The following is a 288358-nucleotide window of genomic DNA, read 5'->3' on the forward strand; positions in this document are numbered from 1 at the left end:
GAACCCTTGGATTTAATAACTGGTTGACCCTCCTTTAGCAGCAATAATCTCAACCAAACGTGTTCTGTAGTTGCGGATCAGACCTGCACAACGGTCAGGAGGAATTTTGGACTATTCCTCTTTACAAAACTGTTTCAGTGTCTGGTGTGAACAGCTCTCTTGAGGTCATGCCACAGCATCTCAATGGGATTGAGGTCAGGACTCTGACTGGGCCACTCCAGAAGGCATATTTTCTTCTGTTGAAGCCATTCTGTTGTTGATTTACTTCTGTGTTTTGGGTCGTTGTCCTGTCGCATCACCCAACTTCTGTCGAGCTTCAATTGTGGACAGATAGCCTAACATTCTCCTGCTAAATGTCTTGATAAACTTGGGAATTCATTTTTCTGTCGATGATGGCAAGCTGTCCAGGCTCTGAGGCAGGAAAGCAGCCCCAAACCATGATGATCCCTCCACCATACTTTACAGTGGGAATGAGGTTTTGGTGTTGATGTTGGTGTGCTGTGCATTTTTTCCTCCACACATAGTGTTGTGTGTTCCTTCCAAACAACTCAACTGTAGTTTAATCTGTTCACAGAATATTTTGCCAGTAGCACTGTGGAACAGCCAGGTGCACATTTGCAAACTTCAGACGTGCAGCAATGTTTTTTTGGACAGCAGTGGCTTCTTCCGTGGTATCCTCCCACGAACACCATTCTTGTTTAGTGTTTTATGTATCGTAAACTCGTCAACAGAGATGTTAGCATGTTCCATAGATTTCAGTAAGTCTTTAGCTGACAATCTAGGATTCTTCTTAACCTCATTGAGCATTCTGTGCTTTCTTCTTGCAGTCATCTTTGCAGGACGGCCACTCCTAAGGAGTAGCAACAGTGCTTGACTTTCTCCATTAATAGACAATTTGTCTTACCGTGGACTGATGAACATCAAGGCTTTAAGAGTTACTTTTGTAACCCTTTCCAAGTTAATCATAGGTCTTCTGAGATCTCTTTAGTTCGAGGCATGGTTCACATCAGGCAATGCTTCTTGTGAATAGCAAACCCACATTTTGCGAGTGTTTTTTATTGGGTAAGGCAGCTCTAAACCACATCCCCAATCTTGTCTCATTAATTATACTCCAGGTATAATATTAGCTGACTCCTGACTCCAATTAGCTTTTGGAGAAGTCATTAGCCTAGTGGTACACATACTTTTCCCAACCTACACTTTGAATGTTTAAATGATGTATTCAATATAGACGAGAAAATTAGTTTAAGCACACTGTTTGTCTATTGTTGTGACAAATTTGATGACCAATTTATGCAGAAATCAAGGTAATTCCAAAGGGTTCACATACTTTTTCTTGCCACTGTACATGGCTCTGAGTACACACAGCTGTCCTGCATTCTGTAGAAGCCAAAGTGAACCCTCTCTCTATCCATCCTGCTGACTTCTGTAGACTACAGTAGCACATTTTGAGGAAAAACTATTGGACTGTGTTCCTGTTTTCAAAGTGATTGACAGTGGCATACACTCATTATCTCTACTGTCCATGATGGTCAGTCATGGCTGAGCCCTTCCTACCCTACGACCTGAGTGCTTTCCTAGCCCTGCATTGTTGATGTGATAATGAACTCTCCGGTACATGATGACATCTTGAGGCGTTTTTTTGCATCATGATGCTAAAATACCAACAGAGATGTCTGTGTTGGGTTGGATATTTCAAATTCAATTTTTTTTTAAATGACTGATAACTCATTACATTTTTTCAATGATGGACAGCAGAACACACTATCGGAATACTATTTTCATAGCATCTTCCCATTTCTCTCGATCGTCTCTTCTGCTGATAGATATTGAACTCATGTACGTAGTTTTATCATTGTGTAAACAGCATTACCCACAAAGCACGTACAGAAACATTAAAACATATATATATATATATATATATATATATATATATATATATATATATATATATATATATATATATATATATATATATATATATATATACATATATATATATATATATATATATTTTTTTTTTTTACCCCATTTATGTCCACAATTTCGATCTTGTCACATCGCTGCAACTCCCCAACCTGCTTGGGAGGCGAAGGTCGAGTCCTCTGAAACATGACCCGTCAAACCACGAGAAGCATTTTCATTTTGTCCAAGCTATTAGCTGTGCCCTTTATCATTGCAGCGGGGGTAAAACTGAATACAATGTCTGTTCAAATGTAAAATTGTATTATGAGATTTTGTTAGTGGTTGAGTTTTCAGTGAAGACTGTATTTGTTATTGTTGTTGTTAATTTGTACATATATTAATAAATATCCAGTGTGAACAATGGTATTCTCTGTTCAGAAAACACCTCATATTAAGCAGCACTGTAAATATGTAATCATTTTTTTAAGTAGAAGACAAGTTTACAGGACTAAGGAACATGATTCATATTTGTGAAATTAATGGTCAGAGTAGCATTGATGACTTTATTGTTTGTCTAAAGTTAAGGATGTAGGCTACCAATTTCATTATGTAGCTTTTCCCACCAGAACGCAGAAGTCAATAAGATATCTAAATTGTCTCGATGTTCCAGCTGAACAACATTAAACCTTTTATTGATTTCAAAGGAATATTAACTTTTGCTCTGATGCACACAATGCACCGATTCATCACTTTTTCACCAATGCACTGTTTGGTACCTCTGCCAAAGCCGGTTTTGTCTGGAAGGGATACAGCTTCTGTCAAAATGGACTTTTCGTGGAAGGTTTAGGAGAACCACACTCTCTATCAAGAGAGTTCTCATCTGTATGAGATGTAGCCCTCTATTTACCACCACAGACTGATGCTGGGACTAAGACCGCTCTCAACCAACTCTATGAGGCCGTAAGCAGACAAGAAAATGCTCCTCCAGACGCGGCCGGAAGTGGCCGGGGATTTTAATGCAGGCAAACTTAAATCAGTTTTTTAGAAGTACCCAGTGTCACGGCTTCATTGCTCCAGACCACCGCAAGGGGGAGTTAGAGCACTCATTATGCATTTGGGTCCCGAGGTTTTTTTATATGACCAATCATATCGAGTGGTTCCAATGATGAATTTGACGAAGCTGGTGACTTTCTTCAGCAAAGATGGCTGACAAAACATTACGGTGGAAGCAAATGTAAGTAGTTCTAACGTCATAACCAGTCAAGCAAAACATTTACAATTGAGAGGAATATGTTAGTTAATGTAGAGACAAACATTTGCGCATGGTGTGAAAACCACCCGTCCTATCACAGACCAGATTTGGGTCCCAATGCACTGCTGTGTCTCTAGCTGACAATGAATGGGCAATATAAACCAAATAATAAACTGATAATTGTGCAGACTTCAAATGAAACAAGCAGGGAGCAGGTTTCGAACCCTCAACCTTCTTGCCCGATGTCCAGCGCGCTATTGACTGTGCACCAATGCATGCTCAAGCCGCAGAGTCGATAGAGCGCATCTTTTTTTAAATAAGTTACCTTACACGTTATGTTGACTGACAATTTGATAGCTACTCTGTCCTTATGAACCAAATAGTATATCATTACAGCAGTATGTACCGGTATGTTAGCTATCTATCTAACGTTAGTAGTTTTACATCAAACTTGTCAGTATATTAACTATAGGCTATCTAACTAACGACCTAACGTTTATTGACTTGATTATTCCCGCCATTCTTAGCTTAGCTAAATGGTATAGTCGTTGAGCGTTCTCAATGGACATTCTGGTGCATTCATAAATTCGCTCTGTCTCTCGGATTTCAGAGCACTCTCGTCTGAGTACCAGTGAATTTAAGAGCGCTCAACACCTGTTGAATATGGCCGGTGTCAGTAAACATTGGCAAATTTAAAAAAAAAATTAAATTGTTTCCAGCAGCACAGTTAACTCTGGTTAACACAGAAACTGCCTAACTAGCTCTGCTAGGGTGTGTAAAATGGTCAGAGTTGTCTCATTTGTGTCTGGAAGTAGCTAGCAAGCTAGCCAATGTTAGCTTGGGCGCTTGACCGCCGTTGTAAGGCTAGAACGCTCATATCAACTCCTCTACCCGAACATCCAGTGTGCGCTCCAAGAGTGAGAAGGTCTGAATTTAACCAGAGGGGTTTTTTGTTTTTCATGGAATAGAAACACCATAATATTAATCAAATGAATTAAGCAAGTACCAATCAAAAGTTTAGACACACCTACTCATTCCAGGATTTTCTATATTTTTACATTGTAGAATAATAGTGATGACATCACAATTATGAAATAACACATCAGTTAAGAACACATTCTTATTTACAAGGACAATCTACTCCTTCCTCCCGGTCATCAAATGCTTCTCAAAGATGTCATCTGGTGGTCAAACTAGCAACAAATTCAATTAACAGAAAAAATGGCTAACAAATCGATAACATGCCACAGAATGCTGCAGCAGCCCGCAAGGTGTGCCGCAGTATGACACAACTTTTAAAGGAGGAAGCACTGTAGCAGACGAGCAAAATGCCTTTTATACTCTCTTCGAGTCAAGCAACTCTGAAGCATGCACGAGAGCACCAGCTGTTCTGGATGACTGTGATAATGCTCTCGGTAGCCGATGTGAGCAAGACCTTTAAACAGGTCAACATTCACAAAACCGCGGGGACAGATGGATTACCAGGACGTGTATTCAAAGCATGCGTGGGTCATTTGGCAAGTGTCTTCACTGACATTTTCAACCTCTCCCTGACCAAGTCTGTAATACCTACATGTTTCAAGCAGACCACCATAGCCCCTGTGCACAAGGAAGCGAAGGTAACCTGCCTAAATTATTTCCGCCCCATAGCACTCACGTCGGCAGCCATGAAGTGCTTTGAAAGGCTGGTAATGGCTCACTACAACACAATCATGCCAGAAACCCTAGACCCACTCAAAATTGCATACCGCCCCAACAGATCCACAGATGGCACAATCCCAATCACACTCCACATTGCCCTTTCCCACCTGGACAAAAGGAACACCTATGTGAGAATGCTGTTCATTGACTACAGATCAGCATTCAACACCATAGTGTCCACAAAGCTCATCAGTAAGCTAAGGACCCTGGGACTAAACATCTCCCTCTGCAACTGGATCCTGGACTTCCTGACAGGCTGCCCCCAGGTGGTAAGGGTAGGCAACAACACGTCTGCCATGCTGATCCTCAACTCTTGGGCCCCTCAGAGGTTTGTACTTTGTCCCCTCCTGTACTCCCCGTGTCCAGTCGAAGCAGGGGGGGCATCTCCCTTCCTCTCTGTATTAAACCCCAGGGGGCGGTGGTGTGTGGGAAACCCCAGCAGCTGAGGGATGGTCTGCTGAGAACCCAAAGACACCTTTGGAGGACTCAAGAACTAGCAGTGTTCCCCCCTCCTCTCCTTCCCAGTCTGCAGAGCACTAGAGCCCTCACAACACTGTGAGCAGCCAAATGGAAAGGAACTCTCCTCTGGTAGGACAGAGTGGTATCTAATATACATTTTCATCTTTATCATAGTTATGAGTTCTGCACCCTTCATTGTATTTTGAGGTAATGGCTGAGGGAAACGAGACTCATTTTATGGACCATTTGTATTCAATAAGCTAAAGTAGCTTTTGTAGCTTTTTGTAGTGGGCTCCCTAATGTAGCTCTATTGAATAGTCCTCAGTCAGTCTTTGGTCCCTACAGGATGTCACCTTCCTGATGCCTGCCTTCAATGAGTGTTCCTGTGGCTCGGAGAATGGTGCCAGTCCTCTACCCCATCATCCAGGGTGTGGGTTTCTACACACAGGCTCGTCCAGCCCCTCCACTAGCAACACGGTTGACTCTTCTAGTTCACTTTCTCTCTTCATTGTAGAGCAGTGTTCTTTCTTGCTTTGTTATAGGGGGCAGGGCGTGTGTACAGGCTTTTGTTCCAGCCTAGCACTAACACACCTGATTCAGCTAATCAACAATTCATCAAGAAAGACTTTGATTGTCCCAGTTGTGTTAGTGCTGGGCTGGCACAAACGCCTGCGCACACTGTCTCTCCAGAACCAGGAGTGAGGAACACTCACTGTTGTAGAGATTAACAATGTGTGTGTAGTGCCAGGGACACAAGGCATCTGAACCTCTATTGGTTTAGCATCAAGATTAGCACCTGGGCTGGGATGCTGTCATGTATTGTCATGTCTTGTCCCTGTGCTTTCGCTTCTCTTCGTTTCCCCCTGCTGGTCGTATTAGGTTTCTTTCTCTCTCTCTATCTCTCTCTCTCTCTATCGTTCCGTTCCTGCTCCCAGCTGTTCCTCATTCTCCTAACGACCTTGTTTACTCTCTCACACCTGTCCCCTCTTTTGCCCTCTGATTAGGTCTCTATTTCTCTCTCTGTTTCTGCTTCTGTCCTTGTCGGATTCTTGTTTGCTTTGCCCTTGTTCCGTCCTGTCGTAATCTGCCTCTTCATCAGATACTGCGTGTGAGCAGGTGTCTCTATCCTCTACGGCCCGCGCCTACCCGAAGGGACCTGCAGTCTGTTGCCGCTAGCCCTGCAATTCTCCTCTACTACTAGAAGGGGGACTCTCCTGTAAAGATAGAGGATTTATGTTTTCCCTGTTTGGACATCTCCTGTAAAGATTGAGGATTTATGTTTTCCCTGTTTGGACATTAAAAGACTCTGTTTCTGTTAAATCGCTTTTGGGTCCTCACTTACCTGCATAACAGATGCATCCTGTAATCCAATTTGGCGCTTTCCACTCCATGAAAACAAACACTGTTGGAGGGCAGCCAGCTATGGGTGTTTGTCAGACTCCATATTTCCTGCATCTCTAGTAGACAGAGCATTAAGTGTCTGTTCCTCTCCATCTCACTCCTTCCAGACCCCTGTAGATGCTCTCGTCGTCCTAACCCTGTCCTAGAATGGTCACTCATCGCAGTCACACACTCCCAATGGGAAGCAAACTTCAGCAGGGAAAAGTTTGGCTCTCACTCATCACTAACTTTTCTGATGTTTCCCGTGCTCGTGTTATTCATGATATCCATTTCCTTTTTGCATAGTCAAAGTGTGATCAACCTTCATACATACCAAAATGAACCTACCCTCCAAACCATTCTTCCTGATTTCAATTGTTGTGCTGATCACATCGCAGATTCTTCTTCATCGTGTCTCAAATCCCCAAAATCACTTGTACTTTTATATAATCAAAGTAAGGCTGCCAAAGAACAATTCAATAGGGATTGTGGTTGTTATTCAAATAATGACTTTTGTTTTTCTAGAACCCACCCCTCTACTGGCTGGTGACGTGGCCATGGCACAGCAGGCAGGACTGGGGAGAAACAGCTCCACTGGAAAGGGCAGGATCTTTACTGGGACCAGTACAAGAATGGAGCAGCAGGGCAGCACTCCCTCCACCATGGGCCCTTCTGATGTTACCTCCACACCCATGGTCAGGTGAGTCACCTCGTTACCTGTGGGCAAGTTAGTTCAGTCCCGAAATAACCACATAACGTGGGTGCGTCATGCTCCCTTTGGTTTTCATACTGATTTTCATTTCCACTTTGGCTAGTAAATGGCACTGATACCTCCCACTGACACCTCCCACATATTAATCAAATACCAAATAAAATATAACGATAAATCAGCAGGTGTGAGGCCCTCAAGTAGGGGAATTGCATGTCTAATACAATCTTTGTAGATCTAAGTAAAGATCAATTGTAGGGGCTAAGGGTGGATATGGGACTAGGCCTAACTTTCTCAGTGTTTCCGTAGGGGCAGAGGGTTGATATTGGAAGGGGCCTAACTAGGTCTCTCCACAAGGCTGATGAAACTACAGAGCTGTAGAGGCTAGGTGGAAATATGGGACTGAGCTTAACTGTGCCTAGGGGTGAGGGGTTGATATGGGATGGTACCTAACTAGGTGTCTCTCCACAGGGCTGATGATAATGACATTACAGAGCTGATGGAGGAGGCAGCCAAGGTGGTCCCGTGTCCCAGGGGGCTGAGACACTCTACCTGTCACCCACTGACCCTCCAACCCGTAGCCCAGGACAGCAGCTCCTCAACGGGGTGGGACCAGGTCTTAATGAAAAGTACATTTAACAGTGTTTTGGCCAGACAAGAAATATGATTTTGAAATCTTGAAATGTTATTAGGTCGATTGAGAGTCGTGTAGTAAATTCACATTCACTAAATATTTTCCTCTGAGAATGGAGTGGAAGTATAGAGATGACTAGTGTTGGGGGACATGCTGATAATGACGAGATCCTACTATACCTCAGATGATACCACCAAGCTCCTGGACACCCCTTCCCCGGGCTTGGTCCGACCCGCTTTTGAGTTTTTTCTCCTCCCTCCAGAGGTGCAGTGCGACATCCGTAGGGCTGAGCTCCATGGGGGCAGGTGTGTGTTTGGTGTGTAGCTGAGCAGGCCTGGCCAGCAGGATGCCATGTTGCATCATAGTGACATCTACAGCAACAGTGCTTCACTACAGGACGCATCCGCACTTAATCTGGTAGAGGTCAGTATACAGACAATGGAAATTCCTGATTGATCTGGAAAAAAACTAGTTTTTATTAAATAAACAGGTAGTTGAAATATTTTTAGGGCTGTGGCGGTCACGAAATTTTGTCAGCCAGTGATTGTCAAGCAAATAACTAACTAACTAACTAACTAATAAGTAATTGACCGTTAATTAACATAAACCAATTTCTCCTGGCTTCCACACATCCACTGATGCAGACCTTTGGAACATCTACATTTTAAAAAGTCTAATAAACCCATGTCATATAGCCTACACCTTCAAATAAATGCATTATTTGTTTTAGGTCTAAAGAATCATGTCGTGACTTTACTTTCATTAATCTGATGACTGCTATTTATCGAATCAACTAACTATGTTTAATTGTTACCTGGTTAAATTAATCAGGTAACAATTAACTCATTAGGAATTTGGGGCACCATGAGAGCAGTTGTTTAAAGAGTTACCGTCTTCCGAATTAAACTCTAAAGGTCTTTACCCATAACAACCATAAAACAATCAACGTATTAATAATAACCTCTTATCAAATCATAATTCTGAACAGTTGTGACCTCCCGCATCTGCAAAAAGCAGCAATACTTATGATTCAGTACTACACAAATTGGTTTAATAATTTATTTCCTCGCTTACTAAATAATAACACAGGATAAACATACACACTTAATACATTAGAAAAAGGTCCCTAGCGGACTGACAAGAATATGGCTGCTTCTTACACAATGACATGGAGAGAGAGAGGGGGAGAGAGACTTATCGTTGATACATTTTAGAAACTATTCTCACATTAATCATATACTTTGCACACGAACCTGCCACCCGTTTGAAATAAGAAATCATTCATGTGTATTTACATGTGAATGTCTTTGTCTGTTGTGTAGTCCTGAACAGAACTACAGAGTTCACTTTGTTCCTGAAGCTGCTTATTTGAAGATAGGCTAGCCTGCCATGTCGATGGTTCACCTTTTGGTTATTAGAGTAGCGTACTATGGTGATTTGAAAAGAGTAGTTGAATGGTCCCACTTAAATTCACCTTTCTAGATACTTAAGTTAGGACAGCTACTCAGCCGTACCAGTGATTGTCTGAGAGGGGAGTTTTCTTCTCCACCTCTTGTTGGTATTCAGGGTTCAAACCACTTTACACAGCTGCAGCCTTGAGATGTTCTGGTCTATGAGATTCAGAGTTCAACCACTTTAGACGTGCGCTGCAACTCCCTGTCTTTCCTGGTCTAAATGTTAATTTCTTTACAAATCATTTTATGCACTCTGGTCGACAGGGACGGTTCTGTCAGACTAACATGCTCTCTGACCTCATTTCTGGGTGTGGCTACTTACTATGCAAAGTTTATAGTAAACAATTATCTCTTATGGTGCCTAAAATCACTTTACTATCTTAACAAAAATACTTTCTGATGTTAGTATTGAAATATTGTTCCAGTATTCACTCTTTGAACGTGTTAGTCTGTTAACAAAGACCATTCCTTTGGTTAACACTGGAGGGGGAGTCTTCTTCTGCTTTAATTTACAACAGGGCATGAATTGTCATCCCGGCCCAGTTCCCTCCTCCTCCTCCTCTCTGTGGGTGAAAGGGGTCTGGTTGAGTTATTCATTGGAAACCTGATCTGACCCATTTGGATCCTCACAGGACAGTCATGACACATGATATGAAGAAAATGTAGTCTATTTCAGAAGAACAGAATGTCATACTCTGAGTTGTCCTTCTGTTGGGTCCTGACCTGGCAATGCCATATGGCTGTGGGCTACACTAGTTCATTTAGCGAGATTTGCTTCGATTTCCGTGGCGTCATTTTATATAATTTTATAGTATGAAGAATACAATTGAACAAGGCTGAATAAAATCAAAATAATATTTTCTCCAGGTGATTTTGAGGGACTGCGCACATGCGGCTATTCAGTATTGAGCGGTTAACAAAGAAATAGGTACTCCTATTTAATTTAGAGTTGCCACGTGTGCTCCCTCTCTGGCCTCTAGGTCACCAGGCTGCTCGTTAGGGCACACACCTGTCACCAGCGGTACGTGCATAATGACACTCACCTGGTCGCCATCACCTCCTTGATTACCTGCCCTTTATATGTCCCTTTGGTTTCTTCCCCAGTCGTCATTGTCTGCTTTGTTGTTTTTTCACAGGCTGTACACACTCGAGAGACACATCAGTCTCTCATTCACAATTTGACAAGCACTTAATAATGCCTTGAATTTCACTGCGGCGGCCTCCCCTTTATGTGGAGGTAATGCCCTCAACAATAAAAAAATCCATGCCTTTTGCGGCCAGTGGCCGTTGTGCCCCTGGGCTAAATATGATAATGATAATTCCCTTCTCCCTGAGTGCTGCGTACTCCGAAACACCTCTCACTCACATGGCTCTCCATCATGTGATTGGGTCCTTGTCCAATTCCGAGGTGCATATTGAAGGTGTTGGAATGACTGTCCACATTTGCTTTTTGTCAGCCAACAAGATGAGTAGAGGCCTAACAAACAGCAAAAGCACTAGCCTATATCAATCTACTATCCCCATAGTACAAAAGTTGACCTATTCTATTTCTGTGCCAGAAATAAATATTCCAAACATACGCCGGAACAGTTGTGGGATCCGATAGATCCCAAATGAATACAACCACTAGCATCCCAACATTTTTTGGACGCAATGTTGATAAACTATTAGGCTATTTCTTCACATAAGCACAGCAATGCACACAGAGCAGTAGCGTAACAGTCCGTTAGCGTAACAAAACATTATCAGAAGTGACCGCAAATTTGATTATGCGTGTAATGCTTTTATCATGAAGGTGCATTTTTATGGTGAAATCATACTTGCTTATGTCTGCCAGTTAGGCTCTACACCCTTGTAAAGCAGATTAATGTGCTTCATTTTAAGAAGTTATTTGGCCACATTAGTTGTGATACCTACCTTATCAAAACATATAGGCCTATGGGCTAGGCTGCATGAAGTGTGCAACTATAATTAGAAAAAAGTAGCCCAAAAAAATGGCATTGCTTCTTGCCTTACACTGGGCATCATTCACAAGTGATAATACATAGTTCATAAGTCATGGGCTGATATTGTTACCCATCAGACTATTCTTGATTTTGTCTTTACATATTATAAATAATGTGTGAAATGTATTTCATTTAGAATGGACCATTATCGTGCACCTGTTTGGAAACGGGGGCAGTGGAAAAAATATATGTAATTTATGCACTTAAATAGCAAATGGAGAACGCTTTTCCCCGTGGTTAATGTTCATACCAGCCAGGTAGGCCATGCTACTGTTGTTAAGAAAAGCAATGTGCTTAATATTAGGAAAGTTGAGAAATAGATATAGTAGGCCTAGTCTATAGAAAGATGATGGGATCCTCCTCTATTTAGTAAATCAAATCAAAATCAAATCAAATTTTATTTGTCACATACACACGGTTAGCAGATGTTAATGCGAGTGTAGCGAAATGCTTGTGCTTCTAGTTCCGACAATGCAGTAATAACCAACAAGTAATCTAACTAACAATTCCAAAACCTCTGTCTTATACACAGTGTAAGGGGATAAAGAATATGTACATAAGGATATATGAATGAGTGATGGTACAGGGCAGCATAGGCAAGATGCAGTAGATGGTATCGAGTACAGTATATACATATGAGATGAGTATGTAAACAAAGTGGCATAGTTAAAGTGGCTAGTGATACATGTATTACATAAGGATGCCATCACTCTGTTTTCTCACACAATTGCATAGCCTATAGACATGTTGCGCAACATTATCTCCTGGGCTCTCGTTAAGTGTTTGGTTAGATTTTTGATGACATTTGCATTGATGTCAGAGTGGTTAGAGGGACAATAGAGTGCGGAGTACCAGGCAGTTAGCAAGTATGGTAGGCTACTAAATGACCACCAGTAGCATCAGAGCTTGGAGAAGCCTAGTTACCGTGAGTAAACAGTCACATGGAATTTGACTACCTTCATGACTCATGACTGCCAGTTTGGCCGTAATACGGTCACCGTAACATACCTAAGTGGAGTTAGAAAGTTAGCTGCCAGAACTTCTACAATGTAAATGTACTTTTAATCCATTTGTCTGCATATGTCGAGGCATGAGTGAGATACCCAATGGGTTGGACGATACTTTTCTCATCAATCTTGTAAAAACGTGTACTTAACCTGGAAATCAACCATCCTCCATCGTTAACACAATGGGAAGGAATAGCATGCTTTATTATCTAAATGTTGAAAGGGCAATGGAGAAAAACAAACAAAGTGCTGCAGTTTGAGGCCATGTGGCGGAGAGTGATACGGTAGCTGGAGACTGGGGTTGAGCAAGCAGGTGGGTCTGGGCAGGGGTGATGTTGTGTATGTTTGTGTGCATCTGTACGTTGCCATGTTAATGTTTTGTATTGTCAAAAAAAATGACATAAACATAAAATCGTACAAAAAAACAAGAGTATTCCACTTTATGTATAATATATTTGTATATTTTCACACACTCGACCATGGAGGTCAGACACAGCGGGGTCGGGGAGGCGTTGCACTCCATGGTGGACCTGGAGCACTCCCGTGTGTGCTAGGGCCAGTTCTCAGAGGAATACCAGCCACTCCACTCCATGGTGGACCTGGAGCACTCCCATGTGTGCTAGGGCCAGTTCTCAGAGGAATACCAGCCACTCCACTCCATGGTGGACCTGGAGCACTCCCGTGTGTGCTAGGGCCAGTTCTCAGAGGAATACCAGCCACTCCACTCCATGGTGGACCTGGAGCACTCCCGTGTGTGCTAGGGCCAGTTCTCAGAGGAATACCAGCCACTCCACTCCATGGTGGACCTGGAGCACTCCCGTGTGTGCTAGGGCCAGTTCTCAGAGGAATACCAGCCACTCCACTCCATGGTGGACCTGGAGCACTCTCGTGTGTGCTAGGGCCAGTTCTCAGAGGAATACTAGCCACTCCACTCCATGGTGGACCTTGAGCACTCCCGTGTGTGCTAGGGCCAGTTCTCAGAGGAATACCAGCCACTCCACTCCATGGTGGACCATGAGCACTCCCGTGTGTGCTAGGGCCAGTTCTCAGAGGAATACCAGCCACTCCACTCCATGGTGGACCTGGAGCACTCCCGTGTGTGCTAGGGCCAGTTCTCAGAGGAATACCAGCCACTCCACTCCATGGTGGACCTGGAGCACTCCCGTGTGTGCTAGGGCCAGTTCTCAGAGGAATACCAGCCACTCCACTCCATGGTGGACCATGAGCACTCCCGTGTGTGCTAGGGCCAGTTCTCAGAGGAATACCAGCCACTCCACTCCATGGTGGACCTGGAGCACTCCCGTGTGTGCTAGGGCCAGTTCTCAGAGGAATACCAGCCACTCCACTCCATGGTGGACCTGGAGCACTCCCGTGTGTGCTAGGGCCAGTTCTCAGAGGAATACCAGCCACTCCACTCCATGGTGGACCTGGAGCACTCCCGTGTGTGCTAGGGCCAGTTCTCAGAGGAATACCAGCCACTCCACTCCATAGTGGACCTGGAGCACTCCCGTGTGTGCTAGGGCCAGTTCTCAGAGGAATACCAGCCACTCCACTCCATGGTGGACCATGAGCACTCCCGTGTGTGCTAGGGCCAGTTCTCAGAGGAATACCAGCCACTCCACTCCATGGTGGACCTGGAGCACTCTCGTGTGTGCTAGGGCCAGTTCTCAGAGGAATACCAGCCACTCCACTCCATGGGGAAAGAGGCCTTCGGCTTCATGTGGCAGGCCTGCAGACTCTCAGACGGACAGAAGGTGAGACTGACAATGTGCTTCTCTTTTACTAGTAAAGTTAAAGATGGACAGTACTCACGCATGTTGTGGGTACTGTAACATCATGTCAGTCCAGAGGAGACAGTGTTTTCTATACAGTACCAGTCAAAAGTTTAGACACACCTGCTCATCCCAGGGTTTTTATTTTTTACTATTTTCTACATTATAGAATAATATTGAAGACATCAAAGCTATTAAATAACACATATGAATCATGTAGTAAAGTGTAAAACAAATCTAAATATATTTGAGATTTGAGATTCTTCAAAGTCGTGCCCCTTTGCCTTGATGACAGCTTTGCACACTCTTGGCATTCTCTCAACCTGCTTCATGAGGTTCACAGGTTCTTCATTTCAATTAACAGGTTTGCCTTGATAAAAGATCATTTGTGGGATTTCTTTCCTTTGAGCCAATCAGTTGTGTTGGTATACAGAAGATATGTCACGCCCTGACCTTAGACATCCTTTTTATACCTCTATTTTGGTTTGGTCAGGGCGTGAGTTGGGGTGGGCATTCGATGTTTTGTGTTTCTATGATTTTCTATTTCTATGTTTTGGCCGGGTATGGTTCTCCATCAGTGACAGCTGTCTATCGTTGTCTTTGATTGGGAACCATACTTACTGTAGGTACCCTTTTTCCCCACCTGTGTTTGTGGGAAGTTAACTTTGTTTGATGGCACATAGCCTTGAGCTTCACGGTTTGTTTTGTATGGTTTATTGTTTGTTGTTGGCGTCATTCGTAAAATAAAGCAAAATGTACGCTTAACCACGCTGCACCTTGGTCCTCATCCTTCAACAACCGTGACAAGATAGCCCTGTTTGGTAAAAGACCAAGTCCATATTATGGCACGAACAGCTCAAATAATCAAAGAGAAATGACAGTCCATCGTTACTTTAAGATATGAAGGTCAGTCGATGCGGAACATTTCTTCAAGTGCAAGTGCTTTTTTTTGCAGTCACAGAAATCATCAAGCGCAATGATGAAACTGGCTCTCATGAGGACCGCCACAGTATCTCTGCTGCAGAGGATAAGATCCTTAGAGTTACCAGCCTCAGAAATTTCAGCCCAAATAAATGCTTCACGGAGTTCAAGTAACATACACATCTCGACATAAACCGTTCAGAGGAGACTGAGTGAATCAGGCCTTCATGTTCAAATTGCTGCAAAGAAACCACTACTAAAGGACACCAATAAGAAGAAAAGACTAGATTGGGCCAAGAAACACGAGCAATGGACATTAGACCGGTGGAAATCTCTCCTTTGGTCTTATGAGTCCAAATTTCAGATTTTTGGTTTCAACGGCAGTGCATTTTTGAGACGCAGAGTAGGTGAACTGATGATCTCCACATGTGTTGCTTCCACCGTGAAGCATTGAGGGGAAGGTGTGATGGTGCTTTTCTGGTGACACTGTCTGTGATTCATTTAGAATTCAAGGCACACTTAACCAGCATGGCCACCACAGAAAACTGCAGCGATACGCCATCCCATCTGGTTTACGCTTAGTGGGACTATCATTTGTTTTTCAACAGGACACTGACCCAACACACCACCAGGCTGTGTAAGGGCTGATTGACCAAGAAGGAGAGTGATGGAGTGATGCATCAGATGACCTGGCCTCCACAATCACCTGACCTCAACCAAATTGAGATGGTTTGGGATGAGTTGCACCACAGAGTTAAGTAAAAGCAGCCAACAAGTGCTCAGCATATGTGGGAAGTCATTCAAGACTGTTGGAAAATAATTTGGGGTAAAGCTGGTTGAGAGAATGCCAAGAGTGTGCAAAGCTGTCATTGGGGTAAAGGGTGGTTACTTTGAAGAATCTCAAATATAACAGATATTTTGATTTGTTGAACACTTTTTTTGGTTACTACTTTATTCCATATGTGTTATTTCATCGTTTTGATGTCTTCACTACTATTCTACAATGTAGAAAATAGTAAAATAAAGAAAAAACCTGGAATGAGTAGGTGTGTCCAAACTTTTGACTGTTACTGTATATATGTATATATAACAATTACATTACATTTTACAACATGTTTAGTGTGTGCCACCCTTGTGTGTGTGTGTGTCCCCGCTGTTCCTCCGTTTTTTAAATCTGATTTTACTGCTTGCATGAGTTACTTGGTGTGGAGAAGAGTTCCATGTACTCATGGCTTTATGTAGTACTGTGTGCCTTGCATATTCTATTCTGGACTTGCATTCAATATTTTCAATCCTTCTTACAGATACAAGTGGTGATGAAATCAATGTCTTCTCTACTTTGAGCCAGGAGAGCTTGACATGCATATTATTAATGTTAGCTCTCCATGTACATTTAAGGGCCACCCGTGCTGTCGTGATCTGAGTCCATTGTTATTTTCCTAAGTTCCTCTTTGTGGTATCTGACCACATGACTGGACAGTAGTCCAGGTCCCACAATCATTTATTATCAATTTCTCTAATTTCTCAGGTGGTGGTGGTGAAGTTCATCAGGAAGGGCAGGATAGTGAGTGACTGCTTGGTAGATGACCCCATGCTGGGCCGTGTCTGCCAGGAGATCGCCATACTCACCCACCTACAACACCACAACATTGTCAAGGTACAGAGGCAACATTTTAAAGGACTAGAGGGGATCACAACTTTTCTCTCATCCTCTGTGTTTTTCCTTCTCATTTCATACTTGGTTCTGTGTGGGAGGTGTTTGAGAACGAGAGTTACTTCCAGATGGTGATGGAAAAGCATGGAGAGGGCCTTCAGACGGGTACGGGACAGGAGAGGGAGACATTCTCTCTGGTTGACAATCTCAGGAAGAATGGGTGCTTTAATCTCTTGGCACCTGAGTGTAGAAAGGAAACTGTGAATTATGGGCACAAAAATAAAAAATATAAGTGCTAATGATGGGTATTGTGTGAAATGTCATCTCTTTATCTCTCCTCTCTTTCTTTCTCTCCCGTTCTCTCTCCGGTTGGTGGCAGCAGTGGCGTATCTGAGGAACAAAGGCATCCTCCACAGGGACATAAAGGATAAGAACATCATCATCAACACAGAGTTCCACATCAGACTTATTGACTTTGGCTCTGCCACCCTGCTAGCACCAGGGAAGTATTTCTACACCTTCTGTGGCACACTGGAGCTGCCCAGAGGAACTGTAGGGCGTAAGTACATACAGTTGAAGTCGGAAGTTTACATACCAAAGCCAAATACAATTAAACTCAGTTTGTCACCATTCCTGACATTTAATCCTAGTAAAAATTCCCTGTCTTAGGTCAGTCAGAATCACCACTTTATTTTAAGAATATAAAATGTCAAAATAATAGTAGAGAGAATGATTTATTTCAGCTTTATTTCTTTCATCACATTCACAGTGGGTCAGAAGTTTACATACAGTCAATTAGTATTTGGTAGCATTGCCTTCAAATTGTTTAACTTGAATCAAATGTTTCGGGTAGCCTTCCACACGCTTCCCACAATAAGTTGGGTGAATTTTGGTCCATTCCTGGTGTAACTGAATCAGAATTGTACGCCTCCTTGCTCGCACACGCTTTTTCAGTTCTGCCCACAAATGTTCTATAGGAGTGAGGTCAGGGCTTTGTGATGGCCACTCCAATAACTTGACTTTGTTGTCCTTAAGCCATTTTGTCACAACTTTGGAAGTATGCCTGAGGTCATTGTCCATTTGGAAGACCTATTTGCGACAAAGCTTTAACTTCCTGACTGGTGTCTTGAGATGTTGCTTCAATATATCTGCATAATTTTCCTCCCTCATGATGCCATCTATTGTTTGAAGTGCACTAGTCCCTCTTGCAGAAAAGCACTCCCACAACATGATGCTGCCACCCTTCATGGTTGGGATGATGTTCTTTGGCTTGCAAGCCTCCCCCTTTTTCCTCCAAACATAACGATGGTCATTATGGCCAAACAGTTCTATTTTTGTTTCATCAGACCAGAGGACATTTCTCCAAAAAGTACGATCTTTGTCCCCATGTGTAGTTGCAAACCGTAGTCTGGCTTTTTTTATGCCGGTTTAGGAGCAGTGACTTCTTCCTTGCTGAACGGCCTTTCAGGTTATGTCGCTATAGGACTTGTATTCAGCATCTTCACAAGGTCCGTTGCTGTTGTTCTGGGATTGATTTGCACTTTTCGCACCAAAGTATGTTCATCTCTAGGAGACAGAACGCTTCTCCTTCCTGAGCGGTATGATGGCTGCGTGGTCCCATTGTGTTTATACTTGTGTACTATTGTTTGTACAGATGAACATGGTACCTTCAGGCGTCTGGAAATTGCTCCCAAGGATGAACCAGCCTTGTGGAGGTCTATTTAATTTTTTTTTTTTGTCTACAAAGGTCTTGGCTGATTTCTATTGATTTTCTCATGGTGTCAAGAAAAGAGGCACTGAGTTTGAAGGTAGGCCTTGAAATATATCCACAGATACACCTCTAATTGACTCAGATTATGTCAATTAGCCTATCAGAAGCTTCTAAAGCCATGACATCATTTTCTGGAATTTTCCAAGCTGTTTAAAGCCACAGTCAGCTTAGTTTCTGACCCACTGGAATTGTGATACAGTGAATTATAAGTGAAATAATCTGTCTGTAAACAATTGTTGGAAATATTACTTGTGTCTTGAATAACGTAGATGTCCTACCTGACTTGCCGAAACTATAGTCTGTTAACAAGAAATGTGTGGAGTGGTTGAAAAACGAGTTTTAATGACTCCAACCTAAGTGTATGTAAACTTCCGACTTCACCTGTATCTCTTGGCTCTCTACTATCAACTAATGGAATGTATTTGTCCCCAGAATACTTGTGCCAGCCCAAAACTCTAACTGGAATGTGGGAAATGGTCAGTGGGTAGATGTAGAAAACTATTGTCATATTGTTTGTAAAAACTGTATGTACCAAATATTGTAATTTAGGAAGGAAACCCTGTTTAACTGTCAAGTTCTCATCCAATCTGATGTGAATACAATTTGAAGCATGATGAAAGTATGCTTTTAAGATAGGAATGTGATTTTGGTTTTCTTTGCACATTAAGTAGCAACGCCTCGAGCGAGGTCAGAAAGCTTGTCAGCGTGATGGAACCGCCCTTTTTGACCAGAGTGCTTAAAATGACTGGCTAAGAATGAACATATCAGACCAGACCTCTTCCTGTTTTTCCCATGCTGGTGCTGCAGGCACTACTGCCACCATGATTCCCTGGACCTCCCTAGTGGTGTCACGCCCTGACCTTAGAGAGCCATTTTATTTGTCTATTTGGTTAGGTCAGGGTGTGATGTGGGGTGGGCATTCTATGTTTTTTATTTCTATGTTTTGGCCAGGTATGGTTCTCAATCAGGGACAGCTGTCTATCGTTGTCTCTGATTGGGAATCATACTTAGGTAGCCTGTTTTGCCACCTTAGGTTGTGGGACGTTGTTTCTTGTTCTGTAAAGCCTACAGAACGTGACGTCCCTTAATCTTTAGTTGGTTTGTTTAGTGTTCTGAGAAAATAAAGAATCGTGAACACGTACCACGCTGCACCTTGGTCTACCTCGTACGACGAACGTTACAAGTGGTGTGTAACATCTTCCTAGTGCTGCCCAAAGCTCTGGCACTGTACCTGTACAGAGACCTGTGTGGGGCCCTGTTGTCCTTCTATGGGCTGTTGTGTCCACGGATGTCTCACCTGTCATGTGACAATTGAATGAAGGGGGCTATGGGAGCAAAAAGGACTGTAAGGTCTTTGAATAATTGGGAAATATTTGGTTGAGACGTTGATCGATGAGAGTGCAGCCGACAGGTAACCAAATTAAAGGACACTTTTGAGTAAATGAGGGATACAAAGTATATTGAAAGCAGGTGCTTCCACACAGGTTTGGTTCCTGAGTTAATTAAGCAATTGATCATCATGCTTAGGGCTCATTTATTTCCAGTTGCCAGTCCCATTATTTTGGCTCCATGAAGAGATCTCTGTGACTTTAAAAGAGGGAGCAGAGGGGGTTTAAAGAGTGTGTCTGTGAATGTCTCAATCTGGAGACAGCGTTTTCCACCACCATCAGCAAAATTCCAAATGATGGAATTTCTTCCGGAAGACTGGTGTCACATCCCTCCAATAGCGTTCCAGACACTTGAAGAATCAATGACGAGACACATTGAAGCTGTTCTGGTGGCTCATGGGGGCCTGTATATATTCATCCACTCAAAAAACTACCAAAAGTTAATTGAATTTGCAATGTGTTATCACTATGCTTTCAATCATCTAAAAGCGCAATTAAATTTATTTGGAAAAACAATGTACTGCTTGGATAGTTCCATCTGAGACACTGGCTTAATCCCGTTCTCTAACCTGTATTTTTGGTTGAGTCGGAGTCTTGAATTCAACATGGAATTTGTTAACTTGTTGACAAGTTAATAGGCTATTTATTGTATTTCAAAAGTGATATTGGATTGTGTTTGGTTGTCAACGCAACCAAATATCAACATTTGAAGGAGGCTCATCTTCTGCTTGTATAGTTCCACCTCTGCCAGGGGCTTTAAATCCAGTTTGTCTAAAAAAATGTATAATTGATATGTTGGATTCAAGTCTCCATCTCAACCAAAAATCTAACTCAAAGAATAAGACTAAATCAAATCGAACCTTAAATGCACTTTTTAAATGACATTTGATTTAGTCCTATTCTTTAACTTCAATTTTTGGTAAAGATGGAAATGTGAATCCAACATATAAATGATTGCTTCAGAAGAGGAGGATGAGGCTCCCTCCCAGAATGGATTTACATTGATCTGGTTTGGCAGTCAGGGAGACCAAAGGGTAACTGTAGATAGATAGATATATACTCTAGCAGGAGGTGCTGACCAACCTATTGTTTTTTCTGATAGTGGATATAACGTTCAAGACCTGACGTTGTTTTAAAGGTACAAATGCAACATATTTAATATAAGGTTTGTCTATGTTGAAATTTGGTGACCATGATTACATAATCACGCGGTTGAAATTTCACCCCCTAAACAACAGTTGACTTATTTCAAAATCCAATGTATCTTCGATGTAGATTCCACATCACAGTACATGTTTGAAAATGTCCAAACCCGTCCACTTTCCAACGGGGCTATACATTTGTGCTATACAACGGGGTAGCCTCGTTTCGCTGCCAAAAATAAAATGAAACCACATCACGTTGACAAATTATGATGAAACAATGATGAAACCTAAAATATTCTGATGTAACTTTTTATTTTGTAGAAAGATAAGCTTGAAATGGTGATGGTCTAATCGATTTAACAAACTATAAAGACATATCTAAGTTTAGCTTTTAAAGTGAACCATCAAATGAGTGGTAATTTCTGGTTGCTCATCAAAGTTGGCCGGCTAAATCATTGACTCTGCTTTGTATCATGTCCCTCAGATAGTCAACAACACCTGGACTCCACATCTGTTGCAGGATGTTAAAGGTGCAGTACCACAGATCATGTGTATGTGACTGCCTACTTATCTACTGTATCAACCAGCATGTCAGTCTAAACTAAAGGCTAAATGTTTTTTTTCGAAAATAATTTCATCAAGAATGCATGTGCACTGAATATCCACTAGAGGGTAATGGTGTTTCAAAACAGGCTTTTGACTTATGATGACACATTGCATCGACAGGTTGGGACAAAACATTGAAAATGGGCCAGAGACCCAAACAACAGAAGTGATTCAGAGACGTGAGGAAGTAGTTCTCTAAGTATAGCTCTCCTTATCCGAGTAGGATTGTACAAGATAATAATGCAGCTATGAAATTATGCCATGATCCATTTAACCCCTCCCCTTGTCCCTTGTAGAGAACTGCAGCAGCATGTTTTCCACCATTCTACCCAGATGCGCCATATCGGGTTACACCTGAAAAACATAACCTTTGTTTACCCCATGCCTGAAAGATCCAAGTATCTTCATTGCTTTTATGTAGATTTACAATTATACATACCTTGCAAGTCAAAGGTTTAGACTCCTACTCATGTTTCTTTATTTGTACTATTTTCTACATTGTAGAATAATAGTGAAGACATCAAAATGATTGAAATAACACATATGGAATCATGTAGTAACCAAAAAAAGTGCTAAACAAATCTAAATATATTTTATATTTAAGATTCTTCAAAATAGCCACCCTTTGTGTTGATGACAGCTTTGCACACTCTTCGCATTCTCTCAACCAGCTTCACCCGGAATGCTTTTACAACAGTCTTGAAGGAGTTCCCATGCATGCTGAGCCCTCGTTGGCTACTTTTCCTTCACTCTGCGGTTCAACTCATTCCAAACCATCTCAATTGGGTTGAGGTTGGGGATTTGTAGAGGCCGGGTCATCTGATGTAGCACTCCATCATCCTTCTTGGCCAAATACCCGTAAACAGCCTGGGGGTGTGTTTTGGGTCAGTGACCTGTTGAAAAACAATGATAGTCCCACTGAGAGCAAACCAGATGGGATGGTGTATTGCTGCAGAATGCTGTGGTAACCATGCTGGTTAAGTGTGCCTAAAATTCTCAATAAATCACCGATAGTGTCACCAGCAAAGCACCCCCACACCATCACACTTCCTCCTCCTTGCTTCACGGTGGGAACCAAACATGCAGAGATCATCACATCACCGACTTGTCTCACAAAGACAAGGTGGTTGGAATCAAAAATCTTGAATTTGGACTCATCAGACCAAAGGACAGATTTCCACCGGCCTAATGTCCATTACTCGTGTTTCTTGGCCCAAGCAAGTCTCTTCTTATTATTGGTGTCATTTAGTAGTGGTTTCTTTGCAGCAATTCAACCATGAAGGCCTGATTCATGCAGTCTCCTCTGAACAGTTGATGTTGAGATGTGTCTGTTACTTGAACTCTGTGAAGCATTTATTTGGGCTGAAATCTGAGACTGGTAACTCTAACTTATCCTCTGCAGCAGAGGTAACTCTGGGTTTTCCTTTCCTGTGGTGGTCCTCATGAGAGCATTGACTGACCTTCATATTTTAAAGTAATGATGGACTGTTGTTTCTCTAACCTTCTTTCCATAATAAGGACCATTTTTTTAACCAAATAAGGCTATCTTCTGTATACCACCCACTACCTTTTCACAACACAACTGATTGGCTCAAATGCATTAAGAAGGAAAGAAATTACACACATTAGCTTTTATCAAGGCACACCTGTTAGTTGAAATCCATTCCAGGTGACTACCTCATGAAGCTGGTTGAGAAAATGCCAAGAGTGTGCAAAGCTGTCATCAAGACAAAGGGTGGCTACTTTGAAGAATCTCAAATCTCAAATATATTTTGATTTGTTTAACACTTTTTTGGTTACTACATGATTCCATATGTGTTATTTCATAGTTTTGATGTCTTCATTTACTATTCTACAATGTAGAAAATCTATATATTTTTATTTATTTATAATAATACAAAAAAAACTTGAATAAGTAGGTGTGTCCTAACTTTTGACTGGTACTGTATATAAAATACAATTAATATGATAGGATATAACACAACTATGTTATTGACCAGAGTGGGATTGTAAATCAAGTAAATTGTTGTTTTTCATCCAATTAAACTTTAAAACTCTTTGTCAGCACTCAGCAATAAGGAAAGTTACTGAAGTATGTCTGATTTATACTTTACTAGTCTCCCAACTCATGCGCAAACGTGACTCAATGGATAATCATTAGGCCTAGATTACTATTAGGCAATATCCCGTACACGATTACTCAATCGGTGTTGACAACAAAGTTTCAAGGGTTTTTGTGAAAAAGTGGACAACGTCAGGGGAGTGTTTGCAAACAAAGACCAGCCACGTGGAGGACAAAGGTACGTTGGGAAGTGCTGTTTCTGATTCCACAACTGAAATACACTACCCATAAGCACCAATATTTCTAGTTGACTAGGTCGGCATATCCCGAGGATGTGACATGTATCTCCGTGTGATGTTTACACTTTGCTACAGTTCTTTGTCTCAAGCATAATAAATCATGATGTCTGGGGCATAGATACATGTATTTTTTTGTATAAGAAACATTGCCATCATACCATTTTTGGATCAAGAATTTTCGGATCAACATTTTCAGAACTTTTTTCTTATTTTTTTCAGCACTCGAAATAGCCGAGGCGGCTCATACGAAAACTCCAGGATAAGGTAAAGTCTTTAGTCCTAACGTACTGTAAAGATAGTATTTAATACCCTACGTGTATTTCAATACGTTCTTGTATTCAATTGTGGCACTGGATAGTCGTATCCTGTTTAAGTGAATTTGGTGTGCCTTTGTTGAGCTAAGCATAATTAAGCACCGTTCAAGGTTGACGAGAAGAGGTCATCGACAATAAAAACAAAAGCTACCAGATAGGCTAATGTATAATTTATGAGATTATAATGCCTGCCATAAAGAGAACTCACGGGGTTTGAACTTTTTTGCAGTTGTTATTGTGCATATGGCTACATGCATTTTATTAAAAACGATTTGACATTCACGTTCCATTAATTGGTGCATCAATATTGACATATAATCATTATAATGGTCGATTCCACGATGCATAATATGTCAATTCTGATCAGAATTTCATCTGCTCAAATATTTTGTGATTTGCTTGTTTATTGTGCGTAATTATACCGAGGCTATATGACCATTCCCAATTTAGAATTCGCCTATAAACGAATCTCTCAAAAAAGACACATGACAAGATAGACATTCGGTCACTCTGGCTAGATAAGTGATAGCTGCATAGAACACTTTGTTGGTGTCTTTATGGCCAGGGCCTGGCTTTTTTTGCTGGGGGGGGGGGGGGGGGCTCTCAATGTAGTATTGAGAGTCAGAATAGTAGAATTCATCAGGTGCAACTTCGATATTTGGTTGTGCATCAGCAATTTTTCCCTTGTGTCAGTCACTGACAGCCACTCAATTAGCCATTTCAGCTAATAATTTCTAGATGGGTAGTTAGTCCAGCCAGCAATCCATCTAAACTTGTAGTAATCATGGCCAAATACGGACTGGACACCCAAGGCACATGCCCAGGGTCCCTGACCTCCAGGGGGCCCCATTGATTTTGTTAGTCATTCTCACTCAGATATCATATTAACATGGCATAAGTCATGGCAAAATGTGTAGAATTTCAGGAAATGTACTATAAAACTCATGTTTCTCTCCGAAGTCAAGAGGGGGTCCACTAAAAGGGGGTCCCGCTTAGGGCCCCCAAAAGGCTAGAGCCACTGGCAAAACCTGACTTTCTTTGTGTTGCTTGATTAGAAGGAGGTGCTACGGACAATGATAAGCACACGCTAACAGGTTCCGCTTGTGCGTCTGGCTGTGTGTGCCAGGTTAAATATAGCCTGGAGGGAGAATGGCCTAATTTATCAGTAAAGCCAGACGCATTCGCTTTATTAACGACCTCTGTCCAGTACGTGCTCACGGAGGGACGGGGCACATGCTGGTGCCTCCAAGACAATGCAAGCAAATGTCAACTTCTTTATCTTTACGAGAAAGCAGTTGCTATGAAGGATTCCATTTTTAGAAGTAATTAAACGTGTATGGTTTGAGATCGTCAGCATAGGATAGCCCACGCCTGTGGGTGTGTGTGCGTGCCTTCCTGTGTTCCTGTTTCACTTTTACCATCTTACCAAAGTCAGAAAACATTAGACAAAATGTGTGAGTTGATGAACAGACATGGTATACTTTATACCCGTTTAATATCCCTCCGCCTTGCCACTCTGTGGAGGTGAACAAAAGATACTTCAGAAGAGGAGGACGAGGCTCTCTCCCAGAATGGATTGACATTGATCTGGTTTGGCAGTCAGCCTTTCCGTTCGGCCCACGCAGTTAGATGATCACCGCTGAAAAGACTGTAGGCCCGGTTTTAACCGGCTTCGCAGATAGCTAGCCCACTGTTGAAAACATGATGACGTGATGCCTGTCTTTCCTTCACCTGGTTTCTTTCACAACAAACGCAATTGACATTTGGGGTGGGCCCCGCTACCGTTGCACAACAACCTCTCTCTCTCTATAGTCTCTGTGATTATGGCCTTGTCAACTGTTGCACTGTGCCCCCGGGGCACAACTTAGCCGTTACTCTCTCGCGGGAATTCCACTAATGGTCCGTATGTAGCCAAACGTAGCTGCTGCTCATGTTGGTATCTGTACTGATGGCGCAATAGCCATGACAGAGAGATACAGTGGAGTGGTAACACACGTGCAAGCAGTTGCTCCCTACGCCACTTGGGTACACTGCAGCATCCACCTAGAGGCTCTTGGGTACACTGCAGCATCCACCTAGAGGCTCTTGGGTACACTGCAGCATCCACCGAGAGGCTCTCGCTGTCAAGTGAATGCCTGACAGCTTTGTTAAGGCAAGGTTCCTAAACTCTTGTGTATTTTCTGCACTATGCACTGATATGGGCTGCAACCATGTAACGCTTTTACAACATACAGAAATGCGCTTTTTATCAAGGGGAAAAGTATTGAAACCTTTTTTTAAATAGAGAGACGAGCTTAAAGTTTTCTTTACTGACCATAATTTTCACTTGTCTGACCGCTTGCATGATGACTAGTTTCTCACACAACTGGTCTATCTGGGTGATGTTTTTCTCGCCTGAATGATCTGAATCTAGGATTACAGGGACTCTCCTCAACTGCATTCAATGTGGGCGGGACAAAATTGAGGCTATGATTAAGAAGTTGGAGTTCTTCTCTGCCTGCATTAATAAGGACAGCACACAGGTATTTCCATCATTGTATGATTTTTGTGTGTGCAAATGAACTCAAGTTTACGGACAATGTCAAATGTGATATAGAGAAGCACCTGAGTGAGTTGGGTGTGCAATCCCGGATGACACAAACAACTTGATCCATTATCCCTTCCATGCCCTGCCTCCAGTCCACTTACCGATATCTGAACAAGAGAGCCTCATCGAAATTGCAACAAGCGGTTCTGTGAAAATGTAATTTAATCAGAAGCCACTGCCAGATTTCTGGATTGGGCTGCGCTCAGAGTGTCCTGCTTTGGCAAATCGTGCTGTTAAGACACTGATGCCCTTTGCAACATATGCCTATGTGAGAGTGGATCCTCGGCCCTCACTAGCATGAAAACTAAATACAGGCACAGACGGTGTGTGGAAAATGATTTAAGACACACTCTCCAATACAACCCAACAATGCAGAGTTATGTGCATCCTTTCAAGAACACCTGTGGTGAGTTATTCACCATTTTCAATGAACAAATACGGTTTTATATGTAAGATGGCTAAATAAAGAGCACAATTATTGATTATTATTATTTTATTATTTGTGCCCTGGTCACTTCTTATGAGCCGGGTTGTGACAAAAACAAACTCTCGTTCTTATGTTTAATACATTTATTGTATAGTGTGTGTGTGTAAGGCTTACAATGATGGCAAAAAACGACATTTGAGAGTGCGCTGACCCTGGTGCTGGAGGGGGTGCGCAGCTGGAGGTTGAATGTTTGAAGGGGTTCGGAACTATAAAAAGTTTGAGAAACACTGCTCTACTGTGATGCAAGATACTGTATCTCTACCCTGAAGGCTTTGGAATTGTTTGTTCAACTCGTTCTCTTCTCACTGAAGCGCAAAGTAGGTTGTTTCCCTTATGACTTCGTTATATCTACTGCCTCTGTTGTGTACTTCTTTTCTCAAATTCATCACAGCAACAATGGTTCAAGTTAAGCTTAAGTTCACGTAGCTTGTATAACTTCATTTATACTTATATATTGTACGATTTGATCTCGAGTTACACAGGCTTAAAACACATCTATAACACATGTATAATCAGATCTACAGTTCGATAGGGTATAACGCAAAACATATAAGCTGATTTACACTTATATAGGCTTATAACATTCTCTCTCTCTCTCTATAATGTATCGGGTATAATCTGATTTAAACATACAGGACTGTAAAACCTGTAAATGGTAGCTTGATCCACACATTCATTTACCAATTTATAAATGATTTTCTGTCTTTCTTCCAGGTATCTGGTAGTTCTACAGAGCAGCAGCCATGGTGTTGATCCTGGGCAGACGGCTGAACAGGGAGGACTCTGGGACCCGGGACTCCCCCGCTGTCAAACGAAAGGTGCACACCAAACCCACTAATTTCATCAGAATTCAGAGTTCATCTTAGCTGTTTATTTTGTCCAAAAATGTAAACAATATACTGAAATTATACTGCGGAGCATTTGTGTTGATTTTAAATCCAGTGTGTTTATCTTGTCTTGAAAAGCTATTAGAAGTGCAAATTGAAGCAATCATTCCCCAGTGGCAAATAAAAACATAATAAAACATAGTAAAACATAATAAAACATAGTAAAACATAGTAAAACATAATAAAACATAATAAAACATAGTAAAACATAATAAAACATAATAAAACATAGTAAAACATAATAAAACATAGTAAAACATAATAAAACATAATAAATGTGACGACCCTCCCACTCTGTCTGCCGTATTCTGTCTTTGTTCTTGTTTCCTTATTAGGATGCCGGTGGGCGGAGTTGGGAGGGTCGTCAGCTACATGGGAAACACCTGGGCCAGGTGTCTCCCAGGATAAATAGACCTCTTCAACATTCATGGAGGAGACTCTCTCCATGCAGACACCTTTTGTAGATTGTGTTGTGGTTCTTGGTGGCCTATTGTTTGTTTGCTTTGGCACCTTTCATCACCCTGCATTATCACATTCATTCATGCAAAACACTCATTTACACTACTGATTACTGATTATACACACCATTGTATATTATACTTAGTTGCTTTAGTTAATAAATACATACTTTGCTACTCCTTATCTCCACGTTGTCTCCCTTTGTTACGGGCTTTGAGCCGGTTCGTGACAAGTGGGGGCTCGTCCGGGATCTTTGAACTATTGGTTTGGGAGACCGTGGAGGTACGTGTTTAGTTTGAATATGGTGTTTGAGTGTGATCGGCCCAGTATTGGTTGCCTTTGTTGTTTGGTTTGTGTGCTGCGTTGGAGAGAGTATAATGGTTAGTTTCCAGGCCCTGCCTAGCCTGAACTCTTGTTCTACTTTCTGTTGGGACGTCAGTCTGAAGTGAGTAATCTGCTGTGTACCTCGGTGGGAGATTTGGGTAGGGTAGTGGAACTTGCTACCCGGAGCTATAGCCTTTTTCCCCTGATAGGTTTAGCGACGTGTTTCATTTTTTGGAATATGTTGGGCATGAATGAATGTGATAATGCAGGGTGATGAAAGGTGCCAAAGCAAACAAACAATAGGCCACCAAGAACCACAACACAATCTACAAAAGGTGTCTGCATGGAGAGAGTCTCCTCCATGAATGTTGAAGAGGTCTATTTATCCTGGGAGACACCTGGCCCAGGTGTTTCCCATGTAGCTGACGACCCTCCCAACTCCGCCCACCGGCATCCTAATAAGGAAACAAGAACAAAGACAGAATACGGCAGACAGAGTGGGAGGGTCGTCACATAAAACATAGTAAAACATAATAAAACATAGTAAAACATAATAAAACATAATAAAACATAATAAAACATAGTAAAACATAATAAAACATAGTAAAACATAATAAAACATAATAAAACATAGTAAAACATAATAAAACATAATAAAACATAATAAAACATAATAAAACATAGTAAAACATAATAAAACATAATAAAACATAGTAAAACATAATAAAACATAGTAAAACATAATAAAACATAGTAAAACATAATAAAACATAATAAAACATAGTAAAACATAATAAAACATAGTAAAACATATTAAAACATAATAAAACATCATAAAACATCATAAAACATCATAAAAACATAGTAAAATATAATTGGCCTAGAAGCTAAACACACAGTTACATTCCCCCTTCCCCACCCCCTTAGTTTACTAGTCAATGCAGGAACACCACTTTGGACCATAAAATCAAACTCATCATTAAACATTTTCTCCCTCCCCAAGGTGTTCGAGGTGGACTCCAAGACGCTGACCGGTAATGAAGTGCTGGACTTCTCCTCCGGCTCCTCCCACTCAGAGGCCATTTTGCAGGTGTTCAATGAGTTCCGCGACAGCCGCCTCTTCACCGACGTGGTCATCAGCGTGCAGGGCCGCGAGTTCCCCTGCCACCGCGCTGTGCTCTCTGCCTGCTCCTCCTACTTCCGCGCTATGTTCTGCAACGACCACCGTGAGTCACGCGAGATGCTGGTGGAGATCAATGGCATTCTGGCCGAGGCCATGGACTCCTTCCTCAGCTACGTCTACACAGGTCGCGCCAAGATCACCACCGACAACGTGCAGTTCCTATTCGAGACCTCCAGCCTCTTCCAGATCTCCACGCTGCGTGAAGCCTGCGCCAAGTTCCTAGAAGACCAACTAGACCCTTGCAACTGCTTGGGAATCCAGCGATTCGCAGATGCCCACTCTCTGAAACAGCTAGCCAGCCGCTGCCGCTCATACGCCCTGGCCAGCTTCCCTGATGTGGCCCAACACGAGGAGTTCCTGGACCTGAGGAGGGACGAGCTGGAGGAGTACATCTGCAGTGATGAACTGGCCATCGGGAAGGAGGAGGTGGTGTTTGAGGCGGTGATGCGCTGGGTGTACCACAGTGTGGAGCCCCGGAGGCCCGTGCTTAAAGAACTGCTGCACCACGTCCGCCTGCCCCTGCTGCACCCCAACTACTTTGTCCAGACAGTGGAAGGAGATCAGATCATTCAGACCGCTCCAGAGTGCTACCAGCTCCTCCACGAGGCCCGACGGTACCACGTACTGGGCAACGAGATGATGTCACCCAGAACCCGCCCACGCAGGTATAGTGCAGGGGATGCTGGGAGGTGTAGTTCAGAGGGATCCAACTTAGTCACTCTCTTCTATTCATTTCAATACAACTTTATTTTCCCTCAAGGATAAATGAATATGGAACATCTTTTGGGACCGAATGTTCTGATACATCTAAGTAGGGCTAGTTATCTGTATTGTGTATGTTTCTCTGGAGTGGTGCTGTGTTGTGCATTCAAATCAAGTCACATTTGATTTGTGACAGGGGGCTGAATACAACATTACTCTGAAATGTTTACTTACAAGTCCTTTCCCAACAATGCAGAGTTAGAAACTACCACCAAAGAAAAGGAAATAGTATCACAATAAAATAACCATAACGAGGCTATATACAAGGAATACCGGCACCAAGCCACTGTGCAGGGATACAAGGTAGTTGAGGTAATGAATGTCATATGTACATGTAGGTCGGGGTAAAGAGACATTGTTGTTGCTCTGTGTAGTGTTTCTGTGTTGTTGTTGTATTTCTCCACAGCGTCTCGTGTTTAGTTTATTTGTTATTTGGCATATATGCTGAAACAGGAAGTGTTGTGACTGTGTACGGTACAGTTCCAGATCTATCTTCTTCCTCGCCAGAGAGCTGGAAAGCAGATTATGGGTCATTTCTATTTCCTCTTGGCTTGTCACTTATCTGGCACTCCTTTTACGGAGATTAACTCGGATCCCAAAGTATTAGAAATGTCCGTTTGCAAACGAAAACACCTGCCGTTTATCTTAGCTTTCCTCTTAGTTCGGTCAAATAACCACCCACCTTTTCTTCTGTGAGGGAGAGAGATGAGACCGAGAGAAAGGTGAGGTAGAATGTCAGTGCCCGCTGTTCACTGTTTTCTCCTCCACACTAGACGGTTTGTTCATGAACTCATAACCCTTTGCTTGTGTGTTATTGTGCAGACAGAGACTCATTTAGTTTGTTCTGTAGTCCCATTTTGAGATGGAAATGTGTCATGAGGTGGAAAGCCATACACATTCCGGTTTGCTGACAGAATAGGTAGTTTGCAAGCATTCGTAGCCTGAACCACATGTGCGTTGGATCTGTGTGAAGCAGTGTGTCACATACAATCCTCTTTATTTTAATGTTGTTTGTTTGTGTACAATATACTGTAGATAGGTTCATGTGAGTGTGTGTGGCTCTGAGTTCATCCATATCATTTTCCATTGCTCTTAAAAAGCAACCTAGATACATACAGTATCTGCTGTTTAGATGCCACTGGTTTAAACACTGCTGTTCTCTTGTCTATGGAGTTGTTAAGTATTATTTGACTCTGGGTGTCAGTTAGATAGCCGGGAGGTGACGTGTCTCTCTCAGGCGTACCGTGTCAGTATCCAGGCAGATCACAACAGACCAGACATAGAGCCTCCTGTATGTTTGTCTTTGTCTGTGTGTGTAGCCTCGGGGGCCACGAGTTTCAGCTCCTGCCAACAGATGCATGCCATCTCCATTCTCCACCCTCCAAACCCCAAAATGGTCCCCATGGGGAAAGTCTGGGGTTCTGACTGCCCTCTATTGATCTCTCACATACATGTGTCTGACCTGAGCTAATCTTTACCAGACAGGTGGGGAATGTAGGACAATATAGGCTAATATAGGCAAAAGTGCACAAAACACGTTGTTAACTAGCATGTCATTGAGTTTGATTTCGAGTTAGCTTAGCATTTCATCCAGGTGGGGATGTTTTGAAGTTTAATTATAAAGATGAATGTTTCTTTGACAGTATCGTGGAGTTGAAGGGGATTACATTTACATTACATTTAAGTCATTTAGCAGACGCTCTTATCCAGAGCGACTTACAAATTGGTGCATTCACCTTATGAATGCACCATCAGGTGTCTCCGGAAGGTGGTGATTGACTCCGCTGTCCTGGCGTCGTGAGGGAGTTTGTTCCACCATTGGGGAGCCAGAGCAGCGAACAGTTTTGACTGAGCTGAGCGGGAACTGTACTTCCTCAGTGGTAGGGAGGCGAGCAGGCCAGAGGTGGATGAACGCAGTGCCCTTATTTGGGTGTAGGGCCTGATCAGAGCCTGGAGGTACTGAGGTGCCGTTCCCCTCACAGCTCCGTAGGCAAGCACCATGGTCTTGTAGCGGATGCGAGCTTCAACTGGAAGCCAGTGGAGAGAGCGGAGGAGCGGGGTGACGTGAGAGAACTTGGGAAGGTTGAACACTAGACGGGCTGCGGCGTTCTATCATGCTATAGCCCTGGCATACACTTTCCAAACAGGCCCGATTGGGAAGCATTTGGATGTATTATTGAGGTCATTGATATTCAGTGGAGTAGAGCCTTTAGTAGGTCAATTCTGTTCTTAAGAAGACTGTGCATTTTGCCAGGCAGACAAATACAATCATGGAAAGTATTACACAAACACGTTGTGAATTACCAATCTAAAGCTGTGCAGCATACTGCCTTCTCTCTTTCACTTTAGTCATGAATCAAAACTGATTCGCCTGTATTGTGGTATTGCTGGGTTGTGTCTTGTTGCCGTCTCATTTTTCCACTATTACCTGTAGAGGTCGACCGATTATGATTTTTCAACGCCGATACCAATACCGATTATTGGAGGGCCAAGAAAGCCGATACCGATTATTCGGACGATTTGTATTTATTTATTTGTAATAATGACAATTACAACAATACTGAATGAACACTTATTTTAACTTAATATAATACATCAATAAAATCAATTTAACCTCAAGTAAATAATGCAAAAACAAAGTGTTGGAGAAGAAAGTGAAAGTGCAATATGTGCTATGTAAGAAAGCTAACATTTCAGTTCCTTGCTCAGAACCTGAGAACAAATGAAAGCTGTTGGTTCCTTTTAACATGAGTCTTCAATTTTCCCAGGTAAGAAGTTTTAGGTTGTAGTTATTATAGGACTATTTCCCTCTATACCATTTGTATTTCATTAACCTTTGATTATTGGATGTTCTTATAGGCACTTTAGTATTGCCAGTGTAACAGTATAGCTTCCGTCCCTCTCCTCGCTCCTCCCTGGGCTCGAACCAGCAACACAACGACAACAGCCACCATCGAAGCAACGTTACCCATGCAGAGCAAGGGGAACAACTACTGGAAGGCTCAGAGAGAGTGACATTTGAAACGCTATTAGCGCGCTAACTAGCTAGCCATTTCACTTCGGTTACACCAGCCTCGGGAGTTGATAGGCTTGAAGTCATAACCAATGCTTGACGCACAACAAAGAGCTGCTGGCAAAACGCACAAAAGTGCTGTTTGAATGAATGTTTACGTGCCTGCTTCTGCCTACCACCGCTCAGTCAGATACTTAGATACTTGTATGCTTGTATGCTCAGTCAAATTATATGCAACGCAGGACACACTAGATAATATCTAGTAATATCATCAACCATGTGTAGTTAACTAGTGATTATGATTGATTGTTTTTTATAAGATAAGTTTAATGCTAGCTAGCAACTTACCTTGGCTTACTGCATTCGCGTAACAGGCAGTCTCCTTGTGGAGTGTAACAAGAGAGAGGCAGGTCATATTGTGTTGGACTAGTTTAACTGTAAGGTTGCAAGATTGGATCCCCCGAGCTGACAAGGTGAAAATCTGTCGTTCTGCCCCTGAACGAGGCAGTTAACCCACCGTTCCTAGGCCGTCATTGAAAATAAGAATGTGTTCTTAACTGACTTGCCTAGTTAAATAAAGGTAAAAAAATAATTTAAAAAAAGTCTATATTTTTTTAAATCGGCAAATTGGCGCCCAAAAAATACCAATTTCCGATTGTTATGAAAACTTCAAATTGGCCCTAATTAATCGGCCATTCCGATTAATCGTCGACCTCTAATTACCTGTATTGTGTATGTTCATCTGGAGTGGTGCTGTGTTGTGTATTGTTGCTCTGTGTAGTGTTTCTGTGTTGACTTATTTCTCCACAGCAACTAGTGTTTTGTTTATTTGTTATTTTGTTGTGTCTTGTCACTGTGCTGTTGTTTTATTACTGCCCCACCTCACCTTCATTGTGACCTTTTCTTCCCCTCTCCTATTCTTATTCTCTCTCTCTCTGCAGGTCAACAGGCTTCTCAGAGGTGATCGTGGTGGTGGGGGGCTGTGAAAGGGTGGGGGGGTTCAACCTGCCTTACACAGAGTGTTACGACCCTGTGACAGGAGAGTGGAAGTCCCTGGCCAAGCTCCCAGAGTTCACCAAGTCAGAGTACGCCGTCTGTGCCCTCCGCAACGACATCCTGGTCTCAGGTGAGCTCCTCACCCTTTGCTTGCCACCCTAAGGAGAGATCAACACGGATTAGTCATGGAAGAATGTCATATTGATTATTTAAAAAATGAATAGGTTATGTCATGACAGAGATCAGGAAGTACTTATGGGAGTTACCAATTCCAATTGGTAAATTAGTATTAACCCTCTTTCATTGTTTAACTAGAAAGACTGGTTAAGTCTGTACCATATAGCTGTCACTTAATCAGTTGTCTTGAAAATAAACGAGACGAGGAAAGGAACCACTTAACACTATTGGAGGAAAGGAGACTATAGCTCTATTAAGGGAAGAACTCTTTTAAAGCCTATTAATACGCAGCCTTAAGAGAACCTCAGCTATGTGGTCCCTCACTGTGGAGTAAAGGAAAGGGAGTAATGTGATGGCCGTTTGCCACGTATTTGTTATACTCCAGCCCGTTTTAAAAAGAAGAAAATGTAAGAGCAGCATCTGGACACACTCTGCAGGCGTGGTGCCCAGGGAGGCCCTTATTGGCCAGCTCATGCATCTCTTCCCATTGGCCAAGAGCCAGGGTCACATGGCTCTTTGCTCTTTATAGCTTTCAAGGATAAAGTCGCTTCTACAGTTTGATCTATGGTCAGTTTAAAATGTTTCCTCTAATGGTTGAGGTTAGTGTTTAGGGAAGGTTAGCTGATCCTAGATCTGTGTCAGTGGGCAACTTCTACCCAGAGTGTTTATAGCCTTTTGACTGGGCTGATTAATGCTGGGAGAAGTGTGCTGCCAAGTTTGGCACAAAATACCCTTTTTAAAGCCTCACTGGACCCAAATTGAACAGGGCAGCTGTATAATAACGTCATCTACACTCCCTAATGAAGACAGCATGGGTTCTATTGAAATACCATACCCCAGGCTTTCGCTCGAATTAGCTGTAAACAAACATTTAAACATATATTTTGTCATGACAGCTAACACATTAGAGGAGTTGGCTGCAAACTGATCTGAAACTATAGGCTAATAAAGAACCATCATCACAGAAACATATAAATCTATCCAACTTTGACAAAGGTTGTATTGGGTTTAATGTACATTGTGGGGTTTACATCATAGCATTGGTGCTAATTGGGATTGTTTTCGCTCAAAAGCAATTAATTAGCCTCAGATAACAAACATGCTAAAAGTACAAATCTTTTGTCTTGTACTCTACTTGTGCCAAGTCCTCACGTGTGAGCTATCAATCTCTCTCTCTCTGTTTCTCTCTCTCCCTCTGTCCCCCTCTCTCCTTCCCTCTCTGGCTCTCTCACATTCTCTGGAGGGTGTCACTGCAGCAGTACAGCTGCACTAAAGCCCCGTCTGAAATAGGATCAGAATGAGACGAGCATGGAACCCTCCAGTCTGTCTGGACCGTTACTGTCACTGACTGCGACCTTAACCCTGGACGTGACTGTCTTTCCCACACTGACCGCATAATTCAGCTCACAACACTCACTGTCAATGACCACAATATCTGACCAATAGTTTGTCTCCTCTAAGGGAATCCTGAGGTGAACTTTTATGTAATCGTCATGCCACATGGTCAAGATCAACGGTTCATTTTATTGGACTCCTGAGTGACATGTTTTGTATGTTAGGAAGATGTATGCAGTATCAACTGTCGACAGTTAGCAACGTTAGCAATGACATGTGTGGAAGAACAGGGGAATGTGGCTCAGAATCAGCATCACACACAGCATCAACCCTAAACATGACCCTGGCCATGACTGTCTTTCCCACAGTGACTGCATACTTGAGCTCACAACACTCACTATCAATGATCAATATGACCAAACGGTTCACCTCTCCACTCACCATTGTGGGAATCCATACTTGAGCTGGTGTCAGTGGGACATTTGGGTGGCCATTTGAGCACGTTAACCAAACCAACCATGTTTTGTATGATAGGAATATAACATTTCTTAGCTGAATTTGGCTGTATTCTCCCTGATTATATGAATGTATACTGTATGAAAAGTCGACAGTTAGCCACGTTTATCTGAAGCTGCTTGGTCTGCTAGCATAGCTGCTATCAAGCTGGCTTGGCTTCCTTGAAAGCTTGAACACAGCCCGCGATATGGTTAACCCTTGTGGGTGGGACTGCGGATTGTTCTGGGCTTGTGGCTGTTTAAATCACTGCTGTTGTCCATCTGCCCTGCGACCTGTCCTGGCTTGAGCTGCATGGAGTACGAGCAGTAGCCAACGTTGCTACCATGCTGTCAAAAGCTAATGAAGAGGACAGTGTTTCTCTATCACCGGTGCGTGATCTTTTAAATCAACAAAAATATGTCTAAAAGCAGTTGTCACAGCAACAGGAAAATAGCTTCAAGAGCTTTATCCAAATAATTGTCCATTCAACTAACAAAAGAATGGACGATCTGACCAGAGATGTCCAGTACCTTAACAACAGTTTGTAGTTCTACCAGGAAGAGGTGGATGTCCTGAAAGAGGCTTGCAGCAAGATGACAACAAACTGTAAGTCTGTGAGAGATTACATCAGCAAAGTCTGTTAATCATTATTAACAATGACTGGGAAAACAGATTATCTATTCCAGATGGAATAATATTGTTGTGGATGGCATACCAGAGTCTCTACATGTGAACTGGACAGAGTCTGAGGTGAAATTGAGAAATATTATCCCAGAAAAGCTGCAGATGGATCATAGGAAGATTGAGGTGGAGCACGCCCACGGGACTGGAAAACCTGTAACCGGCCCACGGGACTGGAAAACCTGTAACCAGCCCAGGTGACAGACACAGGCCAATAGTGGTCAAGTTCCTAAGGTTCATGGATAAGATGGCTGCTCTGAAGAGAGCCAAGAACTTGAGAGGAACCAACATCTTCCTCAACAAGGACTACTCGTAAGCTGTGTGCCAGAGGCAAAAAATAACGGCCAGAGACGGTGGGGATTTGCTACAGCAGGGCAATTGTCAATCCTCCCTCCCAAAAATCTGGGAGAAGTGAGAGGGCTACATCACACACACACACACACACAGACACACACACACACACACACACACACACACACACACACACACACACACACACACACACACACACACACACACACACACACACACACACACACACACACACACACACACACACACACACACACACACACACACACACACACACACACACACACTGTGCACCAACTGACACTCACAAGTGCCTGATTGACTGACTTTATTGGCCGAACAAAGTTATTTTCATGCTTTTTTATTTATTCTTATATTATGTCTATCTCTGATAAGTTACCCGGGAAAGGGCTAAAAATAGCCCATATTAATATATATATGTAGCCTTAGAAATATGGTTAATGAAATCAATAACTTCCTAACAACAGATAACATATACAGTTACTGATATTCAGATACTCATATACAGTTGAAGACGGAAGTTTCCATACACCTTAGCCAAATACATTTAAACTCAGTTTTTCACAATTACTAACATCCTAATCCTAATAAAAAATCCCTGTCTTAGGTCAGTAAGGATCACCACTTTATTTAAAAATGTGAAATGTCAGAATAATAGTAGAGAGACTTATTTCTTTCAGCTTTTATTTCTTTCATCACATTCCTAGTTTGATATAAACTCAATTAGTATTTGGTAGGATTGCCTTTAAATTGTTTAACTTGGGTCAAATGTTTTGGGTAGCCTTCCACAAGCTTCCCACAATAAGTTGTTTGAAGGCACAGTCAATTTATTGTATGTAAACTTCTGACCCACTGGAATTATGATACAGTGAAATAATCTGTCTGTAAACAATTGTTGGAAAAATTACTTGTGTCATGCACAGAGTAGATGTCCTAACCAACTTGCCAAAACTATAGTTTGTCAACAAGAAATGTGTACAGTGGTTGAAAAATGAGTTTTAATGACTCCAACCTTAGTGTGTGTAAACTTCCGACTTTAACTGTATAAGCCCTCTCTGAGACCCACTTAGATAATTCCTTTGATGATACAGCAGTAGCAATACATCTACAGAAGATACGGGAATGGGAACATTTTTGCTTGTCATTTAGAGTTTTGTAAAGTTAGTGTGGGTGAGGTGGACAAATTATTGTTGTCCATCAATAATGAGAAACCACCTGGTATTGACAACTTAGATGGAAAGCTACTGAGGATGGTAGCAGACTATATCCCCACTCCTATTTGTCATATCTTTCATCTGGATATGGATGAATGTTTTTGTCCTCATATCTGGAGGGAAGACAAAGTCATGCCACGACCCAAGAATGGTAAAGCACCCTTTACTGGTTCTAACAGCCGACCAATAGGCTTGTTGCCGATTCTTAGAAAACTTTGGGGGAAAAACGAATTAATTGCTATTTATCTGTAAACAAATTAATAACATACTTTACCTGCATTGCTTGCTGTTTGGGATTTTAGGCTGGTGTCATGACGTTGGCCTGGGGGTAAGTTTATGACAGTCATAAATACCTCTTCCCCCCTTTCTCCTCTCTCTACCCTACTGATGTGACATTTGAAAACCCCTTGGTTAACATAGAGAATCTGGGAACATCAGAAGGTGGGGGACTAGTAACCGGAAGGTTGCGAGTTCAAACCCCCGAGCTGACATGGTACAAATCTGTCATTCTGCTCCTGAACAGGCAGTTAACCACTGTTCCCAGGCTGTCATTAAAAATAAGAATATGTTCTTAACTGACTTGCCTGGTTAAATAAAGGTAAAATAAATTTTAAAAAATTAAAAAATTGAAGTACTTACTGAAAATGATGTCAGTTCGGTTGTCATCTGAGACAATAATAGGATGATATAAACTCTACAGTGGAAAGTCTACACATCAGAGTTATCGGATTCACATGGAATTGTTGTTCAATTTAAATGTTTGAATATAAAATTATTGGTGATGAGATTAAATGTAATTTTAGCTTCCAAATGAGAGATTTGGGCTTTCATAAGGTTAGGGCTCTGCTCAGTCAGTGGCCCGCCCCTGTGAAGAGACATGGGTTATACAACTTTTCAAACACACCCTTCTCGCTCCACTATATAAAGCCTTGACGAAAATGTAACCTTCTGTTCCGAGGATGTGAGGACAACGGTCCGATGTCAGAATGGTTCAGATAATAACTACAGAACGAAGCCAACCTCAGCGTGAGCTTTGGTTGCGAATGGTATGAACTTTGAACTTTTATTCACTACAGAAGTGATACCTCCTAGCCGTTGAATTAGCAACAGCAGCTGCAAACGTAGGCTAGGAAAGAACAGACAGAGTATTCCGTCTACCACACAACGACGTTACTACAACGTATTCAATTTACCACCAGAGACATTCTTCAAAGGTCTCGGTTGGGCAACACGGCCTTCCATCTACCACCAACCTACCGAAGCGCAGCTCAGTGTAAATATTCATTGCATATTCCTTTTCCAAATGGGCAGTAATTTAGAATGCATAACATACTGTATTTACAATAGCACAGCTTCGCCCTTTCTTTCACTCAAACCCAGCCCCTTTTCTTTTGTCTAACCAACTGTCATATCTGTTCCGCCCTTTATGACTTAATTTGTAATCAAGGTATAATTCATTCTGTGTTTATGTAATTCTGTGTGATTAGTTAAGTATTTAGTAAATAAATATTTAACCCAATTTTGTATTGCTGATTCAACTTGTTAGCCAGGGTTCGTGAAGGTTTACAAGAATTTACAACTTTCAGATGAGACTGAATTAAGGTGACGATTAATATTGACTGCTATTGATGTAAAATATTACTAGGTCTTTAAGAGTTTATTCGGAAGATAACAGCTCTATAAATATTATTTTGTGGTGCCTCTAGTTAATTACATTTTCATGATTAGCTCAACCAGGTAATATTAATTACGGAGAAAGGATTTTATAGGATAGCATGTCATATCACTTAATCCGGCATAGCCAAAGACACGACACTGGGTTTCTGTACCGCACTTTGTGACATCAGCTGATGTAAGAAGGGCTTTATGAATACATTTGATTGACTTTCAGCATGCTTGATAACATCACAAATGACGGGACTGACACAAATGATTGATGAATGGTTGAAAGAAAGGAATAACAATAAGATTGTGGGAGCTGTATTGATAGATTTTAGTGCTGCTTTTGATGTTATTGACCATAACTAGTTATTGGCTTTCAAACTCTGCCATATCACAGAAGCCTGTGTGTCTATGTATGCTAATGATTCAACATTATACACGTAAGCAACCACGTCTAGTGAAATCACTGCAACCCTGTTTGTTTTAGAATGGATGACCAGTAATAAACTAATCCTGAACATCTCTGAAACTAAAAGCATTGTATTTGGTACAGTTTTCCCTAAGTTCTAAACCTCCACTAAATCTGATAGTGAATAATGTGGCTGTTGAGCATGTTGAGGAGACTAAATGACTTGGTGTTACGTTGAATACAAAAACTTTCATGGTAAAAACACATTGATTAAATGGTTAAAAAGATGGGGAGAGGTCTGTCCGTGATAAAGAGATGCTCTGCTTTTTTGGCACCCCACTCCACAAAACAAGTCCTGCAGTGCCAAGTTTGATCCAATCTTGATTACTTCCCAGTCATATGCTCAGGTGCTGCAAAGAAGGACCTAGAAAAACGTGTTCTTCACTGTAATCGGAGGGATAATATCAACAGTATGCATGCCGGTCTCTCTTGGCTAAAAGTAAAGGAGAGACTGATTGCATGGAACTACCTTTCATCTCGGATTGCTCAAGTGAACAGCAAACCTGGGTTTAAAAACCCGTAAAAACCTTAAATGTAAGAGCAACACCTCATGGTACAACACCTCTCCCATATTTGACGTATTTGATGAAGCTCCCGACAAACAGTTATTGTTACGTTAATTCCTGAGGCAGTCTGGAATTCGTTAGTGAATGTTGCATCCTAGGACAGACAATTTTTACATGCTATGTGCTTCAGCACTCGGCAGTCCTGTTCTGTGAGCTGGTTTGGCCTACCACTTCACAGCTGAGCCGTTGTTGCTTCTAGACGTTTCCACTTCACAATAACAGCACTTATAGTTGACGTGGGCAGTTCTAGCAGGGCAGAAACTTGACAAACTGACTTGTTGGAAAGGTGGCATCCTATGACGGTGCCACGTTGAAAGTTACTGAGCTCTTCAGTAAGGCCATTCTACTGCCAATGATTGTCTATGGAGATTGCATGGCTGTGTGCTCAATTGTATATACCTGTCAGTAATGGGTGTTGCTGAAATAGCCAAATCCACAAATTGGAAGGGGTGTACACATAGTTTTGTACTTATAGTGTATATACATGTAGGTAGGGGTAAAAGTGACTAGGCAATCAGGATAGATAATGAACAGAGTAGTGTGTGTGTCAGTGTAGTATGTGTGAGATTGTGGGTAGAGTCCAGTGAGTATGTATAGAGCCAGTGCAAAAAAAAAGGTCAGTCAATGCAAATAGTCTGGGTAGCCATTTGATTAAGACAGGTTACCTTGGCGATGTTGGGCACAGGGGCTATGGTGGTCCGCTTGAAACAAGTAGGTATTACAGACTGGGTCAGGGAGAGGTTTAAAATGTCAGGCTGGTCCGCGCATGCGCTGAGTACGCGTCCTGGTAATTCACCTGGCCCTGCGGCCTTGTGAATGTTAACTTCGGCTACGGAGAGCAGGATTACACAGTTGTCCAGAACATCTGGTGCTCTCATGCATGGTTCAGTGTTGGTTACTTGGCGAGCATAGAAAGCATTTAGCTCATCTTGTAGGCTCGCGTCACAGGGAAGCTCGCGGCTGGGTTCCCCTTTGTAATCCGCGATAGTCTGTAAACGCTGACACATCCGAAGAGCATCAGAGCCGGTGTTGTGGGATTTAATCTTTGTATTAATGCCAGAAGCTGTTTTCAATCATAGGAAATGGAGGAAACATTATGTACAAAAAAAGTTCAGATCAGCGCAAAAATGAAATTTGTCATGAGCCCGTAAAACGGTTGCTATTCACTCCAGTGCCATTCTTTTCTTGATGCCCCTCTCCTTGACATTTCCTAAGGGGTATTTTTGGCGTGCAAGTTTGTTCCTCTCTACGATCTCATGATTAAGAGTATGTGACCAACACTTGCTTCCTGTGAGAACAGACCTGGTTTGAAAGGCTTATGAGTAGGTTCAATGTCATGAAGTATTTGAGGCTTTTTTTGTCGAGAACTGGTTCTTGTCATATGCTTTGTTTGTTTTTTGGAGACCGATAGGGGCCTATAGGGTAGTCATCAATACCTTGTGTTCTGAATGACAGACAGACACAACTATTAGAGGGTTATACAATAGTCCCATACCCCTAAAAAGTAACAATGGCTGTGTACTATTACTGATAACATGACTTCTTGTGTCCTTTCCTTAATCTTCACCTAAAATAGGTGGCAGGTGGCAGCCACATATTATTATGTTTCAGACATAATTTTCACATATAGGAGGGATTTATCACAATGGACATATGAACATAACTAGTTAACTGTCTTGGCGAGTCCCAAAAGATACCAACGCATTTGTTTTTGCTGGCCAGCCTTGTATATGTTGCTGTTTACTGGAGTACACAGCCACCCTTTCTTAATTATGGTTAAACACCCATTCTGAGCCCAACAGACTGTGACGGATTGAGAAATCATTTAATTTCGTTGTTAGACGATAAGCCCAATTATTATACTATGTTAAATCAGCTGCTCCTCCTGTCAGTTGGGGCATCTCAGTTTAGAACTGGAGGGGGGAAATGTAGATGGGACTTCTGATCTTTTAAAGCTTAGCAATAAGTTTAAAAGCTTAGCAATGATATTTTATGTATCATATATTGTAATTAAGACACATGATTGTGCTATTGGATATGTTTTTATGTCACAATATGACTTATCGCCTGGTTTACTTGCTTATTGTTGTTCATCTTGTTGTTGTGTGATTTTGTTGATGCTGAGTCTGGCTAATATGCATGGCCATACTGGTTAGTCTTTTTTCCTCCACTCTCTCTCAACATTGAACCATCTATTTGTTTAGAAGGATGATTCTGAAGAGGGTTTCTTTCTTGGACACTCAGCATTCATGTCAATCTCCCAACATCTTCATATTACTTCAGAGGGAACTGATGTACAGTACTTTACTGCTTCTAAGTTAAAGTTTGCACCTCTCTTCCTTAAAATATATAACTTTTCCTGGTGTCTTTACGGCTTTATTCTATAGCCCTTTGTTTCTCTCTTGTGTTAGCAAAAAAGTAGTGTTTGTTCAGTGCCGTGTCTTTGTTTTTCACAAGGATCAGTGGGGCCTTTTGATTGACTCAGGCTGAGAGAGAGAGAGAGAGAGAGAGAGAGAGAGAGAGAGAGAGAGAGAGAGAGAGAGAGAGAGAGAGAGAGAGAGAGAGAGAGAGAGAGAGAGAGAGAGAGAGAGAGAGAGAGAGAGAGAGAGAGAGAGAGAGAGAGAGAGAGAGAGAGAGAGAGAGAGAGAGAGAGAGAGAGAGAGAGAGAGAGAGAGAGAGAGATATGCCTGTAACCTGGTTGGCTTAATAGCTACACATGTTGTTGTTCCTTCTCACTGAGGAGAATATAAAAATCTTAAACCGGGAGTGGGTTAGGACCGGGTGTAGGGGAAATAATCCGACTGCTGCTTTATAGAAAATGAAGATATCCTGTTTCTCATTTAAAGTCTTGTGCGAGGCAGGGGTATGCATGTGCTATACGTATGTGCTGTGTTTGAAGGCCCTGTAAAAAGTCCGGTTGCGCGTGGTTGTGTCATGCATGTCGTGTGTGTTGTGTTTGTAAGCACCTGTAAAGAGCCATGGTGCTTGTGTGTATGTGTGTTCGTGACATACGTGTGTATAGGATAGGATAAAGTCATCCTTCTCACCCCCCCTTTAAGATTTAGATGCACTATTGTAAAGTGACTGTGCCACTGGATGTCATAAGGTGAATGCACCAATTTGTAAGTCGCTCTGGATAAGAGCGTCTGCTAAACGACTTAAATGTAAATGTAAATGTTGTTTGCTTCGTGTCGAAGTACACTTTGATCAGCAGGATTGCCCATAAAGCCTAGCTCAAACCTTTCACTCAGATAAGACAGTGAGTATGTTTACATGCACACATTGCACAGTAATACTTTTTATATTAAACTGGCAGTAGGCAGACGATTCACAAAACACCCGGTTTTCTGAGCAATCTTTTTAATTCTTAGGACATGTTAACACCTTAAATGGCAGTATTTTTGATCTGCACGTGTTAGCACCAGCTGAGTGAGCCTCCTGAATGTTTGCATCTTAGAAGTCGTTTTCATATACAAACTTTATATGTCGGAATCAAATGCGCTTCCCAAAAATATCATGCTCGCTGTGGTCGAACAGACATATTGATTGGCAATTTTTTCCTGAGTGCCGTCAGGTAGCTTGTGTTCATGTAAACATAATTAGTAGGGAAATCATTCTGGCAGAGCATGTAAACGTTTTAATCAAATGATTATATTAATCTGACTATCCACAATAATCGGGTTTATTGTGTGCATGTAACCGTACTTGGTGTCAGCTGTGCCTTACTAAATGTGGCCTTGACATTTCAACCCAAATACATAACCCATTCACAGTTTGGATGTTGCTCAAGATCAACTTATTCTATTTATGAAGAAATGTCTTTATTAGATGAAATTGGTTTGAATTGGAACCAAGGGCTTATTTTGGGGTAGATACAGGCTTAGTTTTTTTGGCTATTGCTGTGTGTCAATACAATTACATTTGAGATTAGTGAAAACAACCAAAGACGATGACAAAGCTAAAAAACGGTAAACTACACTCACGTGTTGAGTAACTTTGCCTAACACTCTGGCTAGCTCTCAGAGTTAATGCCTAGGCTTGAGTTCAGTGGGCTAACATCATCCTAAGTCACTCAGTGTCAAGGCTAACGGTGTTGTGTGTGTTTTCCAGGGGGCCGTATCAACGGCAGAGATGTGTGGATGTACAACTCTCAGCTCAACCTATGGATCCGAGTTGCTTCACTCAACAAAGGACGCTGGAGACACAAGATGGTGGTCCTACTGGGGAAGGTAAGCAGATCACTGGTCAGACACCCTGTTATTTCATCATCTTCGTCTTTATCTAATTATATATACAGTGCCTTGCAAAAGTATTCAGACCCCTTGGATATTGTCACAATGTATTGTTACAAGGTGGGATTTAAATGGATTGAATTGTCAGTTTTTGTCAACAATCTACAAAACATACTCTAACGTCAAGGTGGACCAAAAAATATACGTTTTTCTTTTTATAAGATGTATAAAAATTAACTAATTAACTAATAACTCAAATATAGTTGTTGCTTAAGTATTCAGCTCCCTGAGTCCATACATAAACACATTTTGGCATGCATTCCAGCTCTGAGTGTTTCTGGGTAAGTCTCTAAGAGCGTTACACACCTTGATTGTGCAATATTTGCCTATTATTCTCTCAAAATTCTTCAAGCTCTGTCATGTTGGTTGTTGATCATGGCTAGACAGCCATTCTCAAGTCTCAAGTCTATTTCAAGCAGATTTAAGTAAAAACGGTAACTTGGCCACTTAGGAACATTCAATATCTTCTTGGTGAGCAACTCCAGTGTAGATTTGGCCTTGTGTTGTAAGTTATTGTCCTACTGAAAGGTGTATTCCTCTCAGTGTCTGGTGTAAAGCAGACTGAAGCATGTTTTGCTCTAGGTTTTTGCCTGTGTATCCCTTTGCCCTGTTTTTTGCAGTATTGCTTTCTTGCCTTGTTGCATACAATATTAATGTTTTGGAATATTTTGTGTTTTCACTTAAGTCATTATTGTGTCATTTAAGTCATTATTGTGAAGTCACAATGTTGTTGAGCCATCCTAAGTTCTCTCCCATCACAGCCATTCAACTCCGTAGCTGGTTAAAATCACCATTGGCCTCGTGGTAACGTTCCTGAGCAGTTTCATTCCTCTCCTGCAGCTCAGTTCAGAAGGACGACTGTATCTTTGAGGTGTCTGGGTGGTTTAATACATAATAATCAAATCAAATTTTATTTATATAGCCCTTTGTACATCAGCTGATATCTCAAAGTGCTGTACAGAAACCCAGCCTAAAACCCCAAACAGCAAGCAATGCAGGTGTAGAAGCACGGTGGCTAGGAAAAACTCCCTAGAAAGGCCAAAACCTAGGAAGAAACCTAGAGAGGAACCAGGCTATGTGGGGTGGCCAGTCCTCTTCTGGCTGTGCCGGGTGGAGATTATAACAGAACATGGCCAAGATGTTCAAATGTTCATAAATGACCAGCATGGTCGAATAATAGTAAGGCAGAACAGTTGAAACTGGAGCAGCAGCATAGCCAGGTGGACTGGGGACAGCAAGGAGTCATCATGTCAGGTAGTCCTGGGGCATGGTCCTAGGGCTCAGGTCCTCCGAGAGAGAGAAAGAAAGAAGGAGAGAATTAGAGAACGCACACTTAGATTCACACAGGACACCGAATAGGACAGGGGAAGTACTCCAGATATAACAAACTGACCCTAGCCCCCCGACACAAACTACTGCAGCATAAATACTGGAGGCTGAGACAGGAGGGGTTAGGAGACACTGTGGCCCCATCCAAGGACACCCCCAGACAGGGCCAAACAGGAAGGATATAACCCCACCCACTTTGCCAAAGCACAGCCCCCACACCACTAGAGGGATATCTTCAACCACCAATAATACACAGCATAATTATTAACTAGACCATGATTAAAGAGATATTCAATGTCTGTGTCAGGTATACTACCCCTCCGGTGCTCGAGGTCACCAGGCTGCTCATTATTACGCACACCTGTCACCATCGTTACGCGCACCAGCGCCTGATCAGATTCACCTGGACTCTATCGCCTGCCTGATTACCTTCCCTACATATGACACTCCCTTTGGTTCTTTCCCCAGGCGTTATTGTTTCTGTTCCAGTGTTCATGTCTGTGCGCTACCCGTGTTTCTTGTTTTGTTATATGCACATGTATTTGTTAAATAGACTTCCTGAACTTGCTTCCCGATTCTCAGCGTACACGCTCGTCTTGATTTGTGATTGTTACCCATCACTGCCCTTATTTAGGAGGCTTTTGAAAAGCTCCCTGCTCTTTGTAGTTGAATCTGTGCTTGAAATTCAATACTTGACTAAGGGATCTTACAGATGTTGTATGTATCTGGGACAGAGGAAGGGTTAGTCATTTAAATATCATGTCAACAGACTGAGTCCATGTGATTCGTTAAGCCAAATTTTTACTCCTGAACTAATTTAGGCTTGCCTAAACATAGGACCTGAATACTTATACAATAAATATATTTTAGTTATGAAATGTTTTATTAATCTTACACTGAGTATATTATTGACAAAATTATTATTGACTAAAAGACAATTAAAACCATGTTAATCCCACTTTGTAACACAATAAAATGTGAAGAACTCCAAGGGGTCTGGACAAAGTAAGCAGGTGATCTCCCTTTACAGATCTTTGATCAGACACCCATTACTTCTCTTCCTGTTTATCTACAGTGTCTTTAGAAAGTATTCATATCCCTTGACTTGTTCCACATTTAGTTGTGTTACAGATTCCACATTTAGTTGTGTTACAGATTCCACATTTAGTTGTGTTATATATCTTTTTTCTCTCTCTACACACAATACCTCATAATGTCAAAGTGAAAACGTGTTTTGCAAATTTTTTGCTAGACAGCGATTCTCAACTCTTGCCATAGATTTTCAATCCGATGTAAGTCAAAACTGTAACTATGCCACTCAGGGACATTCAATGTCGTCTTGGTCAGCAACTACAATGTATATTTGGCCTTGCGTTGTTGTCCTGCTGAAAGGTGAATATGTCTCCTAGTGTCTGTTGGAAAGCAGACTGAAATAGCTTTTCCTCTATTTAGGATTTAGCCTGTGCTTATCTCTATTCCGTTTCCTTTTATCCTAAAAAACTCCTTAGTCCTTGTCGATGACAAGCATACCATAACATGATGCAGCCCCATAATGCTTTGTATTCAGGACCGTTTTTAGTGACTTATTGCAAACAGGATGCATGTTTTGGACTATGTTTATTCTGTACAGGCTTCCTTCTTTTCACTCTGTCATTTAGGTTAGTATTGTGGAGTAACTACTGTCCTAACACAGCCATTAAACCCACCATTGGCCTCATGGTGAAATCCCTGAGCAATTTCCTTCCTCGCCGAAAGTGTCTGGGTGTACTTACACCCCATCCAAAGTGTAATTAACAACTTCACCATACTAAAAGGGGTATTTTTTAACCCGTTTACCAGTAGGTGCACTTCTTTGCGAGGTGGTGGAAAACCTACCAGGTCTTTGTGGTTGAATCTGTGTTTGAAATTCAGTGGTTGAATCTGTGTTTGAAATGCACTGCTCGACTGAGGGACCTTACAAATAATTGTATGTGTGCGGTACAGAGATGAGGTAGTGTGGTGGCATTTTTCTGCTTTACCAAATGAGGAGAGAGTTACAAACTTCACACACCAGTCAGAGTTACACTTAAACCACATATTTTTAATAATAGCTTTGCAATAGCCCTTTTGACTTTCAATTATGCGCTATCTCTAATGAACCATTGAAAAGTACCAACAGAAAAGTACAAAGATCTTTTATAGCCAAGATACACCCCTCTCAACTTACATGACAAATAACAGGATCTTAGGAACAGTTCACAAAGGTTCAGATTTGTATGAAAGATAGCTATAAAACATACCAGACAGTTACTGCTGTGTCAACAGTTCTCATTGTAAAGACCAGTGTCTGGCCCCCTCCTACTCCAAACTGGAACCTGTCTCATCCTGGTACGGTAGAGCACAATAACATTACCTCATGTTATCTGGAATGCTCTTTAGGCTTTATTACCCAAAGACATCGTAAATCTCCTCTGTCAATGCTATCTCATAGAGGCCCATCCTCATTGGAACACACACACAATACTTTATTCTGTCGATTGTAGCAACTATTATAATGTAATACAAGCATTGTAACATAATCTTTATATCATAATCTTGCAATTTTCCATGACAGTAGTCATTCTAAAGTCATGTTAAACACTATTATTGCAAGTAGGGTTGCAAAGGGTCAGAAACCTTCCGGTAAATTTCAGACATTTTTCCAGAAATTTTCCATGGGAGGTTAAGCCCAGGAATTTTGCTTAAATTCATCATAAAAGTTAGCTTATAACAGTGACCTTTGTTGTGGGATACACATAAGGCAATTCTAGGTCTTGTGACATATTTTGTTTAAACTATCCCCAATTCAATGGAATTGCAACCCTCTGCATGCACAGTGCATTCTTCCATCACATGTGCAGTGCCCTCTTCCATCACATGTACAGCCGATTCTCACTAATGAGATGCTATTGAGCCCACACTACTACACAGTCTGATCCAAGGACCACATGCTTACTGGTACGTTTTGATTACAATACCGGGGGGTGGGGGTGAATATATTTCATGACATGATTTTTTGATAACTAGTAAATAGTAGCCTACAGCAAAGTTTGTTTAAGTCATTTCTAACTTGTTAACAATTTCTGCTACTTAGTTTTTGGTACCATGTGGGTTTTAGCTTGCTTGAGCCTGCTAACTGAGGAGTGTTAATTCACCTGTTTCCATACATGTTTAATTTTAAAACATTTATCATACAAAGGAGTTGTTTTAATCTAACTGCTTAAATATTTATCTGTACATGGAATATCATTTGTTTTTACTTATTTTTTTATAAACTTTACAGGAAAATGCCATGGGCACTATCTGATGTGATAAGAGCGTCTGCTAAATGACTTAAATGTAAATGTAAATGATGTGTGGAGACATTTCACTGCAGCTAATGTAGAAGTAAAAGCTGTGTACATTTGCGAATACTGTGCCAAATCATATGTGAAGAATGCAACAAAGATGCAGAATCATCTGGCCAAATGCATAAAGTTCCCTCAGCGCTCACAGAAAGTAACCTCTGACAAAAGTCCCTCTACTTCTATTTGAGGTGAAAATGATGAATCAGACACCTTATCGATAGCAACAGCTCATGGTCCTCCTGGAATCAGAAGTTATTTTTTACTCAATGGAGGAACGTAGTCAGAGAAATGCTGATGAATGTCTTGCTCGAGCTGTGTATACACCCCTCCAACCAGACATGCTTTATCTACTCATTTGCTGAATGCAGAGTTCAACAGAGTTCAAATGAAGGTCAAGCAAATCATAGAGAAAGCAGACTGTATTGCAATCATCTCTGATGGGTGGTCGAATGTTCGTGGGCAAAGAATAATTAACTACATCATCTCCACTCCTCAGCCAGTATTCTACAAGAGCACAGACACAAGGGACAACAGACACACCGGTCTCTACATTGCAGATGAGCTGAAGGCAGTCATCAATGACCTAGGACCACAGAAGGTATTTGCACTGGTGACAGACAATGCTGCGAACATGACGGCTGCTTGGTCTAAAGTGGAGGAGTCCTACCCTCACATCACACCCATTGGCTGTGCTGCTCATGCATTGAACCTGCTCCTCAAGGACATCATGGCACTGAAAACAATGTATACACTCTACAAGAGAGCCAATGAAATGATTAGCTATGTGAAGGGTCATCAAGTTATAGCAGCAATCTACCACAGCAAGCAAAGTGAGAAGAATAAGAGCAGCACATTGAAGCTGCCCAGCAACACCCATTGGGGTGGTGTTGTCATCATGTTTGAAAGTCTCCTGGAGGGGAAAGAGTCTCTCCAAGAAAAGCCCATATCACAGTCTGCCGATATGGACAGCCCCATCAAGAGGATCCTCCTGGATGATGTATTTTGGGAGAGAGTGTTAAGCAGCCTGAAACCTATAGCAGTAGCCATTTCACGGATTGAGGGAGACAATGCCATCCTGTCTGATGTTCAGACTCTGTTTTCAGATGTAAGAGAAGAAATCCGTACTGCCCTTCCCACTTCACTGTTGCTCCAAGCAGAGGAAATTGCGGTTCTGAAATGCATCAAAAAGCGTGAAGACTTTTGCCTGAAGCCCATCCATGCCGCAGCGTACATGTTGGACCCCAAGTATGCTGGCAAGAGCATCCTGTCTGGTGCAGAGAACAACAAGGCCTATGGGTCATCCCTACCGTTTCTCGCCACCTTGGCCTGGATGAGGGTAAGGTCCTTGGCAGTCTGGCGAAGTACACTTCCAAACAAGGGCTTTGGGATGGGGATGCAAAATGGAAGTTGTGCCAATATATCTCATCAGCCACCTGGTGGAAGGGACTTTGTGGATCTGAGGCTCTTTCCCCTGTTGCCTCCATCTCTCTCCAAATCCCACCAACATGAGCCGCCTCAGAAGTTTACATACACTTAGGTTGGAGTCATTAAAACTCGTTTTTCAACCACTCCACAAATTTAATGTTAACAAACTATAGTTTTGGCAAGTCAGTTAGGACATCTACTTTGTTCATGACACGAGTAATTTTTCCAACAATTGTTTACAGACAGATTATTTCACTTGTAATTCATTGTATCACAATTCCAGTGGGTCAGAAGTTTACATGCACTAAGTTGACTGTGCCTTTAAACAGCTTGGAAAATTCCAGAAAATAATGTCAATGCTTTAGAAGGTTCTGATAGGCTAACTGACATCATTTGAGTCAATTGGAGGTGTACCTGTGGATTTATTTCAAGGCCTACCTTCAAACTCTGTGCCCCTTTGCTTGACATCATGGGAAAATCAAAATAAAACAGCCAAGACCTCTGAAAAATAATGTCGACCTCCACGTGTCTGGTTCATCCTTGGGAGCAATTTCCAAACGCCTGACAGTATCACGTTCATCTGTACAAACAATAGTATGGAAGTATAAACACCATGGGACCATGCAGACGTCATACCACTCAGGAGGAGACGTGTTCTGTCTCCTAGAGATGAACATATTTGGTGCGAAAAGTGCAAATCAATCCGAGAACAACAGCAAAGGACCTTGTGAAGATGCTGGAGGAAACGGGTACAAAAGTATCAATATCCACAGTAAAACGAGTCCTATATCGACATAACCTGAAAGGCCGTTCGGCAAGGAAGACGTAATTTCTCCAAAACCGCCATAAAAAGCCAGACTATGGTTTGCAACTGCACATGGGGACAAAGATTGTACTTTTTGGAGAAATGTCCTCTGGTCTGATGAAACAAAATTATAACTGTTTGGCCATAATGACCATCATTATGTTTGGAGGAAAAAGGGGGAGCCTTGCAAGCCGAAGAACATCATCCCAAACATGATACAGTGAATTATAAGTGAAATAATCTGTCTGTAAACAATTGTTGGAAAAATGACTTGTGTCATGAACAAAGTAGATGTCCTAACTGACTTGCAAAAACTATAGTTTGTTAACATTAAATTTGTGGAGTGGTTGAAAAACGAGTTTTAATGACTCCAACCTTAGTGTATGTAAACTTCCTACTTCAACTGTGTTATAGTAGAATGAGGAAGAGTGGATACACAGTAGTTCTCCATATCCTAGATGTGATATGACATTGGTCAGCAGCAGGCAGAGAATATAAGTTAGTCATGAATTCCTCCAGTGTTTTTCATTGGTGTCCCCTCCCCCTATTCTCTTTAGAAATGGTATCATCAATCCACACTGTTGAACTTTTAGAGTCTAGTTTTCCATCTCTGGCTAATAATGACATCATGTGATTAGCATCTCATGCTTCCCCCGGTCGCCTCAGGATCTACAAACCGCCACTTAAACTTAAACTCAATCTTCCTGTAGCCAGAGGGCCAGCCTAATATACAGATATGGAAATTCCCCTTTTATCTCATATAGAGGCCGGTTATGTCATATAGTTATGAAACCATAAATTCATTCAGCCTTTATAGATGGTTGAACTGTTGGCTTTGAAAAATCATCTTTCTGCCAATTCCGCTGTTATTTATTGAGCTCAGGGTGGGGTAGGTTACTTTCAAAATGTATTCCGTTACAGTTACTAGTTACCTGTCCAAAATTGTAACTGTTAGATTACCCAAACTCAGTAACGTACTCTGATTACATGAAATTACTTTTAGATTACTTTCCTCTTAAGAGGCATCAGAAATGGACCTAAAGGATCCATCAAACACATTTGGTGTGTCAACATAGTGGTTGCTGACTTGTGGTCAGACTCGCTCAGGTGGAACAAATTAAAATATTTGTTATCATTTTTCTCCCCAATTTCATGGTATCCAATTGGAAGTTAATCTTGTCTCGTCGCTGCAACTCCCATACGGACTCGGGAGATGCAAAGGTCGAGAACCGTGCATCCTCCAACCAAGCCGCACTGCTTCTTGACACAATGCCCGCTTAACCCGGAGACCAGCCTCACCAATATGTTGGAGGAAACACTGTACACCTGACGACCGTGTCAGCGTGCATTCACCCGGCCCGCCACAGGAGTCACTAGAGCGCGATGGGACAAGGACATCCCTGCCGTCCAAACCCTCCCCTAACCCGGACAACGCTGGACCAATTGTGCGCCGACCCATGGGTCTCCCTGTCGCGGCTGGCGACAGAGCCTGGACTCGAACCAGGATCTCTAGTGGCACAGCTAGCGCTGCGATGCATTGCCTAAAACCACTGCGCCACTCTGGAATTTTCAAAATAGAGTGGTGTCATAATATATTTTTATCGTTAACATCCTTTCTGATTTGAAAAGTAATCCAAGAAGTAATCATACAGTTTTTCAAAAGTATCTGTAATCTGATTGCAGTATGTTTTGCTTGAAAAGTAACTGATAACAGTTTGTTTGTAATCAGATTACATGCAACTGATTCCTAAGCCTAACTACCGTATTTGGTCCCATCCAATTATATTTCACCATGGTTGTGTCCAAAAGACCAATACTAGCGTACTACATACTTAAACTGCATTCTCATTTCGGCGTTTGATCTCGTAGAATTCACTCATCTTTCCTGACTCACATGCACGGCAGCAGCTGAAAATCAGATAAATTGACGCGCTGTACCAAAATGAACGAGTGACGGGAGTCAATGCAATCGCGCATTAGATGATGCATACGGAGGACTGTTTTTAAAATGAGTATGCTAGTATGGGAATTCGAACTCAACCCATGTCTCCGCCCCATCTTAAACCATGATCATTACTTGCATCTTGACAATGTGTGGTGAATTGGAGTGAAACAAATGTACTGCAGTAGTGTTTCCTATTTATTAGTATTTGTTTTCTTCTGTACCCAGTGGTTTTCACAAGCAAAGATTGGATCAGACTGTAACTGGAATACTGACTTATTCTCACCACCATCCTCCTATTATACAGAACTAGAAATGCCAAACTCAATGGAAACCATATCAAACCTGTTGTTTTTACCATATTCTGATGCCTGTGTATTTTATAGTTGTTTTTTATTGCTCTGCTGTGCCCGTTTAGCTGTGCTGTGTGTGTGTGTGTGTGTGTGTGTGTGTGTGTGTGTGTGTGTGTGTGTGTGTGTGTGTGTGTGTGTGTGTGTGTGTGTGTGTGTGTGTGTGTGTGTGTGTGTGTGTGTGTGTGTGTGTGTGTGTGTGTGTGTGTGTGTGTGTGTGTGTGTGTGTTTGTGCACGTGTGTGCTTGTGGGGAAGCTGGTTACTTCATTGTGTTGTGATAAGGCAGGCCTATAGGGTGTAGTCAAGATTAGACCAATGCAGGCTGGCTATAATCAGGCCCTGTAAGTGCCAGAGAAAGTATGTTTTGAGCAATCGATGCAAATCACAACATACTGCTGTGTCATGCTGTTACTGACTGAGGCTGTTAAAAGGCTGTCTTCATTTTGCCATTTTGTCATTAGACTGTCAACTTTAATAATACCAGGTAATAACAGCATGGATGCTATTAAGAATAATATTAAGGAAAACATTGTTACAAAAGTGGTCAGCATTTGTTTTGGTTAATGATGGTCTTTAAAATGTACTAATAAATGCTATGAAATGAAGATAGACTTGAAGACTCAACAATTTATAGTTTTAGGGGAAGGTAAACATTAGGTAGCAAAGCTACAATTACATCTGTTGAGATACAGTGCATTCAGAAAGTATTCAGACCCCTTGACTTTTTACACATGATGTTATTCTAAAATGTATTAAATGTTTTTTTCCCTCATCAATCTACACACAATACCTCATAATGACAAAAACAGGTTTTTAGAAATGAAAAACTGAAATATGACATTTTCGTAAGTATTCAGATTAGACCATTTAGTCAGTACTTTGTTGAAGCACCTTTGGCAGCGATTACAGCCTCGAGTCTTCTTGGGTATGACGCTACAAGCTGGGCACACATGTATTTGAGAGTTTCTCCCTTTCTTCTCTGTAGATCCTCTCAAGCTCTGTCAGGTTGGGTGGGGAGCATCGCTGTATAACTTTCTTTAGTTCTCTCCAAAGATGTTTGATCGGGTTCAAGTCTGGGCTCTGGCTTGGCCACATTCAGAGACTTGTCCCAAAGCCACTGCTTTGTCTTGGCTGTGTGCTTAGTGTCATTGTCCTGTTGGAGGGTGAACCTTAGCCCCAGTCCGATGTCCTGAGTGCTCTGGAGTAGTTTTTCAAACCACATGCTGTTGTCATTTGCATATTCCAGTGAAAGCATGTCAACAGAGATGTCACGGTATGTGCATCCGCAAACTGAGCGATTATCCGAAATATCAGTTGTTTTTACAGTACCACTTTGAACACCTACTCATTCAAGGGTTTTTCTTAATTTTTGTATTATTTTCTACATTGTAGAATAATAGTGAAGACATCTATACTATGAAGTAACACATGGAATCATGTAGTAACCAAAAAAGTGTTACACATATCAAAACATATTTTAAATTTGAGATTCTTCAAAATAGCCACCGTTTGCCTTGATGACAGCTTTGCACACTCTTGGCATTCTCTCAACTAGCTTCATGAGGAATGATTTTCCAACAGTCTTGAAGGAGTTCCCACATATGCTGAGCACTTGTTGGCTGCTTTTCCTTCACTCTGCGGTCCAACTCACCCCAAACTATCTCAATTGGGAAGCATAGAATCTACTATAATGTCATTGTAAGTAGCATTCAGATTTCCCTTCACTGGAACTAAGGGGCCTAGCCTAAACCATGAAAAACAGCCCCAGGCCATTATTCCTCCACCACCAAACATAACAGTTAGCACTATGCATTGGGGCAGGTAGCTTTCTCCTGGCATCCGTCAAACTTCGATTCTGCCAGATGGTGAAGCGGGATTCATCATTCCAGAGAACACGATTCCACTACTCCAGAGTCCAATGGCGGCGAGCTTTACACTACTCCAGCCATTACGTGCTTCAGCACTCGGCGGTCCCGTTTTGTGAACTTGTGTGGCCTACCATTTGGCGGCTGATCCGTTGTTGCTCCTACATGTTTCCACTTTACAATAACAGCACTTAGATGACCCCGGCAGCTTTAGCAGGGCAGAAATTTTAAAAACTGACTAGTAGGAATGGTGGCATCCTATGACGGTGCCACGTTGAAAGTGACAGAGCTCTACAATACTGGCCATTCTACTGCCAATGTTTGACTATGGAGATTGCATGGCTGTGTGCTTGGTTTTATACACCTGTCAGCAAGGGGTTTGGCTTAAATAGCCGAATCCACACATTTTAAGGGGTGTCCACAAGTATTTGGCCCCCTTGAACTTTGCGACCTTTTGCCACATTTCAGGCTTCAAACATAAAGATATAAAACTGTATTTTTTTGTGAAGAATCAACAACAAGTGGGACACAATCATGAAGTGGAAGGACATTTATTGGATATTTCAAACTTTTTTAACAAATCAAAAACTGAAAGATTGGGCGTGCAAAATTATTCAGCCCCCTTAAGTTAATACTTTGTAGCGCCACCTTTTGCTGCGATTACAGCTGTAAGTCGCTTGGGGTATGTCTCTATCAGTTTTGCACATCGAGAGACTGACATTTTTTCCCATTCCTCCTTGCAAAACAGCTCGAGCTCAGTGAGGTTGGATGGAGAGCATTTGTGAACAGCAGTTTTCAGTTCTTTCCACAGATTCTCGATTGGATTCAGGTCTGGACTTTGACTTGGCCATTCTAACACCTGGATATGTTTATTTTTGAACCATTCCATTGTAGATTTTGCTTTATGTTTTGGATCATTGTCTTGTTGGAAGACAAATCTCCGTCCCAGTCTCAGGTCTTTTGCAGACTCCATCAGGTTTTCTTCCAGAATGGTCCTGTATTTGGCTCCATCCATCTTCCCATCAATTTTAACCATCTTCCCTGTCCCTGCTGAAGAAAAGAAGGCCCACACCATGATGCTGCCACCACCATGTTTGACAGTGGGGATGGTGTGTTCAGGGTGATGAGCTGTGTTGCTTTTACGCCAAACATAACGTTTTGCATTGTTGCCAAAAAGTTCAATTTTGGTTTCATCTGACCAGAGCACCTTCTTCCACATATTTGGTGTGTCTCCCAGGTGGCTTGTGGCAAACTTTAAACGACACTTTTTATGGATATCTTTAAGAAATGGCTTTTTGTTTAAGAAAAGGCCAGATTTGTGCAATATACGACTGATTGTTGTCCTGAGTCTCCCACCTCAGCTGTAGATCTCTGCAGTTCATCCAGAGTGATCATGGGCCTCTTGGCTGCATCTCTGATCAGTCTTCTCCTTGTATGAGCTGAAAGTTTAGAGGGACGGCCAGGTCTTGGTAGATTTGCAGTGGTCTGATACTCCTTCCATTTCAATATTATCGCTTGCACAGTGCTCCTTGGGATGTTTAAAGCTTTAAATCCGGCTTTACACTTCTTCACAACAGTATCTCGGACCTGCCTGGTGTGTTCCTTGTTCTTCATGATGCTCTCTGCGCTTTTAACGGACCTCTGAGACTATCACAGTGCAGGTGCATTTATACGGAGACTTGATTACACACAGGTGGATTGTATTTATCATCATTAGTCATTTAGGTCAACATTGGATCATTCAGAGATCCTCACTGAACTTCTGGAGAGAGTTTGCTGCACTGAAAGTAAAGGGGCTGAATAATTTTGCACGCCCGTTTTTGATTTGTTAAAAAAGTTTGAAATATCCAATAAATGTCGTTCCACTTCATGTTTGTGTCCCACTTGTTGTTGATTCTTCACAAAAAAATACAGTTTTATATCTTTATGTTTGAAGCCTGAAATGTGGCAAAAGGTCGCAAAGTTCAAGGGGGCCGAATACTTTCGCAAGGCACTGTATATAGTCCATCTCTACCTGAAAATCCATGATCTAATTGATTGACTGTTGGCATTTAGCAGTCATAAATGTATACCTTATTTACTTTGAAGAACTACTGAAATTGTGAATTTGTCAGACAGCATAGGCAGCAGCTCTAAAATTATGAGATGATTACTTGGAATTAAATAATGAAGTCAACAAATATAACAAAATGATATCAAGTTAAAAAATAATAAAATAGCTGACACCATTCAATATTGTTTCAGATAGAACCGTAGAACTCTAAGTTATCAAGTTATTCTTGTGAAACCATTAAAGCCACAATATGTAACTTCTTGGGCGACCCAATCAAATTCACATCGAAAGTTGAGTTATAGATATTGTATTCTCATCGAAAGCAAGTCTAAGAGGGGTAGATCAAATCAAATAGGATTTGTCACATGCGCCAAATACCACAGGTGTAGACATTACAGTGAAATGCTTGCTTACCAGCCCTTAACCAACAATGCTTTAAGAAGTTTTAAGAAAGTGTTAAGTAATTAAAAAATAAATAAAACAAACAAATAATTATATACAGGGGGTGCCGGTACAGAGTCAATATGCGGGGGCACTGGTTAGTCGAGGTAATATGTACATGTAGTTAGAGTTATTAAAGTGTCTATGCATAGTTAATAAACAGACAGTAGTAGCAGCAGTGTAAAAGGGGGGGAGGGGTAATGCAAATAGTCTGGGTAGACCTTTGATTAGCTGTCTCATGGCTAGGGGGTAGAAGCTGTTAAGAAGCCTTTGGACTTATACTTGGCGCTCCAGTACAGCTTGCCGTGCGGTAGCAGAGAGAACAGTCTATGACTAGGGTGGTTTCCTCCGACACCGCCTGGAATAGAGGTCCTGGATGGCAGGAAGCTTGGCCCCAGTGATATAGGTGGCCGTATGCACTACCCTCTGTAGTGCCTTGCGGTCGGAGGCCGAGCAGTTGCCATACCAGGCAGTGATGCAACCCGCCAGGATGCTCTCGATGGTGCAGCTGTAGAACCTTTTGAGGATCTGAGGACCCATGCCAAATCTTTTCAGTATCCTGAGGGGTAATATGATTTGTCCTGCCCTCTTCACAACTGTCTTAGTGTGTTTAGACCATTCTAGTTTGTTGGAGATGTGGACACCAAGGAACTTGAAGCTCTCAACCTGCTCAACTATATCCCTGTCGATGAGATTGGGGGTTTTCTCAGTCCTCCTTTTCCTGTAGTCCACAATCGTCTCTGTTGTCTTGATCATGTTGAGGGAGAGTTTGTTGTCCTGGCACTACACGGCCAGGTCTTTGACCTCCTCCCTATAGGCTGTCTCATCGTTGATGGTGATCAGGCCTTCAACTGTTTTGTCATCGGCATACTTGATGATGGTGTTGGAGTCATGCCTTGACATGCAGTCATGAGTGAACAGAGTGTACAGTAGGGGACTGAGGACACACCCCTGAGGGACCCTCGTGTTGAGGAGCAGCGTGGCGGATGTGTTGTTGCCTACTCTTACCACCTGGGTACGGCCCGCCAGGAAGTCCAGGATCCAGTTGCAGAGGGAGGTGTTTAGTCCCAGGGTCCTTAGCTTAGTGATTAGCTTTGAGGGCACTATGGTGTTGAACGCTGAACTGTAGTCAATGAATAGTATTCCCACATAGGTGTTGCTTTTGTCCAGGTGGGAAAGGGCAGTGTTGAGTTAAAAAGATTGCATCATTTGGGGATCTGTTGGGGCGGTATGCAAATTGGAGTGAGTCTAGGGTTTCTGGGATAATGTTGTTGATGTGAGCCATGACCAACCTTTCAAATCACTTCATGGCTACAGACGTGAGTGCTACGGGTCAGTAGTCATTTAGGCAGGTTACCTTAGTGTTCTTGTATGGTGGTCTGCTTGAAACATGTTGCTATTAGACTCAGTCAGGGACAGGTTTAAAATTTCAGTGAAGACACTTGCCATTTGGTCAGCACATGCTCGGAGTTCACGTCCTGGATATCCGTCTGGCCCTGTTTAAAGGTCTTACTCTCATCGGCTACGGAGCGTGTGATCACACAGTTGTCAGGAACAGCTGATGCTCTCATGCATGTTTCAGTGTTACTTGCCTCGAAGCCATCATATAAGTAATTTAGCTGTTACTGGGCAGCAAATGTCCCAGTTCTTCTAAGGTATGCTTCCCTTTGTAGTCTCTAATAGTTTGCAAGCCCTGCCACGTCCAACGAGCGTCAGAACCGGTGTAGTACGTTTCAATCATAGTCCTGTATTGAAGCTTTGTCTGTTTGATGGTTCGTCAAAGGGAATATCCCTTTCTTATAAGCTTCCGGGTTAGAGTCCCGCTCCTTGGAAGCGGCAGCTCTAGCCATTAGCTCAGTGTGGATGTTGCCTGTAATCCATGGCTTCTGGCTGGGGTACATACGGTCACTGTAGGGATGACGTAATTGATGCACTTATTGATGAAGCCAGTGACTCATCAATGCCATCGGAAGAATCCCCGGAACATATTCCAGTCTGTGCTAGCAAAAAAGTCCTTTAGCTTAGCATCTGCTTCATCTGACCACTTTCTTATTGACCGAGTCACTGTGGCATGTCAAGAAGCTGTTTAAACAGCATGATCATTACACAGGTGCACCTTGTGTTGCGACAATAAAAGGCCACACTAAATGTGAAGATTTGTCATACCACTCAATGCCACATATGTCTCAAGTTTTAACGGGAGGGTCTTGACCTGACTGCAGTTGACTTGACCTGACTGCAATTGTATCCGACTTCAGTGGGCAAATGCTCACCTTTGATGGCCACTGGCATGCTGGAGAAGTGTGCTCTTCATTGATGAATCCCGGTTTCAACTGTACTGGGCAGATGACAGACAGTGTGTATGGCGTTGTGTGGGCGAGCGATTTGCTGGTGTCGGCGTTGTGAACAGAGTGCCCCATGGTGGCGGTGGGGTTATGGTATGGGCAGGCATAAACTACGGACAACAAACACAATGCATTTTATCGGTGGCAAATTGAATGCACAGAGGAACAGTGATGAGATCCTGAGGCCCATTGTCGTGCCATTCTTCGGCCCCCATTACCTCTGTACATCAATTCCTGGAAGCTGCAAATGTCCCAATTCTTCCAAGGTATGTCACCTATTGAGCATTTTTGGGATGCTCTGGATTCGTCAACACTCCACAGACCACAGTCAACAACCTGATCAACTCTATGCAAAGGAGATGTGTGAGGCAAATGATTGTCACACCAGATACTGACTGGTTCTCTGATGCACACCCATACCTTTTTTTAAAAGGTATCTATGGCCAACAGATGCATATCAGTATTCCCAATCGACTGATTTCCTTATATGAACTGTAACTCAGTATAATCTATGAAATTGTTGCATGTTGCGTTTTATATTTTTGTGCTGTGTACATACTATATATCTTCTGTGAGTCATATCTGTTGCATTTGTTTAAGGAGATTATGTGACATGGAGGGGAAACAGGGGTTTTGGTCTGTCCTGTTGTTAGCAGCATGTGGCTCTGCTTTGACTCCTGTGGGTAGTATGGTGCGTGGTTTGAACACAAACACGCACACATACGAACACATAAAATATAAATATTTTTTTTCCAGTTTGGAAAGTAGGCAGAATTGATGAACTGCCTCAGTTGCTATGCAAATAGCTAGGTGTCCGGTCTGCATCCCTCTCATTTCTCTTTCCCGCTCTCTGCCTCCTCCCCCATCTCTTTGTCCTTTATTTGTCTCTTGCTTACCTTTCTGTTTCTCTAGAAGTGTCTAGTTCAATTCAATTTTATTTAACGGCTTTTTTTGGCATGGGAAACATTTGTTAACACTGCCAAAGCAAGTGAAGTAGATAATAAACAAAAGTGAAATAACCAATAAAAATTAACAGTAAACATTACACTCACAGAAGTTCCAAAAGAATAAAGACATTTCAAATGTCATATTATGTCTATATACAGTGTTGTAACGATGTGCAAATAGTTAAATTTCAAAAGGGAAAATAAAAATGGATTGTATTTACAATGGTATTTACAATAGTGTTTGTTCTTCACTGGTTGCCTTTTGCTTGCGGCAACAGGTCTCAAATCTTGCTTGCTGAGATTGTCACACTGTGGTATTTTACCCAGTAGATATGGGAGTTGATCAAAATTGGGTTTGTTTTTCGAATTCTTTGTGGATCTGTCTGATCTGAGGGAAATATGTGTCTCTAATATGGACATATATTTGGCTGCTCAGTTTCCACCTCATTTTGTGGGCAGTGTTCACATAGCCTGTCTTCTTTTGATAGCCCGGTCTGCCTACGGCGGCCTCTCACAATAACAAGTCTCTGTCTCTTTCCTTTCTTCCTATTTCTCTCTTCCTCTCTACCTCCACCCCCTCCCTCGTCCTCCCTCGCGATCTCCCTCCCTCTCTTCCTCTCTACCTGCTCACCTGCCTATGTAGAAGAGAGGCAGGAACAGCCAAGAGGCAACAGGTTGCATAAGAGACGTGTTGATGTGTTTGTATATCAGTTGAACCAGTCACTGTCTGCTCTGTCTCTCTGGCACCCATTCAGATCCTTCAGTTTTTCCTCTACCTTCCTGAATTTATATGCTTTGAACCCATTAACATCAACCACCAGGGGACTGTCGAGTTTTAGTCAAATACTACATGGAAAATCGTATTTACCATTGACAATTCTTTCTATTCAGCAGTTCAAAAAGAACAGTTTTGAATTTTTTTTTGCTATTGGATTAAATGGTAGTTAAAATGACTAAATGGTGAGCCCATCATTATCGGATGTATTGTTGACTAAACAATGTTCTCATGCTATTTCACGGAAAACTGTGATTATACATGAATGACTCGGGTGAAAGATATGTGAAACCCAATGAATTCGCATTCAAAGGTTCTGAACATGAAATGAGTTTAAATCAGCCATCCATTCCAGACCAGAATTTGGAAATTGGATGTATGTGTGAATGTGCATGTGCGCGTGCGTGCGTACGCGGTGTAGTGTGATTGAATTGAAGAGCTAGTTCATCTGATGTGATTACTGTCTGCTATGTCTTTCATATATTACCCGTGACACACACACACAAATAGGAGGGTTATGGTGCCAGTTGTAATAAAGTCATATATAGTTGGTTTCTCAAATGACTGCCTCGCCTGGTTCACCAACTACTCTCAGACAGAGTTTAGTGTTTCTAATCGGAGGGCCTGTTGTCCGGACCTCTGGAAGTCTATGGGGGTGCCACAGGGTTCAATTCTCGGGCCGACTCTTTTCTCTGTATACATCAATGATGTCGCTCTTGCTGCTGGTGATTCTCTGATCCACCTCTACGCAGACGATACCATTCTGTATACTTCTGGCCCTTCTTTGGACACTGTGTTAACTAACCTCCAGACGAGCTTCAATACCATACAACTCTCCTTCCGTGGCCTCCAACTGCTCTTAAATTCAAGTAAAACTAAATGCATGCTTTTCAACCGATCGCTACCTGCACCTGCCCCCCGTCTAGCATCACTACTCTGGACGGTTCTGACTTAGAATATGTGGACAACTACAAATACCTAGGTGTCTGGTTAGACTGTAAACTCTCCTTCTAGACTCACATTAAGCATCTCCAATCCAAAATTAAATCTAGAATCAGCTTTCTGTTTCGCAAAAAAGCATCCTTCACTCATGCTGCCAAACATACCCTCGTAAAACTGACTATCCTTGACTTCGGCGATGTCATTTACAAAATAGCCTCCGCACTCTACCCAGCAAATTGGATGCAGTCTATCACAGTGCCATGCGTTTTGTTACCAAAGCCCCATATACTACCCACCACTACGACCTGTATGCTCTCGTTGGCTGGCTCTCGTTGGCTGGCCCTCACTTCATATTCTTCGCCAAACCCACTGGCTCCAGGTCATCTATAAGTCTTTGCTAGGTAAAGCCCAGCCTTATCTTAGCTCACTGGTCACCATAGCAGCACCCACTCGTAGCACGCGCTCCAGCAGGAATATTTCACTGGTCATCCCCAAAGCCATTTCCTCCTCTGGCCGCCTTTCCTTCCAGATCTCTGCTGCCAATGACTGGAACGAAATGCAAAAATCACTGAAGCCGGAGACCCATATCTCCCTCACTAACTTTAAGCATCAGCTGTCAGAGCAGCTTACAGATCATTGCACCGGGACATAGCCTATCTGTAAATAGCCCACCCAACTACCTCATCCCCATACTGTTATTTATTTTGTTGTGCCTTTGCACCCCAGTATCTCTACTTGCACATTCATCTTCTGCACATCTATCACTCCAGTGTTAATGCTAAATTGTAATTATTTTGCCACTATGGCCTATTTATTGCTTTATCTCCCTAATCTTACTTCATTTGCACACATTGTATATAGACTTTTCTATTGTGTTATTGGACTGTACATTTGCTTATACCATGTGTAACTCTGTGTTGTTGTTGATGTCGCACTGCTTTGCTTTATCTTGGTCAGGCTGCAGTTGTAAATGAGAACTTGTTCTCAACTGGCCTACCTGGTTAAATAAAGGTGATTTTTATTTATTTATTTTAAAGCATGAATTAGGTCATCTTATACCGTTTACTGGATTGACTGGTTCTACCTCAAGAGGCAGGAACTGGGATACACACATGGAACAGTGGCTTCTTGTAAACAAACCTGTCTCTATGCCACAGACAAAGGCACTGTGCATGCATGGGTGCGTGTGTTCGTATGTGTCATACAGTACCAGTAACCAAAGAAGTGTTAAACAAATATAAAATATACGATATATTTGAGATTCTTCAAAGTAGCCACCCTTTGCCTTGTTGCACACTCTTGTCATTCTCTCAACCAGCTTCATGAGGTAGTCACCTGGAATGCATTTCAATGAAGGTCAATTAACTTATAACAAGGCACACATGTTAATTGAAATGCGTTCCAGGTGACTACCTCATGAAGCTGGTTGAGAGAATGCCAAGAGTGTGCAAAACTGTAATCAAGGCAAAGGGTAGCTATTTGAAGAATCTCAAATATAAAATATGTTTTGATTTGTTTAACACTTTTTTAGTTACTGCGTGATTCCATATGAGTTTATTCATAGTTCTGATGTCTTCACTATTATTCTACAATGTAGAAAATAGTAAAATAAAGAAAAACCCTTGAATGAGTAGGTGTGTCCAAACTTTTGACTGGTACTGTATATGCAGTGCTTAGGCAGGATTTTGTGTGTGCACAGGTTGAGCCCTCTTGGCAGGGGAATTCTTACCAGAGGTGTTTGTGCATTGTAGCCAATGCAAACGCTAATCAATATTGTTCTAACCACTGTGATTATATGTGTGTTCTCTGTACAGGTCTATGCAGTGGGAGGGTATGACGGTCAGAGTCGTCTGAGCAGTGTGGAGTGCTATGACTCCTTCTCTAACCGCTGGACAGAGGTGGCTCCCATGAAGGAGGCGGTCAGTTCTCCGGCCGTGTCCAGCTGTGCTGGGAAACTCTTTGTCATCGGGGGAGGGCCCGATGACAACACTTGCTCTGATAAGGTGGGTAGACCCATAGGGTACACCATACACATGGATAACTGGCTAAAATGCACCTTAAACTTTAAACTTAAACTTGAATGACTTTTTGTCATTCAAGAGGAAATTCTTTCCACAGTTCATAACAGTTACGCTTATACAGTACATCAACAACCCTGTGTCTCCACCACCACCATCACCACCCCTCCCCTTATACATTCATAACAGTAAACAGGGAATCTGATTTTGGAATCAAGTACTTGTGAGATTTGCGCCTACGCTACACCTCGGTCCAATAACACTGTCTAATAACCCAGACTGACATTACAACACGAGGGTTGAATAAGGTGGAGGTTTATTCAGATCAAGTACAGCGAGTGATACCAGAGTCAGATGAGTCTTACCATGTTTTCCATGTTAAAATAGGCAATATTTTAATGAGGTTTAATGAGACACCTTTTATTGTTCATCAGTTGTCATTGGAGGTGTTGTGACATCAGACAGAGAGCAATATCACCACACCTCCCCATAGTCGGAGGGAGGACGGAGGACTAGGGAATGGCCCTATAGCTGGAGTGAGGATGGAGGACTAGGCAAGGTATATCACCACACCTCTCCATAGTTGGAGGGAGGACGGAGGACTAGGGAATGGCCCTATAGCTGGAGGGAGGATGGAGGACTAGGCAAGGTATATCACCACACCTACCTATAGTTGGAGGGAGGACGGAGGACTAGGGAATTGCCCTATAGCTGGAGGGAGGATGGAGGACTAGGCAAGGTATATCACCACACCTCCCCATAGTTGGAGGGAGGACGGAGGACTAGGGAATGGCCCTATAGCTGGAGGGAGGATGGAGGACTAGGCAAGGTATATCACCACACCTCCCCATATTTGGAGGGAGGACGGAGGACTAGGGAATGGCCCTATAGCTGGAGGGAGGATGGAGGACTAGGCAAGGTATATCACCACACCTCCCCATAGTCGGAGGGAGGACGGACGGAGGACTAGGGAATGGCCCTATAGCTGGAGTGAGGATGGAGGACTAGGCAAGGTATATCACCACACCTCTCCATAGTTGGAGGGAGGACGGAGGACTAGGGAATGGCCCTATAGCTGGAGGGAGGATGGAGGACTAGGCAAGGTATATCACCACACCTACCTATAGTTGGAGGGAGGACGGAGGACTAGGGAATTGCCCTATAGCTGGAGGGAGGATGGAGGACTAGGCAAGGTATATCACCACACCTCCCCATAGTTGGAGGGAGGACGGAGGACTAGGGAATGGCCCTATAGCTGGAGGGAGGATGGAGGACTAGGCAAGGTATATCACCACACCTCCCCATATTTGGAGGGAGGACGGAGGACTAGGGAATGGCCCTATAGCTGGAGGGAGGATGGAGGACTAGGCAAGGTATATCACCACACCTCCCCATAGTTGGAGGGAGGACGGAGGACTAGGGAATGGCCCTATAGCTGGAGGGAGGATGGAGGACTAGGCAAGGTATATCACCACACCTCCCCATAGTTGGAGGGAGGACGGAGGACTAGGGAATGGCCCTATAGCTGGAGGGAGGATGGAGGACTAGGCAAGGTATATCACCACACCTACCTATAGTTGGAGGGAGGATGGAGGACTAGGCAAGGTATATCACCACACCTCCCTATAGCTGGAGGGAGGATGGAGGACTAGGCAAGGTATATCACCACACCTACCTATAGTTGGAGGGAGGACGGAGGACTAGGAAATGGCCCTATAGCTGGAGGGAGGATGGAGGACTAGGCAAGGTATATCACCACACCTACCTATAGTTGGAGGGAGGACTAGTGAAGGGCCAAGACTACAGTGGTGGTCATTATGGATCAAATCTAATCAAATTTTTGTTGGTCACATACACATGGTTAGCAGAGATGCTTGTTATTCTAGTTCCGACAGTGCAGTAATATCTAACAAGTAATCTAAAAATTCCCCAACAACTAACTAATACACACACATTTAAAGGTGTGAATGAGAATATGTACATGTAAGTATATGGATGAGCGATGGCCAAGCTGCATAGGCAAGGTGCAATAGATGGTGTAAAATACAGTATATAAAGTTGAAGTCGGAAGTTTGCATACACTAAGGTTGGAGTCATTAAAACCACTTGCTCCTACCTGGCACACAGGCGTCCCATCTAGAGCTCTGAAAATGCAAATGCGCTACGCTAAATGCTAATAGTATTAGTTAAAACTCAAACGTTCATTAAAATACACATGCAGGGTATTGAATTAAAGCTACACTCGTTGTGAATCCAGGCAACAAGTCAGATTTTTTAAATGCTTTTCGGCGAAAGCATGAGAAGCTATTATCTGATAGCATGTAACACCACAAAAGACCCGCAGGGGACGTAAACAAAAGAATTAGCATATTCGGCGCTACACAAACCACACAATAAAATATAAAACATTCATTACCTTTGACCATCTTCTTTGTTGGCACTCCTAGATGTCCCATAATCACTATTGGGACTTTTTTTTTCGATTAAATCGGTCCATATATAGCCTAGATATCGTTCTATGTAGACTGTATGATAAATGAAAAAAAATAGCGTTTCATAACGTAACGTCATTTTTTAAAATTCAAAAAGTCGACGATAAACTTTCACAAAACACTTCGAAATACTTTTGTAATGCAACTTTAGGTATTAGTACACGTTAATAAGCGATAAAATTCATCAGGAGGCGATGTAACTTCTATAGTGTCGTCTGGAAAAAAACATGGCTGGAGAGAGCTCGACCAAAACATCCGGTCGGAGACCAGAGGGAAGGAGTTCCCTTGAACCGGTTAGACCAAGAATCAATTGCGAATCAAATGACAAGACTCTAGACAACGTGTGGTAGCTGTAGGCGCTGAAACCTCGGTCTCATGTAATTCGGTTCACTTTCAACAATTCCTGGAAGTAAGCGCAAGGATATTTATTTCCATTTTCAGTGATCAGGTTTTCCTGCGCTATTCGATGAAACTCACCCTCTGTTAAAGTCATAGCCGTGATTTAACCAGTTTTATAAACGTCTGAGTGTTTTCTATCCACACATACTAATCATATGCATATACTATATTCCTGGCATGAGTAGCAGGGCGCTGAAATGTTGCACGATTTTTAACAGAATGTTCGAAAAAGTAGGGGGTAGGAGTAACAGGTTAAAACTTGTTTTTCAACCACTCCACAAATTTTTGGCAAGTTTTTGGCAAGTCAGTTAGGACATCTACTTTGTGCATGACACAATAAATGTTTTCAACAATTGTTTACAGAGACAGATTATTTCACTTATAATTCACTGTATCACAATTCCAGTGAGTCAGAAGTTACATACACTAAGTTGACTTTAAACAGCTTGGAAAATTCCAGAAAATGTCATGGCTTTAGAAGCTTCTGATGGGCTAATGACATCATTAGAGTCAATTGGAGGTGTACCTTTGTACCTTTGCTTGACATCATGGGAAAATCAAAAGAAATCAGCCAAGACCTCAGAAGAAAATGGTAGACCTCCACAAGTCTAGTTCATCATTGGGAGCAATCTCCAAATGCCTGAAGGTACCACATTCATCTGTACAAACAATAGTACGCAAGTATAAACACCATGGGACTACGCAGCTGTCATACCGCTCAGGAAGGAGACGTGTTCGGTCTCTTAGAGATGAACGTATTTGATGCGAAAAGTGCAAATCAATCCCAGAACAACAGCAAAGGACCTTGTGAAAATGCTGGAGGAAACAGGTACAAAAGTATCTATATCCACAGTAAAACGAGTCCTATAATCGACATAACCTGAATGGCTGCTCAGCAAGGAAGAATCCACTGCTCCAAAACCGGCATAAAAAAAGCCAGACTACGGTTTGCAACGGCACATAGGGACAAAGATCATACTTTTTGGAGAAATGTCCTCTGGTCTGATGAAACAAAAATAGAACTGTTTGGCCATAATGACCATCGTTATGTTTGGGGTAGGCTTGCCAGTCGAAGAACACCATGTCATGTTTTGTCATTTATTATCATGTCTTGTCCCTGTGCTTCCCATTCTATTCGTTTCCCTCTGCTGGTCTTATTAGGTTCTTTCCCTCTTTCTATCCCTCTCTCTCCCCCTCCCTCTCTCACTCTCTCGCTCTCTCTTCTCTCTATCGTTCCGTTCCTGCTCCCAGCTGTTCCTATTCCCCTAATCATCATTTAGTCTTCCCACACCTGTTCCCGATCCTTTTCCCTGATTAGAGTCCCTATTTCTCTCCTTGTTTCCCGTACCTGCCCTGTCGGATCCTCATTTATATTCACCGTGCTGTGTCTATGTTTTGCCCTGTCGTGTCGTGTTTCCCTCAGATGCTGCGTGGTGAGCAGGTGTCTGAGTCTGCTAGGTTCAAGTGCCTTCCCGAGGCAACCTGCAGTTCTCGATCAAGTCTCCAGTCTGTTCTCGTCTTTACGTGTAGTATTATGCTTTTTGTTTTGTAAAGTTTATTCTGGATTAAATACTCTGTTTTCGCCAAGTCGCTTTTGGGTCCTCATTCACCAGCATGACAGAAGGATCCGACCGAGGAATGGACCCAGCGACTACAGACGCTCGTAACACTGCCGTCGAGATCCAAGGAGCCATGCTCGGCAGACACGAGCAGGAATTGTCTGCTGCTCGCCATGCCGTGGAGAACCTGGCCGCTCAGGTTTCCGACCTCTCTGGACAGTTCCAGAGTCTTCGTCTCGTGCCACCTGTTACTTCCTGGCCTGCCGAGCCTCCAGAACCTAGGGTTAATAACCCACCTTGCTACTCCGGGCAGCCCACTGAGTGCCGCTCCTTTCTCACCCAGTGTGAGATTGTGTTCTCTCTCCAACCCAACACATACTCTAGAGAGAGCTCGGGTTGCTTACGTCATTTCACTCCTTACTGGCCGGGCCCGAGAGTGGGGCACAGCTATCTGGGAGGCAAGGGCTGATTGTTCTAACAATTACCAGAACTTTAAAGAGGAGATGATTCGGGTTTTTGACCGTTCAGTTTTTGGTGGGGAGGCTTCTAGGGTCCTGGCTTCCCTATGCCAAGGTGATCGATCCATAACGGATTACTCTATAGAGTTTCGTAATCTTGCTGCCTCTAGTGACTGGAACGAGCCGGCGCTGCTCGCTCGTTTTCTGGAGGGACTCCACACAGTGGTCAAAGATGAGATTCTCTCTCGGGAGGTTCCTTCCAGTGTGGACTCTTTGATTGCTCTCGCCATCCGCATAGAACGACGGGTAGATCTTCGTCACCAGGCTCGTGGAAGAGAGCTCGCATCAACGGTGTTTCCCTGCTCCGCATCGCAACCATCTCCCTCCTCTGGCTCTGAGACTGAGCCCATGCAGCTGGGAGGGATTCGCATCTCGACTAAGGAGAGGGAACGGAGGATCACCAACCGCCTGTGCCTCTATTGCGGATTTGATGGACATTTTGTTAATTCATGTCCAGTAAGAGGCCAGAGCCCATCAGTAAGCGGAGGGCTACTGGTGAGCGCTACTACTCAGGTCTCTTCATCTAGATCTTGTACTACTATGTCGGTCCATCTACGCTGGACCGGTTCGGGTGCTACATGCAGTGCCTTGATTGACTCTGGGGCTGAGGGTTGTTTCATGGACGAAGCATGGGTTCGGAAACATAACATTCCTTTCAGACAGTTAGACAAGCCTACGCCCATGTTTGCCTTAGATGGTAGTCATCTTCCCAGTATCAGATTTGAGACACTACCTTTAACTCTCACAGTATCTGGTAACCACAGTGAGACTATTTCTTTTTTGATTTTTCGTTCACCTTTCACACCTGTTGTTTTGGGTCATCCCTGGCTAGTATGTCATAATCCTTCTATTAATTGGTCTTGTAATTCTATCCTATCCTGGAACGTATCTTGTCATGTGAAGTGCTTAATGTCTGCCATCCCTCCCATTTCTTCTGTTCCCACTTCTCAGGAGGAACCTGGCGATTTGACAGGAGTGCCGGAGGAATATCATGATCTGCGCACGGTCTTCAGTCGGTCCCGAGCCAACTCCCTTCCTCCTCACCGGTCGTATGATTGTAGTATTGATCTCCTTCCGGGGACCACTCCTCCTCGGGGTAGACTATACTCTCTGTCGGCTCCCGAACGTAAGGCTCTCGAGGATTATTTATCTGTGTCTCTTGACGCCGGTACCATAGTGCCTTCTTCCTCTCCGGCCGGGGCGGGGTTCTTTTTGTTAAGAAGAAGGACGGTACTCTGCGCCCCTGCGTGGATTATCGAGGGCTGAATGACATAACGGTTAAGAATCGTTATCCGCTTCCCCTTATGTCATCAGCCTTCGAGATTCTGCAGGGAGCCAGGTGCTTTACTAAGTTGGACCTTTGTAACGCTTACCATCTCGTGCGCATCAGAGAGGGGGACGAGTGGAAAACGGCGTTTAACACTCCGTTAGGGCATTTTGAGTACCGGGTTCTGCCGTTTGGTCTCGCCAATGCGCCAGCTGTTTTTCAGGCATTAGTTAATGATGTTCTGAGAGACATGCTGAACATCTTTGTTTTTGTCTATCTTGACGATATCCTGATTTTTTCACCGTCACTCGAGATTCATGTTCAGCACGTTCGACGTGTTCTACAGCGCCTTTTAGAGAATTGTCTCTACGTAAAGGCTGAGAAGTGCTCTTTTCATGTCTCCTCCGTTACTTTTCTCGGTTCCGTTATTTCCGCTGAAGGCATTCAGATGGATTCCGCTAAGGTCCAAGCTGTCAGTGATTGGCCCGTTCCAAGGTCACGTGTCGAGTTGCAGCGCTTTTTAGGTTTCGCTAATTTCTATCGGCGTTTCATTCGTAATTTCGGTCAAGTTGCTGCCCCTCTCACAGCTCTTACTTCTGTCAAGACGTGTTTTAAGTGGTCCGGTTCCGCCCAGGGAGCTTTTGATCTTCTAAAAGAACGTTTTACGTCCGCTCCTATCCTCGTTACTCCTGACGTCACTAGACAATTCATTGTCGAGGTTGACGCTTCAGAGGTAGGCGTGGGAGCCATTCTATCCCAGCGCTTCCAGTCTGACGATAAGGTTCATCCTTGCGCTTATTTTTCTCATCGCCTGTCGCCATCTGAGCGCAACTATGATGTGGGTAACCGTGAACTGCTCGCCATCCGCTTAGCCCTAGGCGAATGGCGACAGTGGTTGGAGGGGGCGACCGTTCCTTTTGTCGTTTGGACAGACCATAAGAACCTTGAGTACATCCGTTCTGCCAAACGACTTAATGCCCGTCAAGCTCGTTGGGCGTTGTTTTTCGCTCGTTTCGAGTTTGTGATTTCTTACCGTCCGGGTAGCAAGAACACCAAGCCTGATGCCTTATCCCGTCTGTTTAGTTCTTCTGTGGCTTCTACTGATCCCGAGGGGATTCTTCCTTATGGGCGTGTTGTCGGGTTAACAGTCTGGGAATTGAAAGACAGGTTAAGCAAGCACTCACGCACACTGCGTCGCCGCGCGCTTGTCCTAGTAACCTCCTTTTCGTTCCTGTTTCCACTCGTCTGGCTGTTCTTCAGTGGGCTCACTCTGCCAAGTTAGCTGGTCATCCCGGTGTTCGAGGCACTCTTGCGTCTATTCGCCAGCGCTTTTGGTGGCCGACTCAGGAGCGTGACACGCGCCGTTTCGTGGCTGCTTGTTCGGACTGCGCGCAGACTAAGTCGGGTAACTCTCCTCCTGCCGGTCGTCTCAGACCGCTCCCCATTCCTTCTCGACCATGGTCTCACATCGCCCTAGACTTCATTACCGGTCTGCCTTTGTCTGCGGGGAAGACTGTGATTCTTACGGTTGTCGATAGGTTCTCTAAGGCGGCACATTTCATTCCCCTCGCTAAACTTCCTTCCGCTAAGGAGACGGCACAAATCATTATCGAGAATGTGTTCAGAATTCATGGCCTCCCGTTAGACGCCGTTTCAGACAGAGGCCCGCAATTCACGTCACAGTTTTGGAGGGAGTTCTGTCGTTTGATTGGTGCGTCCGTCAGTCTCTCTTCCGGGTTTCATCCCCAGTCTAACGGTCAAGCAGAGAGGGCCAATCAGACGATTGGTCGCATACTACGCAGCCTTTCTTTCAGAAACCCTGCGTCTTGGGCAGAACAGCTCCCCTGGGCAGAATACGCTCACAACTCACTTCCTTCGTCTGCTACCGGGTTATCTCCGTTTCAGAGTAGTCTGGGTTACCAGCCTCCTCTATTCTCTTCCCAGCTTGCCGAGTCCAGCGTTCCCTCCGCTCAAGCGTTTGTCCAACGTTGTGAGCGCACCTGGAGGAGGGTGAGGTCTGCACTTTGCCGCTACAGGGCACAGACTGTGAGAGCCGCCAATAAACGCAGGATTAAGAGTCCTAGGTATTGTTGCGGCCAGAGAGTGTGGCTTTCCACTCGCAACCTTCCTCTTACGACAGCTTCTCGTAAGTTGACTCCGCGGTTCATTGGTCCGTTCCGTGTCTCCCAGGTCGTCAATCCTGTCGCTGTGCGACTGCTTCTTCCGCGACATCTTCGTCGCGTCCATCCTGTCTTCCATGTCTCCTGTGTTAAGCCTTTTCTTCGCACCCCCGTTCGTCTTCCCTCCCCCCCCTCCCGTCCTTGTCGAGAGCGCACCTATTTACAAGGTACATAAGATCATGGACATGCGTTCTCGGGGACGGGGTCACCAATACTTAGTGGATTGGGAGGGTTACGGTCCTGAGGAGAGGAGTTGGGTTCCGTCTCGGGACGTGCTGGACCGTTCACTCATTGATGATTTCCTCCGTTGCCGCCAGGATTCCTCCTCGAGTGCGCCAGGAGGCGCTCGGTGAGTGGGGGGGTACTGTCATGTTTTGTCATTTATTATCATGTCTTGTCCCTGTGCTTCCCATTCTATTCGTTTCCCTCTGCTGGTCTTATTAGGTTCTTTCCCTCTTTCTATCCCTCTCTCTCCCCCTCCCTCTCTCACTCTCTCGCTCTCTCTTCTCTCTATCGTTCCGTTCCTGCTCCCAGCTGTTCCTATTCCCCTAATCATCATTTAGTCTTCCCACACCTGTTCCCGATCCTTTTCCCTGATTAGAGTCCCTATTTCTCTCCTTGTTTCCCGTACCTGCCCTGTCGGATCCTCATTTATATTCACCGTGCTGTGTCTATGTTTTGCCCTGTCGTGTCGTGTTTCCCTCAGATGCTGCGTGGTGAGCAGGTGTCTGAGTCTGCTAGGTTCAAGTGCCTTCCCGAGGCAACCTGCAGTTCTCGATCAAGTCTCCAGTCTGTTCTCGTCTTTACGTGTAGTATTATGCTTTTTGTTTTGTAAAGTTTATTCTGGATTAAATACTCTGTTTTCGCCAAGTCGCTTTTGGGTCCTCATTCACCAGCATGACACACCATCCAAACCGTGAAACACGGGGGGTGGCAGCATCATGTTGTGAGGGTGCTTTGCTGCAGGAGGGGCTGGTGCACTTCACAAACAGATGGCATCATGAGGTAGGAAAATGTTACATTTTGTGGATATATTGAAGCAACATCTCAAGACATCAGTCAGGAAGTTAAAGCTTGTTTGCAAATGGGTCTTCCAAATGGACAATGACCCCAAGCATACTTCCAAAGTTGTGGAAAAATGGATTATGGACAACAAAGTCAAGCTATTGGAATGGCCACCACAAAGCCCTGACCTCAATCCCTTAGAACATTTGTGGGCAGAACTGAAAAGGCGTGTGCGAGCAAGGAGGCCTACAAACCTGACTGAGTTACACCAGCTCTGTCAGGAGGAATGGGCCAAAATCCACCCAACGTATTGTGGGAAGCTTGTGGAAGGCTTCCCAAAATGTTTGACCCAAGTTAAACAATATAAAGGCGATGCTACCAAATACTAATGGAGTGTATGTAAACTTCTGACCCACTGGGAATGTGATGAAAAAAACAAAAGCTGAAATAAATCATTCTCTCTACTATTATTCTGACATTTCACATTCTTAATATAAAGTGGTGATCCCAAGTGACCTAAGACAGGGAAGTTTTACTAGGATTAAAAATCCGGAATTGTGAAATACTGAGTTTAAATGTATTTGGCTTAGGTGTATGTAAGCTTCCGACTTCAACTGTACATTTGATATGAGTAATGTAAGATATGTAAATGTTATTAAAGTGGAATCATTTACATTGGCATTGTTTAAAGTGACTAGTAATCCATTTATTAAAGTGTCCAGTGATTGGGTCTCAATGTAGGCAGCAGCCTGTCTGAGTTAGTGATTGCTGTTAAGCAGTCTGGTGGCCTTAAGATAGAAGCTGTTTTTCAGTCTCTCGGTCCCAGCTTTGATGCACCTGTACTGACCTCGCCTTCTGGATGATAGCGGTGTGAACAGGCAGTGGCTCGGGTGGTTGTTGTCCTTGATGATCTTTTTGGCCTTCCTGTGACATTGGGTGCTGCAGGTGTCATGGAGGGCAGGTAGTTTGCCCCTGGTGATGAGTTGTGCAGACCTCACTACCGTCTGGAGAGCCTTACGGTTGTGGGCGGTGCAGTTGCCGTACCAGGCGGTGATACAGCCCAACAGGATGCTCTCGATTGTGCATCTGTAGAAGTTTGTCAGGGTTTTGGGTGACAAGTCAAATTTCTTCAGCCTCCTGAGGTTGAAGAGGCACTGTTGCGCCTTCTTCACCACACTGTCTGTGTGGGTAGACCATTTCAATTTGTCTGTGATGTGTACACCCAGGAACTTAAAACGTTCCACCTTCTTCACTGCTGTCCCTTCCATGTGGATAGTGGAGTGCTTCCTCTGCTGTTTCCTGAAGTACCCGATCATCTCCTTTGTTTTGATGATGTTGATTGAGCACAGAATACAGTGAAGTTAGATTAAACAATATTAGTGATATTATGTCTTGAATATTCCCCATTTTAGCCTATACTATTAGAAATGTGTGGGGCGTTATTTAAAGGAGAAGCTTTAAGTTTGAGGGCACACAAAGACTGAAAGTATTGGTGGCAGGCATTTGCCAGAGGATAAAAAATTAGAGCCTTAGAAGTTAGTCAATACAGAATAGTGTGGTTTGAGATGCTGTTAAATTAGACAGTAGTCTTGAACATACACTTTTACTGTATATCACATTTACAGAGAGCAGACAGGGCTTTCCACAGACATGCAGGATGCTGTGTTCATGTACTGTAAGGAACACTCCCTATGGAGACTGCAGACAGCCTTTGTTGGTTAGGTGGCTAGAGCCTGGATGTAAACTGAACTCAAAATCTAGGACAATCATATCTCCTGAAATTAGAGTGGCTGTAGGGTTTCTCTATTCTCTTCTTTGAACCACTGGTGGTGTCTGATACATGCACACAGACACAGACAACAAAGGCTGCAGTGTCTCTGTCTCTGCATCTGTCTCAGGTAGCACAGGGATCACACTTGGGCTGGGTTCTAATTGTTGAATAGCTTTATATCTCATTATCCTGTGTATTCCCAGCAAACATGTCCACATTGGCACAATGTTGGCCTGAGGGTATGCTAAAATGTTGGCCCATGTAGGCTGCCAATATTGGGCCAATTCGCCTTTTTTCATCGACTCCACGTAGGCATTGAGTGTGGCCCAGTGTGGCCCAGTGTTGGCAGCCCATATTAGGTGAAGACAGCCCTCACTTTGCCTGAACAAAGCTTTTCCCAGCAAACATACCCACATTGGCCCAATGCGGACCAAAATATTGGCCCCATGTAGGCTGCCCACATTTAGCCTATGCTCTTTTTCTATTTAATATGAATGTATTTATTTATATAATTTATTCATTACAATTTAGTTCAATGCATAAATTGCATAGTTTTCAAACCTTAAAGTTATATAAGGAACATGATACATTGTATCAGAAATACAACCAAGTTGTTACTATCCTACATATATTTTTACAAAAGTGTATTTGGGTGATATTTATCATATACAGTGCATTCGGAAAGTATTCAGACTCCTTGACTTAAAAACATCCCCACAGCATAATGCTGCCACCCCCATGCTTCACCGTAGGGATGGTGCCAGGTTTCCTCCAGACATGATGCTTGGCACTCAGGCCAAAGAATTCAATCTTGTTTTTTTTCAGACCAGAGGATCTTGTTTCTCATGGTCTGAGAGTCCTTTAGGTGCCTTTTGGCAAACTCCAAGCGGGCTGTCATGTGCCTTTTACTGAGGAGTGGCTTCCATCTGGCCACTGTACCATGAAGGCATTTGGTGGAGTGCTGCAGAGGTGGTTGCCCTTCTGGAAGCTTCTCCCATCTCCACAGAGAAACTTTGGAGCTCTGTCAGAGTGACCATTGGGATCTTGGTCACCTCTCTGACCAAGGCCCTTCCCCCCCTGATTGCTCAGTTTTGCCACTGTGTTCTTGAGGACCTTCAATGCTGCAGAATTTTTTGGTACCCTTCCCCAGATCTGTGCCTCGACACTATCCTCCATGGACAATTCCTTCAACCTCATGGCTTGGTATTTGCTCTGACATGCACTGTCAACTGTGGGACCTTTATATAGACTGGTGTGTGTCTTTTTAAATCATGTCCAATCAATTTAATTTACCACAGGTGGACTCCAATCAAGTTGAAGAAACATTTTGAAATTGAGCTCAGGTGCATCCTGTTTCCATTGATCATCCTTATCAATGGAAACAGGATGCACCTGAGCTCAATTTCGAGTCTCATAGGAAATGGTCTGAATACTTACAGTACCAGTCAAATGTTTGGACACACCTACTCATTCAAGGGTTTTTCTTTATTTTTTAAACTATTTTCTACATTGTTGAATAATATTGAAGACATCAGAACTATGAAATAACAGGTAGTCACTTGGAATGCATTTCAATTAACAGGTGTGTCTTGTTAAAATTGTTAGAAGTTAATTTGTGGAATTTCTTTCCTTATTGCGTTTGAGCCAGTAAGTTGTGTTGTGACAAGGTAGAGGTGGTATACAGAAGATAGCCCTATTTGGTAAAAGACCAAGTCCATATTATGGCGAGAACAGCTCAAATAAGAAAAGAAAAATGACAATCCACCATTACTTTAAAACATGGTCAGTCATTCTAGAAAAGTTTAAGAACTTTGAAAGTTTCCTCAACTGCAGTCGCAAAAACCATCAAGCGCTATGATGAAACTGGCTCTCATGAGGACTGCCACAGGAAACGAAGACCCAGGGTTGTCTCTACTGCAGAGGATAAGTTCATTTAGAGTTATTGTACCAGCCTCAGAAATTACAGACCAAATAAATGCTTCACAGAGTTCAAGTAACAGACACATCTCAACATCAACTGTTCAGAGGAAACTGTGTGAATCAGGCCTTCATGATTGAACTTCAGCAAAGAAACCACAACTAAAGGACACAAATAATAAGAAGAGACTTGCTTGCGATTTTTGGTTTAAACCGCCGTGTCTGTGAGGTGAATGGATGATTTCCACATGTGTGGTTCCCACCGTGAAGCATGGAGGTGGTATGATGGTGCTTTCCTGGTGACCCTGTCGGTGTGTCCAAACTTTTGACTGGTACTGTATGTATGTAAGGTATTTCTGTTTTTGTTCTTTAAAAATGTCTAAAAACCTGTTTTCACTTTGTCATTATGGGATATTGTGTGTAGATTGCTGAGGATAAAAAATAAAATAAAAAGTTAGAATAAAGCTCTAACGTAACAAAATGTGGAAAAAGTAAAATGGTGTGAATACTTTCCGAAGGCACTGTACACTGTATACATCACATTTGACCCGTAATAAGACTCTCCAGTTAATGTGATGAAAGTGTGTGATGTGTGATGACCTGAGGTGGTGGGCCGGGTACAATAGAGCATTTCTGAGAGGATAAAAGATGTCCTTGAATACAGTGTCACAGAGATCATGCATCCATATACAGTAGATGGCATCAATGTTCTCCTCGTCGGACAAGTTTGAGATAGATACCAAACATGGCTGCAGTAGTATTACATATTCCAATAATCAGTCCGCTTGATACTGTAACAGAAAGACATTTTGGCCCCTCTGCAGGGGCAGGGCTGACTAGCCCCTCAAGGATTTTGTTGGGCCATTTGAGATGGGGCCAGAGGTGACAGACAGCAGATAGTTCAGGGCTGAGCCTACAAAGAAAAACTGTTGAATTTCTCATATGTCAAATGCACTTATTTAAGTATGTTTAAAGACTTCATCATTGGTAGTGTACAAGATGAAAACTTTTTTTTTTTACATCACACAAGACTTGAACTGGAATGACACTCTAAGTGACGGTTGCACAAAACGAACTGTATGCAAACCCAAATATTCTAATGAGCCCCCTTCCAGCTGGGCTTGGTGTGGGCTAGCCTGTGTTGGGTTGCACAAAACAAACTGTATGCAAACCCAAATATTCTAATGAGCCCCCTTCCAGCTGGGCTTGGTGTGGGCTAGCCTGTGTTGGGCTTGGTGTGGGCTAGTCCCTGTTGGTCTTGGTGTGGGCTAGCCTGTGTTGGGCTTGGTGTGGGCTTGGTGTGGGCTAGTCCCTGTTGGGCTTGGTGTGGGCTAGTCCCTGTTGGGCTTGGTGTGGGCTAGTCCCTGTTGGGCTTGGTGTGGGCTAGTCCCTGTTGGGCTTGGTGTGGGCTGGCCTGTTTTGCTATGGTGTGTGCTTGCCTATGTTGGTCAGGGGTGGCCTAGCTTGTGTTAGGAAGCGTGTAGGCTAGCCCATGTTGGGCTGATGTGGCATTGTTGTGGACTAACCCATATTGGGCTGGTATGGGCTTGGTGTGGGCTAGCCTGTGCCCCAATCTGAATACCCACATGGGGCCAATGGGGTCATGTTTTCTGAGGCCCTTCCTATTCCCCTATGTGTCATTTTCTAGTTTTCTTTGTCTCCTTGCCTATTTTACAGTCACCTCTTCACCTCACTGTCTCTATGGAGGTCCGTGTAGGAGTGTAGGAGCCAAGTGTTTTAGCACCTGCTCAGTTTGTGACCATGAGAGATGAAGGCCAGAGAACAACTCATTAGGGAGCTGGCCGGACAGACAAATGAAGAACCCCAAGCCCAGGGGATCCCACCCCCTCTGAGCCCCCCGTCTGTCAGCCCCCCTGATAGCCCTCCTGACAATGCCCCCACACCCACTGAAGACATACACAAGTCACAGATTGTACTCCTTTTGTACTCAAATGGGAAATATATACAAGAAAATGAACTTTTTCCCAAACACACTGTCACTAAACTCTGGTGTCCAAACACCCAGCACACCCTAGACCTTCTGTGTGGGGACAACCTAGGGTCACTCAGCCACATAATAATACACACAGGCACAAATGACCTGAGAGCATAGCAGGAAAGGGTGGCCACAGCACTCAAGGAAGTGATTGAAAAAAGCTTATTCTACGTTCCCCTATGGACAAGTGGTTATCTCCACCCTGCTACCACGAAAAGACTTCCACCCTGATACCATACAGCAGGTAAACACAAGTATTGCCTGTGACTGTGCCTCAAAACCAAATGTTTACCTGGCCCACCACTCCACCCTGGACTAGAACAGCCTCTATGACCAGATCCACCTATAGGCAGCAGTGCCCACCACTCCACCCTGGACTAGAACAGCCTTTATAACCAGGTCCACCTATAGGCAGCAGTGCCCACCACTCCACCCTGGACTAGAACAGCCTTTATAACCAGGTCCACCTATAGGCAGCAGTGCCCACCACTCCACCCTGGACTAGAACAGCCTTTATAACCAGGTCCACCTATAGGCAGCAGTGCCCACCACTCCACCCTGGACTAGAACAGCCTTTACATTTACATTTACATTTAAGTCATTTAGCAGACGCTCTTATCCAGAGCGACTTACAAATTTTATAACCAGGTCCACCTATAGGCAGCATGCCCACCACTCCACCCTGGACTTGAACAGCCTTTAGGACCAGGTCAACCTATAGGCAGCATGCCCACCACTCCACCCTGGACTTGAACAGCCTTTAGGACCAGGTCCACCTATAGGCAGCAGTGCCCACCACTCCACCCTGGACTAGAACTGCCTCTATGACCAGGTCCACCTATAGGCAGCAGTGCCCACCACTCCACCCTGGACTTGAACAGCCTTTATAACCAGGTCCACCTATAGGCAGCAGTGCCCACCACTCGACCCTGGACTTGAACAGCCTTTAGGACCAGGTCCACCTATAGGCAGCAGTGCCTACCACTCCACCCTGGACTAGAACAGCCTCTATGACCAGGTCCACCTATAGGCAGCAGTGCCCACCACTCCACCCTGGACTTGAACAGCCTTTAGGACCAGGTCCACCTATTGGCAGCAGTGCCCACCTTCGCCAAGACCCTAAAGGACATCACCCATCAACCGCAGCCCCAACACTTCACACAGAAGCAACGGATCAACAGACACTCTGCCCAGACCAGCGGAACCACAGCACCACCAGCCACACCCCCACTCCAAGCAATCAACCCCCCCCCCCAAACCAACCATGCTCAAACCCCTTATAGGCTCCCTCAGATCAGACCTATGCCCTTCCTGCCCACCCCATGCCCCCCACACCCGCAAAGAGGGCCTCAACATGAAAGTCACACATAAGCCCAGGCCGTGAGTAGGCATACAGTCCCAACCCCCATGCGTACACTAGCCCAAGCCAATGGCATGTACCAGCTGCTCAGCAGGCTCTGCTCACAGTTACTGGTCTGAGGTCAAGCCATACGACTAACAACATTGGAAACTTTTTGGAACACAAAGCCTTCACCATCTCATCCTGGCCTGAGGTCATCTGCCTTTGGCCTAAAGAGCAGGAACTTGGACTTCTCCAAAGAAATTAGAAATACAGACATTGCCATGCTACAGGAAACATGGTATAGAGGAGATGGACCCACTGGTTGCCCTCTAGGTTACAGAGAGCTGGTAGTCCCATCCACCAAACTACCAGGTGTGAAACAGGGAAGGGACAAATGCATTTCAGCATTTAAGTCAAATAAAAAAACATGAGCTGGCGCACACCCAGAGAACATTATTTTATGTTGAGGTGCTGACTTAACAGCGAATAAACTATAAGCTATAACAATAAAGAGAGTCGCGCACTCATCAAGAAGGCACAGTGATGCCGAAACGTTGGTGATTTACCCAATAAATGACATGTAGTTTATATATAGTGTGTGCGACTCTCTTTATTTTTATAGCATTTAAATTAACCCAGGGATTTACACTGAGTGTACAAAACATTTGGAACACCTTCCTAATATTGAGTTGCACCCCCCTTTTGCCCTCAGAACAGCCTCAATTTGTCTGCATGAACTACAAGGTGTCGAAAGCGTTCCACAGGGATATGCTGGCCCATGTTGACTCCAATGCTTCTCACAGTTGTGTCAAATTGTCTGGATGCCCTTTGGGTTGTTGACCGTTCTTGATATACATGAAAAAGGGAAAGGAGAGCCGCACACTCTAGGAGCTCAGATGCAATAATTGAATAACCAACGTTTCAACAGACAAGCTGTCTTCATCAGGGTATAATGACCATTCTTGATGAAGAACCCAGCAGCGACACACTCAAAGCGGTGCGCATGGCACCTATTACCATTCCCCGTTCAAAGGCACCTATTACCATACCCCTTTCAAAGGCCCCTATCACCATACCCCGTTCAAAGGCACCTATTACCATACCCCATTCAAAGGCACCTATTACCATACCCCGTTCAAAGACACCTATCACCATACCCCGTTCAAAGGCACCTATTACCATACCCCATTCAAAGGCACCTATTACCATACCCCATTCAAAGGCACCTATTACCATACCCCGTTCAAAGGCACCTATCACCATACCCCGTTCAAAGGCACCTATTACCATACCCCATTCAAAGGCACCTATTACCATACCCCATTCAAAGGCACCTATTACCATACCCCATTCAAAGGCACCTATTACCCCGTTCAAAGGCACTTTTGTCTTGCCCATTCACCCTCTGAATGGCACACATAAACAATCCATGTCTCAATTATCTCGAGGCTGAAAAATCCTTCTTTAACCTGACTCCTCCCCTTCATCTACACTGATTGATGTGGATAAAACAGGTGACATCAATAAGGGATCACCTGGTCAGTCTGTCAGGGAAAGAGCAGTGTACAAATCTGTTTCTTAGTGTTTCACCAAGACAGTAAATGTTGTACTACATAAGGTTTTCAGGCATTATGTTCTGAGTCTAATTATTCTATCAAAGCTATATTTCATACCACACTTTTTCAATCCAAAAATAATCAATCAATCATTAATCACTCAATCCACGTGATCTCTCTAGGTCCAGTGCTATGATCCAGAGGCAGACACCTGGGCGCTAAGGACAAGCATTCCCATCGCTAAGCGCTGCATCACGGCGGTCTCCCTGAACAACCTGATCTATGTGTCAGGAGGTCTCACCAAGTCTATCTTCTGCTACGACCCTGCGGAGGACTACTGGATGCACGTGGTGCACACCTTCAGCAAACAGGTAAGGATTTCATTTATGGCACAGAGACACTGGAAATTCTGTTTCATTTCGACTTCAGAGCTGCTATGAGGTTTTGCACTTAACAATGGTCTATGAAAACACATACAATGTTGACCTTACATCCTAACTGGAGCTTTTTGATTTCACAAAAATAAGTTGTTTTTGTTTTGTCAAGCCCCCAATAAGTCAACCGTGGTGAGGCATATTTCGCTGACTCTCTCGCTCTCTCTCGCTCTCTCTCTGTCTCTTGCTCTCCCCCCCCCCCCTCTCTCTCTCGCTCTCTGTCTCTCTCTCTCTCTCTCTCTCTCTCTCTCTCTTCTCTCTCTCTCTCTCTCTCTCTCTCTCTCTCTCTCTCTCTCTCTCTCTCTCTCTCTCTCTCTCTCTCTCTCTTTCTCTCTCTCTCTCTCTCTCTCTCTCTCTCTCTCTCTCTCTCTCTCTCTCTCTGTCTCTGTCTCTGTCTCTGTCTCTGTCTCTGTCTCTCTCTCTGTCTCTCTCCAGGAGAGCTGTGGAATGTCGGTGTGTAATGGGAAGATCTTCATCCTGGGTGGGCGGGGTGAGAACGGCGAGGCCTCTGACTCCATCCTGTGTTACGACCCGGCAACGGGCATCATCACCGGCGTAGCGGCTATGCCTCGCCCCATCTCTTACCACGGCTGTGTCACCATCCATCGTTACAACGAGAAGTTCCACCACCGGCCCTGACCCCACAAACACACACACAAACACACAGGCTTGTACATAAACATGCTTTAAAAGACATTCACTCACACAAAAAGACTCTTCAGACACGCGCTCTCTAAAAAGGGTGCAGATAGACATGCACACACTGTCAACCCTTTTATTTCCTCTCTCAAGAAGCAACTAATTTAGAAATTCAGACCACAGCCCCAGTTTCAGTTGAACTTGTTTCCTTATTGTCCCATGATGCTGGTATTGTGGTATTCCTGCTATGCTACTCCAGATCCATCTATGCCTGCCAGTTGACTTTGTTAGGGTGGTTGTTCAATGGAAAACCAAACCATAGACTGGCTGGTATGCCACCAGACACCACTATGTCTGTGTTTAGATAGAGCCTTGATGGAGCCCGTGGCAGGATCAGATCAGAGCAGGCAGACATGCGCCAGGGTTGACATTTTGTCGGCCGGTGATTTTCAAGCAAATAACTGCCGGTTTCATGGTAATTGACCGTTAATTAACATAAACACATTTAGCATCTCCTGGCTTCCACTCATAGCCTACAAGCCACTGATGCAGACCTTTGGAATATATACATTGTTTAAAAGTCTTAATAAATCCATTTAATATGGCCTACACCTTCACAATTAATCCGTAATTTATTTTAGACAGGTCTAAAGAAACATGATATGAAGAAACCACCATTCTCAAAAGTGACCGCAAATGTGATTATGATTGTAATGCTTCATTATCTTCCCCAAACTTGGAACTCACAAGCAGCCTATGTATGTCAGTTATTCTCCACACCGGTTGTAAAGGGGATGCATGTGCTTAATTCTAAGAAGTTAAACGGACCACTTGAGTTGTAATACTAACCTTATCAAAACATATAGGCCTATGGGCTAGGCTACATTAGGTGTGATACTAACCTTATCAAAACATATAGGCCTATGGGCTAGGCTACATTAGGTGTGCGACTATCATTTGAAAAAGTCGACAAAAAAAGGCATGCACTGTTTCTTGTCTTACTGGTCACACTGGGCCTCATTCACAAGTGATAATACACCATTCACAAGTGATAATATTGTTATCAGACTATTCTTAATTTGTTATCAGACCATTCTTAATTTTTGTCTTTACTGTACATATACTAAATAATATATGTGTGAAATTAGTTTTGATTTTGAATGAACCATTATCATACACTTGTCTCAACAGGGGCGGGGGAAAAATATGTGTCATCTAGGCACTTAAATAGCGAATGGAGGACTCTTTTCCCTGGTTAATTTTCATGCCTGCCAGGTAGGCTGTACTCCTGTTGTAAAGAGCAGCAATGTGCTTAATATTAGGAAGGTTGAGAAATAAATATAGTAGGCCTAGTCTATAGAAAACTGATGGGAGCCTCCTCTTTTTAGTAGAAGCCATCACTCTGTTTTCTCACACAATTGCATAGCCTATAGAAATGTTGCGCAACGTGAGCTCATGGTCTCTCATGAAGTGTTTGATTTGATTTTCCGATCACATTTGCATTGATGTTAGAGTGATTATAGGGACAATAGAGTGCTGAGTACCAGGCAGTTAGCAAGTTTGGTAGGCTACTAATGACCACCAGCTGCATCAGAGCGCAGTTTTGGAGAAGCCTAGTTACCGTGACTAAACAGTCACGTGGAATTTGACTGCGGTCATGACTTGTGAACGGCGGTACAGCGGTAATATGGTCACTGTAACAGCCCTAGACATGCCTAGCAGCAGTGAGTAGGCCACATGCATTCTTGTGCCAGTAGCAGCTCCTCATCTCCTCTTCCTAAGAACCAGAGATAGTCTCCGAGAGCCCCAATTGTGCACTTTTACTATTATACTATTATATCACAATGTAAATATGATTTTTTTTCCTGTTATTTTTCCTGTTATTACTGTATCAGTAAATGCTATTTGCTTTCATGTGACGTATGTGGTATGTGAGTGGGGTGAATGGAGCCTTTCAGCGCCTCGTACTGGTCTGCCTGCCATTGCTGTGGGTCCCCACAAATAGCACAACTATAATATGTCAGATCAAGATCAACACAGGGAGAGAAAGAGGGGGAAGGGGGGGGGGGTAGAGGAACATGCACTACGTTATTGCTCTATATTGGATGACTCTCAAGGGGAGAAGTGATTGAAGGATGTAAATGCAGAGTTAGGCATTTGGCCCATATCAAATCCCTAAGGTGATGTTTTGAACTTGCTTTCATGGGAATCCTGAATTTGAGTTATGGATTGATGAATTTGTATAGCCTACAGTACTTGTGTACAAGATGAGGGCTAGTTCCACCTAGAGAATGCAATCCTTTGTGCCTGGAATAAGACAATATTGGATTCAAATCTGTCTTTCTGATATATAGGAAACAAAATTAAATTAAAGTATGTATGATGTGATATTCAAATCTCTCTTTCGCCTTGGTTATTTTGTTTCTTTTGAAAATTAGCATGGACTGTATGTCGGACTGTAATTGCTGGCTTGTGTAAATGAAGCATCAATAAAGTTATTCTCTATACTGAACATGGTGTGCAGTTCTTATATGGCATATTGCAATACAATACATTGGGGCAAAAAAGTATTTAGTCAGGCACCAATTGTGCAAGTTCTCCCACTTAAAAAGATGAGAGAGGTCTGTAATTTTCATCATAGGTACACTTCAACTATGACAGACAAAATGAGAAAAAAAATCCAGAAAATCACATTGTAGGATTTTTAATGAATTTATTTGCAAATTATGGTGGAAAATAAGTATTTGGTCACCTACAAACAAGCAAGATTTCTGGCTCTCACAGACCTATAACTTATTATTTAAGAGGCTCCTCTGTCCTCCACTCGTTACCTGTATTAATGGCACCTGTTTGAACTTGTTATCAGTTTAAAAGACACCTGTCCACAACCTCAAACGGTCACACTCCAAACTCCACTATGGCCAAGACCAAAGAGCTGTCAAAGGACACCAGAAACAAAATTGTAGACCTGCACCAGGCTGGGAAGACTGAATCTGCAATAGGTAAGCAGCTTGGTTTGAAGAAATCAACTGTGGGAGCAATTATTAGGAAATGGAAGACATACAAGACCACTGATAATCTCCCTCGATCTGGGGCTCCACGCAAGATCTCGCCCCGTGGGGTCAAAATGATCACAAGAACGGTGAGCAAAAATCCCAGAATTACAAGGGGGGACCTAGTGAATGACCTGCAGAGAGCTGGGACCAAAGTAACAAAGCCTACCATCAGTAACACACTACGCCGCAAGGGACTCAAATCCTGCAGTGCCAGACGTGTCCCCCTCTTAAGCCAGTACATGTCCAGGCCCGTCTGAAGTTTGCTAGAGAGCATTTGGATGACCCAGAAGAAGATTGGGAGAATGTCATATGGTCAGATGAAACCAAAATATAACTTTTTGGTAAAAACTCAACTTGTCGTGTTTGGAGGACAAAGAATGCTGAGTTGCATCCAAAGAACACCATACCTACTGTGAAGCATGGGGGTGGAAACATCATGCTTTGGGGCTGTTTTTCTGCAAAGGGACCAGGACGACTGACCCGTATAAAGGAAAGAATACTTGTTTTCCACCATAATATGCAAACAAATTCATTCAAAATCCTACAATGTGATTTGCTGGATTTTTTGTTCTCATTTTGTCTGTCATAGTTGAAGTGTACCTATGATGAAAATTACAGGCCTCTCTCATCTTTTTAAGTGGGAGAACTTGCACAATTGGTGGCTGACTAGATACTTTTGTGCCCCACTGTATAACATACCATAGTTTAAAAACATCAGTGGCAGCAATACTATGGTATAGTGCAAATGTAGTAGATAAAACAAGCCATACATGTTGGAAGTGGGAAACTATGCTGTCTTATAAGCACAGTGATCAGAATAATGTAAAGATATTTACCTGCCTGACTACCACCCCCACTTACCTACAGACTGGAGCAGAGGAATTACACTAGTATTAAACACTATACAGACTATTACAGTGGTGTTTACCTGTCAATCATCTAAGGGAAGTTGCCTAGGGGAGAAGTTACACGGAAATGCCTTATCACATTTCAATCACATTATGACAGCAAAATACAGTGCATTTGGAAAGCATTCAGACTGCTTGACTCTTTACACATTGTGTTACGTTACTGCTATCATGTTTCAGGTAAGTCCCAGATGCAGGAACGTCGAACTAACAACAGTTTATTAATCTGACAGGTCAAGGGTAGGCAGGGGGTCAGTAATCCAGATAGGTGGGTTAAAGGTAGAGGACAGCAGGCAGGCTCAGGGTAGGCAGGGGGTCAGTAATCCAGACAGGTGGGTTAAAGGTAGAGGACAGCAGGCAGGCTCAGGGTAGGCAAGGGGACAGTAATCCAGACAGGTGGGTTAAAGGTAGAGCACGGCAGGCAGGCTCAGTGTGGCAAGGGTCAGTAATCCAGACAGGTGAGTTAAAGGTAGAGCACGGCAGGCAGGCTCAGGGTAGGCAGGGGACAGTAATCCAGACAGGTGGGTTAAAGGTAGAGGACGGCAGGCAGGCTCAGGGTAGGCAAGGGGACAGTAATCCAGACAGGTGGGTTAAAGGTAGAGGACAGCAGGCAGGCTCAGTGTGGCAAGGGTCAGTAATCCAGACAGGTGGGTTAAAGGTAGAGCACGGCAGGCAGGCTCAGGGTAGGCAGGGGTCAGTAATCCAGACAGGTGGATTAAAGGTAGAGGACAGCAGGCAGGCTCAGGGTAGGCAAGGGTCAGTAATCCAGACAGGTGGGTTAAAGGTACAGGACGGCAGGCAGGCTCAGGGTAGGCAGGGGTCAGTAATCCAGATAGGTGGGGTACAGGTAGAGGACGGCAGGCAGGCTCAGGGTAGGCAGGGGTCAGTAATCCAGATAGGTGGGGTACAGGTAGAGGACGGCAGGCAGGCTCAGGCTCAGGGCAGGCAGAAAAACCGGGAAAACAGGAACAATCGAGAGACAGGAACTGAAGGAAAAACACTGGTAGGCTTGACGAAACAAAACAAACTGGCAACAGATAAACAGAGAACACAGGTATAAATGCACAGCGGATAATGGGGAAGATGGGCAACACCTGGAGGGGGGTGGAGACAATCACAAAGACAGGCGAAACAGATCAGGGTGTGACAACAGCCTTATTCTAAAATGGAATAAATAATTGTTTTTACTCATCAATCTACACACATTACCCCATAATGACAGAGCGAAAACAGATTTTAGAAATCTTTGCAAATGTATTACAAATAAAAACAGAAATGTTATTTACATAAGTATTCAGACCCTTTCCTATGATACTCAAAATTGAGCTCAGGTGCATCCTGTTTCCATTGATCGTCTTGGTGTTTCTACAACTTGACTGGAGACCACCTGTGGTAAAGTGAATTGATTGAAAAATTAAAAGAGAGCTGCACACTCTAGGAGCTCCGATGCAATAATTGAATAACCTAATAACCAACGTTTTGACAGACAAGCTGTCTTCATCAGAGTATAGACAGCTTGTCTGTCGAAACGTTGGTTAGAGATTGCTAAATTATTGCGTCTGAGCTTCTAGAGTGTGCGTCTCTCCTTATCTTTTTCAAGTATTCTACTCCACTAGCCAGCACCTCACCATAACAGGTGTGTGTTTCTTTGGCCTCCAAATTCAATTGATTGGATATGTGGTGGAAAGGCACACACCTGTCTCTATAAGTTGACAGTGCATGTCCGAGCAAAAACCAATCCATGAGGTCAAAATAATTGTCTGTAGAGCTCCGAGACAGGATTCTGTTGATGCACAGATCTGGGGAGAACCTGATGGTCACCCTGACAGAGCTCCAGAGTTCCTCTGTGAAGATAGGAGAACCTCCAGAAGGACAACCATCTATGCAGCACTCCACCAACCAGGCCTTTATGCTAGAGTGGCCAGACGGAAGCCAATCGTCAGTAAAAGGCACATGACAGCTCACTTTGAGTTTGCCAAAAGGCACCTAAAGGACTCTCAGACCATGAGAAACAAGATTGTCTGGTCTGATGAAACCAAGATTGAACTCTTTAGCCTGAATGCCAAGCGCCACATCTGGAGGAAACCTAGCACCATCCCTACGGTGAAACATGGGGGTGGCAGCATCATGCTGTGCGGGTGTTTTTCAGTGTCAGGGACTTGGGAGACTAGTCAGGATCGGGGAAAGATTAAATTAGCAAAGTACAGAGAGATTCATGATGAAAACCTACTCCAGAGCGCTCAGGACCTCAGACTGGGGCGAAGGTTCACCTTCCAACCGGACACTGACCCTAAGCACACAGCCAAGACAATGCAGGAGTGGCTTCGGGACAAGTCTCTGAATGTCCTTGAGTGGCCCAGTCAGAGCCCATACTTGAACCTGATCGAACATCTCTGGAGAGACCTGAAAATAGCTATGCAGCAACGCTCTCCATCCAACATGACAGAGCTTGAGAGGGTCAGAAGAGAAGAATGGAGAAACTCCCCAAATACAGGTGTGCCAAGCTTGAAGCGTCATAACCAAGAAGACTCAAGGCTGTAATCGCTGACAAAGGTGCTTCAACAAAGTACTGAGTAAAGGGTCTGAATATTTATGTAAATGTGGTATTTCAGTGTTTTATTTTTTTATAATTAAAAAACAACAACTGTTTTTGCTTTTTATTTATGGGGCATTGCTTGTAGATTGATGAGAGAAAAAAACGAACTATTTAATCCATTTTAGAATAAGGCTGTAACGTAACAAAATGTGGAAAAGCCGAAGGGGTCTGAATTACCTTCCAAATGCGCTGTACATCTGAAAACAACTAAACAACAACAAGGATGCTAAATACACCAATATTCTGGAGAATAATTCCACTACTTTGGAAAATGTTTATTGTGGCTTCATACTTTATTCATGGGTTTCTGGTTTGTTCTTGGCAATTTCACATTAGGCTACACATGTGAACGTATATGTTGCTAAACCAAGATGATGTTTCACTTAACGGATGTTTACTCTCATGGGGAACCATCTGTTGTGCTGGCAGTCTGGTGGTTGGCTGTGGATCTGTTGGGGCAGTGTGCGAATTGGAGTGGGTCCAGGGTGTCTAAGATGATGGTGTTGATGTGTGTCATGACGAGCCTTTCGAAGCATTTCATAATTACAGATCACACATAGTCATTTAGGCAGGTTACCTTGGAGTTATTGGGAACAAGGACAATTAGTGGCAGTTTGAAACATGTTGGGATTACAGATTATTATTATTTAAAATAAGCATACCACTATTGCCCAGGATTCAATTCCTTTTATTTGTATTCTAATGTTGAGGCATTACATCAAAACCTCAGACATTTTTAAAAACAGTGTCTCAAAGGTTTATGAAGATCAATTTGTATCTATGACATCTTTACAATTAACCTGACTGCGTGATCTAATAAATTCAGTCTGTGATGCAGACATTTGGCACCGGTTTGTGATTCTTCTCACATCTCATCTCACCCACATGCACTGTTTCAGGGCATATTTATACAATATTGTTAGGGTTACTGTACCACACAGATGTGGAACAAGCCAGATTGTTTTCTATTTGATAAACAAATAAATCAAGTAGGATATGGTCTTGACATTAGAAACCCTTGGCCACTGTATAGTGTGTTTACAAACTATTTGAAGTGGGTATGACTCGTCTTTTGAGGGAAAGCAAAGGGCCAACAAGAAAAGTAAAGATTTTTCAATAACTTCTTGATTGTGTGTGATGTGTTTTATGACATTGGTTACATTATTTTCCTATTTCTTCAGTATGAAGTTAAATTATTATAAGGATACTGTACAGTGTAAAGCAGGTCACTGTATTCAGTGCAGTCTGGATTATGATTCTGTTTTCTAGTGCCCCCCTCTGGTTCATCGCAGGAATCGCAAGGCCCATCTGTTTGCAGGCGAATGCCATGGGGCTAGCTCGAGACTCTACAAACCAAGCAAAACATTAACAAACATAGATAGCTAGCTTTGAATGAAAACTCACTTTATATAGCAACGTCCGCAGAAAAGTAATTATTAAACTACAGAAGCGGGCGTATCGGCTTGCTTGCAAACAGAATCACAACACACGTTCAGCTAGCTAGTTAGCCTGCTAGCAACTTTCTCCAGCACGCCTCCCAGTTCCTGCACCACGAGCGTGAGGTAGGGTAAACTGTCGACCATTGGGGTATGTTGTGAGAGTGGGCAAACTATTCCAATATAATGTTATCGTAATGGGTAAATGTACCATAGATGACTGCATTGTCAAGTTTGGTAGCAAAGTGTTTTCACAAATCACCGGTGTACCACGAAACAATGCTAGCTAGCTGCTCGCTAATAACGTCGGTACTGTAGTTCAAAGGCCTTTCTAGACATCAGGGTCGAGTAGCAGAGTGATCCGACTTGCTCCATGTTATGCTAGCTAGCATTTAGCACCTACATAGCTATGCTTAATGCTACATTTTTGCATAGATCTCCAGTTAGATGGCTGGCTAGCTAGTTAGTTAGCTAACTATCTAGATATATGCTACATTAACATCGAGCTAGCCACTGTACATATAATTTAGCAAAGGTCAAAATCTATAACCATTCAATAGAATGCCATGTTTTGTGGGGTTTGTTGTTGGAAACGGGCAATGTTTTTTATTTTCTGTTTGCACTTATTCCCCTTTTGACATATTATACTAGCTAACATGCTAGGCTAGCAGGTGCAGTGATTTCATACATTATTGTTTGTGAACTGCACAAATACCATGTAGGGAAATGTAATAAACGTATAACAAGCTAGGTTGTTATTAGATTACCTGGAATAATATTGAGAACTCAGCAATTGTTGTTGCTACAAGATAAAAAAGCTTACTGCCAGCATCTTCTCCATTTTAGTTAGTGATAAATATATCTAGCATATATCATAGAGCAAGCAACAGGGGCATGGTTACCAGAGCACAGCGGTTGAATTTACACATTGCCGTTGCCTATCTCTATCTCTCAGTCAATCATGTCAGGCATCAAGAGGAAGATTGAAGACAAGGACCCAGACTATGAAGACATCTCACAGGTTCAGGAGAACAAGCGACACAAAGTAGTGGAACAAAATGGTAAGACTGGAAGTTCTACAACTCATGCTATTGTACTATTAAAACCTTCCTGTACTTGTGAACTTCGGCTGTATGGACAATTGCTGGTTCACAGTATCTTTAGGATGATGCTAAAATGTGACCTAGCTCACTCTGTCTGCGTTTTCATACTTTTTTGAAACTTGCCAGCGAGGGAAGCTACGGTGCAGAAGATTGAGGCCATTATCAAAGACCAGTTCTCTTTGGAGATGAAGAACAAAGAACATGAGATCGAAGTGATCGGACAGGTAACTGTTAACCTCATCTACTGAATGAGTATCATGTCACCATACGTGAATCATATCAGAACCATGAGGGTACAAAAGTACGAACACCTTAAATGCATGCAAAGACAAACACTCTGTTTTCATGTGTATTACCTTTAATTGTGTGTAATTACAATGTACAATATAGAGCTGGGATGATAAACAAAAAATTACTGACATCGAAATCACCTTCACTTACCAAAGCATTTTGCTCAGTAATTTACGGTGATTTTGTTGTCCAACGGTCCTGTAGATTGTTCCACAACCATAATTTGGTCAACATTAATAGCCTATGCATTATGTTGATTCCTGCTATGAAATGATCTGCCTGTCCCTGTTTTGGCTGCTGTGTGAGCAAGCCACTCTCACTTCCTCTCCCCACTGTGCGCACAGAGGAGGAGGGAGAGATGCATTGGGAAAAATACATTTTTCAAGGCAACTACTGTTCTAGTTAGAGAGAGTAGAGGCACAGCTTTCTGTGAGTATATCATGTACAGTTGAAGTCGGAAGTTTACATACACCGTAGCCAAATACATTTAAACTCAGTTTTTCACAATTCCGGACATTTAATCCTAGTAAAAGTTCCCTATCTTAGGTCAGTTAGGATCACCACTTTATTTTAAGAATGTGAAATGTCAGAATAATAGGAGAGAGAATGATTTATTTCAGCTTTTATTTATTTAATCACATTTCCAGTGGGTCAGAAGTTCACATACACTCAATTAGTATTTGGTAGCATTTCCTTTAAATGATTTAACTTGGGTCAAATGTTTCGGGTAGCCTTCCACAAGCTTCCCACAATAAGTTGGGTGAATTTTGGCCCATTCCTCCTGACAGAGCTGATGTCACTGAGTCAGGTTTGTAGGCCTCCTTGCTCGCACACGCTCTTTCAGTTTTGCCCACAAATTCTCTATGGGATTGAGGTCAGGGCTTTGTGATGGCCACTCCAATGCCTTGACTTTGTTGTCCTTAAGCAATTTTGGAAGTATGCTTGGGGTCATTGTCCATTTGGAAGACCCATTTGCGACCAAGCTTTAACTTCCATAACATCATTTTCCGCTCTCATGATGCCATCTATTTTGTAAAGTGCACCAGTCCCTCCTGCAGCAAAGCACCCCCACAACATGATGCTGCCACCCCGTTCTTCACGGTTGGGATGGTGTTCTTCGGCTTGCAAGCCTCCCCCTTTTTCCTCCAAACATAACGATGGACATTATGGCCAAACAGTTCTATTTTTGTTTCATCAGACCAGAGGACATCTCTCCAAAAAGTACTATCTTTGTCCCCATGTGCAGTTGCAAACTGTAGTCTGGCTTTTTTATGGCAGTTTTGGAGCAGTGGCTTCTTCCTTGCTGAGCAGCCATTCAGGTTATGTCGATATAGGAGTCGTTTTTACTGTGGATATAGATACTTTTGTACCTGTTTCCTCCAGCATCTTCACAAGGTCCTTTGCTGTTGTTTTGGGATTGATTTGCACGTTTCGCACCAAAGTACGTTCATCTCTAGGAGACAGAACACGTCTCCTTCCTGAGCGGAATGACAGCTGTGTGGTCCCATGGTGTTTATACTTGCGTACTATTGTTTGTACAAATGAACGTGGTACCTTCAGGTGTTTGGAAATTGCTCCCAAGGATGAACCAGACTTGTGGAGGTCTACCATTTGTTTTCTGAGGTCTTGGCTGATTTCTTTAGATTTTCCCATGATGTTAAGCAAAGAGGCACTGAGGTTGAAGGTAGGCCTTGAAATACATCCACAGGTACACTTCCAATGGACTCAAATGATGTCAATTGATGTCAATTATCAGAAGCTTCTAAAGCCATGAAATCATTTTCTGGAATTTTCCAAGCTGTTTAAAGGCACAGTCAACTTAGTGTATGTAAACTTCTGACCCACTGTTATTGTGATACAGTGAATTATAAGTGAAATAATCTGTCTGTAAACAATTGTTGGAAAAATTACTTGTGTAGATGTCCTTACCGTCTTGCCAAAACTATAGTTTGTTAACAAAACATTTGTGGAGTAGTTGAAAAACGAGTTTTAATGACTCCAACCTAAGTGTATGTAAACTTCTGACTTCAACTGTATTTCTCACCTGTTAATATTGAGTTCATGGTGCTAGGGTTGGGCGATGTCAACCTTTGTCCTATCGTGATTATGTACCCTTAAAACATAGTGATATATAATAATAATTATGGTAATAATAATACATTGGACTTATATAGTACTTTTCAAGGACCCAAAGTCACTTTACAATTTTAGAAATGAGAAAGAAAAAACAAAATAGGAGTCAAAACTAAACATGACTAAACAATACATGAATATAGAGAGGGGTGGGCTCAAAGAGGGGAAAGAGTGTGTTGTGTTAGTGTATGGGGAGGGTTGGGATTTGGATATGAACCCGGTATGGGGTTAGGATACCATCCCGGTTTAGGGTAAGATGTAGGGTAAGGGTTTGGTTAGGGTGCTGCTCAGTATGGTGAAGAGAGGAGTGTATTTTTTTTGGTGGGGGGGTTAAGGGTATACGGTGCACTTGGGAAGTATTCAGACCCCTTCACTTTTTCCACATTTTGGTACCTTACTGCCTTATTCTAAAATGGATGAAATCAAACATTTTCCTTATCAGTCTACACACAATACCCCATAATGACATGAAAAAAAAACATTTTTGTTGTTGTTTTTTGCAAATCTCTATAGCACATTTATTGAAATAGGCTACAGCAAATAGGAATATGCAAATTACTCACAATGTCACTTGTGCACTGCGAGACTCAGTCAAGTTCAAATCCATATTTTCTTTGTAAACAACAGGTAGCCTAACAGTGAAATGCTCACTCACAGGCCATTCTCAACAATGCAGAGAGAAACATATAGAAAATAATACACAATGAGTAACGATCACATCACAGTGTCGTCACCATCGACGATGGCTGTCAATCATTGTCGATAGACAATTTTATTGTAATATCGGCCAACCCTACATGGTACCCCTTTACTACCTGAGTAGGCTATGTAGCATGGTGTTGATACGCCCGCGGAGCTGAGCAGAGCATGCCATTTGTCAATAATAGGCCTACATCAGTTAGGCCCAGTGCTTGAACGTTTTTGTCAGACATTGTATTTATTGATAGCCATGTAAGCTAATTGATTCATCTATCTAGCAACAAGATCATATTTCGAGTAATCAGCCTATCTAAAGAGTTCCCTCCCACTTCCTCAGGTGGTGAATAATAGGTGTAGCCTAGGTCAACATGCACAAAGATGTCGGACAATTCATCTCCGCAGAGACAGAAATAAGTTGGATCATTTTGGATCCTGTTTAGACAGGTTGCACATCCAAATATCAATCATGTTTTTCCTGGATATGTACCTTTTGAGTCATAGGCTACCATCTCAGTTGTCTTACTTGGCACTGGAAAAAAAATTGTCTAGACCCCTGCCGCTAATGCAAAGTAGTAACTGTCCATAAAAAATAGTGTGTTGTATTTGTTGGTATCGAGCAAAATAGTTACATTTATTGCGATACAAATTTTTGTCCATATCTCCCAGCTCTAATACAATACTACTTTATTGTCCATATGTTACAGAGAACAATGGAAATGTGTCTTCTCCGTTCTTAACACCCTCAGACAGCAAACATCACACATACAGTTGAGATGAGCGCATGGTCAAGCTGCAGTGCAGCGCCCCTGGATGGAGAGCAGGTTGTGCGGTTAAGGGCCTTGCTCAAGGGCAGCAGCCATCCATTTGCCAGATCAATTCCACCCTTTTTCCAAGGCCCGGCCTAGGAATCAAACCGGCCACCTTTCGGCTACAGGTCCAACTCCTTAGCCGCTTGGCTACTTACATGTTTAAACTGTAGGAGAAAGGTTAATTAAACGTTTATACTGCAGGAGAAAGTTTCAGTGTTGCTGTTCATTTGTCTGTTACAGCGTCTGAATGAGGCCAGGCGAATGATGGACAAGCTCAGAGCCTGTATCGTGGCCAATTACTATGCCAACGCTGGGGTGCCCAAGCTCCAAGAGGTAAGGTTGTTTTAAGTCTAATTTCTTATTTTTACCTACTTTGTATTCAACAACTATAAATCCTACAACTTCCTCTCCTTTCCTACGTTTACCAGCAGGCATCCAAGAGCGACCCGGCGGTGCTGAACCACCCGGCCATCAAGCGTTTCCTGGAGTCACCCTCCCGCTCCTCCTCCCCTCTCAACCAGGGCTCGGACGCCCACTCCCTGGGGCCCTCGGAGTCTGAGTCCCTGTCCCAACAGGGTGAGGGGCCGGATAGGGATGGGGAGGGGGCCTGGAGAGAGGACAGGGGCAGGCAGGAGCGCAGGCCGGGCCGCAACACAGGGAAGGTGAGTGGACTCTGGAGTCTGAAGTGGCTTCCTCTCCCCGTCTCCTTTCCTTCATCTGTAGTGATCTGAAAACCCTATAAGCAAATTGCATTCACCCATCCTGTCTTTTCAGACCTATGCAGATGAGGCAAAGGAGCTGAAGAGAGGGAGCACTGTACCCTTGGGAAGGCAGTCATATGATGACCCTCATGGTTATTACTGCAGAGGTAAAAGGCTTCTGATACAACCTCTAACATTAATACTATGACTGTCTCCTTTGTTGTAGGACACGTTTGGCATCCCGTCGTCAGGTGTGCTGTCGTCAGACGGGGGGGAGCAGAGGGTGACCTACCACACTACAGGAGATGAGGCTTCCCGGCTCTACATAAAGAAGACCATCGTGGTGGGAAATGTCTCCAAGTACGTGAATGACGTTATCAATGAGTGTCACTTTTTTTACTCAGTAGAATCTGAGAGCTTTTCAAGGCAGTGGTCCCATTCATTTTTTTGACACAGTGAACTTTCTAAATCATTTCACAATGTTTCTAGTCCTTTGTGACAGATACAGGAAGACATGAACAACAGCAGTGTGTTGCAATCCCTTGTTATACAGTTGCAGGGTTGCAAACTCATCACTTTTAGGCAACATTTTCCGTTTGGATGTCTAAATAGGTCATCCACATGAATCGTGTAGATCCGTAAAAAAGTGCGCAGACCCAAGACTGTATCGCCCATTGACCAATCAGAGAGACAGATTTTCTCCCGTGTCATCACTAAATATAATGGTGTATCTTTCTGATATCCACATTCATGACTGAGCACAGAATGCATCCCTACGCGGTCTACAAATACCAGTGTAGAGCGTGATGTCAGATATTTCATATCAGAATGAGTGCTTCATCCAATATCAGGTGTGACAGCTGTGAGCAGCCATCCACATCCCCTAACCAGCCCTTAGTCTACTCAGCTGCTTCTCTCAGTCTGTTCTTTCTGCACATCTCTATCAGTTTTAATGTTAATTAGCCGTGAGCAGCCATCCACATCCCCTAACCAGCCCTTAGTCTACTCAGCTGCTTCTCTCAGTCTGTTCTTTCTGCACATCTCTATCAGTTTTAATGTTAATTAGCCGTGAGCAGCCATCCACATCCCCTAACCAGGCCTTAGTCTACTCAGCTGCTTCTCTCAGTCTGTTCTTTCTGCACATCTCTATCAGTTGTAATGTTAATTAGCCGTGAGCAGCCATCCACATCCCCTAACCAGGCCTTAGTCTACTCAGCTGCTTCTCTCAGTCTGTTCTTTCTGCACATCTCTATCAGTTGTAATGTTAATTAGCCGTGAGCAGCCATCCACATCCCCTAACCAGCCCTTAGTCTACTCAGCTGCTTCTCTCAGTCTGTTCTTTCTGCACATCTCTATCAGTTGTAATGTTAATTAGCCGTGAGCAGCCATCCACATCCCCTAACCAGGCCTTAGTCTACTCAGCTGCTTCTCTCAGTCTGTTCTTTCTGCACATCTCTATCAGTTGTAATGTTAATTAGCCGTGAGCAGCCATCCACATCCCCTAACCAGGCCTTAGTCTACTCAGCTGCTTCTCTCAGTCTGTTCTTTCTGCACATCTCTATCAGTTGTAATGTTAATTCGCCGTGAGCAGCCATCCACATCCCCTAACCAGGCCTTAGTCTACTCAGCTGCTTCTCTCAGTCTGTTCTTTCTGCACATCTCTATCAGTTTTAATGTTAATTAGCCGTGAGCAGCCATCCACATCCCCTAACCAGGCCTTAGTCTACTCAGCTGCTTCTCTCAGTCTGTTCTTTCTGCACATCTCTATCAGTTGTAATGTTAATTAGCCGTGAGCAGCCATCCACATCCCCTAACCAGGCCTTAGTCTACTCAGCTGCTTCTCTCAGTCTGTTCTTTCTGCACATCTCTATCAGTTGTAATGTTAATTAGCCGTGAGCAGCCATCCACATCCCCTAACCAGGCCTTAGTCTACTCAGCTGCTTCTCTCAGTCTGTTCTTTCTGCACATCTCTATCAGTTGTAATGTTAATTAGCCGTGAGCAGCCATCCACATCCCCTAACCAGGCCTTAGTCTACTCAGCTGCTTCTCTCAGTCTGTTCTTTCTGCACATCTCTATCAGTTGTAATGTTAATTAGCCGTGAGCAGCCATCCACATCCCCTAACCAGGCCTTAGTCTACTCAGCTGCTTCTCTCAGTCTGTTCTTTCTGCACATCTCTATCAGTTGTAATGTTAATTAGCCGTGAGCAGCCATCCACATCCCCTAACCAGGCCTTAGTCTACTCAGCTGCTTCTCTCAGTCTGTTCTTTCTGCACATCTCTATCAGTTGTAATGTTAATTTGCTGTGATGACACACTGCGGTGTACAGACAGCGTTTTCTGTTGTTACATGTGTTTTGTTATTGGAGCGGCTCGCAGCAGGAGGGAGGTGGATACGTACCTTTTACTGTATCCCGTAGGAACAAGCCAGTCGGACTCGGCAGAATGCCATAGAGGAAAAACAGTGAGAGCCATGACCTTTACATCACTGAAAACCATACGTTTCTAACCAGCGGAGCTACCTTCTCCCCTTTCTACTGCCAACTGGTGCACATTTTATATCATTTTATAAACCCCGCCGCTGGCCGTTTTAAACTACTTGCGGGTCGCACGTTTTTGGTTTGATAGCAAACAACCTTGTTTGGTCATGTTACCTGGCTAGCGAGCTAACAACATGGTACCAATTGGCTATGCACAAATTTGGATGGCACAGGAAAAGCTGAAAAGGGATATATAGCCAACTCAAGGAGATCCTTCAAAGGTAGGATGCATATATATGCCGTGTCAATGTAATTATAAGCTACATTTAACAAATATTTTTCTGTTCCTTAACTTTTGGGAGCATTGTGTGTGAGAGGGAATGAGAGAGTGGTGTGTGTGTGAGAGAGGAAGACGAGTGAGTGAGTGAGTGAGTGAGTGAGTGAGTGAGTGAGTGAGTGAGTGAGTGAGTGAGTGAGTGAGTTGAGCGAGTGTGTGGCTATGTGTGCGAGTTGTCTGAAGAGTATGCTAACGATGGTTTCATATAGGCCCAGTGTGTTTTCTCCTTACTGCCACAATGAAAATGCAGATCATTATGCGTTTATATTCCTCCTGCCCAATCACAGGTAGGCCTTTGGATTAAATTTTATACAGTAAAATGCAGTAAAAAGTGTGAGGGGCAGCGGCAAACCCTGTGGTATCACAATACTACTCACTTGGCCTGGTATCACATTGTTTGTCAAATGTTGGTATTGTCACCACCCGACTCTGAAAATAGACACATTTGTGTGTGTCCATGCAGGAAAATCGTGTCACCTTTTTGGTCCCTCGCCAGTTTGCATCCCTGCAGTTGAGTTTCTCAGTAGGTCGCCAGCACACCTTGTTTTTGTTCCCTCCCATCACAGTGAGCAGTTGGGTAACTGGGTGCCTGTCATGCAAGCCCAGACTTGATACAGAACTCCTGATCACTGTTTTCTCCCTGGATCACAGGCCTGTGTTTAGGGGTTACAGGGAGACACTCGACTAGAACACAACAAGTAGGCTGTGACGTGTGTCATAACGGTGACATGAAACAGTAATTATTACTTATGTCTCTTGACTTAACAAAGTAGTTAGGCTCCCTATCTGTAAAAGCTTCATCATGTACTAGCACCTTACTTTACTCTATGAAATGTATTTCATATGTTAGCTATATACACTACTGTTTAAAGTTTGGGGTCACTTAGAAATGTCCTTGTTTTTGAAAGAAAAGCACATCTTTTGTCAATTAAAATAACATCAAATTGATCAGAAATACATTGTAGACATTGTTATTGTTGTAAGTGACTATTGTAGCTGGAAACATCCGATTGTTTATGGAATATCTACATAGGCGTACAGAGGCCCATTATCAGCAACCATTACTCCTGTGTTCCAATGGCACGTTGTGTTAGCTAATCCAAGTTGATCATTTTTACACGGTAGTGTATATATATAAGTGCTAAATTAAGTCTTTAAAGGTTTAAGTGCTCTTGTTGTTTTAATAAAAGCTGTTTTATTTTCACATATGCCGGCAGGGTACCTGGTTGCACTGCATAGTATTTAGACGCATTTGCGAGTAAAATTGTTGCACTGTAGAGCCCTGACTGGATAGGTTCAGTGAAATGTGTTTTTTTACTGGGTCAGCCACAGTAGTAAGGCGCCACTGGAGAAAATGTGGGTTAATGCCTTGCTCAAGGGCACATCGGTTGATTTTTCACCTTGTCGTCTCGGGTAATCGAACCATTGACTTTCCATTACTGGCCCAACGCTCTAACCGCGAGGCTACATGCCGCCCAGGGAGTAGAGAGAACTCTGAGCTCCAGCTTGTCTTTCTATCTCCTCCTTTCCCCCCGCGAGGCAGCTCCCTCTCTGTGTCACTCTCCTCTCCATCTGTCAATCCGAGGTAAACAAACAGAACCGGGGCACAGTGACCGACAGCTCTGCTAGACAGCCTTTCCTGCATACCTGTCTCTCTCTGATTCTTTCTTGCCCTCTTTGTTTTGTCATTGTTTTTTATTCTCTACTTTTCTCTCTTTCTCTCGCTCTTTCTCCCCTTATCTTTCCTTCTTCTTCCCCTTCTCCCTACCTTCCTTGCTTTCTCTCGATGTCTTTGGTGGTCCTACAGTATGTGGCTCTGTTGGTAAGAGTGTGGCACTAGTAATGCCAGGGTCCTGGGGCCACATATTCCTACCTAAAAACGTCTGCTAAATGGCTGAAATATATGATCTCCCTCCTGTCTCCCAGGTATATCCCTCCTGATAAGCGGGAGGAGAATGACCAGTCCACCCATAAGTGGATGGTGTACGTCAGAGGCTCCAGAAGAGAGCCCAGCATCGACCACTTTGTCAAGAAAGTCTGGTTCTTCTTGCACCCCAGCTACAAGCCCAATGACCTGGTGGAAGTCAGGTATGTTTGTGTGTGCGCACGTGTCTGTACTTTGGAGGTAGTGCTCGTCTTGTTATTGAATAGATCACTGGGGTGTTGTTTTTAAATGCAGGCCTCAGGCAACAGCAGACAGATTCAGACTCTCTGTGCAACATGTTTTGATCTGATGAGCGACGACAGGGATGGGTGACTGATGGGGTGGGGGCAACAAAACATCTGAACTCATCATGAGGGGCAGCAGTGGCATGTGGGCCTGTGTACCCACATCCATACCGACATGCAGTCAGAGCTGGCCCCAAAGCAAAAAAAAAAACATTTTGGGGGCCCCCCTCCACCTTGCGGGCAAAATATTTTTGCCCCCCCTTGTCAGCGGAGTGAGTTTATTTCCTGCAATTCTACACATTTTGCCATGGGGTGTAGAGAATATTTAGCAGTTTTAAAGCAAATATGCTGCAATTCTACACATTTTGCCATGGGGTGTAGAGAATATTTAGCAGTTTTAAAGCAAATATGCTGCAATTCTACACATTTTGCCATGGTGTGTAGAGAATATTTAGCAGTTTTAAAGCAAATTTGCTGCAATTTTACACATTTTCCCATGGTGCTGAGAGAAGATTTAGTAATTTTATAACACATTTCCTGCAATTCTACACATTGCCCTAATACAGTGGGCAAAAAAGTATTTAGTCAGCCACCAATTGTGCAAGTTCTCCCACTTAAAAATATGAGAGAGGCCTGTAATTTTAATCATAGGTACATTTCAACTATGACAGACAAAATGAGAAAAGAAATCCAGAAAATCACATTGTTGGATTTTTTATGAATGTATTTGCAAATTATGGGGGAAAATAAGTATTTGGTCACCTACAAACAAGCAAGATTTCTGGCTCTCACAGACCTGTAACTTCTTCATTAAGAGGCTCCTCTGTCCTCCACTCGTTACCTGTATTAATGGCACCTGTTTGAACTTGTTATCAGTTTAAAAGACACCTGTCCACAACCTCAAACAGTCACACTCCAAACTCCACTATGGCCAAGACCAAAGAGCTGTCAAAGGACACCAGAAACAAAATTGTAGACCTGCACCAGGCTGGGAAGACTGAATCTGCAATAGGTAAGCAGCTTGGTTTGAAGACATCAACTGTGGGAGCAATTATTAGGATATGATAACAGCGGTCCAGGCTTTCCAGAAGAAATTCTGAGCTTTTTAAGTGAGAACTTGTCCACTTCCCCAATCTTTTTGTGCAAATGCTGGGAGACAAAGATGTTCCCAACCATGTTGATTTCATCCAGAAGCTGATGGAGAACTTCAAGGCTCGCTTTGATGACATCACTGTTGGAAGAGAACTGCTGCTGCTCACCCAGATGCCCTTCTCGGTCACAAATGTGACAAAGTTGTCAGAAGAAGAAAAACCGGTCTTTCTGATGTGTAGATGTTGCGTCACTGCAAATGGAGTTGATTGAGCTGCAATAAAACGTGTCTTTGAAGGAGCAGGCTGGTTGTGACCCTGTCACTTTCTGGGAAAAGATGGTGCTTGCAGCTGATGTCCCTGTTCTCAAGAAACTGGCACTATACATCCTGACCATGTTTGGCACCACATACAACTGTGAATCAGCCTTCTCCACAATTAACTTTATTAAAAACAAATATCGCACCGGACTCACCTGCACTATTTGTGCCATAATTCAAAGCATTGGCAGGAGACAGAAAGTGTAATTTCTCTCATTAATGCAGGACAAGGCCCAGAGTGATTTATACATGAATATTGCATGGCCCACAGTGATGTTCTGTGCATTCAGATTATTATTTTTGTTAAACTCTCAAATTGGTCTTATATAGCAAATTTTTAAGTGTTTTTTACATTGGATATAAGTAGAGACTCTGAGCTACAAAATGGTATATCATACACTACAGTTGAGGAACAATGGGAAAGTAATTTTGCTTTGAAAGTTGATCAACTTGTTAACTCACTTTTGTGGAAATGGCCTTAGATTGTTTTGTTTCCACTATTGGAGAGCCCTTCTTTGTCTACACCCATTCAACATCGTTCACATCCTCTTAAGCTTTAGCCCCACCCATCTCTTTAAAGGCTGATCTGAATGTACTAACAGCAAACAAGCTAACTTACTAGCTATTATCAGACATCTAATTGAGAGAGAATAGCTCACTGAACATTATTCGCCCTAGCAGAGGTGGTGCCGTCAGATTGTCCATTATAAATTCAGAGCGTTTCGCGTTCAGAGCACACACCGGATGCTCTGGCCAATGTGTAGGGTTGATCTGAATGTTCAGAGCGCACACCGGATGCTCTGGCCAATGTGTAGGGTTGATCTGAATGTTCTGACCGCACACCGGATGCTCTGGCCAATGTGTAGGGTTGATCTGAATGTTCAGACCGCACACCGGATGCTCTGGCCAATGTGTAGGGTTGATCTGAATGTTCAGAGCGCACACCGGATGCTCTGGCCAAAGTGTAGGGTTGATCTGAATGTTCAGAGCGCACACCGGATGCTCTGGCCAATGTGTAGGGTTGATCTGAATGTTCTGACCTTACAACGGCAGTCAAGCACCCAAGCTAACTGGTTAACATTTGCCAACGTTTACTGTAGCTAGCTAGACTATCTGAACCGTATACATCATTCATGGTTGGATGCCATGGTTGTCCGTTTAAAGATGTAACCCGGGGACTGGTGTTTTCTCCATCTCCAGAAAATGGAGAGCAACACTTGTGAAGTTTTAACCCGATACATTAAAAAACAATATCCACGTTAGACAGGATTACCTAGACATACTGACCAGCTCAAATAGACAGAAGCGTGTTATATTGCAGACCATTATCTCAGCCAATCATGGCTAGCGGGAAGGTTGTTGACTTCATCTTTGGCTAAACTAGGCTCATAATTTAACTATTTTATTCGTATTTACAGATGGCATTTTATATAACAACGTGTTTGCTATGTTGAAGATGACTGTTTGTTACTACGCTGTACGACAGTGCTGATAAAAGACATCCGGACCATTGCCACCTAGGAAATGTTTGTCTCTGGACCTTCTCAAATAGTACTTATAGCAGGCCTAGCCAACATATAAAGGCCTATTCGCTAACCAGAAAAGAAAGTTGGCGGATAATCATATTTTTGGGGTCTAGGTCTGGTTGTCCTTTCGGGTCCAGCTTTTTGGACCCAAGAAGAACCGAGTGTATACCTTGATAAAGGCGTCAGCAAGCTTCAGCTCGGCGAACCGAACGTGTGCTCGCATACTCGCCTAAAAAACTTTAGCTTGAAAACTGAAAAGACCACTAGTGCTGTTTGTCCATTTTGAGACGCCGTAGCCAAATAGTCCTCTAAATAGTCCGAATGAATCTACGTTAACTCAAGAAATCTCCTTTTCATTTTGACGTTTTTGCAGAGGAGATCTTAGTCCCATGATTTTACATCTAAATAAGATATTTGGTGCAGTATTTCTCAATGAAAAAATGTCAATGAAAACGACTCGTCTCTCATTTAATGACAACAAAGACTTTACTGAATAATTCCTACTGTTGACCAATCACCGGCTTCCGACTTTGGCTTGCCTCAAGACATTTATTTGTGCCCTAACAGTCGAAAAACCCCTTGGCGAAGTCCAAAACAAACAAAAACACAACAAACTGTCTTCATCATACTGTATATGCACAAACTCTGCTGGGAATGTCTTAATTAACACTCCCATCGTAGTAATCAAACTGAAATGCCTTGGAGTAATAGTGCCCCATGTGACATGAGACAATGCAGTCACACCTTTCAGCCAGCCCACAGGTGTTAGGTCAAATTGCCCCTAGACACTGCTCTAAGACCAGCTTGCCCTTTGGGATTTGTGGTGGGAAAGCTGATCCTAGACCTGTGCCTAAGGGCAACTTCTGCACAGAGCCCCCTGACACATCTGAAACATGTACTTGAGTTCCTATGATTTGTGTGAGCAGTATGAGTCAGAAATGGAGTTAACAGTACACATGAGTTATGACTAATCGTGCTGACACACCCTTTACCTACAGACAGTGTAATCACTCAGAAAACTCATATCTAATACCTCAGAATACTTCAGGCCCCGGATTGCTTAGAGCCCTGACACGGCGTGCAGGTTGATCCTGCTTTACATCCCCATTCTGAATCAGTGTATCAGTCAGTGTTTTAAGAAGAATCCTCAGCCCTCTGGCTGTTTTTAGCTGACAAGACACAGTCTGTAACCCCGATAGATGCATCCCGACTGACTGACTGAGCAGAGGATTCAAACTTACTGAACCCCACAGAGCTGTAGCTCAAGCTCTTTTGCTGATTCTAACACATCCAAGGTCTTCAAGTGTGGGAAATAAAACACAAGCGGACACACTGTCAGCTCAGGCTCTGGGCCACAAGGATGAGAACCGCAGGCTTCAAAGAGAGAGGAGATGAGAGAGAAAGCCTCCCGCTCATTGAATTTGGGGTAGAATGTCTACAAAGAACAATGAGTCAAGAGTATAGGGGGTGATGGGATACCTTCTCTGTCTGGCTGTATTTAATGCTTAAAGGGGTAGTTATGATGTTGTTTTCATGGATGATGTTTATTCTCAACCATGGTGTGTGTGTGTGTGTGTGTGTGTGTGTGTGTGTGTGTGTGTGTGTGTGTGTGTGTGTGTGTGTGTGTGTGTGTGTGTGTGTGTGTGTGTGTGTGTGTGTGTGTGTGTGTGTGTGTGTGTGTGTGTGTGTGTGTGTGTGTGTGTGTGTGTGTGTCATAAAGTATTCAAAATGTGTTTGTCCCTGATCCAAGTGTGTGTGTTTTCATGACTCTAAATGTGTCTGTTGTTAGTGAGCCTCCGTTCCACCTGACACGTCGAGGCTGGGGGGAGTTCCCTGTCCGCATCCAGATCCACTTCAAAGACCCCCGCAACAAACGCATAGACATCATACACCACCTTAAGGTCCGATTGTAGATTCATGACAGCTTTATTTGCACTGTAAACGCATGTTTCGTTCACAGAGGAGCACTTCTGTCTCTCTGCGTCTTCCTCTCTCTGTCTCACTGCGTCTTCCACTCTCTGTCTTTCTGCGTCTTCCACTTCTGTCTCTCTGCGTCTTCCACACTCTGTCTTTCTGCGTCTTCCACTTCTGTCTCTCTGCGTCTTCCACTTCTGTCTCTCTGCGTCTTCCACTTCTGTCTCACTGCGTCTTCCACTCTCTGTCTCTCTGCGTCTTCCACTCTCTGTCTTTCTGCGTCTTCCACTCTCTGTCTCTCTGCGTCTTCCACTCTCTGTCTCACTGCGTCTTCCACTCTCTGTCTCTCTGCGTCTTCCACTCTCTGTCTTTCTGCGTCTTCCACTTCTGTCTCTCTGCGTCTTCCACTTCTGTCTCTCTGCGTCTTCCACTTCTGTCTCTCTGCGTCTTCCACTTCTGTCTCTCTGCGTCTTCCACTTCTGTCTCTCTGCGTCTTCCACACTCTGTCTCACTGCGTCTTCCACTTCTGTCTCTCTGCGTCTTCCACACTCTGTCTTTCTGCTTCTTCCACACTCTGTCTTTCTGCGTCTTCCACTCTCTGTCTCTCTGTGTCTTCCACTCTCTGTCTTTCTGCGTCTTCCACTCTCTGTCACTCTGTGTCTTCCACTCTCTGTCTTTCTGCGTCTTCCACTCTCTGTCTCTCTGCGTCTTCCACTCTCTGTCTCTCTGCGTCTTCCACTCTTTGTCCCTCTGCGTCTTCCACACTCTGTCTTTCTGCGTCTTCCACTCTCTGTCTCTCTGCGTCACTCTGTCTTCCACTCTCTGTCTCTCTGCGTCACTCTGTCTTCCACTCTCTGTCTTTCTGCGTCTTCCACTCTCTTGTCTTTCTGCGTCTTCCACTCTCTGTCTCACTGCGTCTTCCACTCTCTGTCTCACTGTCTCACTGCGTCTTCCACTCTCTGTCTCTCTGCGTCTTCCACTCTCTGTCTCACTGTCTCACTGCGTCTTCCACTCTCTGTCTCACTGCGTCTTCCACTCTCTGTCTCACTGCGTCTTCCACTCTCTGTCTCACTGCGTCTTCCACTCTCTGTCTCTCTGCGTCACTCTGTCTTCCACTCTCTGTCTTTCTGCGTCTTCCACACTCTGTCTTTCTGCGTCTTCCACTCTCTGTCTCTCTGCGTCTTCCACTCTCTGTCTCACTGTCTCACTGCGTCTTCCACTCTCTGTCTCTCTGCGTCTTCCACTCTCTGTCTCACTGTCTCACTGCGTCTTCCACTCTCTGTCTCACTGCGTCTTCCACTCTCTGTCTTTCTGCGTCTTCCACTCTCTGTCTCTCTGCGTCACTCTGTCTTCCACACTCTGTCTCACTGCGTCTTCCACACTCTGTCTCACTGCGTCTTCCACACTCTGTCTCACTGTGTCTTCCACACTCTGTCTCACTGCGTCTTCCACTCTCTGTCTCTCTGCGTCTTCCACACTCTGTCTTTCTGCGTCTTCCACTCTCTGTCTCTCTGCGTCTTCCACTCTCTGTCTCACTGCGTCTTCCATTCTCTGTCTCACTGCGTCGTCCACTCTCTGTCTCACTGCGTCTTCCACTCTCTGTCTCTCTGCGTCTTCCACTCTCTGTCTCTCTGCGTCTTCCACTCTCTGTCTCTCTGCGTCTTCCACTCTCTGTCTCACTGCGTCTTCCACTCTCTGTCTCACTGCGTCACTCTGTCTTCCACACTATGTCTCACTGCGTCTTCCACACTCTGTCTCTCTGTCTCACTGCATCACTCTGTCTTCCACTCTCTGTCTCACTGCGTCTTCCACTCTCTGTCTCACTGCGTCTTCCACTCTCTGTCTCACTGCGTCTTCCACTCTCTGTCTCACTGCGTCTTCCACTCTCTGTCTTTCTGCGTCTTCCACTCTCTGTCTCACTGTGTCACTCTGTCTTCCACTCTCTGTCTCTCTGCGTCTTCCACTCTCTGTCTCACTGTGTCTTCCACTCTCTGTCTCACTGTGTCTTCCACTCTCTGTCTCACTGCGTCTTCCACTTCTGTCTTTCTGCGTCTTCCACTCTCTGTCTCTCTGCGTAACTCTGTCTTCCACTCTCTCTCTCTGCGTCACTCTGTCTTCCACTCTCTGTCTCTCTGCGTCTTCCACTCTCTGTCTCTCTGCGTCTTCCACTCTCTGTCTCACTGCGTCTTCCACTCTCTGTCTCACTGTGTCTTCCACTCTCTGTCTCACTGCGTCTTCCACTTCTGTCTTTCTGCGTCTTCCACTCTCTGTCTCTCTGCGTCACTCTGTCTTCCACTCTCTGTCTCTCTGCGTCACTCTGTCTTCCACTCTCTGTCTCACTGCGTCACTCTGTCTTCCACTCTCTGTCTCTCTGCGTCACTCTGTCTTCCACTCTCTGTCTCTCTGCGTCTTCCACTCTCTGTCTCACTGCGTCTTCCACTCTCTGTCTCACTGCGTCACTCTGTCTTCCACACTATGTCTCACTGCGTCTTCCACACTCTGTCTCTCTGCGTCACTCTGTCTTCCACTCTCTGTCTCACTGCGTCACTCTGTCTTCCACACTATGTCTCACTGCGTCTTCCACTCTCTATCTCTCTGCGTCTTCCACTCTCTGTCTCTCTGCTTCTTCCACTCTCTGTCTCTCTGTCTCACTGCGTCACTCTGTCTTCCACTCTCTATCTCTCTGCGTCTTCCACTCTCTGTCTCTCTGCTTCTTCCACTCTCTGTCTCTCTGTTTCACTGCGTCACTCTGTCTTCCACTCTCTGTCTCACTGCGTCTTCCACTCTCTGTCTTTCTGCGTCTTCCACTCTCTGTCTCACTGCGTCACTCTGTCTTCCACTCTCTGTCTCACTGCGTCACTCTGTCTTTCACTCTCTGTCTCACTGCGTCACTCTGTCTTTCACTCTCTGTCTCACTGCGTCACTCTGTCTTCCTCTCTCTGCGTCACTCTGTCTTCCTCTCTCTGCGTCACTCTGTCTTCCACTCTCTGTCTCTCTCTGTCTTCCTCAAAAGAGGACTCTTGGATGCCAGTTAAGTGTAGTGGTTCTTTAAAGTTGTATTAGTCTAGCTACTGTCTAGCTACTATCTAGCTACTGTCTAGCTACTTGAGAATGTTCTAAAGGTTCCTCACAGGCTTTTGATTTCTTAAGTGAGATTCACTGATATGGTTTCTTCTTTTTTTTACAGTTTTGAATGTTTTTTTTTACTGTTAATTTGTTACTCAGTCATTTTCTTTCTCTATATAAAAGTGCATAATAAATCCTACTGTCTCTCCCTATAGCTCGACAGAACTTACACAGGCCTGCAGACACTGGGGGCAGAAACAGTAAGTCTGTTATTAATTTACTGTGTTCAAACTTCTCTATCAAGTCTACTAGCAAGACACCTGTCTTACATTTCATGGGACCATAGTCCCAGCATTGATCTCAAACTTGACTCGTTGTGTTGAATACAACGTTTTTTTTTTTTTTACCACTGTGAACGTTGACCCTTGAACTTACTTTCCTCTCAGGTGGTGGATGTCGAGCTTCACAGGAACTCCCTGGGGGGACGACTATGTGCTCTCTTCCTCCTCCCACGCCCACCACCACCAGCGTGAAGCCAGCCCCTCGTCCCCATCCTTCCTGCCCCAAACCCCAGGTCCTCTCTCTGGCCGCTGCAGCTCTCCACTCCCCCTCTCACAGGACAACCACTCCACCACCGCAGAGAAAGGTGAGATACATGGGAGGTTTTATACATTCAAGTCCCCTTTTTACTCACCTGTTCTATCAGCTAAGAATGTGGATGAGACTTTTAACTCCACACCAGGGTTTCACAAACCCGGGTCCTGTCATATACCCCCCCCCCTCCCCCAGGGGCACGGTTTGGTTTTCGCCCTAGCACTACACCGCTGATTGAAATAATCAGAGCATGAGGATGAGTTGGTTATTTGAATCAGCTGTGTAGTGCTGGGGCGAAAACCAAACCGTTCACCCAGGGGGGGACCCTAGGACTGTGTTTAGGAGACCCTGGTCTATATCATAGAAGATTCTAAGAAGATCCGAACACACTGCAGAACATGGAGCTGTTTCCTTTGGAATTATGTCAGTTTCTCCTTTTCAGTGAATCACCACCTGTCCAAGTGTGCCATGATTTTCTACAATTTCTCTTTTTTGTTTCTTTAAATCCTTTCCCTCGCAGGCCTATAGTGAATTATTAATGACTGCACTGAGAAATAATCTCTCTCTGCCTATCTCTCTGTGCCAGGATGAGGATAATTATAATGAAGATTATGCCAAGAGTCGATTTTAATGGTTATCATCGTCCTCACTCCTCTCTCTCTCTCCCTTTCTTTCTCTTTATTATATTCCCCTCCGTCCAGGTCTGCCTGTCAAAACCGAGACTGGGAGGTCTGGGGTGTACAGCGCGCCCACCTCGGCTTCGGAACGCACCCCATCCCGTCCTAAAGTCACAGAGAAGATCACACTGGGTTCCCATGGCAACTCGGCCTTCCAGCCAATCACGGCCAGCTGTAAGATCGTCCCCCAGGGACAGTTGCCCAGCCCCTCCGAGTCCCCCGGGAAATCCTTTCAGCCAATCACCATGAGCTGTAAGATTGTGTCAGGTAACTACCTCCCAATGGGATCTGGCTGTACTGGAGTGGGAGGAGGGAAGGGGTTGTGAGTTGATTAATAATTCAATGTTGTTATTTAGATTTTTGTTTTCATAGTCAGTCAGACCCACTCTTAGTGTCAGTGGAGACTTCTGTTTGATTTGTTTTGTTATTCCCCCCAACATTAAGAAACTATAGGGCCAAACTCAGTTTTTAAACACCGTCTCTTAAGATTGAAAAGGTTTTGAATTTCAAAAGTGAGGCACAAGCGCATTAAGGAAATCTTTAAATCGATTTTTGTTCATGAGCTTTTTTTTAAGATACAGAGCTTTAGAAAATAGCATGTTTTAAAATGAATATCTTTATAATGAGCGTGTTGTTTGTGATTTTGTTTTGATCCCAAAGGTTCACCCATCTCCACACCCAGCCACTCGCCCCTCCCCCGTATCCACACCTCCACCCCGGTACACACCAAACAGGGCTCCTCCGTACTCAACAACCCTTACATCATTGTCGACAAGCCCGGCCAGGTCATCGGCATGGCAGCGAATTCCGGCGCCTCCACAGGTACGCTACTGCTCCGCTCGACAGCTCCACTCTTGCCCCTAGATTCTAGACACTGATCTAAGAACAGTTTTGCTGGTTTTCCCTAATGGTTAAAGTTATGATTTGGGTTAGGTTTTTGGGTTAGCTCCTGCAGCACAATGTGAGGATGTACTGTAGACTGTGCCTCCCACATAGCAGATGATAATGGTGTTGTAGGCTCTCCTCGGCCACTGTAGGGCCAACGTTCCCCTCCCACACACCACCGTTACAAACATCCCAAGGCTGAATCTAGTACACTCTTACTTCTCTCCTCTGATAAACCACAGTTGATTATATTCTCTAAGCCTGAACTCTTTCAGTTGTCTCCTCTCTCTCTCCCTCCTTCTGTCTCTCTCTCCATAAACCATGACTTGATGCTGCAGCTTTTTGATGGTATGAGAGGGGCTTCCATTGTGACAGGAACTATTGCTGTACTGCTGTGTTCCGTGGCTCAGTGTCCGGGACAGATGACTTTTTGATGGTATGAGAGGGGCTTCCATTGTGACAGGAACTACTGCTGTGTTCCGTGGCTCAGTGTCCAGGACAGATTACTGGACAGTGCAGGGGGAGGGGGTTCGACATTCAGAGGTGTGTGTGCTGGTGAGTCAGATTGCTATTTTATAGCCCTCGCAGGTATACAGCGTGGGAGGCTGTGTGTGAGATTGAGGAATTCTTTTGGTTTTGTGTATACCAGTAACTTTGATGGGGTGGTGGCCACAAAAAAATCTGAACTCATCATGAGGGGCTGCAGTGCCACATGCAGACCCACACATGCAGTCAGAGCCTATCGCTAGCCTTTTGGGGGCCCTAAGTGAAATTAGTATGGGGCAGAGAGAAAAATGTGCAGTTTTACAGCAAATGTTCTGCAATTCTACACATTTTGCCATAGGTGGAGAGAAATGTTTTCAGTTTTTAATATGGTGTCTGAGTGAGAGTGACAAACAAAATCAATGGGCGACCCTCGGTCGGGAATTCGACCATGATTACTACAAGTTGAAATCGCTGTTTAGACGAACTTACCAATCTAAAAAAAAAAAGTGAACTGACATGGGCTGTTTGAGTGACTGACATAACAAGAGCAAAACTGCTGATGCACAACCTAAGTTGGAAATATCACCTTGTGTATTCTACAGTAAATTGAGACCCTGACTGAGTTCCAAAAAATATATATACAGTACCAGTCAAATGTTTTAGAACACTTACTCATTCAAGGGTTTTCCTTTATTTTTACTATTTTCTACATTGTAGAATAATAGTGAAGACATAAACTATGAAATAACACATATGGAATTATGTAGTAACCAAAAAGTGTTAAACAAATTAAAACATATTTTATAAACTCAGGGTTTCAGGACCCCTTTTTCAGGACCCTGTCTTTCAAGATCATTTGTAAAAATCCAAATAACTTCACAGATCTTCATTGTAAAGGGTTTAAACACTGTTTCCAGTGCTTGTTCAATGAACCATAAACTATTAATAAACATGCACCTGTGGAACGGTCGTTAAGACACAAACAGCTTACAGACGGTAGGCAATTAAGGTCACAGTTATGAAAACTTAGGACACTAAAGAGGCCTTTTTAATGACTCTGAAAAACACCAAAAGAAAGATGCCCAGGGTCCCTGCTCATCTGCGTGATCGTGCCTTAGGCATGCTGCAAGGAGGCATGAGGACTGCAGATGTGGCCAGGGCAATAAATTCCAATGTCCGTACTGTGAGACGCCCAAGACAGCGCTACAGGGAGACAGGACGGACAGCTGATCGTGCTCGCAGTGGCAGACCACGTGTAACAGGATCGGTACATCCAAATATCCCACCTGCAGGACAGGTACAGAATGGCAACAACAACTGCCCGAGTTACACCAGGAATGCACAATTCCTCCATCAGTGCTCAGACTGTCCGCAATCTGCTGAGAGAGGCTGGACTGAGGGCTTGTAGGCCTGTTGTAAGGCAGGTCCTCACCAGACATCACCGGCAACAACGTCGTCTTTGGACACAAACAGGACTGGCAAAAAGTGCTCTTCACTGACGAGTCGCAGTTTTGTCTCACCAGGGATGATGGTCGGATTCGCAATTATCATCCAACAAATGAGTGTTTCACCTAGGCCTGTACTCTGGAGCGGGATCGTTTTGGAGGTGGAGGGTCCGTCATTGTCTGGTGCGGTGTGTCACAGCATCATCGGACTGAGCTTGTTGTCATTGCAGGCAATCTCAACAATGTGTGTTACAGGGAAGAACTCCTCCTCCCTCATGTGGTACCCTTCCTACAGTCTCATCTACAATCTCATCCTGACATGACCCTCCAGCATGACAATGCCACCAGCCATATTGCTCGTTCTGTGCGTGATTTCCTTCAAGACAGGAATGTCAGTGTTCTGCCATGGCGAAGAGCCCGAATCTCAATCCCATTAAGCACGTCTGGAACCTGTTGGATTGGAGGGTGCCTTGGTGGAAGAGCGGGGTAACATCTCACAGCAAGAACTGGCAAATACTGACTGTCAGATACTGACTGTTACTTTTGATTTTGACCCCCCCCCTTTGTTCAGGGACACATTATTCCATTTATGTTAGTCACATGTCTGTGGAACTTGTTCAGTTTATGTCTCAGTTGTTGAATCTTGTTATGTTCATACAAATATTTACACATGTTAAGTTTGCTGAAAATAAACGCAGTTGACAGTGAGAGGACGTTTCTTCTTTTGCTGGGTTTATTTAAGATTCTCCAAAGTAGCCACCCTTTGCCTTGATGACAGCTTTGCACACTCTTGGGATTTTCTCAACCAGCTTTATGAGGAATGCTTTTCCAAGTGTCTAGAAGGAGTTCTTACCTATGCTGAGCACTTGTTGACTGCTTGTCCTTCACTCTGCGGTCCATCTCATCCCAAACCATCTCAATTGGGTTGAGGTCGGGAGATTGTGGGGCCCAGGTCATCTAATGGATGGTGTATCGCTGCAGAATGCTGTGGTAGCCATGTTGGTTAAATAAATCACAGACAGTATCACCAGCAAAGAACCCCTACACCATAACACCACCTCCTCCATGCTTTACGTTGGGAAATACACATGCGGAGATCATCTGTTTACCCTCACCGCGTCTCACAAAGACACAGCGGTTGGAACCAAAAATCTTCATCAGACTCATCAGACCGAAGAACAGATTTCCACCTATCTAATGTCCATTGCTCGAGTTTCTTGGCCCAAGCAAGTCTCTTCTTCTTATTGGTGTCCTTTAGTTGTTGTTTTTTTGCAGCAATTCAACTATGAAGGCCTGATTCACGCAGTCTTCTCAGAACAGTTGATGTTGATATTTTTCTGTTACTTAAACACTGTGTAGCATTTATTTGGGCTGCAATTTCTGAGGCTGGTAACTCTAATGAACTTATCCTCTGCAGCAGAGGTGACTCTGGGTCTTCCTTTCCTGTGGCGGTCCTCATGAGAGCCAGTTTCATCATAGCGGTCTTTGCGACTGCACTTGAAGAAACTTTCAAAGTTCTTGTAATTTTCCAGATTGACGGACCTTCATGTTTTAAAGTAATGATGACTGTTGTTTCTCTTTGCTTATTTGAGCTGTTCTTTCCATAATATGGACTTAGTCTTTTACCAAATAAGGCTGTCTTCTGTATACCACCCCTATCTTGTCACAACACAACTGATTGGCTCAAACACATTAAGAAGGAAAGAAATTCCACAAATTAACTTAAGGCACACCTGTTTACTGAAATGCATTCCAGGTAACTATCTCATGAAACTGGTTGAGAGAATGCCAAGAGTGTGCTACGCTGTCATCAAGGCAAAGGGTGGCTCACCTTGGTTTCACCAGACCAGAGAATCTTCTTTCTTGGTCAGAGTCCTTTAGACCTCTTGGCAAACTCCAAGCAGGATGTCGTGCCTTTTACTGAGGAGTTGCTTCCCTCTGGCCACTCTACCATAAAGACCTGATTGGTGGAGAGGTGCAGAGATGTTTGTCCTTCTGGAAGGTTCTCCCATCTCCACAGAGGAACTCTGGAGCTCTGTCAGAGTGACCATTGGGTTCTTGGTCTCCTCCCTGACCAAGGCCATTCTTCCCCGATTGTTCAGTTTGGCTGGGCGGCGAGCTCTAGGAAGATGGAGGCCACTGTGTTCTTGGGGACCTTCAATTCTGCAGAATTTTTTAGGTACCCTTCCTCAGATCTGTGCCTCAACACAATCCTGTCTCGGAGCTCTACGGACAATTACTTCAACCTCATGGCTTGGTTTTTTTCTCTGACTCTGTGGGACCTTAATATAGACAGGCGTGTGCCTTTCCAAATCATGTCCAATCAATTGAATTTACCACAGGTGGACTCCAATCAACTTGTAGAACCATCTCATGGATGATCAGTGGAAACAGGATGCACCTGAGCTCAATTTCGAGTCTCAAAATGGTCTGAATACTTATGTAAATATGTTTTTCCTTTTGTTTTGTTTTTTGTTTTTTTATCTAAGAAATCTAAAAACCATTATGGGGTATTGTGTGTAGGTTGAGGGAAAACAAATATTTAATCCATTTTAGAATGAGGTTGTAACGTAACAAAATGTGTAAAAAGTAATCGGGTCTGAATTCTTTCCGAATGCATTGTATATATTTTTTGCTTTTGTAATTTGATCCGGGGCTTACATTATTTTGTGCACAGGGCTGCCAGTTGCCCATCCCTGGTGTATACTGACTAGGCTACGCTTCATTGTAAATTCAATTACAGAATGTGTGTGTTGGCATTTGGCCGTTCAATGTATCAGTGTCAGTCTCAAGTGGAGCACAGTGAAATCACATTCTCCCACTGCTGTACTTCAGCGCTTTGTAGCTACCATTCACATTCCAGTCATGTGCTCTGCTCTCCCACACAGCCTCTCCCATATCCCATACATCCACCAACGCTTAGTTTCAACTGATCCAGGGCGGGCGGAGAGGTTTAAAGTGTTCCAGGTTATTTCAAGCTGATGTTGGAGTTTGAGCTGATTCACTTAGTTTTCCTTAGTTTCTCTTTTTCTCTCAATAGCTTCGTTTTAGTGCTGTAACCCACCTTAAGCTTTTGAATTCAATATCACTGTGAACCTGACAGATGTCATTACCAGGACCCAGTCTCAGGCAGTGACCAAAATACATTTCGATAATTGATTGATGGTTTCTGTCTTACAGGAAGTCCCACAGCCAAGCAGTCGGTTGCGGCCCAGGTGACTCGCTCTCCGGCCCCCAAGGTTCACACAGGCAGCTTCCTGTCCTCAGGGGTCAAGGTGAGTTACACAGAGCTGACATAGATAATGGCTGGGTCACCACGGTAAAATATTCAGGAAACCGTTTAATATCCAGGGCCCGATTTTCATCTTGTGGCTAAGTTCATTGTTAGAACCTTCACAGGAGCATTGTTAAATCTGAGAATTGTTTACCAAAACCATTGTTATTAACGTTGCACTTGAAAACACGCGTAATCTAACACCTGCCTCAGACAACTCATAGAACAGCTAAGTGAGTCATTAGATGCTTATTTGTGCTTCACATTATACACAGATAAACAGAATCACACTAGCTGTGTTTGAATACTCATACTAACCGCACTAACTGTGCAATTTGTGAGGTGAATTGAGTATATAGTATGGTTATTGGTCATAGTATGATGTAGTTAGTATGCCAAAAGTTCCCGGATGTCGTACTAAATTAGCTAAAATATGAAGTATATATGCAGAGGACACTATTTCTGTACTTTAGGGCCCATATGCAGTTCTTCAGGAAATGGGCGTGGCTTCACATCGTGTTCAGATTTGGCGGAAATATGCAGACAATGAGAGCGGATACAAGTTCATTGCTTTAACTAATTATGACAAATGTTGAACAATGTAATAAAGTAATGACTTTTCAAATAAGTTACCTTACAGCATATGTTGGTTGACAATTTGTTAACTACGCTGTCCGAACCACATAGCATATCATTACAGCAGTATGTACCGGTATGTTAGCTAGCTACTTATATATCAAACTTGCCAGTATATTAACTATAGGCTATCTAACTAACGACCCAGCGTTTATTGACTTGGTTATTCCCGCCATTCTTAGCTTAGCTAATTGGTATAGTCGTTGAGCGTTCTCAATGGGTGCTTTCGTAAATTCAGTCTGTCCATCTACTCAGATTTCAGAGCACTCTCGTCTGAGGACCAGAACACAGAATAAGGAATTTAAGAGCACTCAACACCCGTTGAATATGTCTGCAAAAAGTGTAATTAAATTGTTGCCAGCAGCAAACGGACCATCTGACAACGCTCTGAATTTACAAACGGACCATCTGACAACGCTCTGAATTTACAAACTGACCATCTGACAACGCTCTGAATTTACAAACGGACCATCTGACAACGCTCTGAATTTACAAACGGACCATCTGACAACGCTCTGAATTTACAAACGGACCATCTGACAACGCTCTGAATTTACAAACGGACCATCTGACAACGCTCTGAATTTACAAACGGACCATCTGACAACGCTCTGAATTTACAAACGGACCATCTGACAACGCTCAGAATTTACAAACGGACCATCTGACAACGCTCTGAATTTACAAACGGACCATCTGACAACGCTCTGAATTTACAAACGGACCATCTGACAACGCTCTGAATTTACAAACGGACCATCTGACAACTCTCTGAATTTACAAACGGACCATCTGACAACGCTCTGAATTTACAAACGGACCATCTGACAACGCTCTGAATTTACAAACGGACCATCTGACAACTCTCTGAATTTACAAACGGACCATCTGACAACTCTCTGAATTTACAAACGGACCATCTGACAACGCTCTGAATTTACAAACGGACCATCTGACAACACTCTGACTTTACAAACGGACCATCTGACAACGCTCTGAATTTACAAACGGACCATCTGACAACGCTCTGAATTTACAAACGGACCATCTGACAACGCTCTGAATTTACAAACGGACCATCTGACAACGCTCTGAATTTACAAACGGACCATCTGACAACGCTCTGAATTTACAAACGGACCATCTGACAACGCTCTGAATTTACAAACGGACCATCTGACAACGCTCTGAATTTACAAACGGACCATCTGACAACGCTCTGAATTTACAAACGGACCATCTGACAACTCTCTGAATTTACAAACGGACCATCTGACAACGCTCTGAATTTACAAACGGACCATCTGACAACGCTCTGAATTTACAAACGGACCATCTGACAACTCTCTGAATTTACAAACGGACCATCTGACAACTCTCTGAATTTACAAACGGACCATCTGACAACGCTCTGAATTTACAAACGGACCATCTGACAACGCTCTGAATTTACAAACGGACCATCTGACAACGCTCTGAATTTACAAACGGACCATCTGACAACGCTCTGAATTTACAAACGGACCATCTGACAACGCTCTGAATTTACGAGTGCACTCTGGCTCTGGACAAATCTTAACGCTACAGCAATACAACAATTCTATGATTCCAACTTTGTGGCAACAGTTTGGGGAAGGCCCTGTCCTGTTTTAGCATGACAATGCCCCTGTAAACAGAAATGTTTGCCGAGATCAGTGTGGAAAGACCTGACTGGCCTGCACAGAGCCCTGATCTCAACCCCATCTAACACCTTTGGGATGAATTGGAGCGCCGACTGCGAGCCAGGCCTAAACGCCCAACAACAGTGTCCGAACTCACTAATACTCTTGTGGCTGAATGGAACCAAGTCCCCACAGCAGTGTTCCAACATCTAGTGGAAGCCTTCCCAGAAGAGTGGAGGCTGTTATAGGAGCAATGTTCCAACATCTAGTGGAAGCCTTCCCAGAAGAGTGGAGGCTGTTATAGCAGCAATGTTCCAACATCTAGTGGAAGCCTTCCCAGAAGAGTGGAGGCTGTTATAGCAGGAAAGGGGGGACCAACACCGTATTCATTCCCATGATTTTGGACTGTGATGTTTGACATGCAGGTGTCCACATACTTTTGGCAATGCCAATGAGTCTGAGAGTGGTTACATTTCTCCAGCCCCAACCCTTTTAGTTTTTTACCCAAGTGGTGGGATATGCCTTGTTATTATTTCAACTGCAGATTGCCATTTCCATTTTAAACCCTGAATACACAGGCGTCTTCCATGAATGACTTTGATCACTAAAGTCTTAACCTGTCATGAGTACTTTTCATAGAACTCTTTCTGACCGAACAGTGTTGAGCTTCCAGGAGATTTATGTCAGAGCCAACCCAGCAGTCTGTGTGGTATAGTGACTTCCTGTCTCTGTAGACACTTCCTCCCTTGAACAACACTCTCGCTCTCTCGCTCTGTGTATTATTAATAGTGTGCCACTCTGCCAGGGTGCTATCTTCAGCAGCTGTAGGCAGCCACTTGGCAAGACATTTAACTGGGACATCATTCTAAAAGGGAATTGCATTACAGAGGGAATAACTGCAAGGTTCTATATCTAAACACACGTGTTTGTTTTGCTCTCCTTGTGGGGACCAAACAATTGATTCCCATTAAAAAATTATACATTCCCTAACCCCTAAATGTAACCCTTAACCTAACTTAAACCCAACCATAATTGTTTCCCTAACCCCTAAATGTAACCATTAACCTAACTTAAACCTAACCCCTAAATGTAACCCTTAACCTAACTTAAACCTAACCCCTAAATGTAACCCTTAACCTAACTTAAACCTAACCCTAATTGTTTCCCTAACCCCTAAATGTAACCCTTAACCTAACTTAAACCTAACCCCTAAATGTAACCCTTAATCTAACTTAAACCTAACCCTAATTGTTTCCCTAACCCCTAAATGTAACCCTTAACCTAACTTAAACCTAACCCCTAAATGTAACCCTTAACCTAACTTAAACCTAACCCCTAAATGTAACCCTTAACCTAACTTAAACCTAACACCTAAATGTAACCCTTAACCTAACTTAAACATAACACTAATTGTTTCCCTAACCCCTAAATGTAACCCTTAACCTAACTTAAACCTAACCCCTAAATGTAACCCTTAACCTAACTTAAACCTAACCCTAATTGTTTCCCTAACCCCTAAATGTAACCCTTAACCTAACTTAAACCTAACCCAAATTGTATCTCCTAAGCCTAAAATAGCCTTTTTCCTTGTGGGGACTCACAGGTCTGAATGTTCTTTGTACTATCCTTTTGAGGACTTCTGGTCCCCACAAGGATAGTAAAACCCCCCAAAAACACACAGAGATGGTGTCAAACCCCTGTAATAAAATCAACCCACTCCCCAAACTCTCCACAGATGATGAAACCCAATTTCAGGGCAGATGAATTCCGACAGTACTGTAGGCAGGAACGCTGTGCTGCTGTGATACTCAGCATCAAACTTGAACCCACAGCACTGTTTCTTTCTCTGCTGGGCAGCACCAAGCCTTCTCTCTCTGCGGGGGCTGAAAATAAAGTAGGGTCCTTTGTGATCTGTCAGTCGCTGTCATTAAAACCAATGCCTAATCACAACAATGATATTGACTTATTGTATTAACTATCCAATGTTGAGTGCTCACTCTTTTTTGCTTTGCTGTTTTTTTCTAGCCTGTTTCGAAGGGGACAGAATTTGAATACCTCTTGACTTATTCCACATTTTGTTCTGTTTACAGCCTGAATTCAAAGTGGGTTAGAAAAGTCTCTAAGTGCTTTCCACACCTGTTTTGTGCAGCATTTGTCCATTTATTCTTTTTTTTAAAAATGCGTTCAAACTGTGAAATTGGTTCTTGATCATTGTTAGACAACCATTTTCAGATCTTGCAATAGTTGTACTACATATACAGTACCAGTCAAAAGTTTGGACACACCTACTCATTCAAGGGTTTTTCTTTATTTTTACTATATTCTGCATTTGTAGAATAATAGTGAATACATCAAAACTATGAAATGACACATATGGAATCATGTAATAACCAAAAAAGTGTTAATTAAACAAATCCAAATATATTTTATATTAGAGATTCTTCAAAGTAGCCACCCTTTCTGCAATGTTTGTGATTCATCCACAGTCATTTAACTCTGTATCTGTCTTAAAGACACCATTGGCCTCATGGTGAAATCCCTGAGCGGTTTCCTTCCTCTGCGGCAACTGAGTTAGGACCCCTGTATCTTTGTAGTGACTGCTTGTATTGATACACCATCAATACACCATTTAATAACTTCACCATGCTCAAAGAGATATTCAATGTCTGCTTTATTTAGACCTATATTCCAATAGGTGCCCTTTGTGAGGCGTGGGACAACCTTCCTGGCCTTTGTGGTTTGAATCTGTGTTTGAAATTCACTGCTCGACTGAGGGACTTTTAAAGATAATTGTATGTGTGGGGTACAGAGATGAGGTAGTCATTCAAAACTCATGTTAAACACTATTACTGCATTATTGAGTCCATGCAACTTATGTGGCTTGTTTAGCAAATGTGTACTCATTAATTTATTTAGGCTTGCCACAACAAAGGGAATGAATACTTATTGACTCAAGACATTTCAGCATTAATTCGTGAAAAATTAGTAAAAACCATAATTCCACTTTGACTTTATGGGGTATTGTGTGTGTAGGCTTGTGATAAAAAAATCTAAGTTGTATCCATTTTGAAATTCAGTTGTATCCATTTTGAAATGTGGAGAAGTCAAGGGGTGTGAATAATTTTAAAAAGGTTGCTTCTAGCACGGGTAGTCCTTGTGGTAATGTTCTTTCTCTGACTTCTGCAGGTCATTATCAAGCAGGAGCCGGGGGAGGTTCCCACTCAGCACCAGCAGCAGATGGTTTCCTCGGTAACGGCAGCCCAGCAGACTGCCGCCGCAGCAACGCAGCAATTTGTCGCAGTGAAGGGAGGTCACGTGATCTCCATGTCGCCACAGAAACAGACAGGAGGGGCCAGTGGGGCAGGGGCCCCACCCAGCAAGGTATCAGACACACACACGGACACATACACACACACACACACACACACTTGAACTTCTAGTCATGGCTCATCCTATGTAACTACTGCTATACACACCTTTTCTATTCACATACTGTCTACGCACCACTTAAATACATATATTTATGTTCCAGACTCTGGTCCGGAAGAATTCCTGGAATTCTATCCATTTTGCCATGTTGTTTTGTACTGTATATTTAAATACTGTATTCTCGACATAGCTCATTCTAATATTTCTACTACTGTACATTGCATTTAATGATACTGTTTATACTCACTGCTAATGTATAATATAATAGCTCACTCTATATCTACTGCTGTACATATCATTCTTAGTATATCTAGTGTAAATTCACCCTGTGTAGATACGTGTAGATTGCATTTAGATTACTCTTAACAGTGCTATTTGGGTTGTTAATTGGATTCATACCGACATTTATTGATTTATACATTTTTTGTATTTTGTTTATGTACTTGTTTGATATTGTACTGCTTTGTTAGGCTCAAATAACAATCATTTATTTGCTCCCGCTTTAACATCTGCTAAAATGTGTACGTGAACAATAAGCATCATTTTGATTTGACATGCACACACACACACACAGCCAGTGAGCACGGTATCGGAGAGCAAAGGCTTTGAACTGTGAAACTACATTTCCAATGTTCCCCCTCTCCAGGTTCTGGGTATCCCTGCCCTCCAGGCAGCGGTGAAGCAGGTGGCCATCAGCAGCGGACAGATCCTGGTCGCCAAGGGCAACCCCTCCGTTTCCAAGGTGATTGGCGGGAAGCAGGTGGTCGCCCAGGGGGTCGCCAAGGCCATCGTCGGCGGAGCGGCTGGTAGCATCGTGGGTCAGCAGGTTGTTGCTAAGGCAACGGGGGCCGCAGGGGGAACAGGAAAGAGCGGAGGTGAGGGTCACTTCACTTTTGTTCGTTCGCATGCATACAGACATTGGGAAAAGGTGCCTGTTTATTTGAGACATGCAGACACGTAAACACAAACAAACACTCTTGACAGACAAACTCTCTCCCCGCTCTCTCTCTCCACAGTGATGGCTACCCTCCAGCTGCCAGCCAACAACCTGGCCAACCTTGCCAACCTGCCCCCGGGCACCAAGCTGTACCTCACCACCAACAGCAAGAACCCATCAGGGAAGGGCAAGCTGCTTCTCATTCCCCAGGGAGCCATCCTCAGAGCTTCCAACTCAGCAGGTAAAACACACACCTCATTATCCTCACCAACTCCTCTCCTTTCATTTCCTATGTTCTTCTTCCTCTCCAACCCCATAGTTGTATCCAATCCAGTTTGTCACATGAACAAACCCCCACTGACTAGTGAATATGCCATGGGGTTTTTCACCTCTTTGGTGTATGAATGCAGGTTTATTTAGGTGTTTATGTCTGTATAGGATAGCAGTCTCGAGGTCAGGGTTTTCCAACCCTGTTCCTGGAGAGGTACCCATCTGTAGGTTTTCACTCCATCCCCAGTTGTAACTTAGCTGGTTCAGCTGACCAACCAGCTTACAGGGTTGGAGTGAACCTACATGATGGTAGCTCTCCAGGAACCGGGTTGAACCTACAGGATAGTAGCTCTCCAGGAACATGGTTGGAGTGAACCTACATGATGGTAGCTCTCCAGGAACCGGGTTGAACCTACAGGATAGTAGCTCTCCAGGAACAGGGTTGAACCTACAGGATAGTAGCTCTCCAGGAACAGGGTTGGAGTGAACCTACAGGATGGTAGCTCTCCAGGAACAGGGTTGGAGTGAACCTACAGGAAGGTAGCTCTCCAGGAACAGGGTTGAACCTACAGGATGGTAGCTCTCCAGGAACAGGGTTGAACCTCCAGGATAGTAGGTCTCCAGGAACATGGTTGGAGTGAACCTTCAGGATGGTAGCTCTCTAGGAACAGGGTTGGAGTGAACCTACAGGAAGGTAGCTCTCCAGGAACAGGGTTGAACCTACAGGATGGTAGCTCTCCAGGAACAGGGTTGAACCTACAGGATGGTAGCTCTCCAGCAACAGGGTTGGAGTGAACCTACAGGATGGTAGCTCTCCAGGAACAGGGTTGAACCTACAGGATGGTAGCTCTCCAGGAACAGGGTTGAACCTACAGGAAGGTAGCTCTCCAGGAACAGGGTTGAACCTACAGGATGGTAGCTCTCCAGCAACAGGGTTGGAGTGAACCTACAGGATGGTAGCTCTCCAGGAACAGGGTTGAACCTACAGGATGGTAGCTCTCCAGGAACAGGGTTGAACCTACAGGAAGGTAGCTCTCCAGGAACAGGGTTGAACCTACAGGATGGTAGCTCTCCAGGAACAGGGTTGGAGTGAACCTTCAGGATGGTAGCGCTCCAGGAACAGGGTTGGAGTGAACCTACAGGAAGGTAGCTCTCCAAGAACCGGGTTGAACCTACAGGATAGTAGCTCTCCAGGAACAGGGTCGGAGTGAACATACAGGATGGTAGCTCTCCAGGAACAGGGTTGGAGTGAACCTACAGGAAGGTAGCTCTCCAGGAACAGGGTTGAACCTACAGGATGGTAGCTCTCCAGGAACAGGGTTGAACCTCCAGGATAGTAGGTCTCCAGGAACATGGTTGGAGTGAACCTTCAGGATGGTAGCTCTCTAGGAACAGGGTTGGAGTGAACCTACAGGAAGGTAGCTCTCCAGGAACAGGGTTGAACCTACAGGATGGTAGCTCTCCAGGAACAGGGTTGAACCTACAGGATAGTAGGTCTCCAGGAACATGGTTGGAGTGAACCTTCAGGATGGTAGCTCTCTAGGAACAGGGTTGGAGTGAACCTACAGGAAGGTAGCTCTCCAGGAACAGGGTTGAACCTACAGGATGGTAGCTCTCCAGGAACAGAGTTGAACCTACAGGATGGTAGCTCTCCAGCAACAGGGTTGGAGTGAACCTACAGGATGGTAGCTCTCCAGGAACAGGGTTGAACCTACAGGATGGTAGCTCTCCAGGAACAGGGTTGAACCTACAGGAAGGTAGCTCTCCAGGAACAGGGTTGAACCTACAGGAGGGTAGCTCTCCAGCAACAGGGTTGGAGTGAACCTACAGGATGGTAGCTCTCCAGGAACAGGGTTGAACCTACAGGATGGTAGCTCTCCAGGAACAGGGTTGAACCTACAGGAAGGTAGCTCTCCAGGAACAGGGTTGAACCTACAGGATGGTAGCTCTCCAGGAACAGGGTTGGAGTGAACCTTCAGGATGGTAGCGCTCCAGGAACAGGGTTGGAGTGAACCTACAGGAAGGTAGCTCTCCAAGAACCGGGTTGAACCTACAGGATAGTAGCTCTCCAGGAACAGGGTCGGAGTGAACCTACAGGAAGGTAGCTCTCCAAGAACCGGGTTGAACCTACAGGATAGTAGCTCTCCAGGAACAGGGTCGGAGTGAACCTACAGGATGGTAGCTCTCCAGGAACAGGGTTGGAGTGAACCTACAGGATGGTAGCTCTCCAGGAACAGGGTTGGAGTGAACCTACAGGATGGTAGCTCTCCAGGAACAGGGTTGGAGTGAACCTACAGGAAGGTAGCTCTCCAGGAACAGGGTTGAACCTACAGGATGGCAGCTCTCCAGGAACAGGGTTGGAGTGAACCTACAGGAAGGTAGCTCTCCAGGAACAGGGTTGAACCTACAGGATGGTAGCTCTCCAGGAACAGGGTTGAACCTACAGGATAGTAGGTCTCCAGGAACATGGTTGGAGTGAACCTTCAGGATGGTAGCTCTCCAGGAACAGGGTTGAACCTACAGGATGGTAGCTCTCCAGGAACAGGGTTGAACCTACAGGATGGTAGCTCTCCAGCAACAGGGTTGGAGTGAACCTACAGGATGGTAGCTCTCCAGGAACAGGGTTGAACCTACAGGATGGTAGCTCTCCAGGAACAGGGTTGAACCTACAGGAAGGTAGCTCTCCAGGAACAGGGTTGAACCTACAGGATGGTAGCTCTCCAGCAACAGGGTTGGAGTGAACCTACAGGATGGTAGCTCTCCAGGAACAGGGTTGAACCTACAGGATGGTAGCTCTCCAGGAACAGGGTTGAACCTACAGGAAGGTAGCTCTCCAGGAACAGGGTTGAACCTACAGGATGGTAGCTCTCCAGGAACAGGGTTGGAGTGAACCTTCAGGATGGTAGCGCTCCAGGAACAGGGTTGGAGTGAACCTACAGGAAGGTAGCTCTCCAAGAACCGGGTTGAACCTACAGGATAGTAGCTCTCCAGGAACAGGGTCGGAGTGAACATACAGGATGGTAGCTCTCCAGGAACAGGGTTGGAGTGAACCTACAGGAAGGTAGCTCTCCAGGAACAGGGTTGAACCTACAGGATGGTAGCTCTCCAGGAACAGGGTTGAACCTCCAGGATAGTAGGTCTCCAGGAACATGGTTGGAGTGAACCTTCAGGATGGTAGCTCTCTAGGAACAGGGTTGGAGTGAACCTACAGGAAGGTAGCTCTCCAGGAACAGGGTTGAACCTACAGGATAGTAGGTCTCCAGGAACATGGTTGGAGTGAACCTTCAGGATGGTAGCTCTCTAGGAACAGGGTTGGAGTGAACCTACAGGAAGGTAGCTCTCCAGGAACAGGGTTGAACCTACAGGATGGTAGCTCTCCAGGAACAGGGTTGAACCTCCAGGATAGTAGGTCTCCAGGAACATGGTTGGAGTGAACCTTCAGGATGGTAGCTCTCTAGGAACAGGGTTGGAGTGAACCTACAGGAAGGTAGCTCTCCAGGAACAGGGTTGAACCTACAGGATAGTAGGTCTCCAGGAACATGGTTGGAGTGAACCTTCAGGATGGTAGCTCTCTAGGAACAGGGTTGGAGTGAACCTACAGGAAGGTAGCTCTCCAGGAACAGGGTTGAACCTACAGGATGGTAGCTCTCCAGGAACAGAGTTGAACCTACAGGATGGTAGCTCTCCAGCAACAGGGTTGGAGTGAACCTACAGGATGGTAGCTCTCCAGGAACAGGGTTGAACCTACAGGATGGTAGCTCTCCAGGAACAGGGTTGAACCTACAGGAAGGTAGCTCTCCAGGAACAGGGTTGAACCTACAGGAGGGTAGCTCTCCAGCAACAGGGTTGGAGTGAACCTACAGGATGGTAGCTCTCCAGGAACAGGGTTGAACCTACAGGATGGTAGCTCTCCAGGAACAGGGTTGAACCTACAGGAAGGTAGCTCTCCAGGAACAGGGTTGAACCTACAGGATGGTAGCTCTCCAGGAACAGGGTTGGAGTGAACCTTCAGGATGGTAGCGCTCCAGGAACAGGGTTGGAGTGAACCTACAGGAAGGTAGCTCTCCAAGAACCGGGTTGAACCTACAGGATAGTAGCTCTCCAGGAACAGGGTCGGAGTGAACCTACAGGAAGGTAGCTCTCCAAGAACCGGGTTGAACCTACAGGATAGTAGCTCTCCAGGAACAGGGTCGGAGTGAACCTACAGGATGGTAGCTCTCCAGGAACAGGGTTGGAGTGAACCTACAGGATGGTAGCTCTCCAGGAACAGGGTTGGAGTGAACCTACAGGATGGTAGCTCTCCAGGAACAGGGTTGGAGTGAACCTACAGGAAGGTAGCTCTCCAGGAACAGGGTTGAACCTACAGGATGGCAGCTCTCCAGGAACAGGGTTGGAGTGAACCTTCAGGATGGTAGCGCTCCAGGAACAGGGTTGGAGCGAACCTACAGGAAGGTAGCTCTCCAGGAACAGGGTTCAACCTGCAGGAAGGTAGCTCTCCAGGAACAGGGTTGAACCTACAGGATGGTAGCTCTCCAGGAACATGGTTGGAGTGAACCTACAGGAAGGTAGCTCTCCAGGAACAGGGTTGAACCTACAGGATGGTAGCTCTCCAGGAACAGGGTTGAACCTACAGGAAGGTAGCTCTCCAGGAACAGGGTTGAACCTACATGATGGTAGCTCTCCAGGAACAGGGTTGAACCTACATGATGGTAGCTCTCCAGGAACAGGGTTGAACCTACAGGATAGTAGCTCTCCGGGAACAGGGTTGAACCTACAGGAAGGTAGCTCTCCAGGAACAGGGTAGAACCTACAGGATGGTAAGCTCTCCAGGAACAGGGTTGGAGTGAACCTACAGGATGCTAGCTCTCCAAGAACAGGGTTGGAGTGAACCTACAGGAAGGTAGCTCTCCAGGAACAGGGTTGAACCTACAGGATGGTAGCTCTCCAGGAACAGGGTTGAACCTACAGGAAGGTAGCTCTCCAGGAACAGGGTTGAACCTACATGATGGTAGCTCTCCAGGAACAGGGTTGAACCTACATGATGGTAGCTCTCCAGGAACAGGGTTGAGCCTACAGGATAATAGCTCTCCAGGAACAGGATTGAACCTACAGGATGGTAGCTCTCCAGGAACATGGTTGGAGTGAACCTACAGGATGGTAGCTCTCCAGGAACATGGTTGGAGTGAACCTACAGGATGGTAGCTCTCCAGGAACATGGTTGGAGTGAACCTTCAGGATGGTAGTTCTCCATTAACAGGGTTGAACCTACAGGATGGTAGCTCTCCAGGAACAGGGTTGGAGAGCCCTGCTCTAGGCTTATTATGCTGAAGCATGTCTCTCTGTGTCCAGGTGTATTATTCTGAAGCATGTCTCTCTGTGTCCAGGTGTATTATTCTGAAGCATGTCTCTCTGTTTCCAGGAACAGGGTTGGAGAGCCCTGCTCTAGGTGTATTATGCTGAAGCATGTCTCTCTGTGTCCAGGTGTATTATTCTGAAGCATGTCTCTCTGTGTCCAGGTGTATTATTCTGAAGCATGTCTCTCTGTGTCCAGGTGTATTATTCTGAAGCATGTCTCTCTGTTTCCAGGAACAGGGTTGGAGAGCCCTGCTCTAGGTGTATTATGCTGAAGCATGTCTCTCTGTGTCCAGGTGTATTATTCTGAAGCATGTCTCTCTGTGTCCAGGTGTATTATTCTGAAGCATGTCTCTCTGTGTCCAGGTGTATTATTCTGAAGCATGTCTCTCTGTTTCCAGGAACAGGGTTGGAGAGCCCTGCTCTAGGTGTATTATGCTGAAGCATGTCTCTCTGTGTCCAGGTGTATTATTCTGAAGCATGTCTCTCTGTGTCCAGGTGTATTATTCTGAAGCATGTCTCTCTGTGTCCAGGTGTATTATTCTGAAGCATGTCTCTCTGTTTCCAGGAACAGGGTTGGAGAGCCCTGCTCTAGGTGTATTATTCTGAAGCATGTCTCTCTGTTTCCAGGAACAGGGTTGGAGAGCCCTGCTCTAGGTGTATTATGCTGAAGCATGTCTCTCTGTTTCCAGGAACAGGGTTGGAGAGCCCTGCTCTAGGTGTATTATGCTGAAGCATGTCTCTCTGTGTCCAGGTGTATTATTCTGAAGCATGTCTCTCTGTGTCCAGGTGTATTATTCTGAAGCATGTCTCTCTGTTTCCAGGAACAGGGTTGGAGAGCCCTGCTCTAGGTGTATTATGCTGAAGCATGTCTCTCTGTGTCCAGGAACAAGGTTGGAGAGCCCTGCTCTAGGCATATTATGCTGAAGCATGTCTCTCTGTATCCAGGTGTATTATGCTGAAGCATTTCTCTCTGTGTCCAGGAACAGGGTTGGAGAGCCCTGCTCTAGGCGTATTATGCTAAAGCATGTCTCTCTGTGTCCAGGTGTATTATGCTGAAGCATTTCCCTCTGTGTCCAGGAACAGGGTTGGAGAGCCCTGCTCTAGGCGTATTATGCTGAAGCATGACTCTCTGTGTCCAAGAACAGGGTTGGAGAGCCCTGCTCTAGGTGTATTATGCTAAAGCATGTCTCTCTGTGTCCAGGTGTATTATGCTGAAGCATTTCCCTCTGTGTCCAGGAACAGGGTTGGAGAGCCCTGCTCTAGGCGTATTATGCTGAAGCATGTCTCTCTGTGTCCAGGAACAGGGTTGGAGAGCCCTGCTCTAGGTGTATTATGCTAAAGCATGTCTCTCTGTATCCAGGTGTATTATGCTGAAGCATGTCTCTCTGTGTCCAGGAACAGGGTTGGAGAGCCCTGCTCTAGGCGTATTATGCTGAAGCATGTCTCTCTATATTTCCATCTCTGTCCATGTGGCCGCACTCATTTGCAGTGAGCAAATAGTATGTTGGAGCATTCGTCCGTAGGCCTACCGCTGTGTCCACATTGCTGCTCTTAAAATGTGAAAAGAAGATAGTTTATCATACTTTTAAGCCAAACATTCAGATCTGTTCCATCAGCCTTAATAATTGATACGGTGTATACCTCCACTACACTACTTTGATACACATTGTGGGGATTCAGAAGTGAGTATACGCAATTCCCGCTGAGAAATAACATATAAAGTATGTTGAAAAGATAATGGAACTATACATTTTTTATTAATCTTTGAGAACTAACGATCACTAAAATAAAAGCTAGACATCCAGGGAGAATTGACAATAACCAAAACAAGGAATTTAGTAGTATAACGCATTAGCAATGGTAAAATGCATGGAATTGCAGGGAATTCGCTTCATTTTCTCTCAGTTGCATGGCAAAATGTGTAGAGTTACAGGAAATGTTCTCTATAGCCGGGCCCTCCGTCCCCACCACCTAAGCCCTTTTGATGTTGTATTCTGCTGAACCATGTCTCTCTCTGTGTGTATGTGTAGAGTTAAAGGAAATGTTCTCTATAGCCGGGCCGTCCGTGCCCACCACCTAAGCCCTTTTGATGTTGTATTCTGCTGAACCATGTCTCTCTCTGTGTATGTGTAGAGTTACAGGAAATGTTCTCTATAGCCGGGCCCTCCGTCCCCACCACCTAAGCCCTTTTGATGTTGTATTCTGCTGAACCATGTCTCTCTCTGTGTGTATGTGTAGAGTTACAGGAAATGTTCTCTATAGCCGGGCCGTCCGTGCCCACCACCTAAGCCCTTTTGATGTTGTATTCTGCTGAACCATGTCTCTCTCTGTGTGTATGTGTGTGCAGGTCAGCAGTCCCAGGGCAGCTCCTCTACAGGCTCTGGCTCTCAGACCCCCACCTCCTCATCCAGCAACCTGCCCTCTAACCTCTCCTACACATCATACATCCTCAAACAGACCCCACAGGTACACACACACACACATCTTCTCACTCTCTCTCTGTTCACCCTTGTATCCTCTTCGATTAATCTTTGAGTGAAACAAGCTGCTTTCAATGTCTTATTCTTGTGGAGAGTCTCAGAGTAGAATAAAAGTACTCTCTTCAGTCTCTCAAATCCATCACACCTGTTCATTTTAAAGACTACTTGCTAGCGGATTTCTTTCTTGATAAAGAATACATTTTTGCTGTTTTGTGTTCATGAAGGCTGGGATTTTCATTTTGTAACGTCTGTTTTTAGTATTCCGGTAGTGATTATTTGAAGAATTTTCCCTTTATAAAGTACATTCTCTGGGTAATTTACTTTAGTAAAGCCGTTCTTTAGTATTTCAGTAGTGATTGAGCCTGCTGCTCCCAATATATCCCTGAATTAGATTCATTCATTAACGAGCCATTGATCCAACTCTTAACTCGAGAACAACACCGTCTCCAACGACTCCTAATGAAGTATGTGCGTCCTCTCTTCCTCCCACCTGAAAACCTAAATCTGGGGCAGAGATCATTTCATGTCAGCGCTCGCTGTTCTCACTCTCACGTCAGTCCTTTGGGAAAATCTTTAGCCTTTGACATCGGTGTGCCTGCAGAGAGTACGGACACATTTAGACATCCTCTTCCTTTCCACCGTTCCACTGGTCGGTAGCAGCAAATTCATGTGACCAACCACACACTTGCTCATGCACACATTTGCGTGTGTTTGTGTACACAAACACACACACCCCTCCTCCATCCTTAAACAGCCTAACTAAAGAAATCGCCCGCCCCTGTTATCTTCCTCCCTAACTGCTGCCTAAATGTGCCAAAGAGGATGTTCAAATTTATCAACCACAATGTGCCACCCACTCATCCCACCAACCCTTATTACCAAACTGTTGAATAAACCAATTAATAAACAACACATACATGTTACCAATCCCCTCCATACTTCTAAACTCTTCAAGAAAAGGTCTAACAAAAACTCTCAGATGGTATTGTAAAACCCATTGCTGTTGATATTATCTTTTGGTGTCGTATCGACCAAGCTGTTTCTGATTGATCTTTTCCAGGGCACGTTTCTGGTTGGCCAGCCGGCGTCGCAGGGCGTGGGGAAACAGGGCGCGGCCAGTTCTACAGGTCACGTAGTGTCGTCCCCTGCGACCGTCACCCAGCAGGCCATCCGGGTCACAGCGGGTCAGAAGGCTGCCATCCTGGCTCAGGTCAGTACTGTCTAGACACAAAATGGTGGACAGGTATAGCCTGTCCACCATAGCCATAGTTACTTACACTATAGCCATAGTTACTTCTGGGAAGATGCTGTTAATGAGCTATGTTGTTTATTTATGAGCTGAATATCAACTGTCAGCTGTAAAGAGTGCTCAACCCCTCACACTGCTGATTGCTGTGCAGAAACACATGTGTTCTAATAAGGCCAGTCACTGCGCAAAAAAAAATCCTAAATTCAGTCTCGGGGAAAAGACAACAGTTTTGATGACAATTATTGAAAAGAGCAGTAGGTATCCCACTTTTAAGTGCTGTTAGATTTCTTTAGCAACTCAAATGTTTGCGCAGTTGGCATTGTTTTTACAATCTCTGTGTCTGGCATGACAATATAAAAGATTACTGCGGGTAGCGCGTCGGCCAATCGAAAGCATAAACTTGCCAGTATATATTTTTTTAGGCCAATAAACAAGCAACGATGATATTTAGAGTCTGTGATCTAGCTAACGATTAGCCCTTTGTGGTAAACAATGCAGTAGAGCAACCCCATGCGTCAGCCAAGTAGCCACCATGCTGCATCAGACAGGTGATGATGCTAATTGCTAAAATAGCACACCTGTCAGAAACCAATAATGTACAGGGCCTAAAGATATTGCCTTTCATCTTAATGGGCTCATTTCTGGAGATCGATGTCCGAGCCCCCCCGCGGAAATATAATTAGCATAATACACAAATCCCCATAGAAGTAGGCTAGACATATCCTTTTTTTAAGCGTCTCAGTCCACCGCGTCTGCCGATGTCGCACTTCCCGGATCTGCGGTGAAAGATGACAGAGCTAGAGTGGTGTTTGTCAGACCATGAGACATCTCAAAAATGGGTCTTCTCACAAAGTTGTCTGTAGCGTCCGAATGGTTTGACCTCCAAACAAACTTTTCTCACGAACACAATAGGGATCTCCATTTTGTTCTATGACCCCCACAAACGTTTTGGGACTCTGAAGTCGGTACAGGCGATCTGCCAATTTCTGTCTGTAGCGTCTGAGCAGTTTGAGCTACACACTGACCCCTCTGTGGAAAGGTGAGTCTCTCAAACATGTACAGTTCCAGTCAATAGTTTGGACACACCTACTCATTCAAGGGCTTTTCTTTATTTTTACTATTTTATACATTGTAGAATAGTAGTGAAGACATCAAAATGATGAAATAACACACATGGAATCATGTAGTAACCAAAAAAAGTGTTAAACAAATCCAAATATATTTTATATTTGAGATTCTTCAAAGTAGCCATGCTTTGCCTTGATGACAGCTTTGCACACTCTTGGCATTCCCTGATTCTTTGCTAATTTATTTTTCAACTCTGTTGTAGTCCACCTGTGGTAAATTCAATTGATTGGACATGATTTGGAAAGGCACACACCTGTCTATATAAGGTCCCACAGTTAACAGCGCACGTCAGAGCAAAAACCAAGCCATGAGGTTGAAGAAATTGTCCTTAGAGCTCCGAGACAGGATTTTGTTGAGGCACAGATCTGGGGAGAAGTACCATAAAGTATGTTGGCAGCGTTGAAGGTCCACTAGGTCCCCTCCATCATTCTTCAATGGAAGAAGTTTGAAACCACCAAGACTCTTCCTAGAGCTGGCCACCTGGCAAAACTGAGCAATCGGGGGAGAAGTGCCTTAGTCAGGGAGGTAACCAAGAACCCAATGGTCACTCTGACAGAGCTCCAGAGTTCCTCTGTGGAGAACCTTCCAGATGCAACTCTCCACCAATCAGGCCTTTATGGTGGAGTGGCAAGAGGGAAGCCACTCCTCAGTAAAAAGCACATGACAGCCCGCTTGGGAGTTTGCCAAATGGCACCTAAAGACTCTCAGACCATGAGAAACAACATTCTCTGGTCTGGTAAAAGGTTGAACTCTTTGTCATGAATGCCAAGCGTCACGTCTAGAGGAAACCTGGTACCATCCCTACTGTGAAGTATGGTGATGGTAGCATCATGTTTTGGGGATGTTTTTCAGCAGCAGGGACTGGGAGACTAGTCAAGATCAAGAGAAACATGAAGAGAGCGAAGTACAGAGATATCCTTGATGAAAACCTGCTCCAGAGCGCTCAGGACCTCAGATTGGGGCGAAGGTTCACCTTCCAACAGAACAACGACCCTAAACACACAGCCAAGACAACGCATGAGTGTCTCTAAACAAGTCTCTGATTGTCCTTGAGTGGCCCAGCCAGTGCCCAAACTTTAACCCGGTCAAACATCTGGAGAGACCTGAAAATAGCTGTGCAGAGATGCTCCCCATCCAACCTGACAGAGCTTGAGAGGATCTGCTGAGAAGAATGGGAGAAACTTCCCAGAAACTCGTCATAACCAAGACAATTAATCCCTGCCAAAGGTGCTTCAACAAAGTACTGAGTAAAGGGTCTGAATACTTAGTTAATGTGACATTTCAGTTTTACTCTTTGTCATTATGGGGTATGGTGTGTAGATTGATGAGGGGGAAATAATAAGTTAAATACTTATTGCCTCAATACTTATTGCCTCAGCTATTCGTTTGTAAAAATGTCTAAAAACACAACACTTTGACATTATACGGTATTGTGTGTATGTCAGTGACAAAACAAATCTCAATGGAATCCATTTTGAATTCAGGCTGTAACACAACAAAATGTGGAATGAGTCAGGGGTGTGAATTCTTTCTGAAGGCACTGTGTATGTCATCATTGAGAGGGGCAATGGATTTATTTTTGTATTTTATGGTTAGCTATGATATAAGGTACTCGCCCAGACTGCATTTGAAACATGAAATACCGTCAGACTCTGCCAACTTTTTGTGAGTTGCAGTGGGTACACAGTACACACACAGATACACACTGCCTGGTTGCATCTAGGTCACACCATGCATGTTCTGGGGGATAAATCTATAGCCAGACAACTTTTCTATATCCGTCTATCCTCACACAGTACACACACAGATACACACTGCCTGGTTGTATCTAGGTCACACCATGCATGTTCTGGGGGATAAATCTATAGCCAGACAACTTTTCTATATCCGTCTATCCTCACACAGTACACACACAGATACACACTGCCTGGTTGCATCTAGGTCACACCATGCATGTTCAGGGGGATAAATCTATAGCCAGACAACTTTTCTATATCCGTCTATCCTCACACAGTACACACACAGATACACACTGCCTGGTTGCATCTAGGTCACACCATGCATGTTCAGGGGGATAAATCTATAGCCAGACAACTTTTCTATATCCGTCTATCCTCACACAGTACACACACAGATACACACTGCCTGGTTGTATCTAGGTCACACCATGCATGTTCTGGGGGATAAATCTATAGCCAGACAACTTTTCTATATCCGTCTATCCTCACACAGTACACACACAGATACACACTGCCTGGTTGCATCTAGGTCACACCATGCATGTTCAGGGGGATAAATCTATAGCCAGACAACTTTTCTATATCCGTCTATCCTCACACAGTACACACACAGATACACACTGCCTGGTTGTATCTAGGTCACACCATGCATGTTCAGGGGGATAAATCTATAGCCAGACAACTTTTCTATATCCGTCTATCCTCACACAGTACACACACAGATACACACTGCCTGGTTGTATCTAGGTCACACCATGCATGTTCAGGGGGATAAATCTATAGCCAGACAACTTTTCTATATCTGTCTATCCTCACACAGGCACAAACACACTGTAGCACAACATTGGTGCACTAAAGGCATTATTATACCATCGTAGTAATGGTCATTTAGTCTAGTAGCTTCAAGAGGATATAAAGGCAGTGATTTAAGCCATAATTTGCATAGATATAGAACACTATACCGTGTTATTAAATGTGTGTTTCTCCAGTAGGTATCCTAAAAATAAATGGGACTCATTGAGTGGGCTTTAAAAAGGCATTTCACAAGGGAGTTCTTGTGTGTTTTCCTGTGTGTGTGTGTGTGTGTGTGTGTGTGTGTGTGTGTGTGTGTGTGTGTGTGTGTGTGTGTGTGTGTGTGTGTGTGTGTGTGTGTGTGTGTGTGTGTGTGTGTGTGTGTGTGTGTGTGTGTGTGTGTGTGTGTGTGTGTGTTGTCTGGTTTTTTGTTTGCCCTGACTATATGATTAGTGCTAATAATTATGCCTTTGGCAGACGTCTGAGCTTTAACTTCGGCTAATTATTTCTCTCTCTGTCTCTCTTTCTGTGTCTCCCTCCGTTTAATTGCAAACATTCTCTCATCCTCTCCTCTGCCAGTATATTTTATCATTGCCGTGGTCTGAATTGATTGAGCTATTTAGTATGGAGTTAGGCAGTAGTTATGTCCTCTATGGATATATAGTTTAAGTTCTCTTTCTCCTTTTATGGATTAGTCCTTCTTTAAAACAGCAGGTGCAAATACTACTAAACTGAGCTAGTAATTGACTCGAAGTGCCTTTTCAGAGGCCAACCGTGAGGGCTGTGACAGTGATTGAATAACCCTCTAACTGACGGTTATGGATGAAGACAGTCAAAATAAAAACAAACATCAACACCGTTTCAATAGGCCTCCATTGATTGTAGGTTCATGTAGATAAACTTGACCTAATAACAGGAGTGTTTACTAATGATTATAAGAGCTTGTTTTGCTAACTTCATCCGTCTTACTAAACGTTCTCCAGCTCCTCTTTCCAACTTTCCTTTGATGCTCCAGCAGCTAATCTGCTAGATGTGCGGGGGGGGGGGGGGTAGAGCGCTATAGGCTACGGCACTTCGGTAATCAAATATTTGATGTGTGGACTTTTTAAAATGTAAATATAAACCAATGCACATTTGCTTGCTGGTAAGTAAGTACATTGGCGTTCTTTAAAAAAAGAAGCTTGGATGTGTCTGACTTCATTAATTATTCAACAGCAGTCGACAAGGTTGTTCTGGCTCGGAGGCCTATAATGCGCTAATGTTGTGTCAAGTAGACAATGCGCCTTAGGCGGGACCAACACAAATTGTCGCCCTCCTATCCCCGCAAAGTAGAATAGTTACTGCACGCAACGCACTATTATGAATGCCCGTGTGGTGGTCTACCGTTTGTATAACAGGCATTTTGCCGCTAATCCCTTTCATTTGGTTACATTTCTGTTAATGCATGTATTAATTACAGCAATTTACCATTCTCATTCTCATTCTCGGAGTGGAAACACTGTTCACAACCTGTTAACGCTTGTGAGAAACAAGTTTGGGTTCATTTCATACCATCATTTATGCACTCCATGTGAGCAATGAGCACGTGTCTGCTGTTGACGGAGCACGCGCCCCTGAGAACGCATAGAAGTACCGGCTTCTCGCGAATGTCAAATGTAGGAAAGTGCCCAGCTGGGCTTGTCATTCATTTTATCAGTCGACAAAGTCTTTATTTGTTATTTTAGTAGTTGATAATCCTCTCCCCCTCTGATCAGCATCTCTGATAAATAGGCTATGGATGCATTTGTTTCTATTTGAATGATTGTCAATTTCATTTTCATACTATAGCATAGCTGTCCCCTTCATACTTTCCTAGTCAATTCATTATCTCCTACTTTTGGAAAGCCTCAAGTTAGGCCCTGTTTTTTTCCATATGTTTTAAAGGAAAGAAGTAAGATCTGCTCTTATGTCTGACATACGCTGATGTATTTGATTGGGGTTGCTTTTACCGCCTGTGTGTGTGTGTGTGTGTGTGTGTGTGTGTGTGTGTGTGTGTGTGTGTGTGTGTGTGTGTGTGTGTGTGTGTGTGTGTGTGTGTGTGTGTGTGTGTGTGTGTGTGTGTGTGTGTGTGTGTGTGTGTGTGTGTGTGTGTGTGTGTGTGTGTGTGTGTGTGTGTGTGTGTGAGTTGGCTGATTCTCTCTGTAGGCCTATATGTCCATTCAGAAAGTTTGCTAAATGAACCTGTCTGGATCTCTTTAATAAGAATAAAATGCTATTTTCACGATGTGATCTCGTTGAAGAATATATGCCGCTGTCATTGATTGACCGCAGCCTCAGGGTTTGTGATAATAATGAAATGTCATGATGTCAACAGGCTTGTTCAACTTTGTACTAAGAAGCATATCTACCGGCAGTATTGGGTGAGAGACAGCTGTATTAGTGTGTGTGTGAGACTATCAGTCTAGGTGCTTGTGCGCGCGCCAATCCGTGCTGCTGTTAGCTAGAGGAGAAGAGTCTGACACTGTCACCGTTCACTCTCTTTCAGCTTACATAACCACAATAGCCATTTTCACCTCTCTCCCAAATGACCCTCCTGTCCTGAGCTCCTTCCTCTGTTCCCTTGGGGCCTTGGCCTGCCTGCCTGGGTATTCACATCATGTGGCGTCATAATACTGGGGCTCAATGCTCTAAATTCTCTGGATTCTATTACAAAAGGTTTTGAGTGCATGTTAGAGCTTTGTGTCGGGTGCGTTTGGTCACGCTAAGTGCAGTTCGTTGGAGGACATATCTGCCTCATGTGGGTCAGTCAGGAACATCAGAGAAACACGGTGTAGATGACATAGATCTCTCTCAATGTAGAGCAGGAGTACTTGTGGAATTTACTATTGAACGATTGTCTCTAATTAGGCATTGTCTATTTTCTGCATAAGCATTGATAATATTGTCCTGCACCTTTTCCTATATGCTATACAGGGCATTTCCTGTAAGTTATAACTGTATTGATTCTTGATTCTTATATCTAATTTATTTGTGTGGACTGTATGTTGATTGACAGGCGCTGGGCGGGTCCCAGGTGAAGCTGTCTGATGGCTCGGTGAAGACGGTAAGCACGGCGACAGCGGCCCACCTGTCCAAGCCGGCCACGACCATGCTTAGGATGACGGGCGGAGTCATCACAGCCACTAGCTCCACGCCCAGCGCTGTCTCCACCGCCGCTGCCACGGCAACTGCCAGTCAACCGGTGAGTGGGAGGAGTTTGGGGTTACCTCTGAATAGACCCTGTATCAGAACAAGATTATCTGGTCCTTTATGGAACCAAGAAGCTTCTCTTCCTGATCCCCATTTTGAAACTCCGCTCGTCCAGAACTGTTCATTAGAATGTTAGCGTCTTGCCAGAGAGAAATGTGTTTCTTTGTTTCAGCTAGAACTCCCTAAACCCAATGGCCTAGCTTTATCAGTCCGCCTCTTCATTTCAATGAATGGGATTTATCATTGAAGGGGGGCACAGGGCTGTGGACCCTAACATATTATGAAAGAGTTATGAAACTAGAAAGGTGTATTACCCGTAGCCTGTATCATTCTTTCTCTCTGAAATAGTTGTTTTTTCAGTGTATTTATTTCATACACAGACTGAAGCCATGTGGTGATATTTCGGGCAATAAAACTGTGTGAATCTGTCTGTTTGTGTCTGTGTAACCACATCTTCACGAATGCCAGCTGTTTGTGGTTGTATGGTTCCAGGTAGCGGAGGTGTCTGTTCAGGCCAAACCTGTATCCCACGCTGTCCTGGTGGCAGCCAACCAGGCAGCAGTCATCAACGCCGCAAAGAACGCCAGCGCCGCTAACGCCGTTAACATGGCAAGGAACACCACGGCTGCCATTGCCATGGCAAAGAAATCCACGGCAACCTCCGTTACCATGGCAAAGAGCGCCGCCGGTTTGGTAACCATGCAGAAGGGCGCCACGGCGCCAACTGTCACCTTGGCAAAGGGTCCCACTACCTCTGTTACCGTTGCTAAGAGCATTACCAACATGCACGTCATCAGCATGGCCAAAGGGGCAGGTTCTATGGTAGTGGGTGTGCCCAAGAGCGCCAGCACGTCATTGGTCAGTGCGGCATCGCTGTTCAGTGGGATGGTGGCAGGGGGAGGAAAGACTGCTGCTACCCTATCAGGTAGGAAGAGAATATCTCTTATGTTGTTTGAGAAAGTGGATTGCTGCTATTTTGGGACAGGTCTCCATTTTTTTTCTCAGTAGGATCACCTGTATAAAAAAAGCATAGATTTAAAATAAATAGATACTTTAAGTGGCCAAAAATGCCCCATCCGTGCTAAGAGTTGTCTCCTGTGCTCGGGTCTTGTCCAGGTATGCTGAAGATCCACTCTGGCGGGTCCAGCTCCCAGCAGACAGTGCTGACCGTCCCTGCCAACCAGCCCAAACAACTGGGGGTGGGCACGGGCACAGGAGGCGTACAGACCATACACATGCCCGTCAACAGAGGTAAGTCATTTATTCCATAATATAGTAATCAATCCATCAGACAATTCAGCGAAATCAATAGAAAACCAGGTAGACAGAATTTCACAGCACCCGCTGAGGACTAGAGAGCAGAAGTCTGTGTGCTGTGGGATTCTACTTATTCGGTGGGCTGGGAGGGCAGGTGTGTTGCGATATTAAAACTCCTCGCACACAGACACGCACACACACAGTGCACCTGGGCTTTGAATGAACTGGCTCACACACTGTGTACTGAGGAAAAGGTCTAGCCATCAGCTGAGCTCCAGGTCTACATGTGTGAATATAGAGGTTTTGATGCGTAGTCATGAGCGCCAGAAAAGCAGTCACCTTCACAGCTAAAGTCACTGTTTTATTCATTATACATTCAGTATTCATGTGTGAGTTTGTTCTTGTTGTCCCCTCGTGTGTGCGTGTGTGTGTGTGTGTGTGTGTGTGTGTGTGTGTGTGTGTGTGTGTGTGTGTGTGTGTGTGTGTGTGTGTGTGTGTGTGTGTGTGTGTGTGTGTGTGTGTGTGTGTGTGTGTGTGTGTGTGTGTGCGCGTGTGCGCGTGCGCGTATGTGTGCGTGCGTGTGTGTAGTAGTCCAGTCCAGCTACGTCTCTAAAGGGCCAGCTCCCAGTAGTAGTTCCACTCCCTCCCCTGGAGCAGGAGTGGCTACAGCTGGATTCTCCCCCAGTCCTGCTGCTGCTTCCCAGGCCTCGCCTTCCCCCTCCCTCACCCTGCCCCTGGCCCAAGGTGAGAGGAGCACCATTCGCCTCCCTCTCTCTTGCCTCTCCTTCAACATCCTCCTGTCCCTCCTTCATTCCTCTCTGTGGGTGGCCCTCCCTTAATGTTTCGGCTAGGCGAGCCGAACAAGTTTTCTCGCATACTCCCGTAAAAGATCTTCGCCTGAAAAACGAGAAAAAAGTGGCAATACTTCTGTTTGTCCATTTTGAGACGCCGTAGCCAGCATACACTCAGAATTAATCTAAGACGACTCAAGAAATCTATCGTGAATTTTGACATTTTTGTCGAGGAGATCTTAGTAACGCAATTGACTCGGATGTTTAGTGTAGTATTTCTCAAGTGAAAAAATGTGCATGCGGGCGTGTCGTCTCAGGCACTTTTATTTTTAATTTTATTTCACTTTTATTTAACTAGGCAAGTCAGTTAAGAACACATTCTTATTTACAATGACAGACTACCAGAAGGACTCCTGCGTGGACGGGGGCTGGGATTAATAATAAATAAAATGATAAATATAGGACAAAACACACGTCACGACAAGAGAGACAACACAACATAAATAGAGACCTAAGATGACAACATAGCAAGGCAGCAAAACATGACAACACAGCATGGTAGCAACACATGACAACACAGCATGGTAGCAACACATGACAACACAGCATGGTAGCAACACATGACCACAACATGGTAGCAGCACAAAACGTGGTACAAACATTATTGGGCACAGACAACAGCACAAAGGGCAAGAAGGTAAGAGACAACATTACATCACACAAAACAGCCACAACTGTCAGTACGTGTCCATGATTGAGTCTTTGAATGAAGAGTTTGAGATTAAACTGTCCAGTTTGAGTGTTTGTTGCAGCTCGTTCCAGTCGCTAGCTGCAGCGAACTGGAAAGAGGAGCGATCCAGGGATGTGTGTGCTTTGGGGACCTTTAACAGAATGAGACTGGCAGAATGGGTGTTGTATGTTGAGGATGTGGGCTGCAGTAGATATCTCAGATAGGGGGAGTGAGGCCTAAGAGAGTTTTATAATAAGCATCAACCAGTGGATTTTGCGACTTATACAGAGATGACCAGTATAGAGTAGAGGTCGACCGATTATGATTTTTAAACACAGATACCGATTATTGGTGGGCCAAAACAGCCGGTACCGATTAATCGGCCAATTTTGTATTTATTTATTTGTAATAATGACAATTACAACAATACTGAATGAACACTTATTTTAACTTAATATAATACATCAATAATATCAATTTAGCCTCAAGTAAATAATGAAATGTTTAATTTGGTTTAAAAAAGCAAAAACAAAGTGTTGGAGAAGAAAGTAAAAGTGCAATATGTGCTATGTAAGAAAGCTAACGTTTCAGTTCCTTGCTGTTCCTTGTTACATTAGCCTCATCTCGGGAGTTGATGGGCTTGAAGTCATAAACAGCGCAATGCTTGACACACAACGAAGAGCTGCTTGCAAAACGCACTAAAGTGCTGTTTGAATGAATGTTTACGCGCCTGCTTCTGCCTACCACTGCTCAGTCAGATACTTAGATACTTGTATGCTTGTATGCTCAGTCAGATTATATGCAATGCAGGACACGCTAGATAATATCTAGTAATATAATCAACCATGTGTAGTTAACTAGTGATTATGATTGATTGTTTTTTATAAGATAAGTTTAATGCTAGCTAGTAACTTAACTTGGCTTACTGCATTCGCGTAACAGGCAGTCTCCTTGTGGAGTGCAACGAGGGAGAGGCAGGTCATTATTGCGTTGGACTAGTTAACTGTAAGTTTGCAAGATTGATTCCCCCGAGCTGACAAGGTGAAAATCTGCCGTTCTGCCCCTGAACAAGGCAGTTAATCCACTGTTCCTAGGCCATCATTGAAAATAAGAATGTGTTCTTAACTGACTTGCCTAGTTAAATAAAGGTACAAAAAATATATATATATTTTTTTTTAATGGGCAAATCGGCACCCAAAAATACCGATTTCCGATTGTTATGAAAACTTGAAATCTGCCCTAATTAATCAGCCATTACGATTAATCGGTCGACCTCTAGTATAGAGTACAGTGATGTCTGGTGGTGGCAAATCTGATGGCCGAATGGTAAAGAACATCTAGCCGCTCGAGAGCACCCTTACCTGCCGATCTATAACTTACGTCTCCGTAATCTTCTGAATCAAGGTTAGTTTGGCAGCTGGGGTGAAAGAGGAGTGATTACGATATAGGGAACCAAGTCTATGTTTAACTTAGCCTGAAGCTTTGATATGTGCTGAGAGAAGGACAGTGTACTGTCTAGCCATACTCCCAAGTACTTGTATGAGGTGACTACCTCAAGCTCTAAACCCTCAGAGGTAGTGATCACACCGGAGAGGGGCATTCTTCTTACCAAACCACATGCCCTTTGTTTTGGAGGTGTTCAGAACAAGATTAAGAGTAGAGAAAGCTTGTTGGACTCTAAGAAGGCTTTGTTGTAGAGCGTTTAACACAAAATCTGGGGAGGGGCCAGCTGAGTATAAGACTGTATAATCTGCATATAAATGGGTGAGAGCGCATCCTACTGCCTGAGCTATGTTGTTGATGTAAATTGAGAAGAGCGTGGGGCCTAGGATCCGAGCCTTGGGGTACACCCTTGGTGACAGGCATTGGCTGAGACTGCAGATGTTCTGACATTATACACTGCACTCTTTGAGGGAGAGGTAGTTAGCAAACCAGGCCAAAGACCCCTCAGAGACACCAATACTCGTCCCACAAGAATAGAGTGGTCTACCGTATCAAAAGTTTGGCCAATTCAATAAAAGTAGCAGCACAACATTGCTTAGAATCAAGGGCAATAGTGACATCATTGAGAACCTTTAAGGTTGCAGTGACACACCCGTAAACTGAGCGGAAACCAGATTGCATACCAAAGAGAATACTATAGACATCAAGAAAGCCAGTCATTTGATTATTGACAAGTTTTTCCAGCACAAACGGGGCAAAATAGAAGGCCTATAACAGCAAGGATCAGCTTGATCTCCCCCTTTAAATAAAGGATGAACCGTGGCTGCCTTCCAAGCAATGGGAACCTACACAGAGAGGGGAGACAGGTTAAAAAGGTCAGAGATAGGCTTGGTGATGATAGGGGCAGAAACCTTAAAGAAACTAAACCATCTGACCCCGCTGTTTTTTTGGGGTCAAGTTTAAGGAGCTTTAGCACCTCAGACTCAGTGACTGCCTGCAGAGAGAAACTTTGTAGCAGGGCAGCGGAAAGAGGGAGGAGCATCAGGGATAGTCACATTAGAAGAGGTGGGAGATGAGGAAATGTTGGACAGGCAAGGAGGCATGGCTGAGTCAAATAGAAATCCTGACTTAATGAAGTGGTGATTAAAGAGCTCAGCCATGTGCTTCTTGTCGGTAACAACCACATCATCAATTTAAAGGGACGTGGGCAGCTGTGAGGAGGAGGGTTTATTCTCCAGGTCTTTAACCATTTTCCAGAACCCCATGGGGTTTGACCCACAGAGAGAGAACTGCTCCTTAAAGTAACTAACTTCGGCCTTCCGGATAGCCTGAGTGCACTGATTTGTCATTTGCCTGAACGAGACTCAGTCAGCTGAGTATGCGAGCCTTTCGCCAAATGCAATTTTTGAGGTGGTGTAACTCTGCAAAAAAACGGTCGAACCAGGGCCTGAACCTGTTTTTAATTTTCTTTGTGGGGAGATGTTTGAAAAAAATAAGGTCCAAGTGTCTTCGGCAGAGGGGATCAAGCTGATTCTATACCAAGTTACAGAGGCCAGGTCATGAAGGAAGGCTTGATCATTAAAACATTTAGCAAGCGTCTATGACGAATCAGGACAGGTAATTTCACTGAGCAGCCATTAAGAACACAGGCTGTAAAGCAGTGATTTCTGAAGTCATTACAGAAAACACCAGACCGATACCTATCATGATTATTTGTGAGGATAACATCAAGAAGAGTAGCCTTTTCTGGGTGTTTGGAGTCATACCTCGTGGGATTGGTAATAATCTGAGAAAGATTTAGGGAGTCCCATTGCTTTAGGACTTTGTCAGGTGGTTTAAGCATGTCCAAATTGGGGCTGGCAACAGTAGATGGGCCAGGGTGTACATTCACATTTCAGGATATCATTAACAATCAAGACACAGCAGAGGACAGGGAGAGCTCTGCAGTGTTGGTTTATGACATTTGAATGTGCATTAGATGGCAGCAAGATCATATTGTACTGCAATTTCATCAGGTCATATGAATACAAAGCCAGCGAGAGGTGGTTAGAATGGGATGGGAGGCCAAGAGTCTGTGTAACCAATAGAGAGTCAGAGTCCCGAGTGTGGGAACAAACACAGTCTTTGCCACGGTTGGGTGAACATGAAAGTTCATAGTCAACAAAGCATGCAGGAGTCATGGGGCAACTAGCAAAATGCACGAGAAAATATATATATAACGACTTGGGGACATCCATTGTAAGTTTATAGTCACTCGCCACAGCAGTGCCTGTGTGCTGGAGGCGAGCGAGAGAGGGGGGAGTGCAGTGGGGGTACCTGTACCAGACAGGAGGAGACAACCAGGGCAGACAGTGGACAGATCACCAGGTGGAATCCAAGCAGCAGTGCAGCAGGCAACAGTAGTAGGTGTCACACCCACTTCGGAGAAGCTTTTATTTCTGGAGGCAGATTTCTTAGAAAATGCCAGTTGATGGTCACTGAACATTCTTCAAAGGTCTCTGGATTTGGGTGGGATAGCCTGTGAGACCTCTCACTTCACACCTCAGTTCTACTTGAAGTTATACCTGGTCTTTCTCAGTTCCAGGTTGGATGGTGTCCTCTGGTCTCTGCTGTTTGTTTGCCAGAGCACCGTCGGTAGAGCTTGGAAAGTAGTAATGGTAGTAGTAGTAGTAGTAGTAGTAATCCTTCCAGGTAATTTTGTCCAAAATTAGGTTGTAGGTTTGGAGTTTTGATCTGGAGTGAAGGTTATGCTGTGGAGGGTAGCATCCTGTATGTCCCCGCCGAAAAATCCAAGTTTATCTAACTCCAAATCTATCTTTTTGTTTAAAAAAAACATGTTGAAAAATGCGAGAGCTCACATGCAGCTATGTCTCTCCCTCCCTTCCTTTTACTTCATTGACTAATCCCTACTGTTGACCAATCGGCAAAGAGGGGTCGTAGACTTCGGCTTGCCGAAGAACCCTTGCCAAAGTCTAAAACGAACAAAAACGTCACAAAATGTTGTCATAAATGGTTAAATAAAGGTTAAATAAAAAAATTATATACACACAAGCGGTTTCGGCTGGGAAGCGCCCCGTCGCCCCTTAGCCTTCCCTTCTCTTTCCTCCACACATTCAGCTCTCCATCTCTCCTTTTCACCTCACGTTTCTACCACTTAACAATTCCTCCACTTTTTACACTTCCACCCTCAACCCCTCTCTTCCACTCTCTCCCCCTTCTTCCTCATACCCCGGTCCTTGTAAAGGTTGCATTTTGTCTTGTTTGTATTTTGAGCCCCATCTCGTTCTCTGTATCTCCCGTCTCCTCTACAGTGAAGACAGAGCCAGGAGTCTGTACACCCGTCTCTGCTACACCTGCCCCGTCGCCCCCTGTAACAGCCCCTGTTGCCTTCTCCACCCATGTAGCTGCTCCTCCCACTGCCTTCGCCTCGGTCAAACTGGAGCAGGGGGCCGACACCAGCTCACACCAGCACGTCGAGGTCATCAAGTAAGGACAACTCGGGTACCATATGAGTTATTACAAAGGGGTCCCAGGGGAACCTGAACTAAGCTCATACCACATCAGTTACCCTATAAATGGCGTTGGCCGTTGGCTAACAAGTAAGGACTACTTAGATATATCTCAGACAAAACAGTATATGCTATGAAAAGGACGGGCTATTGGCAAACAACGTAGCACCAAAGCGTTAGCATAGCAGCACTAGCATTTTTCTACACCACAGAAGCGAAGTGGGCTATTGGATGTGGACGGTTTGGGCTCTACACCCAGACCTATGGGTTTGCTTGAGAGTCTGTTGGTGTCTTGCGTGTGGTAATGTGTTTGTGCCTCTCCTGGCTCCTCAGCACGGAACACATAGAGACCCTCATGCAGCTGCTCACCGCCGTTGTGAAGAAATCCCCCCTCATCGTACCAGAGAAGAGTAAGCTCCCTTCCTCATTTTCTCTGTTCTCACTCCTGATTCTCTGTACATCCATTCTTCTTAGACCAGGTACCATGTAAATAAAGCTTGAGTGAGACGGATGGGATGTTAAACCGGTGTCCTGACTCTGTGGTCATTAAAAATCCCAGGCCACTTATCGCAAGACGAGGGGTGTTAAAAGTCCCATCCTGGTCCCATTTCTCATTCTTAATTGGCGTATCACTCGTCACCTCTCCACCATGCTATCTAATGTGTGGTGAGCGTTCGGGCACATAGTGGTCGTCGGTGCATCCCCCGAGTGGTTGCCACACATTGGTGGTGGATGAGGTGAGTTTCCCCCTTACGATGTAAAGTGCTTTGAGTGCCTTAGTTGGTAGAATGGCACTACATAAATCCAATCTCTTAGTAGTATTATTATGTAGATAGTGTATGCTGTGTGTTGTCTGGTTAATGTTGTGTTGTGTTGTTCAGCCGAGGACTCCCATCCGTTCTGTGCGGTGTCTACTGAGCAGTATTACTCCTGGAACATTGGGAAACGCAGGGCAGCAGAGGTAAAGATTGTTTGTTTGTGTTGTTGGCTGTGTGTTTGTTAGTCTGGCTGTGTACAACATGTGTAAACATGTCAGTGTTCATTAGTGTTGTTTATGCGTATGTTTACACGTGACTTTGACTCTGCGTATTTTCTGCTTACCTCATGTCTCCCTGTCCAGTCGGATTCTTCTCTCTCTATTTTTGCTCCGTCATCATCCTCCTCTTTCATCTCTACAAAACAACACACACACACACACACACACACACACACACACACACACACACACACACACACACACACACACACACACACACACACACACACACACACACACACACGTTTACCCCAGATGCTGCCTAGAGCCCCTGTAAACCCATTATCTATGGACACAGTCTAGACTGGTTTTCTTCTCTCTATCTGACAGTCAGTCTCTCAGACAGCAGTGTTCTATGCTGCCTGCCCCAGAGCCCAGACTTATTCTACCCAGGAAAATAGTATGATGATTATGAGGTTAATGGTCCACCCGAGGCTTACTACGGACTCTGTTATGGTAACTCATATCTCCTATGAACTCATAAAGGAGGTTCAGAGGGAGTAATGCCCGAAGACACCCTGGAGAGGGCTGACTCTGTGCTGTCTAGCTAAAATCTGTTTAGTCCATATCAACAGACTCCATGTGATTAATATGCTAAATAATATTTGAGTGACAGTTGCTGAAAGAGAATAAATACATTTCTGAGAATTGTGAGGAATCAGAGCTGTCATTCGTCTATTAATGATATTGTACTATGTCTTCTGACCCATGTTTTACATTGTAATTGTCATTAATAAAGACATTAGGAAAGAAAAAAGCAATCAGAGCTATCTCCATTATAATGTGCAAAGTGTGTTGACTGTTTTGTATTTAGTATGTATATACACGTAACTGCCAAAATAAAGGAAACGCCATCATAAAGTGTCTTAACAGGACGTTGGGCAACCACAAACCAGAACAGCTTCAATGCATCTTGGCATAGATTCTACAAGTGTCTGGAACTCTACTGGAGTGATGTGACACCATTCTTCCTCGCTCCAGAATCTCCCATAAGTGTTCAATTGGGTTAATATCTATTGACTTGATCCCATGGCATATGGTTTACATTGTTTTCATACTCATCAAACCATTCAGTGACCACTTCTACCCTGTGAATGGGGGCAAAGTCATCCTATGGGAGCATAGCCATGGTAGCCAAAATAATGGCCTGCTCAGCATTTTTATACATGACCCTAAGCATTATGGGATGTTAATTGCATAATTAACCCAGGAACCACATCTGTGTGGAAGCACCTGCTTTCAAAATACCTTGTATCCCTCATTTATACAAGTTTTTCCATTATTTTGGCAAGTACCTGTGTGTTGATTTTTGTGCACTTGAAATAAAGTTGATATGGTGGTCTCATTGTAGCTCCAGCGTGCGGTAGCAGTGAAGCGTGTGGTCCAGGATGTATTGGAGCGCTGCCCCCGCCTGCAGGCCCTCACCCCCCCTAAGACCAGAGAGGTGGTCCAGTGGTGCCGACAGAGAGGCTACACACCCCCGGACCCCGAGCCCCTACGCAGCAGCAGGCCTGACGAAGGAACCATAGAGGACATCCTCACACAGATAGACAACGAACCAGGTAGAGTGGGGGAAGGTGAAGAGGGCTGTTGAGAGAGAGACACAGAGAGAGCGAGAGACACAGAGAGAGCGAGAGACACAGAGAGAGCGAGAGACACAGAGAGAGAGAGAGACACAGAGAGAGAGAGAGAGAGAGAGAGAATGCCTCTAACTTTATGTGGCATTTTGTAACCTTTTTCAATGTACTGTGTTATTAGTGCTAGTATGCAGGCCTTCCTGGTATTCACAGGCAGTCCTAATTAATTCTGTCTATTGTTCCTGTTCCTGCGTGGAGGAAAAAGCAGGCCTCTAGCCTGATGAGTCACACACCAGGCTGAGAGCCCGAACAGCCAAGCTCTGTTCTTTGCTCTGATCGCTATGGTCCAAATGCACACACTCTTTGGCTCTCTCTCTTTCATACACTCTCTCTACCTCACTCACTCTCACTGTCTTTCTCTGCATGTCTAAATACAAAGTTAGGAACAGATGTGCTCAGCCTTCACACCTGTTTAAATAAAGCTCTCACCTGTTTAAAGCTCTCACCTGTTTAAAGCTCTCACCTGTTTAAAGCTCTCACCTGTTTAAAGCTCTCACCTGTTTAAAGCTCTCACCTGTTTAAAGCTCTCACCTGTTTAAAGCTCTCACCTGTTTAAAGCTCTCACCTGTTTAAAGCTCTCACCTGTTTAAAGCTCTCACCTGTTTAAAGCTCTCACCTGTTAGCCTATTTTCTGACGGTTATTTTCAAGATGTAATTCAAATAAAGAGCAAGGAAGTCTTTATTTACGGTACACCAAAATTGTTTATTTACATTTCTATAAATTATCCATTTATCTTGATTCAACCTCTGTCCTTCAACTCCTTCTATGGAGTACAGAGCAATATACACTGTGTACAAAATGACTGACCAGGTGAAAGCTATGATCCCTTATTCAATCAGTGTCATTTTTTTATCTGAGAGACAAAAATTGAGACATGGATTGTGTATGTGTGCCGTTCAGAGGGTGTACGGATAGAGAACATAGAGAACATTCTCGGTTTTTGGAACGTCTACCTTTGTGTGTGTGTTAACTTGTGTCATCATTGTTTAGAGTGCCCCTCTACCCTGGGTAGCTGTGAGGAGTTGGTCCAGCGGTTGGAGCAGCTGCAGACCCTGCTGAAGACTGAGCCAGAGGATGATGATGATGATGAAGTCCTAGACATCGTCAGTGTGACCCCGCCCTCTCAGAAGTTAAAGGTCAAAGAAGAGGAACAGGAAACGGACCCCGAGCCCAAGTACTTCCTGGCCCCATGCCCCTCGGCCCAGTTTGTCAGCGAAACAGCTCAACAGGTGAGGAGCTACGGTGCCTTGCAAAAATATTCACCTCCCTTGGTGTTTTTCCTATATTGTTGCATTACAACCTGTAATTTAAATAGATTTTTATTTGGATTTCATGTAATGGACATACACAAAATTGTCCAAATTCGTGAAGTTAATTGAAAAAAATAACTTCTTTTAAAAAATTAACAGGTGCGTGCATATGTATTCACCCCCTTCGCTATGATGCCCCTAAATAAGATCTGGTACAACCAATTACCTTCAGAAGTCATATAATTAATTAGATAAAGTCCACATGTGTGCAATCTAAGTGTCACATGATCTGTCACATGATCTCAGTATATATACACCTGTTCTGAAAGACCCCAGAGTCTGCAACACCACAAATCAAGGGGCACCACCAAGCAAGTGGCACCATGAAGACCAATGACCTCTCCAAACAGGTCAGGGACAAAGTTGTGGAGAAGTACAGATCAGGGTTGGGTTATAGAAAAATATCAGACACTTTGAACATCCCACAGAGCACCATTAAATCCATTATTAAAAATGGAAATAATATGGCACCACAACAAGCCTGCCAAGAGAGGGCCGTCCACCAAAACCGACAGACCAGGCAAGGAGGGCATTAATCAGAGAGGCAGCAAAGAGACCAAGGACAACCCTGAAGGAGCTGCAAAGCTCCACAGCGGAGATTGGAATATCTGTCCACAGGACCACTTTAAGCCGTACACTCCACAGAGCTGGGCTTTACGGAAGTGGCCAGAAAAAAAGTCATTGCTTAGAGAAAAAAATAGGCAAACGTGTTCGCCAAAAGGCATGTGGGAGGGTCCCCAAACATATGCAAGAAGGTACTCTGGGTCAGATGAGACTAAAATGGAGCTTTTTAGCCATCAAGGAAAATGCTATGTCTGGCGCAAACCCAACACCTCCCATCACCCCGAGAACACCATCCCCACATTGAAGCATGGTGGTGGAAGCATGCTGTGGGGGATGTTTTTCATTGGGAGGGACTGGGAAACTGGTCAGAATTCAAGGAATGATGGATGGTGCTAAATACAGGGAAGTTCCTGACTGAAACCTGTTTCAGTCTTCCAGAGATTTGAGACTTGGACAGAGGTTCACATTCCAGCAGGACAATGAACCTTAGCATACTGCTAAAACAACACTTGAGTGGTTTAAAGGGAAACATTTAAATGTCTTGGAATGACCTAGTCAAAGCCCAGACCTCAATCCAATTTAGAATCTGTGGTATGACTTAAAGATTGCTGTGCACCAGCAGGAAGCCATCCAACTTGAAGGAGCTGGAGCAGTTTTGCCTTAAAGAATGGGCAAAAATCCCAGTGGCTCAATGTACCAAACTTATAGAGACATATCCCAAGAGATTTGCAGCTGTCATTGCTGCAAAAGGTGGCACTACAAAGAATTGACTTTGGGGAGGTGAGTAGATATGCACGCTCAAGTTTTCCGTTTTTTTTGTAGAGCAATAAAAAATATTTTGCATCTTCAAAGTGGTAGGCATGTTTTGTAAATCAAATGATACAAACCCCCCCCCAAAAATCAAGGCAACAAAATAGGAAAATTGCCAAGGGGGGTGAATATTTTTGCAAGGCACAGTATCTGGTCAGCACCGACAAATAAGGGAGTTGGTCGAAGTTGACCCTTACTTAGGATTGCACAACTTTGATCCTCCATGGCCACAGTGTGTGCTGGCTTTTCTTCTTGCCATATAAGTATACCGATTTAGACCTGGGAGGAAACCATGTATGTGCACTTTGCAGTGAAATTCAATCCTCAGTGGACAATTGTCCTTTGCAGACTAGAGGTTGGCGATGAAAGTTGATAAGCACCTAAAGATCGGCAGCTTTCACAGTGCTGTATTAAGATGCTAGAGGATTGTGGGATGAGGATAATCCTGGAAAAAGAGTGTAAAAATATACACTCATAGCATCAGCACAAACTGTGTAAAGCATCTTCTGGTAACAAGACACAGCATCTCCTAGCTTAAGTCTCACTCTTTCGCTCTCCCTTCTCCCCTAACCCTCTCCTTTCTCCATCTCTCTCAGATTGGTGTGGCCTTTCAGCAGGTGGAGGTGGAGAAGAATGTTTTTGCCCCAGTGATCGAGGCCATGATTCTCAAGGTTAGTTACTCCGGATGCCTCAAACACAAGACAGCATAATGAACAATGAGAATGAAAGTTGGCCTCACCTAAAGATAGGCATCATTCACGAGATTGACAATACATTTTTCCTGTGTCCCTCTGTGCACCAGTATTTGTTCTTGTTCTGATATGAGATGTCCTGTGATGTTGTGTAGATTGTAGGGTATGATAGGTGTTTCTGTCTTCTGTAGGCGACAGAGCAGTTTGCTAGTGACATCCTGAGAGAAGCTCTGGCTGGAGCCCACGTAAAATCCCACCAGAACAGGTGAGACAATTCCCATTACACACTGAGCTGGTATACTAACCACTGAGAATGTATTATAGTTGTCCCTATCAAATACACTATTAGGTCAATGAATATCTTCCTGATGTGTCCTCAGGGCTCCCAGAGAGATCACAGCCATAAACATTCACCAGGCGTCCAGCAGCATCCCCACATGTGACTTCCTCACCAACACGCACATGGGCTACATGACCAAGGAGGACTGATTACACACAACCTTATTCACAACCTAACTAAGAACAACGGCCACTCAGACTGAGAGAGATACATGCACACTGGCTACTATAGGGCTGGGAATTACCAGGGACCTCACGATACAATATTTATCATGATACTTACGCGCCGATACAATATGTATAGCGATTCTCACAATTCTATATGTATTGCAATTCAATACTGTGATTTCATTGCGATTTGATGTTCGAAACATGTTGCTCACCATATGTCTGCTGCCGAGGGACAAGAGAGAGCCATGGAGAACGAGTTTTTATCATGGAAATAAAAGTGATGAAAACAAATTGGTTCCCTATTTAAAAAGAAAATGAAGAACAAACTCTGAAGGAAAAATGCTAGAGTTTTGGTGCAGGTTACAAACAGCTAGCGCAATAATAATATTGCGAAATTGTCAAAACGGTATGATATATCATCAGAAATAATGTCCCAATATGTAACTGTATCGATATTTCCCCCATCACTACTGGCTACTCACATCAGTCTCACTAGCTGAGAGACGGGCAGTAAGAGCTGCAGAACGAGCATATGGACCTGCCTCTGGGGTTAAACTGAACCGTCGGGCCGGCAGAAGAACTCTCTGACAGACATTGACCACAACAGAGAAACAGTCCGAGCGCTGCAGGAATACTCCGACCTCCCCTGGAAGACCATCTCACCAACCGACATTTTCAACCATTAGTCAGCTACTTTTCATATCTCAGTATCATAAAGTAGAATCAAGAACACAGACAACACCAAACACCTGGGTGGAATTCAGGACTCCACAACCTTCTGAACATTAAGATATGACATGATCTCTAAACCCTTAGCAGAGTCCAAAACGTGTACATTTCCTCCAATAGTTCTAGAATACTGGACCGTTGGCTTTCGTCGTTTTCTCAGCGCTGCTCTGGCTATTTCTCCAACCGTCGCCACGTTCAAATGAATAGCGGGAGCCTTGTTGGTTGGGAATTGTGTGTGGGGGGGGTGCGCAGTCAGGCTGTGCATCCCCTGCGGATGGTGGTCGTAGATCCAGATGTGTCACAGTGGGCCGCAGGACTATCGCGTCTCTGCGTCTGTGGACTCTGAATTAGCTTTATTTTGTTTTGGGGTGGCCACTCCACTGACATTTTAGTGATAGAAAATGAGGTCCCCGTTGGCATACCGTTGCTTTACTCTATATGACGACAGATCGGTATATCTGTTCTACTCAATAAACAGTATTTATATAACGCTGTGCCCTACTGAATGGGACCCCGGGGATCAATCATAACATACCTGGCATAACCGTTTCTTTCTGTTTTAGTTTGTAAAACTGGTTTACCGGACAGTCAGACTAATGTACTGTACCCACTGACTTAATCACAGCTGGGCTCAGTCTGGTCCCTTTAAAGCACCACACAATGTGAGATAAACCTTGTATTGAACATTGTGGGTCTTAAACATTGTCGAATGCTTCAAAATAGATGTCTATGGGACAGTGTGTCTGGTGTCCTCTCTCTCACCTCTCTCTCACCTTGTAACAGGATTATGTGTGAATCAAATGGTTGAATGTTTCTCTCAAATGGCCACAACAATGCACGCCACTAGGCCAAATATGTGCTTTGATTGAAACTAAACACAGGCAGGCTGTGCTAGTTTGTTAACACCATCTGCTCGAGAATTTGCTCGCTGGCCTAATTCAAAGCAACAGTGTAGGTTCCTTTGAAACTGTACCCTATAACTCTAGAAGATGTAAATGCATATCCTCATGAAACTCCGTTGAGATCAAATGGTCGGGAAGTGGATGGAAGTGTCACCAGTAGAACTTCACGATCGACAGTGAGGCACAAGTAGAGCAGAGACTGTGTAGAGAAGAGAATTCTGCTTCGGGACCTTTAGCTGTCGTGAAGAAAGATCCAGAGAAGTCCGATCCGCAGCCTCGACCATTAAAGTATTGTCTGTCTGACAGTCACAGGGAGGAGAGTAAAAGTGGCTTACAGACCTACTGTACATCAGACCAGACAATGACCCCCCCCCCCCCCCCCCAATAACAGTCTTAATACCGTTGTACTCTTCTGGGATACAGTGTTCTTTTCATTCAGTCAATTCAAGATTTAGAAATCAGAATGCAATTGGTTCAGTTCTTTTCCATGAGGGATTTTAGACTCACAGATTATTTAAAAAACTTGTCCTGAATTGACTGAACTGGAACAGGGCCCAATTCTGACTGTTGTGTTTGTGTCTAGACTGTTCTCAAGTGTCACATATCAGCCTGATCACAGATCTGTGTGTGTTTCAGCCGACTAAGCATGTATGCAATGACAACAATAGCCAGAGGAGTCGAGCTGAACATGCACATACAGATCTGGGACCAGGCTAGATGGATATGTCAATGAAGGAGTGCTATAACTTGAAGTGTTGGACAGTAGGGATGGAGGGGCCACATCTGTGTCCCAAGGTTAACATTGTGTTTTTTACTTGGTCCACTCCCCTCTGGAGTAGGGTTGACCGTCAGTTGTTGGTAAAGTGCATTTGTAATGTTATGTTTTCGATACAGTATGTATGTCCCTACCACTATGACTGTGTATTTGTGTACATTGTGTGTATGACTGACTCCAGTTTTTGTTTGTTCACTTCATATCGAGCCCCGCTACCAGCAAAGTCATTACTATGGTGTGTTAGAATGTGTTTAGTGTGCATTATTTATGTTTTTTTGTGTTAGTGTGTGTGTGTGTGTGTTGGGGTAAATGTGGTGTGAATATGGGTGTACTGTGTACCTGTATACGAGAGTGAGAGAAAGTTAAGGTGAATTAATGAAAATATCTTTGAATATGATGCATTTTGGATGTTGTGTGTACATGGTTGTTGGTGGACATTTAGCTTGTGTAGGAGTGAAGATGATAGGTGTTATGTTTCAGTATGAATCTGGTAAGTGTGTGGTGTGCTCACTCTAAACTGAGTGGTCACCTTGCCCGTTTGACCAAACTTTATGTATTGTAGAAATAATATCAATTGACCATTATATTTTCATTTTCCAGTGCACACCAAAAATATGATCAATATTCTTGTATTAAAATGGAAAACTTGTTTATAAAACTGTGGTTGTTTTTGAAGTGACTTAGCGTCTTGTTATCCCCCCTCCGCCCCAGGATGCCCTTTCCCGATTCCCTCACTCCCTCTATCTCTCTTTCTCTGAGAGCTTCTTCACACTTTTCAAAAAAATACATTCGGCTACTCATATTACTCAAATGTAAACTTGCCTACTTGCTACATCTCGCCCGCTTCCTCTGGAAGTAGAGCAGGACACTCGTCCGACCATTGCCGCCCTTGAAACAGGCCAGAGTAAACAGAATTGCTTCATTGAGCCAACATTCCGACAGTATAAATGGTAATTAGCCGAGCAATGTTTTTGAAGCAGCTGAAATGCATTGACATGTTTAGCTGAAATTGCAGTAACAGCCCGTTCCATTTATTTTCTAATAATAATCATATTTAGCGGCTGGCTGCTTTAATCCAAAGTTCCATCCAGCTTTGCATGCATATGATATCATACGGTTGGCCCCAGTTGGAATCAAACTCATAGCCCTTGGCGCTGCAAGTGCCATGCTCTACCAACTGGGCCACATTTTCTCCACCTCTCCCTCTCTCCTTTTAGCGCAGCCTGTGTGATAGGGCTGCAGTAGATTTTGAGAGATTACAGGGACCTGGACTGAGGAGGCTTTGGTGGGATGGTAGAATCAGATGGCAGTACTTTACATTCTCAGTGTGGCTCAACTCCCATGCCTCGCTCCCTTTTTTTTTTATCCGAAAGGATGGCAAAGGATCTGGTTCATTGAGAGATTAAACTCTTAAGTAGTGGCCTTCTGTGACCCTTGAATATCACTTACTATTCTAGAAGCCAGAAACACGAAGCTGCACAGGTCACTGACAGAGCCCACTTTTGGATACATCAGAGGCAGTATTTCTTTCGATAGCTAGAGATAGAGACAGCCAGGTTTCCATGTACTAGCCAGAATGACCCGACATGCAAACATCAGTGCCATGTTTGTCAACAGATGCTCCTTGTTATATCATGTTCTGTGATGGTATCAGAGCTGTGTGACATAATATGGTCATGTTCAGCGTCCCTGACATCACTCTTAGATCAGGTTAATGTTAGTTAAACTTTACATTTTGGTCAGGTTGCGGTAAGGTTAGATTACATATTTAACTAGGCAAGTCAGTTAAAGAACACATTCTTATCCACAACGACGGCCTAGGAACAGTGAGTTAACTACCTTGTTCAGGGGCAGAATGACCGCTTTTTACCTTGTCAGCTCGGGGATTTGATTTAGTAACCTTTCGGTTATTGGCCCAACGCTCTAACCACTAGGCTACCTGCCGCCCCAGATTAGATTAGGTTTGGTTTCTGTAAGATTAGGGCTGGGATAAAGGGACTGATCTGGAAAAAGGGGTTATGCATCTGATCCTGTGGATCTTGTGTATAATTTCCAACAGGCTCCGTTAAACTAATAGATTGAAAAAACAGGTACTTAATTCAGTCATACAATGTAGTGTAGTATTATGTGTTGTTTTGTTTCATTCTGTGGATCATGTTGATGGACCAGGGAAATGAGTCATTATTGCTTCCGATTTAGTTGCTGTGAGCATAGATTTTGTCATGAACTGCTTGTACATTCAAAACCACACACACCTCATGGTGCTCCTCCACTGTTGTAAGATGTTACATAAAAGGGGAAAAAGAAGACATGGTGTGCCACTCCAGGGCTCCCGAGGGGCGCAACAGTCTACGGCAGTGCTCGAGGTGTCACTACATACCCTGGTTCAATCCTGGGCTGTATCATAACCGGCCTTGATTGAGAGTCCCATAGGGTGGCGCACAATTGGCCCAGTTTCGTCCGGTTACATCACAATGTGTCTAACCCCCTCATGTTCACCCTGTTGGATAATGTGTCTAACCATCTCATGTTCACCCTGTTGGATAATGTGTATAACCCCCTCATGTTCACCCTGTTGGATAATGTGTCTAACCCCCTCATGTTCACCCTGTTGGATAATGTGTCTAACCACCTCATGTTCACCCTGTTGGATAATGTGTCTAACCCCCTCATGTTCACCCTGTTGGATAATGTGTCTAACCCCCTCATGTTCACCCTGTTGGATAATGTGTCTAACCCCCTCATGTTCACCCTGTTGGATAATGTGTCTAACCATCTCGTGTTCACCCTGTTGGATAATGTGTCTAACCCCCTCATGTTCACCCTGTTGGATAATGTGTCTAACCCCTCATGTTCACCCTGTTGGATAATGTGTCTAACCCCTCATGTTCACCCTGTTGGATAATGTGTCTAACCCCCTCATGTTCACCCTGTTGGATAATGTGTCTAACCCCTCATGTTCACCCTGTTGGATAATGTGTCTAACCCCTCATGTTCACCCTGTTGGATAATGTGTCTAACCCCCTCATGTTCACCCTGTTGGATAATGTGTCTAACCCCCTCATGTTCACCCTGTTGGATAATGTGTCTAACCCCCTCATGTTCACCCTGTTGGATAATGTGTCTAACCCCCTCATGTTCACCCTGTTGGATAATGTGTCTAACCCCTCATGTTCACCCTGTTGGATAATGTGTCTAACCCCCTCATGTTCACCCTGTTGGATAATGTGTCTAACCCCCTCATGTTCACCCTGTTGGATAATGTGTCTAACCCCCTCATGTTCACCCTGTTGGATAATATGTCTAACCCCCTCATGTTCACCCTGTTGGATAATGTGTCTAACCCCCATGTTCACCCTGTTGGATAATGTGTCTAACCCCCTCATGTTCACCCTGTTGGATAATGTGTCTAACCCCCTCATGTTCACCCTGTTGGATAATGTGTCTAACCCCCTCATGTTCACCCTGTTGGATAATGTGTCTAACCACCTCATGTTCACCCTGTTGGATAATGTGTCTAAACCCCTCATGTTCACCCTGTTGGATATTGGTTCACCATCTTAAGAATGAGTCTGGTTTGTATTCATAAGGCATCTCCAGAGTAGGAGTGCTGATCTGCTTTGAGATCATGATGAGTGAGATTATATGGGGGGATCCCAGATCAGCACTCCTACTCTGAGATGCTTTATGAATACGGCTCCTGATCAAAACAGTTCATCATATAGATACTGTAGATATGAGGATGTGTGTAGCAGATCAATTGGACAAACAGAAGGTAAGAACCTAATATTCTTTTATTGTAATATACTGTACATTATATCATATTTCACTTTTTATTTTCTGAAGCAGATTTACAAAATGAACGTATACACCAGAAACAACTATTTTCTCAATCGTTACCTACCAGTAATTGAATAGAAATGAATTAAATATTTTGTTTTGTTTCCGTTAACAAAAATCAACACACTTTCTGGACAAAGTGTAGTTTGAGCATACATTGCTTGTCATTTCAATAGATCCAACAGTATGTACAAAAAGTATTTATTAACTTAAATCATTCCAATTCAGCAGGTGCACACACATACCTGTACATACAGTACAAACAAACACACATTACAGAGCAGCCGTGTTGTCTTGGAGTGTCCAACGGCAAAAAAGCCTGATTTCAAACTAGTTGGTTTCATGCAAATGACATTTTCATAGCAATAGAACAGAATTGTAAAATGATTTATCTTGTTTTATGACATCTAGTTTCTCATTCACTCTCATCTCTGATTTACTATACTGGACGGTAAGCTAACTTTCCCTTTCTGATTACATTAAGAAGATGTACATTCCTTTGCATAGATTTTGTTATAGTGTGGAATGGACAGAGAACATTCCCTAATTGGTTCTTTGGACTCCCCGTAACCAGTAGAAGGATTTGGAGAGTCTGTCATATGTTGAAGATTCTGGATCCGCTTTGAAAAACCGCAGAGGGGTTGGGAGAGAGCTTAGTCCTAACCAACTGCTCCTGCAAAAAGACAAACAACACATGGGTTATTCAAAGATGATCACAAGCAATGCAGGTCTTGTGCTGTTCAGATAGGATATGTGATATACACTCAAGAGGCCAGTTTATTAGGTACACTGTTCACGAAAATGGTTCGCTCGTACAGACAGTGAGTCATGTGGCCATGGCTTGCAATGTAAAGCAGGCAGACAGGCATAGAGGCATTCAGCTACTGTTCGATTGAACATTAGAATAGTCCAAACTAATTACTTAAGCGACTTTGAGCGTGGTATGATCGGCGGTGACAGGCGCGCTGGTTCCAGTATCTCAGAAACGGCCGGCCTCCTGGGCTTTTCCTGCACGACAGTGTCTAGGATTTACAGAGAACGGGGCGACCAACAAAACACATCCAGTCAGCGGCAGTCCTGTGGACGAGACCAGCTCAGTGATGGGAGAGGTTGAAGGAGAATGGCAAGAAACAAGCTAACAGGCGGGCCACCAACACGCAAATAATGACGCATTACAACAGTGGTGTGCAGAACGGCATCTCGGAACGCACAACTCTTTGGTTCTTGTCATGGATGGGCTTTTGCAGCAGACGTCCACACCGGGTTCCACCCCTGTTAGCCAAAATCAAGAAGAAGCGGCTCCAGTGGAAAAACACAAATCCCAGTTCCTGTTGCGTCATGCTGATGGCAGAGTCAGGATTTGCCGTAAACAGCATGACTCCCATGGCCCCATCCTGCCTGGTGTCAACGGTACAGGCTGGTGGTGGTTGTGTAATATTGTTGGGAATGTTTTCCTGGCACACGTTAGGTCCCTTGATACCAATTCAGAAATGGTTCAACACCCCAAAGAAGTCAGCCTGTTCCGGGGGCAAAGTGGGGTCCGGCCGGTACTAGATGGGTGTACCAAATAAACTGGGCACTGATGGTACGATAATATGAGAGGTGACTTGTTTGGTTGTGCAGTCATAGTGCATCATCCCTCCTGTCAGTGGACTGGTAGACATAATTAATCACAGCAAATGCTACTGATGCTACTTTCTGAAAGAACATCCAGCCGGAATCTACATGAATAGAACTTCACTCAACCCTGAAATGAAGTATGCATGCTGCATCCATCAAGTAGCGTGTTCCAGGCTTGATATGATGATTAGATATGGATCTGCCTGTTCCAATGCAGCTGATTAGTAGTGGTACAATGGCCAAACGGAAGGTTTGTTTGGCAGAGTCGTAGTCTGTGGTCTCAGTAGCAGTCTCTTCAGTCAATGACAAATAGGATACGACTACTACTGTATTTGCTGGATGTGGGGCTGTGTCTGTACGTGAAATTTGTCAAACTGCAGCTTCGAAAAAAGTGTGTGTGTGTGTGCGCTTCAGTCTGTTTGCATATGTGTTTGTGTATCTGTGTATATGTTCACCTCCTCCCACACACACTCTTCCACTCAGTATAGCAGCCAGGTCTGCCTCTCTCCGAAATGAGATTCACGCTGAAATGACTGCAAGCCACTGCATCGCATCACACTGGCAAAAATGGCAAATAATCCATTATTTCTCACGTTATCGCTCTCTCTTCCTTTCACCCTTTCCATCCCTCACTCTCTTGTTTTTTCCTTTCTCCCTCCCTTGATATAACCCTGCTGGTTTGGCTCATGACACTGGCTGTTGTCAGACACATCGTGGGAAAAGGGAAACGTTCCAATTCCACTGAACGGGGGAACAGGAAAGAGAGAGAAAAAAGAGGAGCGTGACTGGAGGGAGGGCGAAAGGAGAGATGATGAGAGAGAGGAAAGGGGTGCAAACGGGAGGTGATTTGCAGGATGCTTTGTGTCTGCACAGTTTGATCCTCTCTTTATGCAGCCCATTGTAAACCACATCCCCATTTCTCCCCTGTTTATCTGTTTTGGTACAAAGTGGGAAAAAAACTCTTTGTATCACATTTAAAAGCTCAGGCAATGTTCTCCACCAGTGCTAAAAACAAGATTCTTAGTGTCTCGTGGGAGAAAACACTCTCAGTAGACGCATTGATGGGAACAGAATTTTATGTCTAAGTGTTTACCAGAAACATTCATGGAGCACTCAGAAAGCTTGCATGTGTTTCAGAAATAAATGGCTTGTTGCCTCTTTCTTAACTGTAAGGGTACTGCTAATTTGAAATATATATATATATATATATATATATATATATATATATATATATATATATATATATATATATATATATATATATATATATATATATACATTTTGAATCACTCCCTCTCATAATCAAGTTTATTGATTTTGGTTCCAGAGGCATAATGAGGACAACAGTATTAATTGCCTTGATGGGTGCTATGAAAGCGGATCAACTTCTCAGAGGTTTATCAGCACACACTGTAATGGTACTAACCGCTCACTACCTGTATGCATGGCTCTGTGCACTATGCTCTAGTGTTGCCCGCATCCCCGGGGAAACGTTACACAGCTGTGCTTTTGTCTATCCATGACCTTGACGAGTCAATGAAAAGTGTTTCCATTGACCCATCATGTCGATGGACAATACCCTGAGGTGTGTGTGTGTGTGTGTGTGTGTGTGTGTGTGTGTGTGTGTGTGTGTGTGTGTGTGTGTGTGTGTGTGTGTGTGTGTGTGTGTGTGTGTGTGTGTGTGTGTGTGTGTGTGTGTGTGTGTGTGTGTGTGTGTGTGTGTGTGTGTGTGGTCAGAGAGCTTAGTGGGTTGGGGTGTCAATAATGACTTGGCAGTGTGTGGGGGCTGGGACTGGACCGGATTGTTTAATATAGATCCAATGGCTTTTGCGTCGTGTTGGCAGATCGCTCGGTGACCGATTTAAAAAGGATGGAGCACTAGGTCGTTGTTTGGGGTTAGAGGGGAGGTATTACTGAAGTAGAAGTTGATTGATGGGTTAGGAGGTGTACAGAGAGAGGGTCCAATATGATGACAATAGCCTGTCGTTGGTATCTGATGTCTACTTTTCTGGGCAGGAGACGGGGTTAAATCCTCTGCACCCAATTTGTACAACAGCTCTTACATCGTAGCCTACTGTGGTGTTGTACCTTTCCTGCATGCACCCTGAACACACACACACACATCTCATCCTGTTTTCTGGGCCATGGTTATTAATAGACTATGACCTACAGATGACATATCTCATATTAAATCCTGTGGCCTGTCAAACACTGTCGGACTTGCCTTCTACAACACAGCCGCGTAGGCACAGGTCACCCAATCAGATTGAACAGAAAAACAAGTGTTCTTTTATTTTTATGTTCTCTACTCGTCAGTGTTCCAAACGGGACATTATTTGTCTTTTTCCCTAGACGTGCAAACGGCATCAGATAGAATGAATAGCAAGCGGTGCACTGGAATGACATTCAGTCTCATGGGATGGGTGGCCAACAATAACTAACTGAAAGCCACACCCCCCACAAATATAAGTGCATTGAGGCATATGTCTCTGTGCTTGTACAGCTATATGCACCATGCCACTGCCCACTTCATTAGTTAATTTAGTGAATAAAACAGCTCACAATCCACTACCTTTATCACAGTCAACACACCTAGATTTTTAGCTTTAATTAGCATTAAAAATGCTAAATGTTCTCTCAGCCTCATCGCAAAATGTGTAACATAGCATGAGATTATCTATAAAACTGCACATTTTCCTCTCTCCCCTATGGCAAAATATGTAAAATTGCAGGAAATTAGCTTAAAACAGCAACAATTTCTCTCAGCCTCATGGCAAAATGTGGAGAACAGCATGAGATTAGCTATAAAACTGCAAATGTTTCTCTTTGCCCCATGGCAAAATGTGTAGAATTGCAGGAAGTTAGCTGTTTTGTCTGGCTACGCTACTGCTACAACAGAAAGACTATACACTAAAACATGTTCTCCCAATGTGATTGTTATTAAATTGACAACTGAAACATTCCTAGCAAGCAGTGTACAGGAGTTTCTTCTTTCTCTAATCTCTCTGGCATAGATGGCAACGAGTGAAAGCGGAAAAGCCGAGTAAGTCCAGCCCGGACCGTTCTCCTCTACTCTCCGCTGGCAGATGGCACAGAGGAACGTGGGCGGGGGGGGTGGCACTAAACCCCAGGAGATTCCCCAAAGATTTCCACTCCCTGTCACGCTAGGATCAAAACAGGAGAAGAATTATAGTACTGCTCTTTCTCTCTCTTGTCTATATGCATTTCAATCTCTGTCCGTCCGTCCCCCACTCCCTCCCTCTCTCCACACCTGAACCCACTTTGACACACCATCTCAGTGATTTGAGTCTCCATATCCAATTGACCAGATGTCTGAATATGATTGACTTTCTTTTCTCCTCATCTAATGCCTGTTCTAACCAGGTCAATGTCATAAGCCTGGCCGTGTTCGGGTGTTACATAATCATCCGAAACAGCTGGGTCACTTTGAGCAGATTTAGGACAGGACGGGATGCTGCATCACCTAATTTACTACCCTTGACTGCAATGTATTGAGAAAAACATCAGCTACTGTGACATTTTACCTTTCGGCAAAAACGTGTCAGGATGACCCTTTCAGGCTAATAATGGGCTGCTCTTAGAGATGCCTCTAACACAGCTCCACTGGGAACACCTGGTACCTAGCTGGAACAATAGCTATATCCCATATCTTTACCCTATATTCCCCATCCATCGTCTATGTCTTTCACGTGCCTTTACCTTTAGCCAGAAATAGTACTATCTAAGGAATAGGAAATCATCCGAGATGTATACAATGACTTCTATAGGACGAGAGACTACCACTTTGCTCACATCAAGGAGTCGGACCATTTGAAATAGCATCGAAAAACAGGATTTGTGCCCTGAAACACACTGTGAAACACAAAAACAGGAGTCCTCTAACCTCTCCCATGGTTCCTATACTGAGGTCAGGTCTCTCTGGCAGGCTGCTCTGCTGGAGGCCGGCGGTGGTGGTGATAGGGGTGGTAGTGGCAATGGAGTAGGGCTGGAGTGGGGTTACGGTGTTTTGGGGGACGGTGGGGGTCAGCAGGTCAGCAGTGGGGGTGCTGGGAGTATGGTCCCTCTGGTGAAGCTCTGTGTGTCTGAAAGCCTCCCCACCTCCGTTGTAGGCGGCTTGGTAGCTGGTCTCATTAGGGAGGTGGGAGACCCCCGATCCGGGACTGGCATACGGGGCAGGGGGGCATTGTTTCCTGGTGGTCTTGGCTGGTCTTGCCCCCGTCCACAGCCTGTACTCCTGTCTACGAGGAGGAGAGGATGGAAGGGTAAGAGAGAGCGCTCACGGTCTGCAAAAGTAGTTGTATTTTACAAACACTGCCAACATTTGGCCTTTAGCTTTTTGCTCTTTAAACTGTAGGCTATTTAACATAGAACATTTAGCAATCGAACCAACCAAATGATGAAGGAACCAATCAGAGAGCAAGGTAAGGCCTAATGACAGGCTTATCATTGAATGGTAATGACATGATTGGGGCTACAGCAGAGTGGGTAGAGGGGCTCAGGTGGGTTCTGTTAATGGGGCAAACGTTTTCAGTTTAGTGCATCTAGGGAATGAGGATGGTGGCATGCTGTCATCAACTCGAAAAAACAACAGTATTATTCAAAGTTAGCTGCCGCATCGGATTATCATTACATCAGGATCTCAGGCAAAATAGCTTCAACTTGTTTGTTCATGGATTTAACTTTAAAAAAAGTGTGTCCAACATGGGAGGGTATAACAAGTGTGTGAGTTTATGAATAATCGAAAGCGTTTTGCTGTGTTTCTACTTCAGCAGCAGCCAAATTTACAGATTCAATATATTGATTATTTCTGTAGCATGACACTTAATGTAGCCCATTTCTTTCGCGCAAACATACACACACACACACACACGGAACACAAAGACCTAGCCTGATAGCAATTTCCGTTGAAAATGGTATTACATGATTATGCATACTGCAGATTAGATTCAGGACAATGCCCTACTGTACATAACCCAACCAAATGATTTAACGAATTTCAGCGCGTGCATCGTTAGCAAATAAATGAAAGCAAATTTGAAGCACACGAATGGAATCGTTAGGTTTGAGCGCAATGGGTTATCAATGTTTTTTTAGTGGGTGAAGAGCTCCAGGTGCTGAAATGAAAGATACACAGCGGTTCTGAAAGGACATCGTCAGAGTGATGGAACCTACCTGTAAGAGCTTTTGGCTGTTGCCGTCCCCTGCTCCCCCCACCTCTGTCTGCCCCGCTCCTCTCTCTCCCCCATGTCCCCTCTAGTCTGGCTCGCATTGGGGTTACTGTTCACGGGGCTATCCGAACCAACTTCACCCCCTTTTCCGACATTGCTAATCCAGGGGAAATTCTCCTTCTTCGGAATAGGCCAGGGTTTGTAATCCTGTTTGTACTGGGTGACAGTGGAGAAAGGCACACCGGTTTGTTGGTAGTCCTCCTGGGGTTTGAAGTTAGGCTCCCTCCGGCCCCTCAATGACCTCTGGGTCCCCGGGGCATCTCCCGGTGTCTGGGGGGATCCGCGATGTTCCGTGGTGGAATAGTTGTGCCTCAGAACCCGGTCCGTCGGTACCTGCCTGGTGACGGATTGTACCTCTTGGTCGGTGATGTCCGAGTAGTTCTGTATGGTCAGTGGCACTGAAAGATCGGATTTATCAAACTGGTTCCAGAACCGAGCCAGACAGCACACTCTGCTTATGCACGGCCAAGCCATGGCGATTTGGTTCGAATAAAAATAATAATAATAGGCTAATCAAAGAAAAGGGGGAAAAAAGAAAAGAAAATAAGGAAAATTGAAAAAAAAGATTGATAAATATATATATAACGTTAGCTACATTCAGAAGTGCCGCGGTGTGTATGCGCCCATTCCTGCAAACCTTCGCCAGCGTGCTGTCTCCACGCCACCGCTCTGGAATGCCAAGATGGGAGCGGAGCCGCTCGTAAACTGTCATTACACATTCTTCTCACGTGGTACTGAAGGCTTCGAGTTGATGCAGAGAAATCTATAGCAAATGATTCATCTGAAGTACAACCGAGAGAAAAGCTTTGCGATTGCTATTCAGGTCAAGTTATTCCATTACAAATTCAGCAAGAATATGTTATTCTCTGTCATTCCAAAACTGCATCGAACATAATGGGCCCATCATGCACAACCCATTATTAGCCAAGTAATCAAACTCATGGTAGCCTATGCTCTCTGAACATAAATCTGAAACTGACATTAGGCTGAGGCTATATGGTCTAAACTTGAAGTATAAAAAGAATCATTGAGAGGTCAATCACATCATGGCTCTGACAAGGCTTTATAAGGAGTAATTGCAGTCATCTGCTTTTGTGTGAAACCCTCCACATGGCTGCCATGAGACAGCTCTTGCTCATGTTGCCTCTGGTTACCACAGGTAAATAAACTGTTGACTCTATACTCCCGGTAGTTGTCATATTTTCCCAGATAAACGCATTCATGTAATAAACCAGGGAAGCTTGAAGATCCAGTCAATTAACCAATTATACTCAACAAAAATATAAACGCAACATGCAACCATTCCAAAGCTTTTGCTGAGTTACAGTTCATATAAGAAAACCAGTCAATTGAAATGAATCCATTAGGCCCTAATCTATGGATTTCACATGACTGGGCAGGGACACGGCCATGTGTGAGCTTGGCAGGACATAGGCACATCCACTTGGGAGCCAGGCCCAACCAATCCGAATACATTTTTCAAATCAAATCACATGTTATTTGTCACATGCACCGAATACAATAGGTGTTTATTTATCTTACCGTGAAATGCTTAATAACTAGCCTTTAACCAACAATGCAGTTCAAAATCGGTTTTCCCCACAAAAGGGCTTTCTTCAAGACAGAAATACTCCTCAGCACCCCACCTCCCCCCTCTGACAACCCTGCAGACGAAGAAGCTGTGGGGCAGGTTGGACCTACTGCAAAATTCTCTAAAACGACATTGGTAGCGAAATTAACATTCAGTTCTCTGGTTGACATTCCTGCAGTCAGCATGCAAATTAGATGCTCCCTCAAAACTTGAGAAATCTGCGGCATTGTGTTGCGTGACATAAGTTGCACAGTTTAGAGTGGCCTTTTATTTTACACAGAACAAGGTACACCTGTGTCATTTATTTATTTATTTTTATTTAACTATTGCAAGTCAGTTACGAACAAACTCTTATTTTCAATGACAGCCTAACAGTGGGTTAACTGCCTGTTCAGGGGCAGAACTACATATTTGTACTTTATCAGCTCGGGGATTTGAACTTGCAACCTTCTGGTTGCTAGTCCACCGCTCTAACCACTAGGCTACCCTGCCTCCCCATTTTTTTCTTTTTAATGATCATGCTGTTTAATCAGCTTCATGATATGCTACACCTGTCAGGTGGATGGATTATCTTGGCAAGGGAGAAATGCTCACTAACAGGGATGTAAACACATTTGTGCACAACATTTTTGATGAATACTATTTTTGTGCGTATGGAACATTTCTGGTATCTTTTATTTCAGCCGATGAAACATGGGACCAGCACCACACGTTTATATTTTTGTTCAGTGTAGCTATAGAAAACCCAATTCATTCTTGTTTCTTGTGATTAGGCTACCTCTCAGCATTCTGTCCAGAGATGTAAAAAAAATCATGACTGAATTGCTTATAAAACGAAACTACCCAGTAAATAAATCTCTAGATAAACTTGAAGATGGAGAGATGTGTTTTTGTTCTGTCAATTATAGATGGCGTGCTGGCATGGGAGGAAGGGAGCTTAACAGAGGTCCTAAAAACAGGAAATGCGATACTTCTGGTTCATTAAGCCATTCCTATGTGACACATGAATAGGGAAATAATGGGGTTTTGGGATGAACACTGAAAATACAGCCCATTATCAGCCTGACAACGTCATCCTGGCAAGTTTTTGTAAAAAGGTCAAATGTCAGAGTAGCTGATATTTTTCTGAATACATAGCAGTCAATGGGAAAAGATAAGCATCACAGGGTTGATTCTTATGTCAATACATAGCAGTCAATGGGAAAAGATAAGCGTCACAGGGTTGATTCTTATGTCAATACATAGCAGTCAATGGGAAAAGATAAGCGTAACAGGGTTGATTCTTATGTCAATACATAGCAGTCAATGGGAAAAGATAAGCGTAACAGGGTTGATTCTTATGTCAATACATAGCAGTCAATGGGAAAAGATAAGCGTAACAGGGTTGATTCTTATGTCAATACATAGCAGTCAATGGGAAAAGATAAGTGTCACAGGGTTGATTCTTATGTCAATACATAGCAGTCAATGGGAAAAGATAAGTGTCACAGGGTTGATTCTTATGTCAATACATAGCAGTCAATGGGAAAAGATAAGTGTCACAGGGTTGATTCTTATGTCAATACATAGCAGTCAATGGGAAAAGATAAGCGTCACAAGGTTGATTCTTATGTCAATACATAGCAGTCAATGGGAAAAGATAAGCGTCACAGGGTTGATTCTTATGTCAATACATAGCAGTCAATGGGAAAAGATAAGCGTCACAGGGTTGATTCTTATGTCAATACATAGCAGTCAATGGGAAAAGATAAGCGTCACAGGGTTGATTCTTATGTCAATACATAGCAGTCAAATGGGAAAAGATAAGTGTCACAGGGTTGATTCATTTACATTTACATTTAAGTCATTTAGCAGACGCTCTTATCCAGAGCGACTTACAAATTGGTGCATTCACGGATTCTTATGTCAATACATAGCAGTCAATGGGAAAAGATAAGTGTCACAGGGTTGATTCTTATGTCAATACATAGCAGTCAATGGGAAAAGATAAGTGTCACAGGGTTGATTCTTATGTCAATACATAGCAGTCAATGGGAAAAGATAAGCGTCACAGGGTTGATTCTTATGTCAATACATAGCAGTCAATGGGAAAAGATAAGCGTCACAGGGTTGATTCTTATGTCAATACATAGCAGTCAATGGGAAAAGATAAGCGTCACAGGGTTGATTCTTATGTCAATACATAGCAGTCAATGGGAAAAGATAAGCGTCACAGGGTTGATTCTTATGTCAATACATAGCAGTCAATGGGAAAAGATAAGCGTCACAGGGTTGATTCTTATGTCAATACATAGCAGTCACATACACGACACCCTAAACACTCTTTCTCCCTCCTCTCCCTCTCTCTTTCCCCCACTCCTCTCTCCACTTTCCCATCTCCACAGATGGTATTTTGGTGCATAAGTCATTACATTGCATTCAAGGCAAAAAAAGTTTGTGACAGAGCTGAAATTGGTAAATTGATGAAATACTCAGACAGACATATCCACACACAGATGGACAGCAAGAGTTGAGGGTTCAGCCAGGAGGTGATATGAAGCTTGGGTTAGGGTTAGAGTTGAGGCTAGGTTTAGGGTTCAGCCAGGATGTGATATGAAGCTTGGGTTAGGGTTAGAGTTGAGGCTAGGTTTAGGGTTCAGCCGTGATGTGAAATGAAGCTTGGGTTAGGGTTAGAGTTGAGGCTAGGTTTAGGGTTCAGCCGGGATGTGTACATAAAGCTAGGGTTAGGTCCTCAACCTTAGGATTATGTCTAACCTTAAAACAATTATTTTACGTGCCCCTCCCCCACCACACGGAAGAAAGGTAGGCCTCACTTGAAGCCTGAATTAGTGCTTTTGAGTGACATCGGCAGAAGGGTTGAGTCAACATGTGGAAATGAAGCTAGGGTTAGGGTTAGGGCTTCAACCCTAGACGTAACCCTAGCCTTAATCCAACTAACAAGTCATTCATGTGCCCCTCCCCCACTACATGACAGAAAGGTGGCCTCACTTGAAGCTTGACCTATAGTTAATACTTTTGAGTGACATTGGCAGAATGGTTGAGGCTAGTTGTGATTGGTTGTGCGCAACCATGACGAAGCGTCCTTGCACACAACCAACTGTAACCTCATAGGGATGCCCTGTGTTGAGGTTCAGCTTCTTGTGGCAACAAGAAGTGTCTTAATTCATCCTCATCATGGTCCTTCATTCTCTCCCTGCAGTTACACAAAACAACTGTCTCCCATCCTCTGTTGATTGGCCAAATCTGAACATAAAAACTCAGGGCATCGTTGAAGAGTGTCCCCAGGAAGCCGTACATTGAATTTCAGCTTCCTGTGATTACAAGAAGTGAAGTAATTGGGGGTTATAGGGGCAGTTTGGAAGTTTAAAATAGTTTAGGGGGAAAGAGAGAGAGAAAATGGGGAGAGTAAAGGGGGGGAGGGTGAAGGAGGGATGTGAGAGAGAGGGGAGGGAAACAGATGAGAGAAAGGGGAGGGGGAGAGGAGGGTAGAGAGGGAATGAAAGAGGGAGAATGGAGGAGGAAGAAGGAGAGAGAGAGAACAGGGAGAGTGAGGGAGGGGGAGAGAGGGGAGATAGAGAGGGAGAGGGTGAAGGAGAGAGGGGAGAAAGAGAAGGGAGGGGAGAGAGAGTCAATAGACAGCCAGAGGTGGGAGAGAGGAGAGAGAGAGAGGAGGGAGAGGGAGCGAGAGAAATTAGAGTAGGGTGAGGCATGGAAAGAAGGAGGGAAAGAGAATGGAGGTGTGAAGAGGGTGTGAGAGAAGGGGGAGAGTGATCGAAAGGGAGAGAGAAAGGGATAGGGTGAAGGAGGTACAGGGAGAGAGAGAAGGGAGAGAGAAAGGGATAGGGTGAAGGAGGTACAGGGAGAGAGAGAAGGGAGAGGGAAAGGGATAGGGTGAAGGAGGTACAGGGAGAGAGAGAAGGGAGAGGGAAAGGGATAGGGTGAAGGAGGTACAGGGAGAGAGAGAAGGGAGAGGGAAAGGGATAGGGTGAAGGAGGTACAGGGAGAGAGAGAAGGGAGAGGGAAAGGGATAGGGTGAAGGAGGTACAGGGAGAGAGAGAAGGGAGAGAGAAAGGGATAGGGTGAAGGAGGTACAGGGAGAGAGAGAAGGGAGAGAGAAAGGGATAGGGTGAAGGAGGTACAGGGAGAGAGAGAAGGGAGAGGGAAAGGGATAGGGTGAAGGAGGTACAGGGAGAGAGAGAAGGGAGAGGGAAAGAGAGTTGAGCGGAGGTGGAGGGAGGGAGGGAAGAAGGAGGGGAAGAGAATGGTGGGGGAGGAGGGGGAGGGAGAGTGAGAGAGGTTGAGAGCGAAATGGACATTGTGAGAGAGGGTGGAGGGGGTGAAATAAGGTTGGGAGAGAGAAGAGAATGAGGGGGGATAAAGAGAAGGTAGAGAGTGAAGGAGAGACAGACATGAGCTCACAACCCTGTGACACTCATCTTTTCCCATTGACTGCAATATATTGAGAAAAACATCAACTCTGTGAAACTCATATTTTTGCATTGACTGCCAATGGTGGAAAAAGTACCCAATTTTCATACTTGAGTAAAAGAAAAGATACCTTAATAGAAAAAAAAGTGAAAGTCATCCAGTAAAATACTACTACTTGAGCAGAAGTCTAAAAGTATTTGGTTTTAAATATACTTAAGTATCAAAAGTAAATTGAATTGCTAAAATATACTTAAGTAATCAAAAGTGAAATAATGAATCATTTCAAATTCCTTTTATTAAGCAAAGTGGACGGCACCATGTTCTTGTTTTTAAAATGCAAAGAATAGCCTGGGACACACCAACACTCATTTACAAAAGATGCATCTCTGTTGAGTGAGTCCGCCAGAGCCTAGGCAGTAGGGATGACCACGTGTTCTCTTGATAAGTACGTGAATTTCACAATGTTCTTGTTCTGCTAAGCATTCAAAATGTATGGAGTACTTTGGGTTGTCAGGGAAAATGTACGGAGTAAATGGTACAATATTTTCCTTAGGAATGTAGTGAAGTAAAAATAAAAGTGGTCAAACATATAAATAGTAAAGTAAAGAATACCCCAAAAAACAACTTAAGTAGCACTTTCAAATAGTTTTACTTAACACCACTCAAATCAAATCAAATCACATTTATTTATATAGCCCTTCGTACATCAGCTGATATCTCAAAGTGCTGTACAGAAACCCAGCCTAAAACCCCAAACAGCAAACAATGCAGGTGTAAAAACACGGTGGCTAGGAAAAACTCCCTAGAAAGGCCAAAACCTAGGAAGAAACCTAGAGAGGAACCGGGCTATGTGGGGTGGCCAGTCCTCTTCTGGCTGTGCCGGGTAGAGATTATAACAGAACATGACCAAGATGTTCAAATGTTCATAAATGACCAGCATGGTCGAATAATAATAAGGCAGAACAGTTGGAACTGGAGCAGCAGCACAGTCAGGTGGACTGGGGACAGCAAGGAGCCATCATGTCAGGTAGTCCTGGGGCACGGTCCTAGGGCTCAGGTCCTCCGAGAGAGAGAAAGAAAGAGAGAATTAGAGAGAGCATATGTGGGGTGGCCAGTCCTCTTCTGGCTGTGCCGGGTGGAGATTATAACAGAACGTGGCCAAGATGTTCAAATGTTCATAAATGACCAGCATGGTTGAATAATAGTAAGGCAGAACAGTTGAAACTGGAGCAGCAGCATGGTCAGGTGGACTGGGGACAGCAAGGAGTCATCATGTCATGTAGTCCTGGGACATGGTCCTAGGGCCCAGGCCAGTTGAAACTGGAGCAGCAGCATGGCCAGGTGGACTGGGGACAGCAAGGAGTCATCATGTCAGGTAGTCCTGGGGCATGGTCCTAGGGCTCAGGTCCTCCGAGAAAGAGAAAGAAAGAGAGAAGGAGAGAATTAGAGAACGCACACTTAGATTCACACAGGACACTGAATAGGACAGGAGAAGTACTCCAGATATAACAAACTGACCCTAGCCCCCCCGACACATAAACTACTGCAGCATAAATACTGGAGGCTGAGACAGGAGGGGTCAGGAGACACTGTGGCCACATCCGAGGACACCCCCGGACAGGGCCAAACAGGAAGGATATAACCCCACCCACTTTGCCAAAGCACAGCCCCCACACCACTAGAGGGATATCTTCAACCACCAACTTACCATCCTGAGACAAGGCCGAGTATAGCCCACAAAGATCTCCGCCACGGTACAACCCAAGGGGGGGGGGGGGTGCCAACCCAGACAGGCTGACCACAACAGTGAATCAACCCACCCAGGTGACGCACCCCCCCAGGGACGGCATGAGAGAGCCCCAGCAAGCCAGTGACTCAGCCCCCGTAACAGGGTTAGAGGCAGAGAATCCCAGTGGAAAGAGGGGAACCGGCCAGGCAGAGACAGCAAGGGCGGTTTGTTGCTCCAGAGCCTTTCCGTTCACCTTCCCACTCCTGGGCCAGACTACACTCAATCATATGACCCACTGAAGAGATGAGTCTTCAGTAAAGACTTAAAGGTTGAGACCGAGTTTGCGTCTCTGACATGGGTAGGCAGACCGTTCCATAAAAATGGAGCTCTATAGGAGAAAGCCCTGCCTCCAGCTGTTTGCTTAGAAATTCTAGGGACAATTAGGAGGCCTGCGTCTTGTGACCGTAGCGTACGTGTAGGTATGTACGGCAGGACCACTGTTGACGGCAATGTATTGAGATATAAGTCAACCCTGTGACACTCATCTTTTCCTATTGGCTGCCAATGTATTGAGATATAAGTCAACCCTGTGACACTCATCTTTTCCTATTGGCTGCCAATGTATTGAGATATAAGTCAACCCTGTGACACTCATCTTTTCCTATTGGTTTCATCTACTTTGTGCATGAAACAAGTCATTTTTCCAAAAATGTTTACAGACAGATTATTTCACTTCTAATTCACTGTATCACAATTGCAGTGGGTCAGAAGTTTACATACACTAAGTTGACTGTGCCTTTAAACAGCTTGGAAAATACCAGAAAATGTCATGGTTTTAGAAGCTTCTGATAGGCTAATTGACATCATCTAACTCAGTTGGAGGTGTACCTGTGGCTGTATTTCAAGGCCTACTTTCAAACTCAGTGCCTCTTTGCTTGGCATCATGAGAAAATCAAAAGAAATAAGCCAAGACCTCAGAAAAAAATGGTAGACCTCCACAAGTCTGGTTCATCATTGGGAGCAATTTTCAAACGCTTGAAGGTACAACGATCATCTGTACAAACAATAGTACGCAAGTCTAAACACCATGGGACCACACAGCCGTCATACCGCTCAGGAAGAAGAAACGTTCTGTCTCCTAGAGATGAACGTACATTTGTGCAAAAAGTGCAAATAAATCCCAGAACAACCACAAAGGACCTTGTGAAGATACTGGAGGAAACAGGTACAAAGTATCCACAGTAAAACAAGTCCTATATCGTCATAACCTAAATAGCCGCTCAGCAAGGAAGAAGCCACTGCTCCAAAACCGCCATAAAAAAAAGACAGACTAAGGTTTGCAACTGCACATGGGGACAAAGATGGTACTTTTTGGAGAAATGTCCTCTGGCCTGATGAAACAAAAATAGAACTGTTTGGCAATAATGACCACTGTTATGGTTGGAGGAAAAAGGGGGAGGCTTGCAAGCCGAAGAACACGATCCCAACCGTGAAGCACGGGGGTGGCAGCATCATGTTGTGGGGGTGCTTTGCTGCACGAGGGACTGGTGCACTTCACAAAATAGATGGCATCATGAGGGAGGAAAATGATGTGTATTGAAGCAACATCTCAAGACATCAATCAGAAAGTTAAAGCTTGGTCGCAAATGGGTCTTCCAAATGGACAATGACCAAGTTGTGGCAAAATGGCTTAAGGACAACAAACAAATTTGACCTTTATTTAACCAGGCAAGTCAGTTAAGAACAAACTCTTATTTTTAATGACGGCCTGGGAACAGTGGGTTAACTGCCTGTTCAGGGGCAGAACAACAGATTTGTACCTTGTCAGCTCGGGGGTTTGAACTCACGACCTTCCGGTTACTAGTCCAACGCTCTAACCACTAGGCTACCCTGCCGCCCCAGGGAGTAAGGTGGCCATCACAAAGCCACGAACTGAAAAAGCATGTGCGAGCAAGGAGGCCTACAAACCTGACTCAGTTACACCAGCTCTGTCAGGGGGAATGGGCCAAAATTCACCAAACTTATTGTGGGAAGCTTTTGGAAGGCTACCCCGAAACGGTTGACACAAGTTAAACAATTTAAAGGCAATGCTACCAAATACTAATTGAGTGTATGTAAACTTCTGACCCACTGGGAATGTGATGAAATAAATTAAAGCTGAAATAAATCATTGTCTCTCCTATTATTCTGACATTTCACATTCTTAAAATAAAGTGGTGATCCTAAGTGACCTAAAACCGGGATTTTTGTTATCAGGATTAAATGTCAGGAATTGTGAAAAACTGAGTTTAACTGTACTTGGATAAGGCGTATGTAAACCTCCAACTTTAATTGTATATATACAGTGGGGCAAAAAGTATTTAGTATTTAGTCAGCCACCAATTGTGCAAGTTCTCCCACTTAAAAAGATGAGAGAGGCCTGTAATTTTCATCATAGGTACACTTCAACTATGACAGACAAAATGAGAAAAAAAATCCAGAAAATCACATTGTAGGATTTCTAATGAATTTATTTGCAAATTATGGTGGAAAATAAGTATTTGGTCAATAACAAAAGTTTATCTCAATACTTTGTTATATACCCTTTGTTGGCAATGACAGAGGTCAAACGTTTTCACACAGTGTCACCAACAAACCACCATCACATCTTCTCCTCCATGCTTCACGGTGGGAACCACACATGCAGAGATCATCCGTTCACCTACTCTGAATATCAAAGACACGGCGGTTGGACTCATCAGATCAAAGGACAGATTTCCACTGGTCTAATGTCCATTGCTCATGTTTCTTCTTCTTATTGGTGTCCTTTAGTAGTGGTTTCTTTGCAGCATCACATATCTCATTAACCATTTTCTTTAAGCAATGACTTTTCTGGCCACTTCCGTAAAGCCCAGCTCTATTGAGTGTATGGCTTAAAGTGGTCCTATGGACAGATACTACAATCTCCACTGTGGAGCTTTGCAGCTCCTTCAGGGTTGTCCTTGGTCTCTTTGCTGCCTCTCTGATTAATGCCCTCTTTGCCTGGTCCGTGAGTTTTGGTTGACGGCCCTATTTTGGCAGGTTTGTCGTGTTGCCATATTCTTTCCATTTTTTTAATGGATTCAATGGTGCTCCGTGGGATGTTTAAAGTTTCAGATATTTTTTATAACCCAACCCTGATTTGTACTTTGTCCCTGACCTGTTTGGAGAGCTCCTTGGTCTTAATGGTGCCTCTTGGTCTTAATGGTGCCTCTTGGTCTTAATAGTGCCTCTTGGTCTTAATGGTGCCTCTTGGTCTTAATGGTGCCTCTTGGTCTTAATGGTGCCTCTTGCTTGGTGGTGCCCCTTGCTTAGTGGTTTAGCAGACTCTGGGGCCTTTCAGAACAGGTGTATATATACTGAGATCATGTGACAGATCATGTGACACTCAGATTACACACAGGTGGATGTTATTTAACTAATTATGTGACTTCTGAAGGTAATTGGTTGCAGCAGATCTTATTTAGGGACTTCATAGCACGCACCATTTTTTTTTTTAACAAGTTATTTTTTTCATTTCACTTCACGAATTTGGACAATTTTGTGTATGTCCATTACATGAAATCCAAATGAAAATCAATTTAAATTATAGGTTGTAATGCAACAAAACAGGAAAAACGCCAAGGTGGGTGAATACTTTTGCAAGGCACTGATTGAAGAGCTCTTCCCGCCTCTGTCACAGCTGATCCGGCAGGCGATGCTAGGGGACAGGGTGGGATTGGTGGATTTCCCAGGGCCTTCTGACAGGGGCGAGGCTGGCCAGAACTGCATGGTGTCTGGGTTCGGTCTAACCAGAGAAGGGACTCCTCTTACATGGGCTGCTGAGGGCTGCTAACTTCACCTACAGGACACAGTAACAGCTCCTATGAAGGAATTATCACACACATGATGTTCTGTTCCGGGGACCAGGGCTGGCCCTGGGCATAAGCGACATAAGCAACCGCTTAGAGCCACACATATTCTTTTAGCAACTCAGTCACGGTCTCAACTTACTGTTGAGAGTTTGAATAGTTTGATACATAAGGTGCAATTTGAAATTTGGTTTTGCATCAGCAGTTTTTATCTCTTATGTCAGTCACTGACAGTCACTCAAATAAATTGGTAAATTAGTCAAGCCAGCTATCTAAACATGGTTGAATTACAGACCGTGGGGTCTCCCATAGATTTTGTTAGTCACTCACTCAGATATCAAATTAACATGGCAAAAGTGGTAGCAGAATGTGTCGAGGTTTCCCTCTGCTGGGAGAAATTATAACTTGCTACTCAAAACATCAAATTGCCACTACTTTTTTAATTTTTATATTGAACCTTTATTTAATCAGGTAAGGCCCATTGAGCTTAGAAACCTCTTTTGCGAGGGTGACTTGGTAAGAAGGCAAAACAGGGAAAATAGCAGCGTGTCCATAAAACATTACAGAAAAATACAGAATACACACAAAAGACAGAGTCATGAGTTACAAATACATGTGTCAATGGCCCATGAGAGGGATGGACTGATTGAGACAAGGTTGGAAATCTTGCTTCCACTTAATCACCTACAGATTAGCAACATGACAAGAGAAAAAAAGTACATCATTTTAAACTATTCTTTCTTCGCTGGGGTGACTGGTGTTACCGTGCTGTTGGAGGTGGTGTCCTGGAGTGTGGGCTGTCAGATGGTCCAGTTCCCAGGGTTCTATACAGCCGTCACACAATAACTGGACTGGGTACACACTGTCATCAACTCGAACAAGTGTCTGAAGAAGAAGAAGAGCATGAAAAGTGGTAGACTTCAGTTGAATACCTCAGAGGAACATGGGGTAACTGAATGGATTGTGAAAGATGGGGCACACACACACAAATGCACACACAGGTTTGTATGTTTATATAGTAGATACTATATAGTGGCCTTATAATTTTTTAAATAGAAATTGATTTTCATGTTCCAAGTACTATCACTGCTTTGTGCCTTAATTTGTTTATATAAATCACTGATTTATATTTACAAGTGAAAAAAAACATTGTTCATCGATTGAAGTAATTTCTTTGTTGTTGTAATATTGCAAAAGGATGTGACAGTTTCACCTCTGATATTCTTAGGGCTGCAGACCACGGCTGACTCAGCAACAGCCTGGTGTTCTATCAAAGCGCTGTCCACCTCAAAGGGACCAATATGGTACCTAAACAACCAACCCAGACATAGTCAACTAAACATTTTCATTCGGGTTCCCAGACTCAGATTGACCTTCTCCATGGACTGAAAAGAATTTAGAATTCACATTTGTTCCCCACAGATATAGGTTGTGTAAAGGGTGTGTGTTGGTGACAGGGAAGTCAGGAGCAGGAGAACCAACTTGGTATAAACACAGATATAGGTTGTGTAAAGGGTGTGTGTTGGTGACAGGGAAGTCAGGAGCAGGAGAACCAACTTGGTATAAACACAGATATAGGTTGTGTAAAGGGTGTGTGTTGGTAGCAGGGACGTCAGGCGCAGGAGAACCAACTTGGTATAAACACAGATATAGGTTGTGTAAAGGGTGTGTGTTGGTGGCAGGGAAGTCAGGAGCAGGAGAACCAACTTGGTACAAACGGAGATATAGGTTGTGTAAAGGGTGTGTGTTGGTAGCAGGGACGTCAGGCGCAGGAGAACCAACTTGGTATAAACACAGATATAGGTTGTGTAAAGGGTGTGTGTTGGTAGCAGGGACGTCAGGCGCAGGAGAACCAACTTGGTACAAACGGAGTCGGTTAATAAGTGCTGACAAAACTCCAAAAACCAAAATATACAAAATAACAAAAGTGGGTACAAAACCCATCACACACCAACACATTCTGAGGGGAAACAGAGGGTTAAACACACAACATGTAATGGTGATGGGATTGGAACCAGGTGTGAAGGAAGACAAGACAAAACCAATGGAGAATGAAAAATGGATCAGTAATGGCTAGAAGGTCGGTGACGTCGACTGCCGAACACCCGAACAAGGAGAGGGACCGACTTCGGCAGAAGTCGTGACAGGTTGAGTTCCTGTCTGACTACATTCCAGACAGATGCCAACTCTTGCAACACCTAGGTTGGTATTTAACATAATCCGCTAACCACATCAGATGACATAGAAATCTGATGCCCGACTGCACAACCGATAACATGGCACACAACCATTGGTTGATCCAATGCAAAGCCTGCACATGTAGTCGGGCAGGAACTCAACCATAGTGTATTACCCAGCTGAGAGGTGGCGTTATTAGCCCGACCCACAAACCCTAGGTAGCCACCCTCATCCATTACGACCCCAACGTCCCCAATATAGCACTCTTCTGTCCGCACAGGGTCACACTGCATGGATGTGTACACAAAATATTACAACATTAAGCTACAAGGAAACAAACCAACACTGAATCTCATAATGCTTTTCAGAAAGTTCAGATCAATTTCAAATAGAAGGACCAATCAATCAATCAAATAACCAGTCAATCAATCATGGGGAAGTTTAATAAATCCCTATTGGAAGAAAACAGACAGGGAGACGTAGTGGCATCTAGTTGACTTGCAGTGAAGTGGTCCTTCATACTTTGTATTCAGGAAAGAGGGAAAAGGTTCCCCTCCACTCCATTGGCCAAGACACTACCAGCTTCATCTACCACCTGAGATAGGAACACATATGTCGCCAATGTCCGCATTTTGTATCAAAAAGTGGCAACTTTATTGCATTCCCATTGATTATTTGTTGATAGTCTAGCACACATCACATGAATGAATGAATGACTTTGATCACCTCCAACACTGTTGTGGTTGGTCGACTGCACCCACCTGCATATCATACGCTGGTGAAGCCTTCCCGAAAGACAAGGCTTTGATCTTTGTGCCCTTAAAGGTACCTGCTATCAATACTTGGAAGTGAAACGACAGAGTAACTAAGACACCATGCTTTTTGTGCAACATTTTAAAACGTGTCTTGCAGGGCTCTCTAGTGGTAAAATTCAGATCTGAAGTAATACATTTCCCCAAGATGTGCTGACATCAAAGAGGTAATGTAAGGAAACAAGTGTTTTCAGACCATATGGTGTATGAACACACACACACACACACACACACACACACACACACACACACACACACACACACACACACACACACACACACACACACACACACACACACACACACACACACACACACACACACACACACACACACACACACACACACACACACACACACACACACACACACACCTCTAATACAGTATGACTGTTGAGGCGGGGCATTGCATGGATGAAGACACCCAGGGAGCGTAGACACTGCTCCAGGCAGACTTGGCCCAGCATGTATCTGACATGTTCCACAGGACATCCCTCTGTGTCAGGCCCGACCAGTACCCCCACACAGACAGGAGAGAGGGAGGGAAGGAGGGTGATAGAGACAATTAGGGTTCATTTAAATGGGTTTTAGTCCAAAGCCATTAGTGCCAATCTAAGTTCAACCCATCTAATGGTTGTGTTCTGGTTGTGGTTGGGTTTTGGCTACAGTTAAAAAGCATCTGATCGACAGTTAAAAAGCATCTGGTCTACAGTTCAAAAACATCTGGTCTACAGTTAAAAAGCATCTGGTCTACAGTTAAAAAGCATCTGGTCTACAGTTCAAAAGCATCTGGTCTACAGTTAAAAAGCATCTGGTCTACAGTTCAAAAGCATCTGGTCTACAGTTCAAAAGCATCTGGTCTACAGTTAAAAAGCATCTGGTCTACAGTTCAAAAGCATCTGGTCTACAGTTAAAAAGCATCTGGTCTACAGTTCAAAAGCATCTGATCTACAGTTCAAAAGCATCTGGTCTACAGTTCAAAAGCATCTGGTCTACAGTTCAAAAGCATCTGGTCTACAGTTAAAAGGCATCTGGTCTACAGTTCAAAAGCATCTGGTCTACAGTTCAAAAGCATCTGGTCTACAGTTAAAAGGCATCTGGTCTACAGTTCAAAAGCATCTGGTCTACAGTTCAAAAGCATCTGGTCTACAGTTCAAAAGCATCTGGTCTACAGTTAAAAAGCATCTGGTCTACAGTTAAAAAGCATCTGGTCTACAGTTCAAAAGCATCTGATCTACAGTTAAAAAGCATCTGGTCTACAGTTAAAAAGCATCTGGTCTACAGTTAAAAAGCATCTGGTCTACAGTTCAAAAGCATCTGGTCTACAGTTCAAAAGCATCTGGTCTACAGTTCAAAAGCATCTGGTCTACAGTTAAAAAGCATCTGGTCTACAGTTCAAAAGCATCTGGTCTACAGTTAAAAAGCATCTGGTCTACAGTTAAAAAGCATCTGGTCTACAGTTCAAAAGCATCTGGTCTACAGTTAAAAAGCATCTGGTCTACAGTTAAAAAGCATCTGGTCTACAGTTCAAAAGCATCTGGTCTACAGTTCAAAAGCATCTGGTCTACAGTGCGAAAACAGGTTTTATAAATTTTTGCAAATGTATATATAAAAATATAAAACTGAAAAACGTATTCAGACCCTTTGCTATGAGACTTGAAATTGAGTGCAGGTGTTTCCATTGACCATCCTTGAGATGTTTGCACAACTTGATTGGAGTCCAACTGTGGTAAAATCAATTGATTGGACATGACTTGAAAAGGCACACACCTGTCTATATAAGGTCTCACAGTTGACAGTGTAAGTCAGAGCAATAACCAGGCCATGAGGTTTCTTCAATGGAAGAAATTTGGAACCACCAAGACTCTTCTTCGAGCTGGCCACCCGGCAAAACTGAGCAATCGGGGGAGAAGTGCCTTAGTCAGGGAGGTAACCAAGAACCTGATGGTCATTCTAACAGAAAGACAACCATCTCTGCAGCACTCCATCAGGCCTTTATGGTAGAGTGACCAGATGGAAACCACTCCTCAGTTAAAGGCACGACAGCCCGCTCTGAGTTTGCCAACAAGCACCCAAAAGACTGTCAGACCATGAGAAACAAGATTCTCTGGACTGATGAAACCAAGATTGAACTCTTTGGCCTGAATGCCAAGCATCACGTCTGGAGGAAACCTGGCACCATCCGTACGGCGAAGGATGGTGGTGGCAGCATCATGCTGTGCGGATGTTTTTCAGCAGCTGGGACTAGTCATGACAGAGGGAAAGATGAACGGCGCAAAGTACAGAGAGATCCTGTTATGCAGGTGAATGAGGACCCAAAAGCGACTTGGCGAAAACAGAGTTTTTAATCCAGTAAGAAACTTTACAAAACAAAAAGCATAATACTACTCGTAAAGACGAGAACAGACTGGAGACTTGATCGAGAACTGCAGGTTGCCTCGGGAAGGCACTTGAACCTAGCAGACTCAGACACCTGCTCACCACGCAGCATCTGAGGGAAACACGACACGACAGGGCAAAACATAGACACAGCACGGTGAATTATAGATGAGGATCCGACGGGGCAGGAACGGAAAACAAGGAGAGAAATAGGGACTCTAATCAGGGAAAAGGATCGGGAACAGGTGTGGGAAGACTAAATGATGATTAGGGGAATAGGAACAGCTGGGAGCAGGTACGGAACGATAGAGAGAAGAGAGAGCGGGAGAGTGAGAGAGGGAGGGGGAGAGAGAGGGATAGAAAGAGGGAAAGAACCTAATAAGACCAGCAGAGGGAAACGAATAGAAGGGGAAGCACAGGGACAAGACATGATAATTAATGACAAAACATGACAGTACCCCCCCACTCACCGAGCGCCTCCTGGCGCACTCGAGGAGGAACCCTGGCGGCAACGGAGGAAATCATCAATAAGTGAACGGTCCAGCACGTCCCGAGACGGAACCCAACTCCTCTCCTCAGGACCGTAACCCTCCCAATCCACTAAGTATTGGTGACCCCGTCCCCGAGAACGCATGTCCATGATCTTACGTACCTTGTAAATAGGTGCGCTCTCGACAAGGACGGGAGGGGGGAGGGAAGACGAACGGGGTGCGAAGAAAGGGCTTGACACAGGAGACATGGAAGACAGGATGGACGCGACGAAGATGTCGCGGAAGAAGCAATCGCACAGCGACAGGATTGACGACCTGGGAGACACGGAACGGACCAATGAACCGCGGAGTCAACTTACGAGAAGCTGTCGTAAGAGGAAGGTTGCGAGTGGAAAGCCACACTCTCTGGCCGCAACAATACCTTGGACTCTTAATCCTGCGTTTATTGGCGGCTCTCACAGTCTGTGCCCTGTAGCGGCAAAGTGCAGACCTCACCCTCCTCCAGGTGCGCTCACAACGTTGGACAAACGCTTGAGCGGAGGGAACGCTGGACTCGGCAAGCTGGGATGAGAACAGAGGAGGCTGGTAACCCAGACTACTCTGAAACGGAGATAACCCGGTAGCAGACGAAGGAAGCGAGTTGTGAGCGTATTCTGCCCAGGGGAGCTGTTCTGCCCAAGACGCAGGGTTTCTGAAAGAAAGGCTGCGTAGTATGCGACCAATCGTCTGATTGGTCCTCTCTGCTTGACCGTTAGACTGGGGATGAAACCCGGAAGAGAGACTGACGGACGCACCAATCAAACGACAGAACTCCCTCCAAAACTGTGACGTGAATTGCGGGCCTCTGTCTGAAACGGCGTCTAACGGGAGGCCATGAATTCTGAACACATTCTCGATAATGATTTGTGCCGTCTCCTTAGCGGAAGGAAGTTTAGCGAGGGGAATGAAATGTGCCGCCTTAGAGAACCTATCGACAACCGTAAGAATCACAGTCTTCCCCGCAGACAAAGGCAGACCGGTAATGAAGTCTAGGGCGATGTGAGACCATGGTCGAGAAGGAATGGGGAGCGGTCTGAGACGACCGGCAGGAGGAGAGTTACCCGACTTAGTCTGCGCGCAGTCCGAACAAGCAGCCACGAAACGGCGCGTGTCACGCTCCTGAGTCGGCCACCAAAAGCGCTGGCGAATAGACGCAAGAGTGCCTCGAACACCGGGATGACCAGCTAACTTGGCAGAGTGAGCCCACTGAAGAACAGCCAGACGAGTGGAAACAGGAACGAAAAGGAGGTTACTAGGACAAGCGCGGCGACGCAGTGTGCGTGAGTGCTTGCTTAACCTGTCTTTCAATTCCCCAGACTGTCAACCCGACAACACGCCCATAAGGAAGAATCCCCTCGGGATCAGTAGAAGCCACAGAAGAACTAAACAGACGGGATAAGGCATCAGGCTTGGTGTTCTTGCTACCCGGACGGTAAGAAATCACAAACTCGAAACGAGCGAAAAACAACGCCCAACGAGCTTGACGGGCATTAAGTCGTTTGGCAGAACGGATGTACTCAAGGTTCTTATGGTCTGTCCAAACGACAAAAGGAACGGTCGCCCCCTCCAACCACTGTCGCCATTCGCCTAGGGCTAAGCGGATGGCGAGCAGTTCACGGTTACCCACATCATAGTTGCGCTCAGATGGCGACAGGCGATGAGAAAAATAAGCGCAAGGATGAACCTTATCGTCAGACTGGAAGCGCTGGGATAGAATGGCTCCCACGCCTACCTCTGAAGCGTCAACCTCGACAATGAATTGTCTAGTGACGTCAGGAGTAACGAGGATAGGAGCGGACGTAAAACGTTCTTTTAGAAGATCAAAAGCTCCCTGGGCGGAACCGGACCACTTAAAACACGTCTTGACAGAAGTAAGAGCTGTGAGAGGGGCAGCAACTTGACCGAAATTACGAATGAAACGCCGATAGAAATTAGCGAAACCTAAAAAGCGCTGCAACTCGACACGTGACCTTGGAACGGGCCAATCACTGACAGCTTGGACCTTAGCGGAATCCATCTGAATGCCTTCAGCGGAAATAACGGAACCGAGAAAAGTAACGGAGGGGACATGAAAAGAGCACTTCTCAGCCTTTACGTAGAGACAATTCTCTAAAAGGCGCTGTAGAACACGTCGAACGTGCTGAACATGAATCTCGAGTGACGGTGAAAAAATCAGGATATCGTCAAGATAGACAAAAACAAAGATGTTCAGCATGTCTCTCAGAACATCATTAACTAATGCCTGAAAAACAGCTGGCGCATTGGCGAGACCAAACGGCAGAACCCGGTACTCAAAATGCCCTAACGGAGTGTTAAACGCCGTTTTCCACTCGTCCCCCTCTCTGATGCGCACGAGATGGTAAGCGTTACGAAGGTCCAACTTAGTAAAGCACCTGGCTCCCTGCAGAATCTCGAAGGCTGATGACATAAGGGGAAGCGGATAACGATTCTTAACCGTTATGTCATTCAGCCCTCGATAATCCACGCAGGGGCGCAGAGTACCGTCCTTCTTCTTAACAAAAAAGAACCCCGCCCCGGCCGGAGAGGAAGAAGGCACTATGGTACCGGCGTCAAGAGACACAGATAAATAATCCTCGAGAGCCTTACGTTCGGGAGCCGACAGAGAGTATAGTCTACCCCGAGGAGGAGTGGTCCCCGGAAGGAGATCAATACTACAATCATACGACCGGTGAGGAGGAAGAGAGTTGGCTCGGGACCGACTGAAGACCGTGCGCAGATCATGATATTCCTCCGGCACTCCTGTCAAATCGCCAGGTTCCTCCTGAGAAGTGGGGACAGAAGAAATGGGAGGGATGGCAGACATTAAGCACTTCACATGACAAGATACGTTCCAGGATAGGATAGAATTACAAGACCAATTAATAGAAGGATTATGACATACTAGCCAGGGATGACCCAAAACAACTGGTGTAAAAGGTGAACGAAAAATCAAAAAAGAAATAGTCTCACTGTGGTTACCAGATACTGTGAGAGTTAAAGGTAGTGTCTCAAATCTGATACTGGGAAGATGACTACCATCTAAGGCAAACATGGGCGTAGGCTTGTCTAACTGTCTGAAAGGAATGTTATGTTTCCGAACCCATGCTTCGTCCATGAAACAACCCTCAGCCCCAGAGTCAATCAAGGCACTGCATGTAGCACCCGAACCGGTCCAGCGTAGATGGACCGACATAGTAGTACAGGATCTAGATGAAGAGACCTGAGTAGTAGCGCTCACCAGTAGCCCTCCGCTTACTGATGGGCTCTGGCCTCTTACTGGACATGAATTAACAAAATGTCCATCAAATCCGCAATAGAGGCACAGGCGGTTGGTGATCCTCCGTTCCCTCTCCTTAGTCGAGATGCGAATCCCTCCCAGCTGCATGGGCTCAGTCTCAGAGCCAGAGGAGGGAGATGGTTGCGATGCGGAGCAGGGAAACACCGTTGATGCGAGCTCTCTTCCACGAGCCTGGTGACGAAGATCTACCCGTCGTTCTATGCGGATGGCGAGAGCAATCAAAGAGTCCACACTGGAAGGAACCTCCCGAGAGAGAATCTCATCTTTGACCACTGTGTGGAGTCCCTCCAGAAAACGAGTGAGCAGCGCCGGCTCGTTCCAGTCACTAGAGGCAGCAAGAGTACGAAACTCTATAGAGTAATCCGTTATGGATCGATCACCTTGGCATAGGGAAGCCAGGGCCCTAGAAGCCTCCCCACCAAAAACTGAACGGTCAAAAACCCGAATCATCTCCTCTTTAAAGTTCTGGTAATTGTTAGAACAATCAGCCCTTGCCTCCCAGATAGCTGTGCCCCACTCTCGGGCCCGGCCAGTAAGGAGTGAAATGACGTAAGCAACCCGAGCTCTCTCACTAGAGTATGTGTTGGGTTGGAGAGAGAACACAATATCACACTGGGTGAGAAAGGAGCGGCACTCCGTGGGCTGCCCGGAGTAGCAAGGTGGGTTATTAACCCTAGGTTCCGGAGGCTCGGCAGGCCAGGAAGTAACAGGTGGCACGAGACGAAGACTCTGGAACTGTCCAGAAAGGTCGGAAACCTGAGCGGCCAGGTTCTCCACGGCATGGCGAGCAGCAGACAATTCCTGCTCGTGTCTGCCGAGCATGGCTCCTTGGATCTTGACGGCAGTGTTACGAGCCTCTGTAGTCGCTGGGTCCATTCCTTGGTCGGATCCTTCTGTTATGCAGGTGAATGAGGACCCAAAAGCGACTTGGCGAAAACAGAGTTTTTAATCCAGTAAGAAACTTTACAAAACAAAAAGCATAATACTACTCGTAAAGACGAGAACAGACTGGAGACTTGATCGAGAACTGCAGGTTGCCTCGGGAAGGCACTTGAACCTAGCAGACTCAGACACCTGCTCACCACGCAGCATCTGAGGGAAACACGACACGACAGGGCAAAACATAGACACAGCACGGTGAATTATAGATGAGGATCCGACGGGGCAGGAACGGAAAACAAGGAGAGAAATAGGGACTCTAATCAGGGAAAAGGATCGGGAACAGGTGTGGGAAGACTAAATGATGATTAGGGGAATAGGAACAGCTGGGAGCAGGTACGGAACGATAGAGAGAAGAGAGAGCGGGAGAGTGAGAGAGGGAGGGGGAGAGAGAGGGATAGAAAGAGGGAAAGAACCTAATAAGACCAGCAGAGGGAAACGAATAGAAGGGGAAGCACAGGGACAAGACATGATAATTAATGACAAAACATGACAGATCCTTGATGAAAACTTGCTCCAGAGCACTCAGGACCTCAGACTGGGGTGAATGTTCACCTTCCAACAGGACAACAACCCTAAAGACACAGCCAAGACAATGCAGGAGTGACTTCGGGCCAAGTCTCTGAATGTCCTTGAGTTGCCCAGCAAGAGCCCGGACTTGAACACGATTGAACGTCTCTGGAGTGACCTGAAGATAGCTGTGCATATACCCTCCCCATCCAACCTGACAGAGCTTCAGAGAATCTGCAGATAAGAATGGGAGAATCTCCCCAAATACCAGTTTTCCAAGCTTGAGTCCAAGAAGACTCGAGGCTGTAATTGCTGCCAAAGGTACAGAGTGAAGGGTCTGAATACTTATGTAAATGTGATATTTGAGTTTGGTATTTTTTATTTTTTGCTAACATTTCTAAAAACCTGTTTTTGCTTTGTCGTTATTGGCTGTTGTGTGTAGATTGATGAGGGGGAAACATTTTTTGACATTTTAGAATAAGGCTGAAAAGTAAAAAAATGTGGGAAAAGTCAAGGGGTCTGAATACTTTACGAAGGCGCTGCATCTCTTTGCTTATTTTACTATCAATATATAAAGATAAAGCAGCATATGTTACTATAGAGATACCCTAAGCCTTGGTTAGTAGGACTCTTCCTTTTAAAGATACTGTAAGTCCAACTGTAGCCATTGATTTAGCTTCTTCTTGGGTTAACATTTAGGAAGAGTAGATTTTTTTTATCCATGGTAAAGGTTATGCCTAAATATGTAAGTTCTTCTTTCAGTGAAATACCACAATATGAGGGTGTCACAGAATCTTTGACTGCCATGAGTTTGCATTTATTAATGTTAAAACAGAATCCTTTTCCAAAGCATCTGGTCACATTGATCGATATGGGCATCGACTAGAGTCTTTCAGAAAAAGTGTAGCATTGTAAACCAGCTAGCTTATACGTCAGTTATTGATGAGAAGCCAGGATGTTTTTGGCTTAGGGATCCGTGTTAATAAACCTTAATTCGTTGTAGGAGGGAGAACATGGTTTTTAATACTCTCTAGAATGACTTCAAGTAGGAAGGGAGCTACTTGTTCAGAGAATAACTGAGAATAACTGATACAATTCACTGAAAAGTTCAGTGACTTTCAACGTGGCATTGTTTTAGGATGCCACCTTTCCAACAAGTCAGTTTGTCAAATTTCTGCCCCGCTGGAGTTGCCCCGGTCAATTGTAAGTGCTGTTATTGTGAAGTGGAAATGTCTAGAAGCAACGGCTCAGCTGTGAAGTGGTAGGCCACACAAGCTTGCAGAATGGGACCGCCGAGTGCTGAAACGTGTAGCATGTAAAAATGATATGTCCTCGTTTGCAACACTCACTACCGAGTTCCAAACTGCCTCTGGAAAGCAAGGTCAGCACAATAAGTGTTTGTCGGGAGCTTCATGAAATGGGTTTCCATAAGGCTAAGATCACCATACACAATGCCAAGAGTCGGATGGAGTGGTGGAATGCTCGCCTCCGTTGTACTCTGGAGCAGTGGAAACGTGTTCTCTGGAGTGAGGAGTCATGCTTCACCATCTGGCAGTCTGACGGACGAATCCAGGTTCGGTGGATGGCAGGAGAATGCTACCTACCCAAATACATAGTGTGAACTGTAAAGTTTGGTGGAGGAGGAATAATGGTCTGGGGCTGTTTTTCATGGTTCAAGCTAGGCCCTTAGTTCCACTGAAGGGAAATCTTAACGCTACAGAATACAATGACATTCTAGTAGATTCGGTGCTTCCAACTTTGTGTCAACAGTGTGGGGAAAGTTCTTTCCTGTTTTAGCATGACAACGTGCACGAAGCGAGGTCCATACAGAAATGGTTTGTCGAGATCGGTGTGGAAGAGCCTGACTGGTCTGCACAGAGCCCTGCCTAAACCTCATCGAACACCTTTGAGATGAATTGGAACGATGAATGTGAGCCAGGCCTAATCGATTAGGTGTACACATACTTTTGGTCATGTAGTGTATTAATATGTCATGTAGCAACTAATATGTTTCAGAACACAATTAGAGTAATCTGATACTACAGAAAGTAATGGTTATTAATATAGCCTATGAAATATATATTTTGTTGTCCAAAATATTAGGCTACTGTGCAAATGAGATGGAATTCAAGTGCTGTTACATCTGTCACAATGTAAAAAAAATAAAACAATTATTTGTTGTTTTACACACGAAAACAGGATGCTTGCTTGCACAGTGAATGCAATGTGATTGCAAATGGTCATGTGATTGCAAACAGGGTGGAAATTATTAAAAGGGAAAACATTTGTCCAATCTACTCCATACGGGAAACAAGCTTGGTGCCCAAATTGATGAAGTATGTAGCGCAGCTGAGAGTCGAGTGTGGAGTGGAATGGATTCGGTTCAGTCAGTTGTCCTGATGAGCTCTTTTCTTGGGCTGGCTAGCTGGCAACAACATCATCATGGCACTAGTTAAAACGTGTAATATAAAGTGATGTGTATTTTAATGGGCAAGGGAGAAATAACTTGTAGTATTGGTAGCCAACTGGATGTCAGCAATTGGCTAACGTAACAAGCCAGTGTGAATGACCAGTACAACGGTGTTGTATCGGGGTGCTTTGCCGATGTGAGTTGCATCCCAATGGGCAACAGTTGCTTCCCACCGGGCATCTGTCAGCTATCACATTTAGCAGGCGGTAGCTAACGTGGCAAATTTGTTCCACCCCACTTGATTTTATTTGTGTGATAGCAGCCTACATGAGAAATAGCTTGTAATATTGGTAGTAACCATCTGAATGTCACGTGGTACAGTCTACTGCTCAATGGGGAAACTGACAACTGAAGCTGCAAACTGACAACACAACAACACCGGGCACGGTGCCCTTCGTTCCCGCTTGCTGTAGTAAGGAGCGGGAATTAGCTATATAGTGTAACCACTATCAGGCCAGGGTTACAGCTAAAGCACATTTATTGCAGGCTAGTGATTTTCACTGAAATGTACAACTATGGCAGTGAAGTCAGAAAAGTTGAGACTTCTGAAGTTTCTAGCCACAAGGACAAACTAGCTAGCTGGAACGGTATCATCAGGACCACTGACTGAACTCGACTCTTGCTGCGCGACCTATGTCATAACCGACTCAGATAGCTGTGATGATGACCTGCTCTTAGGCATTCAACTCGGGCATCCAACTGGCACTTTAATGACCAGTATGATGACACGCCCAACATGGTGAGGGGAGTGCCAACCAGTGTTGTGGACCCATTCAGCTTCAATGCTAAGGATGGGTCAGAAGAGTCATTCCAAGGCTCTGACTAACTATGCGCTGTCCTGCGGTTTTAGCTAGGCTGGAGCTCTCAAGCCACGGCCTCTGCCACTAACCCTTTATTTAAGAATGCTGGCACCTACACCGTTCAGTGTGCCACCTTCATCGGCTTTTCTTATGGAGCTTCTGAGATGCTGGGCCGTCCCACATGTTCTCGCCCACCAAGGCAAGGATAGTAGAATGTTATCTGCCATGCGCAACGCTAAACAACATGGGTTGGACCATATGCCTATGCATAGCAGAGCTGAAGCTCTGAAGGATGACGCCTGCTTCCCCAGACCTCAGTGCAGGGCCACCGATTACCTACTATGACAGGCTTATTACACAGTGGCCTGCATTGGGAAAGTTCTCCACTTTCACAGACGGTCAAAATCTGGAAAGGTCAACGTCTTCCAGACCGTAGCCGAAGGGGAATGGTTCAGTTCTTTGGACTTACAGAGAGCTTATTTTCATGTACCTGTGTTACCGGAACACAGACGTTTCCTGCAGTTTGCCTTCCAAAGCCAGGCATGCCAGTTTGCCTTCCAAAGCCAGGCATACCAGTTTGCCTTCCAAAGCCAGGCATACCAGTTTGCCTTCCAAAGCCAGGCATACCAGTTTTCCTTCCAAAGCCAGGCATACCAGTTTGCCTTCCAAAGCCAGGCATACCAGTTTGCCTTCCAAAGCCAGGCATACCAGTTTGCCTTCCAAAGCCAGGCATACCAGTTTGCCTTCCAAAGCCAGGCATACCAGTTTGCCTTCCAAAGCCAGGCATACCAGTTTGCCTTCCAAAGCCAGACATACCAGTTTGCCTTCCAAAGCCAGACATACCAGTTTGCCTTCCAAAGCCAGGCATACCAGTTTGCCTTCCAAAGCCAGGCATACCAGTTTGCCTTCCAAAGTCAGGCATACCAGTTTGCCTTCTAGAGCCAAGCATACCAGTTTGCCTTCCAAAGTCAGGCATGCCAGTTTGCCTTCCAAAGCCAGGCATACCAGTTTGCCTTCCAAAGCCAGGCATACCAGTTTGCCTTCCAAAGCCAGGCATACCAGTTTGCCTTCCAAAGCCAGGCATACCAGTTTGCCTTCTAAAGCCAGACATACCAGTTTGCCTTCCAAAGCCAGACATACCAGTTTGCCTTCCAAAGCCAGGCATACCAGTTTGCCTTCCAAAGCCAGACATACCAGTTTGCCTTCCAAAGCCAGGCATACCAGTTTGCTTTCCAAAGCCAGACATACCAGTTTGCCTTCCAAAGCCAGGCATACCAGTTTGCCTTCCAAAGCCAGGCATACCAGTTTGCCTTCCAAAGCCAGGCATACCAGTTTGCCTTCTAAAGCCAGACATACCAGTTTGCCTTCCAAAGCCAGACATACCAGTTTGCCTTCCAAAGCCAGGCATACCAGTTTGCCTTCCAAAGCCAGACATACCAGTTTGCCTTCCAAAGCCAGGCATACCAGTTTGCCTTCCAAAGCCAGACATACCAGTTTGCCTTCCAAAGCCAGGCATACCAGTTTGCCTTCCAAAGCCAGGCATACCAGTTTGCCATCCAAAGCCAGGCATACCAGTTTGCCTTCCAAAGCCAGACATATCAGTTTGCCTTCCAAAGCCAGACATACCAGTTTGCCTTCCAAAGCCAGGCATACCAGTTTGCCTTCCAAAGCCAGGCATACCAGTTTGCCTTCTAAAGCCAGACATACCAGTTTGCCTTCCAAAGCCAGGCATACCAGTTTGCCTTCAAAAGCCAGGCATACCAGTTTGCCTTCCAAAGCCAGGCATACCAGTTTGCCGTATTACCCTTTGGCCTCTCCCTGGCTCCTCATGTCTTCACAAGACGCACGAGTGCAGCCCTGAGCTTACAATTATTTAATAATCTTTCATATAATAATAATAATAATAATAACTACCTCTACGACTGGCTCATCTGCATCCCCTCTCGCGCACTGGGGTCTTACTGTGAACAACTAAAAGAGCAACTTCACTCCAAGCGAAAAGGTCACTTTTACTGGCATGACTCTGAACTCCCACACCATAAAGGTGTGCAGCATTCTTCTGCAACAATTCCAGTTGAACACATTGGTGAAAGTACAAACATTCCCACAACTAATGGGTATGCTTGTGGTGGCCTCCACAGTGACACAGCCTGCTGGCATTTTTTACACTTTGACAGATGCTCTTATCCAAAGCCACGTACAGTTGTGAGTGCTTACATTTTCTTCTCGTACTGGTCCCCCCGTTGGAATCAAACCCACAATCCGGTCATTGCAAGCACCATGCCCAAGCTACCTGAGCCACACAGGACTGCTGCTTGGAACCCAAGAGGGACAGAAACACCTCAATCTGAGTGACAAGGGCGTGCTACTCTACTCTGCAGCTGTGGAGAAAGAGAATCTACCTGACTACAGGTATCCCTTTCGGATCAATTCCGTCAAGGCAGGAAGTAGTGATGACCGATGCTTCACTAAACAGGCTGGAGAGCAGTGTAGCAACACAGGATTGTATGTGGAGAGTGGTGCCCCCGCTTGGCAGTTAACCTAGCCCTGAAACACTTTCTGCCTGTTCTCAAACATAAACATGTGCTGATACGATCCGACAATACATCGACAGTGTTTCACGTCAACCATCAAGAGGGATTGAGGTCTGTACGGTCCCTACAGGTGGCCCAACAACTCCTGACATGGCCTCCCTATGAGCTGTCCATCTCCCAGGCGAGTTGAACGAGCTGGCGGATTTCTTGTCATAAGAGAAACTCCGCCGGGAGAATGGAGACTTCACCCACAAGTAGTGCCGATGATATGGCAGCGGTTCGGAATGGCCCCTGGAAATGTTTGTCTCAGAGGAAGCATCCCACTTCTCCCTCTGGTTCTCTGAAGGCCTGCGGTATGCATTGATTGTGAAGATAGCTGGTGTCTTATGGGCTCCTGATCAATCCTGCTATTTCGTTTTTTTTTTTTACTCTGATCGTAACTTTTTTTTTGTACATAATATTTCCAACATGATTTCCTATGACTGAAAACAGCTTCTGATCATCAGATCAGTGATTCCTAACCTCAATTTAGATGGAGGTGTATACTTCAAATAGTCGGCCGCTGTGGATGTACTTCCTATTCCAGACCAGGCCCTAATCCCCAGGACTCGAAAGAGGAAGAAATGGAGCAAGAGAGGCAAACGAGCGAGCTCCCTGGCGAGACTATGACGGCTCTACCCTCCAGTCTGTTGGGGAACGTACAAATCGCTAGAGCAAAAACTAGATGAGCTCTGTTCAAGACTACCCTATCAACGGGACCTGAAGACCTTTAATGTCTTATGTTTCTCTGAGTCGTGGCTGAACATGGACATGGATAATATACATCTAGCTGTTTTTTTAAGCATCTTCAAGACCGAATGGTAGCTTAAGGTCAAGGGGACGGTGTGTGTCTCTTTGTTAATAAAAGTTGGTGTGTGTTAAGGGAATTTTTATCAATAATGACTAATTATGTATACATTTCAATCAGGACTGACTAATCAGAATACTATTATGTTACTGTATATGTACTAATCAGAATACTATTATGTTACTGTATATGTACTAATCAGAATACTATTATGTTACTGTATATGTACTAATCAGAATACTATTATGTTACTGTATATGTACTAATCAGAATACTATTATGTTACTGTATATGTACTAATCAGAATACTATTATGTTACTGTATATGTACTAATCAGAATACTATTATGTTACTGTTTATGTACTAATCAGAATACTATTATGTTACTGTATATGTACTAATCAGAATACTATTATGTTACTGTATATGTATGAATTTTCTTTTTAATCCTAGTACTGAATATAATGTGTGTAAATATAATCAAGAATTAGAACAATGACTGTCTGTACCATGGTAGAAATGAATGAACTTATAGCCAGACTGGCTATAAGGCTTCTCTACACAAGCTGGCCTTGGCTCGGTCATAAATTATCTTAATAGGGGGAGACGATGTGAGAACCATACAGCCATTGTACTGGAGCGGAGATGACACGGGCTAGTACTAAAACTAATGACGTCATTTTCAGTTTATAACCTGTGGTAAAAATGTATAATGGGCAGTACTCTCGTGAATAAACGCTGCTGGTTGACTTTAAGCCTGGGCTCTGAGTGTTTGATTTTAATTGGGTATTAAAACAGAGGAATTTAATTCCTGTAACAGTGTGTGATCTATAATGTTAATGAAGCTTTGAGGTTTTGCTCGCCTGAATTAGAATACCTCATGATAAGCTGCAGACCATACTATTTACTATTTTTCATAGCTGTCTATTTATCACCACAAACCGATACTGGCACTAAGACCACACTCAACAAGCTGTATAGGGCCATAAAATGCACATCAGAGGGGGCGCTCCTAGTGGACGGTGATTTTAATGCAGGGAAACTGAAATCTGTACTCCACATTCACAAATGCATACAAAGCTCTCCCTCGCCCTACATTTGGAAAATCTGACCATAACTTTATCTTCCTGATTCTTGCTTACAAGCAAAAACTCAAACAGGAAGTGCCAGTGACACGCTCAATACAGAAGTGGTCCGATGAAGCGGATGCTAAGCTACAGGACGCCAGCACAGTCTGGAATATGTTTAGGGATTAATCCGATAACATTGAGGAGTTTACCACATCAGTCTTTGGATTCATTAATAGTTGCATCGACGACATCATCCCCACATTGACTGTACGTACATATCCCAACCAGAAGCCATGGATTACAGGCAACATCCTCACTGAACCGTCAATACATCAATACAGGACTAAGATTGTACTATGCCGACTCTGACTCTTGTCGGGTGAGAAAGGGTTTGCAAACTATCATGGATTCCAAAGGGAAACACAGCCGCGAGCTGCCCAGTGACGCGTGCCTACCAGACAAGCTAAATTCCTTCTATGCTCGCTTCCTGACGCCCTCACGCAGGCGGTGAGGATAGGCAACAACAAATCCGCCACCCTGATTCTGCCAGAACCATGCTGGTCCCAGGGGGACATCTTTCTCAGGGGACATCTTTCTATCCTTTAAAAATATATATTCTCTCTTCATCCCTCCTCCCACCATCATTCTACCTCTCTATCCCTCCCTCCTTCATCCATACTCTCCCTCCCAAGTCCCTCCACTCCCCTCTCTTTCTATCTCTACCCCCAGTCCCTCCACTCCCCTCTCTTTCTACCTCTACCTCCCAGTCCTTCCACTCCCCCTCTCTCTACCCCCACAGTCCCCCACTCCCCCTCTCTCTACCTCTCCCCCAGTTCCTCCACTCCCACCCTCTCTCTACCACTACCCCCAGTCCCTCCACTCTACTTCCCCAGTCCCCCCACTCCCTCCAAGCTGATTCTCCACACGGGGGCCCCTCAGGGATGAGTGCTCAGTCCACTCCCGTGCTCCCTGTTCACCCAACGAATGATTGGCCGAGCATAACTCCAACACCATCATTAAGTTTGCTGACTATGGTGGTGGCCTGATCACAGACGACGATGAGAGAGCCTATAGGGAGGAGGTCAGTGACCTGGCAGTGTGATGCCAGAGCAACAACCTCTCCCTTAATGTCAGCAAGAAACAGGAGTTGATGGTGGACTACAGGAAACGGAAGGCAGAGCACGTCCCCAGCGGGTCGAGAGCTTCAAATTCCTTGTTGTCCACCTCACTAAAGAATCATCATGGTCCACACACACCAAAACAGTCCTGAATGCACAACAATGATGATCCCAATCAGGAGGCAGAAAAGATTTGGCATGGGCCCTCAGGTACTCAAAAAGTTATACAGCTGCACCATTGAGAGCATCTTGATTGGCTGCATCACCACTTTGTATGGCAACTGCTTGGAATCCGACTGCAAAGCGCTAAGGGGGTAATGCATATGGCCAAGTACATCACTGGGGCTGAGTTTCCTGACATCCAGGATCTCTATACCAGGTAGTATCAGAGGAAGGCACAAAAAAATGTCAAATACTCCAGCCAAAGTCATAGACTGTTCTCTCTTCTCGCGCATGGCAATCGATACCGATGGACCAAATCTGGAATCAACAGGACCCTGAACAGATTTTACCTCCAAGTTGTAAGACTGCTAAATAGTTACAGTTGAAGTCGGAAGTTTACATACACTTAGATTGGAGTCATTAAAACTTGTTTTTCAACCACTCCACAAATGTATTTTTTACGAACTATAGCTACTATATCTACTTTGTGCATGACACAAGTAATTTTTCCTACAATTGTTTACAGACAGATTATTTCACTTATAATTCACTGTATCACAATTGCAGTGGGTCAGAAGTTTACATACACTAAGTTGACTGTGCCTTTAAACAGCTTGGAAAATTCCAGACAATTATGTCATGGCTTTAGAAGCTTCTGATAGGCTAATTGACATAATTTAAGTCAATTGGAGGTGTACCTATTTCAAGGCCTACTTTCAAACTCAGTGCCTCTTTGCTTGCCATCATGGGAAAATCAAACCTAATCAGTCTGGTTCATCATTGGGAGCAATTTCCAAACGCCTGAAGGTACCACGTTCATCTGTACAAACAATAGTACACAAGTATAAACACCATGGGACCACGCAGTTGTCATACCGCTTAGGAAGGTGATGTTTTCTGTCTCAGAGAAATGAACGTACTTCCTTGCGAAAAGTGCAAATCAATCCCAGAACAGCAAAGCACCTTGTGAAGATGCTGGAGGAAACAGGTACAAAAATATCTATATCCACAGTAAGACAAGTCCTATATCGACATAACCTGAAAGGTCGCTCAGCAAGGAAGAAGCCACTGCTACAAAACCACGATGAAAAAGCCAGACTACGGTTTGAAACTGCACATCTGATGAAACAAAAATATAACTGTTTGGCCATAATGACCATTGTTATGTTTGGAAGAAAAAGGGGGAGGCTTGCAAGCCAAAGAATACCATCCCAACCATGAATCACGGGGGTGGCAGCATCATGTTGTGGGGGTGCTTTGCTGCAGGCGGGACTGGTGCCCTTCACAAATAGATGGCATCATGAGGGAGGGAAATTCAGTGGATATATTGATGCAACATCCCAAGACATCAATCATGAAGTTAAAGCTTGGTTGCAAATGAATCTTCCAAATGGACAATGACCCCCAAGCATACTTCCAAATTTGTGGCAAAATGGCTTAAGGACAACAAAAACAAAGGTATTGGAGTGGCCATCACAAAGCCATGACCTCAATCCCATAGAAAATGTGTGGGCAGAACTGAAAACACGTGTGCGAGCAAGAAAGTCTACAAATCTGACTTTGTGACACCAGCTCTGTCAGGAGGAATGGGCCAAAATTCATCCAACTTATAGTGGGAAGCTTGTGGAAGGCTACCCGAAACGTTTGACCCAAGTTGAACAATTTAAAGGCAATGCTACCAAATACTAATTGAGTGTATGTATGTAAACTTCTGACCCACTGGGAATGTGATGAACGAAATAAAAGCTGAAATAAATAATTATCTCTCCTATTATTCTGACATTTCACATTCTTAAAATAAAGTGACCCAAGACAGGGAATTTTTACTAGGATTAAATGTCAGGAATTGTGAAAAACTGAGTTTAAATGTATTGGGCTTAGGTGTATGTCAACTTCAACTCTAGATAAATAGTTAACCAATAGCTACCCAGACTATCTGCACTAAACTCTTTTGACTCATCACATGTGCTTCTGCTACTGTTCATCTATCCTATTGCCTATTCCCTATTCCTTCCCTATTCCTACCTCTACGTTCTACCTCAATTCCCTTGTACCGCTGCACATCGACTCGGTACTGTTACCCTGTGTACATAGCAAAGTTATATACACAGTGGCGCAGTGGTTTAAGGTGCTGCATCTTAGTATTAGAGGCATCACTACAGACACCCTGGTTCAAATACAGGCTGTATCACAACCGACTGTGATTGGGAGTCCCATAGGGGACAGCATTGTCTGAGTTTGGCCGGTGTTAGTTGTCATTTGAGTTTGTTCTTAACTGACTTGCCTAGTTAAACTCAATGTGTTATTATTTCTCTTTTTTTTCTCTCAGTATTGTTGGGAAGGGCCTGTAAAGGAAGCATTTCACTGTTAGTCTACACCTGTCGTTTACGAAGTATGTGACAAATGACCTTTTATTTGATTTGTTGGTTACTGACTTAATTACATTAGTATAGGCTAAAGTACCAAAATCCTTAAACAAAGCATTCCTATGTCGGAAATGTATGAACTTTTATTGAAAAATTATTAATTTCAGCAAACAAAGACAAGCACACAACTCCAGAGGACAAACATAGGTGGGTGTTTCATAATTATTATTTCTTTCAACTATTGTGCTAGATTCCACAAAGCCTGGTCTCGGCTCCACTACGTTGGTGAAGTTCTTCCGAAACTTCCTTCACCATGGAATGGAGTTTAGTCCGCTAGACAGACAACTAACTACTTGTATTCCACATTTGAGCAATATCAGAGCTTGCAATATTGGGTTAAATGAGCTGATTGGGTTACATTAGCTTTTTGAGTTTAGGTGGTGTGTGACAAAATCTATCAATTGAACCACTTTTTCAGTAAAATATTTTACACAGCCATTAAACACACATTGCATAAATGGGAGACATTGATGATGTGAAGAAACATGGTTGTGTTTTGCTCTACCTCGAGTAGAAGTATCTAAAAAATGTGGGGCCCTTGCCACTAGCCGATCTGTCATCAACTCAGCAATGTCACACACAGTCACAACATACTAGTGACTGGCAGTACATGTCATGTTCCTTTTTTATACAGGAAAGATGTTTTAATTACTATATATCGTGTATATCATCCATTGTAGTTAGTGACAGCGTAGTAATGGAGTATCCGCCCGACCATAACTCCAGGCATAAAGACCTGGAATACTGGGATGAGAGATGCAAGACAGAGCAGTCTTTTGTTTCTGTCATGTTTGTCATTTATTATCATGTCTTGTCCCTGTGCTCCCCATTCTGTTCGTTTCCCTCTGCTGGTCTTATTGGGTTCTTTCCCTCTTTCTATCCCTCTCTCTCCCCCTCCCCCTCTCACTCTCTCGCTCTCTCTTCTCTCTATCGTTCCGTTCCTGCTCCCAGCTGTTCCTATTCCCCTAATCATCATTTAGTCTTCCCACACCTGTTCCCGATTCTTTCCCCTGATTAGAGTCCCTATTTATTCCTTTGTGTTCCGTTCCTGTCCCGTCGGTTCCTTGTTTAGTATTCACCATGCTGTGATTGCGTTTCGCCCTGTCCTGTCGTGTTTTTGCTGTGATTGTGTATCGCCCTGTCCTGTCGTGTTTTTTGCCTTCATCAGATGCTGCGTGTGAGCAGGTGTCTCTGTCTACTACGGCCTGCGCCTACCCGGCGACCTGCAGTCTGTGGCCGCTTCTCCAGTTATTCCCCTCTACAGACTAGAGGATTTCTGTTATTCCCTGTTTGGACTTAAATAAACTCTGTTTCTGTTAAGTCGCTTTTGGGTCCTCTTTCACCTGCATGACAGAAGGAACCGACCAAGGAATGGACCCAGCGACTTCAGACGCTCGTTACACTGCCGTCGAGATCCAAGGAGCCATGCTCGGCAGACACGAGCAGGAATTGTCTGCTGCTCGCCATGCCGTGGAGAACCTGGCCGCTCAGGTTTCCGACCTCTCTGGACAGTTCCAGAGTCTACGTCTCGTGCCACCTGTTACTTCCTGGCCTGCCGAGCCTCCAGAACCTAGGGTTAATAACCCACCTTGCTACTCCGGGCAGCCCACTGAGTGCCGCTCCTTTCTCACGCAGTGTGAGATTGTGTTCTCTCTCCAACCCAACACATACTCTAGAGAGAGAGCTCGGGTTGCTTACGTCATTTCACTCCTTACTGGCCGGGCTCGAGAATGGGGCACAGCTATCTGGGAGGCAAGAGCTGATTGCTCTAACAAATTCCAGAACTTTAAAGAGGAGATGATTCGGGTTTTTGACCGTTCAGTTTTTGGTGGGGAGGCTTCTAGGGCCCTGGCTTCCTTATGCCAAGGTGAACGGTCCATAACGGATTATTCTATTGAGTTTCGCACTCTTGCTGCCTCTAGTGAGTGGAACGAGCCGGCGCTGCTCGCTCGTTTTCTGGAGGGACTCCACGCAGTGGTTAAGGATGAGATTCTCTCCCGGGAGGTTCCTTCAGATGTGGACTCTTTGATTGCTCTCGCCATCCGCATAGAACGACGGGTAGATCTTCGTCACCGGGCTCGTGGAAGAGAGCTCGCATCAACGGTGTTTCCCTGCTCCGCATCGCAACCATCTCCCTCCTCTGGCTTTGAGACTGAGCCCATGCAGCTGGGAGGGATTCGCATCTCGAATAAGGAGAGGGAACGGAGGATCACCAACCGCCTGTGCCTCTATTGCGGAGTTGCTGGACATTTTGTTAATTCATGTCCAGTAAAGCCAGAGCTCATCTGTAAGCGGAGGGCTACAGGTGAGCGCAACTACTCAAGTCTCTCCATCAAAGTCCTGTACTACTTTGTCGGTCCACCTACGCTGGACCGGTTCGGGTGCTACATGTAGTGCCTTGATAGACTCTGGGGCTGAGGGTTGTTTCATGGACGAAGCATGGGTTCGGAAACATGACATTCCTTTCAGAGAGTTAGAGAAGCCTACGCCCATGTTCGCCTTAGATGGTAGTCATCTTCCCAGTATCAGATTTGAGACACTACCTTTAACCCTCACAGTATCTGGTAACCACAGTGAGACTATTTCTTTTTTGATTTTCCGTTCACCGTTTACACCTGTTGTTTTGGGTCATCCCTGGCTAGTATGTCATAATCCTTCTATTAATTGGTCTAGTAATTCTATCCTATCCTGGAACGTTTCTTATCATGTGAAGTGTTTAATGTCTGCCATCCCTCCCGTTTCTTCTGTCCCTACTTCCCAGGAGGAACCTGGCGATTTGACAGGAGTGCCGGAGGAATATCATGATCTGCGCACGGTCTTCAGTCGGTCCCGAGCCAACTCCCTTCCTCCTCACCGGTCGTATGATTGTAGTATTGATCTCCTTCCGGGGACCACTCCTCCTCGAGGTAGACTATACTCTCTGTCGGCTCCCGAACGTAAGGCTCTCGAGGATTATTTGTCTGTGTCTCTTGACGCCGGTACCATAGTGCCTTCTTCTTCTCCGGCCGGGGCGGGGTTCTTTTTGTTAAGAAGAAGGACGGTACTCTGCGCCCCTGCGTGGATTATCGAGGGCTGAATGACATAACGGTTAAGAATCGTTATCCGCTTCCCTTATGTCATCAGCCTTCGAGATTCTGCAGGGAGCCAGGTGCTTTACTAAGTTGGACCTTCGTAACGCTTACCATCTCGTGCGCATCAGAGAGGGGGACGAGTGGAAAACGGCGTTTAACACTCCGTTAGGGCATTTTGAGTACCGGGTTCTGCCGTTCGGTCTCGCCAATGCGCCAGCTGTTTTTCAGGCATTAGTTAATGATGTTCTGAGAGACATGCTGAACATTTTTGTTTTTGTCTATCTTGACGATATCCTGATTTTTTCTCCGTCACTCGAGATTCATGTTCAGCACGTTCGACGTGTTCTACAGCGCCTTTTAGAGAATTGTCTCTACGTAAAGGCTGAGAAGTGCTCTTTTCATGTCTCCTCCGTTACTTTTCTCGGTTCCGTTATTTCCGCTGAAGGCATTCAGATGGATTCCGCTAAGGTCCAAGCTGTCAGTGATTGGCCCGTTCCAAGGTCACGTGTCGAGTTGCAGCGCTTTTTAGGTTTCGCTAATTTCTATCGGCGTTTCATTCGTAATTTCGGTCAAGTTGCTGCCCCTCTCACAGCTCTTACTTCTGTCAAGACGTGTTTTAAGTGGTCCGGTTCCGCCCAGGGAGCTTTTGATCTTCTAAAAGAACGTTTTACGTCCGCTCCTATCCTCGTTACTCCTGACGTCACTAGACAATTCATTGTCGAGGTTGACGCTTCAGAGGTAGGCGTGGGAGCCATTCTATCCCAGCGCTTCCAGTCTGACGATAAGGTTCATCCTTGCGCTTATTTTTCTCATCGCCTGTCGCCATCTGAGCGCAACTATGATGTGGGTAACCGTGAACTGCTCGCCATCCGCTTAGCCCTAGGCGAATGGCGACAGTGGTTGGAGGGGGCGACCGTTCCTTTTGTCGTTTGGACAGACCATAAGAACCTTGAGTACATCCGTTCTGCCAAACGACTTAATGCCCGTCAAGCGACTTAATGCCCGTCAAGCTCGTTGGGCGTTGTTTTTCGCTCGTTTCGAGTTTGTGATTTCTTACCGTCCGGGTAGCAAGAACACCAAGCCTGATGCCTTATCCCGTCTGTTTAGTTCTTCTGTGGCTTCTACTGATCCCGAGGGGGATTCTTCCTTATGGGCGTGTTGTCGGGTTAACAGTCTGGGGAATTGAAAGACAGGTTAAGCAAGCACTCACGCACACTGCGTCGCCGGCGCGCTTGTCCTAGTAACCTCCTTTTCGTTCCTGTTTCCACTCGTCTGGCTGTTCTTCAGTGGGCTCACTCTGCCAAGTTAGCTGGTCATCCCGGTGTTCGAGGCACTCTTGCGTCTATTCGCCAGCGCTTTTGGTGGCCGACTCAGGAGCGTGACACGCGCCGTTTCGTGGCTGCTTGTTCGGACTGCGCGCAGACTAAGTCGGGTAACTCTCCTCCTGCCGGTCGTCTCAGACCGCTCCCCATTCCTTCTCGACCATGGTCTCACATTGCCTTAGACTTCATTACCGGTCTGCCTTTGTCTGCGGGGAAGACTGTGATTCTGACGGTTGTCGATAGGTTCTCTAAGACGGCACATTTCATTCCCCTCGCTAAACTTCCTTCCGCTAAGGAGACGGCACAAATCATTATTGAGAATGTATTCAGAATTCATGGCCTCCCGTTAGACGCCGTTTCAGACAGAGGCCCGCAATTCACGTCACAGTTTTGGAGGGAGTTCTGTCGTTTGATTGGTGCGTCCGTCAGTCTCTCTTCCGGGTTTCATCCCCAGTCTAACGGTCAAGCAGAGAGGGCCAATCAGACGATTGGTCGCATACTACGCAGCCTTTCTTTCAGAAACCCTGCGTCTTGGGCAGAACAGCTCCCCTGGGCAGAATACGCTCACAATTCGCTTCCTTCGTCTGCTACCGGGTTATCTCCGTTTCAGAGTAGTCTGGGTTACCAGCCTCCTCTGTTCTCATCCCAGCTTGCCGAGTCCAGCGTTCCCTCCGCTCAAGCGTTTGTCCAACGTTGTGAGCGCACCTGGAGGAGGGTGAGGTCTGCACTTTGCCGTTACAGGGCACAGACGGTGAGAGCCGCCAATAAACGCAGGATTAAGAGTCCAAGGTATTGTTGCGGCCAGAGAGTGTGGCTTTCCACTCGCAACCTTCCTCTTACGACAGCTTCTCGTAAGTTGACTCCGCGGTTCATTGGTCCGTTCCGTGTCTCGCAGGTCGTCAATCCTGTCGCTGTGCGACTGCTTCTTCCGCGACATCTTCGTCGCGTCCATCCTGTCTTCCATGTCTCCTGTGTTAAGCCCTTTCTTCGCACCCCCGTTCGTCTTCCCTCCTCCCCTCCCGTCCTTGTCGAGAGCGCACCTATTTACAAGGTACATAAGATCATGGACATGCGTTCTCGGGACGGGGTCACCAATACTTAGTGGATTGGGAGGGTTACGGTCCTGAGGAGAGGAGTTGGGTTCCGTCTCGGGACGTGCTGGACCGTTCACTCATCGATGATTTCCTCCGTTGCCGCCAGGATTCCTCCTCGAGTGCGCCAGGAGGCGCTCGGTGAGTGGGGGGTACTGTCATGTTTGTCATTTATTATCATGTCTTGTCCCTGTGCTCCCCATTCTGTTCGTTTCCCTCTGCTGGTCTTATTGGGTTCTTTCCCTCTTTCTATCCCTCTCTCTCCCCTCCCCCTCTCACTCTCTCGCTCTCTCTTCTCTCTATCGTTCCGTTCCTGCTCCCAGCTGTTCCTATTCCCCTAATCATCATTTAGTCTTCCCACACCTGTTCCCGATCCTTTCCCCTGATTAGAGTCCCTATTTATTCCTTTGTGTTCCGTTCCTGTCCCGTCGGTTCCTTGTTTAGTATTCACCATGCTGTGATTGCGTTTCGCCCTGTCCTGTCGTGTTTTTGCTGTGATTGTGTATCGCCCTGTCCTGTCGTGTTTTTTGCCTTCATCAGATGCTGCGTGTGAGCAGGTGTCTCTGTCTACTACGGCCTGCGCCTACCCGAAGCGACCTGCAGTCTGTGGCCGCTTCTCCAGTTATTCCCCTCTACAGACTAGAGGATTTCTGTTATTCCCTGTTTGGACTTAAATAAACTCTGTTTCTGTTAAGTCGCTTTTGGGTCCTCTTTCACCTGCATGACAGTTTCAGTCTCCAAGTTACAGAATCTACTGGAGCAACGCGTCTGTGAATACCATCCTTGTGCTTGGTATGTGTTCTGTCCTTTACTTGCTTAGCTATAGCTACTTGACATAATTTCTGAAGAAATATTGGGCCTTAGACATATTGCACAAATTAAATATTTGTGTCATCATTTGGTAATGTTGATGAAAAGAGTGGATAGGGACTGTTTGAGTTTTGGCTCTACAGCTAACATGATAGACCACAAGATGTCGGTGTAAGACAACTTTTGAAAATGTCCATGTTCAGGTTGCTCATAATATAATTATCCCAACCCTGCAAGTTCTTCAGCGCCTGATTAGGGAATTCTACACGAGTGATTGAAAGATTTTGTAGAGATGTATAAGCAGGTTTTGTAGTTTTTTAGTGCAATGCATCATTTTGAGCTACAAACAGTTCAGCACACATCTTTCACTGATACCGGCAACAGACTGATAGCTGTGGTAGCCTACGCTGCCTATTATTTGAATGCAAGTGTTAACAGCACGGATTGATTGCTATCCTACAGACACCCTACCCAAGCCCATGTGGCTATCTATCCCAGTTGTGAAAAAATTTCCTTGTGGAATACTACAGAATGTTTATGTTGACAAAGGTGTTCAACATGCTTGCATGAAAACACCCTGAATAATTTTATCCCAGTGCAGAGGATTCCAAAGTCAACCTTGCTGATTTGTGTTTTTCTCTGGCTCAAAGTGTTGCACTGTAGTTACAGTGACATGGGCCTAGGGGGCACTGTTGCTACAGTGATCTGTTGTCACTGCGCTACTGTAGGTTCCTTGTATGCACAGCAGCACTCTTGGTTGGGAGGGTGTGATGTTGAAAATGAGCATCAGGAAACGACAGGGGCTTTCTGGAATATGATGGGGGGTAAGACCAGTGTCGTCAAGGGACTATGATAGGGTAAGACCAGTGTCGCCATGAGCTAGGCATCCGGCACGCACTCCTCCATGGAAAACTGTCGTCTTTCACGCAACACTGGGAGAGAAATGTCCCTCAGATCAAACAGGTTCATTTAGATCTGATATCAAATCGCGTCTCTGCTCATACAGTGGTATGTTGTTGACTACAGTGCTGAGAAAACGTTTGTGAACCCTTTAGGAATTTCTGTATTTCTGCATAAATTTGACCTAAAATGCGAACAGATTTTCATCTAAGTCCTTATAAAAGATAAAGTGAACCTGATTAAACAATTAAGACAAAAACAAGTTATTTATTGAGCAAATTGATCCAACATTCAATTTCTTTGTCCGAAACAGTATGCAAACCTATGCTATATACAGGGGGTACCGGTACAGAGTCAATGTGGAGGCTATATACAGGGGGTACCGTTACAGAGTCAATGTGGAGGCTATATACAGGGGGTACCGGTACTTAGTCAATGTGGAGGCTATATACAGGGGGTACCGGTACAGAGTCAATGTGGAGGCTATATACAGGGGGTACCGGTACAGAGTCAATATGGAGGCTATATACAGGGGGTACCGGTACAGAGTCAATGTGGAGGCTATATACAGGGGGTACCGGTACAGAGTCAATGTGGAGGCTATATACAGGGGGTACCGGTACAGAGTCAATGTGGAGGCTATATACAGGGGGTACCGGTACAGAGTCAATGTGGAGGCTATATACAGGGGGTACCGGTACAGAGTCAGTGTGGAGGCTATATACAGGGGGTACCGGTACTTAGTCAATGTGGAGGCTATATACAGGGGGTACCGGTACAGAGTCAATGTGGAGGCTATATACAGGGGGTACCGGTACAGAGTCAATGTGGAGGCTATATACAGGGGGTACCGGTACAGAGTCAATGTGTCAATGTGCCGAGGCACCGGTGTCGAGGTAATTGAGGTAATTATGTACATGTAGGTAGAGTTATTCAAGTGGCTATGCATAGATAATAACAGAGAGTAGCAGCAGCATAGGCAATGCAAATAGTCTGGGTAGCCATTTGATTAGGTGTTCAGGAGTCTTAAGCTGTTTAGAAACCTCTTGGACCTAGACTTGGCGCTCCGGTACCGCATGCCGTGCGGTAGCAGAGAGAACAGTCTATGACTAAGGTGGCTGGAGTTCTTTGTATTAAGAGTAGTAAAACATTTAGTATTTGATTCCGTATTCCTTGCATGCAATGCCCACACCAAGCTTGTGGCTCTACAAACTTGTTGGATGCATTTATAGATTGTTTTGGGCATGGTTATGTTTTGCACAACAATAACTGAATGGTGAATAATGACTTGTGCCCATTTTGGAGTCACTTTTATTGTCAGTAAGAATAGACGATGTTTCTGAACACTTCATGTGGATGCTACCATGATCAAGGATAATCATGAATACATCTTGAATAATGATCAGTTAGAAGGTTACAGAGGCAAAAAGATCATACCCCTCCCACCCCAAATGCCAACCTCCCCTGTTATTGTTAATGGTGAGAAGTTTGGTTGTAGCCACTGTAACTCTCACTCATCATTATTCATGATTCATTCATATTTTTTCTTAATCATGAAAAATAAAATGACTCCAGTCATCTTTCACCATTAAGTTAAAACATAACCAAAGCAAACTGCAACTGCATCCAATGAAGTCATTGCGTGCAAGGATTATGGGACCAAATACTAAACTTTTGACTACTTTAACCTCTTCCTTAAACCCCCTAATTTTTCGAACATTCTGTTAAAAATCGCGCAACATTTCAGCGCCCTGCTACTCATGCCAGGAATATAGTATATGCATATGATTAGTATGTGTGGATAGAAAACACTCAGACGTTTATAAAACTGGTTAAATCACGGCTGTGACTATACCAGAACGTGAGTTTCATCGAAAAGCGCAGGAAAACCTGATCACTGAAAATGGAAATAAATATCCTTGCGCTACTTCCAGGAATTGTTCAAAGTGAACCGAATTACATGAGACCGAGGTTTCAGCGTCTACAGCTTCCACGCATTGTCTAGAGTCTTGTCATTTGATTCAGCTTTGATTCTTGGTCTAACCGGTTCAAGGGAACTCCTTCCGGATGTTTTGGTCGAGCTCTCTCCGGACATGTTTTTTCCAGACGACACCTATAGAATTTACATTGCCTCCTGATGAATTTTATCGCTTATTAACGTGTACTAATACCTAAAGTTGCATTACAAAAGTATTTCGAAGTGTTTTGTGAAAGTTTATCGTCGACTTTTTGAATTTTAAGAAATGATTTATTTTTTTTGTTCATCACACAGTCTACATAGAACGATATCTAGGCTATATATGGACCGATTTAATAAAAAAAAGACCCAATAGTGATTATGGGACATCTAGGAGTGCCAACAAAGAAGATGGTCAAAGGTAATGAATGTTTTATATTTTATTGTGCGGTTTGTGTAGAGCCGAATATGCTAATTATTTTGTTTACGTGAGAAGCTATTATTTACATGAGAAGCTGCGGGTCTTTTGTGGTGTTACATGCTATCAGATAATAGCTTCTCATGCTTTCGCCGAGAATCATTTTAAAGATCTGACTTGTTGCCTGGATTCACAACGAGTGTAGCTTTAATTCAATACCCTGCATGTGTATTTTAATGAACGTTTGAGTTTTAACTAATACTATTAGCATTTAGCGTAGCGCATTTGCATTTCCAGAGCTCTAGATGGGACGCCTGCGTGCCAGGTAGGAGCAAGAGGTTAATTAACTTCTTAGGGCTGAAATCCCGTTAATGGGATCGATATGACAATAGCCAGGGAAAGTTCAGGGTGCCAAATTCAAAACAACAGAAATCTCAAAATTAAAATTCCTCAAACATACAAGTATTTTATACCATTTTAAAGGTCATCTTGTTGTAAATCACACCACGGTGTCCGAATTTCAAATAGGCTTTACAGCGAAAGCACCACAAACGATTATGTTAGGTTAGAGCCAAGTCACAGAAAAACACAGCCATATCCCCAGCCCAGTGGAGTCACAAAAATCAGAAATAGAGATATAATTAACCTTTGATGATCTTCATCAGATGACACTCATAGGACTTCATGTTACACAATACATGTATGTTTTGTTTGATAAAGTTCATATTCATATCCAAAAATCTCACTATACATTGGCGCGTAATGTTCAGTAGTTCCAAAAACATCCGGTGATTGTGCAGAGAGCCACATCAATTTACAGAAATACTTATTATAAATTTGATGAAAATACAAGTGTTATACATGGAAATATAGATAAACTTCTTCTTAATGCAACCACTGTTTCAGATTTCAAAAACGCTTTACGGATAAACCAAACCATGCAATAATCTGAGTACGGCGCTCAGAGACCCGACAAGCCAAAAATATATCCGCCATATTGTGCAGTCAACAGAAGTCAGAAATAACATTATAAATATTCACTTACCTTTGATGATCTTCATCAGAATGCACTCCCAGGAATCCCAGTTTCACAATAAATGTTTGATTTGTTCGATAATGTCCATCATTTATGTCAAAATAGATACTTTTGTTAGCGCTTTTGGTAAACAAATCAAAACTCACGAAGCTTGTTCACTAGTTACAGATGAAATGTCAAAAAGTTCCGTTACAGTCCATAGAAACATGTCAAACGATGTATAGAATCAATCTTTAGGATGTTTTTAACATAAATCTTCAATAATGTTCCAAGCGGAGAATTCTTTTGTCTTCAGAAAAGCAAATGGAACGGGAGCTACCTCTCATGTGAATGCGCATGACCAGCTCGTGGCTGCTGGCAGACCTCTGACTCATACCATACCACTTAGGAAAGACACACGTTCTGTCTCCTAGAGGCTAACATACTTTGGTGCGAAAAGTGCAAATCAATCCCAGAACAACAGCAAAGGACCTTGTGAAGATGCTGGAGGAAACAGGTACAAAAGTATTTATATCCACAGTAAAACGAGTCTTATATTGATACAACCTGAAAGGCCGCTCAGCAAGGAAGAAGCCACTGCTCAAAAACTGCCACACAAAAGCCAGACTACGGTTTGAAACTGCACATGGGGACAAAGATCATACTTTTTGAAGAAATGTCCTCTGGTCTGATGAAACAAAAATAGAACTGTTTGGCCATCACGACCATTGTTATGTTTGGAGGAAAAAGGGGGACGCTGGTAAGCCGAAGAACAGCATCTCAACCGTGAAGCATGGGGGTGGCAGCATGATGTTGTGGGGATGCTTTGCTGCAGGAGGGACTGGTGCACTTCACAAAATAGATGACATCATCAGGAGGGAAAATTTTGTGGATATATTGAAGCAACATCTCAAGACACCAAGTTAAAGCTTGGTCGCAAATGGGTCTTCCAAATGGACAATGACCCCAAGCATACTTCCAAAGTTGTGGCAAAATGGCTTAAGGACAACAAAGTCAAGCTATTGGAGTGGCCATCACAAACCCCTGACCTCAATCCCACACACGATTTGTGGGGAGAACTGAAAACGCGTGTGCGAGAAAAGCGTGTGTGAGGCCTACAAACCTGACTTGGTTACACAAGCTTATTGTGGGAAGCTTGTGGAAGACTACCCAAAATGTTTGACACAAGCTAAACAATGTAAAGGCCACTGGGAATGTGATGAAAGAAATAAAAGCTTAAATAAATAATTATCTCAACTACTACGCTGACATTTCACATTCTTAAAATAAGGGGGTGATCCTAACTGACCTAAAACATGGATTTTTTACTAGGATTAAATGTCAGGAATTGTGAAAAACTGAGTTTAGTGGAAGCCCTAGGAACTGCAATCGGGCACGATTTTGCCCTTTTAAAATCAGTGGTAGTCTGAATTGTTTTATTTGGGATGGTTTGTCCTCAGGGGTTTACCTGCCATTTCAGTTCTGTTATATTCACAGACATTATTCTAACGGTTTTAGAAACTTTAGAGTTTTTCTATCCGGATCTACCGATTGTATGCATATCCTAGCTTCTGGGCCTGAGTAGCAGGCAGTTTTCTTTGGGCACGCTTTTCATCCGGACGTCAAAATTCCGCCCCCTATCCCAAAGAAGTTAGCAGACACAAAGCATAATGGAAGCATTGGTGAGACAGCTGGTGGAGGCGAACATAGTACAACAGGCTATACATCAGGAGCTGCTGGAGGAACAGCGTCAGCAGATCGCTCTCCTGTGAGCTGAACTCAGCCAGCTGACAGCCGCCCAGGCTGGCATAGTGGCAGGTGCAGCAGTCTCTTGTCCCAAACCTAGTAGGTTTAAATTGAAGCTGACAGAGGCTGACGACATCGAGGCTGACCTACAAGCCAGCAAAAGGATGGCAACTAGAGAGAAATTGCCCCATGATCAATGGGCCAGCCTGCTAGCACCCTTCTTGTCAGGCGCAGCACAGAAGACATATCAGGATCTGACGGTTGAACAGGCGACGCATTACGAGGTGCTGAAAAAGAAAATCCTGCGCCGGTATGGTTACACCCTGATTAGCAGGGCATAAAGATTCCATGATTGGGCGTATGATATTACAGAATCCCCCCGATCACAAATGCATGATCTAATTAGTCTGGCCCCTGACTCTCACGATCATCGAGAAAGTGGTAATAGATACATTTACACGCTCTCTCCTGTTCGAAGCTAAACTGGTTGAAGGACAACAGTTGGCTTTGGAGGTCCTGCGCAGTGCAAAACCATGGAAGGCGGAACCCTCCACTCGTCCGAAAGAGCGACAAGTAAGGAGTACCACGCCGGGACCCCAGACAAGGATGGGGGGACACCAACAGCCAGCTACCCGAGATGATGCCCCTTCCTGAACCTGTACAGCAGGAAGTCCTATGAGTGTGGTGAGCATTGACACATCGCCTGGAACTGTCCAGACAGCTATGTCCCCACTCCTTCGGCCTCAGCCAGTGAGGTAGCCACCGGGCATCCCTGCGGCTTCCTGATGGCATGCTGGGCTGAGGAGAGTGGTCCTTCCCCTGTCACCCCTGTAAGAGCAAACGGAAAGGACAATTTGGAACTTTTCGACTCCGGGAGTATGGCAACCCTGATCCGACCTGACTTCGCCCAGTCCTAGTTCCTGACTGACCCCGTGGCTATCACGTGAGACCAAGGACTGCCCAACCACACTCCTCCACCTACAGACCACAAAGAGACAACACACGGGACCAGTAGGAATAGTCCCAAACCTGCCTGTGCCGATCCTTATCGGACGGGATTTCACAAGGAAATCAGAAGGGAGGAGGAAGGGAGGGACACCAGAAGGAGGGATGGCCGGATGTGTGGATTCCAGGAAGTGGACCCTCAGTCATCAACCGATCCCCTCTTGGAGGGGGGACTCTGAAGCCAGACTGGAGGCAGAGGTGGCGAGTCTGGAAGACATGTTCCCAATGGACCATGAGATGGCACCAGAGCCTGCCTTTCTTGCGGGCCAGTTCGGTAAATCTAATAACCTACCCCCATTTCTCTATAAGGAAGAAGTTGCTGTATCAGGTCATGAAGAAGAATGCCGAACGTCTGGAGTTGTTGTTGGTGCCCGGCCCCTTTGTACTATCTGTCCTGCAGTTGGCACACTCCCAACTTCTTGGGTCTCACCTAGGGGTGGAAAAGACCTAAGACAGAATCAAGGCATGATTTTACTGGCCAAGCGTGATGAACGCAGTGGAAGAATACTGCCGCAGTTGCCCAGAGTGCCAGCAGGTGGCTCCAAATACCAATTTCCACAGTCCATTAATACCCCTACCCATTATTTCAGTTCCTTTCAGCAGTATCGCAATGGACCTGGTGCGACCTCTACCCAAGAGCAACTGAGGACACCAATACATTCTGGTGATTTTGGATAACGCTACCAGGTATCCGGAAGCCATTCCCCAGCGCACCATGGCCACCAAGGGAATTGCACGTGAGTTGGTTCTGCTGTTCTACCGAGTAGGCATTTCCAATGAGATATTTACCGACCAGGGCACCCTGTTCATCTCACGAAGGATCCATGCAAGCTAATGAGAATAACCCAGTTGCGCACCTCAGTGTATCACTCTCAGACCAATGGATTGGTGGAAAGATTAAATCAAACCCTAAAGCAGATGATACGGCTGACGGAAATAATTGGGACCAGCTTCTTCCCTACCTGATGTTCTCGATCCGAGAAGTGCCCAAGCTTCAACAGGATTCTCTCCCTTCAAACTCCTGTATGGGAGACGACCCCGAGGACTGCTGGATTTAGCTAAAGAAGCATGGGAACAGCAACCGTCGCCCCATAGAACATTGGTGGAGCATGTGGGAGAAATTAGAGAATGGATGGCAACCCTGAGGCCCCTGGTATGGTAACACATGCTGGAGGCCCAGGAGGCCCAAGTGAGGGTGTACAATAGAGGGGCACAACAAAGGGACTTTCAGCCAGGAGACAAAGTGTTGGTCCCCACCTCAGAATGTACATTTTTGGCCCAATGGAACGGGCCATACAAAGTCATTGAGAAGGTGGGTGAAGTCAACTATAGGGTAAGACAGCCGGGATGTAGGCATCTGACCCAGACTTACCATGTGAATCTGCTAAAGAAATGGAATGCACGTGATGTACTCTATTCTATTTCCCCGAAGAAGGCTAATACAGAGACTGATCCGGCCGATGTGCCAATGGTGGAGCAGCTGAGCCAAACCCAGAAGCAGGAGCTAAGGGAGTTGGTCAGCCAAAACCAGGATGTGTTCTCCAGTGAACTAGGACACACTGATTTGGTACAGCACCACATCATCACTGAACCTGGGGAAAAAGGTGAAGTTGAGACCCTACCGCATACCGGAAGCAAGGAGAGAGGCTGTCTGGACCGAGGTAAAAACGATGTTGGAAGCTGCTATAATCAAAGAGTTGAACTGTGAGTGGTGCAGTCCCATAGTGTTGGTGCCAACTCTGTAATGGTTTTAGGTAGGTAAATGAAATCTCAAAGTTCGATGCCTACCCCGTGCCCCGAAATGATTAACTCATCAAACGGCTAGGGGCTCCCCGATTTATCAGCACGCTCAACCTGACAAAGGTTTATTGCCAGGTGCCCTTGGCTCCCAAGCCATGGGAGAAAACAACTGCTTTCGCCATCCCAGACGGTTTATTCCATTACAAGAAGCTGCCCTTTGTACTGCACGTTGCCCCGGCCACCTTCCAGAGGTTGATGGACCGGGTTCTCTGACCCCATGTACGCGGCGGCATACATCGACGATATTGTGATCTATGGGAGTGAGTGGGAGACACATCTAAACTAGCTGAGCGCAGTTGTGCAGGCCTTACGGGAGGCGGGGCTAACAGCGAACCCCCAAGAATGTTGGCCTGCGGGAGGCTGAGTACCTGGGGTACACGATCGGGAGGGTGTGTGTCAAACCCCAGGTGAAGAAGGTAGAGGCGATTCGGGACTGGCCCTGCCCCTCACCAAGAAGCAGTTACGCATGTTTGTGGGGTTGACTAGTTACAACCGGAGATTTATTTGCCACTTTTCCTCTCTAGCCAGCCCCCTGACAGATCTGATCAGGAGCCGTCTGCCCGCCCAGGTGACGTGGACCGAGGATGCGGAAAAAGCCTTCCAGGAGAGAGCTAAGTGTGTGATGAAGAGTATAACAAGAGAGAGCAATATCTGTGAGATTACCCATTGTGACCTGACCTTGTGTACCGGATTGATTCATGTAGTAATCAAACAAGTGTTAAAGAAATCAAAATATGTTTTAGATTCTTCAAAGTAACAACCGCCTTGATTGACAGCTTTTTACACTCTTGGCATTCCCTCAACCAGCTTCACCTTGAATGCTTTTTCAACAGTCTCCCACATATGCTGAGCACTGATTGGCTTCTTTTCCTTCGCTCTGTGGTCCAACTCATCCCAAACCATCTCGATTGGGTTGAGGTCGGGTGATTTTGGAGGCCAGGTCATCTGATGCAGCACTCCACTACTCTCCTTCTTTATCAAATAGCCCTGACTCAGCCTAGAAGTATGTTGGGTCGTTGTGCTGTTGAAAAACAAATGTCCCACTAAGCGCAAACCAGATGGGATAGCATATCGCTGCAGAATACTGTGGTAGCCATGCTGGTTAAGTGTGGCTTGAATTCTAAATAAATATCCAGAGAAGCACCATCACACCTCCTCCTCCATGCTTCACGGTTGGAACCACACATGTGGAGATCATCCGTTCACCTACTCTGCGTCTTACAAAGACACAGCGGTTGGAACCAAAAATCTCAAATGTGGACTCATCAGACCAAAGGAAAGATTTCCATCTGTCTCATGTCTATTAATCGTGTTTCTTGGCCCAAGCAAGCTTCTTCTCATTGGTGTCCTTTAATAGTGGTTTCTTTGCAGCAATTCAACAATGAAGGCCTGAATTACACAGTCTCCTCTGAACAGTTGATGTTAAGATGTCTGTTACTTGAACTCTGTGAAGCGTTTAATTTGGGCTGCAATCTGAGGTGCAATTAACTGTAATGAACTTATCCTCTGCAGCAGAGGAAACTCTGGGTCTTCATTTCCTGTGGAGGTCCTCATGAGAGCTAGTTTCATCATAGTGCTTGATGGTTTTTGCGACTGCACTTGAAGAAACTTTCAAAGTTCTTGAAAATTTCCACATTGACTGACCTTCATGTCCTAAAGTAATGATGGACTTTAATTTGTCTTTGCTTATTTGTGCTGTTTTTGCCATTATATGGACTTGGTCTTTACCAAATAGAGCTATCTTCTGTATACCTCCCCTACCTTGTCACAACACAACTAATTGTGTCAAACGCATTAAGAAGGAAAGACATTTCACAAATGAACATTTAACAAGGCACACCTGTTAATTTAAATGCGTTCCAGGTGACTACTTCATGGAGCTGGTTAAGAGAATGCTAAGAGTGTGCAAAGCTGTGATCAAGGCAAAGGGTGGCTACTTTGAAGAATCTCAAATATAAAATATATATTGACTTGTTTAACACTTGTTTGGTTACTACATGATTCCATATGTGTTATTTCATTGTTTTGATGTCTTCACTATTATTCTACAATGTAGAAAATTGTAAAAATAAAGAAAAATCAAATCAAATCAAATGTATTTATATAGCCCTTCGTACATCAGCTTATATCTCAAAGTGCTGTACAGAAACCCAGCCTAAAACCCCAAACAGCAAGCAATGCAGGCGTAGAAGCACGTTGGCTAGGGAAAACTCCCTAGAAAGGCCAAAACCTAGGAAGAAACCTAGAGAGGAACCAGGCTATGTGGGGTGGCCAGTCCTCTTCTGGCTGTGCCGGGTGGAGATTATAACAGAACATGGCCAAGATGTTCAAATGTTCAAAAATGACCAGCATGGTCAAATAATAATAATCACAGGCAGAACAGTTGAAACTGGAGCAGCAGCACGGCCAGGTGGACTGGGGACAGCAAGGAGTCATCATGCCCTGTAGTCCTGAGGCATGGTCCTTGGGCTCAGGTCCTCCGAGAGAGAGAAGAAAGGGAAAATTAGAGAGAGCATACTTAAATTCACACAGGACACCGGATAGGACAGGAGAAGTACTCCAGATATAACAAACTAACCCTAGCCCCCCGACACATAAACTACTGCAGCATAAATACTGGAGGCTGAGACAGGAGGGGTCAGCACACACTGTGGCCTCATCCGATGACACCCCCGGACAGGGCCAAACAGGAAGGATATAACCCCACCCACTTTGCCAAAGCACAGCCCCCACACCACTAAAAACCCTGGAATGAGTAGATATGTCCAAACTTTTGACTGGTACTGTATGGTGTACGTACTGTATGTGCCTAACTTGACCAACTAACTAATTAATGGATTAATAATCCCACTCCAATCCCTCTCTCTCTTTATCTCTCTCACCCCCTCCCAGTAACAGTAACAAACTCAATAATGACCCCATACTCCCAGGGAACATTCTTCCCAGTGGTGATGTACACAGCAATTATTGACTGTTGCATCATTTGCATTAGCAGTTAGTGACTAAGGTTTCTATGGTTCATTGTGTAACTGTTTATGGCCCAGTAGTTCGAACCCGCTGTTCAGTCATCTAGCCACTCACATTACATCACTGTTCTAACGCCAGTCACTCCACTCACCGCCATCGATTCTCCACAACGTCCATCAGTATTGGGTATCAAAGACCCCCGTCGCTAGATGGTCGTTAGCCTATATATAGAAGTAGTGGAAGTGTTTATGACTCCATCTAGATTCTAGAGCAGCAGTTTCCACAGACTGGTGTTGATTTAGGCCTGTTTGGCTTGCTCACTAAAATGAACTGCACTGTTGTCTGTCAAGAAGCAAATGAGTTATATCACTGAAAGATGATTTCATGAAGAGAAACAGATTTTCTTTTTAAATGTATGAATGCTAAACTATAGTTGGATTGTTATTCAATTCTTTAATTCTCTGATTGAACCAAAAGTTAAAACTGATCCAAGATGAAGGATCAGGAACTGTCCTTCTCATCTTGTCACGCCTTGACCATGGAAAGCTGTTTATTCTCTATATTGGTTGGGGCGTGATACTGACTAGGGTGGGTCATCTAGGTGTATTGTATTTCTATGGTGGCCTGAAATGGTTCCCAGAGGAAGCTGTTTATCGTTGTCTCTGATTGGGGTTCATATTTAGGTAGCCATTTTACCCATTGTTAGTTGTGGGATCTTGTCTACATTTGGTTGCCTGAGTGCACACCAGTAGCTTCACGGTTCATTTGTGCTTTATTGTTTTGTTTTTTGGTGAGTTTCAGTTTATTAAAATATGTGGAATTCTACTCACGTTGCGCCATGGTCTACTCATTATGATGATCGTGACACATCTGTGGATCACTGCTTTAGTTTTATGACCACACCTCAGAAAGCAGGCATGACAATACATTTAATTAATGACCATGTAAAAAAATGACGTTACATTTGCATACCATTTACATACCATTGGCCACTAAGGATTGATATAGTCTATAATGAGTCCGATAAAATGGTCTAGGCCTGTCTGTAGTTTGTAGGTTAGGGATGAGCTAAGACAAGAGAGCTCTTCTGATATGTGGTATATACTGTATACTGTATATCAGGGGTCTCCAATTACATTCAGCCATAGGCTCATTTTACCTTGAGCGGAGGGTCAGGGGACGGGAACATAGTTAAAAATAATTTGTACATGGCAAATTTACCACAAGAATTCCAAACAGATATAGTATTTGACAACAACAGAATAATTTATAACCTTGATTACATTGGAATATGATCACATATTCTATTTATGCAAGGGAATACTTGGGAACAGATTTCCAAAATTAAATTCACTGTGAGCAATTTTTTCGGTGATTTTACAGTCTTTTATGTCCAAGAACGAAAATTATATACATAAAAAATGATGAGCTGAAAGTGATTTTAAAACTTGGTCAGAAAACTTGAGGGGCCAAATAAATCAACCACAGGCCAAATTTGGCATGCGGGCCTCCAATTGAGGAACTCTGCAGTATATTTTATATTTGTATTTTGTATTTGTATTTATTAGGGATCCCCATTAGCTGCTGCCACTGTTCCTAGGGTCTAAACACATTAAGGCACATAAAACAAAAGATACAACAGTACATCATATTACATTATTACACCACTACATATCTACAAAACAAAATGTATAATACCCCCATATAACAATATATGTGTGTGTAGAGTGTGTGTGCTAGCGTTTGTGTTCGTGTGCGTGTGTTTGTACGTGTGTGTGTCTCTTCACAGTCCCCGCTGTTCCATGAGGTGTATGTGTTTCTGTTTTTTAAAATCTGACTCTACTGCTGCATCAGTTCCCTGATGTGGAATAGAGTTCCATGTATTCATGGCTGTATGTAGTACTGTGCGCCTTGGGGATTGTGAAGAGGAATCTGATGGCATGTCTTGTGGGCTATGAATGGGTGTCTGAGCATGGTGCTAGCATTTTAAACAGAAAGCTTGGTGCATTCAGCTTGTCAACACTTCTTGCAACAGTGATGAAGTGATGAAGTCATTCTCTCCTCCACTTTGAGCCATGAGAGACTGACATATTATTAATGTTATCTCTTCGCATACATTTAAGGGCCAACTGTGCTGCCCTGTTCTGAGCCAATCGTAATTTTCCTAAGTCCCGCTTTGTGGCACCCGACCACACGACTGAACAGTAGTGCAGTAGTCCAGCTATAGACCGTGTCTTTAGTGTGCACATGCAGTAATAGGGGAGGCTGGAGGTTGTTTTATCTGCAGTGTCCTTTGCTCTGAACAGGAGACACACACACCAGCAGAAAAACAGCGTCTAGTTATGTATCGTGTGTGGGGTATGTTATGTAATGCTGCTGCTCTAGCACCAGAAACACCTGCAAAGGAGGGAATAAGAACAATAGATGAGGTGCATCATCTGAAGGAAGGAAGGACATTATGAATACATGAATGGATGGATAAATTAAGGAATGAATGAAAAGGAATGAGGTTGAGGAGGGGTGGTGTGGATGGGCATCCAAACCCCACCACTTTCATGGAAACTCGCCCCCTCTCCATGCTGCCTTTTGATTGGTTTGTTACAGGATGCCTTAAGGAGGCAGCAGTCAGTCGGTGGGATTACCCTCCCTGCCCGCCTCCCTCCCTCGTTCCTTTGATTGGTTTGTTACAGGATGCCTTAAGGATGCAGCAGTCAGTCAGTGGGGTTACCCTCCCTGCCCGCCTCCCTCCCTCGTTCCTTTGCCGCTGTAAGGACTGGTGCTGCTTATGAATGAGCTCAGGGCCGCAGAATGTGAATGGACATCTGAAAAAGAGAGGGGGGGGGGGGGGAGGAGGGGAGTGGAGGGTGAATGGAAATCAGAGAGAGAGGGAGCGATTTGAAGGGTGGAGGGGAGGAATGATAACTACAGAGGAGGCGAGGGGGGGAAGAGGAGGAGGAGAAGAAGAGGAGAGCAGGATTATGGAGGTATATTTAATTTTGAATTGTTCACATTTGCAGATAAAAGCTGAATTGCAGCATACGTAGGCCTAGTAAGTTAAAAATAACATATTGTGTATTGTGTGCTGGTCAGAGGGTGAATGGAAGAAAATAAATATTTAAGTGCCTATGAACGGGTTATGCTAGTAGGTGCCAAGGGCACCAGGTTTGTGTCAAGAACTGCAATGTAGCAACAGTTTCCTGTGTGTATCAAGAATGGTCCACCAACCAAAGGACATCCAGTCAACTTGACACAACTGTAAGAAGCATTGGAGTCAGCATGGGCCAATATCCCTCTGGAATGCCTTCGACACCTTGTAGAGTCCTTGCCCCGACGAATTGAGGCTGTTCAGAGGGCGCCACTCAAATATTAGGAAGGTGTCCTTAATGTTTTGTGCACTCATTGTATATGAGATGTAATATACAGTATTACAGTTAAACAGCAGTCACACAAAGTAAGGCATAGGGCTGTTGTAGTATCTGTCAGTCCGAGTAGGGGAAGGTTCAGTTTGTGACTGGATCGGGTAGATCTGCCACTGACAGGGCCTCTCGTCTGAGGCACCCTTTCCGAGTAGGGGGAAGGTTCCATTTGTGACTGGATCGGATAGATCTGCCACTGATATGGCCTCTTGTCTGAGACACACATTTGTTGTAGTCCTGTGAATTTGCAAGCTTCTGGGCAAAGGATCTGCAGAGTTGGGTGTGGCGGGACTCCAAGGACTTACAACCCAGGTCATTGCATGCAGAGTCACAGGAGGTTTTACATGACTTTGCTCGTTGGTGGGTTGAGATTCTTCCTGTTTTGTGCTGACCAGTCGGCTAGTTTGTTGAGGTCCTGCTGTACGGTGTAAGTGTCACATATGGGTCTTGATTCACTGAGGTTCAGGTCAACCACAAAGTACCAGGAGTTGAATAGGATACCCTCTGATGCACCCTTGACGTGAGCTAGGGGTGCACAATTAATATAATTTTTTATCAAAGTTTCAGTATTTACATTCGCAATATCCATATCTCAAGAGGCTGCAATATTTTGAAACGCCACTTAGCCGTCTTTAACATGCGTTTTTATATTATTTTGATTTATTGCTCGAGTTGACGGAGATCTCTTTCTGCCTCTACTCTTTTAGCCGCTTCCCAATCCCACACACCCCAAGCCCCGCTCCCTGTCACTCAAGCATGCAGTTCCTTCTGCTCTAGATTCACTCAAAGATGGTGGATAAATGAAGATAGTTCACTCAGACTGTTTACCATTGAAATAAAATGGCCAGTTCGTGTCTACTTAAGGGGATTTCTCTCCCATAGACACCAATGCGATAGCAGCTGGGTTTGGTCTACTTAGTTCATTGACTTCCATTGAAACAGAAAAAATGAGGGAGTGGGATGAATCACTTCCTCTTTCGTCTCTGATTCACTCTGTATGCAATGAGCGATTGACCAAGAAAACGCATACAGTCAACATACTTTTCCAAAAAAGAACGACACAGCTTTCTAACTTGCTTCTTAATATAAATCCACATGTTTTCTATATTATACTATTCGTTTGTGTAACTTATTCTCTGCAAAATGCTAGTTAGTTGGTCTTAGCATGCTGCACATGTGCCTTAAAAACGTGTGTCAGCCCCTAATGCTAATTGCTATCTAGCTAGCTAAATTCACTGAAAGAAAGCAGATCTTACTACTAAACTTTTGCTCTAATAAAGGCATGATATCAAGATTGTTTTGCAACCATTTGTTCTTAATCAGAGAGGAAATGGCAAAGAGTATTCTAAAATCATTGACTCAGTGTACCTATCAACTTAAATCTAATTATGGTCCCATGGGAAACACTGACCAACACTTTGGTTCCTACTCTGTCACAACTATCTTTTATCTTACTTTTACATTTGTTGTCTGCGAAACAAAACTGCATTCCAAGTACTCAGTGTATTGCAACTATAAAATTAGAATGATGATTCTATTTCTATGATTCCAACAGTTTACCCCAGAATTTTGATCTGTAATCGCAAGTAAATTCATAATGGCAATATTATTATTCATTTATTTTATATATTTTTTGGCCTATATCGTTAAGCCCTAACATGAGCCATGAATACAATTGGGCCAAGCCGTGTGCCCACCCGAGCTGCTGGAAGGGGGGCCACTGGGAGCACACATGCACAGATGCATGCACACACATTTACACAGACGCATACTTGCACTCACAGGCATGCGCACACACACACACACACACACACACACACACACACACACACACACACACACACACACACACACACACACACACACACACACACACACACACACACACACACACACACACACACACACACACACACACACACACACACACACACACACACACACACACACACACACACACACACACACACACACACAGGTGGCACACAGGCATGCACTCTACTCTTCCTGTGCAAGCCGTGCTTAAGTCCGAACCCGGGCAAGTGGGTTCGGATGATCGATGGGCTTGGCACTGATAAACAGAGAGCAGGAAGAGAGGGAGTGTCTATGTTTCTGTATTTGTGGACGTATATAAGTATACTTGTGGGGACCAGAATTGTGGGGACTAGGTTAGAATTAGCTTTAGGGTTAGGAGTTATGGTTAGTTCTAGGGTTAGGGTTAGAAGTTAAAGTTAGGTTTTGGGGTTAGGGTTAGGGTAAGGGTTCGGTTTAGGGGTTAGGGAAAATAGGATTTTGAATGGTTCTAAGTTGTGTATCCCCACAAGGTCAGTTAAACAAGACTGTGTGTGTGTGTGTGTGTGTGTGTGTGTCTGTGTGCGTGCGTGCGTGCTTCTGTGGAGTTCCAGTGAAGGACTCTCCTCTGTGTAAGTGGCAGTGACTCTGAAAGCCCTTGGCTCTGAGAGGACTGGAGCAGAGCAGGCAAATATGACAAGCCACCCACACTAATACAATGTTGATAATACTGTGGTAATTGAAGGGTAAGAGGTAGGTGATAACCCAATCTAAACAGTCACTGCTACCAGGTAGTATATTGTTCATTCACTGAAAAGATAGAACAGAGCAGATTGACTTCACACTTACTGTTGGTATGATGGTAATCTTTTCGCGTGCAAAATTATGCTTTATATTGACGACAACTAAGTATTTTTCAAACCTCCAGCTTTGGGCTGGATGTGTCTTATGTGTACTTCATATATGGATAATCTATGAGCAGAATTACTGTCTTACCTCAATTAGCCATGAAATCCCTAGTTTGAAAGCAACACTTTTTCATTTTACCTACATTTTCTCCCAAGTGGCCAGCACCTTGGTAGTTCGAGTTCAACCAATGAGCTGCAGACCCTTGCTATTTGAGTGACAGCTAGCAAGAGGCACATCATGCACACAGCAGAGCGAGAGACAGAGCAATTACGTGATGCACATGTCTGCACATAGTACACCATTTTCAGGGGCCAGTTTTGACTTGTGAGCACTACTTTCAGAACTACTGGCTAAAAGTATACAAAGTATATATATATATATATACAAAGTACCGTAGAATCCCTTTAAGTCACTTGTAGTCACCTCTTTACATTGAGCCTGCGGTGTCATTAACTGTAGTAGAGTTGGGCCCAATGCCCCCAGACATCCACCCACGATTTACCAGAGAGAGAGAGAGAGAGAGGGAGAGAGAGGGAGAGAGAGAGAGAGAGAGAGAGAGAGAGAGAGAGAGAGAGAGAGAGAGAGAGAGGGAGAGGGAGAGAGAGAGGGAGAGAGAGAGAGAGAGAGCGAGAGAGGGAGAGAGAGGGAGAGGGAGAGAGAGAAGCAGGCTGAGAGAGAGAGAGGGAGAGGGAGAGAGAGAGAGAGAGAGAGAGAGAGAGAGAGAGAGAGAGAGAGAGAGAGAGAGAGAGAGAGAGGACGAAGAAGGGCAAAGCCCACCGATAGAGAGGTGCAGGAAAGGAGGGGTGAGAGAGGCAAAGCCAATGAGTGTGGAAACAAAGGGAGAGATGGAGTGAGAGAGCGACAGCGAGAAAGATGGAAGCAGATGAGGAGGGGTGAGAGAGGTAGTGAGCTGGTTAGTGAATGAATGAGATGGATGGAGCTTGTCTTTGTTTTGTGTGTAGCTGCAGAGAATATTGCAGATGTAGCTACTGGTGGAATGATGTAATTGTTGTCACACACACACTCAAATGTCTCCTCTATAGGGCCAGTGCGTGGAGACGATGCAGGATGCCCTAGTGCCCCTATGAGTAGAGTGGTTGGGTCGTGACGTGAGTGGGTTGATTCATAAATTTGCATCAGTGTGCATGTAGTGTACAGTGCCATGCTAAAGTATTCATCCCCTTTGGCATTTTTCCTATTTTGTTGCATTACAACCTTTAAATTATATGGATTTGTATTTGGATTTAATGTAATGGACATACGCAAAATAGTCCAAATTGGTGAAGTGAAATGGAAAAAATTACTTGTTTCAAAAATGTATAAAAAATTAGAAACGGAAAAGTGGTGCGTGCATATGTATTCACCCCCTTTGCTATGAAGCCCCTAAATAAGATCTTGCGCAACCAACTACCTTCAGAAGTCACATAATTAGTTGAATAAAGTCACATGATCTTAGTATATATACACCTGTTCTGACAGGCCCCAGAGTCTGCAACACCAGTAAGCAAGGGGTACCACCAAGCAAGTGGCACCATGAAGACCAAGGAGCTCTCCAAACAGGTCAGGGACAAAGCTGTGGAGAAGTACAGATCAAGGTTGAGTTATAAAAAACATCTGAAACTTTGAACATCCCATGGAGCACCATTAAATCCATTATTGAAATGTTTAAAGAATATGGCACCACAACAAACCTACCAAGAGAGGGCCGCCCACCAAAACTCACAGACCAGGCAAGGAGCGCAATAATCAGAGAGGCAACAAAGAGACCAAAGATCACCCTGAAGGAGCTGAAAATCTCCACAGCAGAGATTGGAGTATCTGTCCATAGGACCACTTTAAGCTGTACACTCCACTAAGTTGGGCTTTACGGAAGAGTGGCCAGCCATTTAGCCATTGCTGAAAGAAGAAAATAAGCAAACACGTTTGGTGTTCGCCAAAAGGCATGTGGGAGACTCCCCAAACTTATGGAAGAAGGTACTTTGGTTAGATGAGAATAAAATTGAGATTTTTGGCCATCAAGGAAAACGCTATGTCTGGCGCAAACCCAACACCTTTCATCACCCCGAGAATACCATCCCCATAGTGAAGTATGGTGGTGGCAGCATCATGCTGTGGGGATGTTTTTCATCGTCAGGGACTGGGAAACTGGTCAGAATTGAAGGAATGATGGATGATGCTAAATACAGGGAAATTCTTGAGAGAAACCTGTTTCAGGCTTCAAGAGATTTGAGACTGGGACGGAGGTTCACCTTCCAGCTGGACAGTGACCCTAAGCATACTGCTAAAGCAACACTCGAGTGGTTTAAGGGGAAACATTTCAACGTCTTGGAATGGCCTAGTCAAAGCCCAGACCTCAGTCCAATTGAGAATCTGTGGTATGACTTAAAGATTGCTGTACACCAGCAGAACCCATCCAACTTGAAGGAGCTGGAGGAGTAATATTTCTTGTTTGTTACAGAAAAAAATATTCCAAGTGGTAGGAATGTTTTGTAAATCAAATGACACAAGGTTGTAAGGCAACAAAATGGGGAAAATGCTAAATGGGTGAATACTTTTGCAACCCTCTGTATGCGTGCCTGTGTGGGTGTGTTGTTGTTGTATGTACAGCACCAGTCAAAAGTTTGGACACACCTACTCATTAATTATTTATTTTCAAAACTATTTTCTACATTGTATAATAAAAATGAAGACATCAAAACTATGAAATAACACATATGGAATCATGAAGCAACCAGAAAAGTGTTTAACAAAAAAAAACATATATTTTATATTTGAGATTCTTCAAAGAAGCCATCCTTTGCCTTGAATGACAGCTTTGCACACTCTTGGCATTGTCTCAACCAGCTTTATGAGGTAGTCACCTGGAATGCATTTCAATTAACAGGTGTGCCTTGTTTAAAGTTAATTTGTTGAATATCTTTCCTTGTTAATGCGTTTGAGCCAATCAGTTGTGTTATGACAAGGTAGGGATGGTGTACAGAAGATAGCCCTATTCGGTACAGAAGATAGCTCAAAAACAGCTCAAATAAGCAAAAAGACAGCAGTCTATCATTAATTTAAGACATGAAGGTCAGTCAATCTGCATAATTTCAAGACCTTTGAAAGTTTCTGCAAGTGCAGTGGCAAAAACCATCAAGCGCTATGATGAAACTGGCTCTCATGAGGACCACCACAGAAAAGACCCAGAGCTACCTCTGCTGCAGAGGATAAGTTCATTAGAGTTAACTGCACCTTAGATTGCAGCCCATATAAATGCTTCACAGAGTTTAAGTAACAGACACATCTCAACATCAACTGTTTAGAGGAGACTGCATGAATCAGGCTTTAATGCTCGAAATGCTGCAAAGAAACCACTAATAAAGGACACCAATAATAAGAAAAGAGACTTGCTTGTGCCAAGAAACATGAGCAATGGACATTAGACCAGTGGAAATCTGTCCTTTGTTTTGATTAGTCCACATTTGAGATTTTTGGTTCCAACCACGGTGTCTCTGTGAGATGCAGAGTAACTGAATGGATGATCTCAGCATGAATGGTTCCCACTGTGAAGCATGGAGGAAGAGGTGTGTTGGTGTGGGGGTGCTTTGCTGGTGACACTGTCAGTGATGTTTTTTAGATCTCAAGGAACACTTAACCAGCGTGGCTACCACAGCATTCTGCAGTGATACGCCATCTGCCAACTGAGCCTATTTTGGACCATGTCCCCCTCCCCAGTAAATTCTGAACTGTCCCTTGCTGATCATGAAAAGCATGGTTGCTGTACAACTCTGATGATAGAGCCCAATGTGTGCAATTGTTTTACATGGAAAAATAGGAAATTAGTCATTCTGATTACTCTTCAAGAGATTTGGGGCGGCAGGGTAGCCTAGTGGTTAGAGCGTTGGACTAGTAACCGCAAGGTTGAAAGTTCAAACCCCCGAGCTGACAAGGTATAAATCTGTCGTTCTGCCCCTGAACAAGCAGTTAACCCACTGTTCCTAGGCCATCATTGAAAATAAGAATTTGTTCTTAACTGACTTGCCTGGTTAAATAAAGATACAATATGTTGTAGCATTTATTTGACAATCCCTTGAAAATGCCTCGCAGTTGTCAATGGTTTTAGAGTAGCTAAAGCACACATACACACACACAAACACACACACACTTGGTGACTCAATGACAAAAACTTGTAAGCCTACTTAGTGTGAGCTAGGACAATGAGTAAAGCAATGTATTGCATGGCCAGTGTGCCCATGATGAGGATGATACTAGCGGACTTAAACATGAACATCTGGGCATGCTGCGTATGGAATAGCATTAATGTATAGCATGGCCAGTGTGCCCATGATGAGGATGATACTAGCAGGACTTAAACATGAACATCTGGGCATGCTGCGTATGGAATAGCATTAATGTATAGCATGGCCAGTGTGCCCATGATGAGGATGATACTAGCGGACTTAAACATGAACATCTGGGCATGCTGCGTATGGAATAGCATTAATGTATAGCATGGCCAGTGTGCCCATGATGAGGATGATACTAGCGGACTTAAACATGAACATCTGGGCATGCTGCGTATGGAATGTGCTTTCTCTCCTGTCAAGTTACAGTGCCACATCTAAAACAACTTGACACACAAACATTTGCCACAAAGAAATGTGCTTCATTTATATGCATGCATAAAGACATTTAGAGAGAAAAGTGAGAAAATCAAGAAAGGAAATGCAAATATTGAAAATAAATGTACAAAATATAATTATCGCCGGTCACCACTCTCCAGGAAAACAGAAGAATCTGTAAAGACAAGTATGAAGGTTGTTAGTGATGTATGATGGAAAGGATGTATCAAATATATTCCATTTAGCAGACACTTTTATCCAAAGTGACTTACAGTCATGCGTGCATACATTTGACATACAGGTGGTCCAGGAAACAAACCCACTGTCGTGGCTTTGCAAGCCCCATGCTCTTCCAACTGAGCTACAGAGGACCATTAGTGAAGCTGTTGGTCAAGCATCACTCAAAGACCGTCAGTTCTCAACAGGTTACACTGTGTGTCTGGAGAATGCAGTTCTCTGCATTCTCCTGTTGGCATTTGGACTGTTAGGCCCTAGACTGCTAGGCCCTAGAGGTTTCAACAAGCTACTTTAGCTGCTATCCGTTGCATGAGGAATCTGTTTTTTGTCCTCAGTTGCAAGAATGGAAAAAGAGGTGAAAGGGATCACTGTCTTAAACGACTCGTATGGCTATTTATGCAATATGGGTCAATCTATTTGAATTCAATCACTTTTTGACAGCACCTTCAATAAATATTTTCCCATTGTAGAAATACGCAGAAAGTTACTGGCAAAATGGCAAAACATTCAAGAGATAAAGGTGCTCAAGGTTGACTTATTTTGCATACCTTACCATACTATGGGACATCCATGTCTTCATCACTTGAAAAGATACACGGTTGAGATTAATATAATTTGAAAGCATGCAAATAGGGTTGTCAAACTGTTTTATGCATTTTTTATTTTTTATTTTTGTATTTTTAAAATCAATTTTCAAATCTTAAATGTAAATAATCAAAAAATGCGTAAACTCTGATTTTTTTCATATTTGTATATGTGGTAGTTTAAATGCTTTTGACATAATCTGAGACTTTTGTGTTTTGCCTGCCATCTGTTGAGACACAACATGCTCTTGAATACAGGGTAGGTGTCATGTTTTTGCTGATAAATGGGAATCAAATTGACTTTTTTACTTTCAGATCGTATCAGAAAGATGGTGGTAGGTTCACACATCAGACTGACTTGAATCTGTTGTTTTAAATTATATACAGAGATAATGGAAACATAGATCATAGAATAGACACTTCAGTTGAAATTCGATGGTGGGTGGACGAGCGGCTTGTACACCATAGTGTACAAGCTACATTGCCTGGTTCTGAAAGTATAGGTCAATTCTATGAATTATACTTCTATGAAAAGGGATGGGGTCAAAAAGTGATTGAATTCAAATGGATTTACCCATATGCTAAATCATTGCTATGACAGGGTATTATAGGTCTACTGCAGAGCGGTCAGGTTAAGTGTTACCTTCTCTTGTTCTTACATTTGTTGATTTGCTATGTCACCTTATACACTGGTCTGCATGGGCCTTGGCAACCTTCTTATTTTACCAATGGAAAATATGGAGACATCTGACAGAAAGAAGGATAAAGAGAATAAATAAACAGAAACATCACACGTGTGACTCAATACAGCCTAGACATTTAGCACAAACTTCTCACTATCAATTTGCAGGTATTCAAACAATTCCAAACAGTTAATCAAAGGGAATTCAGATATTCTGCAATTCTGTTTTTTTTGTATGTTTTTTTAGCACTTAACTTTTCTTGTACATAATGTTTCCGCCATCGTTTTCTATGACCAAAAAGATCTTCTTTCTGCACATCAGAATGCTAATCACTAACCTCAATTTGGATGGAGATTTCCACTTCAACGAGTTGTCGGCGCAGGACATACTGCTCAGCCTGGACGAAGGCCCTAATCCCTAAGACTCGAAGAGGAAAGAGAAGGAGCAAGACAGGCCGACATGCAGGCACCCTGACGAAACAACATTGGCAAGTAGATAAACCTCCTCTATCCTACGTTATATTGGTGAATGTACAATCACTGGAGAACAAACTGCACAAGCTCTGTTTGAGACTATCCTAACAACGGGACCCGAAGAACTGTGGTATTCTAACTTTCTCTGAGTCGTGGCTGAACATGGACATGGATAATATACATCTAGCTGGTTTTTCCATGCATCTTCTAGATTGGACGGAAGCCTGGGGTAAGACGAAGGGGGGGAGGGTGTGTCACTTTGTTAACAGAAGCTGGTGTGAGATCTCTAATGTCTCTTTTAATTTTTTTTCTCCCATGAGTCAAAACACCTCATGATAAGCTGCAGACAATACAATTTACCAAGATAGTTTTCATCTATATTTTTCAAAGTGCAGCGGTCTATTTACCACCACAATCCAATGCTGGCACTAAGACTGCACTAAAGGATCTGTGTAGGGCCATAAGCAAACAAGATAATGCACATCCAGAGGTGATACTTCTCGTGGCTGGTGATTTTAATGCAGGGAAACTGAAATCCGTTTTTACCTTATTTTTACCAGCATGTCACCTCTGCAACGACAGCCGCCAAAACTCTAGATCACCTTTACTACACACAAGGCTCTGCCTCGCCCTCCCTTTGGTAAAGCTGAACATAAGTCTATCCTCCTGATTCCTGCTTACAAGCAAAAACTCAAACAGGAAGTACCAGTGACACGCCCAATATGGAAGTAGTCCGATGAAACGGATGCTACGCTACAGGACTGTTTCGCTAGCACAGACTGGAATATGTTCTGTGACTCATCCAATAACATTGAGGAGTTTACCACATCAGTAACTAGCTTCATTAATAAATGAATCGACAACGTTGTCCCCACAGTGACCGTACGTACATATCCCAACCAGAAGGCATGGATTACAGTCAACATCCGCACTGAGCTAAAGGCTAGAGCTCCCGCTACACCTTCTGACGAGCCATCAGGCAAAGCATTAATACAGGACTAAGATCGAATCCCACTACGCCGACTCTGATAGCTTGCAAACTATCACAGATTATAAAGGGAAACGCAGCCGCGAACTGTCCAGTGATGCAAGCCAACCAGACCCACCTGCTCACACACCTATCTCCAGCGTCCGCATCACTCTCCTCCACATGGCCTCAAACTGCACCATTTTGTTTCTCTCTGTTGCCCACACGAACTTTCAACATTTGGATAATAAAGCATTCAAAGGCTGACATTGGTTGATTTTCCGTTTTTAAGTAAACGTTTTTTCTAGATGACTCACGAGAAAAGTATCCTCCAACCCGTCTCACTGAACCCTTATATGCCATGTCTTGAAATATGCAGACAGACGGATTAAATGTACATTTTCATTGTAATACTTCTAACAGCCACATGTATAACTCCACCCATAACTAACATTCTCAGAAGGCATGGAATATTATAACCTAATGAAAAAGAAACCTGGTAATTTAATTTACTGCAGGCCTAAGACCTATGGGTTTAACCTTCTGAATAAATGATTATATTGAAGATAGGAGCAGCCACTTAATGAGTTCCAAGAGCCGATCTGTTACCCAACAAAATAATATACATTTATTTAGCCTAATTGTTTTTATGACTACAGACAATAGGCTATTATTTATATTTTCCTGCATTAATTAATTTGTCTGCATGTCTATTCAACCATGCCATGAATTAATATTAGACAACAAATAAATATTCTAAAACATTAACTTCAAACGCAGTCCATTTATCACTGGATTTCTTCAAATTGCTGTGTGGGAAAAGGATGCCATCCACCGTGTCTGGTCCCAGACTCACAGCTGGCTTCTCTCTGAAACCACACATCCATCTGAAGGTGACTCTTTATCCACCGTGTCTGGTCCCAGACTCATAGCTGGCTTCTCTCTGAAACCACACATCCATCTGAAGGTGACTCTTTATCCACCCTGCCTGGTCCCAGGCTCACAGCTGGCTTCTCTCTGAAACCACACATCCATCTGAAGGTGACTCTTTATCCACCCTGCCTGGTCCCAGGCTCACAGCTGGCTTCTCTCGGAAACCACACATCCATCTGAAGGTGACTCTTTATCCACCCTGCCTGGTCCCAGGCTCATAGCTGGCTTCTCTCTGAAACCACACATCCATCTGAAGTGGGTCTTTATCCCCCCTGCCAGGTCCCAGGCTCACAGCTGGTTTCTCTCTGAAACCACACATCCATCTGAAGGTGAGTCTTTATCCACCCTGCCTGGTCCCAGGCTCACAGCTGGTTTCTCTCTGAAACCACACATCCATCTGAAGGTGAGTCTTTATCCACCCTGTCTGGTCCCAGGCTCACAGCTGGCTTCTCTCTGAAACCACACATCCATCTGAAGGTGACTCTTTATCCACCCTGCCTGGTCCTAGACTCACAGCTGGCTTCTCTCTGAAACCACACATCCATCTGAAGTGGGTCTTTATCCCCCCTGCCAGGTCCCAGGCTCACAGCTGGTTTCTCTCTGAAACCACACATCCATCTGAAGGTGAGTCTTTATCCACCCTGCCTGGTCCCAGGCTCACAGCTGGTTTCTCTCTGAAACCACACATCCATCTGAAGGTGAGTCTTTATCCACCCTGTCTGGTCCCAGGCTCACAGCTGGCTTCTCTCTGAAACCACACATCCATCTGAAGGTGACTCTTTATCCACCCTGCCTGGTCCTAGACTCACAGCTGGTTTCTCTCTGAAACCACACATCCATCTGAAGGTGACTCCTTATCCTTTGGAACCTCACAATTACCATGTGGACAGTAGGCTTCTTGAATTGATAGAGGAAATCAAGATTCACAAGTATTCAAGTATGGCCTTATGTTATCTGCAGTTTTGAGCTGCACTGTCCCACTCCGTGGTGGATAACATCCACTCTTCATTTATGTAATGGCCTGTAAGGTGCAAGTATCCTATTTTTCTAAAATCGTCAGTCCACATGTCAAGTGTAATTGCAGCATTGTATTTAAGTTTTCGCTAAACCCCGTTACCACCCGCCAGCTGATTTTTTTTGCCTGATGCAGGACTCTAGTGCGACAGGAGAGACTGACTGAAACATTCACACCTCCATTAATTTACAAAAGGATAGTCTATTAACTTGGCTAGGTGTGAACAATCCCCCAATTTCTGCCACAGTTTAGACTACCGATAGATTCTGTGGTAAGTCAAAGTTTAGTCCTGTTGTAAAGTGTAGCCTAATTGCCAAAAAAGGGCAAACTTGCAATGTATTCGATTTTTAAGTACTCTTTTACATTTCTAAGTCAATATCACAGACCAGATCTACCCTAACAAAAAATGCATCAACCCCCACAAATATATACATTTATTATAATCCACATATTTATTCAAATGAGGAGAGACTGCATGCTAAAGACAATCAGAAAGAATGTGTCTTTAAACCCTACATTATAATATAACTTATTTTGAATGAAAGATAGAAATTGGTGAATCACAGCCCTATGCTGTTCCTGGCTTTGTTGCCTATTTGAGTGTTTGTATCCTACTGATTCTGATATCACCAAGCCTCATGCAACCGCAAAATGTCGGATAAAGCAATTTCACAAAACTTTGCTATGCTGTATTAAAGGCTTTACATTTACAAAAATGTTTTAGAACAGACTCTCTGGTATTACTTATACTTTATTTGTTGTTTACACGGTTTACACTGTTCCAAACTGAAAGATACATTATATTGTAATCTAACAGCACCTGTTTGTCATGCAACAGTGTCTCTTGCGCTTTTGACACTGATTTAACACTAAGGTCTTTATTCTAAGAGAAACAAAAATGGTCTGTTATATTCCATTCCATTCTTTAAATATATGTGTTGACTGAATGTACGCAAGTTATGTCTTGTCACAACGCCTGGAGTGGTGGGTGCGGAGTCAAACGCAGAGAGTAGAGGATACTGGGGAAACCGGACTTTATTTTGGTTTCCAATGCTAACGCCCAAAACAACAGGCAAAATAATCACAAAAATGTCCAAACCAACGCAGGGCACAAACGGACAGGAACACTACACGCACAACCACGACTAACAGAAAACAAGCCCGCACAAAAACAGGCTTAAATAGTCCTGAATCAAGAAACAAAATAAGAGACAGGTGCAAACAATAAGACAAAACAAACAGAAAAGGAAAAGGGGATCGGTGGCAGCTAGTAGATCGGCGACGACGGGTGGCGGCTAGTAGACCGGCGACGACGACCGCCGAGCGCCACCCGAACAGGGGAGCCACCTTCGGTGGGAGTCGTGACATTTATCTCTGCTTTTTTCTCTACTTTTATCCAATGTAAAAAACACCATTTCAAATTTTGCTACTGCTGATGGGAGTTGAGGAGCTAGGCCTCTGAGCTGGATCTGTCTGAGATAACTTCTCTAAACTGAGTGGCCTTCTGTTAGTGTGAGTGTGTGTGCATGTGTAGGCACCTGAGTTGAACCATAGAGCAGACTGAGCATCTACCACCCCACTATCAGATTAGGAGTGGAGAAATGTATGCTTTTTCTCCCACCACTTTTATTTGACATCTGACATCACCATCGCCCACTGATTAAACTTGTCATTTTTGCAGATTAAACATGTTTCCAGCTTGTACTATGTCAATATTTATCTTTAGAAATTAGCATGGCATTTAGCCAATTTATATAATGCAGCTTTGTATTTTACCCCGTCTCAAAGGGGAATGGTTTAGACCATTTGGAGTTTTACAGAGAGCTTCTCCATTCCGACCAATGAATGAATTTGACCATGTGCAGCTGGCAAAAATGATTGCTGTCCTTTATGAAATAACCTTTTTGTGTAAAAATGACCAAATTCACTGACTGTTTAAAGCAAAACTATTCATTACAGTGAACCCCAAAATTGCAATGTTAGTCTACACCTGTTTTTTACAAAGCATTGGACAAATAACACTTTATTTGATTTTGATTGATTTGAATCCAATCTCAAACTTACATCCCCCAGAGCCACTTCCACAATCCATCTGATAAATGATTTGGTAAATGAGATCCTTGCCATGATCTCTTCTAATATGGACTCCAAATGAATCTCTTAGTTTGGGGTCATGTCAACCTTCCATGTCGAGCCAGTGTGATGTCAGAGTGTTATGCCAATAACCACACATCATGTAACCATGTCAACCCAGAGAGGTAAATACAATTTACTTGTAAACATCTCTTAGCAATAATAACCATGGCACCTGGTGATGTCACTTCTTGTTGAGACAAACATGTGACATTGTGCAATGTATCCATGACAACCTTGTTTAATCCAACTAAATCCGATCAAGTCAATATACACATTTATTTTGGCGATGTGTACCACCATACAGTATACAGAAATATCATACTTAAAGGAGAAGATGTATTTTTTTTTACAACCAATTCTACATTTTGGATGTACAGTAAATGGTATATTATAGAAGTGACTCCATTTGTTTTGCAATTTCACATGTTTTTGAGGAACTTACCCCAAACAGCAAATAGACAGATACTGTAGATAGAATGTATTTGGAAGTATTCATACCACTTAATTTGTTACACATTTTGTTGTGTTACAGCTTTATTTCAAAATGGATTAAATACAGTGCCTCTGGGAAAATATTCAGACACCTTGACTTTTTCCACATTTTGTTAGGTTACAGCCTTTTTCTAAAATTAATTAAGTTGTTTTTTCCCCTTTTTTGTCAATCTACACACAATAACCCATAATGACAAAGCAAAAACAATTTATTAAAAATAAGTGTCACACCCTAATCTGTTTCACCTGTCTTTGTGCTTGTCTCCACCCCCTTCGAGGTGTCGCCCATCTACCCCATTATCCCCTGTGTATTTGTTTGTCTGTTGCCAGTTTGTCTTGTCTTGTCAGATCTTACCAGCGTGCTTTCCTGTCTTCCTGTTTCTCAAGTTCTGTTTCCTAGTTTTTCCTGGTTCTGACCATTCTGCCTGCCCTGACCCCGAGCCTCCCTGCCATCCTGTACCTGCCTGACTCTGACCTGATCACAAACCTCTGCCTGTCCTCAACCTGCCCTTTGCCCCGTGTTTATAATAAATTATCTGAGAACTGTACTATCCGCCTCCTGTGTCTGCATCTGGGCCAAATCTTGAGTCGTGATACGTAAGTATTCAGACCCTTTACTCAGTACTTTGTTGAAGCACCTTTGGAAGCGATTACATCCCCAACGCTACAATTCTGGCACACCTGTATTTGGGGAGTTTTCTCCCATTCATCTCTGCCAATCCTGTCAAGCTCTGTCAGGTTGGATGAGGAGCGTTGCTGCACAGTTATGTTCAGGTCTCTCCAGAGATTTTCGATCAGGTTTAAGTCCGGGCTCTTGCATAGACTTGCCCCGAAGCCACTTCTGCGTTGTCTTGGCTGTGTGCTTAGGGTCGTTGTCCTGCTGGAAGTTCATCTTTGCCTCGATCCTGACTAGTCTCCCAGTCCCTGCTGCTGAAAAACATCCCTACAGCATGATGCTGCCACCACCATGCTTCATCGTAGGGATGGTGCCATGTTTCCTCCAGATGTGATGCTTGGCATTCAGGCCAAAGAGTTCAATCTTGGTTTCATCAGTCCAGAGAATCTTGTTTCTCATGGTCTGAGTCTTTGGGTGCCTTTTGACTAACTCCAAATGGGCTGTCATGTGCCTTTTACTGAGGAGTGGCTTCCGTCTGGTCACTCTACCATAAAGGCCTGATTGGTTGAGTGCTGCATAGATTGCTTCTTGAAGGTTCTTCCATCTCCACAGAGCAAGTCTGGAGTACTGTCAGAGTGACCTTCGGCATCTTGGGCACCTCCCTGACCAAGGCCCTTCTCTAGGAAGAGCCTTGGTAGTTCCAAATTTTTTCCATTTAAGAATGATGGAGGCCACTGTGTTCTTATGGACCTTCAATGTTGCAGAAATGTTTTGGTACCCTTCCCCAGATCTGACCTCTATGGACAATTCCTTCGACCTCGTAGACTGGTTTTTGCTCTGACATGCATTGTCAACTGTGGGACCTTATATAGACAGGTTTGTGCCTTTTCCAAATCATGTCCAATCAATTTAATTTACCACAGGTGGACTCCAAAGAAGTCGTAGAAACATCTCAAGGATGACCAATGGAAACAGGATGCACCTGAGCTCAATTTCGAGTCTCATAGCAAAGGGTCTGAATACTTATGTAAATAAGTTATTTCTCGTTTTATATTTTAATACATTTGCAAAAAATTCTAAACCTGTTTACCCTTTGTCATTATTGTAATGTCGTTCTTCGTTTGTCGAAAGAGAGTCGGACCGAAATGCAGCATGGTTGTTACTCATGATCTTTAATGAAGGAAAATGGAACGATACATGAAATAACTATTACAAAATACAAAACAACAAACGGAACGTGAAATCTAATTACAGCCTATCTGGTGAAACTACACAGAGACAGGAACAATCACCCACGAAATACAAAGCGAAACTCAGGCTACCTAAATACGGTTCCCAATCAGAGACAACGAGAATCACCTGACTCTGATTGAGAACCGCCTCAGGCAGCCAAGCCTATACAACACCCCTACTCAGCCGCAATCCCAAATACTACAAACCCCAATACGAAAATACAATACATAAACCCATGTCATACCCTGGCCTGACCAAACATATAACGAAAACACAAAATACAATGACCAAGGCGTGACAATTATGGGGTATTTTGTGTAGATTGTAGAGATTTTTTTATTTATTGAATCCATTTTAGAATAAGGCTGTAACGTAACAAAATGTGTAAAAAGTCAAGGGGTCTGAATACTTTCCGAAGGCGCTGTATATATTTTTCCTCACCCATCTACACACAATAGTGTTTTTAGACATTTTTGCAAATTGTGTCTTATGTAGCAACATTTTTTTTTTGGAGGGGGGGGATAAAAGTAGAGACTCTGAGATAGAAAAGGTTATGTCATATACTACAGTTAAGTAATAATGGGAAAGTTATTCTGCTTTGAAAGTTGATAAGCTGAATGTTTTGGTACACCTACGGGAAAGTTATTTTTTTTGTCTACACCTATTCAGCATCGTTCACACCCTCTTAAGCCTTAGCCCCACCATCTCTTTAAGGATTCACATGTGCTGCCATGTGCTATACAGAGTGAGTAAGGTAGTGTACTAAACAACCAAAGATTTCAAGACTAAAGGCTGGTTTAAACTACGTCTATCGTCATGTCTGTAGACAGTTGTCACAGTGACATCATGAATGTTCTATAGTCGTCCGACATGAAACTTGTCGTTGTCGTTATGAAAAAGTATAAACAAAAACACTATATCCTGCATGACATCAGCAGCCTGGAGGTCCAAAATAGCATAACTAGTATATCATCCATTTAAAAATAGATTTAGTATATTTCACTCTAGCAAACCAGGCAACTAAAAGCAACATTCTAAACAATGTGTTGGTTCGTTTCTAGCTTGTTAGCTTACATTAAGTTAGCTGGCTAGCCAGTTCAAATAATGACCATATCATATAGCTGACAACGTCTTCACTTCAGCTCATTTGTATTCATTATTACAGGAAAATAAACTCACAACAAGATCATTATTTTCAAGTCAATGGCAAGCTAATTACAGAAAATAATTTATGGTTGTGATTGTAACAAATAAAAGCAAGGCATTCTACCAGAGAATTTTAGAACTTGGAGAGGGTCTTGTTGGCCAAACATTATATCCTAATTTGCCTTTGGTGCAGGTCATGCTGTTCTTCACATTACCGTCTCTGGTAAACACACACTATATAACAAACAAAAAATTGATGTTTATTTGTCACATGCACAGGATACAGAAGCTGTAAACGCTACAGTGAAATGGTTACTTGCATAGTGGAGTCTTTTGTTAGCTAAACAATGAACCATAATCACAACTCATAATATTACTACCCTGCATGAGTCTGCAGGTAGCTAAAGCTAACCAACTAACGTAGGTTCAAAGTTAGCTAGCTAGCTAACAGTAGGCTATAACTAGTAATGCAAATGTCTCTGAGATTCAAATATTACTACACAGATCATACATGTAATGTTAGCTAGCAAGCCTGCCGGCTAACATTAGCTAGCTAGCTAACAGTATGCTTTAAAAATGAAAACAACTTTCTGACAAAATTAGAAACGTATAATATCTGAAAATGTAGCAAGCTAGACTCTCTTACCCATATACACGGATGAATACTTCTCCCTCTGTCATGTTTTGTCATATATTGTCTTGTCCTTGTGCTTTCCCTTCTGTTCGTTTCCCCCTGCTGGTCTTATTAGGTTCGTTCCCTCTTTCTATCCCTCTCTCTCCCCCTCCCTCTTTCTCTTCTCTCTATCGTTCCGTTCCTGCTCCCAGCTGTTCCTCATTCTCCTAACTCACTCATTTACTCTTTTCACACCTGTCCCCTATTTTGCCCTCTGATTAGAGTCCCTATTTCTCCCCTTGTTTTCCGCTTCTGTCCTTGTCGGATCCTTGTATGATGTTCGCTGTTCTGTGTCCTGGTCTCGCCCTGTCGTGTTTTGTCTTCTTCAGATGCTGCGTGTGAGCAGGTGTCTTAGTCTGCTACGGTCAGTGCCTTCCCGAAGCAACCTGCAGTCAATGGTCGAGTCTCCAGTCTGTCCTCGTTACTACGAGTGGATTTAAGTTTTTTCCTGTTTTGTTTTCTTCTTGATTTTTTCCAGGATTATTACTTTTGTCATTTACTGGAATAAAGACTCTGTTTTCGTTAAGTCGCTTTTGGGTCCTCATTCACCAGCATAACATACTCATCTTGTTGGCTGACGACAGTAAATGTGAACAGCTCTTCCGATATCTTTAATATACACCTCGGAATTGGATAAGTTGTGTCCCGATGTGTCTGTCTTCACTTGTAGCCATGTGAGTGAGAGGCGCTTCAGATTGCGCCGCACTCAGGGAGAAGGGTACAACACAGCACTTCGGGTCGCAAAAGGCATGGATTATTTTAGTGTGCATTACGGCCACAAAGGGGATGCCGCTGTGGAATTCAAGGAATTATCAAGTGCTTATCAAATTGTTCATTGAAGTTTGTGCAGCAAAAACCAAACAAACAGAGCGCATGCATTTCAAGCGACTTTTTTCATATCTCTTCATTAAAGTCTCGTCAGGCTGCCTTACAATGTATTACAAATCAAAACATACAGCCTAACGTTTGTAGAACAACTAAAATTACATTAAAAACTCTTTCCACATTTTGTCAGCTCAATCCATCTCTGGTGACCACACGCCCAGAATAGCTGCAGGAAACTAGAGTGGAGACCATAAAAACACAGACACTAGTAGGATGGAAACATCTTACTATTAGTTAAATATGAATTGTTAACCATTAATATAAAATAAATCAGGTAAATACATCATTTTACACTTTCAGAATTTCTCGTTGTCCAGACATTTAAACCCTTATGCTGTCATCTGTAATCCGGGCAGGACAGGACAGTACATTTCACACACCGCTTTACCCATCTGTCAACTACTGCGTCTAGTTCTGTTGCATCAATGATGCGTCATCACAATGCTTTTACTACAGAAGCTGTAATTCACCTCTCACCTCTAACAGCCTCTTATCCAATAATAATGTAGGTTAACGTAGGTTAACGTAGGTTAACGTAGCTAGTTAGGACAGCACGCTACTGTAGTATTATGTCATTATGCGCTCTACTGTTCATGTACTCGTTGTATTCTGTTTATCACATCATGATGTAGTCATGTCAGAGCCCTTGAAAGGTTTCCCTGTATTCCAGGTTCATGATGGTGTGTGTGTGTTCATATAATGATTTGTACGTTGCTAGACATGACCGCCTTGTTGACCTGATAGCCAGCGTGGTCTCACCAACAGCACACAATCATAAACATTCCTCTGTAAGGGGAAGCTGGTTTGATGGTGATGTGTTTTCCTGTGTGCCAAATACCCCAAGTATTGTTGTTGTGGGGGAGACCAGGGGGAGGTGCTCGTTTTGGAAGTGGGCTGCTCATTTGACGGCAAAATGCAGCAGAACTTTGCCAAGAAGCTGTTTAAGTGCCAGCCCCTCGTGGTATGCTTGGACAGCCTCGGATGTACATGCAAGCTGGTGGTGCTGATATTTGGCAGTCTCGGTCACGTACACAGGCTTGCAGTGTGTGGCCTCCAGATTGCCGGCCTGACAAAAGCCAGGGCAAAACAATTGTCTAGGTACTTCTCTGTTTCAGCTGTCGTGGGCTGCCAAGCTGTTTAGAGAAGGAGCTGCTTTCTGTAACCTTCAGTGACATGCATACAGGGACCTTTGAAATGTTTGGAATTTTTTTGTTGTTGCAGATTTAAATAAAGTAGTTAAAATGTGTGTTTGTATGCACATGTCAGTATTGTTCCATCTCTGTGTATCTTCCCTGCAGTGATGTATTACAATTACTGCATCATTGCCACTGCCAATAATTGCCCGTGTGTGTGTGTGTGTGTATGTGTGTGTGTGTGTGTGTGTGTGCGTGCGTGCGTGCGTGCGCGTGCGTGCGTGCGTGTGCGTGTGTGTGTGTGTGTGTGTGTGTGTGTGTGTGTGTGTGTGTGTGTGTGTGTGTGTGTGTGTGTGTGTGTGTGTGTGTGTGTGTGTGTGTGTGTGTGTGTGTGTGTGTGTGTGTGTGTGTGTGTGTGTGTGCGTGCGTGCGTGCGTGCGTGCGTGCGTGCAAATATGTATGTCTGTGTGTGTTTTTGCATATGTATGTGTGTGTATTCCAGTAAGGCTACTGTCTCAACTCCAGATGATCCAGAACGCAGCTGCCTGGATGCTGTCACAAACTACACAAAACACTCACATCACGCCTGTTTTATTCAACCTCCATTGGCTTGCTGTTCAATACAGGATAACATTTAAGATTCTGCTGCTCACCTTTAAGGCCCTCAAGGGTGATGCACGTAAATACATATGCCAACTTCTAGCATGCACACTACGATCATCAGGCTCAAACAGCCTGGTCACACCAGCCACAAAGGTCTGCAGCATGCAGTGACATGCATACAGGGACCTTTGAAATGTTTGGAATTTTTTTGTTGTTGCAGATTTAAATAAAGTAGTTAAAATGTGTGTTTGTATGCACATGTCAGTATTGTTCCATCTCTGTGTATCTTCCCTGCAGTGATGTATTACAATTACTGCATCATTGCCACTGCCAATAATTGCCCGTGTGTGTGTGTGTGTGTGTGTGTGTGTGTGTGTGTGTGTGTGCGTGCGTGCGTGCGTGCGTGCGTGTGCGCGCGTGCGTGCGTGCGTGTGTGTGTGCGTGCGTGCGTGCGTGCAAATATGTATGTCTGTGTGTGTTTTTGCATATGTATGTGTGTGTATTCCAGTAAGGCTACTGTCTCAACTCCAGATGATCCAGAACGCAGCTGCCTGGATGCTGTCACAAACTACACAAAACACTCACATCACGCCTGTTTTATTCAACCTCCATTGGCTTGCTGTTCAATACAGGATAACATTTAAGATTCTGCTGCTCACCTTTAAGGCCCTCAAGGGTGATGCACGTAAATACATATGCCAACTTCTAGCATGCACACTACAATCATCAGGCTCAAACAGCCTGGTCACACCAGCCACAAACGTCTGCAGCATGGGTGACAGGGCCTTGTCACACGTGGCCCCACAGCTCTGGAATGCTCTACCTACACATATCAAGGAGGCAGCTTCAATTTCCTTGTTTAAAACACAACTAAAGACCTACCTATTCAAGCTAGCTATTAATGTTGACTTGCTTAATCTTCTTTGAGTCTATATTTTGCATTAGTAGTTAATGGTTTTTTACTTCTTTTGATGTATGGCTGATGATTTTTGTTTTTGTTTTCCAATAAAATCAAATCAAATGTATTTATAGATCCCTTCTTACATCAGCTGATATCTCAAAGTGCTGTACAGAAACCCAGCCTAAAAACCCAAACAGCATGCACTGCAGGTGTAGAAGCACAGTGGCTAGGATAAACTCCCTAGAAAGGCCAAAACCTCAGAAGAAACCTAGAGAGCAACCAGGCTATGAGGGGTGGCCAGTCCTCTTCTGGCTGTGCCGGGTGGAGATTATAACAGAACATGGCCAAGATGTTCAAATGTTCAAAAATGACCAGCATGGTTAAATAATAATAATCACAGGCAGAACAGTTGAAACTGGAGCAGCAGCACGGCCAGGTGAACTGGGGACAGCAAGGAGTCATCATGCCCGGTAGTCCTGAATCATGGTCCTAGGGCTCAGGTCCTCCGAGAGAGAGAAGAAAGAGAAAATTAGAGAGAGCATACTTAAATTCACACAGGACACCGGATAGGACAGGAGAAGTACTCCAGATATAACAAACTGACCCTAGCCCCCAACACATAAACTACTGCAGCATAAATACTGGAGGCTGAGACAGGAGGGGTCAGGAGACACTGTGATACCCCTGGACAGAGCCAAACAGGCAGGATATAACCCCACCCACTTTGCCAAAGCACAGCACCCACACCACTAGAGGGATATCTTCAACCACCAACTTCCCATCCTGAGACAAGGCCGAGTATAGCCCACAAAGATCTCCGCTACGGTACAACCCAAGGGGGAGTGCCAACCCAGACAGGAAGATCACGTCAGTGACTCAACCCACTCAAGTGACGCACCCCTCCTAGTGACGACATGGAAGAGCACCAGTAAGCCAGTGACTCGGCCCCTGTAATAGGGTTTGAGGCAGAGAATCCCAGTGGAAAGAGGGGAACCGGCCAGACAGAGACAGCAAGGGCGGTTCATTGCTCCAGAGCCTTTCCGTTCACCTTCACACTCCTGGGCCAAACTACACTCAATCATATGACCTACTGAAGAGTTGAGTCTTCAGTAAAGACTTTAAGGTTGAGACCGAGTCTGCGTCTCTCACATGGGTAGGCAGACCATTACATAAAAATGGAGCTCTATAGGAGAAAGCCCTGCCTCCAGCTGTTTGCTTAGAATTCCTAGGGACAACTAGGAGGCCTGCGTCTTGTGACCGTAGCGTACGTGTAGGTATGTACAGCAGGACCAAATTGGAAAGATAGGTAGGAGCAAGCCCATGAAATGCTTTGTAGGTTAGCAGTAAAACCTTGAAATCAACCCTTGCCTTAACAGGAAGCCAGTGTATGGAGGCTAGCACTGGAGTAATATGATCAAATTCTTTGGTTCTAGTCAGGATTCTAGCAGCAATACTTAGCACTAACTGAAGTGTATTTAGTGCTTTATCCAGGTAGCCGGAAAATAGAGCATTGCAGTAGTCTAACCTAGAAGTAACAAAAGCATGGATTAATTTTTCTGCATCATCTTTGGACAGAAAGTGTCTGATTTTTGCAATTTTATGTAGATGGAAAAAAAGCTGTCCTTGAAACAGTCTTGATATGTTCGTCAAAAGAGAGATCAGGGTCCAGACTAACGCCGACATCCTTCGCAGTTTTATTTGAGATGACTGTACAACCATCCAGATTAATTGTCAGATTAAACAGAAGATTTCTTTGTTTCTTGGGACCTAGAACAAGCATCTTTATGTTGTCTGAGTTTAAAAGTAGAACATTTGCAGCTATCCACTTCCTTATGTCTGAAACACAGGCTTCTAGCGGGGGCAATTTTGTTTCATTGAAATGTACAGCTGTGTGTCATCCTCATAGCAGTGAAAATTAACATTATGTTTTCGAATGACATCCCCAAGAGGTAAAATATATAGTGAAAACAATAGTGGTCCTAAAACAGAACCTTGAGGAACACCAAAATTTACAGTTGATTTGTCAGAGGACAAACCATTCACAGATACAAACTGATATCTTTCCGACAGATAAGATCTAAACCAGTCCAGAACTTGTCCGTGTAGACCAATTTGGGTTTCCAATCTCTTCAAAAAATGTGGTGATCAATGGTATCAAAAGCAGTACTAAGGTCTAGGAGCACGAGAACAGATGCAGAGCCTTGGTCTGACGCCATTAAAAGGTCATTTACCGCCTTCACAAGTGCAGTCTCAGTGCTATGATGGGGTCTAAAACCAGACTGAAGCATTTCGTATACATTGTTTGTCTTCAGGAAGGCAGTGAGTTGCTGCTCAACAGCGTTTTCTAAACATTTTGAGAGGAATGGAAGATTCGATATAGGCCGATAGTTTTTTCTATTTTCTGGGTCAAGGTTTGGCTTTTTCAAGAGAGGCTTTATTACTGCCACTTTTAGTGAGTTTGGTACACATTACATTTAACATTTACATTTAAGTCATGTAGCAGACGCTCTTATCCAGAGCGACTTACAAATTGGTGCATTCACCTTATGACATCCAGTGGAACAGTCACTTTACAATAGTGCATCTAAATCTTAAAGGGGGGGTGAGAAGGATTACTTATCCTATCCTAGGTATTCCTTAAAGAGGTGGGGTTTCAGGTGTCTCCGGAAGGTGGTGATTGACTCCGCTGTCCTGGCGTCGTGAGGGAGTTTGTTCCACCATTGGGGAGCCAGAGCAGCGAACAGTTTTGACTGGGCTGAGCGGGAACTGTACTTCCTCAGTGGTAGGGAGGCGAGCAGGCCAGAGGTGGATGAACGCAGTGCACTTGTTTGGGTGTAGGGCCTGATCAGAGCCTGGAGGTACTGAGGTGCCGTTCCCCTCACAGCTCCGTAGGCAAGCACCATGGTCTTGTAGCAGATGCGAGCTTCAACTGGAAGCCAGTGGAGAGAGCGGAGGAGCGGGGTGACGTGAGAGAACTTGGGAAGGTTGAACACCAGACGGGCTGCGGCGTTCTGGATGAGTTGTAGGGGTTTAATGGCACAGGCAGGGAGCCCAGCCAACAGCGAGTTGCAGTAATCCAGACGGGAGATGACAAGTGCCTGGATTAGGACCTGCGCCGCTTCCTGTGTGAGGCAGGGTCGTACTCTGCGGATGTTGTAGAGCATGAACCTACAGGAACGGGCCACCGCCTTGATGTTAGTTGAGAACGACAGGGTGTTGTCCAGGATCACGCCAAGGTTCTTAGCGCTCTGGGAGGAGGACACAATGGAGTTGTCAACGGTGATGGCGAGATCATGGAACGGGCAGTCCTTCCCCGGGAGGAAGAGCAGCTCCGTCTTGCCAAGGTTCAGCTTGAGGTGGTGATCCGTCATCCACACTGATATGTCTGCCAGACATGCAGAGATGCGATTCGCCACCTGGTCATCAGAAGGGGGAAAGGAGAATATTAATTGTGTGTCGTCTGCATAGCAATGATAGGAGAGACCATGTGAGGTTATGACAGAGCCAAGTGACTTGGTGTATAGCGAGAATAGGAGAGGGCCTAGAACAGAGCCCTGGGGGACACCAGTGGTGAGAGCGCGTGGTGAGGAGACAGATTCTCGCCACGCCACCTGGTAGGAGCGACCTGTCAGGTAGGATGCAATCCAAGCGTGGGCCGCGCCGGAGATGCCCAACTCGGAGAGGGTGGAGAGGAGGATCTGATGGTTCACAGTATCGAAGGCAGCCGATAGGTCTAGAAGGATGAGAGCAGAGGAGAGAGAGTTAGCTTTAGCGGTGCGGAGCGCCTCCGTGATACAGAGAAGAGCAGTCTCAGTTGAATGACTAGTCTTGAAACCTGACTGATTTGGATCAAGAAGGTCATTCAGAGAGAGATAGCGGGAGAGCTGGCCAAGGACGGCACGTTCAAGAGTTTTGAAGAGAAAAGAAAGAAGGGATACTGGTCTGTAGTTGTTGACATCGGAGGGATCGAGTGTAGGTTTTTTCAGAAGGGGTGCAACTCTCGCTCTCTTGAAGACGGAAGGGACGTAGCCAGCGGTCAGGGATGAGTTGATGAGCGAGGTGAGGTAAGGGAGAAGGTCTCCGGAAATGGCCTGGAGAAGAGAGGAGGGGATAGGGTCAAGCGGGCAGGTTGTTGGGCGGCCGGCCGTCACAAGACGCGAGATTTCATCTGGAGAGAGAGGGGAGAAAGAGGTCAGAGCACAGGGTAGGGCAGTGTGAGCAGAACCAGCGGTGTCGTTTGACTTAGCAAACGAGGACCGGATGTCGTCGACCTTCTTTTCAAAATGGTTGACGAAGTCCTCTGCAGAGAGGGAGGAGGGGGGGAGGAGGATTCAGGAGGGAGGAGAAGGTGGCAAAGAGCTTCCTAGGGTTAGAGGCAGATGCTTGGAATTTAGAGTGGTAGAAAATGGCTTTAGCAGCAGAGACAGAGGAGGACAATGTAGAGAGGAGGGAGTGAAAGGCTGCCAGGTCCGCAGGGAGGCGAGTTTTCCTCCATTTCCGCTCGGCTGCCCGGAGCCCTGTTCTGTGAGCTCACAATGAGTCGTCGAGCCACGGAGCGGGAGGAGAGGACCGAGCTGGCCTGGAGGATAGGGGACATAGAGAGTCAAAGGATGCAGAAAGGGAGGAGAGGAGGGTTGAGGAGGCAGAATCAGGAGATAGGTTAGAGAAGGTTTGAGCAGAGGGAAGAGATGATAGGATGGAAGAGGAGAGAGTAGCGGGGGAGAGAGAGCGAAGGTTGGGACGGCGCGATACCATCCGAGTAGGGGCAGTGTGGGAGGTGTTGGATGAGAGCGAGAGGGAAAAGGATACAAGGTAGTGGTCGGAGACTTGGAGGGGAGTTGCAATGAGGTTAGTGGAAGAACAGCATCTAGTAAAGATGAGGTCGAGCGTATTGCCTGCCTTGTGAGTAGGGGGGGAAGGTGAGAGCGTGAGGTCAAAAGAGGAGAGGAGTGGAAAGAAGGAGGCAGAGAGGAATGAGTCAAAGGTAGACGTGGGGAGGTTAAAGTCGCCCAGAACTGTGAGAGGTGAGCCGTCCTCAGGAAAGGAGCTTATCAAGGCATCAAGCTCATTGATGAACTCTCCGAGGGAACCTGGAGGGCGATAAATGATAAGGATGTTAAGCTTGAAAGGGCTGGTAACTGTGACAGCATGGAATTCAAAGGAGGCGATAGACAGATGGGTAAGGGGAGAAAGAGAGAATGACCACTTGGGAGAGATGAGGATCCCGGTGCCACCACCCCGCTGACCAGAAGCTCTCGGGGTGTGCGAGAACACGTGGGCGGGCGAAGAGAGAGCAGTGGGAGTAGCAGTGTTATCTGTGGTGATCCATGTTTCCGTCAGTGCCAAGAAGTCGAGGGACTGGAGGGAGGCATAGGCTGAGATGAACTCTGCCTTGTTGGCCGCAGATCGGCAGTTCCAGAGGCTACCAGAGACCTGGAACTCCACGTGGGTTGTGCGCGCTGGGACCACCAGATTACGGTGGCTGCGGCCACACGGTGTGGAGCGTTTGTATGGTCTGTGCAGAGAGGAGAGAACAGGGATAGACAGACACATAGTTGACAGGCTACAGAAGAGGCTACGCTAATGCAAAGGAGATTGGAATGACAAGTGGACTACACGTCTCGAATGTTCAGAAAGTTAAGCTTACGTAGCAAGAATCTTATTGACTAAAATGATTAAAATGATACAGTACTGCTGAAGTAGGCTAGCTGGCAGTGGCTGCGTTGTTGACTTTGTAGGCTAGCTGGCAGTGGCTGCGTTGTTGACACTACACTAATCAAGTCGTTCCGTTGAGTGTAATAGTTTCTACAGTGCTGCTATTCGGGGGCTAGCTGGCTAGCTAGCAGTGTTGATTACGTTACGTTGCGTTAAAAGAACGACAATAGCTGGCTAGCTAACCTAGAAAATCGCTCTAGACTACACAATTATCTTTGATACAAAGACGGCTATGTAGCTAGCTATGTAGCTAGCTACGATCAAACAATTCAAACCGTTGTACTGTAATGAAATGAAATGAAAATGTGATACTACCTGTGAATGCGACCGGGTTGTTGAGTTCTATTCGGAAGACGTTGGCTAGCTGTTGGCTAGCTAGCAGAGTCTCCTACGTTAAGGACGACAAATAGCTGGCTAGCTAACCTCGGTAAATTAAGATAATCACTCTAAGACTACACACTCTAAACTACACAATTATCTTGGATACGAAGACAGCAAAGACAGCTATGTAGCTAGCTAACACTACACTAATCAAGTCGTTCAGTTGAGTGTAATAGTTTCTACAGTGCTGCTAATCGGTGGGCGTTTGCTAGCTGGCTAGCTGCTGGGCAGAGCAGTGAAGACTACGTTAGGACGACGAAATACGCTAATTACGCAATTATCTTTGATACAAAGACGGCTATGTAGCTAGCTAAGAAGAAATTGCTAAGATTAGACAAATCAAACCGTTGTACTATAATGAAATGTAATGAAATGTAATGAAAAAGTTATACTACCTGCGGAGCGAAGTGCCGATGCGACGGAACATCGCTAGCACATCCGGTGGATAGAGAGCCATTTATTATTTTCAACATAGGAGGGCCAAGCACAGGAAGCATCTCTTTCAGTAGTTTACTTGGAACAGGGTCCAGTATGCAGCTTGAAGGTTTAGAGGCCATGATTATTTTCATCATTGTGTCAAGAGATAAAGTACTAAAACACTTGAGTGTCTCTCTTAATCCTAGGTCCTGGCAGAGTTGTGCAGACTCAGGACAACTGAGCTTTGGAGGAATATGCAGAATTAAAGAGGAGTCTGTAATTTGCTTTCTAATGATCATGATCTTTTCCTCAAAGAAGTTAATGAATTTATTACTACTGAAGTGAAAGCCATCCTCTCTTAGGTAATGCTGCTTTTTAGTTAGCTTTGCAACAGTTTTGGTTTCTACTTTATGCGAATTGAGCATGGGAAATACGTTTTGCAACTACTATTATTATTATTATAAAAAAATTGGATTTTGATATTGTTGGTTGTTTTCGCAGCATAATATTTAGAAATGGTTATTTTCAGGGTTAGAAAAAATGTCAGCTACATACTAATTTCCGTTAGTATAGGCTGGTAGCACAGCTAGCATATAGAAATTGGTGGTGGTACTTGAAGCCGTTTTTAAGTGTAATACAGTTCATTGGTGACGATGACATGAACATGTACTGGGATTGATATCATACAAGCATTTTACTCACATTTTTACCCCAAAATAGTGTGAAATACACATATAAACAACAGTTTAAATGTAGGTTAATTTGATTTGGGCAATGAGGAGATTCTGAATATTCCCACCATGAGGGTACGCGTTAGTGGCGTTACCATTCCATTTACTGTTTTGGTCGAGTTCAATTGATCTCTTTTAGCTCATGCATCTATGCAGCTGAATTTCAGCTCATTGTAACATTTAGGCCTACCTACCTACAATTCGCACACCTCTTTACCCATTTGTCAACTACTGTGTTTTGTCTAGTTGTGTTGCATCAATGATGCGTCATCACAATGTTTTTACTACAGCCTCTTATCCAATAATAATGTAGGTTAACGTAGCTAGTTAGGACAACACGCAACTGTAGTATTATGTCATTTTGTGCGTGTGTCTCTATTTTGGTTTGTTCAGGGCGTGACACTTATGTGCACTGAGCATGGAAAATGCACTTTAAAAAATGAGTTATTATTATTATTATTATTATAATAACAAAATTCAGATTTTGTAATGCAGTTGATTGGTGATGATGACATGACATGTGTGTGCTTTCCCTGTTTTGTACCTTGAGTACACTTTCAGAATTACTCGTTGTCCAGACATTTAAACCCTCATGCTTTCATCTGTAATCCGGGTATGACAGGACAGTACATTTCACACACCACTTTTCCCATCTGTCAACTACTGTGTTTTGTCTAGTTGTGTTGCATCAATGCGTCATCACAATGCTTTTGCTACAGAAGCTGTAGTTCACCTCTCACCGCTAACAGCCTCTTATCCAATAATAATGTAGGTTAACGTAGCTAGTTAGGACAGCACGCTACTGTGGTATTATGTCATTGTGTGTGTGTGTGTGTGAGAGAGATAGTGAGTGTGTGTGTGTGTGTGTGTGTTTGTACTGTGCGCTCTACTGCTCATGTACTCATTGTATTCCGTGAATCACATCATTAACCAGTTATGACAGATCTCCTGAAAGGTTGTCCCTGTATTCCAGGTTCATGTACTCCAGGTTTGTGTGTGTGTGTCAGTATTGGTCCTTCTCTTGGCAGCTTCCCTGCAGTGACATATTCTAACTACTTGTAAAGGGTGCGTGTTGGTGGCAGGGAAGTCAGGCGCAGGAGAACCAACTTGGTACAAACGGAGATATAGGTTGTGTAAAGGGTGTGTGTTGGTGACAGGGAAGTCAGGAGCAGGAGAACCAACTTGGTACAAACACAGATATAGGTTGTGTAAAGGGTGTGTGTTGGTGGCAGGGAAGTCAGGAGCAGGAGAACCAACTTGGTACAAACACAGATATAGGTTGTGTAAAGGGTGTGTGTTGGTGGCAGGGAAGTCAGGAGCAGGAGAACCAACTTGGTACAAACACAGATATAGGTTGTGTAAAGGGTGTGTGTTGGTGACAGGGAAGTCAGGAGCAGGAGAACCAACTTGGTACAAACACAGATATAGGTTGTGTAAAGGGTGTGTGTTGGTGGCAGGGAAGTCAGGAGCAGGAGAACCAACTTGGTACAAACACAGATATAGGTTGTGTAAAGGGTGTGTGTTGGTGACAGGGAAGTCAGGAGCAGGAGAACCAACTTGGTATAAACACAGATATAGGTTGTGTAAAGGGTGTGTGTTGGTGGCAGGGAAGTCAGGCGCAGGAGAACCAACTTGGTATAAACAGAGTCGGTTAATAAGTGCTGACAAAACTTCAAAAACCAAAATATACAAAATAACAAAAGTGGGTACAAAACCCGTTGCACACCAACACATACTATCACAATCACATACAATCAAACAATCTCCGACAAGGACATAAGGGAAACAGAGGGGGTTAAATACACAACAGGAAATTGATGGGATTGGAACCAGGTGTGAAGGAAGACAAGACAAAACCAATGGAAAATGAAAAATGGATCAGTGATGGCTAGAAAGTCGTTGACGTCGACCGCCGAGCACCGCCCGAACAAGGAGAGGGACCGACTTCGGCGGAAGTCGTGACCCTACTGCATCTTTGCCACTGACAACCCTTGTCCACTATTGTGTGTGCGCTTTTGTGTGTGTGTGTGTAGGGCAGTGGTGCGGGGGTGCTGCAGGTGGCCCGCAATTGTCTTCCAAAAATAATAACAACTTGGATTATTAATGATATTATGAGCAATGTTACATTACTTTTCAAAAGGCAAATTGTTTATAATCATAGGCCTTTAATGTGGTACATTCACTGCTTAAATGTACACAACTTAACTCTATGATTCCACGAACGGCGGTCCTGAAGAACGTTTGACTGTGATTTGGTGGTGTATGGTTCAGTTATAAACAAGTACAACTCATGTCTGTGTAGAGCCAGGTTACGTGGTCCTTGTTTTACATTTTCTCAGACACAGACAGACACACGCACATTCACACAAACACACAACACACTCACACTGGCAGACTGCTTTTAAACTCGAGTACTTCTGAGGACATACGTACTACATGCCTTAAAAAATAACTATTAGAAAGATGTAAATGTTTGTTTCATCCTCCTTGATCACTGGCCTGACATGAGATGATTGGATGAAATGAATAGGATGGATTGGAAGGAATGAACGAGGCAACCCAGTAGAGCTGTATAACTGTAAATCAGGGATCACAGGGGTCACCTGAGTTCTTGCTTGTTTTGGGATTAAAGAAGATCCCAGTCTCTAATGCACAGTTCACTCTGAACTCCCTAGAGAGCATTGAAGGAAACAGGTTTTCGACGTTTCTTCTATTCTATCCTATCATGATGATAGCGCTCACACGTGTAGTAATCACTGACCTCTTCCCTCTATCTTTGGTTTTGACCTTAATCTGCCCTCTTCTCTCTGTCTATCTCTCTCTCTCTCCACGCTCTCAGCACTTTCGTATCTTCCACCAGGTGGAATCTACTGTAGCAGCTCCCCATCTTTCACCCTCATTCTCTTCCAATACCTCTTTCTACCTTGTCCCAATGCAGTGGTTGTTTGGGTGTGACCAATTGGATAGGGAGGAGAGACCGAGACCGAGACCGAGACCGAGACCGAGACCGAGACCGAGACCGAGACCGAGACCGAGACCGAGACCGAGACCGAGACCGAGACCGAGACCGAGACCGAGACAGAGACAGAGACAGAGACAGACAGACAGACAGACAGACAGACAGACAGACAGACAGACAGACAGACAGACAGACAGACAGACAGACAGACAGACAGACAGACAGACAGACAGACAGACAGACAGACAGACAGACAGACAGACAGACAGACAGACAGACAGCAGGCTCTCTTAGAGGCTATCCCCTGTGTTCTTTAACACTGACTGATATGCTGCATCTACACTACACATCTCTCTCTCTCTCTCTTCCCCCTGTATCTGTTTCTCTACCTATTTCTGTTTTGTTATTCCTGCCACTACCTTCCTATACACTCTATTTTCCTCTTCTCAGTCTTCTCTCTCCCTCTATCTCTCTCTTCTGTTATAATTCATGCATGATTGAGTTTGTTTGGTCATGATGCTGTTACATAAGTGTACATTTCGCCTACACACACATTTGTACATACACACACACCTTGTACACTCGTTCTGCAGTCACCATAGCAACACAGACAGACCCAGTTCCTGTGGTGTCGACACTGTGGACCCCGGGCCAGACGCCCGTCAACTCCATTTCCATAGCGACAGGGCTGTGGGAACCAAGAGTCCACGGTGTGTGTGTGTTCCCTTAAGTCTGACAGATGCTCTGCATTGACATTGAGAAGATAGCTGAGCTAACCAGCATTCTTTCTTCCGGAGGTTGTCTTTATGGAAACATATTATGTTAACAACTGATTGTCTCTTTAGCGCTAAACAACTGTGATGAGAGAAGGGCTGCAGTACAGTCTATCCAGGGCTGTGTGCGCCTGTGAGTGTGTGTGTGCTGCTGCTGTGCTCCCCTGTGCACCTGTGAGTGTGTGTGTGCTGCTGCTGTGCTCCCCTGTGCGCCTGTGAGTGTGTGTGCTGCTGCTGTGCTGCTGCTATGCGCCTGTGAGTGTGTGTGCATGAGTGTGTCCAGTGTGTGCACGAGTGTGTCCTGTGTGTGTATGTGCATGAGTGCGTCCTGTGTGTGTATGTGCATGAGTGCATCCTGTGTGTGTATGTGCATGAGTGCGTCCTGTGTGTGTATGTGCATGCGTGTGTCTTGTGTGTGTATGTGCATGAGTGCGTCCTGTGTGTGCATGAGTGTGTCCTGCGTGTATGTGCATGAGTGCGTCCTGTGTGTGCATGAGTGTGTCCTGTGTGTGTATGTGCATGAGTGTGTCCTGTGTGTGTATGTGCATGAGTGTGTCCTGTGTGTGTATGTGCATGAGTGCGTCCTGTGTGTGCATGAGTGTGTCCTGTGTGTATTGGGATCAGATGTGATGTGATGTGAGAGAGGCAGTGATTTGGAGCAGAGATGGAGGTGATTAACAGTGAAAACCACTCGGCCTCCCTGGCCTGCATACAGATCACTACAGATCACTGAGTTATAGTCTAGCCTATAGCTAGAACTCCAGTTGTACCCCACTGCTGCCCCTGCCTCTGTCTCTGCCTCTTCTCTTTGGGGCTTTAATGGCCAGGTTGTGTGTAACACTGTGAGAAATGTATCCCAAAATAATGTGTCCCAAAAGGTGACAATGAGAGAAGTATGCTCTTGTTTTTGACGTAATCTTCCACCTCTGGCTGATAGATTTCTATAGCTGTAATGTCATTCAGACATGCTCAGACAGACATACAGATGGCCAGAGATGAGAGGGAGGGATACAGCGGATGGATGTGAGGGAATACATTAATTACTAGAGGTGTTGGTGAGAGGGATAGAGAGAAGGATGGAAGGGAAGAGGTAGAGGTGGGGTGGGTAGGAAGGGAGGGAGGGATAGAGAGAAGGATGGAAGGGAAGAGGTAGAGGTGGGGTGGGTAGGAAGGGAGGTAGGGATAGAGAGAAGGATGGAAGGGAAGAGGTAGAGGTGGGGTGGTAGAGAGAAGGATGGAAGGGAAGAGGTAGAGGTGGGGTGGGTAGGAAGGGAGGGAGGGAAGGATAGAGAGAAGGATGGAAGGGAAAGGTAGAGGAGGGGGTAGGGAGGGAGGGAGGGATAGAGAGGAGGATGGAAGGGAAAAGGTAGAGGTGGGGGGTAGGGAGGGAGGGGATATAGAGAGGAGGATGGAAGGGAAAAGGTAGAGGGGGGTAGGAAGGGTGGTAGGGAGGGATAGAGAGGAGGATGGAAGGGAAAAGGTAGAGGTGGGGGGTAGGAAGGGAGGGAGGGAAGGATAGAGAGAAGGATGGAAGGGAAAGGTAGAGGAGGGGGGTAGGGAGGGAGGGAGGGATAGAGAGGAGGATGGAAGGGAAAAGGTAGAGGTGGGGGGTAGGAAGGGAGGGAGGGAGGGATAGAGAGGAGGATGGAAGGGAAAAGGTAGAGGTGGGGGGTAGGAAGGGAGGTAGGGAGGGATAGAGAGAAGGATGGAAGGGAAAAGGTAGAGGAGGGGGTAGGGAGGGAGGGAGGGATAGAGAGGAGGATGGAAGGGAAAAGGTAGAGGTGGGGGGTAGGAAGGGAGGGAGGGATAGGGAGAAGTATGGAAGGGAAAAGGTAGAGGTGGGGGGTAGGAAGGGAGGGAGGGAAGGATAGGGAGAAGGATGGAAGGGAAAAGGTACAGGTGGGTGGGTAGGAAGGGAGGGATAGAGTGATAGAGAGAAGGATGGAATGGAACATTTTGAGGTGGGGTGTGGAGGAGGTGAGGGGAGGGAGTTAAAAAGGGAGGTAGAAGGGGAGGGAAGGATGGAAGCTGGGGAAAGTTAGAGGTGGGGAGGGTACGAGAGGATGGAGGGAGGGAGTGAAGAGAGGGTTACGTTGATTAGAAGAGACTCACGTTTGGGGATTATCTCTTCATGCTACTGTAGCTTTTGTTCTGCCCTCTCAGGATTAAATAGGGCTGCAGGAGCATGGACTAGTACAGGACAGCACCACGGCAAAGCTTCAAATTCTTATAAAAAGCAATCAGTGTTTGTGCACTTGTGTGTGTGTTTTGTGTGTGCGCGTGTGTACATGTGTGTGTGTGTGTGTGCACACGCCTGCCTATGTGCCTGCCTTTGAGCCTGTGTTTGCGCTTGTTTGCGCTTGCGTGTGTGTCTGAGAGATTCACAGAGCCTATATTAGCCAGGTCAGGGGATGAGAGAGCAGATGGTTAGTGCTCTCCTGTCTATAACCTGAGGGACACTCATCTCTCTCTGGATGTCCTATGCACAGCATACCACACACACATACAGCAGACACACAGTGTTTCCCCTATATTCATTTAGCAGCGACGCAAAAGTCTGTTAAAAATGTTGGAATCAATTAGGTCCACTAGTGCTCGAAATTATTAATAGAGCAGTCATTTTGCTTTTATTAAAAAAAGGGAAGGATACCACCCAGTGTTCTCACTATCACCCCCTATCTTGGATGATCACAGATATTAAACTATTTTCGAAAATGTCGTCGTCCCGTCTCGAGACTTTCTTACCCAAATTGGTCCACACTGACCAAAGCGGGTTTGTTAAAACACGTTTGTCCTCGGATAACCTCCGTCGAATATTACATATTTTAGATGCTTCATCAGAAACAACAGCTAATTCTGTTGTATTATCTCTCAATGCAGAACAGGCTTTTTATAGACCAGAATGGTCATATCTCTGGTCTGTTTTGGAACATATGGGAATCAGCTCCAATTTCATTAACATGATTATATTTCTATATGCCAATGTCAAGGGGTGGGTGTAGCTGGTGGATAGAAGTCAGGCAGCACTTTACTAAGGCAATCATTTGGACAGAACGCAACCGCGTCACAAAACAAATGTCCAACGAACAAGTGAGGCAGCACAAAGTACAAAAACCCAAGTACAAAGTACCGGCTGCCACAAAGCACAGGTAATAAAACAAAACCCGGCGCAAACCAGCCGGAAGCGTGCCAACCTCGACAATAAACAATTTCACACACAGACATGGGGGGGAACAGAGGGTTAAATACATGACAAGTAATGAGGGAAATGTAAACCAGGTGTGTGGGAAAACAAGACAAAACAAATGGAAAATTAAAGGTAGATTGACGATGGCTAGAAGATCGATGACGTCTACCGCTGAACGCCGCCCGAACAAGGAGAGGAACCGACTTCGGTGGAAGTCGTAACAGTACCCCCCCCCTTGACGCGCAGGCTCCATCAGCGCACCGACACCGGCCTCGGGGACGACCCGGAGGGTGAGGTGCAGCACTGAAGGTTCTAACACGTCCTCCACCGGAACCCAGCATCTCTCCTCCAGACCGTACCCCTCCCATTCAACGAGGTACTCAAATCCAGTATGGAGCAAAAGGAATATGCCGGGGCCCCCTCGATGTCCAGAGGGGGCGGAGGAACCTCCCGCACCTCAGACTCCTGGAGCAGGCCAGCCACCACCGGCCTGTTTGCCTTCCTGTGTATACCATTGCCTGCTTGCGAAGGTGAAATAAACACCTGCCGCGCTCTGCGCGTGACTCTGCACCTTTTTCTCCCTGAGTATTCATTACACTGACAATGCGATCCAGTTTCGCCTTTGCTATTCTTATTATCCATGGAAAGCCTGGCCCAGGCAATTCTTCAATTGACGAAAATATCAATTTCCCTCAAATCTACTGATATCTTCATGTCATTAAACATAGATTATATTTGACTATATCTAGACAATGTATTTCAATCGCTCCAAAATGCATTGAAAATCATAGATAAATTGATTTTCATCTCAAGTTCCAAAATTAATCTAATCAAATCAGCCCTACTGCCTCTCTCAAGACCCCAATGGACGACTCCATCTCCACTTGTGGAATCCCAATCGTTTCCCATTTTAAACATTTGGGAGTAGATATATTTCCTTCCTTGGATAAAACCATTGCCAGAAACTTAAACAGAAAGCACAAATCAATTCAATCCGACCTCAGTAGATGGAATAATCCCAGTTGCTTTAATTGAAAGAATATCTATTGTCAAAATGAATATTGCCATTGGCTGAATTTCTGTAATTTAATGCTTCCCATGGCTCTCTGTTCTGGCTATTGGATTAAAAATCATTTGCCCGACCTCACTAACGTTCTTGTGGCTAAATGGAAGCAAGTCCTCGCAGCCATGTTTCAACATCTAGTGGAAGCCTTCCCAGAAGAGTGGAGGCTGTTATAGCAGCAATGTTCCAACATCTAGTGGAAAGCCTTCCCAGAAGAGTGGAGGATGTTATAGCAGTAAAGGGGGGCCCAACGTCATATTAATGCCTATGATTTTGGAATGAGATGGTCGACATGCAGGTGTCCACAGACTTTTGGTCATGTAGTGCAGCTAGATTGGACAACCACATAACACAGTCATAGTAAGTACATGTTTCCTTTATAAAGTAGCTATCAGCAAAGTCAGAGGTAGTAAAGGGGGAAAAGGCCAAGTGTGTTGGGGGTGCGAGGGAGGGGGCTGTGGGATTGTTTAAGATACTCTTTAAGAGGTAGGGTTTCAGATGTGTTTTTGGAAGATAGGTGGGGTCTCTGCTTTCCTAGCTTTCGGGGGGAAGCTGGTTCGACCATTGGGGTGCCAGTACAGACAAGAGCTTGAACTGGGCTGAGTGGGAGCTGGCCTCCTGTAGGGGTGGGAGGGCAAGGGGCCAGAGGTGGCACGGAGTGCTCGGGTTGGGGTGTAGGGTTTGAGCATAGCCTGAAGGTAGGGAGGGGCAGTTCCTCTTGCTGCTCCGTAGGTAAGCACCATGGTCTTGTAGTGGATGCGATCTTCGACCGGAAGCCAGTGGAGTGTGCAGAGGAGCGGGGTGACATGGGAGAACTTGAGAAGATTGAACACCAGGCAGGCTGCAACGTTCTGCATAGGTTGTAGGGGTTTGATGGCACGAGTGGGTAGCCCAGCCAACAGCTAGTTGCAGTAGTCCAGAAGTGAGATGACAAGTGCCAATCATTTATCTTTCGTTTCTCTGGGTATAATAATTTTCCTTCAATTCGCAAGAGACTGAATGTATCTCACCGGAGAAAAGCATTTTAGCCAGGTAGCCTAGGATAACAAAAACAACAAGTGTGTACTGTATGACAGAGTCATAGACCGTTTCGACAACATGAAAGAGAGGAGGATGGCATTGGTGTCAATTTTTATACTATTTTTACACACACACACACACACACACACACACACACACACACACACACACACACACACACACACACACACACACACACACACACACACACACACACACACACACACACACACACACACACACACACACACACACACACACACACACACACACACACACACACACACACACACACCAGTACCATGGATGACTGCATCATATTTAGCTTACGCTGATTGGACTAAACCGTTTTTGGTATATTTTAGCTGACATTGTATTCGTCTAAGCAGAGGTGATTTGATTATGTTGAAATGTTAAAGCTGAAATTGTGCTGGAATAGTGGAGGCAGCTCATTTGTCTAGTAGTCCGAAAATGTCAGAAACATTCATTTTCTTGGCCATGCTGAAGCTCATGTAACTGACTATTACATGCAATATGTTTTGTGGACTTCACGGGACAGATGTTGCTCTTCAGTTTTGTGACAAAACACTGATGCGGTTGAATGTATTCAGCCACTGTGTCTTCTTATAGCCTTAGGCCTTGACTTTTCCCACATTTTGTTACAACCTTATTCTAAATGTTTTATTTTTTACTCAGTACTTTTTCCTTCTGGAAGGTTCTCCCATCGCCACAGAGGAACTCTGGAGCTCTGACCAAGGCCCTTTTCCCCTGATTGCTCAATTTGGCTGGGTGGCCAACTCTAGGAAGAGCATTGGTGGTTCCAAACATCTTCCATTTAAGAATGATGGAGGCCACTGTGTTCTTGAGGACCTTCAATGCTGCAGAGATGTTTTGGTACCCTTCCCCAGATCTGTGCCTCAATACAATCCTGAGCTCTACAGACAATTCCTTCGACTTGATGCCTTGGTTTTCGCTCTGACATGCACTGTCAACTGTGGGACCTTATATAGACAGGTGTGTGCCTCTCCAAATCTTGTCCAATCAAGTGAATTTACCACAGGTGGACTCCAATCAAGTTGTAGAAACATTTCAAGGATGGTCACTGGAAACAGGATGCACATGACTCTCAAAGCAAAGGGTCTGAATACTTATGTCAATTTCAAAACATTTCTAAAAAACTGTTTTTTTCTTTGTCATTATGGCATATTGTGTGTAGATTGATTAAGATAACATTTAATTTAACCATTTTTAGAATAAGGCTGTAAGGTATCAAAATGTGGAAAAAGTCAAGGGGTCTGAATACTTTCCGAATGCACTGTATATCACAGTGGCAAGGTATATGAACTAACAGGTTATAAAGCAAACAACGGGGGGGGGGGGGGGGTATCTTCGATTGCATTTCTCTGATTGTTTTTGTATCAAAGTAACTAGCTAGCTAGCTTGGAATTCTGGAAGTGTAAAAAATATTTATTGATGTGTGCCCCTGGAAAACAGACACACACAACACACACAGGAATAACAGAGCGAGAGAAAAACAATGACATCATTAGCTCTGAATCAAATCGAATCAAATTGTGTTGGTCGCGTACAGAGATTTGCAGATGTTATTGCAGGTGCAGTAAAATGCTTGTGTTTCAAGCTCAAACAGTGCAGTAATACCTATATATATAAATGGTGTGTATAATAATGGTGTGTATAGACAGTATGGTCAGTATATAACTAGAGAAGGTGTATACAGAGGTACTTATGTAGGATGAGCCATGACTACAATACAGCATAGACATATTATTACTAAAGTGACCAGTTTTCAATGGCTCTATAGGGCAGCATAAGGCAGCAGTCTCTAAGGTGCACGATAGAGTACTGGATGGTAGTCACTGTTACTAGCCGGCTAAGGTTCTGGGCAGGGTATGGTCCTGTGACACCGGGTGCTGTAGATGATCTGAAGGGTAGGCAGTGATGCATTGGGCTGACCGTACCACCCTCTGTAGAGCCCTGTGGTTGCGGATGGTGAAATTGCCATACCAGGCGGTGATACAGCCCGACAGGATGCTCTCAATGGTGCATCTGTACAAATTTGTGAAGGTCTTAGGGGCCAATGAAGAGGTGATGGGGCCAATGAAGAGGTGATGTTGCACCTTCTTCACCACACTGTCTGTGTGAAGAGACCATTTCAGGTCATCAGTGATGTGCACGCGGAGGAACTTGAAGATTCACCCTCGCCACTGCAGTCCCGTCGATGTGGATGGGGCGTGCTGTTTCCTGAAGTCCACGATCAGCTCCTTCATTTTGTTGACATTGAGGGAGAGGTTATTTACCTGGCACCACTCCACCAGGGCTCTCACAACCTCGTCACTGTTGGCAATCAGGTCTAACACTGTTGTGTTGTCAGCAAACTTGATGAATGAGTTAGAGATGTGCCTAAACAGGGAGTACAGGAGGGGGCTGTGCACACACACCTCGTGTTGAGGATCAGCATGGTGGAGGTGTTGTTGCCTACCTTCACCACAGGAATCCAGGACTCTGGATTGCAAAGGGAGGGGTTCAGACCCAGGGCCCTGAGCTTAGTGATGATCTTGGAAGGTATAATGGTGTTGAAGCTGGGCTGTACTCAATGAACAGCATTCTTACACAGGTATTTGTGGTATATTGCAGTGTGCAGTGCAATGGCGCTTGCGTCATCCGTGGCTCTGTTGGGGTAAGGTGAAGGTGATATGCTCCTTAACTAGACTCTCAAGCACTTATGATGACAGAAGTGAGTGTTACGGGGCGATAGTCATTTAGTTTAGTTACCTTCGCTTTCTTGGGTACAGGAATATTTTGATGAAAGTAGGGACTACAGACCGGGATATGGAGAAATGTAATATTTCCGTAAACACGTGGCTTGGGATTTTGTCTGGGCCGGCATGCTTGCGAGGGTTAACACGTTTCAATGACTTGAGGCGTCAGTGTCCGAGACATGGCTTTCCCTTTATAATCTGTGATTCTCTGGAGTCCCTGCCATATATGTCTTGTGTCTCAGCTGTTGAATTGAATTGTGACTCCACTCTGTCCCTGTATTGCAGTTTTGCCGTTTGACTGTGTCAAAGAGGTCATAGCTGGAGGGAGAGAAGCAATGATCCAGAGTCTGTGATGCGTGTGTTGCACAGGAGATGTGTTGATAGCGTAGCGTTTTCCTCAGATTTCCTGTTCTAAAGTCCTCAGCTGCAATAAATGTGGCCTCAGGATATGCGGTTTCCAATTTGCACATAGTCTAGTGTAGTTCCTTGAAAGCAGTCTCGGTATCGGCTTGGGGGGGCTTGGGGGGGGGGGGGGGGGCGGTATACACGGCAGTGATGATGACTGATATAAAATTATCTTGGGAGGTAATGCGGTTGGCATTTGATGGTTTGGTATTCCAGACCGGGAAAACAAAAGCGCTTGAATTCCTGTACATTACCACAATCACACCATGAGTTGTTAATCGTGACACAAAACCCTCCTCCTTTTCCCGGGGGAGTTCTTTCTTCCTGTCCATGTGATTGACTGAGAACCCCACTGGCTGAATGGACAGGGAGAATATATCCGGAGAGAGCCATATTTCCATAAAACAGAGTATGTTACAGTTCCTGATGTCTCTCTGGAAGGAGGGACTGAACGTTAGCGAGTAATGTACTCGGAAGCGATGGATGGTAAGCACGCCGCCTGGGTCTGACTAGGGCCCCACTTCTTCTTCCCCTTCTCCGGCGTCTGCGTTTTTCCGGCGTCTGCGTTTTGGTGCAGCCCCTGGGATACCAGAGGTGCCTCGGGATGTTCAAACAAAGGATCCATGCCAAGGAAGTTGAATTTCTGCTGTAATTTCTGGTGAGTGACCGCCGATCTAATAGCCAAAAGTAATTTTCAGCTGTAGGTAATAATACAAAAAACGTTCTAAGCAAATAACGTAAGAAATAATGCAAAAAAAATATGTAATACTGCAGAGTTGGGTAGGAGCTGGAAGAATGGGCAACAGTCTTTCCACCTTGAATCACAAATAACATGTGAGAAACAGAGTAGGCTAAGCTCACAATACACAACCTGAATCAGACTGCAGCAAACATATTGCGCTCCATTTAACAACTTGATACAAAACACCTACAGACAAAAGGAGGAAACAGTTGTACTGAGTGTTGCTGAACTTGCCCCAGGACCATGACTATGACCTCGGGGGCATGAGATTACACTTATTGGATATGCACTTCTCAGTACATCGCACTTCAAGCTTGTATTGGGTATTGGAGACATTCACATCTAGTTTGTTGAATTAAGCGAGAGGACCGACCAAAAAAGTTGAACACTGGCATAAATGTCCTTAGGCTGTTGTTGCCTTGACAACAGTTTCCATTTTTGGTTTTATTTTCCCACTGTGATATTTGCTTAATACACATTTTTAGTTATTAATTTAGCAGTGTAGCAGTGATAAATCATAATTAACGTACAGTACCATGGAAGACAGAGAAGCTCTGTGTAAACTGATGTCTGTCAGCACATTAATATGATTGTGTGTGTCTGTGTGTGTCTGTGCGTTTGTCTCCGTCTGTGCAATGTGTCTTCTTCTAAACCCCTCCTCACCCGGCACCCCAACTCCCACTCTGTCACCTCTGACCTCACCTCTGACCTCGGAACAGAGAGATTAGAGAGAGAGGGAAGGAAAGGGGGAGAGAAATAGAAAGAGGAATACATTTGGAAGAGAGAGGGAAGCGAGAGAGAGTGATAAGGGGACAGAGGGAGGGAGAGAGTGGGAGGATAAATAGAGAATGAGAGGGAAAGAGAGTGCCGCTGGTAGAGTTGCCAGAGCCTGTGTCTCCCCAGTGCAGACTAAACACATCACATACAGTATCTGAGCCCCCCACACACACACACGTGCAAAGAACATACTGTACACCCAAACATAGCATGCTCACACAAACACACATAAAGCACATATGCACACATTCACATCTTGCAACTCACACACCAAACAACATACAGTACATGCAACACACACAGCAAACAACATTACATTTACATTTAAGTCATTTAGCAGACGCTCTTATGCAGAGCGACTTGTGCACACGCATTTACATCCAAGATGGCATAGCAGTCAGATGTCCTTTGTCCTCGTCGTGTCGTGTCCCGTGTATATATATATTTACATCTTTCTTCGCATATCTTTTATATATTTTCTTTTCCAAAACCTCAACTTCAAAACACTCTCCTGCAACCCGCCTCACCAATTAAAAAAAAAGAAAGTATTAATTACCTCAAATCTGAAATCCACAATAGAAGCTAGCCTGAAGCTAACCAGAAGCTAACCAGGAGCTAACCAGAAGCTAACCAGAAGGTAGCCAGAAGCTAGCCAGTTTACTGGCTAATGTTAGTATTTAGCTAACTATGGTTGATGGCCATCAGCTATCCTTTAGCTCGAAAAGCTATCGGCAGTTTTGTACAACGCGACTCAGACCAGAATATATCGGACCTATTTTTCTCTCCATATCCCTGGATTTCAACCGAAAGCTCTGAACATTTACACCTGGATCTCACAGCTAGCTAGCTGCTATCCTTGTGACTATTGGCTTACGTCGGTCCCGGAGCAGACTTCAATTATTCCGGAGCTAGCCAGCTGAAGAGTTCCATCAACCACTCCTGGGCAACAATCACCTATCCGGACCCGTTTTACTGCCGATGCGGAGCCCCACCGGGCCTTCATGACTGTACTACCGATGTTATCTGCCCGAGGGAGTTATCCAACTGGGCCCTCCATCGCAACGTTACCTGAATGCCCATCTGCGACCCGCTAATCCTTAGCTGTCTTATCGGCTGTTATCTGAATAGGTCTCTCTGACAATTATTCTTGGGTAACTATATCTATTTTTATATAACTATATCTATTTTGCCAATTTCATTGATCCCCTCTATCACACGGAACCCCACTAATCTACTAACGAAAATGCACGAAGTGGCTAAAAACAGAACACTGTCCTATGCTAGCTTGCTACCAGTGGCCCGGCTAGCTGTCTGAACTCGACTAAGCATGCCTCTCCTCAATGTCAATATGCCTTGTCCATTGCTGTTCTGGTTAGTGTTTATTGGCTTATTTCACTGTAGAGCCTCTAGCTCTGCTCATTATACCTTATCCAACCTTTCAGTTCCACCACCCACACATGCGATGACACCACCAGGTTTCAATTATGTTTCTAGAGACAATATCTCTCTCATCATCACTCAATACCTAGGTTTACCTCCACTGTATTAACATCCTTCCATACCTTTGTCTGTACATTATACCTTGAAGCTATTTTATCGTCCCCAGAAACCTCCTTTTAATCTCTGTTCCGGATATTCTAAACAACCAATTCTCATAGCTTTTAGCCGTACCCTTATCCTGCTCCTCCTCTGTTCCTCTGGTGATATAGAGGTGAATCCAGGCCCTGCAGTGCCTAGCTCCACTCCTATTCCCGAGGCGCTCTCTTTTGATGACTTCTGTAACTGTAATAGCCTTGGTTTCATGCATGTTAACATTCGAAGCCTCCCCCTAAGCTTGTTTTATTCAGTGCTTTAGCACACTCTGCCAACCCGGATGTCTGAATCCTGGCTTAGGAAGACCACCAAAAATTCTGAAATCTCCATTCTGAACTACAACATTTTCAGACAAGATAGAACGGCCAAAGGGGGTGGTGTTGCAATCTACTGCAGAGATAGCCTGCAGAGTTCTGTCTTTACTATCCAGGTCTGTACCCAAACAATTTGAACTTCTACTTTTAAAAATCCACCTCTCTAAAAACAAGTCTCTCACTGTTGCCACCTACTATAGACCACCCTCTGCCCCCAGCTGTGCTCTGGACACCATATGTGAACTGATTGCCCCCCATCTCTCTTCAGAGCTCGTGCTGTTAGGCGACCTAAACTGGAACATGCTTAACACCCCAGCCATCCTACAATCTAAGCGTGATGCCCTCAATCGCACACAAATGATCAATGAACCTACCAGGTACCACCCCAAAGCCGTAAATATGGGCACCCTCATAGATATCATCCTAACCAACTTGCCCTCTAACTACACCTCTGCTGTTTTCAACCAAGATCTAAATGCATGCTTTTCAACCGATCACTGCCTGCACCTGCCCGCCCGTCCAACATCACTACTCTGGACGGTTCTGTCTTAGAATATGTGGACAACTACAAATGCCTAGGTGTCTGGTTAGACTGTAAACTCTCCTTCCAGACTCACATCAAACATCTCCAATCCAAAGTTCAATCTAGAATTGGCTTCCTATTTTGCAACAAAGCCTCCTTCACTCATGCTGCCAAACATACCCTCGTAAAACTGCCCATCCTACCGATCCTCGACTTCGGCGACGTCATTTACAAAATAGCCTCCAATACCCTACTCAATAAATTGGATGCAGTCTATCACCATGCCATCCGTTTTGTCACCAAAGCCCAATATACTACCCACCACTGCAACCTGTATGCTCTCGTTGGTTGGCCCTCGCTTCATATTCGTCGCCAAATCCACTGGCTCCAGGTCATCTACAAGACCTAGGTAAAGTCCCCCCTTATCTCAGCTCGCTGGTCACCATAGCATCTCCCACCTGTAGCACACGCTCCAGCAGGTAGTGGTCCTTCTGTAGCACACGCTCCAGCAGGTAGTGGTCCTTCTGTAGCTCAGTTGGTAGAGCATAGCGCTTGTAACGCCAGGGTAGTGGGTTCAATCCCCAGGACCACCCATACATAGAATGTATGCACACATGACTGTAAGTCGCTTTGGATAAAAGTGTCTGCTAAATTGCATATATTATTATTATATTATAGGTATATCTCTCTGGTCAACCCCAAAACCAATTCTTACTTTGGCCGCCTCACCTTCCAGTTCTCTGCTGCCAATGACTGGAATGAACTGCAAAAACTGGAAACACTTATCCCCCTCACTAGCTTTTAGCACCAGCTGTCAGAGCAGCTCACAGATTACTGCACCTGTACATAGCCCATCTATAATTTAGCCCAAACAACTACCTCTCCCCCTACTGTATTTATTTATTTATTTTGCTCCTTTGCATCCCCATTATTTATATCTCTACTATACACTTTCTTCCACTGCAAATGTACCATTCATTTACATTTACATTTAAGTCATTTAGCAGACGCTCTTATCCAGAGCGACTTATCCAGTGTTGATTTTTTTTATTTGATTTTTTACTTGCTATATTTTATTTACTTCGCCACCATAACCTTTTTTTGCCTTTACCTCCCTTATCTCACCTCATTTGCTCACATTGTATATAGAATCATTTTTCTACTGTATTATTATTCTACTGTATTATTGACTGTATGCTTGTTTTACTCCATGTGTAACTATGTGCCGTTGCATGTGTCGGAACTGCTTTGCTTTATCTTGGCCAGGTCGCAGTTGTAAATGAGAACTTGTTCTCAACTTGCCTACCTGGTTAAATAAAGGTGAAATAAAATAAATAAATAGATAAAAAGCTCACAGCATGCAACTCACACATATTACACAACACAAAAAACAGGCAAGACACCCACACACAAACATACACAGCCTTGCCCTGAATCCATAAACATGTCATCATACAGTACAGCATTTACATCAAACTTGGCAAACAGGAGCTAGTCTGCACTTGCTCATCTCACTATCTGCGGTGCTGCTCGTGGCAACGTCACTTTAGCTGAGTCTACCTTTCATTGGAGTTTGTGCTATTGTGATGTGCTAGCTAGGTTGATGACTATTTGATGACAGGTGGTTAGGGCGCAGAGTTTCTATGTTAGGTTGAACGTTTTTACCCCCCCCCCCCAAGTAATACCTTGTGGACAGACTACGTTAAACACCATGGTATCTGTCATGATGTCATGATCCAACGGGATGTGTGGGTACTGGCAGCATTAGTTCCGGTGCTTTGGACAAATCACAATTTCTCAGCTCTTTCAAATTTCGGAAGGGGAGGGAACATTTTGCCCTTAGCTTGCAAAGAGAGGGGGTGGAGCTTTTTATTCCGGTTCTGATCTGTTCTCTTAACACATATGGACCCAGAATTTAATAAAGCATCTTACCAATTACACAAGACTTTACTTCTAAGTCAAGATTACCCCCTATGTAATGAGCTAGGGGATATGGCTGGCATTTCTGAACTATGATGTCAGTTTTAGTTAGGCTTAGATCTTTCTCCCTGCTCTCCCTGTCTCTCTCTCTCTCCCCGTCTTTCCCACTTTGTCTTTCTCTGTCTCTTTCCCTCTTTCCCTATCCCCATCACTCATTCACTTCATCAATCTCTCTCTCTACATGTCCGCTCTGCCTCGGGGCAGCTCCTAGCATTAACAAGGTCTATGTGTTGCGTTCTCTCTTTGCTTTCTCCCATTCTCAGTCACTCATTTTTTTGTCTGACTTACCTCCCCTGCCTTCCTCTCTTGTGCTTTCCCTCCCTCTCTTTCTGTACATTTTCTCTGCCCTAGGGGCTCCTCACGACTCTTGGCTCCTGTTCTACCCCTGTCACAGTCTCTCTCTCTCTCTCTCTCTCTCCATTTCTCAAATTTTCTCTCTGTCCCTCACTTCCCCCTCTCTCTTGGAGTCACTAGCTCAGAATCAAGTTACATAATATAATACATGAGGGAGAGAGGTAGAGAGCGATATGGAGACAGTAAGACAGTGAGTGAGAGGGGGAGAGAAACAAGAGCGAGGGATACAGAGGGAGATAGAGAGACTAGGGGACTGTTCCAGTGCTCTACTGAGAAAGACTGATGTTCCCATTCTTTTAAACCACTGATGTTCAAAATGACAGCTCTATGTTCTTTTCACTTACCATGCCACATCGGGGCTATGCATGTGTGTGGGTGTATGTGTGTGCGTGTAGGTGGGTCCATGTGTGTATAGTGCGTAGGCCTACAGTATGTGCATCTTTTGTGTTGCTGTTTTTCTCCATCTTGGGTGGGTATTTGTATATTATCGGTGTATTTGTAAGATCTTTCTCATTTCCCTTTTTTAAAGAGGTGTATCCTACTCTTATCTCATCTCTTCTCTTCTCCTCTTCCTTCCACCCCCCCCCCCCCCCTGCTCTCCTCATCTCTTCCATGATTACAAATTCATCCTCTGACTTATGATGTAACCAGGTTTGGGCCACAAAATCTCCCTCGCCAAGCATTTTATCCCCCCCCCCCCCCTTCTCATCTTTCTGAGAACTTCGCTCCATCCCTGACTCCCTCTCTTTTTTGCAGGTCTTAATCTCGTCCCTAATGCAGGCGGGAAATGTGGCGGGAGAGTTTGGTGTTACGGCTTTCCGACTTTAATGACTTGCATTTGGAGGAGCCCTATGGAGCGTCGCCACTTTAAGTCATGAGGATGGGGGGGGGGGGATTTATTTGACTACGACTGTCACATGGGAGCACATGGGAGCACCATGCTGGGCCTTACTGTATGAGTAGAGAGTAGAGTAGGACCGGAGTTAGAAATTAAAAGATTTTCTAGATTAGAAACTGTTTTGTCCATTACAGGTAAAAAATATAATTACTCATTAACAAAATAGTGTGTAGCCCACATAGCATTAAAGTAAAATTACACACCAAAAGAGTCAGCGGTAAAGGAACAGACGACAAATCAGGGTTCAACAGTAGTATTTCAGACAGCCAGATGATGCCATATTGTCCCTGCCTGCTCTTTGACTATGCAGTGCATTCCGGGTGAAAGTTTTCCCTAAACACAGACCTAGGGTCAGTTTACTCTCCCCAGATCCTAGTCTGAACCATCTGGAGTAAACAAAGCAATACTGACCACAGATCATGACATCATCGTCCCTCTCACATCAGCCCCTTGGGAGGCACACACACACACACACACACACACACACACACACACACACACACACACACACACACACACACACACACACACACACACACACACACACACACACACACACACACACACACACACACACACACACACACACACACACACACACACACACACACTTAAGGTAAAATCTCCCTCCGTTTTATTCTGTTACCAAATGTTGTATCTGCACCGCTCTTCCTGTAAATGTAATTTTGTCAAATGTTCTGTGGAAATTGTTAAAAGAGTTGTATGTTTTGTGAAACTTTGAAATCAGTGTTTTTTGTTTGGTATACATTTAAAGTGAAACATTTTAGCCCTAGCGTAATTCTGTCACCATGGAATTGCCCATATGCTACTGCCCAGTCACAGAAATACTGGATGAAAACACTGGCTCTGTCATGTTTGTCATTTATTGTCATGTCTTGTCCCTGTGCTCCCCATGCTATTCGTTTCCCTCTGCTGGTCTTGTTTGGTTCTATCCCTCTCTCTCCCCCTCCCTCTCTCACTCTCTCGCTCTCTCTTCTCTCTGTCGTTCCGTTCCTGCTCCCAGCTGTTCCTATTCCCCTAATCATCATTTAGTCTTCCCACACCTGTTCCCGATCCTTTCCCCTGATTAGATTCCCTATTTATTCCTTTGTGATCCGTTCCTGTGCCGTCGGTTCCTTATATTGTATATTCCATGCTGTGATTGCGTTTCGCCCTGTCCTGTCGTGTTTTTTGCCGTGATTGTGTATCACCCTGTTCTGTCGTGTTTTGTGCCTTCATCAGACGCTGCGTGTGAGCAGGTGTCTCAGTCGACTACGGCCTGCGCCTACCCGAAGCGACCTGCAGTCTGTGGCCGCTTCTCCAGTTGTTTTCCCCTCTACAAATCTAGAGGATGTCAGTTATTCCGTTTTGAACATTATTAAACTCTGCTTCTGTTAAGTCGCTTTTGGGTCCTCTTTTACCAGCATGACGGAAGGAACCGACCAAGGAATGGACCCAGCGACTTCAGACGCTCGTTACACTGCCGTCGAGTTCCAAGGAGCCATGCTCGGCAGACACGAGCAGGAATTGTCTGCTGCTCGCCATGCCGTGGAGAACCTGGCCGCTCAGGTTTCCGACCTCTCTGGACAGTTCCAGAGTCTACGTCTCGTGCCACCTGTTACTCCCTGGCCTGCCGAGCCTCCAGAACCCAGGGTTAATAACCCACCTTGCTACTCCGGGCAGCCCACTGAGTGCCGCTCCTTTCTCACGCAGTGTGAGATTGTGTTCTCTCTCCAACCCCACACATACTCTAGAGAGAGAGCTCGGGTTGCTTACGTCATTTCACTCCTTACTGGCCGGGCTCGAGAATGGGGCACAGCTATCTGGGAGGCAAGGGCTGATTGCTCTAACAGATTCCAGAACTTTAAAGAGGAGATGATTCGGGTTTTTGACCGTTCAGTTTTTGGTGAGGAGGCTTCTAGGGCCCTGGCTTCCTTATGCCAAGGTGAACGGTCCATAACGGATTATTCCATTGAGTTTCGCACTCTTGCTGCCTCTAGTGAGTGGAACGAGCCGGCGCTGCTCGCTCGTTTTCTGGAGGGACTCCACGCAGCGGTTAAGGATGAGATTCTTTCCCGGGAGGTTCCTTCAGATGTGGACTCTTTGATTGCTCTCGCCATCCGCATAGAACGACGGGTAGATCTTCGTCACCGGGCTCGTGGAAGAGAGCTCGCATCAACGGTGTTTCCCTGCTCCGCATCGCAACCATCTCCCTCCTCTGGCTTTGAGACTGAGCCCATGCAGCTGGGAGGGATTCGCATCTCGAATAAGGAGAGGGAACAGAGGATCACCAACCGCCTGTGCCTCTATTGCGGAGTTGCTGGACATTTTGTTATTTCATGTCCAGTAAGAGGCCAGAGCCCATCAGTAAGCGGAGGGCTACTGGTGAGCGCTACTACTCAGGTCCCTTCATCTAGATCTTGTACTACTATGTCGGTCCATCTACGCTGGACCGGTTCGGGTGCTACATGCAGTGCTTTGATTGACTCTGGGGCTGAGGGTTGTTTCATGGACGAAGCATGGGCTCGGAAACATAACATTCCTTTCAGACCGTTAGACAGGCCTACGCCCATGTTTGCCTTAGATGGTAGTCATCTTCCCAGTATCAAGTTTGAGACACTACCTTTAACTCTCACAGTATCTGGTAACCACAGTGAGACTATGTCTTTTTTGATTTTCCGTTCACCGTTTACACCTGTTGTTTTGGGTCACCCCTGGCTTGTATGTCATAATCCTTCTATTAATTGGTCTAGTAATTCTATCCTATCCTGGAACGTTTCTTGTCATGTGAAGTGTTTAATGTCTGCCATCCCTCCCATTTCTTCTGTCCCTACTTCTCAGGAGGAACCTGGCGATTTGACAGGAGTGCCGGAGGAATATCATGATCTGCGCACGGTCTTCAGTCGGTCCCGAGCCAACTCCCTTCCTCCTCACCGGTCGTATGATTGTAGTATTGATCTCCTTCCGGGGACCACTCCTCCTCGAGGTAGACTATACTCTCTGTCGGCTCCCGAACGTAAGGCTCTCGAGGATTATTTGTCTGTGTCTCTTGACGCCGGCACCATAGTGCCTTCTTCCTCTCCGGCCGGGGCGGGGTTCTTTTTGTTAAGAAGAAGGACGGTACTCTGCGCCCCTGCGTGGATTATCGAGGGCTGAATGACATAACGGTTAAGAATCGTTATCCGCTTCCCCTTATGTCATCAGCCTTCGAGATTCTGCAGGGAGCCAGGTGCTTTACTAAGTTGGACCTTCGTAACGCTTACCATCTCGTGCGCATCAGAGAGGGGGACGAGTGGAAAACGGCGTTTAATACTCCGTTAGGGCATTTTGAGTACCGGGTTCTGCCGTTCGGTCTCGCCAATGCGCCAGCTGTTTTTCAGGCATTAGTTAATGATGTGCTGAGAGACATGCTGAACATTTTTGTTTTTGTCTATCTTGACGATATCCTGATTTTTTCTCCGTCACTCGAGATTCATGTTCAGCACGTTCGACGTGTTCTACAGCGCCTTTTAGAGAATTGTCTCTACGTAAAGGCTGAGAAGTGCTCTTTTCATGTCTCCTCCGTTACTTTTCTCGGTTCTGTTATTTCCGCTGAAGGCATTCAGATGGATTCCGCTAAGGTCCAAGCTGTCAGTGATTGGCCCGTTCCAAGGTCACGTGTCGAGTTGCAGCGCTTTTTAGGTTTCGCTAATTTCTATCGGCGTTTCATTCGTAATTTCGGTCAAGTTGCTGCCCCTCTCACAGCTCTTACTTCTGTCAAGACGTGTTTTAAGTGGTCCGGTTCCGCCCAGGGAGCTTTTGATCTTCTAAAAGAACGTTTTACGTCCGCTCCTATCCTCGTTACTCCTGACGTCACTAGACAATTCATTGTCGAGGTTGACGCTTCAGAGGTAGGCGTGGGAGCCATTCTATCCCAGCGCTTCCAGTCTGACGATAAGGTTCATCCTTGCGCTTATTTTTCTCATCGCCTGTCGCCATCTGAGCGCAACTATGATGTGGGTAACCGTGAACTGCTCGCCATCCGCTTAGCCCTAGGCGAATGGCGACAGTGGTTGGAGGGGGCGACCGTTCCTTTTGTCGTTTGGACAGACCATAAGAACCTTGAGTACATCCGTTCTGCCAAACGACTTAATGCCCGTCAAGCTCGTTGGGCGTTGTTTTTCGCTCGTTTCGAGTTTGTGATTTCTTACCGTCCGGGTAGCAAGAACACCAAGCCTGATGCCTTATCCCGTCTGTTTAGTTCTTCTGTGGCTTCTACTGATCCCGAGGGGATTCTTCCTTATGGGCGTGTTGTCGGGTTAACAGTCTGGGGAATTGAAAGACAGGTTAAGCAAGCACTCACGCACACTGCGTCGCCGCGCGCTTGTCCTAGTAACCTCCTTTTCGTTCCTGTTTCCACTCGTCTGGCTGTTCTTCAGTGGGCTCACTCTGCCAAGTTAGCGGGTCATCCCGGTGTTCGAGGCACTCTTGCGTCTATTCGCCAGCGCTTTTGGTGGCCGACTCAGGAGCGTGACACGCGCCGTTTCGTGGCTGCCTGTTCGGACTGCGCGCAGACTAAGTCGGGTAACTCTCCTCCTGCCGGTCGTCTCAGACCGCTCCCCATTCCTTCTCGACCATGGTCTCACATTGCCTTAGACTTCATTACCGGTCTGCCTTTGTCTGCGGGGAAGACTGTGATTCTGACGGTTGTCGATAGGTTCTCTAAGGCGGCACATTTCATTCCCCTCGCTAAACTTCCTTCCGCTAAGGAGACGGCACAAATCATTATTGAGAATGTATTCAGAATTCATGGCCTCCCGTTAGACGCCGTTTCAGACAGAGGTCCGCAATTCACGTCACAGTTTTGGAGGGAGTTCTGTCGTTTGATTGGTGCGTCCGTCAGTCTCTCTTCCGGGTTTCATCCCCAGTCTAACGGTCAAGCAGAGAGGGCCAATCAGACGATTGGTCGCATACTACGCAGCCTTTCTTTCAGAAACCCTGCGTCTTGGGCAGAACAGCTCCCCTGGGCAGAATACGCTCACAATTCGCTTCCTTCGTCTGCTACCGGGTTATCTCCGTTTCAGAGTAGTCTGGGTTACCAGCCTCCTCTGTTCTCATCCCAGCTTGCCGAGTCCAGCGTTCCCTCCGCTCAAGCGTTTGTCCAACGTTGTGAGCGCACCTGGAGGAGGGTGAGGTCTGCACTTTGCCGTTACAGGGCACAGACGGTGAGAGCCGCCAATAAACGCAGGATTAAGAGTCCAAGGTATTGTTGCGGCCAGAGAGTGTGGCTTTCCACTCGCAACCTTCCTCTTACGACAGCTTCTCGTAAGTTGACTCCGCGGTTCATTGGTCCGTTCCGTGTCTCCCAGGTCGTCAATCCTGTCGCTGTGCGACTGCTTCTTCCGCGACATCTTCGTCGCGTCCATCCTGTCTTCCATGTCTCCTGTGTTAAGCCCTTTCTTCGCACCCCCGTTCGTCTTCCCTCCCCCCTCCCGTCCTTGTCGAGAGCGCACCTATTTACAAGGTACATAAAATTATGGACATGCGTTCTCGGGGACGGGGTCACCAATACCTAGTGGATTGGGAGGGTTACGGTCCTGAGGAGAGGAGTTGGGTTCCGTCTCGGGACGTGCTGGACCGTTCGCTCATCGATGATTTCCTCCGTTGCCGCCAGGATTCCTCCTCGAGTGCGCCAGGAGGCGCTCGGTGAGTGGGGGGGTACTGTCATGTTTGTCATTTATTGTCATGTCTTGTCCCTGTGCTCCCCATGCTATTCGTTTCCCTCTGCTGGTCTTGTTTGGTTCTATCCCTCTCTCTCCCCCTCCCTCTCTCACTCTCTCGCTCTCTCTTCTCTCTGTCGTTCCGTTCCTGCTCCCAGCTGTTCCTATTCCCCTAATCATCATTTAGTCTTCCCACACCTGTTCCCGATCCTTTCCCCTGATTAGATTCCCTATTTATTCCTTTGTGATCCGTTCCTGTGCCGTCGGTTCCTTATATTGTATATTCCATGCTGTGATTGCGTTTCGCCCTGTCCTGTCGTGTTTTTTTGCCGTGATTGTGTATCACCCTGTTCTGTCGTGTTTTGTGCCTTCATCAGACGCTGCGTGTGAGCAGGTGTCTCAGTCGACTACGGCCTGCGCCTACCCGAAGCGACCTGCAGTCTGTGGCCGCTTCTCCAGTTGTTTTCCCCTCTACAAATCTAGAGGATGTCAGTTATTCCGTTTTGAACATTATTAAACTCTGCTTCTGTTAAGTCGCTTTTGGGTCCTCTTTTACCAGCATGACAGGCTCTATGAAAATCAGCTGTATGTGAGTGTGCGTCTGTTTTCTTTATGTGTGTGTGTCTACAGTTCCCTCCCAGCTTTTAAGACTAACATTGAAAAAGCAGATTTTTAAAGGTCACAATACAGCAGGCTCTCTACACACTTCTCTCTCCAGCTGGTCCTTTGTGTGTCTGTGTGTGTGTACAGATTGGTATAAATAAGCTCTTGAATCTTCAGGCTCTGTCTTTTTTCCCTGCTACTGTATATTGGGAAGAGAACACCCAAAGATTCCCTCTGATTTCACAGCCTCCACTCTGGCAGGACAACCAGTCCTGTGTCTGTCTGTCTGTCCGTCAGGCTGTTGGGGGAAGGTTATTAAATGCAGCCTTTATATCTACTCTCACAAGGTTATAACTAGCGGAGGTCAACAGCAACTTCAAAATGTACACTGCATGTGCATCATATGTGTGTGTATGTTGTGTGTTTGTGCAAGTGTGAGTGTCCCTCTCTGTGTGCCCTGTGTGTGTGTTGGTGTGTATGTGTTGATGACTCAGTGTGATTCAGCTCTGTGCCACTAGATGAGTGAGCTGTGCCAGACTCACCACTCTGGCTGGCTTTGTCTTACTTATCCGGTGTGTGTGTGTGTGTGTTTGGTTTTACTATCCTTGTGGGAACCAGAAATCCTCACAAGGATAGTAAGACAAGGAAGATTCTGAGGTGGGGACATTTCGCATAGAGATTAGTTTTAGGGTTACAATTAGGGTTAGGGGATAGCAGTTAGGGTTAGGAATTGGGGTTAGGTTTGGGGTTTGGGTTTGGGGTTAATGTTAGGGTTAAGGTTAGGGTTAGGTTAAGGGTTAGGGTTATGGGTTAAGGAAAATTGGATTTAGAATGAGACTCAATTGTTTGGTAGCCACAAGGATGTGTGTGTTAGAAAGAGACTCAGCACTCTGCGCTCCAGCAAAGATGCCCAACAGAGAGAGGAGAGGATGTGAGGTAAGAGAGAGGAGAGGATGTGAGGTAAGAGAGAGAGGGTGAGAGAGAGAGAGCAAGGAGGAAGAGAGAGGAGAGGATGTGAGGTAAGAGAGAGAGGCTGTGATTGGGTGTCCCATAGTGCGGCACACAATTGGCCCATCATCGTCCTGGGTTGGCCGGTGGAGGCAGTCATTATAAATAATAATTTGTTCTTAACTGACTTGCCTAGTTAAATAAAAGGTTAAATAAAAGGTTAAATAAATACAAAATGCAGCAGCAGACAACAGGGTGACACATGAATCACAGTCTAATTCTTCATAGTCTGTGACTGGATAACTATTACTGACTCCTCCTCATAGCTTCCTAAAGAAGACTATAGGGTCTGAATAGATATTGTGAGGTTCACTATGGTCGAAACTCTGCCAAACTATGGTGCTGTACAAAGGGCCTGCATTTACTTTATTTAGTATAACCCAGAAATTAATAGGCCTAAAATGCTATACAATAGTTGTATGTATGAAGGTTTGAATTCTCACTATGTTAAAAGCCCATGGGTGAATGGCATTGACCCTTCCCTTTCTTGCAATGACACTCACACTTGTCTTGTCTTACTAGCGCTGACTTTTATTGAGTAAAAAATGTAATTACTATGACTGTGATATGTGGTTGTCCCATCTAGCTACCTTAAGATGAATGCACAAACTGTCAGTGGCACTGGATAAGATAATCTGCTAAATGACAAAAAATGTAAATGAAATGTGTGGTGACCATTACCGTGACGCCATGTCCCAGTGTTCAGCCATGCCTTCCTCCCTGTAGTGACCAATAGGTTTGATATCCAATACAGATCATCCTGCACCAAGCCTCAGGTGGTGGGCGTGTGTGTATGTGTGTGCCATACAGACAATACAGGCCCTTGAGAATTGACTTTGATTCTATTGATGCAGAACACTCAGCAGTTAGGCTTGAGGTTCTGACTGTGTAGGGGTGGTGTGCGTGCGTGTGTGTCTTCAGTATGCCTGTGCTTTGTCACAGACGTGCTCCTTGTGGGAGGCTAATTGAAAATGGCTTCACTGCGTCTGTCATTTTCCCTACCTAGAGTGTGTGTGTGTATGTATCAAACCACACACGGACATTGCAGACAGATCCTCCTGGCCTATATGTTCAGTATCAATTTGAAATGTCCCTTCAGTGTTGCAGTATTGTCGTGATGTAACTGTTTGTGTTGGTTTTTGGGCCAGACAGTGTGTGTGTGTGTGTGTGTGTGTGTGTGTGTGTGTGTGTGTGTGTGTGTGTGTGTGTGTGTGTGTGTGTGTGTGTGTGTGTGTGTGTGTGTGTGTGTGTGTGTGTGTGTGTGTGTGTGTGTGTGTGTGTGCGTGTGTGTGTGTGCGTGTGTGTCTTCATTAGACTGTGTACCCCCTTCCCGCTGAGGCAATGTATTGTCACTTAATTTTCCCAGCATGCAACAATAATGACGGGCCAAAGGTTGGAACATAATGAGGAGGGTAACTCTCGATCATCCAGCTCTACGTCTGACTGACTGCTGGGGTTTACTGCAGCACAATGGGAAATACTGTAAGGCCTATTGTACTGTGTGCGTGCGTGTTTGACTGTCTGTGTCGTGCTCACACGTATGTCCTGGAAGGTGAGCCAGTTTAATCACAGATTATAATACATGTACAGTATATAGACAGTGTTTCCCCCCTAGGATTTTCTTTCAGCAGCGGTGGCAAAGGTAGCGGGGGGGAAACACACTGCTCTTTGCTGCGGGGATCCGGCGACATGCCACCTGGGAGATGTTTTTGTAGAACGACAGTCAGAGGGTCACTTTTAGTGACTTTTTAAAAAGACATTCTACTCATTCTACTTCTAGTCTACTCATTTTACTGAAAAGGGCCTTGTGTTGACACCATCTGAAATATTACTGACGTGCACCACTGTACTGTACAGAGATAATGATGAGCAAGCGGTGGCTGTGCGCTCGTGTCTCTCATTAGCTGCACTGCTCGCTCTGTTCTCACTAATCTTAAAGGGATGGTGTGAGATTTTATCAGTGATGCATTTTTCAATTTACCCACAGTCAGGTGAACTCAAGGCCACAATTTGTATGTCTCTGCGTGCAGTTTGAAGGAATTGAAAGGTAGTTCCACGAGCCAATTTTAACTAGCCTTAGTGCAATCACTGTTCCCATAGACTTTCAGTTATTGTGCTAACGCTAGTTAGCAGCTTCCTTCAAACTGAGACATAAAAATGGTATCCATGTGTTTGTTCATTTTGCTCTATCCTTTTAAAAGCGTGTCTTGGCAGAAATATATAATGAACAAAAATATAAACCCAATTTGCAACAATTTCAGCTCATAAGGAAATCAGCCAATTTAAATATATTCCTTAATCTATGGATTTCATGTGACTAGAAATACCTTTAAAAAAGGTAGGGGGTAGATCAGAAAACCAGTCAGTATCTTGTGTGACCATAATTTGCCTCACATCTCCTTCGCATAGAGTTGATCATGTTGCTTATTGCCTGTGGATTGTTGTCCCACTCCTCTTCAATGGCTGTGTGAAGTTGCTGGATATTGGCAGGAACTGGAACAGGCTGTCGGACACGTCGATCCAGAGCATCCCAAACATGCTCAATTGGTGACATGTCCATGGAAGAACTGGGACATTTTCAGCTTCCAGGAATTGTGTACAGATCCTTGTGACATGGGGCTGTGCATTATCATGGTGACGAGATGAGGAGATGGCGGTGGATGAATTGCATGACAATGGGCCTCAGGATCTCGTCATGGTATCTCTGTGCATTAAAATTGCCATTGATAAAATGCAATTGCGTTCATTGTCTGTAGCTTATGTCTGCCCATACCATAACCCCACCACCATCCCCATCTCCAGCATGCCAGTGGCCATCGAAGGTGAGCATTTGCAGTCAGGTCAAGACCCTGGTGAGGATGACGAGCACACAGATGAGCTTCCCTGAGGCGGTTTCTGACAGTTTGTGTAGAAATTCTTAGGTTGTGCAAACTCAGTTTCATCAGCTGTCTGGGCGACCAGCAGGTGAAGAAGCCGGATGTGCAGGTCCTGGGCTGGCGTGGTTATACCTGGTCTGCAGTTGAGGCCGGTTGGACGTACTGCCAAATTCTCTGCAATGTCAGCATGCCAATTGCACGCTACCTCAAAACATGAGACAAAGTGTCCTTTTTTTTGTCACCAGCACAAGGTGCACCTATGTAATGTATAGTATTGTTTACAGCTTATCATGAGGTACTCTAACTCAGGCTAGTAATACCTCGAGACTACCTTAATTTTCGACATCGCGTATAAGCTGTTATTGACAAATAAACCCTCGTCTTACCGGACGTAGCTGTTCTGTCCTGCTGATACGTGGAAAATCCAGACAACTTTATAATATCTGTGTCGTTGCTCAGCCACGACTCGGTGACACATAAGATATTTATTGTTTTTATTCAGTTTTTAATCATGCGAATGATGTTGATTTGGGCCTTGTCTGGGAGCCGCATTATAGCCTTCGCTTCAGACTCATTAAAGAAAAATCCTCATCCAGTTCAAGGTGAGTAATCGCTGTTCTGATGTCCAGAAGCTCTTTTCGGTCATAAGAGACGGTAGCGTCAACATTATGGACAAAATAAGTTACAAACAATGTGAAAAAACACACAAATAGCACAATTGGTTAGGAGCCCGTAAAACGGCAGCCATCCCCTCCGCCACCATGTTGTGCTTTCAGATATGCTAAACACATCTCTGCCTCTGCTATCCACACAACCAATGCCTCAGAGTGGTTGGGTAAGCTTCTTCCTGGCTGGCCCTGACCAGGGTGTATACAGTAGGTGGATACAAAAGTAGCATTGGATGCTTTGTGAATATGGGCCCTGGTGTAATGTGCCCACTAACCCCCGAATTTTGTATATGGAACAACAAAGTTTTCCCGGTGAGATATTCACTGTCCCGCCCCTCCCCCACACATTTGATCTTCCTCCCTCTCAGAATCTTGTTTGCAGACTTCCTGATTAAGCTAATCCTGTGGCTGGAGGGCTTCTTATAGCAGCCATCTTATGATGGCCATCTTGGCTTTGTGGTTTGGCATCTCCGTGCCCCTCTCCTTTCGTGGGCGCCTAGCCTACTTCGGCTTCAAGAGGCTTCAAGATCACACTGTATGAATAACTCTTTCCGGTCATTTGACATCATGTGCATTTCCCCCCTGTGTTTGCGATCTCTTTCACGCTGGCATAACAGAGAAAACATTGCACACTAACGAGGCTCTAACAGTGTCTTGATGAGTTTCTATGCTACCCTCTGTGCTCCATACGATTGAGCAGCGAACCAAGTTCACTCGGCAGATCCATGAAGATTCATTCATCACCAAGCCCATGCCCAGCATCGTATTGGTGGGCGTCCTGCCCTTCGGCTGCATCTTCATCCAGCTCTTCTTCATCCTCAAAAGCATCTGGTAAGAACAAGGGTCAGGTCTGCCTCTCAACCACGAGCCTGAATTACTCTAGTAGTGCATGTATAATGATTCATAAAACATGTCAAAGTTAATGATTGTGTCATTAACATTCACAATCTAACTAATAAGTAAACACCTACTGATTTATTTGAACCACGGTCAACTCAGCCTCTTAAGCAAGGAGACTGAATTTGATTAATTATTTAGTATTTGCTCAACATTTTCTCTCACCAGATGTACTACATGTTTGGGTTCCTATTCCTAGTGTTCATAATTTTCCTCATCACCTGCTCCAAGGCCAGCTGTGGGTGTAGCCATACATCCATGTATCTGGTTATCACAGTAATGGCATACTGTGCTCTCCCTTTATATGTAGGTATCCTAGCAGATAAAGAGTGTTGGGCAAGTAACTGAAATGTTGCTGGTTCGAATCCCCAATCCAGCATGGGGGGGGGGGGGGGGGGGGGGGGGGGGGGGGGTCTGCTGTTCTACCCTTGAGCAAGGCAGTTAACCCCCAACAACTGATCCCGGGGTGTCAATGACGTGGATGTTGATTAAGGCAGCCCACCACACCTCTCTGATTCAGATGGGATTGGGTTAAATGCAGAAGACACATTTCAGTTGAATGCATTGTTGTGCAACTGACTAGCGATCACCTTTCCTAAATTCACAGTGTAATATTTTTTCAATGTTTCCAGTTTACCAGATTATCGGTGTCAGTATGTTTAACTATCAAGTGGGAAGTCTGTCAACAAATCTATTTTTGAGCCTCCCGAGTGACGCAGTGGTCTAAGGCACTGCATTGCAGTTCAAGAGGCATCACTGCAGACCCTGGTTCGATCCCAGGCCACAATCGTGAGACCCATGAGGCAGTGCACAATTGGCCCAGCGTTGTCCGGGTTAAATCAAATCAAACTTTATTTGCTACATGCGCCGAATACAACAAGTGTAGACGTTACCTTACAAGCCCTTAACCAACAGTGCAGTTCAAGAAGAAAATATATACCAAGTAGGCTAAAATACGTAATAAAAGTAACACAATAAGAATAACGAGGCTATATACAGGGGGCACCGGTACCGAGTCAGTGTGCAGGAGTACAGGCTAGTTGAGGTAATATGTACATGTAGGTGGGGCGAAGTTACATATGCATAGGTAACAAACAGCGAGTATGGGGAGGGTTTGGCGACTCCTTGTGGCCAGCCGGGCGCATGAACACTGAATACGGTCTCCAGGCACATTGGTGCTGAGCGGAGCAGTGTGTCAAGAAGCAGTGCGGCTTGGCGGGTGTCGTGTTTCAGAGGACACATGGCTCTTGATCATTCAGCTCTCCCGAGTCCGTAGGAGAGTTGCAGAGACGCGACAAGGCTAATTGGATATCACAAAATTTGTGAGAATAAGAGTAAAAATACAAAAAAACTAAAATCACACTCAATTTATCACTGCTCATCGATCCAAGCACTTTGACCTCACTACAGTGTGCCATTTCTTTATTGAGCCAAACCTAAAGAGTGTGTTGTGTACAGGACTCACTCACTGCTGGTGGCACTCTTCCCTGACCAGTCTCTTCATGGCAGTCGACCTGTTTGACGTTTGCTACTTCTCCAAGCTGCAGAGCTGTGCGGCCATCATCAATCCTCTACTTCACCATATGCTCAGATTCTTCCACTCCACAAGGGAGTCAACAGTGCCACACTACGCAAAGCGAGACTCTAAAAGGTTTTTGAAGAGGAGCTCAAACAAATAGGGATTCTCCAGATTTTTACAAACACAGTTCTGGAGTTTTTGGCAGGATCATCATCCGTTTCCACCACTCAATATAGACATTGTAGTATAAATAAAGTAGTATAAATAGTATAAATAAATTGAAATTGGTGGTGCTCTAATAGCGAGCCACGCTGGGATTGCAACAGGCAATGTTTTTACACCCCTCAAAGTCCAGTGTTGGTGATCGAGTGCCCACTGGAGCCTCTTATTTTTAGCTGATTGGCGTGGAACCCGGTGTGGTCATCAGTTGCAATAGCCTATCTGTGACAAGTTGTGCATTCTGAAATGTTTTACATGCCACTATTGTACTGGGCCGTTTCGTCCGTTTGCACGATTCTTGACATTCTCCGTCGACATCTCTTATCAACAAGCCGTTTTCACCCACATGTGTCACTATCGTCTGAATGGACCAAAGCACCGCGTACTTAGAGTTCCACATGTTTAATAAATATGAAACTCACCAAAAATAGAAGAAACTAAATGTGATGTTCTGGGCTGCTCACAGGCAGCTACACAAAAACAAGATCCCACAAAAAACAGGTGGAAAAAGGCTGCCTAAATATGAGCCCCAATCAGAGACAACGATAGACAGCTGCCTCAGATTGGGAACCATACCAGGCCAACAAAGAAATAGAAAACAGATTTCCCACCCTAGTCACACCCTGACCTAACAAAATAGAGAATTAAAAGGATCTCTAAGGTCAGGGCGTGACAACATGACTGCAGTTGACTGGATG

General features: G+C 44.4%; 3 protein-coding genes across 4 annotated transcripts; 2 read left to right on the top strand and 1 right to left on the bottom strand.

Moving 5' to 3' along the window:
- Positions 1 to 24012: 24012 nt before the first annotated feature.
- LOC124041650 (kelch-like protein 24) lies at positions 24013 to 87831 on the top strand. 2 transcript variants are annotated; one of them, XM_046359468.1, is made up of 9 exons: positions 24013 to 24064; positions 24345 to 24389; positions 28228 to 28331; positions 30187 to 31031; positions 35083 to 35267; positions 46180 to 46298; positions 66761 to 66949; positions 85149 to 85337; positions 85836 to 87831. In XM_046359468.1, exons 3-9 carry the CDS (start codon positions 28257 to 28259, stop codon positions 86037 to 86039), a joined length of 1806 nt encoding a protein of 601 aa, XP_046215424.1. In that variant the 5' UTR covers positions 24013 to 24064; positions 24345 to 24389; positions 28228 to 28256; the 3' UTR covers positions 86040 to 87831. The 2 variants fall into 2 exon arrangements, with proteins under 2 accessions (XP_046215424.1, XP_046215423.1); XM_046359467.1 differs by lacking the exon at positions 24013 to 24064 and having other exon boundaries at positions 24118 to 24389.
- Positions 87832 to 93875: 6044 nt separating this feature from the next.
- Positions 93876 to 160288, top strand: yeats2 (YEATS domain containing 2). Its single transcript, XM_046359469.1, is given in 31 exon segments — positions 93876 to 94161; positions 94991 to 95096; positions 95265 to 95362; positions 99311 to 99403; positions 99502 to 99732; positions 99998 to 100131; positions 104513 to 104674; positions 109479 to 109590; positions 112885 to 112929; positions 113116 to 113148; positions 113150 to 113315; positions 113965 to 114207; positions 114601 to 114762; positions 119937 to 120031; positions 125514 to 125708; positions 126403 to 126631; positions 126773 to 126934; positions 134666 to 134784; positions 135859 to 136008; positions 142741 to 142926; positions 143427 to 143859; positions 144051 to 144185; positions 144780 to 144935; positions 150467 to 150641; positions 150998 to 151074; positions 151546 to 151625; positions 153052 to 153262; positions 154329 to 154567; positions 156619 to 156693; positions 156906 to 156979; positions 157095 to 160288. Coding segments are annotated over 30 exon segments (4479 nt in total). The 5' UTR covers positions 93876 to 94161; positions 94991 to 94996; the 3' UTR covers positions 157204 to 160288.
- A 3118-nt stretch (positions 160289 to 163406) lies between these two features.
- On the bottom strand, positions 163407 to 171044 carry LOC124040863 (microtubule-associated protein 6 homolog). The gene is made up of 3 exons (XM_046357966.1): positions 170284 to 171044; positions 168995 to 169349; positions 163407 to 164143 (listed from the first exon to the last, which is right to left on the bottom strand). The coding sequence occupies exons 1-3, from the start codon at positions 170811 to 170813 to the stop codon at positions 164066 to 164068; spliced, it is 963 nt and encodes a 320-aa protein (XP_046213922.1). The 5' UTR covers positions 170814 to 171044; the 3' UTR covers positions 163407 to 164065.
- Between the last annotated feature and the right edge of the window lie 117314 nt (positions 171045 to 288358).

This window comes from Oncorhynchus gorbuscha, linkage group LG08, assembly GCF_021184085.1.
Source record: "Oncorhynchus gorbuscha isolate QuinsamMale2020 ecotype Even-year linkage group LG08, OgorEven_v1.0, whole genome shotgun sequence".
NCBI lineage: Eukaryota > Metazoa > Chordata > Actinopteri > Salmoniformes > Salmonidae > Oncorhynchus > Oncorhynchus gorbuscha.

Bases quoted from the DNA above. Each gene is read 5' to 3' on its own strand.
- LOC124041650 (XM_046359468.1), top strand. From the start codon at position 28,257: ATGGTGTTGATCCTGGGCAGACGGCTGAACAGGGAGGACTCTGGGACC. The intron at 46,299-66,760 runs GTAAGCAGATCA...TTCTCTGTACAG, and splicing joins TGGTGGTCCTACTGGGGAAG to GTCTATGCAGTGGGAGGGTA. The intron at 85,338-85,835 runs GTAAGGATTTCA...GTCTCTCTCCAG, and splicing joins TGCACACCTTCAGCAAACAG to GAGAGCTGTGGAATGTCGGT.
- LOC124040863 (XM_046357966.1), bottom strand. From the start codon at position 170,813: ATGGCTTGGCCGTGCATAAGCAGAGTGTGCTGTCTGGCTCGGTTCTGG. The intron at 169,350-170,283 runs GTAGGTTCCATC...TCCTCCTCGTAG, and splicing joins ACAGCCAAAAGCTCTTACAG to ACAGGAGTACAGGCTGTGGA. The intron at 164,144-168,994 runs GTTAGAGGACTC...GTCTTTTTGCAG, and splicing joins GTATAGGAACCATGGGAGAG to GAGCAGTTGGTTAGGACTAA.